At 32.0% G+C, this 288,358-nt stretch overlaps 13 protein-coding genes and 4 pseudogenes across 25 annotated transcripts; 11 read left to right on the top strand and 6 right to left on the bottom strand.

Annotated features, from left to right (window-relative positions):
- The first annotated feature begins 5,547 nt into the window (after nucleotides 1-5,547).
- Nucleotides 5,548-7,882, top strand: LOC147806851 (uncharacterized). Its single transcript, XM_087168616.1, has 2 exons — nucleotides 5,548-7,552; nucleotides 7,695-7,882. The coding sequence occupies exons 1-2, from the start codon at nucleotides 5,548-5,550 to the stop codon at nucleotides 7,880-7,882; spliced, it is 2,193 nt and encodes a 730-aa protein (XP_087024742.1).
- Nucleotides 7,883-12,936: 5,054 nt separating this feature from the next.
- LOC147806850 (uncharacterized) lies at nucleotides 12,937-15,707 on the top strand. Its single transcript, XM_087168615.1, has 3 exons — nucleotides 12,937-14,628; nucleotides 14,728-15,133; nucleotides 15,241-15,707. The coding sequence occupies exons 1-3, from the start codon at nucleotides 12,937-12,939 to the stop codon at nucleotides 15,705-15,707; spliced, it is 2,565 nt and encodes an 854-aa protein (XP_087024741.1).
- Nucleotides 15,708-26,421: 10,714 nt separating this feature from the next.
- LOC147806849 (uncharacterized) lies at nucleotides 26,422-27,258 on the bottom strand. Its single transcript, XM_087168613.1, has one exon. The coding sequence runs from the start codon at nucleotides 27,256-27,258 to the stop codon at nucleotides 26,422-26,424; it is 837 nt and encodes a 278-aa protein (XP_087024739.1).
- Nucleotides 27,259-32,371: 5,113 nt separating this feature from the next.
- LOC147806848 (uncharacterized) lies at nucleotides 32,372-36,899 on the top strand (annotated as a pseudogene).
- Nucleotides 36,900-54,204: 17,305 nt separating this feature from the next.
- LOC147806847 (uncharacterized) lies at nucleotides 54,205-55,036 on the top strand (annotated as a pseudogene).
- Nucleotides 55,037-62,574: 7,538 nt separating this feature from the next.
- Nucleotides 62,575-63,075, top strand: LOC147806846 (uncharacterized; annotated as a pseudogene).
- Nucleotides 63,076-67,649: 4,574 nt separating this feature from the next.
- Nucleotides 67,650-75,529, bottom strand: LOC122272909 (uncharacterized). Its single transcript, XM_087168612.1, has 3 exons — nucleotides 74,628-75,529; nucleotides 72,911-74,243; nucleotides 67,650-67,994 (listed from the first exon to the last, which is right to left on the bottom strand). Exons 1-3 carry the CDS (start codon nucleotides 75,527-75,529, stop codon nucleotides 67,650-67,652), a joined length of 2,580 nt encoding a protein of 859 aa, XP_087024738.1.
- Nucleotides 75,526-77,867, bottom strand: LOC147806845 (uncharacterized). The gene is made up of 2 exons (XM_087168610.1): nucleotides 77,742-77,867; nucleotides 75,526-76,269 (listed from the first exon to the last, which is right to left on the bottom strand). Exons 1-2 carry the CDS (start codon nucleotides 77,865-77,867, stop codon nucleotides 75,526-75,528), a joined length of 870 nt encoding a protein of 289 aa, XP_087024736.1.
- A 4,193-nt stretch (nucleotides 77,868-82,060) lies between these two features.
- LOC139424867 (uncharacterized) lies at nucleotides 82,061-82,996 on the top strand. Its single transcript, XM_071176922.2, has one exon. It carries the CDS (start codon nucleotides 82,061-82,063, stop codon nucleotides 82,994-82,996), a length of 936 nt encoding a protein of 311 aa, XP_071033023.2.
- A 558-nt stretch (nucleotides 82,997-83,554) lies between these two features.
- On the top strand, nucleotides 83,555-84,559 carry LOC107439131 (uncharacterized). Its single transcript, XM_016051624.2, has one exon. The coding sequence runs from the start codon at nucleotides 83,555-83,557 to the stop codon at nucleotides 84,557-84,559; it is 1,005 nt and encodes a 334-aa protein (XP_015907110.2).
- Nucleotides 84,560-85,548: 989 nt separating this feature from the next.
- Nucleotides 85,549-86,103, top strand: LOC139424868 (uncharacterized). Its single transcript, XM_071176923.1, has one exon. It carries the CDS (start codon nucleotides 85,549-85,551, stop codon nucleotides 86,101-86,103), a length of 555 nt encoding a protein of 184 aa, XP_071033024.1.
- A 13,187-nt stretch (nucleotides 86,104-99,290) lies between these two features.
- LOC122270357 (uncharacterized) lies at nucleotides 99,291-101,873 on the top strand. Its single transcript, XM_043047387.3, has 2 exons — nucleotides 99,291-100,761; nucleotides 101,821-101,873. The coding sequence occupies exons 1-2, from the start codon at nucleotides 99,291-99,293 to the stop codon at nucleotides 101,871-101,873; spliced, it is 1,524 nt and encodes a 507-aa protein (XP_042903321.2).
- Nucleotides 101,874-101,983: 110 nt separating this feature from the next.
- On the bottom strand, nucleotides 101,984-102,847 carry LOC147806844 (uncharacterized; annotated as a pseudogene).
- Nucleotides 102,848-142,645: 39,798 nt separating this feature from the next.
- On the top strand, nucleotides 142,646-151,752 carry LOC147806843 (uncharacterized). Its single transcript, XM_087168609.1, has 3 exons — nucleotides 142,646-146,001; nucleotides 146,095-147,809; nucleotides 150,668-151,752. The coding sequence occupies exons 1-3, from the start codon at nucleotides 142,646-142,648 to the stop codon at nucleotides 151,750-151,752; spliced, it is 6,156 nt and encodes a 2,051-aa protein (XP_087024735.1).
- A 5,228-nt stretch (nucleotides 151,753-156,980) lies between these two features.
- Nucleotides 156,981-170,988, bottom strand: LOC107437467 (very long chain fatty acid elongase 7). Of its 2 annotated transcripts, none has more exons than XM_087167320.1 (8): nucleotides 170,846-170,988; nucleotides 169,761-169,837; nucleotides 166,608-166,792; nucleotides 164,230-164,301; nucleotides 164,097-164,156; nucleotides 161,971-162,079; nucleotides 159,147-159,283; nucleotides 156,981-157,181 (listed from the first exon to the last, which is right to left on the bottom strand). In XM_087167320.1, the coding sequence occupies exons 2-8, from the start codon at nucleotides 169,798-169,800 to the stop codon at nucleotides 157,011-157,013; spliced, it is 774 nt and encodes a 257-aa protein (XP_087023446.1). In that variant the 5' UTR covers nucleotides 169,801-169,837; nucleotides 170,846-170,988; the 3' UTR covers nucleotides 156,981-157,010. The 2 variants fall into 2 exon arrangements, with proteins under 2 accessions (XP_087023446.1, XP_087023447.1); XM_087167321.1 differs by lacking the exon at nucleotides 170,846-170,988 and adding an exon at nucleotides 170,747-170,827.
- Nucleotides 170,989-177,848: 6,860 nt separating this feature from the next.
- LOC107437470 (Fanconi anemia group A protein homolog) lies at nucleotides 177,849-251,341 on the bottom strand. 4 transcript variants are annotated; one of them, XM_071185356.2, is made up of 18 exons: nucleotides 251,043-251,341; nucleotides 248,218-248,307; nucleotides 246,103-246,176; nucleotides 242,527-242,627; nucleotides 237,089-237,165; nucleotides 232,359-232,392; nucleotides 229,375-229,414; nucleotides 225,361-225,470; nucleotides 217,395-217,471; nucleotides 209,256-209,397; nucleotides 204,313-204,449; nucleotides 202,832-202,939; nucleotides 200,798-200,893; nucleotides 195,962-196,050; nucleotides 194,720-194,780; nucleotides 191,388-191,437; nucleotides 184,818-184,894; nucleotides 177,849-178,011 (listed from the first exon to the last, which is right to left on the bottom strand). In XM_071185356.2, exons 1-18 carry the CDS (start codon nucleotides 251,145-251,147, stop codon nucleotides 177,980-177,982), a joined length of 1,500 nt encoding a protein of 499 aa, XP_071041457.1. In that variant the 5' UTR covers nucleotides 251,148-251,341; the 3' UTR covers nucleotides 177,849-177,979. The 4 variants fall into 4 exon arrangements, with proteins under 4 accessions (XP_071041457.1, XP_015904969.1, XP_042910076.1 ...); XM_016049483.4 differs by lacking the exon at nucleotides 229,375-229,414 and adding an exon at nucleotides 227,203-227,263 and having other exon boundaries at nucleotides 251,043-251,307; XM_043054142.3 differs by lacking the exons at nucleotides 177,849-178,011; nucleotides 229,375-229,414 and adding exons at nucleotides 183,661-183,725; nucleotides 227,203-227,263 and having other exon boundaries at nucleotides 251,043-251,307.
- A 188-nt stretch (nucleotides 251,342-251,529) lies between these two features.
- On the top strand, nucleotides 251,530-286,633 carry LOC107437468 (uncharacterized). 9 transcript variants are annotated; one of them, XM_087167314.1, is made up of 8 exons: nucleotides 251,530-251,792; nucleotides 252,097-252,135; nucleotides 256,947-259,673; nucleotides 262,813-262,961; nucleotides 269,059-269,225; nucleotides 273,846-274,056; nucleotides 277,198-277,341; nucleotides 286,336-286,633. In XM_087167314.1, the coding sequence occupies exons 3-8, from the start codon at nucleotides 257,036-257,038 to the stop codon at nucleotides 286,495-286,497; spliced, it is 3,471 nt and encodes a 1,156-aa protein (XP_087023440.1). In that variant the 5' UTR covers nucleotides 251,530-251,792; nucleotides 252,097-252,135; nucleotides 256,947-257,035; the 3' UTR covers nucleotides 286,498-286,633. The 9 variants fall into 9 exon arrangements, 8 of the variants coding, with proteins under 8 accessions (XP_087023440.1, XP_087023438.1, XP_042910068.3 ...); XM_087167312.1 differs by having other exon boundaries at nucleotides 252,097-252,157; XM_043054134.3 differs by having other exon boundaries at nucleotides 251,530-251,855.
- The last annotated feature ends 1,725 nt before the right edge of the window (nucleotides 286,634-288,358 follow it).

The following is a 288,358-nucleotide window of genomic DNA, read 5'->3' as shown; positions in this document are numbered from 1 at the left end:
AATGGGCAATAGATGAGTTACTTCATCTACTTAAATCATTTGTTATTCGGGGAACCTCCTCCCCAATACAACACCTGCAAAGTTTTACTCACTATACATCATATCTTAATTATCTGCCCATGTTTTAACCGTCATCGTCTAACCTTTTTTGGTAGTTCTATTTTAACTCTTCAGGATTTGTTAGGTGACTCTCATCATCCTATAATTTTTGCGTTTCAACGCGCAATTGGTCTTCTATACTGTATATAACTGTCTTATCCTATTCACAATTTTATCTGATTTTATTCATCTTTGAATACCTCTGTCACGTTGTATCTAGTTTTTAAATTCCGTGTGACTTTTAATGAAGAAAATTTGTAATATGCATTTACCTTATTTTAAAACCGTTCGTTTGGCACAGCATGTCCTTCTTTGGACTTTGTGCCATTAAACCCCACATTCAATCAATCAATCATCTGCTTAAATTGTTTTGAGAAGGGCTACACATGATTGATATTATGGTAAATATTAATAAAAGACTGTTGCCTGTCGGTGGATAATGGTTGGTAGGTAGATGTGGCGGTTGTCTGTCACAAACCTGAGCGGGTGCCTGTCACAAACCTGTGGCGGGCGCCTGTCACAAACCTGTGGCGGGTGCCTGTCACAAACCTGTGGCGGGTGCCTGTCACACACCACTCAATTTTTGCAGCAATCGAGTGTTGCCTACCTCTCCCTTTGAGGAAATATCAATTATCAAAAGTGCTCCGAAAAATTAGTCAGCGAAAAAAAATTAAGAAATTCTCGAAAGTTTTTTTTAAAACTTGTTTCGATATTTTCGTAGCATATTTGTAGTTTTTTACTCAAATTAACGAAAAACCAAAGGAACCAAATTAGAAAAATAAAAGTACGCAGTGTTTTGCTTTTAATTTTACATTAGTTAGAATTAGATAGCTCATTGGGTCAATATTCTGTAGAAAGAATAAATCATAATCAATGGAAATCCACTGTCAACAGCAATAGAGCTTTAAGCTAAACAAGCTTTCCTTTTTGCTTATAACGATTGGAACAAATGTCAGAAGCCCGATAAATACGAGAGAGTAAGGCAGCAATCTTTTGTTCAGGAGGTCAATGGTTACCGATTAACAGAAGTGAGAAATTCATTGCAATTACGAATAAGACTAAGTAAAGTAAGCATTTTTTTCTTGTTGAAACGTGAAACAAATGCTATTGAATTTATAATATTTAAAACATGATCCATGGCCATGAATACGAAACAATTATCTATAACAGGTGAATTAATTAAAGTATATAATTTCATAATAAGGCATATACAAGTTAATTGAAAAGATTGCCTATTCCAACTGAGCTCACAATCAGAAGCTAAAATTTATCATTAAAAGTGAAAGTGTATTGATCTCAGTAAATGCGAGTAATCGTCAATTTAAACTTGGCTGAAGTGGAACTCTTTTTAGACTCTTTTCGATGAAATTAGAGAAACAATGGGAACGTTAGTGAATAATAAATTGTGCATCAAAAGTGACTAATATGTTTTCATTTGGTTTGAACGTACGAAGCTAGTTAACATAATCATACGGGTTTTTGAGAGTAAATACATTTAAACTAGAAAGTCCGGATGAACTTGAAATGAAATACTTAGCTAATTTATAAGAGGTGGTGCCTATATTGGAAGCAATAGGTCTAAAAGGAACCTAAGCCATATGAACTTTAGGTGAAGCTTAAAAACTAGCACAGTGTGAATTATTATATGCAAGAGAAAATTCCAGATGTTTACGAATTATTACAGCAGTTTTCATGGCAGATATAATTTTCTTAAACTCTTTAAAGCATAAATCTTTAGGTAATACTCTATATGGGCCGTCATAGATTAATTATTAGGATTTCTGTAGATATTCAACTTTGTCTAGAACTGCAATTTGTATCCTTTTTAGTAATAGTAATGTCCGAGGTAAACTAGCAATGCTACTAATTAATACTAGCAATGCTACCGAGTACTAATACTACAAATTACTTTTGAATACTAATGAATAATAACAATACTATCGAAATTTTAATTCAGAAAGAGGATTTTTTTAAGGTCGGGAATTTAAGTCAACAGTATTGACAATCAAATGTTTGATTCTTTTTTGTGGTTCTGACATCGCTAAATGCAAAAGCTCTTTAAATAGAAAAAATCAACTTTGGTATTAAGGGAGGGGGAGGAGTAGAATAAAGTTGTTATTTAAGAGCACTGAGTTCGTTATTATTTAAGGTAACAGAAGAAAGATTGACAGCAGAATTTTGATTAAGATGTGGTTAAGTATTAAGTTCAGGAAGATGATTAGATGTTAGGAACCTAGAGGATTACTTTACTTTGATTAGTTTGTGTAGAAAAATTAAATCCTTCACAAAGAACGTTAATCAATTGCGTCAAAATTGGAAGTAGAATTATTACTATTTATATGCATGTCATGTAATTTGCGCTCAACAGTGGCTTACTTTCTACGAAATTTCTTGAAAGTAAAAACTTAAAATGAAGTATTTTCTCAATTTTGTTGTGAGGGCAAAATATATTTTCAAGATACGAATTCAGAATCAAATTTAATGCCCCTACAATGAATAAAGAAACTAAAGTAGTGTAAGAGTTTGTTTTTTGAGCCTTAAGTTGCAAAAACTTCGTGATTTCTTACAAGTTTTGAAGTTAATACGGTTCGCAAACGGTTAATTAACAATGCTGTTGTGCTGCATAAAGTTATTTTTCCTTTATGAACATAATATGTGTTTCTTATTTAAGAAAAAGAGAGAGAGAGAGAAATCCTAAGCAAGATTTGTAAAGATGTTATGAATTATACGTTTATAGACCTAAATGAATATTATCGTTTAATACTATAAGATCAGTATTATCATTTTCAAAAGTGAAAAAGCTTTAATGGCAGAGAGTAGGGTACACGTACTACCCAAAAACCTAATAAATACCAAAACGCCTTTTTGAAACAATAGTTTCGAAATAATATGCATGATTTAATGATGATTGAAATCGGGAATTACAGCCCTTAAATTTCCTTCGCTGATTTTTCCGAATCTTTTTGCTCGCTATTGAAATAGAGGAACCTGATATTTTTTAGCAATGTAAGAATTGCATGTGCAAAATTCTTCTGGCATTTCGCCAGTATTCAGAATGCAAAAAGTTTTGTTGTTACATAAATTAAAAGAAGTGGTATAAAATGAGAAAATTTTTTTTACATGTAATCAGTTTCTCACAAAAAGTGTGATTAGCGTAGAATACGCAAAGAAAATTTATCTATAGATAAAAGGAATTTCCCTCTTAAATTCATGCCAAGTTGTAGGTGCGATATAGCCACAACTGGCTCTTGCGCCAATAACTAAAAACTAACTAACTAACTTAAATTCATGCTAAAGAAAAGAAGGTATGTACCCTTATTAATAACCATGGCAAGCAAACTAAATACTATTTCGTAACACAGTTGCATTTAACTAAGAAATAGAACCGTTGAAGAAGTAAAGTCCGTCATCTCCTCAACAAGCCATACTACATGAGTCTGCATGGTTAACAAAATAAGTAATGAGGGAATAAAAAATACTTCCAATCTCGCAAAGAATATACAGAGACTAGGATTGAGTCAGTTTTGGCTCCACCGGCTGATAATTTAATTACTTTAAAAAAGAGGCTCACGCATTAGCAAAAAAAAAAAAAATATTCACAGACTAACTCAAAAGGTATCATGAATACAATGTGGACCCAAAAATTTTCCTAAATACAATCAAACTATGAAGAAAATTCTGACCATTACAACCTTTTGATGAACACAATACCTTAACCCTTTGGCTACTAACATTTGTCCCAACAAATGCTTCAAAATTACTAATGGGGTGAAAAGCACTTAGAAACTCATTGTAATATATCCCAGTCGTAGAGTCAAATCAAGTATACGTGTTTCATGTGTCAAATATCCCCTGGATGGCGCTACCTAGATGGCGCTAAAGAGTTTCTTGCATGAAATAGCATTGTGATTTTGCGCTGGGACAGATATATCCCACTAGTATTCTTCATCGGGACAGATATATCCCACTCGTATTCTTCATTGGGATTGTTATGCTCATTCATATTTTATTCATATTTGTTCAACTGAACATAGAAAAAAGAACAAATATGAGTTGGCCAGCTTAGTTCCTAAGTTAAAACAAAAAGAAAACACTTCGGCACGGAAAAAATTAATAAGCAGACCCCTGTCAGTGTTATCTTTGGTGATGACTATATTTGACGTAAATGATGCTAGAAAAACTTGAAAAACAATTATGGATATGAGTTTTTTGTTACTGAATATTACCCCCGTGTATTAAATAGTGACTGGTGCAAGTTAAGTCTGTCGGGGTCACAAATCCTCCAAGTTTCCTTAATAAATCATTACCTCTGGGGGTACTGATCCAGGAACTCCCTCGTCTTCTGGACCAGAATCAGAATTACAAGGATACGCAGTTGAACATTTGTAGTTGTAAACATAGATTTGGATCGGCTGTTCAACGACGTTCAAAATAAAGTAAAATTAATGAAATAAGTATTTGAGTTTGAAAAATACAGAATTTAGGGATATTTTTAAGGGAAATCTCAAATTACGATGTCTTTGCTAACCCCTAAAGTAGATTAGAAAACTGAAATATTTTATACATCAACTTTTTAAAAGAAAGCTGATACTTTTTAATTTGGGACAATATGCATTATTTCTAGGGTGTATTATGCACCATAACGTATGATTAGTATGGAAAAGACTTTATCTTCCATCACCTGAATAAATTTTGTATGCACTTAGGTTTTTAAATGAATTTACCGTATTGTTTGGCACAGCATGTCCTCATCTGGACCTTGCGCCACTAAACCCTACATTCAATTCAATTCCATCACCTGAATTGACAGTTTTGTAATCCCATAGAAACCGACTGACCAAAAGGTGTAGTTCAATCTTACACATCTCCATTCTAGTATAATATAGTGAAAATATATTCCAATAATCTATAGGAATCTAGTGGATATTCCAGCATGAAAATGATATGCATTAGACTGTTTTACATTTTTTAACTAACATGCATATCAGATAATATTATGTCAAATGAAACTTTAAAATTAATCTATATTATATAAGACGCTAATACGTACGTATGTATGTATCAATAAAACCGATGATATTTCTTTTCTCGCGCTGGCAATAGTTTTCATTTTTAATTGATTGGATTCGGCGCGCAAGAGCACGTAGTGAGCATCATATGGCTAATCCATGTTATATAAAACGCTAATACGTTTTAATTGATAGGCTTCGCGCGCAAGAGCACGTAGTGAGCATCATATGTCTATCTATCTCCGATTGTCACCAAGAAAAAAACGGTTGGTTGGTTATGAGTACTGAAATAGTTCCTTTTCATTGGCAGAAATGAGAAGTGTTATGCTATTGCTATTTTGTTTTGAATTGAGCGCTTTACTATTCCACGTTTTGTTATATTATTAGTTATGAGTTGAATGCAGTTTTAATATTTCATATTTATTTTAAGTAAAATTTCATGAATCTTAATAACCTACGTACGGTTTATAACAATCTCCGAAGAAGAGAGAGCCGCTCTAATGAAACTCCAGAAGAGCAATATCAACGGAGCACAATTAGAAATGCTACAGAACTAGCACGACGTTCTAATGAAACTCCAGAAGAGCAATATCAACGGAGAACAATTAGAAATGCTACAGAACGAGCACGACGTTCTAATGAAACAACTGTTGAACAACATCAACGGAGATTGGCCAGGAATGCTGCCGATAGGCTTCGGCGCTCAAGAGAACGTAGTGAGCATCATATGGCTAATCGGGTGAATTCTCAAACTGAAGTCACTGTCTTGGAACACGATTGCGGTAGTATGACGGAGGTTTGCAATTTTTGTCACGCACTTTTTTGGCTGGGTGAACTAAACTCCAGTAAAAAATATACAAAATGCTGCCATGATGGGAAAAACCGATTGCCGAATTTGGCTGATCCTCCTGAACTTTTAAAGGATTTACTATCCAATAATTCAGTTGAAGCTAGGAACTTTCAACAGCATATTCGGGAGTATAATGCATCACTGGCTTTTGCATCAATGGGCGCTGAAGTAAAATTACCTCCTGGATACGGCCCATATATTTTTCGTATTCATGGACAGATCTACCACAGAGTTTCCCCATTGTATTCAGATGAAAATAAAAAACCTGGATATGGACAGTTGTATATATTTGATTCTTCTGAAGCAAGCAGAAAGCGTCTATCCAACAATCCATCTTGCCTTGCCTCCGTGATGAAAAAATTGGATGAAATGCTACGTTTACTAAATCCGTATGCTGAATCATATTTGCAAATGCATAAATTAGTGCAGGCTAATCCAGCAGTAAAGGTAAAAATGGTTTTTGCTGAAAATTCAAATTTGGATATGCGGCGTTATAATGCACCTACCTCCAGAACTGAAGTCGCTACCATATTTGTTGGAGATGAAGGCGAACCACCAGCAAATAGAGATATATGCATTTATCCAGTTGGGCAGGGTTGCATAAATATTTCTCCTTTAAATAAATGCAATGACCCTATGGTTTATCCTCTACTTTTTCCAAGAGGAAAACAGGGATGGTCAAATGAAATTGAACATGTTCAAGAGAGACGCTCGGCTAAAAGAAATAGAGTAACTCAACTACAGTTTTATGCTTATAGGCTTTCAGTTCGTGGTGGTTTCAGTATTTTGCATAGCAGTGGCAAATTATTTCAACAATTTGGGGTAGATGCTTACGCTAAAACAGAAGGATCTCGACTTAACTACATCCGCTTAAATCAAAAAGATCTAAGAGTAGAATTTTACCAGGAACTTTTGGATGCTTTAACAACACAAGCCTTGAATAACAATTTACGCGTAGGAAAGCTTATCATATTGCCTTCTTCTTTTCAAGGAAGCCCAAGATTTATGCAACAAAATTATCAAGATGCTATGGCTATGGTCAGAAAATTTGGGCGACCGGACCTGTTTGTTACATTTACCTGTAATCCTGCCTGGCCTGAAATTTTAAATGCCATGAATGGTCGGGAAAAACCCGAGAATAGTCCAGATATTATTGTACGAGTTTTCAAGATGAAGCTGTCAGAGCTTTTGGACGATCTCATAAAGAGAAATATATTTGGAATTGTTACTTCTTACATATATGTTATTGAATTCCAAAAGCGGGGCTTGCCTCATAGCCATATTATACTGACATTAGACTCTTCCTCCAAAATTCGTTCAAAAGACGACATAGATAGATTTGTAAGAGCAGAATCACCTAATGTAAATATAAATCAACGTCTTTTTGAAATTGTTACAAGGGTCCATGGCCCCTGTGGTTATTTAAACCAAAATTCCCCATGTATGAGAGATGCTCGAAGCAATTTCCTAAAGAGGAGACAGAAGAAAATGGCTATCCAGTTTACAAAAGACGCTCCACTGAGCCAGTCAAAGTTGGCAAGCATCACATTGATAATCGTTGGATTGTTCCATATAATCCTTACCTTATCAAGAAGTATAATGCACATATCAATGTTGAAGTTTGCGCATCTGTAAAAAGTGTAAAATATTTGTATAAATATGTATATAAAGGGCAGCTTCTATCGTGCTGAAAAATGATAGCAATATAAACCATGATGAAGTGTTAAATTTTTTAGATGGACGATATGTTAGCGCTCCAGAGGCAATGTGGCGTCTAAGTGAGTTTAGCATGTCTGATAAATCTCACACAGTAGTTCGACTAGCAGTTCATTTGCCTGACCAACAACCGATATACTTTATAGAGGGCCAAGAAAATGAAGCAGTTGAACGAGCTTCAATTAAAGAAACAACTTTAACTGCTTGATTTAAATTGAACCAAGTTGACGTTGAAGCGCATGAATTTTACTATGCGGATATTCCTGAACATTATGTCTTCGATAAAGCTTCAAATAAATGAAAAAAAAGGCAACGAGGCGGGCAAAAAGTCATTGGAAGAATGCCTATAGTTGGTGTACAAGATTCTGAGAGATTTTACCTTCGCATGTTATTGTTAAGAGAGAAAGGTGCACTCTCCTTTAATAGTTTAAAAACTATCAATGGGAAATTCTGCCAAACGTCTCAAGAGGCGTGTAAAGAACTTGGGCTGCTTGATGGGGATCAGTACTGGCATGACACTCTTTTTGAAGCTGCAAGAATGCACACGCCAAACTACCTTAGAGTTTTGTTTGCCATGATTTGTGCCTTTGGGGAGGTTGAAAATATTCCCGATCTTTGGGTTGAACATAAAGAAGCTCTTTCTGAAGATTTCATAAATAAATATTCGGAGGAAACTGGGCCACTTTATGCACTAGCAGCATTAAATGAACTGCTTAAGTCTTACGGCTTAAACTTGCAAAAAGTTAAACTTCCTTCGGTCAATTTACCGACAAATCTCTTTCCAATATTCTTCGACACTGCTGAAGAACAGTCTAAAGCTAATGCAAATATTGAAAAGCTTAATTCTGAACAGCGATTTGTTGTTGACGAAGTACGAAATGCTGTTTACGGAAATCAGTCTGATGTTCAAAAGTGTTTTTTTTCTTGATGGTCCTGCTGGGACAGGGAAAACTTTTCTATATTCAACTCTATTACATGCAGTTAGAGGAAAAGGAGATGAAGTCATCGCAGTAGCATCGACAGGAATTGCAGCTACATTATTAATCGGAGGCAGAACTGCCCACTCAGTTTTTAAAATTCCTTAAACATTAAATTCTACTTCTACGTGTAATCTGAAACCCAATACTGCTGAATCTAAATTATTTGTAGATGCTAAATTGATTGTGTGGGATGAAGTTCCCATGACGCACATTCATGCCCGATAGACTACTGAAGGACTTAACTAAACTTGATGAACCGTTTGGTGGAAAAATTATTTTGCTGGGTGGAGATTTTCGACAGGTTCTTCCGGTTATTCAGAGAGGTTCCAGAGCTTTGACAGTTGCGAGCTGTATTAAAAAACACGCGCTTTGGACTAAATTTTTTGTTTTCAAATTAACTGAAAATATGCGTGCTCTGGCTTCTGAAAGAGAATTTGCTAATTGGCTGTTACAAGTTGGGGAGGGTGCAAGTGGAGATCAAATTATATTGCCCCCAATTTGCTATCCTGAAATTCAAGATCCAGTAAAACAGCTTTTTCAAGATATCACTTTTAGTACAATAACACCTGCAGAATTAAAAGGTAGAGCTATACTTACTGTAACCAATGATTCACCATTACTAAATAATAACCGTGTATTAGCATGCTTACCAGGAAGTGAAGTTATTTATGAGAGTACCGATAATATAGTCAGTGATGACCCTCAAGACCAACTATCATACCCTGAAGAATTTTTAAATAATTTAACTCCAACTGGAATGCCTCCTCACAAATTAAAATTAAAAACAGGAGCTATAGTTATGTTACTTCGAAACTTAGCTCCTTCTAGAGGTCTTTTCAATGGTACAAGATTAACAGTAGTTACATTAGAGAAAAATATCATTGTAGCAAAAAAAATTTGTGATGATGGTAACAGTGAATTTCATCTTATACCTCGAATTATACTAATTCCATCTGATAATAATATGCCGTTTAAATTCAAACGCAAGCAGTTTCCAATTAGATTAGCTTTTTCGATGACTATAAACAAAGCCCAGGGACAAACTTTCGATAAAATTTGTTTAGATTTAACTAAACCAGTGTTTAGCCACGGTCAATTATATGTTGGACTATCAAGGGTGAAATCCTTCAATTCTATAAGTGTTGTATCGCCAAATGCCCAAATTAACAATTGTGTTTTTAAAGAAATTCTATAAAGTTTTAAATAAACAACTTTAACTTAAATAATAAACTCATTTTCTTACTCTTTTCTTTGTTTTTTATACATTTTATATTTTTGTGATAAAATAAAAAACTTATAGTTGTTCTGCTTCTGAACACCGATGAAAACGCAAAATGATCTCAAATCAATCAAAAATATATACATTTATTTTACAAATTCCATATTAGGGTGGCGCTATTCAGAGAATTAAAAATACAAAATTATCTTTACATCCGGCGTTCAGTGGCAGACTACTATTTCATATTGTTTTACAACACATGGCTTTAGCCCTTTTGTGGGAAAGACTTTAAAACAAAACTTACAACAGTTGCTTTTCTCAATAACTGAAATTTAGAATAGTGTGATTAAGAAAAATATGTGAACTGTTTGCAATTTCAAATTAATATTGAAATGTACAGTTTTAGAATTTTCTACAGTGAAAAGTTTTCGGAACTTCAGTGTTCAAAAAAGTATACAAAAGCTAGACGTTAAGAACGTATCCAATGAGCGAGTAAAGCGAGCACCGGATTGCTTTGCAATCCGAAATGAACTGCGAAAGCAGTTCCGAGGGTTGGCGAGCGCCAGCGAGCAGGGGGCGAAGCCTCCTAGTTTTTTAATAATTAGGTTTCCTCACTGCTAAAAATTGTACTTTTGATTTTTTTTTTCTGTACACGATTTAAAAAGGAGAAACATACTCTTTGGTTGGTGTTATCCTGGTTTGGAGTCTTTTATCGGTGGCACAACGTTCTTTTCAATTTTTTCAAAACAATAGAACTGGATTCATTGCTTTAAAAAAATCATTATAACGTTTTAACGTACTGACTGACCATTAGTATAGCCATTCTAGATTCCACAATAAATTTCAACCAACAAAAAATGAAACAAAATTATTTTTATTAAACGAAAACAACATGCATGTACAGTATAAAATATTACTTGAGGCAGAAAAGGAAAAGTGAATTATTCTGATTGAAAAAATCATAATCCTGTCAACATTTTATAAATAAATTTAATACTGCTTTTTTGTATAAGTTTCAGTTCTTTTTGAATTAATGCTCTAACATTATATAATAAGTTGACTCTAATGTTCCTTTTCTTTATATTGAGTTTAACAGGAAAAAGCAGTAATTGATATGCATTATAATGACCAATATCCCTAAGCTGATAAAGTAAAACTTTGTTGTTTATTTTATGGTTTAAAAGAGTAAAAAATGGACCAACATAAAGGCTTAGATGGATCTTTGTTTGCACCAAGCTTAAATAAATTAAAATACAGATTAAGCAGAGCGTTGAACCAAAATTACGAGCTTTTGAAGTTAATATTGACGAAAGGATGCCAGTGCTTTATCTAGACTTTTATTTTATATTGGGTTTAATGTACATTAAAATATGACAGACAAAGTATGTAACTTAAGAAATGTACATTGTAATTTACAGTCAAAACTTCCTTTAGATATACAATCAATAAAATTATTACTCGATACAATAAGTATCAGTAATATCTATATTATATAAAACGCTAATACGTACATATGTATGTATCAATAAAACCGATGATATTTCTTTTCTCGCGCTGGCAACATTTTTCATTTTTAATTGATTGGATTCGGCGCGCAAGAGCACGTAGTGAGCAACCAGATAACAATAACCAGAGTGAGCATTATCAGGTTGTTCAATTCAGATTCATGCACTAAAAACATGACAATATTTCATTTAAACTCAATTAGGAATTAATTAATTAATTGAAGTGAGAATGCTTTAAAAGGCCGCTGTTGAATTGATATTTTTCTACTGGGAGCTTCCTAAACGTCTAAAAAGCGTTTAAGTGTTTGTATTGAATGCTGTTGCCACTCACATTAAGTTTGTCAATTCCGTCATGTTTTCTTTATTTTATTTTGTATTAACATTATCTTTTGCGTTTGTAAAACTGGCAATTATTTTGTATGTTCTATTTATGTTTATAATATTACGTTAAAGAACTTACGATACGTTGCGTTTAAGAGAATTCGATACGATTTTCATCTTTATGATGTAAGTTTATGTATATTGTATAATATTGCATAAATAATATATTGTAAATAGTCCTATTATTCTGAGTGCTGTATTGTAAAATAAAGTAATTAGAAGCAAAAGAAACTTGAGTCATAATAAAGTGGCGTCCGCGACAGGACATTATACTCTGCATTTCGATGTAAAATAGAAGACGGCAAAATTACGAATAAGATATTACTTTCTCAAGGATTAAATAGGTACAAATAATTTTGAATTTTGGCTGCTTCTGTTATCTTTTTTTACGAAGTCTTCTTTTATGTACAGTTTATATGTTTGATCTGAATTAAGTTTAAAAAAGAAAATTAACTCGAGATTTAGAATAAGTAGAAACTGAGGGTTTATTAAGTGAATTTAGTAAATAAACTGACTAAATATTATTTACATTAAGAATATGGATGCTCTTAAAGTGAAAAGAAAGTCATTAAGAACAACTTTTACGACCACGTCGAATAAGTTGGCGCAATATTTGGCGACACCGGAAACTGTTGCCAAGGATATTAATCAGTTGCAGGCACTAAGGTCACAATTGCAAGATAAATTATCACGTTTGAATGAAATTCAAAATGAAATATCCTCAGTACTTTTAGAAAAACCCGAGACCGTTGCTGAATACGAAACTGATTTTGAAGCAGCGAAAAATTACAGAGATAATTATCTTGAACTAGAAGCAAAAGTCGCAAATTTTTTGAATAAGGACTCCGGTTCCATCGCCAAAAGTTCTTTAGAGGATAATGCCGTGAAACTAAAACTACCGAAATTTGAATTGAAGACATTCTCTGGTGATCCTAAAGAATATCTCACATTCCGGAGTATATTTTCAAATATTCATGAATCCGAAGATTTATCTGCGATCGACAAGTTCCAATATTTATACCAATCTATGGTACCCGAATCCAGGGCAGCAAGATTAGTTTCCAGTTTCCCAATAACAGCAGAGAATTATCCGAAAGCCATTAAATAATTGAAATTAAGGTTTGGCCGAGAAGATCTTTTAGTACAAATATACGTTCGAGATCTCCTTTCACTTGTTATGAAAAATGCTACTGCCGGAAAGAATTCTCCTGATTTAGCAACCCTCTACGATATGCTGGAGACAAAATTAAGAGCTTTGGAAAGTTTGGGACGTACGAAAGAGAAATTTGCTGATTTTCTAGAGCATCTTGTAGAGTCATGCTTACCTGAAAATGTTATGCTAGCCTGGGAACGGAGTAGAATTTCTGAAAATACTGATGGCGTTACCAGTCAGAGATCCCTCGAAAAACTAATGTGTTTTTTGAGACATGAGGTCGAATCTGAAGAAATGATCAGTTTAGCTCGTGAAGGGTTTGGTAGAGATAAGGGAAGTGGCGAGAAACGAAAAGATTACCACAAATCGATCCAAACAGATGAACCTACTGCTACTACACTGATCGCCAACACCTCAGTAGGAAAAAACAATTGTATTTTCTGTGACCGATCACATCCAAGTCAAGACTGTCAGAAAATAGCAGAAATGAGTTATGAGGACAGAAAATCACGAGTTATACAAAAGAGATGCTGTCTTGTTTGCCTCAAATCTGGTCACATGGCAAAAAGATGTCATAGTAATGTAAGGTGCTTAGTTTGTAAACGGAGGCATTACACAATACTTTGCCCAGATCTACGTAAAGGAATTAATTCTTCGTCTAAGGACAAAATAGCAGGTGATGAACAGAAAGCAACAGAAATATTGTTCACGAATCGTCCTTCTGAACGTGAAATATATCTCAAAACAATTACGATCAGACTACGAAACAGAGACAAGGAAGTCTGTGTTCGTGCACTAATGGATGATGGGTCACAGCGTTCCTATATTGAAAAGAGTTTGGCTGAAGAACTGAAACTTTCTCCCACTGGAAGCGAAGTGTTTTCTCAAGGACTGTTTGGTGGGGGAACTTCTCCTGCTTCAGAGCATAAGAGATATATGATAACTGTTGAAAGTTTAAATCGCAAATATACGACCTCAATATCTCTTCTTGACCATGCAAAAATTTGCTCAGAGCTACCAAGGATACAGTATAGAAGTTTACTTGCTGATCTAGCTTCTCGAGGAATAGAAATAACAGATGTTGGAAAAGATACGCCCCCTATAAGAGTTCTTCTAGGAGCTGATGTACTTGGAAGAATTCTGACTGGAAAAATAGAAGTGTTAAGATCGGGAGTTTCAGCCATAGAAACCTTACTAGGTTGGACAATTTTAGGTCTAGGAAGAAAAAAGAAAATGGTTAACTTAGTCGCATTAAGTTTGCAAAATAAGGAGTTGCCAAAAATATGGGATTTGGACGTTTTAGGCATTGGAAATCCCGTGGAAAGAAAAAATAAGATGCAACTAGAGGAAGAAACGTTGATCCATTTCAGAGAAACATTAAGAGTCTGTGAAGATCAGAGATATGAAGTATCTTTGCCATGGTTGGCTGGACATCCTGCCCTTTATGATAAATATGACATAGCAGAATCCAGACTTCGCACAGCAACTAAACGTTTGTTAAACGAAAATTATTTTGATGCTTACGACGCTGTATTTAAACAATGGGAATCAGAAGGTATTATAGAAACTGTACCAAAAGAGCAGATTACGAAAACAGGTCATTATCTCCCCCATAGACCAGTCATCAAGCTATCCAGCAATACTACGAAGGTTCGACCAGTTTTCGACGCATCTTTCAAGAAACCTGGATTTGCTTCCTTGAATGAATGCTTAAGTGTGGGACCGAATCTTATACATAGGATACTGCCATTACTGTTGAGATTCCGTTCAGGGGCATTATGAGTTATTGCTGACTTAAAACAAGCATTTCTTCAGATACGTTTAAGAGTCGAAGACAGAGATGTACTAAGGTTCTTGTGGTGGGAAGACGCTGAATGCACAACATTTAAGACTTATCGACACTGCAGAGTGGTGTTCGGTGTGTCTTCCAGTCCATTTCTTCTAAATGCCACAATAAATTATCATCTAGGATTGCAGAAATTCCAAACAGAGAGTCTTAAGAATACGATTGATAATTTAAGAGAAGGATTTTACGTGGACAACCTAGTCACAAGTGTTAATAACGTCGATGAACTGGAGCATTTAAAATCTCAAGCTATCCAAATAATGAAAGAAGGTGGGTTTGAATTACGATGCTGGGCTTCCAATAACTCTAGGGAAGGACAAGAAACGGAAATGGTTCTTGGCATGAAATGGAATTTAGTTAGTGATGAACTTTCATGTAAGATGCCGTTAAATTTAGTTACCGTCAATGAAAAGGCAGTTTACTTCTGAAACGTGAAAAACGTTTACTTCTTTCTATCATCAACAGTATTTACGATCCAATAGGCGTTACTGCTCCAGCGCTATTGTTGCCCAAATTCCTTTTGCAGGAAGCGTGGAGAGAGAAACTAAGTTGGGAGGATGCATTATCAGCACAACTTGAACAGAAGCACAGACGGTGGGAGAAAACCACTGCTCTCATACCTGAATGTACCATTCCTCGAAGAATGTTGCCTGTAAATTACGATAATGTCGAACTGCATATTTTCACAGATGCATCTTCTTTTGCATATGCTACTTGTGCTTTTTTGCGATGTGAATACCGAGGTCAAGTGACAGTCAAATTAATAGCTGCTAAAGCTCGACTTGCTCCAATGCAAAAACCAACCATCCCAAGACTTGAATTACTGGGAGCCGCCCTCGAAGCTCGTTTAGCCGCAACTCTACGTTCTGTTCTGCCCATTTCCTCTAGAACCCTTTTTTGGACTGATTCAATGACAGTTTTGAGCTGGATTACGAGAAAGGAGCCATAGAATACATTCGTTGGAAATCGAGTGAAAGAAATCAGAGAATTGACCAATATAGATGACTCGAAACATGTACCTGGAGAAGTCATCCCTGCCGACTTTGCTACTCGCTTTTGCGACTGGGCAGATCTATTGCAAAGTCAGTGGTGGGAGAGTCCCAGTTGGTTATACGAAGAAGAGAGATATCTGAGATATCCGTTCCGGATGAAGCTTTTCTGGAGCGACGTAAGACAGTGATAACAAATTTAGCAGCTGAAAACGAAGAGAAATTTGGACAAAGATTTTTATACTTTTCGAGTTACATAAGGATTCTTAGAATGACTGCTTATGTTCTGAGATTTTGTAACAGCATTAAGAAAAACTCTTATAAGTTGACTGGTGCGATCTCATGTGAAGAGATTGAATGTGCAGAAAACACTCTTAAAAAATCATACAGTATGAATGGCCTTCTGACATACGTGAGAAGTACAAGGATACAATACAATTCTTCGTAGAAAATGAAATTTTGAAAGTTCAAACAAGACTTATCCTCAGTCAAGATCCGGAGGACTTCACATATCCTATAGTTTTACCAGACCATCCTCTTCTAGAAAGACTCATTTTGCATACTCATAGATCTTTGATGCATGCTGGTGTATTAACGATACTAGCACAGTTAAGAGAAAGATTCTGAATTCCCAAAGGACGGAGAGTTGTAAGAGCCGTTTTGCGACAATGTGTACCATGCAAAAAACTGACTTCCAGAAATGTTAATACTGAGCCAGCTCCTTTACCGCCTGACAGAGTAAACCGAGTCTCAGCATTTCAGATAACTGGCGCAGATCTAGCTGGTCCTCTTTTCTTACGTGGTGGAAACAAGGCTTTTCACGTGTGCAGTATATCGAGCAGTCCACCTGGAGCTAGTTTCATCTCTCTCCACAGAATCATTTATGCAAGCCTTACGAAGATTTTGGGCAAGGAGAGGAAGATGCTCTACTCTTTATACAGATAATGGTACGAATTTCGTAGGTACAGCAAATGCGTTAAAATATTTAGATTGGGATTTCATACAAACAGAATGTTCTCTACAGAAAGTTAAGTGGTTGTTTAGCCCACCATCTCCATGCTATGGTGGTTTTTGGGAACGAATGGTTCGCTGCGTTAAGGAACTCCTTCGAAAATGTTTGAGCAGAGCTTGTGTCACCTACGAAGAAATGTTGACTTTGCTTTACGACTGTGAGGCGGCTATAAATGCGAGACCATTAACATATTTGTCAGACGACCCCAACGAATTGAAACCCCTTACGCCTGCTCACTTCATTCAAGACTCAAAAGAACGTGAAACTTTCGATCTAGATTTAATCGACTCTCAGCATTTATTGAAACGAGTTGTTCCAGTGATTAAACCGTCAGGTGAAGTACGTTTGTGCGGTGATTATAAAATCACGTTAAACAAAGCAATGAGCGCACATCCTTATCCAATTCCCGCGGTAAATCATCTTCTTTCTAATCTTAAAGGAGAAGGTTATTATGCTAAGATAGATTTGGCTCAAGCATATTTACAATTACCGGTTGATGATGCTTCCGCTGAAGCTCAGACTATCATCACGCATAAGGGTGCGTATAAGGTAAAAAGACTTCAATTCGGAATTAACGTAGCCCCAGGAATATTTCAAAATTTAATCGAAGATTTGTTTCGAAATTTAGAAGGGGTTGTTCCATATTTTGATGATGTACTTGTCAGAAGAAGTTCGGAAGAAGAGTTAGCCGCTCGTTTGGAACAAGTACTAGATCGTTTGAGAAAAGCGGGACTTAAAGCAAACGGGAACAAATGCTTATTTGGGGTAACGGAAGTAGATTTTTTGGGCTACCGTATCGATGCGAAGGGTATCCACCCCTCCAAAAGTAAAGTAGAAGCGATGGGGGGTAATGCCTGCCGCCTCCACGTGGTGCCCCCTGGATACCCCTCATTGGGTAACTAAATGGCAGGCAAACATCATGATGAGCGAAAGAAAAACCTTGGATACGGCATCATCCGTCGCGCCGGTTAACAAGGGATGCGTTCAGGAATTAGGCAGAGGTTCCTGTTCGAAAAGTGTAATACAGTCTCCAGTAGCATATGGTAAGCCCTCGGGTGAGCCCAGTGCTAATACCGCTGCTTTGCAGTCTGCTTCGGATGCTGGTGAGGCGTTCAAAGGTTCAGGCCCTTCCTCTGTAGAAGTCTCTGGTCCCCAGAGGCACTTGGGGGACAGTGTGTCTGGTACCATTGGACTGTCCAAGAGCCAGAAGAAGAAGTTAAGAAAAATGAGGGCCATTGCGGCGAGTGGAGGAGCTAAGAGACCTAGGTCTTCTGATGCAACACCCTCTCCCAATGCGCCAACCCAAACCGGAGAGAAGCCCAGGGAGGATGTTGTTCCTGGGAGGAAAGCCCAATCCAGCGGAGTGGTTCCCCCTAGTGGGGATAGCCGAGCTGGAGAGGGGGATCCAACCGGGGGCCTCCAATCTGGGGTCTCTTTTGCCTGTGCAACTGGGTCTACCAAGATTGCTATAGTCCTGGAGGATTTTCCTCCGGACAAGCTTTCTCTGGAAAACTCAAACAACATCTTGAAGGAAATCTTGGAGTGGACTGACGCCATTCCTGGTGGCGAAAGAATGCCCGAGATTCATAATGACCACCTCCAAAGAGGAGCGCTGGTAATTCAATGTGATGATCTTACTGTTGGGTGGATTAAATACCACTTTAACAACAAAGCCTTGGGTAACATTAAGCTCAAGGTCATAGGAGCAAAAGAGCTTCCCAAGCCCGTGAAGGTTGCCTTTAAAACTAAGGAGCAATTCTCTGAACAGAGCACCTTTTTATGGCGTCTTCAGAGACTAAACCCAGGGTTGAAGTCGATGGGGTGGAGGGTTCTGCAAAGTGCTGTGGGACCTGGCACCTCTAGATGGATCTTTGAGGTGGAGCCAGAAGACGCTGAAGCAATTGCAAGGGCAAACTTTTGCGCACTGACTGGAGTGGATATTGGAGTATTTAAAATTATCCACGATTCTAACAGGAAAAAAGCAGTTGAGGCTCCAACAACATCGGACCTCCCTGTAGAACCTGATGTCCAAGAGGACATGGAACAGGAGGAGGAACCTTGGCCGGCAAATTCCCCTGATTCCAAGGTAAGTTCAATTGGGGCTCTTGATTTTTCAGAGCTTGGGTTGGACTCTGGGTCAGACGTAACATTACAACCTGACTCACCAGTTTCCATGCTTGGTATTGATGAAGCAATGGAGCTGATAAAGGAAGATCTTTCTTCCAAAAAATAACCAGGATAGGAGCCATTCTGGTTTCATTCATACTGCTAACCAATGGCTACAATCAAGGTTGGTCAAATCAATCTCCATCATAGCATTGCTGCCTCAAGCCTTATGGCCAAAAGGTTGAATGATGGAGAACTAGATATTGCTCTTATACAAGAGCCTTGGACCCGCAAGGGCAAAATAATGGGTCTCAATGTTAAAGGTTTTAATATCTTTTATGATACCCATTGCGATCTTCCCAGGACCTGCATAATAGCTAGGTCTAATCTAAATGCCCTTAATCTTGTTAAATTTCTTAACAGGGATTTAGTTGCAGTAAAGCTAAAATTCTATGATAATAAGTCAATCTCTGATTTTGTCATAGTCTCAGCCTATCTCCCCTATGAGGAGAAGGATCCATTAGCTGACATTACTAGGGCCCTAATTGCCCACTGTAGTTCAAGCTGTAGATTCATCTTTGGCTGTGATGTAAATGCTCACCACACAGTGTGGGGTAGCAGTGATTGTAACCAGCGGGGGGATGTACTCATGGAACATATTTTAAATTTTAATTTGTATGTCCTTAATAAAGGCAATGAACCTACCTTTTTTACGTGTAACAGAAGGGAAGTCATTGACCTTACTTTATGTAACTCTAAAACAGTAGATTACGTTAATGATTGGAAGGTATCTGGGGCCGTCATTGCCTCAGATCACCAACTAATTACTTTCTCTATTAAAGGCCTCTCAGGACTGAAGGTCGTAAGGAGGAACCCCAGAACAGCTGATTGGGGTTCCTTTAGAGCAGCTCTGGAGAGGAAGATGAGGAGCTTCTCTGCTAAGTACAATAATGTTAATGATGTGGAGTGGACTGTTGACCAAGTGCAACAGATCATACTCGATTCATATCATATTTCTTGTCAGGTTACGTCTACTAGCTCCCCAAGGAGAGTTCCTTGGTGGTCTTCTGAGCTTAGTAAATTACGTAAGAAATGTAGGAAGTTATTTAACAGAGCAAAGAAATCTGGTGAATGGCAGTCCTACAGAAACGCTCTAACTGCTTATAACAAGGCGATCAGAGCATCTAAACGTCGCTCATGGCAGACTTTCTGCGATGGCATTAATACTAATTCTGCCACCGCAAAGATTGCAAAAATTCTTACTAAAGACTTTAATTGCAGTTTAAATGCTATCCGTCTTGCAAACGGAAGATACAGTGAATCAGGAGAAGAGGCTCTTGGAGAATTACTAGAAGCACACTTCCCTGGATCTCATCCTGTGGAGAATGAAAATCTACATATTACTACCACAACTACTTGTATTAGGAATGACTGGGAGGCCGCCAAAATGGTGGTCTCCTATGAGAAGGTTGTATGGGCCATAAAGTCTTTTAAGCCCTACAAGTCACCAGGCATGGACAACATCATACCAATGATGCTTATCCAGGGGGTGAATACACTGGCCCCTATTCTATGTAGGATTTTTCGATCCTGCATAGCATTTGGGTATATACCTCTCTCTTGGAGGAATACCAGGGTGATTTTCATACCAAAACCAGGTAAGGAGAATTATTTTGAGGCTAAATCATTCAGACCAATCAGCCTCACTTCCTGTCTGTTGAAAGCGATAGAAAAGCTAATTGACAGACACCTCAGAGACACTGTGCTCATAGAAAGGTCACTGTCCTCCTCACAGCATGCCTATCAACCAGGCAAGTCTACAGACACCGCTCTGTATGAGCTCTCCTACCTGCTTGAGAAATCTATCACAGATAAGGAGATGGCTCTCGCGGTTTTCATTGATATTGAAGGTGCGTTTGATAAAGTCCCTGTTGAGACTATCATCAATGCACTTAGGAACAGAGGCATAAACTCAATAATTACCAGATGGATGGCGAATTTGCTTTCCTCTAGGTATGTTTGTTCCTCTCTATTTGGTGCAAGCATGAAAGTGCATGCAACTGCCGGATGCCCCCAGGGAGGGGTTTTGTCCCCTATCCTATGGTGTATGGTAATGGATTCCCTGTTAGTTCGGTTAACTGCTCTTGGCATTCCCTGTATCGGGTACGCTGATGACGGTGTTATTGTTGTCAGAGGCAAACATGGAAAAACTGTCTCTGATATCATGAATAATGCACTCCTAGAAGTAGCTAGATGGTGTTTTAAATCAGGCTTATCTGTCAATCCATCCAAGATAAGTTATGTAGCCTTCACACGGAAAAGGCAACTTGATCTAGGTAATGTATACTACCTGGACCATAAATTGGAACTCACGGAGAAAGTCAAGTTTCTCGGGGTTTATTTTGACTCCAAACTAAATTGGGGTCTTCAACTTGAATACTGCACCAACAGGGCCAGAAAAATTTTTTGGTCTTAGAAATGCTATTGGTAGAACATGGGGACTGTCCCCCAAAATAGTCTACTGGATATACTCAATGATTATTAGTCCTATCATTACTTATGGGGCAATCGTCTGGTGGTCAAGGACTAGATTGAGCTCTGCAAGGTCTAATCTTAACAGACTACAAAGAATGGTCTGTGTAGCCCTGTCAGGCTGTCTCAGGACCACTCCTACAGCTGCTCTAGAGAGCTTACTTGGGCTTCTTCCATTGAACTTACGCATTGAAGTTGAAGCTCAGACAGGCGTAAAGCGTCTTATGTACCTTGGCCTATGGAAAGAGAATTCCAAACACTTGTCATGGGGACATCTTGTTTCACAAGTGAAGGATTTATCCTCTTTTATTATGCCTAGTGATTATATGTCACTAAGATACGCTTTTCACAAGCCCTTCAAGATCCATTTTCCTACTAGAGATGAATGGTTTAATTCTCCTCGGTGGTTTAAAGGCAAATGCCTGATATGGTACACTGATGGTTCAAAGATTGGTGCCAAATCAGGAGCAGGAATTTACTGCTCCAATGATGGTACCAAACTTCACTTTCCCCTGGGAAATTATGCCACCGTTTTTCAGGCTGAGGTCTATGCCATTATCTTGTGCTGCAAGTTATGCATAGACAAAGGATATCAAAATACGACTATCCGCATCTGTTCTGACAGTCAGGCTGCTCTCCTATCACTGTCAAGGTGTAAATTCACCTCTTTGTTAGTGTGGGAATGCTTCTCGGTCCTCTGTGACCTGTCCACTCATAACAAGGTATCCCTGCATTGGGTACCAGGACATATGGGTATCGGTGGAAATGAGCTAGCTGACGAAGCAGCACGGGCTGGCTCTAATGCAATTTTCTGGGGCCCTGAACCTGCGCTGGGAATTTCTCCCTCCTCATTTAGGGCAACCATATTCAAGCTCTACGGCAAGATCACCCATGAGCAGTGGCGTGCTGCTGACGGTCAAAGACAAGCTAAGGAGCTGAATCGAGACTGTCCTAGTGTACGTCAAAAGGAGCTCTTAAAGCTTAACAGAAACAGTATAAGGAAGATCATAGGTCTTCTTACTGGTCACTGTATCCTCAGAAGACACCTAAACATTATGGGAATAGATTCAAATTCTCTTTGTCGGGGATGTCATCTAGAAGAAGAGACATCACGACACATACTCTGTGATTTTGAGGTCTATTCTGCTCAAAGATTTGAGCATTTAGGACAGCATATTGTCAATGCCTGGGAACTGCAAGATGCTCCTGTAAGGTGCTTGCTGAATTTTATTTCAGCCATAGGGCTTTCATGCTAATCATGATTTTAGGGTTTGGGTACAATAGACCTCTGGTCGATGTGCCCTGCTCGTCAGAGCTGCCCAACCTCTAAGTCTAAGTCTAAAGTAGAAGCGATTCATGCTTTTCCGGTACCTAAAAATAAAGTTCAGTTACATGCGTTTTTGGGTTTGATAAACTTTTATAATAGTTTTCTAAAGGGCAAAGCTACGAAAGCTGAAGTATTACATAGGCTTCTAGATAGGGATTCAGTGTGGAAATGGTCTAAAGTCCACGATGAAGCTTTTCGATATTTAAAAGAATTGTTCAGTTCCGAAGCGGTTTTGGTTCCGTTCGATGAAAAATTACCGATAACTTTAGCTTGCGATGCATCTCCGTTTGGCGTAGGAGCTGTCTTAAGTCATGTTCTTGAAAATGGTTGCGAAGCACCAATAGCTTTCGCATCGCGTACGCTCGCGTCGACAGAAAGAAATTACATGCAAATGGACAAAGAGGCGTTGGCAATTGTGTTCGGTATAAAAAAAATTTCATCATTTTGTTTATGGACATAAATTCACTATTATAACTGATCATCAGCCTCTGCTAGGAATTTTTTCAAGAAATAAGCCTACTAAAGAAATTTTGTCTCCGCGTATGCTGAGATGGTCTTTAATACTTAATGCATATGAGTATACTCTAATTCATAGACCAGGGAAAAAGATTCAAAACGCAGATTCTTTAAGTAGACTCCCAAGAGAGACTGATAAATTTGAGGTTCCCGCTCCCTTAGAGGTATTGTTTACCGAGGACTTACAAGATCCTCCGCTTCAGGCAGCAGAAATAGCAAAATTAACATTGCGTGATCCAATTTTGTCAAGAGTACTAAATTGGGTTTTGAGAGGATGGCCAAATGAAAAACCAGATAAAAAATTTCAGACTTTTATTTCGAAACGTAACGAACTTTCAACCCATCGAAATTGCTTGTTATGGGGTAATAGAGTAGTTATTCCAGTGTGTGGAAAATCATGTGTTCTCCAGGCTCTGCATCTGGGACACCCAGGGATCGAAAGAATGAAAGCTCTCGCACGTTCATACGTGTGGTGGCCAGGCATGGACCACGACATAGAAGTGCATGTTCAAAGATGCCAGGAATGTCAACAGACACGCCATGCCCCTCCTAAAGCTCCAGTGCATCCATGGGAGATTCCAGAGAAACCTTGGTCCCTTCTTCATATAGATTTTGCAGGTCCGTTCCAGGGACAAAAATTCCTCATCATAGTAGATGCCGTGTCAAAGTGGATAGAAGTGCGTCAGATGACCTCTGCCTCTGCAACAGTCGACGTCCTGCGAGAAATCTTTGCTACCCATGGGATACCTGAAGTCATCGTTTCCGATAACGGAGGTCAGTTTCGAGCATCGGAGTACCAGATTTTCTTTGAGAGGAATCTCGTCCGAAGGGTCATGATCGCACCAAGACGTCCGTCCGGAAATGGTCAGGCTGAAAGAACAGTCCAGACCGTCAAAGATGCCCTAAGGCGCATTGTGAAGGGAAATTGGAGGAAGAGGCTTGCCAAGTTCCTTCTTCAACAACATTGTACTCCCACCACCACAACAGGTGCTAGTCCTGCGGAACTGTTGATGGGGAGGAAGCTAAGGACCGTCTTAGATAGACTCCATCCAGATCTGACTGCTGAGAGGAAGTTGAGACAGGAGCAAGATGCGTATAGAAAAAATGGTAGTTCTCTTCCAAGATCGTTCAGTGCCGACGATCCAGCCTTTGTGAGAAACTATGGACAGGGTCCAAAGTGGTTTTCAGCAAAGGTCATTAAACCCACAGGTCCAGTTTCCTACCAAGCTTTGACTACAGGAGGCGAGGTAGTTAAACGTCATGTGAATCAAATGCGGAAACGTATTCCTGATCCGTTGACTGTTCCGTCCGACCCTAGTGTATCATCTCCACCAGCAACGAGTGTTGAGACTGAAGTACCATCTCCCATTCCTTCAAGTGCTGATTCGCAGAGTGCAGTAGTTGAACCTACAATACCAAATCAAGAGTCTTCTGTTCCAGTTCCAGAACAGACTTCCAGAAACTTGAGGCCCAGACATACCATCGTCAGGCCAAGCAGGTTCAAGGACTTTGTTCTATCCTAGGGAAAAGGAGTGTTGTGATGTCAACCGACGTCACCTTCCGTCATCACTACGAGTCGACGACGACAGCTTGTAGTTTCTGAATAGCGGCGCTGACTTACCTTTCCAGAGAGTATATATGCCCATTCCTAATAGATGTTCATCGCTAACCTTGTTACGTGCTGTAAGCATGTTATTGTTATGTTATGCTTTATTGTTTTATTAAACTTATACCTTTGTTATTATGTGTCTTATTTGGATACCACCAAGAATATCTCACAATACAATAAAAGGAATACTAGGTTCCTAATAGTAACCTAGTATTCCTTTTATTACTGTATAATGCAATCCTAGTATTTGTAATCCTAGTAACTACTAATTCATTGAGCAATTTATATAAATGTTTGTATAAGAGAAAATTATATTTTTATTTATTTAGAAGCGACGGCTTAGTTTCAAAGGAGGACGGGTACATTGTTGGACAAGCCGTCCTCGGGGACGGGTAAAATTTTTGAGTTTTTTCGAGCCCTGATTTGAGTAATTTATTAAATTTCTTCTCAGTTATTAATTTGTATTTAGAGTTGAAAAAGTCGGTTATTCGCCAAGAACGTCTATCAAATTTGTCAAAATTGGAATTCAAATAACTGATATTTATATGCAAGTCATTTGAAAGTTTTACAGCGGCCTAGGCCAATAGGCCCATACGCCAAATACATTAAAAAAAAGGTCAACATACCCCTATATATAAAATACAAAAAATATACCTAGAAGAATCGGGATGGCAACAGGCCATTTACATAAATTAACATAGTAATAAAATGTTTAAAAATATCAGGTCAACAGATCCTTATATGGCAGGTCAACAGACCCTTATAGCCTTAAAAAATTGTCCTATTTTACATAGCATTTTGCCTTTGGCAAGGATAGTGACAGTTAGAGGAAGGTATAAAATAATACATACCCTGAGCACCAGTATAGCTGGGGTAAAAGTAACAAAGAGACATTGCTCGACAGGGTTCTACAAATGCGACAACTATCAAGCAAAGGTGACACCAGAGTGATTAAACATTGAAAAAGTTGACGAGCTGGAGACAAAAGTACAACAAAAAAAACTTACAGTAGTACAATGTAAAAAAACCACCACCAATGTTTAAAATTTGGAATTAAAATCAATCAACTTATCATTAGCTAAAAGGGCAAGGGTAAAACCATTAGTCAGACCAGCTGACATAATATGTAAAACCAATTTTAAAAAATGGTAAAGCATTTAAAATCTGCAACAGGATAAAAGTAAACACGCTCCGAAGGCAAAAACGCCCAGGGGTGCCGAAGAACAGTATAAAATCTGAGGTACATGACTTAAAAGACATTACAATAAAACAGGAGTAAAAAAAAAGTAAAAATACAGTTTAAAACAAACAAAACCTGTAAACATGACAAAGCAGACTAAAAACAAGACAGTTATAATAAGATGGTAAAGTAGTAAAATGGTAAAGTTGGTAAAAATGGGCAAGTGGTCCAGATAAAAGGGAGTTTGGCAAGGCGACAATCAATAACAAGATTAAAAGACATTAAAAGTTGTTATTATTATTTTGGACCAACACCTCCTCGAGCGTAGTTTTAATAATTTGTATAATGATATTACGGCAAATGATACTGGCAAAAATTTGATGCTCGTTCTTCTAGAGGAAGTGTTGTTGTCGGAGTGCTCGGAACCGAGAACAGTGATATAGAAGATGTTCTACTGTTTGGGGTTGATCGCAATTGTTACATTTATCATCCTTATTGAAAAACTTCCTTTGGTTCGTCCCGAACACTCCGTGCCCCGTCAGGTATTGATTTAAGTAGAAATTTGATTGAATTCTTGTAGTTGACGGGGTCTTAATAAACTTAAAAGTCTGCCGGCCCTTATTAGAATTGTACCAATTGTACTGCCACCTTGCCATTAGAATCCGCTTGATTTCGGTCTTTGCTTGCCTAGGGATCCTCAGAACTTGGAGATCTATAATCTCGGAGCCAATGGCCTCCTTAGCTGCTTCGTCGGCCTCCTCATTGCCCTGGATCCTCACGTGGGCTTTAACACAATTCATTGTAATACCTATGTGCCAATATGTTTTAATATTTTCAATCAGTTTTGAAATTGGTTCTGGGTCAGCCAGGGCCTGGAGGGAGGACAACGAGTCTGAAAAAATGGTAGCGCTATTGATATTATTATCATTGATCCAGATAAAGGCGGATCTGATTGCCATTAGCTCTGCGATAAAGATATTAGTATTGTCTGTGACTCTGGTGGAGGATTTAAAAATAGTAATACCATCCTGTTTAACAATCATTGCATGTGACGCATGGAAAATTCCAGGTGTGTCTACCTCCATCCGAGAGCCATCAGTATAGATCTCCACCCCCTGGTTACTAGGGGAACAATATCCCCAGGGCAAGGAGCGATAAAGAGATGGGTGCTCCCGGGGCGACGTATCAAAATTCAAGGTGTTGTCGAAATCGGGAGGTAGTACATGCATTAGATCTTGTAATCGCCATCCCCATCTCACCCTCTTGGTATAAACATCCTCTATAACTTTAAGTGTTATTGGAACCACCCCCGCCAGTATCTGGATAGCCTCAGTACTGGTAGTAGCGTAGGTTTTTATATGCAAGTCATATAATTCGCACTCAGCAGCTAACTCTTTGCGGATTTCTTGAAAGTAAACATAAAATTTTGTTGAGGGAGGAAATTTTTTTTAAAGGTAATAATTAAAGATAAAGTTTCATGCGCCTACAATGAATTAAGAAATTAAAGTGATTTTTCAAGTCTTCCATTATAAAAACAATTAATGTAATTTTTCAATAATTTTGACGTCAATTTTAAATTTACCGTTAGAGATGATATAAAATTTATATTAGTTGTTGTCATAATGGACTAAAATTATTTTTTCTTCTTGGATCACATAATATGCAGAAAATGTTAAAAAATAATTTTACTAAAATAAAAAATATATAGAGAGAGAACGCTATTACACCTTAACATGATTAGATAAGTGCATAATTTAATTATAATTGTAGTTATTTTATGGTATAAATAGACATCTACCGCACTCTGCTCACTCTCCCTCAACAACCCTCAAATTGCTTTCGTATATCTCTATGCTCGTTCGCCAGTAATTGAAATAGAACAGCTAATAAATTTTATCAATTTGTCTGAAATTCAATTCGTCAGCACTCATAAAGCAAACTTCTATGTGCTTAATTGTTGAGAGAAGTACTATATACAAATGGATAATAGGTAAATGTATTTTTCAAACAGCAAATTATGGTACTATATCAATCTCCAAAAGCAAGGAATGATTTTATAAATCTGTAAAAATACGTATTTATTTATACCTAAAACAAAAAATAATTTGAAACTGAAATATGTTCGCATCTAAAAACCTTATACTTTTTAAATTTTAGGTTTTGTAGATACATAAATAGGAAGATGGGGTATAAAATGAGATAGCCTTAAAAAATTTATTAACATGTTACAAGTGTTTAAATTTTAAGTACAAAAAAGGACGATTTTGTCAATAACACGCCAAAAAAAATTATGTAAAATGAATTTCCCACTTGAAAAATATAGACACGTTGTATAAAATAACTTATGCACCCATATTAATAGTAATCGCAAGTAAACTGGCCACTATTTCACAACACGATTGCATTTAATGAAACAATAGTACCTTTGAAGAAGTTACTTAGAAACTCCCTGTCATCCCTTCCACAAGCCACACCATATAAGTGTCTGCAAGATTAACAAAAAACCTCAAGTCATAAGGGAATAAAGATTGCAGCCAATTTTGCAAAGGAAAGGACATCGTACTCAAAAACTTGGAAATTTAATTATTTTTAAAGAAGTCTCTGGCGTTAGCAAGAACTTTTTGCAGTTAAACTTAAAAGGTCTTCTAAATACAATTTGTCGACAAAATTTACTCAAATTAAGAAGAAAAAAATTCCATAATTAAAAAAAAAATTCTTAAAGTGCCCATTGCATCCTTTTCTTGAATGCAATGCACTACTAAACATAAATTAACTAGACTTAGAGTGATGCAAAAATATTTCTCTTAAACATGACAATGCCACTAAACCATACATTCAATTGGGTATAATATAGCCTACGTCACAGGTTGTGTTATTCCTACTAAATTTAACCCATGAACGGCATTTTCTGCGAGCCTAACTTCAAGCCACAAATAAACAAACGAAGTGTTCGATTGTTTAAATAGCTGCTCGCCAGATTTTATTGCATTATAAAGAAAAGTTATTGATATTCGATTTTTGATTAATAATTGATTTTGTTGTTCCATCTTAGTAAGTTAATGTTTTTAGTAACTAAATTTAAAACTCAGTTTATTAATTAAATTAAAAGTTTTTTTCTCTTCTGACAACGTGAGAAACTGGAGTGTTTTGTAGTTATTTTTCACTATTTTAATGAAAATTATTTCATTATTTTATTAATAAAGTGCGATAGGAATTGTCACTTATCTTATAAATGTGAATTACTCATTGTTTTATTAATTAAATACCCATTCAAGCTGCTGTTCGATGAGTTGGCATGAACACAAACGACATTATCGAAATTCTTTCTCAGTAAAAGTTCTTGTATTTAGTGAATAAATTTGAAACTAATTGTCTTTATTTTATCTATTTTAAAATATACTTTTTTAAATGTAAATGAGCAGTTGTGAAAATTCAGTGTCTTATGGTCACTTATCACAATAATATGAAGTACTTACTGTTTCATAAATGTAGTGCAAATTCTTTTTTATTTTATAATCTTCCAGTTTAGAAGTGTGTTCGATGTGGTTGAATTATTTCAAAGGGATATTAAATAGATCCTTTCTGTAGCTCTATTAGTTTAAGTGATAGTATTGTTGGGTAGCTATCTTCTGTAAACTTCTCTTTTATTGTTATTTAAATGAAGAGTATTTTATTTTGATTGATTTTTATATGTTTGTTTAGCTAATCGGAGATATATTCTTGGATTGTGTTTTTAAGAATTATAATATTGATGCTCTTTCAACAAAGAATAGATGTTTACCCGTGTCTTTTAATCTAATTCTTTTATTTGTATTTTTATTATTAGGTACTTTACTTATTTACTTTTTTTTGTTTAAATTATTGAGTATATTGCATCATAAATATTTACAAAACTAGTAAACCCCTGGCATAATCAGTACTAGTGATAAATTTTGTTACAGATTTGTGTTTATTAAATGTTGCACCTTTTTACTTGTATTTGTACATTTATTCTTATATGATATATTGTTTTCATTGTTATTTCCAGCTAACTCAGTATCCAAGATGCCATGTGCTTGTGTTGCGTATGATTGCTCCAACAATTCTTATAAACTGGAGTGAAGAAGGTTTCTTTTCATAAATTTCCATTAAATGATGAGACTCTATTGTCAATGTGGCTAGCAAAAATCAAGAGGATTGGCTTTGTGCCAAATAAATACAGCAAAATCTGTTCGGAGCATTTTGAAGATGATTGTTTTGAATATTTGCAAGGAACAGGTTAAGTTATTTTTAAAAAAAACATTTTGTTAGTATTTTTCCTAATTGTTATTGATATTCCGATTAAAAAAAACGTGTAAATAATTCATTAAAAAAAGTTTTTAAAAATTTTGACTTAGTAAAAGCTGCGCTACAATATTTATTTTGCTACTCATTTCAATCTAAAGGAAAGTAATCAATGTAGATGAAAGTAATGTACAATATTTGTTTTAATCATTAATAATCGGTTCTTAATGTTATTAGTTGAAAAAATTCATTTATTTTATTGTTTATTTATAATTCATGTATTTTCTTATCTCATCTACTATTCAGCATAATTGTTACATCACTTGAATAATTTTCCTATATTTATGTTTAGGAAGAAGAGTAATAAAAAAAGAGGCTGTACCTACAAAGTTCAGTTTCATTCCCCCAAAGTGTGACAAGAAACGAACCTCATATCAGTTTCAGTGAGTAAAAACACATGAATGCTTAATTAATAAAATAATTTTAGTTTAGTATCAGTGTTGCAGTAATATAGGAGTTTCCTCATCGGAAGGCGAACACTCTATCATACCTGCCAAGTCTCCTGTTTTTTAATGAAGTCTCCTGTATTTTATGACTATCTCCTGGTTACCTGTATATTCACGAATGTCTCTGTAGTTGCTGAAGAAATACAAAAAAGAAAAGTAATGTTGATAAAATATCCATTGGTGGAAAAAATACTTCTCTTATTCCTCAACAAATATTGCTATAGCCAGTATTGCAGTATGTTGAGTGTTAATTGTTTAAGTTGAGGTGTTATGGACCAGGGGATAGAGCATTCGCCTTTCAATGGGGTGAACCGAGTTCGAATCCCAGCGATGATTGGTCGATACGAATTCTGCAACCAGCTTGTACTGACCGCAGTCCTGACATGAAATGTTCCTAGTGGTAGATGGACCTTAGATTATAGTCCCCTTGCTGTCAGGCTAATTGTGTAAGGTTTTCATCTTTGTGTAACTCAAATGCGGATTAGTTCCATAAAAGGAACACTCCACAAAGCAAATTTCTCCCAATACTTAATCCAGGAGTTCCATTATCTTCTGGATTTGGTTCAAAATTACAAGGCTACAGAGTTGAATCTCAGTAGTTGTAAATAGGATCGGTTAGTAAAATCTCCGTTATTTTATTTCCCCAATGTTGTCAGGTATGCTCTATTGTCGGAACCATCACAACTCTGATAGTGATGTATGCATTTAATTTTAAAATGATCATTTAATAAATGTTTTTTTTGGAATATAATATTCATTTGTTATAAGTATAAATATATTCATTAAAAAATTTCCCTTTAAAACTGGATTTTTTTAATTTTTTGATAAACCACATATTCAAAGCTGGATTCAATCGTGAATTCTTACTTTATCTCATTTTTTTTGTTGATAGTATTAGTATATAATGGGAAATAGGTTTATTTTTGCATGCATATAATGCATATTTTTCTACCTATGCATTGTTTTTTTATGTAACAGCAAAAATCTTTTGCTTTTTCTCTCTTTCAATTTTAAAGAATTTTAGAAAGGGAACTGAGAAAATGGAAAAATATTGTGAATAATTTCTTCAAGATAAATATTGCCGAAATATTTCAAGTAGAATACAAGCATTGAAGATAAAGAATAACTGTGGCATAATAAAAATTTTATAATTTTCTTTTTGTATTATGCCATACAGTCATTATTTATCTTAACAACACATTCTAGTTATAGTTACTCTGTTTTCTACAGTCAGCCTGTGGACTGATCATAAAGACACTGTTACCAGTAAAACACTGAAGTCAAGCATGACTGGCTCTGTATTATGCTTGAAGTGTTTAATTTATCTTCATCTCTAAAAAAGAATCTTATGATATTAAACAGAATCCTGCATGGGTTGAGTCAATAATTTTGTTGGTTACATAGTTTAAAATTTGTTTTTAAACTTTTTTGTTTGCCAGTCGCATCCTTGTTATCAAGATAAGTGTTAAGATTTGATATAAATGCTGTAGATAAGAGAATAGAAATTTATATTACTGTAAACAAGAGTGACCACTTTTTTTTGTTTCAACAAAAATTTTTTTTTTTTATAATTTCAATAAATTTAATCTTTGTCTCTCAAAAAGGTCTCCTTCTACAAGTGTGGACATTGGTCCAGATGACGGAGCCACAAGTAGTCCTGAAGTTGATTTGCCACCAGCAAGAGAGATTGCAACTCAGGCTGAAGGTGATGTTGTGTCTGCCTTGTTGGCTGTCAATACGGCTCTGGAAGAAGAGCTAAAAAGTCTTCAGATTAAAATTTCATCAAGCCTTTTCAGAGTTGATGCCATTCCAGATGATGTTCATATGAGAGCTGTCAGCGGATTCTCTAGAAATATTTTTCACACTGTTTTTTCATTCCTTTGCCTAAATAACAGTACGAAATATGTTAATAACCTGTCTCCTATTAATCAGTTTTTTCTTTTTCTTGTTTATCTTCGTACTGGTGTATCCCAGAACTTTTTATCTATTCTATTTCAGATTCACCAAACAACTGTTTCTAAAATTATTAACCATCAATCTCATATTATTTTTTCTAAATTAAAATCTGTTGATATCTGGCCTTCTCGTGAATCTGTTAATAAAAGTATGCCTTTAATTTTAAAAAGATTTCCTAAATGTCGCGTAATAATTGATTGCACCGAATTTCCTATCCAACAACCATCTAGTCCTCTTCTTCAACAACAGACCTTTAGTCATTATAAAAATACTAACACCCTAAAAGCTTTAATTGGCATAACTCCTTCCGGTGCCATCTCCTTCATATCTGATCTCTGGGGTGGCTCAATTTCTGATAAGTCCTTAAATCTAAATTACTGGAAAAATTAGAGAAAGAAGACCTTATATTGGCAGATAAAGGCTTCAAGATAAGCAAAGAGTTGGAAGAAAAAGGCTGCCAACTTGTTACGCATTTAGTGGACAAAATTCAATTTTCTCTTGAGTAGTATCAAATCACCGAATCCATGTAGAAAGGGTCATAAGCCGAATTAAAACGCATAAAATTTTTGAAGGGAAAACTTTGGCCCGTCGTTGGTACATTCTTTTTCATTGTTGCTTTTTTTGCCAACTTTGGCAACCCATTAATAAATTTACAGAATTATTAAAAAAAAATCAATTTTATTGTATATATTTTGTTGTATTATTCATTTATTATATTTTATTTGTATATATTTTATTTTGTTGTATTATCCTTTATTAATTTTATTTGTATATATTTTATTGCATTTGTTGTTTTGTATATATTAAAGCATGGAGTCTAGAGTATCATATGGAGACTGTATATATTATAACTGTAAGATATATATTATTTAACTCAAAGCTTGCTCTTTGACTTAGTTTAAAATACATAATTAAGTTTATTTGAAATTACTTTAAATGTTTTTAGATCCTAGAGCGTTTTTTCCTCATGAATAGTGTGTGAAGTATCATCCTTTGAGTCATCAAAAAATGAATTGCTAAATAATTGACTCCATTGTAGCTGATGTTAAGTAAAACTATGCAGCTCTTTGGGGTCAGTCATATTTGGCCAAGAGTTAATGAAGCAGAAGCAAGAGCGTTCTTCCGATGATAATTGCCACGGTATGACTTTTTTTTCCTATTTATATGTATGTAACAGTTTAATAAAAAAAATTATTGGTGCGTATAAAGTAAAGTTACTCATGTATAAAAAATGATAGATTGAAATATTCGGTATATTGTACCAGTATTTGGGTTTGGATATAGTCATGATTAATATTAGTTAAATGATTGATCTTTGTAATAATTAAATTAAGGCCGAAAATATATAAGAGGTAAATAATTAAGGGGGACGTGATCATTAAGAAAAGTGGTTGTACAATGCTATCGTGAGCAAACAATAACCCAATAGGTCCAAAGGGTCACAAAATTTGAGGTTTGGATAAATTGGTATCACCAAATTTAGAATAGTGGTGAAATTGAGATAAATTAATAATTAAGGAAAAATACAATAATGACATGCCAGATACAAATATATTAAATATATATATTATACAGTAAGATGATGTTTCCAATAAGAAAATTAAAAGTTTCCTTAACAAATAAAAAAGTACTCACCACACACATACAGAAGGACATGATAAATCATGAAAATAGAGGCAAATAAATTCTCCAGCACAGGATTAAATTAACATATCATTTTATTTAGTAACATACATCTTTCAACACATCTACCAACACAAGAAAGGCATTTTATTAAAATGGGTGACGGGAGAATTAAAACACAGAAGGCGTCATAGATAAAAGTAAAATATAAAAGATCGAGTAATTTTAAGGTTAAAATAAATATGAAAAGAAAACTTAAATTTGAGAGGGCTTTTAATGTTAAAGAAAATTAAGGGTATAAAATGTTGATTTTACATTTTACAGAAAAGGATTACAGCTTTGGATTTAATTTAAAGTAAAGGTTAAGAAAAAATGTAAAAAGAAATCCCTCGATACGGACCGAAGTCTGCATCTTGAAAAAAAAAGGGTAACCCGCCCGAAGGCTCGAGAAAAAGAGAATGTATTTCAAGTGACTTAAAAATTCCTTAACTGGTATAGAACCAGAAAAATTAGGACCAATTAAAATTTAAAGTGGTGGAGAGTTTGAAATTTAAAGGAAAGAGATTGGCTAGTTAGCCTCCCTAAAATTAAAGGAAGAAAAAGAAAGGCGTGAATAGAGGGGTTGGTTTACTTTCCCCACAGTAAGTGCGATGACCGCAATGACCATGAGAAAGGTCAACAAGAAAGTTGAAAATAAAAAATTGCTAAATTGTAAAAAAAGAATAACGTTTAAAGAAAAATTAAAGCTTAGGTAAATTTAGATATTAAATTGTCACATTACATTAAATGTAAATGTGACAATGTAGTTATCCAGCATATTAATCCAAATTTAAAGATTGATATTTTTTTTTTTTTTTTTTTTTAATGTTAAAAGTGTTTTATTGTTTCAGTCATGTTATCCTAAACTTTTTAGGCTTGCCTTTTTTTATACAGAAATTTATTATTATTTTTTTGACAATGTAGTTTATTAAAAGTTGTTAAAGCTTCTAAAATTAACTATTTGAACAGAGCCAGAGTTTACTAAAAAATTGCATCAAACGACAATAAAAGCATAATTTTTATTTAAAAAGTATTAAGAGAAAAACAGTTTTAATACAGTTCTTTCAAAGTGTAACATTCAATTAATTAAAATCAATAGCTATTCAATTGAATTTATAATTGATTTTTATTTGTTTGTTTAATTTTTGAACTACTAAAATAGCATTTAACTTTGTGAATTTGTTTTAGAAAAATGTAAAAAAAGGAAATAATGTCTGAAAGATAACTTTTACCAAAGAAAGATTCTTTTACCAAAAAAATAAATTAATAAATGTTTGTTTTTACATGATGTATATTTAGTCCTGAGAAAATTCTATAACATCACTTTAAAACAGAGTCTCAAAAATAAAAACCAAGCAATATTTAATAATAATTTTGACTTGTCTGAAATAATAAAAATGAAATTGGCACATAATTTTATAGGTTCGTTTCAAAAAATTCCTATAAAATAATCATCAAAAACTGTATCTCAAAAGAATATATTGGCCTGCTTTATCTTACATAATTTCTTTGAAATCACTGAAAAATCAATAAAATGAATGGTTTTGCTTTTACATGTACAATTCAACTTTCAAAATAAATTTTAAAAAAAAGGAAAAATTGTGAAAATTTTAAATTATAACTAAAACATCTATGCGATGAAATTTGAAATAGTTGAAAGTGCCAGGTAAAAAAAATCACATATGTACAAAACAGAAACTAAAAATATATGCAAGTATAGTACAATTTAAAACAACATTATAAAATATTTAAAAGGCCAAGTTTCAGTTCAGTTGCTAATGTTTTTAAAAATAAAATGCTCATAAAAAGACAATGAATAAATTAAAAAATTTTTGAAACTATTTGAAAAAATAGTGATATTTGAAGCACAAGGTAACAAGAAAAAGGTGAATACGATTTTCCAGAATCATTAATTCGCGTATAAGCAATACAATATAAATATAATACAAATTGCTTACAATTAAAATAATTATAAAGTATATACTAGCTCATGTTTGAATTCAGTTGCCTATGGTTTCGCTTTTACATGTACAATTCCATTTTAAAAATAATTTTTTTTTAAAAAAGGAAAAAATTGAAAATTTTCAATTATATCATAATAAATCTTTGCGATGAAACCTGAAATAGTTGGAAGTGCTTAGTAATATAAATTGCATATGTACAGAACAGAAACTCATAATATATATAGGTATAATACAATTTTAAACAATATGAAATATATAAAAGGCTACGTTCAGTTAAATCTTAAATTAAGTTAAATCATCATGAAAAATTTATTATTTAAAATATTCAACATAAAAAGATTTTTAGAATGAGGAAGGAATATTTTTATTTTTTGGCATAAGGCTATTGAGTAAAAGAAATGAGAATGAGTAATATTTAATGATATGCTTGATATATAATTATGTTAATTTTGAAAAATTAAGAACTTATATTCTAGCTTGAAAAAAATTATACAAAGATTTCTCCAAGCTAAAATATAGACTCTTTTATGGTTAATAAAGGCAAATAAAACTTAAAATAAAAATCTTTTAATTTTAAAAACATTCCTTCCCACATGGATTTGTTGAAAATTATTCTTTCAACAAACACAGGCTCATTCTCTTTAAAATATAAAACAAAATAACATTCATTGATATTTGCTAATGCCATTTGTCCTTGAATCTGATACATGTAGGCATGATTATCACGGAGTTTAAAGCCTTTATTTTCATCAACTTCAAGACAAAAATTCTTCCTTAACATTACTAAAGAATTTAAACTTAGTTTAGTGGGATTATAAACACATTTAATTTCCACTAGAATGGGGTCTCCAGGAGCATACAAAAGGCCATCTGGAGGGATAAAATGGATTCACAATAAGTCCTGAAAGTATAATCAGAAAACTTGTGAGCAATAATGGTTTTCACACCATTTTCACAGTCACGTCCATGAGCCACAGCAGGTATCTGGGATAAACCCTTCGAATTACCTTCATATAACTGCTGAGCCAAAACATCATGAGCTGAAACACGGGTGCAAATCCTGTGGAAGTTCGAGGCAGTTAAACGAATTAAACGCTCTAACTTCCATGTATCACTCTGACTTTGTTTTACTGTTGACTTTTCAACAGCAATTGCTTCATCCAAAGTGACTATTACCTTATTGTGCATGAACAAGTTCTGTACAAGTTCAGCACAATCAGGTATAATAGTATGCATACCCCCAATGACCAATGCAGGAAGAGGTAAGCTTTTACTATATGCTAAATCATCTTTGTCACATTGTGAAGGATTCACAACGTCAAAAATAGGAGCATTTAAGGACATAGCATTTAGGGTACTAAAATTTAAATCAGTAGACACATTTGAATTGAGAAACTTATTGGCAACGAAAAAATTTTTTGGTTCTCGCTTCACTGCCTTCTTCTGGTGCCATCTCACTTCAGTAGGGGCAGCATATAGCTTTTCCGCACTGTAGCTTTGAATTGCATAGAGCAATGCAAGAGAGTGCTTGCAAACAGCCAGCTCTACCCCTCCAGCACAATCGCACTTGGCGTTTATAACCTGAAAAAAAAATTAAAGAGTAATAAATTTCAATAAGTAAATATATTATCAAATATTGGCAAAGTTTTGTTTTAGTACAGTTCTTTGATACATATTTTAATCTTCTTTACTGTTAAAGACATAAGGTTTCACAACTTTTAACTCAAGCTTTATAAAATATAAATGCAACAGTAATATAAAAGAAAAAAGTTTATTAATCATTTTGTTTTCACACACATTTATTTACCATCTTCATTAAGCATATATAAATTACCTATTATAAATTTATAATCAGTAAAAATTAAAATTTCATCTGACTTTTATATTTAAGAAAATAAAACTGAAACATTTAATGGTCTTCCATGCTTTCATAATAAGATTAATAGAAAGTGAAATTAAAATGACGTATAATTATAATGAATACCTACCAGTTACTTCTCCCAATTTTTTTCAAATATTTTACCCACGAAAAAAGGCTTTATTTTTAGATAAATAATCTTAACTTCATATTTTTAATTTCACAAAACAAATTAATCTAAAAATATGAAAAAAAGCATATATAAAGTTTTAGCTTATTTTTTTTAAAACAAGAAAATAAAACTGTTTAAATTTGTTAATGTATTACTTAGTAAAAAAAAATTCTAAATTAAATTAAAAAGTTAATCATATAAAGCTCACAACTCTGACAAATTTATGCTGCACAATAAATTACATAAAATTAAATGTGCATCAATAAGTTTTAATGAAAACAGTTTCACTTTAAAAAAACTCACTTAGTGTTCCAAGTGGGGTTTTTTTAATGTGGCCCAACCAATAAAACCCGGGGTTCAAAGTGGGCCCACTTGGTGAACACTGGAAATAGCACATGTGAAATGCAAAACGAAATTTAAAATAATACATTACAGCAAAATAATGAACCAAAGAAAATTCAAATTTAGGTTTTATAATAAATACTAAGTTAAAGTTTGACATAGACATATATCATAATTAAGGGGTGCACAACCTATGTCGTGCGGGTCACATGCGGCCCGTCGACTGTTGATGTGCTGCTAGCAGAAATTTCTGAACGCATTAAGAATTTATTTTAATTTGGTTGTTGTTTAAACATTTTAAATTTTCTTTTATTAAATAATTTCATTCAAATTTATATTACTCTATAAAATACATATTTTTTTCTTTGCACTTTCATTCTAGTAGCTTCTTTTTGATTAAAATTTATATCACACCTCCCAATATTTAGGTACATATGTATATATATTAATAAATGAATTACTGTGAAAAATGGAAAAAGTTTTTTAAATAAATGTATCAGTGTTTTTAGTTTTAAATAAATTCAAATAATTAAAAGCATTTAATTTTCTGCAAATATTTTATTAAGTTTACTGATATCTAGTGCTTAGAACACAAATATTTAGATAAAAATCATCATATTTGTTGTTAACATGACTAAATATGCATGCGGACCTTCGGTACTCCACTTGCTGTGGCCCTTCACTCAAAAAAATTTTACACCCAATCATAAATGATTAAGTATTTATGCATTAGAACAAAATCATAACAAAGATATGGGGAGTGGAAAATCCTAAAAAATATAGTTAACATCAATGAATATGAAGCACTCACCTTATTCGAATCTCTCAAAATTTGGCATTCCACTCTATAAATTTTGCTCACTTTCATCTCCGCTTTGCATTTAGCTTGAATAACGTAAAACTCCTTCACAAACTTCTATTTTAAAAATAAAATGCTCACGAAACATTTTTGCAGCTTTACTGTGAAGGGTTAAAAAGTTTAAAGAAACATCAGGAGCAATTTTACTGTTCACTAACTCGCAATATTCCATAATGTTACTCACATCGAATCCTATCAACCTTAATGGAATTCTCTCAATAGAATCCATTCCTTAAAAAATATCAATGTTTTTCTACAAAAAATAACGTAAAATAATTTGCGCATGTAAAATATCGAGCAACAATAACTAACACAACTAAATAAACAACAACAACTAAAACAAATAACAACAACTACTAATAACAACAACTAAATTCCATTCGTTTAGCATTGCGTCAAGTGTTGTTCCTACTAAGTGGAAGTAGAAATTTGGCTAAATCTTTTCATGCTAGCTCTTTTGTTACAAGCGTTTGATTTTGTGATAGACATAGTTAGGAAAGTTTGTTTGTTAGTTAATTTGAGGGTAGTCATAGTTAGCAAAAAAAAACATTTCGGATAGATAATATGATGAGTAACTGATAGTGGTTTGGGTTAATTCGTCCATTCTTCAGAAACACGAATAATACGGTAAATTTTTCTTGAATATTACGTAGTTTTTTGCGTTAACTAATAAGCCATAATAAGTATAATAAATGGCATGATATAAAGTTGGAAAATATTTATTTTAAATTACAGTATCCGCTAATAATAAATCTTACTTTTCTTAATATTTAATTTAAGCGAGTATTATCACTTAATCAAAACTTTTACAAATGGATAAGGTATGCGGGTCTACGTGGAGATAAGAAGTTAGATACATCGGAAAACGAAAGTCTTAAAGTATGGTATATGAAATTGCAAGAAACTTGTAACAAATCGTTTTCGAAAAGTTGTTTTAAATGTTTCGGAAACAAACTTGCCAGAGGAAGTCTGGTTGTAAAATTAAAGACATGACAACTGATTTTAAGCGCAAAAAGATCCCCCAAAACATTTGAGATGCTAAAATAAATTGAAATTAAGTATTATCTGGACAAATAATTTAAAGGTACTCTGCTAAAAGTGAAGCATTGGTAGATGGGAAAAAAGGGAAAACAATCAGAAGATCAACATAAACCTATCAAGAAGGCGGAAATTAAACAAAGAAGTAAACGATATTATAGATGAAGTAGCAAACCAAAAACGAATAAAATATCCAGATAAAGGAAGAGGGTTAATGACGATATGCTAAAGAAGAAAACAAATATAGGGTAGACTCTGAATCATGAAGAAAAGAATATGTAAATATATTTGAATATACGTAAAAATAAATAGGAAAAAATTCAATTACATTAACAATTACATGCAAAGATTTAAAAATTCAGTTACATGCAAAGTAGCAAATGCGAAATTATTATATTCTTCTTCAGGAGCGCAACAGCCCTTTGCAGGCCTTGGCTGCCTCAACAGCACGCCTTCTCCAGCTCCTTCTGTCCATGGCAACTCCCCTCCAGTTCTTAAGTTTTAGGACTTTGAGGTCGTTTTCGGTGTCGTTGAGCCATCGAGTAGATGGTCTACCTCTAGAGCGGGACCCTTGAGGGTTCTTGAAGGTGGCAATTTTTACAGGGCTATCTTCAGAGCCTCTCCAGATATGGCCGAGCCATCTTAAATTATTAATTATTATATTGGCAAAATGTAAAATGAAATGTTATCGTGTTGACGTGGTTGGAAAATTTTGTCACTGAAACTGTAAGATGAGGACGAAAAATTTGATAATGTGGTTAATGTTGGTGAAAATGAAGATTCAAAAAATAGTTGCTGAAGTTATAAGAAAATTTGAAGAAAAATTCCTGATTTTAAAAAATAATGAATTCATGATATAAGTTACATAGCTAAAACTTAATGTTCTTAAATATTATTAACAGCAAAATCATTCATCAAAATTTCTAGCAAAAGCCAAAATTAGAATAAATATTCTAAAGTGAAATTGTTTAGCAAAGATTGTGAAAATATATATACTAAACGAACGTAGCGTTAGCAAGAATGTTGATTTGTATGTAGGTACTTCTATACTGTTACAATGGCAAAGTTATTTATTTTTACCGAGATTAAAAAAGTTGAACTAATACATTATGTAGAGCTATATTGTACATAGTTTTAATTTGTGCAGACATTAGTTTTATGCGTAGCAACAATTAAATAAAGATTTCGGCTAGTAGGTTATGTAGGGCGTTATAAATGTTTGTTGCTCACAGTTAAGTTTGTTGCTCAAAGTTATGATTCGTGATTTTTAAATGACGCAAATTAACTCTTCAATTGAGAAAAATTTGCCAGAAAAGATGCGCATTTTTTATTTGTCGGCTAAATATAAATAATTCCAAGCCTTCTTATGCTATTAATAAATTTAAAGCAAAGAGTGGACAATACTAGAATTCAGTGATAGCAAGAAATACGCATAGAAAAGTTAACATACTAAGCAGAAGCTTGCATGCTTGTGAGAAAAGGGAGAATAAGTTTTTTTGAATAGATGAAACTGGAACATGTGGAGAAATGTTTGTATCATGGTTGAAGACGGCAAGCAACGAGAATATTAGTTTTTATATTACGACAAATGCTATATTGAGATCTTCAAAATGTTCAAATTCTTTTTTAATTTAATAAAGTTTTGAAATTACTTCAAGTCAAACAGATTTATCTGTACCATAAAAAATAACTAGTTTTTCTGAACTGTTACTGCAGGCCTTGACGGCAAGTCCTGACACTTGTTAATAAATATCGTGTTAAAATTTAAATTAAGTTTAATTTACCGTACTAGAAATAAATGGCCCATGAAAGAGATCATGACATTATGTTTGAAGGTTTACTGTCGATAGAAACATAGGCATCAAAATATTTCTGCACTCTGAGCATGAAAAATACAAAAAAGTCATAGAACTAAGAACAATTTAAATAGATTTTGTACTAGACGTCCCTCTGGAATAGAACTACAGAACTCTCATTCGTGGTGGTAGTGCCTTTTTTTTTAAATTAAATTTTGCACATGATATATGAATATGAAGGCTAAATATAAAGACATATTTTCTTATATTAAATTACAATTCTATTTATTTCTCAAAAATGCTTATTTAGGATGTAGTAGGAATGTTCTTCCTTAATCTAAACCTATATTCAATTTCATGAGAAAATTACAAAGCAAAAATAATAATTACCACGGGAATAACTGAGCAAAATATAGATAATTTTTTGCCAGATTATACAAAAAGATGATTTTGGTGGAAATATAAAATACTTCATTCGACTTATATACAAAAAATCTCCTTCAGTTGGAAATAGATTGTGAAGCATATGCTAAAGTGAAGAAATAAATTAAATATAGTATTGAAATAGCAGTTGCTAGAGGCAGTATAAAATCTTCCTGTTGTAAAACCAGTAAGCGAGAGTAGTAGGAAATTCATTGAAAATTCGATGGTATTGTTTTGACACGAAATTAATTACCTTCGATGAGAAAGTAAAAAAAAAGTTAAACATTTTGAATAATTTCCCAGTGAGATAAAAATTGCTTGATTTAAATTATTCAGGAAAAAAAATACGCATAAAAAGGGCTGGTAGGATTCAAATATGAGAAAATGGTACATCTGGAATTTATAAATCACAAATTCCTTATAACTGTACCAGCTGTAAAACACGACCGATTGTAATTGTTAATAAGCACATTAAAATAGGATTAAAAAAATACAACTGTAATTTTTGGTTTCATACTTCATTTGTTTCATATTTCATTGAAACGTTAAAGAGATAATGAATTTTATTACATTCATTTATTAAATTAATAAAAGAAGTTGTTTCATTTTGAAGTATTTTGATACATTTTAAACCTTTAATAGCTAATATGGAGTTTAAAAAAAGTTTGTAGTTGTTTCATTATGAATTATCACATGCTGGAGGTTGCCCGATTTTCCATAGAGTCTTACACGTGATAATAGGGGTAATAATAGGGGTCTCAAATAATAGGGGTCTCCAAATAGAAAAATTAATTGATGACCATCTTCTGTGTCTTCTTAATACAGGGGAAAGCACCTACTTTCACGCTCCATCGCGATCATTTCATGCTATAGATTTAGCCATATGCAGTCCATCTATTTATCCAGATTGGTTATTTTATGTTCATGATGACCTCTTCAATAGCGATCATTTTCCATTAGTACTTACTTACACAGGCAGTAACAGCTACATTTTATCCAAAACACCGCGAATAAAATTAAACACTACGAACTGGGTTAAATTCACTACCTGGATACATATTGACGAAAGCATAGTAAACCAAGCTGATATAAATGTTGCAGTTGATCATTTCACAGATATGATACTAGAAGCAACCAAACATAGTTCAAAATTGTCATCCACAAAATTACCAAAACATCCTAAACCATGGTGGAACGATGACTGTCAAAAAACCAAAAAAGAGCAAAAACATTACTGGCAGATTTTTCGTAAACATCCAACCACTGATAACCTGATTGCTTTCAAAAAAGCCCGATCAGTGGCCCGAAAAACTCGACGAAACGCTCAAAGAAATTCCTGGAAAAATTATATCTCTTCCATAAAGTATAACACACCATCAAATTTAATCTGGAATAAAATAAGGACGATTTCTGGTAAATATACAGCACATAATATCCCTATTCTTAAGTGTAATAATTCACCAATCTCAGATATACACGATGTTACGAACGCCCTTGCCGGTGCTTTTGCTCAAGTTTCCAGCTCTTCTAACTACCCAGAACCATTTGCTTCAATTAAAAGAAATAAAGAAAAAATTAAACTAAAGCCTAAGAATACAAATAGCAAATATAATGAACCCTTTACATTCAACGAAATTCAAATAGCTCTAAAAAATATTCATCCAACAACACCTGGTCCTGATGATATTCACTACACTATGATTCAAAACCTTCCGGATAAAATTTTAAGTCTTCTCCTAAAACTTTATAATCGCATTTGGATCGAAAGAGTTTTTCCAAAAAACTGGTCAACTGCTTATGTCATCCCCATTTTAAAGCCAGGAAAAAACCCCGAAGAAACTACTAGCTATAGACCTATTGCATTGACCAGCTGTCTTTGCAAGCTTCTTGAAAAAATGGTGAATCGACGCCTTATGTTTCTACTTGAAACCCAACATCAACTTTCTGAATACCAAAGTGGTTTCCGTAAAGGTCGAAGCACTCTTGACAATTTACTAAGACTTGAAACAGACATCCGTCATGCCTTTTTAAAAAATCAACATTTAGTTTCAATTTTTTTCGATATGGAGAAGGCATATGACAGAACATGGCGGTATGGTATACTTAGGGATCTTATTAATTGCGGAATCGGTGGCAACATGTTCTATTTTATCAAAAGTTTTTTATCAAACAGAACATTTAGGGTTAAAATTAATTCCGTTTTATCTGATATTTTTATCCAGGAAGAGGGTGTTCCTCAAGGTAGCGTTTTAAGCGTGACACTTTTCATTTTAAAAATAAACGACATTTTACTTCAACTTCCTCCATCAGTTTATGGTGAATTGTTTGTTGATGACTTTCGGATATCATGCCGATCTACTAATATGTCACTTATTGAACGACAAATGCAATTAGCTGTCAATAAAATTTTAGTATGGACGACAGAAAATGGTTTTACATTATCTACTCAAAAAACTCACTGTATGCATTTTTGCCGCAAACGTGGTCTACATCCTCATCCGGAAATCATTCTAAATAGTTGCGTTATACCCGTTGTTGCTGAAACGAAATTCCTGGGAATGATATTTGATTCAAAACTCACATTTAAACCTCACATAAACTACATTAGGAAAAAAACATCTAATTCATTAAATATTTTAAAAGTTCTTACTAATTGTTCGTGGGGGGCTGACATGGACGCAATGATTAAAATATATCGTGCTGTTATACGTTCAAAACTAGACTATGGCATTCCCGTATATTCATCAGCTCGTTCATCTGTTTTAAAATATCTAGACACAATTCATCATCAAGGTCTTAGAATATCGTTGGGGGCGTTTCGAACTTCGCCAATTGAGAGTCTGTATGCGTTATGTTCCGAGCCATCTCTTTATTTTCGTCGCTCTAAACTGTCCCTAGATTATTATTTCAAAATTAAATCAAATCCACGTCATCCGTTGTATTCAGGTGTCATCAATCCGCAATTTACCACTCATTTCTCTTCACGTCCATCTTACATCCCTTCATTTGGGTTAAGAATCATAAAAATTTTAAATGATTTTAATATTTTCAATTTCGCAGCTTTTACTAATATACAGACTATCCCACCTTGGGTTAATCTCTCGATGTGTGTCTTAGATATTTTTGGAAATTTCAAGAAATCTGACACCAACTCTAGTGTTTTTAGCCAAAAATTTTATGAACATCGTAATAATTATAACGATTTTAAACCAATTTTTACTGATGGTTCAAAACATGATAACCATGTTGGTTGTGGTGTGGTTATTGAAAATTTTACTATATCTGAACAATTGCACCAAGACGCATCAATTTTCACTGCAGAATGCTACGCTATTTTACTAGCTCTAAATTTTATCTCTGACCAAACTTACCGCAAGTGGATAATTTATACTGACTCTCGCAGTTTTATATCAAGTGTTCCTCACACCGGGCGAAACCCCATGATATGTAAAATCCAAAGTTGTTTTACAGAATTGTGTGGTGAAGGTTTCCATATCTACTTTTGTTGGATACCATCACATGTCGGCATAAGGGGGAATGACCTTGCTGACATTACGGCTAAAACCACTCAAAACGTAAGCAATAACCTTATAACATCTCTTGATTTCAAACGCATATGTAAATCCACAATACAACAGGCTTGGAAAGAACATTGGTATAAACAAGCTAATAATAAACTGCACGAAATTTATCCTAATCTTGACAACTTTAAAACAATACATATTGATCGCAAAACCCAGGTTATTATCAATAGACTGCGCATTGGTCATTCTCGTTTTACTCACATGCATTTACTAAAATCTGAACCTGCACCTAGTTGTTCTCTATGTCATGTCGACATTACTATTAAACATATTTTAACAGACTGCGAACGATTCAAACATTTGAGGAACAAACTTTTTGGTAGCTTTTATCCTAATCTTCAATCTTTACTTGGTGACCCTATACATCACAACCTTTTAAAGTTCATCAAAACTATTGGACTATATTCTCTGCTTTAAAATAATACATTCTCAGCTTTAAATAATAAATCAGTAGTTTGACCTAGAGTCCGACTATTAACCTAGTGCCTGGCGCAGCATAGCCATTTCTGGCTCTTGTGCCAATAAAATCCAACTAACTAACATAACTAACATAAAATCTTCCTGTTGTAAAACCAGTAAGCGAGAGTAGTAGGAAATTCATTGAAAATTCGATGGTATTGTTTTGACACGAAATTAATTACCTTCGATGAGAAAGTAAAAAAAAAGTTAAACATTTTGAATAATTTCCCAGTGAGATAAAAATTGCTTGATTTAAATTATTCAGGAAAAAAAATACGCATAAAAAGGGCTGGTAGGATTCAAATATGAGAAAATGGTACATCTGGAATTTATAAATCACAAATTCCTTATAACTGTACCAGCTGTAAAACACGACCGATTGTAATTGTTAATAAGCACATTAAAATAGGATTAAAAAAATACAACTGTAATTTTTGGTTTCATACTTCATTTGTTTCATATTTCATTGAAACGTTAAAGAGATAATGAATTTTATTACATTCATTTATTAAATTAATAAAAGAAGTTGTTTCATTTTGAAGTATTTTGATACATTTTAAACCTTTAATAGCTAATATGGAGTTTAAAAAAAGTTTGTAGTTGTTTCATTATGAATTATCACATGCTGGAGGTTGCCCGATTTTCCATAGAGTCTTACACGTGATGAGCTTATGATGAATTAAAAAAGAAATATTTGCAATATTATAATACCAATATTACTGAAAATGTTTTTATAATATCCAAATAGATATGCTGAATAATCAAATTTTATACTGAATATGCTGAATCATCTATTAATTTCTAAAAATATATTTATGCATTTTAAGCTCCATTCCACAAGTGGCACTTTCTTTGATTATTATAGATATTCTATTTTTTGACTTAAAAAAGAACATTTTTTTAATTAACAAAGAAAATATTCACTCTATAAAATCATGAAGAGTACATAAAATTTCTGCATTGTTTTAAAGAAAAAAGCTACATTAAAACACATTTAATGTTAAAAATGTCCAACACGTAATCATGGAATGATACAATGTTTGAAGTCGATGCAATTGGTGAAATGGCCTATATTGGCCTATATTTTTTAGCTAATTTACTTTGCTTAGTGCAACTGAACACTAAAGTCGTATTGTTATTCTGAAAGACACTGGTTATTTCTCTTTAATTTAAATCATGGTTTTATGTCCATTAAGTCCTTGGCGCTATGCAGCCTAATTTGACTTTTACGTAAAAAACATGCATTAATATTAAATGAAGAGATAGTTTACAATAGAGACTTTGAAAAAAGTGCACTACATATTACGAATTATTTTTAAATGATTTCTAAAATTCCATCACACGCACTTCAAAGACGACTGGTTTGGAGAAGATTCTGTCAATACCCCATCGTAAAAACCCGTCTACTACACAGAAAAATTAGAATATAATGTCAAGAAGAATCCTGGATGAATTTTATCAATACCATAAATAATACAAAAATCAAAAGAAATTTGGAGTAAAATTAAAGCAATTTATCTGGACAAAACAAATTAAAAAATAAAGCAACAAATAAAATAAGTTATAAAAAATAGAAATTAATAATAATAAAATAAGTAAGGTAAATTTAAAATTGATCACAATGAAAAAAAAAATTAAAAAGTGAATTCATATCTTTCTATTTTAATCAATACTGCCCTTTAAAAAAAGTCATCGAATAAAGAACATCAAACCACTCAGCGCCCTGAGTCGTACGAAGCTGTCAGATTTTTCCGCGAAGTGGCGTGAAAAAAGTTATTAGTTAAGAATATCATCCTTGTAAGTTAAAAGATTTAATTTTTAGATAATGACTTACAAATTTGTTTTTCTAATAAATGAGTAAATTTGGCCTACATGGGAAATGGAATTGAAAGGGTTTATCTGGAAATACGCTGCTGGACAATTGCTAAGGACGGATAACACTATCATCCATAGCAACCACAAAATGCAAGAAAGCAAAATGTGTAAAATTAGAATAAGTGCGGGATATAGTAAGAAGAGTTATGCGTATGCAAATTTTTTTTCCACGTCTGTTCATCACGTGATAGCGCTAATAAGATCTTGAAAGGTTTTGACGCGTGTGGAGAGTTGTTGTTTCAAGTCCAAGTTTTACAGGAAAGATTTAGTTGACGAACTTGAAATTTTCGGCATGTCTTCCCGATATCATTTAGATGATTTTAAGCCTGGCCGAATTATTGGAAAGATCGAAGAAGGGCGAAAAATAACAGATGTTGCCAGGAAGTTCGACATCGCTCACAGCGTTGTTTCACGGCTGTGGAAATCATTTAAAACTACTGGTAGTAGGCGGCACGGGGGAGGTCGTGGTAGAAGTACGACGCCTGCAGAAGACAGATACATCGTCCTATCCGCAAAAAGGAACACTACAGCTCAACAGGTGGCAAATCAGTTTCTTGCTACCACCGGAAAGCAGATCTCCCGAAAAACTGTTGCCAGACGTTTGAGGGGAGGAGGACTATACGCCCGCAGACCTGTTGTGTGTGTCCCATTGACCAGACGGCACCGTACTGCCCGTTTGCAATAGTGTCATGAGCATCACAATTGGACTGAACAGGACTGGGCATGCGTACTATTCTCAGATGAGAGTAGGTTCAGTCTGTCATCGGATTGTAGACGCCAATTGATCTGGCGTGAGAGTGGTACTGGTTATCGTCCAGGAAATATCCAGGAAAGGGACCGATATCCGACATGCAGTGTGATGGTGTGGGCCGTCATCATGAAAAATGGCCACAAGGGCCTACATGTGGTTGTGAATGAGACTATGACGGGCCAACGATACTTTGATGAAGTTCTACTTCCTCATGTTCGTCTTTTCCGTAGTGCTGTCGGTGATGAATTTGTTTTTATGGATGACAGCGCAACATGTCATCGAACACTGGCTGTTCAGGATTGTCTAGACAGCGAGGGTATTCAACTCCTCGTATGGCCATCACGTTCTCCAGATCTAAACCCCATTGAAAATGTTTGGGATGCTTTGGGGAGGTAACTTGCTGGTCGAAACTATCCTCCGACAAACAAGAACACCCTCATCCGTTCACTGACAGTGGAATGGGATAAATTGCTTCAACAGCTGCTGGATAATGATGTGCAAAGTATGATACGACGTGTAGAATGTTGCATCACACTCCACGGTGGACATATACCGTACTGACACCTTTCTTCAAGTTGCCTGCTGACATTTAGATGCATTGTTCCATTTTTCCGTACGCAGCATCAAATGAACATTTTTTTTCTTTTAAATGTTTCATAGCTTTTATACTTTCCAGAACAATGAATATTCTTTATTCTAATGTCTGAACAGTGTGGCAACTATATTTTATCATACTAGGCCTCAAGTCTCGCTTAATGTTATGCTACATTGCAATTTGTGATCCGTCCTTAGCAATTGTCCAGCAGTGTATCTAAACAAATAAAAAAAATAGTTATGATTCAGAAGAAGAAACATATTCTTATCTTATGAAAGATTTTGAACAGTTTTTCAAACAAAAATACGCTTTAAGAATTAGTATTTTTGAAAGCTGAAAAAAAATGAAATATTACATTTGAAATAGATAAAATGTTTTCTTTATTACATTTTTCAAATTCGTGTGCTTTAAAAAGAGTTTAAATTATAAATATTTTACAATTAAATATGCGATTAGTCTAATATATCCCCAGTAATATAAAGATATCTTACAGAAAAGATGATGGAATTTGAAATTCTTTTATAGATTACTTTATAAATGTTAAGTCAAATAATAAGAATAAAAAAATGCTTCCTAATAAGTGGAGAACATTATTTATAAAAAATTGGCTACTTTAAGAGAATTAAACTAATAAGAGGATGTAAAACAAAATTTACTTGATTAAATTAGTAACAAACTATATAAGAATTACAAATATAAACCTGTTATAGTTGATTTATTAAATTTATATGTATCAAATTATATGGAAAAGAAAATAGTTATGATTTTTTTTTATTCTATTGGTAAATTCTATAACAAAGGAAACGAAAAAATAAAATAATTAATATATAAATAATGATTATAATAAAACAGAAATAAATCCAGACTTTTTTATTCCAAATTATGAAATCAATCATTATATAAGAAATATATTGTACATCGAAAGTATAATATAACTTAATTTAATAAAATTATATCAAAACAGTATCATAATGTTTTAAAACTTATTTAGAAATTGAAAACTGTTGGAAACATTTGTAAACAAGTAGACATTTCAATACACAACTCATTATTAGGTAAATTCTTTTACCCAAAATTAAAGCGTACAGAAAAAGCTTTCGAAAGTTAGCTAGAAATAATAACATAGAATTTAAACAAAAAATCAAATATCACTTAGTGTACGAGTAATATTAATATGATTTGAATGAAGAAAAAGAGGTAAGCATCTAAAAATAGTTAATGATGAAACAATTTCGAATTATTTAAATAAAAAATTGTGATAATTAATGCTTAGCTATGTTTATAACTGCCCTTTCAAAACAAAATCCTGATTTGCTATGTGATGAATTTTAAAAAATCTCTTTAAAAGATATCAATGAAGGACGGTATGAAATTACAAGAAACATTGGCAGAAAAATTACATGAATTATGCAATGTACTGTGTAGAGAAAATTTTAATGAAAAAATATACAATGTGATAGATGTTTTGTAGAAAATTCTAATTGTGAAGGAGAGTAGGTGTTTTGTAAAAAATGTTTTAGACAATGTAAATGTAAAGAAATGTTTAGATGATCATAATATGCTATATAGAAATGAAAGTTACGTCCGCAAAATGTTTAAAATGCAAATGTAACATTAATAGAAGTGAAACTCCTTAAAAGTATAAATGTGAAGAAATGAAATGTAAAAAGTATATTTGTTTCGAACAAGAAGTAACGAAGGAGATAAATGCGACGCTAGTTAAAAAAAAGAAGAAGAAAAATCCATTTTGTAGGTATGGTTGTTTTAAATAGCTATTAATCAACAAAAAAACACCATTTTTTACTGTTACTCAGATAATACAGAAATATTTTTTCGATTTCAAAACAAATAACTAATGAAGTAAATCATGATTGCAATTGTAGAGAAAACAAACTCAGTAATGAAAAATGAATTGTTATTTCGTCTAGAGCATTGTTTCTCAACGAGGGCGATACCGCCCCCCTAGGGGATGTGGAAGTATACTGTAGGGAGCTAAATTTGTTTTGGGTGGTAGGGGGGCGATCAACATATTTGGTCATTCAAATTTTAAAACTCCGAAATAAAATTATTAAAATGAGATTAATTTAATAAATAAAATTAATCTAAAATTATAACATTGAAGAAAAAAAGATTACAATAATATAACAAATCCGATTCAGCATTTGTATCAACCATAAAACGAACTTAAAGCGACACCCATTCTTCAATGCGAAGCCATGAGTCAGTTGTTTTTGCCACATTCAAGCTATTTGGAATTGAATGTGGGGTTTAGTAGCACAAGGTCCAAAAAAGGACATACTGCACCTAACACACTGTTTTAAAAACAGATTAAAAGGTTGAGTAAAGGACATGTATAAAATCAGATTAGATAGTGAAAATTGTAAAGTTACATACATTAAAATCAATAAAACTTCATGGTAAATTTACCAAAACGGTAAGTAGTATAAAACAATTTTATACAACTTAAAATTCCAATAGAACGTAAAAATACAAAGATGTTAGGATGGTGATTTTTATCTAACAAGTCTTTTATGCATAAAATCGTGCTTCCAAAAAAGATAAGGCGTTGTTGGTTAAAACATGGGCAAGCGATTAAAATATGGTGAATTGAAAGCGAAACGTTACAAGTATCGCATCCAGGAGGCGGTTCTTTGAACAGCAAGTGAAGATGAGTCAGTCGAATATGTCCTATATGTAGGCGGGTGAGCTTGACATCTGCTCTGCGCAATTTCAACACTGGCCAAGGCTCTAGCATAGACTTAATTGTATGCAGTTTGTAAATGTCAGTGTTGCTGCCACAAAGACATAATAAAATGTCTATACAATTCTTCAATGTCAGAAATGGGGGCTCATAGGATTAATGGAGTCGTAGCAGATCGGGCAGCTGAGTCAGCCATGTCATTACCTGAAATACCAACATGGCTGGGGGTCCAACAAAACAAACTGTTGAAATCATTTTTGTGATGACTAACTAACAGATGTTTAATGATACATAAAATAGGGTGAGCTTCGATTTTTACATGATTATTCAGCTGACGTAAAACACTTTGGCTGTCAGAGTGAATGTACGGTCAGTGTTGAGATAAGTCGTAGAGTAATGAGAATGGCTTCAGCAGTAAATACAGAACATATGGCAGATATGATATAACTGTATGTTCGATCAGCTATAATGATTCCACATCCAACATGCCCAGGAGATTTTGACCCATACGTAAAAACAGAATCATACTGACAATACTCATGACGATGAGAGATGAATATTCACGCTGGGAGATATACTGGATTTTCTGTATGAAGCAAATGGAGAATAAAAGTGATATGACGGAATAACCCAAGGTTTGTTAAGAAAGTGATCAGCTGATTGAGATAGTGATTCGCAAAAATTGAATGACTGAACGCATACGAGCATTAATGAGCGTAAGCTTAGTGGAATAACCTCATGTCGAAGAGGATGGGAGTTAAATGACATAACACGAAAGTAAAATGTAAGACAGAGCTGCATACGCCGAAAATAGAGTGCGGATAAATTACATATACTATATAAGCTTTCGACTGAGGACGTTCGAAATGCGCCGCTACAGATTCGCATCGCAGTATGATGCACTGCATCTAACAGCTTCAAATTTGAGGCAGTTGCAGTGCCATAGACTGCGCAAGCGTAATCTATGCGTGATAATATCAACGCTTTGTAGATTCTGATTAGGCCGATGCGATCCGCAGCCCAGAAAGTATTTGAGAGTGTTAAAATGATAATCAAAACCTTTAATCGTAATCGTTTACCTATTTTGCATTTTTGTGTTTTGGCAACGCCTCTCTGCTTGTAGATCTGTGTGTTCACAAACAAGGTGCGTGCCAGCTGTGTGCTAATTTGTTTCTTAATTATTTAATCTAGTATCTAATAAATTTATGTCAACTGTTAATGTCTATGTGAATTATTTATAATTGGTTATGGGCCCAGTAACGCGGATTAACTTGACATTTAGAAAGATAGCTAGGGAAAGCTTTGATTAGGCTTACTGGAAGTGAAACTCATGCTGTGTTGCATTCCTAGGACTAACACCTTTTTTTAACAATGGAATTTAAAGCTCATGTCGACAAACTTGTTGGTGCTTCTAACTGGAGTAAATGGAAACGTCAGATTGAACTTTTGCTTCGTTATCACGATGTTCATGATTTAATAACTGGTGAGCAGGTATGTCCTGTTCTTTCCGAAAATGCAACAACGGAAGCAAAGGCGCTTCATGAAAAGAACAGAAAATCTTTCATGAAGAATGACTCTCTAGCACAACTTGTTTTAAAATAGCAGCATGGATGATGCAAATGTTGAACTCACAGCAACATGCGACAGTGCGATAAGTATTTGGCAAAAGTTACTTTCTATTTATGAGCAAAGCTCGGGTCAAAGGCTCCATCGCTTAATGGAACAATTCTTTTGCTGTGAAAGGGATGCAAATGATGATGTTGTCACACATATTGCCAAATTGCAAAAGAATTTTAGTGAACTTAACGAAGAACTTAAAAGAGTTGCTAAGACAACTCTTCCGAATTTGCTACTAATGAGTAGAATCATGTCAACCCTTCCATGTGAGTACTTTGAGTTCAAGAGCGTATGGGAGTCTATTCCAATTGAAGATCGTTCTATAAATATTCTGACAGAACGACTTCGTCTAATTGAAATGAGATTGCCACCGAAGAAGTCAGATTCTACAGCTTTTCTTGTAACAAAGAAAAAAGCTCCAAAGAAAGTGGAAAGAAAATGCTACCCTTGTAGAAAAACAGGACACATTGCCAAAGACCAGGGCTCGAAAAACCACCCGTCCGCCCGTCCTCGGCGGTCAAAAATTCCCTGCGGACAACAAGTATCTCGAATCCGGCGTCCGCACGGACGGCCATTTTTCCGTTAAAATTCGTGATACATTTTAAATTTTTGTTATCTTACAAGAGTCTAGCGCCTCACTTCTAAAATGACCCTCTAATCTAGAAATACAGCAACATACTGCGCTTGGTGGAATTGATGTTTTCTCTGTCTGGGAGTACTGCAGTGGTTGAAAGAGGCTTTTCAGCAATGAGCTTACAAAAAAAACACATTACGTACTGGTCTTATACAAGAAGCGTTAAACGCAATTATGACAATCCACCTAAATGGAAAATTCCTTTCGGATTTCTGTGCAGAAACCACTGTAAATCGTTGGCTTGATTGTGGAACTGGCAAACGTCATATTTGTTTCATTTAAAAAACGAAGTACAGTGAAACCTGCCAAGTTGACCACCCTTGTAAGTTGGGCACCTGCATAAGTTGACCTCAATTATCAAGAACGGAATTTTTCCTATATAAAGAAGCGAAACCTTTGTAACTTGACCACCTGTTTATCTTGTATGTTGACCACTGAAATAAGTCAATTTTGTCTAGGAGTATTATGAAATTCTATTCTAAAAACCTCATAAGTTGACCAGAAAAAAAATTCAGAAAATTTTCTGTCATTTTTGGTAATGTATGTTAAAATTTCACTTGTTTGGTGAAATAGTGTAAAAAACTAATCTAAACCCTTATGTGAGTTGACCATCAGGGGAAACTGTAAGGAGTCAGCTTTTTACCATTTCTTTCATCCGTTCATTGAAAACAGGTGTGTTAGTTGAAAAGTTGCTCTTCCTGTTGCAATAGTCAGCATTTGAATAAATGAATACTCTGAATCTTTGATCTTTAAGTATAGTAAATAAATTTTAAAGTTTCCAAATAATTTTCTTTTGTGAAAGATTTCAAATTACATGTTTTCGTGTTCTGATATTTTAAGAAATTATATTTATTAAACACTTCACATGCATAACTAACCAAATAATTTTTTAAAAAAAAATTAGTTAAATATTAGAATTATATGTATCAAATTGAAGTTCATTCAGGTTTAAATACATTTATTAACATATTCATTTGCATATTTTCTGAATAAAATTTTTAAGTCAAGTAAAAAAAAAATTCAATATATAGCAACATGATATAGGAAAAGAAAAAGTAAACAATGACCCATCCCCTCTATAAGTTGACCACTGAAACAATGCACCACAAGTGATCAACTTACACAAGTTTTACTGTACCCTCGGATAAATTGACATTCCAGATAACTTGACCTTTGTCATTTAAACTATTTCATAAAAGAAATACTAGGTTTTACTATTAGTAACCCAGTATTTGTAATCCTAGTAACTACTAATTCATTGTGCAATTTATAATTATGGTTGTAATAAATAAGAGAAAATTATATTTTTATTTAATTATAAGCTACGGGTTAGTTTCAAAGGAGGACGGGTACCTTGTTGAACAAGCTTGGCTTAACCCCGACCCGTCCCATAGCGGGACATCCGGGAAATACGTGAAGACTATCGTAGCTGCAAACCTCGAATCAGTCGGAGGACCCAGTGGTGCATGGGCACGTGGTTCCATGGCCCCGAGTCACGCCCGACGAGAGCAACACTGTCGTTCGACGGACAGAGGAGGCCGAAGGGACAAGCCCGAGACGGGTGCGGCGGTGCCATGTTCGGCTGCGAACGACTCACCAGGAATGTTGCAGCGAGAGACGACCGCCACGCTACGACCCATCGAGGCACCCTCTGACTGGAAGATTACGAAACCCCTTAGAACTTTATTAAATATGCAACAAAATGGATTATACAACAAAATGGACCACCAACTCGGTGATCAAACAAAGGAAACAGATTTAAATAAAATCAATTACAGCATTAACGCCCCAGGAAGGGGTGGAGGACACTTTAGAGCCATGGGCGGATCGTGAATTTGTGGGGCCCTGGGCTGAAACTACTTTGGGGCCCTAATAGCCGTTTTGTCAAAAAAACTGTTTTCTATAGGAATGTAGATAAGTATATAGAAAAAAATAGGACAGTAAATTAATCTTATTTATTTATTTATTTTTTTTTGTCTATACAAACAGCAACTGTTATTGCAAAAGAAATAGACAGGTTATGTGTAGTTATGTTATATAAATTATAAAGCAACCTTTCTGCATTTTGGAGCTGCAAATTCCTTTATTTACTCATCACATTGTAAGTCCTTCGTTAAATCACAATTTATGGAAAGAACTGATTAATGATTTAGTCGATGGTTCGACATTGTTGTCCTATATTTGTTTTCTATATATGACATCCTGGAGAGAGAGCGCTCAGCTTCACAGCTGGTAATTGGCAAAAGTTAAAAAAATCTTTAAGACAGTGTAGCAATTTGGGAAAACATCAACAAATTTATTTTCATAAATTAGCATAAAAATTTCACTGCAAGAGGTGTAAGACTCTGGCTTAGACTGAAGTAAATAAGATTTTAACTGAATGCACTCATTCACTAAATGCTCGTCTACGTCATCTGGATAATAATCAACATTATTACGTACACTTTCCAGATTTCCATATTTTTGTCTTGCAAATCCATTAAAAATTTGAATTTCTTGTTATACATCTCATAGACTTGACTCCTTTTATTTAAATCCAAAATCAGCTTATCCAACGCAACGTTTAAAGTGTCTCTTTTAAATTTTTCTGCTCCGTATACTGAGAATTTATCTGTAGACTTATCTGAAAATTTTGGAGTAATGCGTCTCTTGTTTATGTCATTGTAGTCTATTCCCACACTAGTACTTAATTCTTTAGCTTTCTCTCCGTATTCCTTTAGCTTCTGATCTGATTGGTGCCTTATGTTTTTCACGAGGTCTTTTAATGATACAATTAATTTGTTGCCTTCACAAATAACTTGTTGCCTTCACGTGTCAACCACACTAACATTGATTTCTTATATTCATTAGAATTTTCATGATTTTCTAAACAAGTTCCTATGTGTTTCCAATCAGAAAATCCGGTTGTGTATTGAGAAGAAATTTTAGAAAAAAGTTTGCAAGTCAAACAAAAAACAGTACCAACCCTGATTGAATAACATAACCAAGATCTTTCCAATGATTGACCATTTTTCATTTTCTTAATGAAATACCTATTTGAAAATGTTCTGTTTTGTTCTTTGCATTTCTATATTGAAGCAGAATATATATTTTTCGGATCTTTATTTTGAAAGTCAGTCATTTCATGTGAGAGTATGTCATTAATAAAATCATTATTTAGCAATTCTGACCACAAGCCCACGTCAACATATTTCTCAAACTTAATATTCTCTAAATTTCTTTCCGCCTCGGTATTACCGTCCTCTTGCTGAACACCAATATAGTTTTCAGTGGGATCAGGGGGTTTCTGGTAGTCAAGACAGTTATTAGTAAACTAAACAAGTTTGTCACTTTGACGACGAGAACAGAAATGTGGGAAAAAAACAAAAATGCATCGGGCGTTAAGCGGCGCTGCGGGAAGTCCCCCATAATAGACGCGAAAAAATACACTGACCAAAAACAAGCGACGGGTAATTCCCTGTTCCGTTCGATAGACGCGCACATGCATGGGTTGATTGATCTCAGGGTTGCCTACCTTATAATATATATTTTTTTAAATTCAAAATATCAATCTTAATTCAAAATATCAGTGGGGACTGGAGCCCTTTTTATCCACGGGGCCCTGGGCTGCAGCCCAAAAAGCCCTTAAGTAGATCCGCCCCTGCTTAGAACGGCTCACAAAAAGTGGGTCAATATTTGATGTGTTTTCGCAGGGCTGCTATTGCTCTTTGGAACGATGGGCAAGTTCTTTGGTTTGCTGAGTGATTCATGTTTAGCTTTAGGCCAAATCTTCGGTTTGCTGTCTCGCAGTTTACGCATTTGCTCTTATTTTTGCAGTTATTTCTCTTGTGCCCTTCGTCGCCGCAATTTGCGCAGCATTCTTCCTTAGTGCAGTCTCGCGCCATGTGTCCGAAGCAGTTGCACTTGTAGCACCTAAGGGGTCTTAGGTATTCTTTGATTCGGTTTATAGACCATCCAAATTTTAGTATTCCTTTTCTCATTATGTTCTTAAAAACACTTGGGTCAGTTTGAATAACCCAGTTGGTACCATTTAAGGATTTTATGGGAAAACAGATTTCAAGTTTGTCGTCTACCATTTCATTATTTTGGTCGCTTAGCTTTTGCTTTAGCTCTTCTTTTTCTATTTCTTTGTCAACATTGAAGAGTATGACTCTTGGAAATTTCTTTATCGGCAATGAGCACTTCAGTTTGGTATCTAGTCCCTGGTCCACGATTTCTTCGTGAACTTTCTTAACATCTTTCTTGGACACCATTCGAACTACAATCCCACCTTCCTTGATTGGTCTTATGTTTCTGACGCCAATAGCAAGCGCTGCTGGGTCAATGTTCTCTTTTAAGGTATTTTCAGTCTCTTCGGAGGTGCACGGGACAACCGGACGAACAACCAGCACGTGGTTCAGAGCCACCTTTGAGGCTCCTGTTTTGGTTCCGCTCTTCGCAATTTCTGCGTAAGATTTTTGCACTTTCTTCGCACCTTTTTCTACCACTTCTTTGAGAGTTTTTTGTGCCTCGTCGTAGAGCCCTCTTGTATAGGGCAGAACCTCTGATTGACTCACAAAAAGATTTTTTTTGAAAGAGCAATTTTTAGTAACTCACTGATTTTTAGTGCATCAAGTTTTTTATTACAAAAGTCACTTGTAAATTTCGTAAATCGCTCATTCAGCTCTTCCCCCGACTTAGCCCATTCCTTCCTTGACAGATCAAAAGATTCGTTAAAATCCTCCGGGATCGAATCCCCTTCCTCGTCGCTGCTCATATCCAGAATACAACTCGTATTCGTCAGGGTTCCTTGATTGAAAGGCTCTGTAGGCAGCCTCGATTGGGAAATTTCTTTCAGGTCTTGAGTGAACCAGCTCTTATGAATAAATCGAGCTTTCCTATTATTTGAGGATCTATTGCCCAATTGGCTGTCTTCGGTCTACCGTCCCCTCTGTCTGCGTTAGCCACCCAAGGTGTTACTCCCTCGTACCACGAAGAGGTGCGGAGCAGGTACTATAAAGCTGATGATTTGGTGTTAGATGGTAGACCTTTTAAGAATTCGACGCAGGGAATAGACTCTCGGCCGTTGTTCCACTGCGAGTATTCGTTCTCGAATTACTTAGCTAGCTCGTTCGAATTCTAAGGGACACGAGGGACCTTGTTGAACAAGCCGTCCTCGGGGACAGGTAAATTTTCTGACTTTCTTCGAGCCCTGCCAAAGACTGTTGAAAGGCAAATAAATTGAAAGCCTCTGGTGATGTATTTTTGTGTGTTGAAGGAGTGGAGGAAAACGAACTCTGAATAGCTGATAGTGGAGCGTCAGCTCATATGACCAGTTTTAAAAATTATTTTCTCGATTTTAAGAAGTTTCCCTTTTCAAAGCCAGTGCATGTCGGCAACAACAACACAATTTTAGCTTATGGACAAGGAACAGTAAATGTTGAAATGAAAGCAAATGGAAAATGGGTCAGCAACCATTTGTCAGAAGTATGGTATGTACCTGATGTGAGCAGAAATCTGTTTTCTGTTAGTCAGACACTTGAAAAAGGTTTTGCTTTTCAAGCTGAAGGAAAAGAATGCTTTTTCACAAAAGATGGAAGTGTACGCTTAAGAGGCGTTAGGACAAATGGACTATATGCTTTAAAAATGAGAGTTGTGTGTCCATTAATGTCTGCTGAAATATATGTTGCTTCTGCAGATCAGTCCTTTCAACTATGGTATGAGAAATTATGTCATCAGAACAATACTTATGTTAAAGAGTTTCTTGGTCGAAGGGAATTAAAGTCTGTGAAAGTAAGGAATCTTGTGAAGGATGCTTGTATGGTAAACAACAACTTGGGAGATTTCATGACAGACCTTGTCGACCAACAGAAACTGGAGCACTTATACACGCAGATGTGTGTGGACCTATGCAGGAGAAGTCAATAGGTGGATCTCGCTATTTTGTGTGTTTCAAAGACGATTTCTCAAAATTTCGTAGAGTTTTCTTCATGGAGGCAAAGTCTGAAGTGCCCAATTGTCTCAAGATCTTTTTAAATGAAGCTAAAATTGCAGGTCATACTGTTAAAGAATTTCTCAGTGATGGAGGAGGAGAGTTTAAAAATTCTCAGGTTTGTGAAATGTTGCAAAATAGGGGAATAAATATCAGATACTCTATGCCTTACACCCCAGAGCAGAACGGTGCTGCAGAAAGAGAAAACCGAACTATAGTGGAAACTGCTAAATCTATCCTTCATCATAAATGTCTTCCTCTAAAGTTGTGGGCGGAGGCAGTAAAGCACTGCAGTATATGTCTTAAATAGAACAGGTCCAACTAGACAGAAGAATAAAACTCCTATTGAACTTTGGTCAGGCAGCGCTTTTGATATAGCGAACTTGAAAATATTTGGAAACAAGTGCTTCGTGCATGTTCCTAAGCAGCGAAGGCAAAAATGGGATCTGAAAAGTATTTCCGGCTATTTTGTTGGTTACTGCGGCAATAAAGATGGCTATAGAGTTAGGGTAAAGGATCAAAACAAAATCGTTTTGAGTAGAGATGTTATTTTTCAAAATGAATCCTATTGCTCTATGATACCTCAGAATGAGAAGTCGTGTAATGATGTCAACGAACCATCAATTAATCATGAATCAGATATAGAATTCATCAGACCCTCTGACAAGAAAGATTTAGATGTGAGCCAGGAAATAGGAGAAGATTCATCTGATCCAGTAGATTTTGAAAATTTATCTGATAAGCAAGAGATAAACTTGCGAAACAGGTCACTGATAAAGAAACCAGCAAGATATGACAATTGTGTTCTTCTAGCTGAATATACAGAGCCTGAAACATATAAAGAGGCTATTGCTTCAAAAGAAAGCAATGAGTGGCTTGCAGCTATGAAAGAAGAGATGAGTTATTTAGAAGCCAACAATACCTGGAAGCTTGTGAATCTACCTCAAGGCAGAAAAGCGATTGCTAGTCGCTGGGTTTATAAAGTAAAGAAAAATACTGATGGGACTGTTCAGCGTTTTAAAGCACGCCTCGTCGCCAAAGGCTACAGCCAAAAAGTTGGTGTTGATTTCAAAGAAACCTTTAGTCCTGTTGTGCGTTGGGATACCATCAGAACAGTACTCAGTATTACTGCATTTAATAAGGTGAAACTAATTCAATTTGATGTCAAAACTGCATTTCTCTATGGAGATTTGCAAGAAGATATTTACATGTATCAACCTGAGGGCTTTGAAGATGGTACACTGAACAAGTCTGTATATTGCTCAAGAGCATTTATGGATTGAAGCAAGCTCCAAGAGTTTGGAATGAACTCTTCAAAAGTTTCGCTGTGAATTGTGGTTTGAAACAATCAAACTCAGATCCCTGTTTGTTTTTGAATGATGAGAAATCAATTTATCTCATTGTGTATGTTGATGATGGAATTATTGCATCGCTAGATGAAAGTGTTGTAAAACAATTCTTATAGAAACTTAAAAGTGATTTTAGTTTTGTGATTGGTAAGGCCAACTACTTTCTAGGTATGCAAATTGAATGCCTTGATGATGGTGGTATATTTATACACCAGGAAGCTTACTGTAAGAAAATTTTGAATAGGTTTGAAATGAATGAGTGCAATTCAGTAAGTACTCCAATGGAAAAAGGTAGTATTACCACTGATCAATCAGAACCCCTCCCAGCTGTTGTGCCTTATCGTGAAGCTATTGGTAGCTTGATGTTCTTAGCAATTGTTTCCAGACCTGATATATCGTATGCAGTTGGAGTGTTATCTCAGGTCTTAGACAAGCCTCAGCAGGTGCACTGGAATATGACCAAAAGAATTATGCGTTACCTGAAAGGAACTGAAAAATGTGGGATTCTGTTCCAAAGTAAGAAAGATTCTCAGATTACTCTTCAGTGTTATACTGACTCTGATTATGCAGGAGATCCTCTTTCGAGAAGATCCACTTCAGGAATGATTTTCCTATCAAATTGTGGTGCTGTTTCATGGAGGAGCCAACGACAAAACTGCATTGCTCTTTAAACTACTGAAGCTGAATTTGTTGCAGCTAGTCAAGCTGCAAAGGTGGCCATTTGGTTAGGTAATCTTTTAAGAGAATTACAGTGTATTTCTACAATACCAGTCCTACAAATGGACAACCCAAAGTGCTATGAGATTAGTGAAAAACCCTGAATTTCATCAAACATATCGACATCAGATATAAGTTCATACGTGAACAATATGAATCAAAACAACTAGATGTTAATTATTGTAATAGTGATATGCAAATTGCTGATATCTTAACTAAACCTCTAGTGAAAGACAGGTTTCTAAAGCTCAGAAATTTAATTGGAATACATAATCTTAAGTGTATCTATGTATTTATGTTAATATTTATAGTGCTATATACTATTTAAGTTTTTATTGTGTAATCTTTGCTTTTCAATGTGCTTAAGAAGACAAATATTGCTATTAGTAGTGTTTTGATTTAGGGGAAGTGTTAAAATGATAATCAAAACCTTTAATCGTAATCGTTTACCTATTTTGTATTTTTGTGTTTTGGCAACGCCTCTCTACTTGTAGATCTGTGTGTTTTCAAACAAGCTGCGTGCCGGCTGTGTGCTAATTTGTTTCTCAATTATTTAATCTAGTATCTAATAAATTTATGTCAGCTGTTAATGTCTATGTGAATTATTTATAATTGAGAGAACACGTAACACATTTAAAGTTTTTTCACAACGTTTTCTAAGATAAAGAATATGGGTCAGAAAAGTGAGTGTGTTGTCAAAAATCACGCCTAAATATTTTGTTTTCGAAACAGTATGTATATTAACGTTATGAATAGAAATAACAGGATCATTGTGTAAACTGCGTAATTGACAAAAATGTATGCAAGAGCTTTTAGTGGGTGAAAGTGTGTGGCCATTTTACTCACACCATTTTGAAATCTTATTGAGAGCCAGCTGGAGTTGACGCTCAATAACGCGCATATTAGAGCCAGAACGGAAAACATTTAAATCGTCAACATAAAGTGAGCCAAACACATGAGGTGGTAATACGTTCGAAATGAGCACCTTCGACTTGAATGAAGAGGTCTGAAAACGTAGAACCCAGTTTAACACGAAAATACCATTTCATCAGAAAGTTCTTCAGGAAGATGGGTAAATTACTACTGAGTTCCATATCGTAGAGCATCTTAAGAATTCCGTATCACCATGTCCGATCGTAAGCCTTCTCAATATCGAAGAAGATAGAGACAAAATGGTTACATCGGACAAAGGCGTTACGAATTCTTGACTCTAAAGCAATAACCAGACCTCCAGTAGACCTCCCCTTTTCGAAAACTACTCTGCAACCCAGGTATATGACGGTTCTTTTCTAGGAAATATACTAAGCGGGTATTAATCATGCGCTCAAAGGACTTTCCCAGGCAGCTTGTTAACGCTATAGGGAGATAGCTTTCCGGTTCCTTAGAATCATTGCCTGGTTTCAATATGGGGTTCACAATTGCTCGCGACAACATGATGGATAAGTCTGTACCTTCCATATTCTATTAAATAGAACCAGGACGTTACACAAAGACGTAATCATGGAGCTAGGAGTAAGTGGAGAAGACACTCCCATTAGCCCACTCCTTTCAAGGTGAAGCAACCGCGAGAATTTTCCGCCATCTTACTTGCTGCGTCGTTGTGCGCTCATACATCTATCTATTTCTAGTTAATCCATGCTTTTAAACGAAGCTTGGAGGGCGGTTTTGAAGGGTTCATAATTTGATTTAAAGTGTCGAGTTTAGTCTTTTAAGTTAAATAAGGGATCCATCCATCCAAGCTTTCTCCATTTTTTATTTAGCCGTTAGAATTTTCGTATTTCTAACTTTTAGAAAAAACATTTCAACTTGACAGAATTTTTGAAACAAATGGAATTCTTAGTAAAGTTAATATTAGGTCAAGTTCATTTAACAATCACTATGCACTTTTCAAAACAATTTCAAGAAGATAAAAAAGTTTATTATCTAGAAATTTAAAATTTATATTACTCTGATAGTTTTAATTCATAGGTCCATAAAGTCAGGTAACTAATTATTTTAAGAAAAGACAGGAAAAAAATATTAGGTAGTTATGAATGTGTTGCATCCATGGAGCTAACTCCAAGCTGAATATAGAAATGATTTCAGAAAGTGAAATGCATAAATTTATACAAATTTCTCTTGCTAAAAATAAATCCATACATATGAAGATTTATACTTTGATAGTTTTATGAATACTTAAATAGGACATTTTTAATTGCATACAAAGTAAATCAATTTAAAGAAAAATATGTCAAAGTGTTTATTAAAAAAAGGAAAAATATGTTACAGATTAATAAAATATTATCACAGTATTCTAGTGATTATTTAAAAAAAAAAATTCTTAAACCAGAGCAAAGGCACATTGAAAAATCTAGAAACAGATCCTTAAATATATACATATATTTTGTTTATAAATTGAATATAGCTGTTTTCAGAAAAATATCAGTGTTGAAAGAAAAAAAAATTAGCTTAGGGATTAGAAAATTCTATGCATTAAAAAAACAATAATATATATATATATATATATATATATATATACATTGAGAGAGAAACATGTTCAATGCTTTCAATGAAGCTATGTACATTTAATGTATACAACAAAAAGCAACTAACAATTTCCTTAGAGGGGTGCATTGAACTTTATAAATGTAGAAAAAGATTCTTAAATGTAGAGAAAAACACATTTAATGTTTTCAATGAAGGTATACAACAAAAACATTTAGAAAAAAAATATACTTTAACTTGGAGAATTTTTATAACAAAAGTAGATCTATTTCATTTTACAATCGCTATGTATTTATCAATACAACTTAAAAAATATAATTAAATTTATTAAGAATTGTAAAATTTCAACCACCCTGAGAGCTTTATAAGTTCAAACTTAAGAGTTCAAACTTACTAATTATTATACTAGTAAAGGTAGATAAACTTATTACGTTAAGAAAAATTAGAATTTAAAGAACAAGCTCTGAGCGGTTATGAATATGTCACATCCATAGAGCTAACTCATAGCTCAATATAGAAAATAAAATTGAATACCACAATATTGAAAGATGTTTCTTGTTAAAAAAAGAATTTCAGAAAGTGCAATACATAATTTATGTTCTTATGTACATATATATATTTCTCTTGCTAAAAATTAGTCTATACAAATCCATATTAATATACCTAAATAATTTATACTATGAAAATTTTATGAATACTTAAAATATGACATTTTTAATAGCTTACTAAGTAAATTAGTTTAAAAATTTTTTGTCAAAATATTTCTTAAAAACAAATAAAAATTAGAGATTGAGAAAATATTATCACAGTATTCTAGTGACTAACTCAAAATATCTTAGCCCTGAGAGCAATAAACAATTTCTTTAAAAAGGTTTAACTTCACACACACACACACACACATATATATATATATATATATATATATATATATATATATATATATATATATATATATATATATATATATATATATTCTCTATAAATAGGAAATTGATTATTGCTAAATTTAAAATAAATCACTTTGATTTAAAAAAAGGACTTTGTTTAGGGATTAGAAAACCCTACGCTTTAATAAAAATTATTATTATTTTTTTAGGGGAAATACATTAAATGAAGGTATAGAACAGGAACTATCAGTACCTTAACATTAAGCAAAAACTACATCACTATAAAGCTTAGAATAAATGCATATGTAATCATGGAGTACTTTATTATTATCTAATATTACATGCAATCACTTGTATATAATATTAGATTTTTAATAAATTTAAATTTTTTTTGTCTATTTCATATTTGGAATGCAATGGGATACTTTCTGGTTTTAAAAAATATCAATTTTCAGATGAATAACTTCGACAGAAATAAATAAAATACAGCTGAAATTTTTATAAAGTAACATAAAACCTTAAGATGCAAGAAGTCATAATTAAAATAATATAATTAAAATAATAAGAAGTCCAAGAAAAAATAATAAGACAAAGTAAGACTACTCGAATAACGAATAAAATAAAAATGATAATGACTGTCCGAACATCCGACAATTCAAGCATAAACGAGCTACAAATGCCAATGTTTTGAAGTAAGTAAGATGGCCGACGGTTAATTTTGCGGTTAACATTGCCGAGCTTTCGGCTTCACGAATTTCTGCTAGTGTCTCCTCCATCTACTCCTAGCTCCATGGACGTAATATCCAAATGGCGGAGCATGTGGTAAATTCGAGACCAGGGGTAGTGTTCGCAGCTGTTGATAAGGCTTTCTGTAGTTCCAGAAAAGTAAAATTGCCATTGTATGAAGACGATCGACGAGTGTGAAAATTGATGATATGTCATTCAGCGTTTTGTTTATAGTATTGAAAAGACGTATTGTTTATAGTATTGTAACTTTCTGCACTAAAGATTGCGGCAAATGTCTTACCAAGCATATTACATACATCAATGGGGGCAGAGTAGATTGTATAATTCTTTTTTAATATAGAAAAATGAAATTCGCTGTATATGCAGTTTGCCTTTTTAACTGTCGATCAAACTTGTTTGGGAGATGTCATTTAATATGTAGCTGAGACATAGCGCTTCCAGGATTCTCTTTGGCTACTGCGTCGGACCTTACGAGCAAACGCTTTAGCTCGTTTAAATACTGCAAGATTTGAAGTGAAAGGGGAACGACGGAAGAGGCTCCAAAGTCGTTCCTGTTCCTTGTAAGCGGTGGAACACTCTGAATTCCACCAATTACGATGGCGAGGAGGAGTAGATGAAGACTTTGTAATACTCTCTTCTGCAGTCTTAATGATTACAGAAGTTACAGTATTCACTGCAGCATTTACGTTTCTACCTGTTACCATCTGTAATCTGATCAAGTCGAGTAAATAAGTGCCACTGATGGTCTCCTGGGACTATTAATAGAATATGAAACTATGGATGAAAAATGATCACTATTGTGAAGATCATCACTCACGGAAAAGTTTATGAGAGCTGGTGAACATAATACTATATCAATGGAGTGAAAGATACTAGTCGGCATATGAAAGTAAGTCTTTTCGCCTTTGTTTAACAAACATAGATTATGGTCCTGTATAAGTTGCTTTATTTTACGTCCCCGATCATTGGAGGTGGAACTGCCCCACAATTCATTATGACCCTTAAAATCCCCGAGCAAAATGGACGGTGAAGCTAATTGTACAATCAATTAATTTAGTTCTATTTGAGAAACAGATGTATTAGGAGGTAGATAAATTGAACAAACAGTGAGGAGTACATTAATGTGGATTTGAACAACAGTTGCTTGTAATGAAGTTGATAATAAAAAAGATGGTAATGCATTACAGGTTAAAACGCCTCCATGAGGATCACTTTCATCCTTGAAATCATGTCGGGAGTAATTACGAAATTTAAAATTATGAGAAGACGTTAAATGAGTTTCCTGCAGAGCAAAACATGCAGCTGATAATTATAAATAATATCCTTGATATCTGAAAGCTTATTTCTTACGCCACGACAATTCCAGGAGATAAAATTAATGGACATTATGAAGTGGATGGATATTATTGTAATTTAACGTCAAGTATTTTAAGATGAGTGAAGTATGAATTCATCGTCGGAAGGGACAATTCTACGTCAACATCCATCTCCTTCAGAGCATCAGAAGTGGATTGATTGACGTACTGATTGATCTCTCTTCTTCCGAGATATGTCAGGTTTTTTACGATATTTTCTTTGATACAAGCTGCTGGGGGAAAGGTAGGGTTTGCCCTGAGTTGTCAATTTTAGAAGTCTTTTTAGGAGGAGATGTTTTGTTTGACGCTGATAGTGTTTCAAAGTTAAATTTTGGTTTCTTAGTAGTATTTTTAACCTGATGATGACAAAGGTGGAAGGAGGTCCGTTTGCGTACTGACAGAGCAAAATGAACTCTTGGCTGCGCAGAATAGGACACACCCGGACGAGGAATGCGAGGAGTGACTATTCGGTGGGCTTCGTTGAACGTCACGTTTTGCAATACTTTGGCACTTTGTATTTCTTTCTCTTGAGATCATTTTGGACAACTCCTAGAGCATGAGCTCCCTTGCAGTTAATGCAAAGGGGAGGCAACTCACAGGTAGCGTCTCCATGGTCGGAACCAGAGCATCGAGCACAAATAAGCTTACTACGACCAGATGTTTTAGAGTGTCCAAACCTTTAGCACTGAAAGCACCTTAATGGGTTTGGCATATACCGTCGTAAGGGGCAGTTATGCCAGGCAAGTTTAACCGAAGATGGTAATTTTAATGTGTCAAAAGTAAGGATCAGATGTTTTGTGGGGATCAGCTTTCCTTCTCTCCCAATTTTGATCCTGCAGACAGCAGTAACATGTTGTTCTTTCAAATTTCCAACAATTGTTTCCTCTGCATCATCGAGGAATTCATATTCTGATATGACACCTCGAGAAGTGTTTAGAATCTTATGGGGTGATACGGTAACAGTGAAGGAGCAGATATTGGTGTATTTCGATAGAATAGTTGCCTGTAATTTTGAAACCTCAACTAAAAGGTCACCTGAGCGTAACTTTTTTACAGAAACTACTTCTCCCAATACAGAGAGCAGAGCCTTGTGAATTAAAAATGGCGAGATACTGGTAAATGAAGTGTTGGGCACTTCTGGGTTTGTGAGCCTAATAATGTAAAATCGTTATTCCGCTGTTTTTGTTTTGGTAAGCGGAACTGGACACCTTCAGCCATAGAAAATATAAAAAAACCACTTCCACTATCAGCGGCACCACCTGGGGATGCAAATAACAGATAGGTACTGAGACTGATCTGTTATTTGAACATTGGTGCTGACGTCCGCGAGTCGCCCCTGAAGCAGATGACGTTCGTGGCCAGCCGGTTGATGCATACAGGTCAATGTGCATATCCCGTTTACCTGAAGCACGGGCCAAAGCAGTGTATTGGGATCCCCTTTTCCAGGGACACTGGTCTCCACGCACGGCAAACACGCGGGTGGTGTCTTCCGCATCTAGGTCCGATACAACAGGATGGTTATCAAACACGGATGAAAAGCCCTTACCAGTAAATTTGGCAACCACGACAAGGGGGGAAGAGAAAGAGGAAATCGAAGGAAGGACAGATCACTCGGGTACCCCGGGGCGTGACTCCCTTCAAGCTATTTGGAGAAGTGCATGCGCTTTCAGTATGAATGTTTGATTTGACCCATGTTTTTAGGATGGTTTTCGTTCACTTCTTTACAGTTTTTTCCCCCAGTTTTGATTTGATTTCATTATTTATTTGGCCAGGTACGTGCTCAAATTAGTTCTTTATCATGAATTATTTATTAGTTTTGAGGAATACTGTTGCATCTTCCTTCCATTAAATTAAATTTTTACCTAGCGATAGATGGCGCATCTGTCAGGATGCATAGCTTTTCTCTTCAGTCTTTTGTTTGTTGTCGTTTCGTTAAGTTTAAATGAAAAACACTAAAAAATAATGGCTCGCGCTGATTTATTTCAAACCAATAGCCAAAAAGATCCCGAGATACAACAACTGGCGCTCCAACGTAAATATCCATTGACGAAAATATGGATAACAATTGCTTAATTCAAAGAAAAGTTCTTCGAATAGCCGTAACAAAAACAATAAATGAGCTGGAATCTTCAATAGAAGGTAACAACATCCAGTCAGCATCAGTAGCATTTGCTAAACTTGAAGAAAAATCGAAGAGATTGTTTGAAAATGACGAAATCGTTTTTAAATATCTGTCTTTAAATCCGGCTAAAACCACCCAAAATGTAAGCAATAACCTTATAACATCTCTTGATTTTAAACGAATATGTAAAGCTACAGTACACAAGGTTTGGAAAGAACATTGGAATAAACAAATTAATAATAAACTGCGCGAAATATATCCTAATCTTGAAAACTTCAAAACAATATATATTGATCGCAAAACCCAGGTTATTATTAATAGACTGCGCATTGGTCATTCTCGTTTTACTCACATGCATTTACTAAAATCTGAACCTGCACCTAGATGTTCGCTATGTTGTGTCAACAATACTATTAAACATATTTTAACAGACTGCGAACGATTCAAACATTTGAGGAACAAACTGTTTGGCAGCTTTTATCCTAATCTTCAATTTTTACTTGGTGACCCTATACATCACAACCTTTTAAAGTTTATCAAAACTATAGGACTATATCCTCAGCTTTAAAATAATACAGTAATTTAACTTAGATACCGACTTTTAACCTAGTGCCTGGCGCAGCATAGCCATTTCTGGCTCTTGTGCCAATAAAACCCAACCAACCAACCAACCAACTGTCTTTAAATCCAGAGGATCAAACCGAAACTGATAAAGAAGAAGTAAAATCCTCAAATCTTGAAAAGGAAGTTTTAAGAAAAAGAATTGGAACAATGTGCAAATTACAGAGATAACGTTACTTCAGCGAAACTACGCTTCCAAGAGTTTTCGAAATTCTACGGAAGTGTAAACAAACAAGCAGAAGTCATATCGTCAGATCGGATTAGCATAAAGTGACCAAATTTTTATTGAGACAAAGCGGGACAAATGGGATGAAATGAGAATTACAATTTAGTTTTATATATTTTATTGTATACATTCATATTACTTACTTACTTATCCTCTACGTGCCTTGGGCACTTAAGGCGTCTAGCATATCCCTCCAACGCCTCCTGTCTTTAGCAATAGATCTTGCTTCCTCCCAGCCAGATATTCTACATTCTTTTAATTCGCCCAAAAACATGCGCTGGATGGTAAGTCTGGGTCTTCCTCTTGTTCTTTTACCATCAGGGGCCCATGTAAGCGCAACAGATGAAATTTTTTCCTTGGGCATTCTAAGGATATGTCCGAGCCAGCTCAATCTTCGTTTTCTATTTTCAACTTCGATTGTTTTTATTTTAGCTTTCTTTAATAGATTTTGATTTAATACTTTGTAAGGCCAGAAAATTTTAAAAATAAATCTTAAACATTTATACATTCATATACTTGTACAAAAATTTATTATTATTAATTATTGGTAACTACAAAAATATTTGTAAAAAATAATAATAATTTGAACATCATGATTTTTAATCAAATAAATTTTTTATTTAAAAAAAATTTTGATTTTTTTTTCACGGTCATATTTTTGATCCGAGTGAATACTTTGCAATAGATTCGGATCATTTATTAAAATGTCGTGAAATATTTCACATGAATTGGTCAAATTATGTTTTACACTTAATATAGATTTTATAATTTTAATGTTCAACTGCATTTTTTCAGTTGTCCATATTTTATTGATACTAGAAAAAACACGCTCTGTTGCTGCATTTGTTCCTGGAAGTTAGAGCGCGAATTTTACAATTTTCAAAATATTTTGATAAGGAATTGTTCGATACTAAATAATTGATTTCTACTCTGGTTCGTTTGTTTACAATAGAATAAAATATCATATGGACTGTATTCAAGATTTTATTATTATTGGTGCTACGAGCACGCTCATGCTATAATAGCAACAACTATTTTTCAACTGATTAGGGTTACAACAAACGGTGGCGAGGATGCTGAGACAAAAATGCCAAGTTGGCGCTATATTTCTGAGATATTGAACATCCACCCGCCGTTGAATTATATTCAATAAACATACAAACTAGCATAACAATGGTACATAAACATATTCCAATATAAAATTTACAAAGATTGAATAAATGCTGTAGGTACACATAATGAGAAAATTAACATACATCTTTTTTAATTGTCCAATGGCAAAATACACAATTTACTAATACTACGTTTAACGATCCCCTTGCTTGTTTTAATCTCCGCTACTCTAACCTTTCCATCCGTTCCAGGAAATAGTTTTAAAATTCGTCCTAAGCTCCACTGATTTACAGGAATATTATCCTCCTTTATTAAAACCATCGCACTTAAATTTATGTTGGTTTTCTCTACTTTCCATTTTGTTCTTTGCTGCAAATTGTTGAGGTAGTTGCGAGACCACTTAGTCCAAATGTATTGAACAATTTTTGTCAACCTTTGCCATCGAGAAATTCGGGTTTCCGATTTATCCAACAAACTTGGTTCAGCTATGGCAGTTATAGATCTTCCAACCAAACAATGCCCTGGTGTAAGAACATCCAGGTCACCCATATCATCTGACAAAGGTGTTAATGGCCGAGAATTTAGGATTCCTTCGACTTGTGTTGTTATTGTAAGGAATTCCTCAAATGTTAATTTTAGATTTCCTGTAGCTCGTCTGAAGTAAAACTTAAAGGATTTGACCCCTGCCTCCCAGAGGCCCCCGAAATTTGGAGCTCTAGGAGGAATAAAATTCCAAACTATCCCTTCAGATGCCAAATAGGATGCTAGTTTTTCGTCAGGAAATCTAGTTAAATTCTGTAATCGCTGCAATTCCCTATTAGCCCCAACAAAGTTTTTTGCATTATCAGATGATATTGTTGCACATTTGCCACGCCAAGCCACAAAACGCTTTAAGGTAGCAAGAAAAGCATCGGTTGTTAAATCGGAAACAGCTTCCAAGTGAATCGCCTTAGAGGCTAAACACACAAATATTGCAACATAAATCCGTTGGAAATTCCCTTTTCTCTGGTGTTTATAGTTAATTTGGAAGGGGCCGCAATAATTAACACCAGAATGCAAAAAAGGATAATTAGGGTTTACTCTTTCTCGAGGCAAGGTTCCCATAAGTTGATTTGTCACAAGGGGTTTATGTTTAAAACAAACTATGCATTTATGAACAATTTTCCTAGCTATCAATCGACCACGAAGTGGCCAAAACCTTTCTCTAGTGCAATATAATAACGCTTGAGGTCCTAAATGGAGATTTTTGATATGCAAATGAGTCATTAACAATTTAGTGAAAGGATGGTCTGCAGGAAGTATAGCTGGATGCTTTTGAGTATAATCCAGAGCAGCATTATGCAAACGACCACCGACTCGGACAATTTGATGACCATCAAGGAAAGGATTTAAAGAGTTAAGTTTACTCTTACTTGAAAAAGCCCTGCCCTTGGAAATGGCCTCTATTTCTTCCTTAAAAGCAGATGCTTGTACATTTGTAACTAAAAAGGACTCCGTCTCTTTCAATTCATTAGAGGACAACTTACCATATCTTTTGTTACCTGGATTTCTACAGTTGAATATGAATCTGAAAGCATAACTTAAAACATTCAAAATTTTAGTATGATTATTGCTACGATTTAAAATATTGTCAATTAGGTCAAGTTTATAAGAAGTTAGAAGTATTTTGGCAGGGGGTTTGAGTTCCTGTAAAAATTCACTGTCCGAAGAGAGTTTTTCAAAATCTATTGGAACAATATTCAGATCTTGTTTCAAAAAATCTGGTCCGAACCACCAGAGTTCATGGGAGGAAATTTCCTAAGCATTCAGACCACGAGAGAGGACATCTGCAGGATTTTTATCAGATGCAACGTGATTCCAATGACAGTTCTTAGTTAGTTCTTGTATTACTTTAACTCGATTGCTGATAAAAGTCTTGAGTTGATCAGGTGACCGTTGAAGTCATGCCAACACAATTGTAGAATCTGTCCACAACATTATTTGTTGAATGGGCAAGGTTAGAGACTTCAGAACCTTGTTCAAAGGCTTTGCCAATAAAACACTGGCACACAATTCTAAGCGAGGGATCGTGATAGGCTTTACTGGTGAAACGCGGGACTTGCTGCACAAAAGTCTCGTATATGATGTTTCTCCCGAAATTGATTGCATGTACAGAACTGCTCCATGCGCAACGGCTGATGCATCGGAGAAGCCGTGAATCAGGATTCCCCTCTTCTCCCCCACGTGACTAGGAATTTGCATGTTTTCAATGGCAGGTAGAGTAGAAACAAAACACTGCCAGTCCTTAGCCATTGAATCTGGAAGCGGTTCACCCCATTCCAATCTGAGTATCCAGAGTTTCTGGAGAAACAATTTAGCCTTGGTTAGAATGGGACCAAGAAATCCAAGGGGGTCGAACAAGCGTGTGATTGTGGATAAGACCTTTCGTTTGGTGTATGAGTCATGTATATTTACATCAACCTTGAAAGTAAAATAATCTAAATTTGGATTCCAGATAACCCCAAGGGATTTAATGGTATTAGGTAGCTCACAAGAGAAATCATAGGCTTGGTCTTCTAATGGTATGGAATTAAGAAATTTTGGAGTATTAGTGCACCACTTGTGTAAGCTCATACCCGCCTTTTTAAACAAGTCTACTAACTGTTCTTGTAGTAATTGAAATTCTTGAAAGTCTGAACCACCTGACAAAATGTCATCCATATAAGTGTCTCTAATTATTACAGCAGCGGCTAAGGGAAAACTATCCCCCTCATCAATGGCTAATTGTTTAATAGTTCTGGTTGCTAAGTAGGGAGCACAAGAAGTTCTGTATGTAACAGTGTTCAGTTTGAAGGTTTGCACTGGGTCATTCATGCTGTTCTTCCATAATACCACCGTAAATTTCGATGATCAGGGTGAATCAAAATTTGCTTAAACATTTTAGAAATGTCAGTAGTGAACACATATACATGTTGCCTGAATCGCAAAAGTATTGAAAATAAATCTTGTTGTATAGTACCGCCCTTGCACAAAATATCATTTAAAGAAAGACCCGATGTCGTTTTGGAGGAAGCGTTAAATACTACTCTCAACATAGTGGTTTTACTATCTGGGCGAAGTACATCATGATGCGGTAAAAAATATGAAGCGGTTTTATCAGGTGGTTCTACAACTAATTGCATATGCTCCAAGTCAGCATATTCCATTAAGAATGATTTATAAAGTGATTGCAACTCCTCATCTTTCGAGAGTTTTTTCCATAACTGATTTAAACGCATTTCGGCAACGACTTTAGAATCACCGAGCGAAGCGGGATCCTCTTTCAAAGGCAACTGTACTATGTAACGGCCTTCATGATTTCGATAATGAGTATTTTCATATTGAGTTTCGCATAACTCAAATTCGACACTATGTTCAACAGAGGGCTCCTCAACAGTTTCTATATTCCAAAATGCTTGTAGCTGTTTATCAAGGCTTTCCGAATTTATATCTGAACTGAGCGTTAATCCACAATATGCTCTATTTGTACTATTATCGGAGATCCCCACGACAATGTAACCAAAAACAGTTTCTTGAAACAACCAATTACTACTTGCCGATCGAAACTGATTTGGCTTTAAAATTTCAAAAAAAAAGTTCGCAACCTATAATTAATTCTACTTCTTTTTGTGTGTTAAACTCTGGATCAGCCAAATTAATATCTGATGGAATCTTTATATTTGATACTTCAACCGGATTAATTATCGTCAAATTTGTAATCGAAGGAACAACTAAAAATTCTAAAGATGTAGAAAAACTTCCACTATTGTTTTTAATTGCAGTGGTTACCTTTTGTTTGATATTTACTGAAATATCGCTCAATCCAGAAACAGAAGCATTTATTTTTTTCCTTTTTCAACATTAAGTTATTAGCTAATTTTTGTTTACAGAAAGAAAGATGAGAACCGGAATCCAAAATCGCTCTGCATGGATAATAGTCTCCCAATCCATTTCTAATATAAACAACTGCAGTAGGCAAGAGAATATTTTGTTTCTTTTTTGATACTAAATAATTAGAAAAAGTGTTCGAATGTTCTTGTGGGAATGAATCATGCACTTGCGAGACAGTTGTTTGATCGACGCCTGGCATCGTAGAAACTGAGGAGGTAGGAGGCGGGGAAGAAATCTCATTAATATGCAGTAATGTATTATGGCGTTTTTTGCAAACGAAGCAAGAATTATTCGATTTACAGTCTTTAACTTTGTGATTATTCTTTAAGCAATTAATGCACAAATTTAATCGTTTTATTTCATTAAATCTATCCGAAACCTTCATATTTTGAAAAGTATTGCACTTATGTGTGCACATGTGTGGTAATTTACAGATTACACAAGAGTTAGGATTATTATTCGAATTCAGGAAAGATTTACTCTTATTAACAGCTTGCTTATGTTTATAAATTGAAGAAGAAGCTGTTCGACTAATACTATCAAGAATTTGGCTTCTTTTTTCTAAAAATTCTAAAAACTTATCCAATTCTGGTATTTCATTTGATGCGATCGTTTGTTCATATTGTTTTCTAGTTTCTCGATCTACCTTTTTCAAAATGATGTTAAGCAAAAGTATGTCAGATAAATTATTACGATCAAAATTTAGAAGCTTCAAAGCTCTGATATTTTTATTTAAAATATCTACCATGTTTCTAATATCTCCAGCTGATTCATTTGTAAGTTTTTCAATTTCCAAAATTTGATTTATGTAAGTCTCAGTGAGGAGACGTTTATTCTCAAATCTATTTTCTAATGCTTTTAAAAGTGACTCAAAAGAATCGTCAAAAGTTTCGAGACGTTTAGCGTCGCCCATTAATGACGCTTTCAAATAATGCAGTTTTTGAGAGTCATTTAAATCATTGTTTTTAGTTATAATGTTATAAAATTGCGATTTAAAATTGGGCCATTCGTCAAATTTACCGTGAAATACCGGTAGTGGTATCTCGGGTAGTTTAATTTCTAGTTTTGTTTTCGAATCAGCCTGAGATATTTCATTTTTACAATTAATTATTGAAGGTTTAATTATCAAAGAGTTAAGAATATCTTTAATTCTTACCTCCAAAGCTTCGAGTCTGTCTGCTGTTCCTTCTAAATCAGTTTCTATTTCAGTTATCTCTGGGTCACTTATATCTTTTAGACCATAGGTTCCCAAAGTGGTCCAGGTGGACCCCCAGGGGTCCATAGGAGACCGCACGAGGGTTCACGTAGACATAAAAAAAAACAGGGGTTCACAAGTTGTAAGTGGGGGTCCACGAAAAATTTTCTGGTTGATTTACATTTCAGAGTTCATTGTTGATTTTTTGTCAATTGTTAATTGCTTGTAGTAATAAATGTTTATAATTTTGTATAACCACAAGTATTATTTTAATAAATAGGACACAAGAAAATGTGCTACTTTTTTCTTTTTCTTAACACCCCCAAATTAGGGTGATATTTTTTAGGAGTTTTGGAAATACAGTAGAAATGTAGCAGCAGGGGGTCTGCCAAAAATAGTAAAACTTTGAAAGTGGTCAAAGAGAAAAAAAAGTTTGGGAACCTCTGTTTTAGACCATAATATTGATCCTTCAATTCGTCAACTTTTTTATATAATTGTTCAACACGCTTAAACTTCACTTCTAATTCAGTTGGATTATGTTCCTTCGTCTGGTCAATGTATGTTTCTAACTTTGTTATGGTACCTTTTACGGCACGCTTCGATCTATTTAGTTTTTCTTTTTCCATCTCCGGTTATTACGGATCACTAATGTTCAATACTAAATAATTGATTTCTACGCTGGTTCGTTTGTTTACAACAGAATAAAATATCATATTGACTGTATTAAAGATTTTATTATTATTGGTGCTATGAGCACGCTCATGCTATAATAGCAACAACTATTTTTCAACTGATTAGGGTCAAAGTTTTTAATAAATTGCATAACATTAAATCTGATTTAGACAGTTTGCCAGTGCTGCGCTTGCGCAGTGCTGATGTGAAGCTCACCCGCCTCCGAATCGGTCACACCCGGTTAACACATCTCCATTTACTGTTTGGAGAGCCTTCTCCGGAATGCAGTACTTCCTTTCACAATTCATCATATTTTAATTACGTGTTCACGTTTTAGTCAACTTCGTTTAAAGTTTTTTGGAAGTTCTATTTTATGCAAGCAAGATTTGTTGGATGGCATTCACCATCCGAACATTTTTGCATTTTTACGTGCCGTTGGTATTTTTAACTGCATATAAAAGTTTTAACACATCTACTGTTTTTTCACTCTTAATATCTTATCACCTCTGTTCATTTTATTTAGTACTTCGCGCGTTTTATACTGTATTCATACTTTTTATCTTGTTTTATTCACTTAGTACTGTTTTATCAGTTTTAATTGCGCTGCAATTAATATTTTGCATGCACTTAGACGTTTGAACTGTTTCACCATATTGTTTGGCGCAGCATGTCCTCATTTGGACCTTGTTCCACTAAACCCTACATTCAATCAACTGATTAGGGATACAACAAACGATGGCGAGGATGCTGAGACAAAGATGCCAAGTTGGCGCTATATTTCTGAGATATTGAACAGGAATATTATTCTGTTTAAAATGAAGGAATAACTCCGTCAATTTTTTGTCTGTTTCCACATTTGCAGACAACCAACATTTAATTTTTTCATCTGTAACATATTTTTTTACCAATGACAACTTCATCAAAAAGATCATTTTCGCAAATATTATTTTTCGGCAAATGGTTACTAATATATTCAAAAGATTTTTCCTCATATTCCCATAAAATCTCCTTTTTTAATGTCACCCAATGAAAATTTTTAATATCTTCGAGCTGATCTGTCTATTCTTCAAGATATTCCAAGCAGTTATTATAAAAAAAATTTACATGTTTCAAAAAATCAGGTCGTTTACTGGCACCTTGTTCTTCCAACCTAGTGATGTCTTTTCGAATAATTAAAGGAATGATATCGTTATCAATTCTTTCTCGTAATTTTGTTCTTAAATTATTCATTTCATTTAAAACTTCCGTAATTGAAATGTTGTCCCCTTCAATAAATTTCACAGCATTGTGAAATAATGTAGCTTGGTTGTGGATGAACTGAAGCCAAATTTGTGATCTGTCATTTTCAAAAAAGAGCTGCAATATTCTCGGACATTTATCTTGGGATAAAAAGACTGATTTTAATGGTTCGTATATTTTAAAAATATTTTTTACAGCTAGTAAAAGACAGCTAGTGCTCTTCCATCGTGTTTTACTGTAACCAAGAATTCTTTTATATTAGATTTCTGCGCTTTGACAAAAATCCTTCAAACTTTCAACACGCACTGTATATATATATAGAAATACGAATAAATGATTGCAATAATATTTTCAACATCAACTAGAAGTGAGTCAGATGCTGTTTGAGTAGCATTATGTAGAATGTGCGCTGCACAATCTACTCCAATAATTCTTTGGTTCAAATGTTCGTTAAGTTTCGTAAAAATGTTATTGATGCCTCTTCTAGCTTTTCCACCAAAATTTGCGTTAGTGTTATCCGCACAATAGGCGATAATTTTATTGTTCAAATTATTCTTTTTTAAGATAGTACTTATTAAATCAAAAATTATTTGTGAAGTTTCACCAGGCAATGAAACAAAATCTAATATTCTAATTTTAATTCCTGTTTCTGGATCAAAAAATCTAACAAATGTGCATTTTTCGAATTTTTTCTGAAATTGTGAAAACGAATATGGTGAAAAAACATTACAAATAATTGCTTCGGTTTTTGTCCTTGCACATGCAAATTTTTTGTCGTATAAGGTTTTGATCACTTGCGACGTACAATTCATTGATCTGAAACTTTGATTGTGGTTTACGGTGTGGAAAGTAAATAGCCCTTCCGCTAATGCTAGCTGTTTTTCCATGTTGCCAAAGCTAGCACTGCGAAAAAACTGTTCCATTTTAGACGAGGTAGCGGCATTATTAAAAAATCTTTTGTTCCTCTTTGTCGCTAGATGTTTAGTAATATCGTTTTTTCCACCATGTGAGACCAAAAATTTAGCATTGCATTTATTACACCTTCCCATATAGTCTATTTTGGTATTTTTAATAAATGGAAATTCTCTGCATTCTCTTTTTTTACTCATCTTTTATTCTGTGGGTAAATACTTAATACTTGAAATAAATAAAAAAAATACTACAAAGTCTAAAAAAGAGTATTAAATTTTACCTTATTGACCGTTACTTTGTGGCGACTATTGCTCTACCTTTGTAAATCAAATAATGAGTCAAACCGAACGTCAAATTGAAAACAGCCAACCGCACTGTCTAACGGCAGTCCGCACTTATCTGAATTAAGCCGAGACGTAAAGACAATGATCGAACACTACCGAGTAAATCTAACTCGGTATATTACCTAATTTAGTTTACTCTGCAGGCATTTTATGTGTTTTTTATGTATTTTTTATTTCTTTATATTCACTATAATACTTAATAAATAATAGGTAATATATTTTTACAGTACATTTAAAATAAGAAATGCTGATGTTTTCTAAAAAGCGAGACATTTTTAAAAATCGGCGGGACGCGGGACAGTCCACCAAAAGGCGGGACTGTCCCGCCAAAATCGGGACGTGTGGTCACTTTAGATTAGCATCAATTTACCGAAACTCGAGCTAACAAACTTTGACGGAAATCCCAAAAATTGGTTCGCATTTTGGGCTATGTTCCAAAAAATCGATGAGGATCCTAAAATAGAGGACGACGTAAAATTCACCTACCTGACGCAAACAACAAAAGGTAAGGCTTTCGATTTTGTTCAGTCTTATCAAGTTTCTAAAAGTGAATATAAAACTGTTATTAAAAATCTAAAATCACGTTTTGCGGATGATAAAATGCTAATCGAGTTATATGTACGCGAATTATTAGAACTAATTTTAAATCAATCCCAAAACATGCCTTTCATTAATTTAGTAGATCAATTAGATACTCAATTGCGCTGTTTAGAAAATTTAGGTGTTACTAAAGAAAAATACGCGTGCATGCTTTATCCGTTAGTCGAAGCGTCAATTCCAGAGCATATTTTAATTGCGTGGGAAAGAGAAAGAAATTCTACTTCTCGTTCAACAAATGCAAACATACACGACCTTGAATTACTAATGCAATTCCTTCGGAACGAAGTGATCGGTTCAGAAAGGATTCGTATTGCGAAAAATTTTTGTACTACGGATAAAAATAGAACGGGGAAATTAAAAACAGAAAATAATCAAAACATGATCTCGGCGCCAGGCGCGACGGCTTCAACTTTGTTTAATCAAATAAAAAATGATAAACGCAAAACAAATGTATTTTGTTTATTTTGCCAAAAGGGCACTCACAGAAGTTGTGATTGTTTTACTGCTCAAAAAATGACACTTCGAGAAAGAAAAGAAAAAGTAATAAAAATGAAAGCATGTTTGGCGTGTCTTAGAATTAATTGTCGTGCGGATAAATGTGGAATGAGTGTCCGGTGTGTAATTTGCTCCAAAAAACACTTTCCTATTTTGTGTCCTAATTTATGCAAAGAAGAGGAAAAAACTTTTTCTTCTTTGAACAAAACCGAAACTAATAACGTCGTCAGTGATAGCTCATCCGGTTCGGCAGATATTTTATTACAAACTCTTCAAATAAGAGTATCAGGGCCTTCGAAAACAAAAGTTGTTCGTTGTTTATGCGATTCAGCTTCGCAAAGATCGTATATAACTCGTGATGTTGCAAAATATTTAAACTTAAAAACTGATCACTCTGAATTTCTGACACACAGTTTATTTGGCGGTATTGAAACGGAAAAAATAAAACATTCAGCCTTAAAGTGTGAGCTTCAGGAAATTCGAGGAAATTTTTCGTGTGAAGCTGTATTATTAGATAAAGAAACTATTTGTGGTATGATTCCTAAAATAAGAAAATCTGATGTAGAATACTTCACTAATAATGGAATTTACTTGTCCGATAGTGAAAACGATAATTCGAACATATCAGTTCTTATTGGCGCTGATTATTTAGGAACATTTTTGACTGGTTCTATCAGCCAGCAACCAAATGGGTTAACTGCTGTCCAAACATACCTAGGGTGGGTAGTAATGGGGAAACCAGCATCCTATAAAAATAGTTCTACTCATGTTATGCCCATAATTTCGCTACAAAGCGCTAGCAAAATTTGCAACCTTTGGTCATTAGATATTCTTGGTATTAGAGATCCCGTAGAAAATAAAGCAAATGCAGAAATTGATATTGAAACTTCATCTTTTTTCGAAAAAACTGTTAACTTCATATCTACCATCACGAAATTTATCTTCCATGGGTAGAAGGCCATCCGGAATTATGTGATTTGCGATATCAATCGGAGAAACGTTTAAATTCCATAACTTTGAAGCTCATCTCTTCGGGAAAATTTGATTCGTATGACAAAATTTTTAAGGAATGGGAACAAATGGGAATCATAGAAAAAGTGTCTAGTAATACAAATATAAAAAATTTATCTGACATAAAATGCCGATATCTTCCTCACAGAGCTGTTTATAGAGAGTCTAGTTTAACAACTAAAATACGTATTTGATGCTTCCTCGAAAGACGAAAATTCTGTTTCCTTAAATCAATGTTTAGCTACAGGTCCAAATTATATTGAATTGATTCCTTTCGTTCTAAATAAGTTTCGCAAAGAAAAAATTGGCGTCATTTCCGACATCCGCAAAGCATTCCTTCAAATAAGCGTGTCCCCTTCTGATAGAGATTTTCTTCGCTTTCTTTGGTGGGAAGATTTTGAAAAACGCAAAATTAAGATATACAAACATTGCAGAGTGGTATTCGGCCTAACATCGAGTTCGTTTTTGCTCATGGCAACAATTTATCACCATTTGGATAAAATGAAGGAAACTGAAAATGATATCGCTGTGAAATTTAAAGATGCATTTTACGTTGACAATGTAGTGACAAGCGTTGAAAACAAATGGGAATTAGAGCGATTTTCAAAGACAGCTTGTCAAATTATGTCTCAAGCAGGGTTTGAGCTTACGGGTTGGGTTTCTTCCTCACAGGGTGAAAAACAAAATCAAGATTTGAAAGAATATAGATATTCTCCTGTTCTAGGACTGTTATGGCAACCCAATTTAGATACAATAGCATGTGATATTTGCGGCGTCACAACTGAAGTACATAACAAATGTACGAAACGGCAACTTTTGTTGATTTCACAAAAAGTATTTGACCCAATCGGTTTTACCGCACCCGTGACGCTCATTCCAAAGCTTCTAATGCAAAGAGCGTGGAAAAATGATAAGCTGGGATGGGATCATAAACTTCCATCTGAAATAGTGGAGGAATTTAAAAACTGGCTATCCAGCTTAGGATTTTTGAAAATAATTCAAATTCCGCGTTATTTTGGAGGATTAATTAATAAATCAAATACTACTATTCACATGTTTAGTGACGCTAGTGGGAAAGCCTTCGCGGTGTGCGTATTTTTGCGAATTGAATGCGAAAAAAAAGTTCAAATTAAATTAGTGCAGGCAAAATCACGTGTCGCTCCTCAAAAAAAGGATCCCATCACCAAAATCAAAATGTCTATTCCAAAATTAGAATTTTTAGCTGCACTGATAGGTACTCGTCTTGTTCAGACAGTCAAGACTTCATTAAACATTTCTGATATCGAAACCTTCTATTGGACTGACTCTAAAGTGGTTCTTTGTTGGATCAAAAATCCCGGAGAATGGAAAACTTTTGTGAACAACCGAATACAAGAAATTCACTTGAACTCATCTAAAGAACATTGGTGTTATATCCCATCTCAAATGAATGCAGCGGACATCGCGTCTCGTGGGTGCAACGCACAAACTCTTTTCAGTCTTCGTTGGTGGGAGGGTCACACATGATTAAAAAATCGAGACTCTTGGCCAAACACTTACAATGCTGATTTCTCAGATGCTTTAGAACTTGCTACCTTGGAGAAAAAACCTACAGTTTCGACGAATCTTTCGTTAGGTAATTCCGAACCTAATTTTTTCGCATGGACTAAGCGAATTTCGAAATTTTCTACAATTGTTCGAATTTTGGCCTATGTTAAACGATTTATCTTCAATGCTAAATCAGTAGTAAATAAACAGAATGAATCCCTCTTGAATGGAAAGTTAAAAGAAGAAGAGCTCACTAAATCTGAGCTTTTCATACAAAATGACTCATTTGGGAAAGATCGTCGACTGATACCTCCCAATTTCATCATTTACCGCGACTCTAGTGGTCTTCTAAGAGTTGAGACAAAACTTATCTCGACTGGTGATGGTGATTTTTTTCAGACGTCCCATCCTTTTGCCAGACAGGAATGAACTAGTTTTCAAACTCATCGAAGAGACTCATCGGACCTACAGCCATGTAGGTGTACAAACACTTGTCACAACCCTTCGTGAAAAGTACTGGATTTTGCGATCAAGAAAAACCGTTCGATCAGTTGTTTCCAAATGTGTAATTTGCCAAAGATTTAAATCCAAATCTGCTACAACGATGTTTGCTCCTCTTCCAGAAGAATATCAGCAGTGTTCGAAACAACTGGAGTTGATTTAGCTGGCCCTTTAGTTTTGCGAAATCGTGACAAAGTTTGGATTGCAATCTTCACGTGTACCGTGCGGTACATTTCGAACTTGTTTCGGACATCTCCACGCAAAGTTTTCTTCTCTCATTGAGACGATTCATTTCACGTCGAGGTCGAGTAAAATCAACCTATTCAGATAGTGGCACACACTTTGTTGGTGCAAACAACGAACTGAAAAGTATAGACTGGAATGTCATCATTGCTCACTCAGATTTGAAAAAAATCTCCTGGCATTTCAACCCACCTACCGCTGCTTGGTGGGAGAGGGTGGTAAGAATGTTGAAGGAATTGTTGAGACGGAATTTAGGAAAAGCGTGTCTTAACTACGAAGAACTGTACACCGTTGTGTGTGAATGTGAAGCTCTACCTAATAGTAGACCTCTTACTTACCTCTCCGAAGAACCATCAGATCTAGTGCCATTAACTCCTTCTCTCTTTTTACAGGATCAGACTGAATTTTGTGTTGATGATCACGATCAGAATGATATGCAGAATCTTCGCAAACGCGCGAAACACCTTCACTCCATTAAGCAAAAACTAAAAACACGTTTCTATAAAGAATATAATTCGCTCCTTAAGCAATCCAGACACTCTCATCAATCCCCACTTGAAGTGGGAGATCTAATCAGTTCAGATAATAAAAAACGTGTTGATTGGCCTCTAGCCAAAGTAATTGAAATTTATAAAGGACGTGATGGTGTTTCCCGAGTTGCGAAGGTTAAGACTCAAAATGGTGAAATAGTTCGACCATTTCAACGATTATTTCGTTTAGAAACAACAGGTATTGTAAGTAAAACTCTAAGATCAACAGTCAAACCTGTTAAGCTGTAATCTTCAATTTTGTATTATACTTTAAAATTTTTTGTCCTTTTCTATATATATTTTATGTATTTGCAATAATTTTATTTCATATTTCTAAACTTAATACTTTAACTTTTATTTAAAATTTTTGATAATTTTAACCTTTTGCGGTTGGAGGATGTTGCATCTTCCTTCCATTAAATAAAATTTTTACCTTGCGATAGATGGCGCAGTGTGCGCATCTGTAAGGATACATAGCTTTTCTCTTCAGTCTTTTGTTTGTTGTCGTTTCGTTAAGTTTAAATAAAAAACACTAAAAAATATTGGCTTGCACTGATTCATTTCAAACCAATAGCCAAAAAGATCCCGAGATACAACAAATACGAATCAGAATGAATATGGGTTTTATTCATCATTTGTATTGTGCTGCCACAAACAATGTCGGTTAACAAAAGGAAGTGTTGGCAATACATTAGTCACGTACTTGAAATTCGAATTTGTTCAATCGCCGTAGAACTCTCAATTACGCATTTACTTCGTAACAAATTTCATCTAATGAGGCAATGAAAACTTCTCGTTTGCAAGAGCATTTCCAAGAAATTCATCCTGACAAATAAAATAACGATTTGTCATTTTTCACAAAATCAAGGGCATCTTCTGCCTCAGGCACACTAGCAACCTCATCACAAAAATGTGACGATGTTTTGATAGCCTCTTATATTATATCAAATTTAATTGCTAATTTTAGGAATCTTTCATACCATCGGCGAAGAGTTGATACTGTCGGCTGGCTAGGAAATTTCAGAAACAGTTTTACACAATCCAGCCGCATCTAATGTAATCAAAATTATCTTATTAAGCAACGATTACAGTGCGGCGATGAACTGATGAGATAGCTGAAGACGTTGAAGTTTCCTTATGCGAACTTTTGATATCCAAAGAATTTTTCCTACAAGTTGATGAGTCAACTTTGCCAAGTAATGAGGCTTTACTGGTGGTTTGCGTCCGGTTTGTGAAGGAAGGAAAAATTATCCAAGAAATGCTTTTTGCAAGAAGCTTGATTGAGGATACCAAAGATGAATCTGTTTTTAATACTGACAAAGATTACTTTGAATAGAAAAACATTCCTCTTGGGAATATCATGTCTGTTGCCACTGATAAACCTTCTGCAATGATGGATGGGTTTATCATCTTTTTGAACAGGTAGGTACCATATATTTTAGCTGCTCGCTGCGTAATTCACAGACAGCATTTAGTTTTAAAAAATATCAGTGATAGTTTGTTTGAATCATTGCAATAGGTCGAGCTCTGCTGTGAACAAAATTCGCAGTAATGCTCTGAACGATCGATTATTCAGAAGCTGTGTAAAAAAATGAATTCAATCATTTTCTACTACACTATGAGATCCACTGGCTTTCCTAAGGGGCCTGTCTCAATTGGTTTTAGAATATTTTCGACTCCGTGCTTGAGTTCCTCGAAGACAGAGATGTAGCTCTGAGAGACGGATTACTAGAATTTAAGATAGGCGTTGTATATATGACTGATTTATTTCCAAAGTTTATTAGTGTTAATTCAAAACTTCGAGGTGACGAGCTCAATTTTATCACTACAAAACCAGTCTGCCATTCTAAAAAAAACTCATTTTGTGGAAGCGGAATTTCGGTCGGAATTAGTTCAGCCAACTTCCAATCTTATCGGATCTTAAAAAAGAATGATGAAATTCCCTCTGATATTAAAGAATATTGTCAACACTATGAGTCTTTTCACTTGGACCGTTTCATAGATTTTTGTCCCTGAAAATCCCTAAGGGGTTATAAGCCCTTTCGTGACGATTGAAACAGCAGAGTTCAGAATTCAAGAGGAATTGGTCGAACTTTCAACTAAGGAAACTTTGAAATAGTGATCAGCTCACAGAATTTTGACTTCAAGGTAACATAGGTCGCTTCTACCCTAGACTGTAGACTATCTTCGAAAATTTTTTAATTGCTTTCCCTTCCTCCTACCTTGTCAAACAAAATTCAGTGTTGTGATGGAACTAGTCGCAAAAAAGAAGAAACGAGGAAACATCTTCACCTCACGAAATAAATTGAACCGATCGTTAAGAAACTGGCTCTGAACCTTCAAGCACAATCATCTCACTGACATAGTTGTGTGATTGTTCCGTTTATACTATTTTTTAGAGTAAAAAAATATTTTTTAGGCGTTATGAATTATCTAATTAGAGAAAAAATGACTTTTTTTTAACCATAGGTTTCTTTGTTGTAGTTTTTTTCGTTACCGTATTTATTTTGATTATAACAAACAGACTGCGATTACCTGCCGGAAGAAAAGTATCCACCCATACAGCACATTGACTTCGTTATGACATCCTAAAGTTGTCATCTTTAGAATTCTGTGACTTCCAGAGGAAGTCCTACATTTACCGCTAAATGTCCTACGGATGTCATCTGCGTGTTAGAATGTTCCACCTGCAGATATCTTAATGATGTCATAACTAGGACAGTTTTAGGATACCTTTAGAACGCTTTAGGATGGCATTAGGACAAAGAAAGACTATAGTTTAGCAAGGATTTAGATAACTTATATGAGGTATGTCGGAACAGGTATGATAGTAATAGGATGGTGTCTTATTTTGGATATAAATTTCATCTCTGAAATTTTTATTAATATTGGTGACTTAAATACTTTGTAAAAAGGTTTTTCTTTTAAATTTACTGAATTAGAGGTTAGAAAAATGTTTTCTAAATGAAAAAAAGGGTGATAGTTTTTAAATTGTATTACACTCTATCTCGATTGGCATTACTAATTCTCCTAGAAAAATGGGCTATTCCTCAACTATTTTTTTTAGGAAAATTAATAAAGCAAAAGGAAGTAAAACAGTAAAAAAACAAACGTATCTAAAGAAAAGAATAATATATAATTTTAATCCAAAAATGTGCAAGTTTATTGGATTTCACATTTCTATTGTTTGGAATAAAAACTTGACCATTATTAAAAATTCTAATTAAATGTACCCTTCAAACACCAAGCAAGGTTATAAGTCTCTCACTTAGTGTTAGTTTTCCTCAAAGAATATTTCTAATTTAATTATGAGCCTTGTTGAATCTTTCGTGAACCTTGTAATTTACGATTGCTCATATTGTTTAATGTAGTAGATATATTAAAGATCTCATAATAAAATAATGAATAATTTTCTTTTTAACGTTGCTCATTAAGCTTACCCGTCTGCGAATCGGACACACCAGACTGACCCATCTACATTTGTTGTTTGGTGAACCACCTCCTCAATGTAACACTTGTGATGTTTTTCTTTCGATTCACCATATTTTAATCACTTGCCCGTATTTTAACAGACATCGTCTTGCCTTTTTTGGCAGTTCTATTTTATCTATGGGAGATTTGTTAGGTGACTCTCATCATCCGAACATTTTTGCATTTTTACGTGCTATTGGCATTTTAAATTGTATATTCTGTTCATGAATTTATTCATTTTTAGAAGGATATTCTTACTTTTATAATATTTTACTGTGTTTTAACTTTGACGTGATTTTATTCCACTATTACCGTTGATTGTTTGTATATGATTTTATCAATTTTTAATTATATTTAGTAAAATAAGTATGCACTTCAATTTTGACATGTATAAACATATTGTTTGGCGCAGCATGTCCACATTTGGATTTTGTGCCATTAAACTCTACATTCAATCAATTTTAACGTTGCTCTTAATACTGAGAACTTTGGATTAATATTTAAATTATTCGTATTATCAATTGAAACTATTCAATTGGCAAATATTTTTTTTTGTACATTCCTCTGCAAAATTTACTAAAAAAATATTTTACATAGTTTAAATGAAGTTGTGATTATTTTATCAAAAACTCAACATAGATGTTTATGGATCACATCCTTTATTGTGTCAATGATGCAATTTTAAAAAACGAAAAAAACTAGATAATTATCTGCTTTTATGTACAAACTAAAGCAGCTGTTGGCATGTTTTACTACAGAATTGTTAGCTGAAGGCATACTTAAATCAGTATTTTGTGAAGATATAAAAAATGATAACGTGTTTTAAGGATTTATGTATTTTTTGCAGCATAAATTTCATGTATGCAAATAAATATGAGAATTGAAAAAAAAAACAATGTTAGAGTCACATATGTAAAACTTTTATTTATACAATTATTTCTTTAATTTTCTTTCAGAGTACAATCTTCTTTCTTTAGCATGGTGCAACCAGCCTTTAATAACATTTTCAACTTCATTCACTTTAGTGTTTGTAAAAACACTGTGAACAGCCTCTAAAACATAACAAAAAGAAAACCTAAACAAGCCAGTAGGTAGTTTTATGAATAATTATGAGATTTAAAAGGTATCTAAAAATAAATTAGTAGAAGCCCAAATTTCTGTCACTCTCAGGACAGGAGATACGTAAGGAAAATGGTATCGGGTGACCTTAAGCTGCTTTTTTAATTAGGACTAAAATCACTCTAAATAAAAATGACTAGTTTTTTTAATTGCCCATCATACGTAACAGTATACTAGTTCACGAAAAATAAAATGATTTGATAAACATGTTTGATTCATTGTCACAAGAATAATCTAGTAACATCAACTGTAATAATGATAAAGCTGTTAGTACAAACACATGTAACAATAATCAGAATATTTTAAAGTGCAAGTCAAAAGAAGAGTTGGATAACTGAAGTACCATATGATTACCGTACTACTGTGACTGGAAAAGAAGATGGCGATACTAATAAAAAGATTATTTCAAACAATTACACACTTTATACTGTGTTTGGAATAATTTATAAGCTCATTGAAAATTCATGGAATACTAAAATTATAGTATATTGAAAAGTAAAAAAAAAAGCTATTTATAGATGTTTATTTGAAAACTAAATTTAATAATAATACCATTTAAATGGGTATAGATACTTTTAGTAATTAAGATTCATTTTCTAGAAAGATAACTTTAGCAACACAAATTTTAACTATATACTGAAAGCTACTAATGGAATAAATAAATATATATATAAACAGAGATTAAATATTACCAATAATTGCGTCTGACACTCTGCAACCAAAAAATCTTTTTTTTTCCTTTATTGCCCACCCAGCTGTACAGTTCAGCAACCTCATCAGGCATGATGTGACGAAGCGCTCGTCTTGTGTGGTCTTTGAAATCGGTTCCACCAAGACTTTGCAATCTAGCAGACTACAAGAAGAAAAATAACTATTAAAATTAAAAAAATCAATCACCTTATACCTTATGTTTAGAAAATAATTTATATATTCATTATACTAAAAATACTTAAAAGCAAATTTGCTGGTTATATATTAAGTTATAAATTTGTTAAATGAAGTTTTGTAAAAACTCTCCGCTCGAATTTTTATCATTGGGGAGAAAATTTTCTTAAACTTTAAATGCTAGAGAAAATATGATCATATAAAAGTTTTCACTTTTAGCTTAAAAAATTAATTACCAATTCAGCCTTCAATTTTAAATTATCCAGCAAAGAATTAAGCTTCACAAAGTCACCGTCACATTTCACTGGAATTACAAGGTCAAATCTTTGATGTATTGAGGGTGTAGCTGAAAAAAATGCACGAAGGTTACTAATAAATTCAAGATGAAGTGTCTCAATTCAAAATAAACTTGATATCATGATCTACTAAGAAAAAAAATTAATATTGATGAATATTATCAAAGATTATATTTAAAAGCATTCTTTAACAATTTTTCAAACTAAGTCATCTAATTTATGGGGAATTCAATAAATATAATATGCAGAAATTAAGTACGGAAATAAAATGAAAAAAAGTATCTGAAACGAATAAGAAATTATACAAATAACAATATTTTAAAAAAGCGACATGTAAATGATACAATTATTAAAAATTTATTTTAAAGGAAGCAAAATTTCATTTTGAAAATAGCTTATCGTAAATATCAACTGCATAAAAAGATTATGCAGTTATCTTTATCTCTATGCAATTTGGGTTATAAGAAACTCGTGCATGGAAATAGTGAACCATACTATTACGAGAATCTATCTTTTGTAGAATAAGTTCTAACATTTCTCCTTGAACCTTCTGGGTGTGCTTAATAAGTTTAATTTCACGCAAAAGGGACCGTAGAACACCTATTAAAAAAAAAATAACATATTTTAAAAATTAAACTGTTTTTCTTTTACAGGGTGCGTAGCCAAATCTTTGAATTAAAAATAAGCCCTTTTTAAAAATCTTTCAAGTACTTTACAAAAATTTTCAAGCACTCAAAAAATTCATATTCAAACAATGATATTATTGAAAAATAAAAACTTTTTATAAACAGTTTTAGCATTTAAAAAAAAAACTCAAAAAGAAACGGGCGTAAATCGAAACAATCAGTACTTTCCCACATCACCGAGTGAATTCAACTTGACCCTGAACTCAGAACAAAAGTACCCTTACCCCCTACGTCAAAAAAGTGTTAGAAGTAAAATAAAATAAATAAGAATAAAATTAAAATAAATTAAAACGAAAAACATTTCACGAGGATCTGATATTCTCCATCCGAATTGGAGCACTCGGGCTTCGGTTTCAAGTGTACGCACATGCGCAAGTCATAACGTGGGTACGACATGAAGTCCGCGTGAATGATTGCGTAGCAAACACCCCATTTTTTCGTGAAATGCACGGGATCCACCAGATATCACTGAAGGAAAAAAAATTATCCATGAAAAAAAAGCACCTTCAAAAGCTTTTAAAAACGAAATCCCCCCAAAAAAGCACTTTTAAGTACTTTTTACAAACGCTACTTAAGACTGTAAATGTGTCTTGTACTCTTTGATACATTATGTGACATTTTCCCCTTGGCTTGCTAAGTTTTTATTATATACACATTTTCCTGAAGACATATAGATTATCAAATAATATGGAAGTATGAAGTAGACTTCAATTAAGAGTTGGTTGAAAGAAATAGCATAATTTTCTCTAATTTCTACATTATTATAAGCAAAACAATATTAATGAGGTCTCAAATGATTCACTGTTAACAATGGAAAAATGATTGATAAACTCACCAGTTGAGTTAATAGGAGCCACTGTATTACGAGGGTTGCTATTTATATTTCTGGCCTAATAATAAAAAAACAAATATGTAGGATCGCAATTGGTTTTATTGTTTTTCAAAATATTCTCCATGATGATCAATACACTTTTGCATGCGTTTGAACAAATTTTCAAAGCACTTTTTCCAGTCCGATTGAGGTAACTCCAAAACATGCGTTTTGAATGCATCAACCGCTTCTTCGGGGGTCGAAAATCATTGTCCACGTAATTTATTTTTGATGTGTGGGAATAAGAAGAAGTCATTGGGTGCCAAATCAGGGCTGTACGGCGGATGACCCATCAGTTCGATCTTTCGCTCAGTCAGAAATGCCTTTGTTTGAGTCGATGTGTGAGAGCTCGCATTGCATGATGAAGAATGATTCGCTTGTTCTTCAGCTTTTTTCGGATTTCTCCAATGACTTCTGGCAAACAAATGGTCGTGTACCATTCAGAATTGACCGTCCTGCATTGCTCTAACGCCACAGTTGCCACATGACCGTTAATGCCGAAGAAACAGGCAATCATTTGTTTCGATGTGCTTCTTCCTCGAACAACTTTTGTTGGTTTTGCCTCGTCTTGGAAGACCCATACAGTTGATTGCTGTCTTGTTTCCGGCTCATATGCATAGATCCATGATTCGTCAACTGTGTAGATGTTATACACAGCCTTTGATGTACCTTGAACGTATTTTTCCAACATTTCCTTGCACCAATCGACACGAGCCTTTTTTTTGAGCGTTTGTCAGATAATGCGGGATCCAACGCGAAAAAAATTTTTTTTACGCTCAAATGTTCATGCAATATTTTATTGATGCTAGTCATACTAATGTCCAAAGACGCCTGTATCTCACGGTACGTCACATGACGATCTTGCTTTATCAGTTCACGCACAGTATCGATCTTTTCTGGCACAACAACGGATTTTGGACGACCTGCACGGGATTCGTCCTGGATCGAACATCGACCACGATTAAATTCGTTATGCCAATTTTTTACAGTGCTGTAGGATGACGCTTTATCGCTGAATAAAGAATTAAGCAGTCTTGTCTTGACAATCCACGTCGAAAGTTATGAAAAATAATGGCACGAAAACGTTCACGATTCAATTCCATTTTTTGAAAGAGAAGAACTTTTCAATTTACTGTCAACAACACAAACGAAGCTATAATAGTAAATCGTCTGCTGAATTTATGTTTAAAAATATCAAACTTTCGATTAAAATCGTCTGCGGTCGCCTAGCAACACTTACTGCTGCCAAGGCCAGAAATATAAATAGCAACCCTCGTAGATTGATCCATTGGAGAATCTAGGGAAAAGAAATACAATTAAGTCTTCATTTGTTATTAAAAGTATGATGCAAATTTAGTGCAACAATCAATCAATCTGTTTAAAAAATATATATACCTAAAAATTACATACAGAGCAATGACTAATTAATAGGAACGTTTGAAATATTTCGATTTAATTTTCATTAAAAACTTGTACATTAAAAGCAAAATAATTTTAAGCAGATAAACCTGAAAATAACTACTCACAATGAAGCGAGTCAATGGAGAGATAAAAAAAAGCGGCAGCTAAAATTAAATGACCAATCGGTCCCATCTTTTTTTAAATTACTTTATTTTGCATCCAATTTTCTTGCACTGCCAAGTCATTACTGAAACATTCATTATGGAAGACTATAAACAAAATACACTGGTGTGCAAAACTTGAGCAACAAGTGTTTTTTCGACCACAGCTCCCCAACAAAGTATAAGATAGCCATGAAATTGCATTATAATATGCACATAATTTAGTAGAAAGATTATTTGCATGGAAATTTTAGAAATAAAGCGTCGTAGGTGATGTAAGTGTACGTAAACCTTGTGGGTTGGCGCGTGCAAGTCAAAGCTGTGATAAAAGGATGAAGAGCATCGTAGTTAAAGACATTCGCTGCAATTGCAAGTGATTTGTTTTGTGAAACATGTCTTCAAGAAATCATTTAGACGACTTTACTCGAGGAAGAATGATTGGGAAGCTTGAGGAGGGGCGTAGTGTGACCAGTGTCGCCGAAGAGTTCGGGATCAACAAAAGTGTTGTTTCTCGTGCTTGGAATGCCTTTAAAACTACTGGTACAGCTGTTCGGAAGGTTGGTGGTAGCCTTCCAAGGAAAACAACACCAAGAGATGACCGTTACATTGTCCTCCAGGCGAAAAGAAACCGTTTTCAGTCAGCGAGCGCCATATCTCAGCAACTGTGCACAGCCACAGGACGACAAGTATCAAGATTTACAGTGGCCAGACGCCTTCGCGAAGGTGGCTTATTTGCTAGACGTCCTGAACGTTGCATACCTTCAAAAGTTAGCCATCGGCGGCATCGTTTAGAGTGGCGCAGAGAACACGAAACCTGGACACCTCATCAATGGAGTCACGTCCTCTTCACAGATGAGAGTCGTTTTAGTGCTACAAGCGATTCTCAACGTCAGTTGATCTGGAGAGAGGTTGGAGCTCGATTTCATCCCAATAATATCGCGGAAAGAGATCGTTACGGTGGTCCTGGAGTTTTCGTCTGGGGTGGCATTATGTTGAACGGGAGGACTGAGCTTCAGATCTTCGACCGAGGTTCTGTAACTGGAGACCGCTACTGCAATGAGGTAATCCTACCCCATGTGAGTCTGTTCAGAGGGGCCATTGGACCAAACTTCATTTTTATGGATGACAATGCCCAGCCACACCGTACTGCTAATGTTCAAGAGCTACTGGAAAGTGAAGATATCACACGAATGGATTGGCCAGCTTACTCTCCAGATCTAAATCCCATAGAGCATGTGTGGGATGCTTAGGGAGACATCTTGCGACACGTCAGTATCCTCCTGGTAGCACCCATCAGCTAAAAGATGCGTTAAAGGAGGAATGGAGACGTTTACCCCAAGAACTCCTGGATAATCTGGTGCTTAGCATGGAGAGACGATGTCAAGCAACAATTACAGTAAGGGGAGGGCATATCCCATACCAGGGAACATCTGCCAGTTGTACTTACGCTTCTTCAGGCAATCATGTGTAACGCCACTATATGTGAAATAAAGCCTTTTTTTGTTCCATACCCTACTTTAAGCTTTATATTCATTTCTGCGCCATTATTATTTTACCATCGTTTAAGTACAAAATAATGTACATCATATTCAAATTTCATGTCAATCGGATGATTTCTTGTAGAGTTATGACTCAAAACGCACTTGTTGCTTAAGTTTTGCACACCAGTGTAAAACTTACCAGGAAGGTTAAAAGGAACATCAGACATTCTTGATGATTGAGGTCTAGGAGAATCTAAAAATTAATAAATTGTTTGGTTAATACATGATGATATGCAAACCAATTTCTTGATTTAACTCATTTTAGGCCAAGGATAGGAATTTTATAAAATGTGGTATTATTTTTATTGTGTATTAGAGCAACTAACTTTTTGCTATGGAAGAATTCTTAAGAAGACACAAAATAGAACTTACCAAGATGAGTTAAAAACATCAGTCCTTGTAAAAGAACGAGGTCTTGGAAAATCTAGAAAAAGACAAATATTTAAATATTAATTCAAAGTTTTAAACACAATTATCAGATAAAAATGTTAACGAACATTTAATAATGGAGAAAATATGTAGATCAACTACAATTAAGTTTTATATCCCTTTTAAGCATCAAATATTTTATCTTAAAAATCATTGAATATTTTTTTTAACCCCATCAAAAAATACATGTTATGAAACATTTAGAAATACATATTATGAAACATTTGCATACCAGAAGTTTTAATTCTAAATAAATAAAAAAAGTAAACTAAGAATTAAAATATCAACACATATATATAAAACAGCTTCACATAGCAAGAGGCGAATGATGACAAATATATTTACCTGAACTTTAAACTTAGTGAAAAAAAATTCTCCGTACAGATTCAATAACTTACCAGAAGAGTTAGCAGATTTTTTGGTCATTAGGGATGACTGTGAATGTCGAACTTCAGAACCTGAAAAAAGACAATATTAACTTACTATATATTACTTCTTAGACTGAAATATGTGAAAGAGATATTTCAAGTTAAAATGTATTTACCCATGCATATAAGAAAAGAAATAATGCTAAATCAATAAATCTACTTAAAAACCAAATAAGAATACTAAAAATGAATGAAAAAGTGTTCTCATTATTTCTTTAAGTTTTCTTCTTATTCATATATGGCATGTCTTGAAAATGGGTGCCTGTTTTTGAGCAATTGACAAGCGAGGATTGTTATTTATAATTTGTAAATTTTAAGCTTTTAAAGTTTTTAAATAAGTAATAACTCTACCACTATTAAATTAGGTAATAAATCTACCTCTATTAAATTAAGTAATTAAAATGAGGAAGAACAATTAATTCAAGGTCTATCTATACTTTTTAAGACCCTGGTTACTTTGAACAGCTGCATTTCAAAGTTTTATTAATTTTATAAATAATCACCTTGCAAATATTCTTTTCCTGTGAAAGTCAAAGATGACGTTGAGGGAAAATTTATCACATCCAAAGATGGTGGCCTTTCATTCAAAAGTTAGACTATTAGAATTCAATTCTCACAGTACAGGAGGAAGCATCCGATGTGTCATCCGATGGAGAATCCGAAGAATCATTGTCGAGAAATTTAATTTTTCTCTTGCCTCTCCCATAATCCGTAGGATCCGAAGAAAGATCGTTTTTCTTCTTCCTTCCTCATATGATTCTATTAAAAAGAAAAATTTTTTTTTAAAAAAAAGTACTTCTTGAAATATTAAAATGTAGGAGAAAAAATTAATGAGTCAATACTGAAATAACGTAGTTAAATAAATATGCTACCATTTAAAGAATTTTAATGAGCTTGTACGTGCAAGTTTTAACTATTGTGCAACATTTTTTTATTTTTTGTGGGTAAAAACTCTTTATGTTTAAAAGTTAAACTAATTCAAGCATAATAATAAAATATAATAAATGTTATTAATAATTTTAAAGTAAAGTAAATAAAAAAGCAACTAAGTAATGCCTTAATTTATGATTACGAATAAAAGTAAAATAAAGTAAATACAAAAGTGAAACATCTAAATTTTAAAGTAAACATAAAATAATTTTTTATTTCCATTACTGATATTGAAAACCGTTTTTTGAAGAGTTTTCCTAAGTACTGTTTTAGCTCACTTATTCATTAATTTGTGGGTGTGTAAGCAAAAAGCCAAAGGTGACACATATGATCAGGAAATGGTTAAGATATGAAACTAAGCAATAAGCAGAAGAAATTCTAATAACTGCTTTTGAAATAATGAAATTAAAATGACAAAATGTAGACACTATTCTGTATAAAATTAGTTACACATATAGACATTTTGATCGTTTTCATATGATTCTTTTAAATATTAAATTTAACTAAAATATGTTATCAACATAAATATAATTCAAGAATTATTTTTAAGAAAATATGAATTATTGAGATAGTGAAAACAATGTAATTGTTTTTAGCAGTTAAAATCGATAGCCTGATTAAATTTAATATAATAGCTAATTAACTTTGCAACTTTTTATTAATTTTAAGACAGATTTTGAACAATCAATCATGTAAGGAGAAAAACTGAATTCATTGCAGCAAATGAAATGTCATTTTTTGTGGCTCTAATACTAAGCTCGTTAATACTAAATTAATTAAAATAATTGTAAAATAACTCACTTGCACTGCCTAAAACTACAATTGAATGCAGCTGCCAATCCTCTGTTGGGGACACAAGACATTTTATGAACTTTGACAGTACATCTGACTTAGTTGCAGAAGGTGGCCAAAAACATTTTTGTCAATGAATCCATGATTTCGGAATAAGCTCGCAAGCTCCAACCTCAAATGTTACAATTGCATACATTTTATCTATAGACGTGGCACAAAATATTTCATTTTATAAGTAGAACATCTAATGCAAATTTACAAGTAGAAAAAATCTAATCAAGACAATACAGTCAATTTAATCAAGACAATGCATACAATTTTAAAAAAATTGTGTGCATTCAAAAGAAAATACATACATAAGTAACTCTATACATAACAAACTAAGAAATAACCAATTATAATACAACTATTATTTAAGAATCCGACATGAGAGTCATCGAGCGACAACTGCAATTAGCTGTGAACAAGATCTTAGACTGGTGTGATCAGAATGGTCACACTCTTTCGCCATCTAAAAGTTGCTGTATCCATTTCTGCCGAAAACGCTCGCTTCATAATGACCCTGACATCTCCATTCGAAACATTAATATACCAGTTGTACCACACACGAAGTTTTTAGGTGTCACTTTCGACAATAAGCTAACTTTCATACCTCATATAAGGCAGTTACGAAAACAATGCGAACGGAAACTGAATATGTTGCGTGTACTGTCTAATACATTTTGGGGAGCGGATCGGTTAGCCCTGCTACGCATATATCAAGCACTCATACTATCGCGAATTGACTATGCATGTGCAGTTTATGGCTCTGCAACCACCTCCAATCTACGTATCTTAGATACTGTACACCATTCAGCTCTTCGCATTTGTTCGGGAGCTTTTCGTACATCCCCTGTTGAAAGTTTATACGTTGTCTGCAATCAAATACCATTAGATCTACGTCGCATGAAGCTATCTCTCAGTTATTATTTTCGTATCATGTCCTCTAGATATCATCCACTAAAGCATTATGTAATTTCATCAAGCTTGGAGAGATTATATGCAGCTAGATCTTCTCACGTCCGTCCATTTCATGCTCGCATGCGTTTACTCATTCAAACTTTTGACATTTGCAAATCACCATCGCAATCAGTGGATCATCTTCTCATACCTCCATGGAACATTATACCATATCAATTTTATTCCCCTTTTATGATGTATAATAAATCTAATGTTGCACCCATTATCTTCCAGCAACTATTCATTTCTCATCGTCATCAATATTCAGAGTATGTACCTGTGTTTACTGACGGATCAAAATCTGCGGGTTATGTGGGCTGTGGCGTCATTATAGCTGATGATACCTATAGCTACAGAATCCCAAGTATTTGCTCCGTCTTTACTGCTGAAGCTGCTGCCATTCTCTTGGCACTGCGGCTGATTTCCACTCGCTCTACAAGGAAATATTGCATATACTCCGACAGTATGAGTGTTTTGAGGCAGTTGGAAAATTTTAACAGTGACACTCACCCGATTTTATGTTTTATTAATCACTTGTTGATAACCCTCCACAAAAATAGATTTCATATTTTACTCTGTTGGATACCGAGTCACGTCGGTATACCTGGGAACGACTTAGCTGATTCGGCTGCACGATCTGCTACCTCTGTCTTAACTCTATCTATACCTTTCTCGGACACAAAAACTTATATTCGACAGTTCATCACATCTGTTTGGCAACAACAATGGGATCTAAAGATTTATAACAAGTTGCACTCAATAAAAACAGATTTTAACCCTTATCCTGTATTGAGTCTGCGACATGCAGATGTAAAGTTAAATCGTCTCCGAATCGGCCACACTCGGCTGACACACTTACATTTGTTATTTGGGGAACCTCCACCCCAATGCAACACCTGTAAAGTTTTACTAACTATTCACCATATCTTAATCATCTGCCCTTGTTTTAACCGTCATCGACTAACCTTTTTTGGTAGTTCTATTTTAACTCTGCAGGATTTGTTAGGTGACTCCCATCATCCTAACATTTTTGCGTTTCTACGCGCGATTGGTTTTTTATCTTGTATATAACTGTTTTATCCTTTTTATCTACTTTTACTCACTTTTGAAATACCTCTGTCACGTTGTATCTAGTTTTATTAATTCCGTGTGACTTTTGATGAGGAAAATTTGTATTATACATTTACCTTATTTTAAAACCGTTTGTTTGGCGCAGCATGTCCTTTTTTGGACTTTGTGCCATTAAACCCTACATTCAATCAATCAATCAATTTAAGAATAAAATAATTTAAATTTAATAACTACAGTTAAATTCTTACTTGAATTAAAAAACACATATAACTCATATAAATATATAAAAATGCAATTAATACAAAACAAAGAAGCTTAGCACTCTGGATTTTATAAATATTTGATATTTAAAATTGCTAATTGAAATTTTGTCTTGTAAAACAACTAAATATCAGAAAAAAATGAATGAAACATCTAGTCTAGATAAAAAATTTTTTCTTAAAGATTACAATTTATAGAATTTCAACTTTCATTTAAAGGAATTAAAATTTGGGGGCAGATAAAAACTTTAAATTTTTTTCACTGATCCAAATATATATACATTTAACACAAAATAATGAAATATAACTTATTTACAAAAACTAATAATAAAAATTCTAAGTTAAATGCAATATGGGAAAAACAATATCTTTTTGACGATAATGAAATAAACAACATTTAACTTTAATTTCATTAATGTGCCAAGATTTTATGCACGATAACGAATCAACCAAAAAAAAATGTTCAAAAGAGAAGAATTACATGGAATTGTATAAAAGTCTCTTTTGGAATCGTACTGACGCCCAACAACATAAAGATTCTTATCACGAGAAAAGCTGAAATTTTCGATAAGCACGATGAAACCGTCATTTAGCATACAACAATTGTTTGGCCTTTTATTTTGCAGTTTTGAACCTTTCAGGATTATCTCTGAATAATGCGGTCCACGGCAAATGTTAGTAGTAATCCCTTCTTTTCGTTCTTTAATTAATTTAAAATAAGTTGCAGAAGAAATTTCTACACTACTCAAAGTGAGCTCTGCTATTCTTCTATGTAACTGTTGCAATGGTCTAAAAAGTTTTTTTCAATTTGTGGAGATAACTTTCAAAAGGAAAGGCACTGAACTTGTCCAAGCATCCAAATCTTTTAACGTCTGAAGGCAAATGGATCAATCCATGAACATTAAATGACACAAATTCTTCGCCATATATTTTAATGAATGTTTCGATAAATGATTTCAATAAAGATTCTGCATAAGAATTCAGCATGGAACTTAGAGAATTATGGCACAAAATCAAAACTGCAGTATGTAACGACATAAAATTTAAATAAACATTAGGATACCATGCAAATTGACCGGGCCTGTATATAAAATAAATTGCCGAAACTCTGTTGCCTTCCACCGATCTATTTCCTTCAATGATCTCGGCTTACGAGGAAATTCAGCTGGTAGTTGAGCTCTTAAGCTTTCGAGAGCAGATGAAATTTCATTTACCTTCCTTGAAGGTAAAAACGGCAAGATAAATCTCCTTTTAACCAAAAGTTAAGAAGCTTTCGAACTACACCAAGGCATACCATGTGCATATAATCAAAAGGTACCTGGGTAACTAAATTAAAGTGGTCAAGATGATCAAAATAAGTGTATGAATTATGAAATTCATCATCCAGATAAGCTCGAAATGATTCATTCGTTCTAAGAGGCCAATTTTCTCCCAGAAAAGCAACTCTTCCATTAATAACCTCCCCTTCGATCATACATTTGGGCAACAAGAATACCCATTACGACCTTTCGTATTCATAATAAAGGCTCGGGCTGGAGTGTCACAAATGAGACCCTCTAAAGCAATATTTATTGATTTGCCTTGGCTATTCAAACCATCTTTACAAAATTTTTTTATTTCATCAACGAATGGTTTGATGAACTCATTTGGCTTTTGTTTGCCATAAAATATCCCAGCTGTAAAAATATCAGAAAAAATTTCAAAACATACTTTAATGAGAATGGGCCAAATCTGACTAGATCCACTTTTGGAAATGGGTAATCCATCTACATTTGCAAATAAATTGATTCTGCAAATTTTGCTAACATCTAATTTTTTTGCAAATATATAGGATAAACCATTTTCAACACAAAGATGTGTATAGTCTCCACCATTTATACTTTTAATCTTGGTACTACGTGGCGTTTTTAGAAATGTCCGAGTATCTCTAGGGAGCTTATCCACATTATGACGATTGAATAGCTTCAACAAATCAGTGATAGCATTATTCTCTAGACGGTGGCGAAGTATTATCTCTTTAAACTCTCCACTAAAAGTCTCATTCCTTGCATTGGCACAAATGGTGTTTTTCTCAATGTAGTCAGAACTTTCAGAATCAGTTTTGGAGCCAGAATCTTCATTTATTTCATCATCAGAAGCTATTATATCACAGTCCGAACTTTCAAATTTTTGTAGTTCAAGCTTTCCAGAACTTACAGATGGATTTTGATTTACAGAATACAAATCACCAGAAGCTTCTTGAAGCAATCTTATTTCGCAATCTACACTTTCTTTAATCTTTCGATTTAAATGTTGCCTAGAATATTTATTTATCTTTATTGGAGCCATATTAATTTTAAAAAAACATTAACTGCAGAAACCACGTAGAAATTTATAAACAGATGGATGGATAGGATTGAATCGTATCGAACTTACTCAATCTAGGACAAAAAAAAACAGCAACCCTTTTGCCTGGTTACCAAATTGGCTACGTATCTCTAATTTTAAAAATCCCAATACACTTAATTTAAAGAAACAATTATGTAGAAAAAAGTAAAATAACAATATACTAAATATTGAAGACGAATAGCAACATTGAAATAAATTTAAAATGTCATTTTATCTGTAATTAGAAGAAATGATTTATTTAGGGTTACCAAAAAAACGCGCCAAATAACAAGTTGAAAGTAAAGAAAGAAAACGAAATCAATAGAAAGAATGAATTATCAGAACAGATTAAATTTGCCTCACGCTATAATAAAAATAAAGCTTCCACAATTATTATGAAAAAATTAAATAACCACGCATGTAACCATTTAAATTGCAATTGAGATATTAAAGATAATCATGGGATTCAAGCACACTTAGAAATCAATAGATTACAAAAAAGGAAAGATAAACAAAAAAGAAACTAATAAAGATATTTGAGCTTATAAATACCTTATTAAGATTTCACTAGCAGTTGCAGAATTTTTTTTTTACTGGGTAAGCGAAATAACACTAACGGTAAAGTTCAAGTTAACACGCATGCGCTGAACGATGATCCTACATGATTCCTAAAACACTCCTCTGCAAGGCTTGTCCTATTGCTGTCTTATTTGTGATTTCCTGCGAAATTCTTTTCTTCTGACACTCTGCGGATATAACTGTTCCAGGAGTGTTCGGAATGTTTTGGGTTGTGTTTAGGACAAGATTTGCTGTATGGGCAGTTAACATGCACAGTAATTTTAAAAAACAAAAATGAATTTAAGGAGTAAGAAAATTTTTTAAAATGTTACCTCTTATAATTCACTGCACCTACTCCGTCTCCATAGTCTAAGTAACTTTCACAAACGTTGAAATTTTTTTTTTCTGCTACTAAAGGGAGGCATTAAAAAGGTTGAGAATCTGTGGAGTAGCTAGAGAATAACAAAAATAATGTTTATAGGGGCTTCACTTATTACGGTAAGGCTTTTTGTCACTTAGTGCAAGAGTCATATTAGGCTATATCGCTCTTCACACATGATAAAAGTAATGTCAAAGGGTAAAAAACGAACTAAATCATTGAGTAAAAACCTTTATTCGAAAAATAAAACATAAAATTTTTGTGAATGCCATCACCAATTAAAAATATTTTATTTCTCGTTAAATGTGTGTTTACTGTTTATCAAGGAAACAAATTAACACTAGGTTTACGGACGTTTCTTATATACCTATCTCTAAGAAAACGCGTCAATTTGACGCATGAACGAATACATATGTATATACGAATACATATTTAATAAATTCAATTTAGTAGATTTTTATCCACCACTATTTCTAAATAATTTGTAGGCTTATATAATTCGCCACTTTATATTTGCGAAATTTACTTAGTAGTTATCTACCGTTTTCTTTAATTATTTTGGCGTGTCCGGAGCAGTTGGCATCTCTGCTGTTAGAAAGCAGTGCAATTATATATTATAAGAAAAATATGAGATATATATTTATGAAATATTCTAGTATTTTATTTTTCAATACTCGAACTAAGCAAATGAAACCTTCAAAATCTGACACTCTGACATCAATTGACATTCTGCGTTTCTTCTTTCTATTATTGCTTATCGGCAACAGTTGTTTTTCGCTTGTTTCATTTGAGATAACGATATCGGATAACGGATCGGAGTATTGTGGGTACATTCCTATTTATTATTAATGTGATGTTTGCATGTTACTCACAATTTTGTCTAAATTACGATCGTGTGAAATTGGCTCATATCCGTAGAGATAGGTATACCCCAAAGAGAGTTTCAATATTTCAACGCTTTTGAAGAAAATAGACTTCAATATATACTTACCTCGATCATTGGATAAAAGTCATTGCAAGAGATTAAAAAAAAAATTCAAATGTGTTTTGTAATTTTCCTTACAAAACTCGAAATCCGTCAAAATGACGCGTCCTGTAAACCTAGTGTTAATGTTTATGGAAGTAATTGGTAATTATAAAAGATGTGTAGATTCAACTAAATTTCACATTAAGAAAAATTTAACAAAGGTTATGAGCCTCTTTTGGACCTTGTGGCCCTACATCCACTTCGATTCAGAAAAGGTTATGAAACTGTAGTACATTTTACTTTCATAAAAAACTGTTAAATGTTACTGATCAAAAGTATATGTTGAAAGAAAAGAGGGATTGAGATTATTTTTATTTTCTTTATGTGTTTTTGTTCTACAAGTATATTTATGGCCATTAACAGTCTCAAATATGTAACAATTGCTATTGAAGATATTTTTCAAAAATATCGGGTGCTTGGTTAGGTTATTTATCGAAACTATACGATATAAGTATACAACATGCTTTGATTTGTTTCGAATGCAACTGGCTTATGATGTTTTACTATATTTTCATTTTATCTGATTTTATTCTCTTTTGAACAGTAAGTTTCGTCTTGTTTAGTTTTATAAACTCCATGTGATTTTAGTCAGAAAAATTTGTAGTAAGCATTTTACTTTAAGATTTATTTTAAAACCGTTCGTTTGGCACAGCAAGCCCTTTTGTGGAGTTTGTGCCATTCAACCCTACATACAATTCAATTCAATTTATTAGTTTCGGGGAAAAAAAGTTAAGTGAAATATATTAGAAAATAGATGGTTTTTATGAAAACACCATCTATCAACTTCATAGATGTCACTGGCTGAAAGTAAGAGATGCCGTAGAAGCGAAGCTTGACCCCGACTCGCCTCCGAAAGGAGGCATCCGGGAAGACTGATAACCATCGTTGGTGAACCCTCGAATCGTCCGGTGGACCCAGCGGTGCATGGACACAAGGTTCCATGGCCCCGAGGCACGCCCGACAAAAGCAACCCTGTCGTTCGACGGACAGAGGAGGCCGAAGGGACAAGCCCGAGACGGGTGCGGTGGTGCCATGTTCGGCTGCAAACGACTCACTAAAAGTGTGGCACCGAGAGACGACCGCCACGCCACGACCCAACGAGGCATCCTCTGACTGGAAGGTTCCAAAAACCTCAACAATTTTATTATAAAACACATTATAACAAATGGACCACCAACTCGGTGATCAAACAAACAACATTAAATTAAATTAAAATCAATTACAAGCATTAGCACCCCAGGAAGGGATGGAGGACGCCATAAAACGGCTCACAAAGATTGGGTCAATATTTGATGTGATGTCTGAGGACTGCAATTGCTCTTTGGAACGATGGGCAAGTTCTTTGGTTTGCTGAGTGATTTACATTGAGCTTTAAACCGAGTCTTCGGTTTGCTTCCTCACAGTTTACGCATTTGCTCTTATTTTTGCAGTTATTTCTCTTGTGCCCTTCTCCGCCGCAATTTGCGCAGAATTCCTCCTTAATACAGTCTCGTGCCATGTGTCCGAAGCGGTTGCACTTGTAACACCTTAGAGGTCTTAGGTATTCTAAAAGATTCTAAAGTATTCTAAGAGATGCCGTAGAAAATCAACAATGAATTTTCAAATAAATACATGCATGAAATATTTCTACAATAGGACACAAAAACTAATTTAAGAAATGGTTTTCTCGTAATAATAAAAATAGTAATAAATGCATTTAAACGGAGAAAGAAAAGAGATGTTGTAGAACCATTGAAACCTAAAGAATCTTCATGGACTTACAAAACTGAAATATGAAATGAATAATAAAGAGAAAGATAAATAGATTTATGTTCTTTATATCGTATACTGTTATTATATATTTTGATGACTATTCATAGTCATCTTATAAAAACCCAATGAAATTTGTCACGTATAAATATAATTTACAGTATTATAGTCTAGAAAATTATATCTTCCTGTATAACCATACAAGGAAGGAAAATTAATAATTAGTTTAAGTGAATCTCGATCTAAAACAATTTACAGTAAACATTTTAGTAGTACAATCGAAAGGAAAAAATGTATATGATATGAAATAGGAAACTCAATATCATTACGATATTGAAATAGGTTTCGTAGAAACACAGGAAACTGAAGAAGTGAAATTAGCTATCGAAAGGAATTTTGAAATGTTGGAATATTTCATAAGTATTGCATTCTGAAAAGAAATCAAATAAGCTATTAAAATAAATTATGTTAGGCTTTTAAAAGCAAAATTAGAAATGAATGATAAACTCAAAGAATATAGAGACTTTGAAACTAGCAAATAATACGAATTAAATGCTAAACCAGTGTTTCCCAACGTGGGGCCCACGCCCCACCGGGGGCCAATTTAATTGCAAAGGGGGGCAATTCAAAAATGGACTCGACATGAGTTTAAACCTTTTGCTCTGGACCATTTAAATGCAATGCGAGATTTCGGTGACAAAATCGAAAGAAAAGAGCAAATTCTTAAATAATTGCGGTCAATAATTGCGGTATTATGTGACTGAGGGATTTTTTAAGTGACAAACCTGGAATGAAGTATCTGTTTACAGTCGATGGTAAAGCATTTGTGAGTTATTTAGTCAATATCTTTGAAAAACTGAATATATTAAATAAGAAACTTCAAGGAACAAATAAAACCTTGTTGATGCAAAAGTGAAGATATTTGGTTTCATTACCCTTATTGAGTTGTGTCAGACATATATTAACAACAAAAACTTAGAACAGTTTAATTGACTCCAAAAATGTGAAGTAAATGATACCCCTTTACTTGTTACTGTCTATCATCTGAAAATTCTATCGGCTGATTTAAAAGAAAGATATTCTGATTTAAAACAAATTTATTTTCCAATATGGATGTTGCAGTCCATGTTAGTGGATTTGTCTGATATATCAAATATATCAAGAAGAACTTGCAGAAATGCAAAATGATGAGCCAGTTAAAACCTTATTTAATATGAAAGGAGTGATGTCATGGCTTCGTGAGGAAACAGAAAACAAATACCCAAATTCAATCAAATGTGCAAGAAAACTATTGTTACCGATTCCATCTTCATATTTAGCTGAATGTGGATTTAGTGCTGTAAATAATTTTATTGATTAAAAAAAACTGCTAGATATAACACAATGGGGAGACTTGAGACTGAGGCTAACCAAATTGGAACCTAAGATAAAATCTACGTGCAGCAAGCATCAAGGGCAAGAATCTCACTTAATTAAAATATTAAATTATTATAGAAAAATATTTATTAAAATTATTTCGAATTTGAATTTTAGTTCTTCATTATATGTTCTGAAAATTTACTTACTTTGTTTCGCTAACAATTTCCTAAGTTTCTTAAGTGAACAATTCGATTTTTTTAATATTAAAAATTATGTATATGTTACATAGGGGGGCATAAGAATTTTAGAAAGGCTTAGGTGGAGCATGGTACAAAAAAGGTTGGAAAACACTGTGCTAAACACTACAAGAAAACTGTTAAAGATGTATATAGAATTTGATACATTGGGAAAAAAACCAGGTTAAAGATTTATGTTAGTTTTGTTTCTTTATAGCATGGGGCAACTTTGGACAGAAAGAAAATGTGTTTAAAATAAAAATGTTACAGAATTAGAAGATTTTTATAAAATAATACTTGATGGGGAAATTAAAGATTTAAAATCATTTCTACGACCCATGTTTGCACAGAAATGTTTTATAACTATGAAGATGAATGCATTAAAAACAATTTTTATACAATTTTATGCATATCAATCTTTACAATTAGTTCTGCTAATAGAAAGTTGCATGAAATACTCGACAAATTGGGTGAAAAAGTAAAGTATTATGATACAATTGGTATAGTATTCTATATAGATGACAGAAGCAATACAGTTCAAACAGGTCGTATGTCAAGGAAGTTAAAAGACAAATATGGATATTAGAGCCATTAAAAGATTATGCGTGTAGAGTAAATGATAAAACTGTAAAATGAGTTACGTAAGTGAAACAACACTAATTTTCAATGAAAGAATGAAAATAATTGCAGGTGAAACAGTTTATTGAAATGTAGAAATAAATCAGTTTAAAATGTAAAGTGGCAGATCTTCTCAAGTAAGTGAAATGAATAAAAAAGACTTTTTTCGAATTTCAGAAGATTTCAATACTGTACCTTTCGGCTTTTAAATATTCAATAAAACGTTTTCAAATGAATGGAAAAATTCAATTCACTGAAAACAAAAATTGAAGGAATTGAAGCCTAGGATATGTAATCTGATATAATTGAGAAAAAGTAAATATGAAATTTGGTGATTCTATACTTGTAAATTTAGAAGAGGTAGAAATAGAATATTTTGTTCGAAAAAAAAATAGAACTTTCAGAGAGAATTTAATGAAATTAATCGTAGTGACGATAAAGGTATCGTAGCGTAGTGAAGACATGGTTGATGAAAATATGAATATACTTTTATGGATGAGATATAAAATAATTTATTTCTGTTATTTTCTTTATCATCATTTTAGTTAACCTTGTGAAACAAAAGAAATGACTATTTTATTTCCTGACATGGCAATAAATTCACAATAAGGATTTTTTATATAAGAAAATTGGATTTTTTTTATGATTTCCAATTATTAAGATTAATTATAGTTATTAGAATCAAATATGTAATTTTTTATGGTTATTTTTTTAATTTTTAATATCCTATGAAACCTCATGAAAAAGAGGTCTGGCATCTTTAAAGTTTGTTATTTTGTATACGAGTCTTAAAAATAAAAGTGCGTCATAGTATGGGTCATACACTACTTCTAAACACCAAGGGCTGCACCAAAAGTATAGAGATAAACGCATAGAAAGTTGTTTAAGAAATAGGGACTAAGGAAAGATTGGAACAAAAATTGAAAAAAAGTTTATAAAATGAGACAGCTTTTAAAATTTATTTACATGTTATAAGTGTTTCATGTACAGTCCGCAAAAAAAAAAACGAATAACCCTGAATAACTTTCGTTCTAATGATCGGATTTTCACGAACTAAGTGTCAATCTTAATGGTTCCTGGGGGTGACCTCAAATATGCTAATTAATTAGTGTTAACTATTAATTAAGTTACGAAATCAGACACAAAAACGTACTTTCACTGAATAAACATGCATTTTTTTTTACATATTTGGATTTCTTATCTTCAAAATATAGGGGGTAGCCGCAATCTGGGAAATGTGGTCCCCATAGTTTGGTCAGGAGAGCGATTCAAAGTTCGTACCCCTTAATGTTAATTTCGATTTTTGAGTTTTCAGTCATATTTTCAAAACTAATGAAGCAATTCAAAAAAAAAAAATTTCACGCTCTCATAAAACTCATTTACCCAAAGATAATTTCATGCAAAAAATAATTTTTAATAATTATTTATTATTTTTTATTATTTAATTAAAGTGAGGATGAAAAAATATTGAATTATATAAGGTATGAATTTTTTTATACCATATTAATCTACATATTTTTCAATTGAAAAATCTAAAGTTTCAACTGTTTTTATTTATTAGAAGCTGAGAAAAATTAAAATTAATTATTTTTAAAAAAATAATTTTGCGACAATAAAGAAATAACTAATTGGGTATAATATGAAAAAAACACAACTACTTCGATTTAGTAGGAACAACATATGACGCAATGCTAAACGAATGGAATTTAGTTGTTGTTTATTTAGTTATTGTTATTAGTAGTTGTTGTTATTTGTTTTAGTTGTTGTTGTTTATTTAGTTGTATTTAGTTTCAATAACTTTTCTTTATAATGCAATAAAATCTGGCGAGCAGCAATTTAAACGATCGAACACTTCGTTTGTTTATTTGTGGCTTGAAGTTAGGCTCGCAGAAAATGCCGTTCATGGGTTAAATTTAGTAGGAACAACACAAACTGTGACGTAGGCTATATTATACCCAATTGGGGCGATTAATATTAAAATGTGATAAACTTGGAAGGAACTTGACTTCGCGCGCGTAGCGTAAAATTTCATTCATATTTTTTTCGCTAATAATCGTTTGCTAATCTTTTTATTTTTATTTCTTTCACACTATAAAAGTCAAAAGTCTTTTTTAGTCTTAAAAAGTCTTTTTTAGTCATTTAATAATTTATTTGCAATTTAGTAAAGAATTCTGAATAAAAAACACTTTATTCAACAAATGTCTAGTTTTAAAAAAGCGTGCTTCTGATAGAATACACCAGATTGTGCTTATTTAATGTGATAATTTTTTTTTTTTATTTTGTTTTTCAATAACTGATACAATTTCAATAATATACATACGTATGCATAGATTTGGAATAATATATTTATCAATTTCTTGAATATATATTTTATAAATACTAATAAAAATACGTAGTCAACATTTTTAAACATCTCTCACAACATCGCCAATTTCTCAACATCTTATAGGGTCAACTAAACAATGAAGGAACACTTAAGCTTAGCTTGCCTTTAAAAAAAATTCATAAAAATTTCAAAATTTGTAATTTAAGCTAAATGATGGTGTCGACATATTTGTTATTAAATGCAAATTATGTAAAAAAAAGTTAGATAACTTACATAATATTGTTTTAAGCTTTTGGTGGTTTAAATAATAAGTAGTAAGATGACCAAGTGAAGGAACAGTTCTTACCAGTGAATAAACACTAAATTTTCCAGTGAATGAACACTTAATTTTGAGAATGTTTGATGCTCGTTAGGAATCCATAGGCCACACAAATGTCTAAAAACAAGATTTTTCTTGGAATTACGACACATAACTATAGTTAATGTGGAAAATATTACTTTTTTTTCAGTCATGGAATGGAAAGTAAAATATGTTTGAATACATAATTTAAAAAAAATGTTTTTCATTTTTTTCTCGCAGTTTAATAGTCCGTTCTAAATTATGAATGTTTATCATTGTGTAATCCGATGATGTTTTTATTATTATTATAATTCGATCATTTTTTTGTTTACTCTTTTCCCCATATTTTTTAAGCTTTTTTTTAAAAATCTTTTTAAGTATTTTTCTCCTCTTCGTCATGAGTAATTTATTTCTTTTTCTTTTGATTTAACCTTCCTCTTTTTTCCAAATTTTTGGCCAATGTAAATGTATCTTCGAAATTTCTTTTGATTTTCCAGTTCCATTTCCAGAATTCCTCACTGGATAATAAATGAGAAAAAGGAGTTTCGAAGTTTGAGTAAAACCCATCTCTCATTGACTTATATCTAGTAGTTACTTATGAAACCAATTGTTTTTGCAACTAACAATGCCTCAAGAGGACTTATCACAACATTAGTTTTCAAGATACTTTCATTATTAATGTTAGTTGTCTCAGCTTCAGAGTCAAAATTTGATTATACAATTGTTCTTTTTGAAATAAATTTTTCAATATTGAGAAAAGCACAGGCTATTGGATATTTGGGAGATTAAACTTTTCTGTCAATGTTCCTTTAAAAATTTGCAACATAACTTGTGAGATTTCCTTCTTAAGCTTCTGAAGAAATAGCGCATCGTTACTCTCGAAGCATGTGTTTTGTTGATAAGTTGTCTTGCTCATTAACTCTTGGTGTCTGTTTCGCAATCATTTGTTACAGTCAACGTTTTCTACACCGAATGAAAAAATATCGCATTTCATAAAAGCATTTTAACTTCATCAGTTGATGCCTCAAATCTTATTTAAAAATGGATGTAAAATTTTCTAGACATATTGTTTTACAATTCTTTTGATTTCAAGATCTAACGAGAGATTTCCAAGAATTAGGTAGAAAACTAAACCAGAAAATTTGTTTTGAGGAACAAAACTTGCTCAGTTTCAAATTGATATCAGATTTATACCTATCCAGAAGAAGCAAAATATGGAATTTGATTGTATTTTTAATTAGCCATGGGTAGAAACATTTGCAATATATTTGTAAAATGTTGCTGCGGTCATCGTTTCATTTCATGAATCGCTTTTTCCAATGAAATATGTAGCAGGGACCGATTCTGTAATATCTCAACGAATTCTTCTGTGAGGAAAAACTACCAATGGAGGTAGTTTTTCATTCCTAGGTACTTTAGAATATAAATCCTTATAATTTTTAAGGCCGAAGATTTTTCCCGTTTAAGGGCAGTATTCAACTCTTGTTTCATTCGCATTGTAAATGCAATCACTTTATAAAAGGATGCCAGATCTCATGGGCGGATCGTGAATTTGTGGGGCCCTGGACTGAAACTACTTAGGGGCCCTAATAGCCATTTTGTCAAAAAACTGTTTTCTATAGTGATGTAGATAAGTATATAGAAAAAAATAGGACAACAAAATAATTTTATTTATTTTTTATTTATTTATTTTCATTTGTGTATACAAACAGCAACTGTATAATATTATTGCAAAAGAAAGTGACAGGTTATGTGCAGTTATGTTATATAAATTATAAAGCAACCTTTCTGCATTTTTGTGCTGCAAATTCCTTTATTTGCTCATCACATTGTAAGTCCTTCGTTAAATCACAATTTATGGAAAGAGCTGATAAATGATTTAGTCGATGGCTCGACATTGTTGTCCTATATTTGTTTTCTATATATGACATACTGGAGAAAGAATGCTCCACTTCACAGCTAGTGATTGGCAAAGTTAAAAAAATCTTTAAGATAGTATAGCAATTTGGGAAAACATCAACAAGTTTCTTTTCATAAATTAGCATAAAAATTTCACTGCAAGAGGTGTAAGACTCTGGCTTAGACTGAAGTAAATAAGATTTTAACTGAATGCACTCATTCACTAAATGCTCTTCTACGTCATCTGGATAATAATCAACAATATTACGTACACTTTCCAGATCTATGATTTCCATATTTTTGTCTTGCAAATCCATTAAAAATTTGAATTTCTTGCTATACATCTCATAGACTTGGCTCCTTTTATTTAAATCCATAATCAGCTTATCCAACGCAACGTTTAGCATGTCTCTTTTAAATTTTTCTGCGCCGTATACTGAGAATTTATCAGTAAACTTATCTGAAAATTTTGGAGTAATGCGTCTCTTGTTTATGTCATTGTAGTCTATTCCCACACTAGTACTTAATTTTTTAGCTTTATATCTTCGTATTCCTTTAGCTTCTGATCTGATTGGTGCCTTATGTTGTTCACGAAGTCTTTTAATGACACAATTAACTTGTTGCCTTCACAAATATCTGAACCAGAGCTCTGTATTTTTTTATTAACTAAATTAAATCTCCCCCAAATTTCTTTCCAAAAAATAATCAAAATTGTAGTATCGAGTTTCGCCATTTTATTGAATAAATTTCGTGCCTCTTTTCGGAAATCAACTTTCTCATCCTCATTTTCGATGAAACTTTCGAAAATTTTCATAATGTCATCATAATTATTTCTCAAAGCTTTGACAGCATCATAGTGACAAGACCATCTGGTCTGGCTTAAACCTTTTAACGTAAATTTGAGTTTTGTTTCACGATTTAACAGTTCCCACCTATAGGTCGAAGTAGAAAAGAAAACGTATATTTTTTGCATTACTCCAAAAAAGTTCACAATTTTGGTTGCAACCTTAACATATTCTTCACCAACTAGATTAAGGGAATGAGCAGCGCATGGCACATAATCCGCGGATTTATTTTTTTGTTTTAGTAGTGCTTGTACACCGTTGTAATGACCCGCCATAGCAGCGTTGTCATAAGATTGTCCCCTACAATTATCCAGTAGTAGTTCATTTGTTTCTAAAAAGTCTTGTAGAATATTAAATAAATGTAAGTCAGTATGACTACTAATTTTAATGAAGGATACACATCCTTCATACACTTTCCCCCGAAAACAGTATCGTAATACAATAGCAAGTTGATCATTGTGAAATAGATTTGGAGTAGAATCCATCACAATTGAATAATACTTTGTGTCGTCGTTATTTATTTAAGTTGCAATTTGTTTAATTATCTGTCGGCTCATAATGTCAATTATTTCCTCACATACTGTTTTTGATAAGTACGATATTATCGGTTTTGGTCGCAGCTCTCGTTGTTCAATGTGTTCACGAATGAATGGATCGAACTCTGCCAATAGCTCCAGAGCACCCATAAAATTACCATTATGTGGAGAACCAAATACTTCCTCGAAACCTCTAAATGCTAAGCCCCTTATACTTAAAAATTTAACCATGGCAATCACCAGTTTAGGACATTGTGATAATATTCTGTTTCTTTTCCTTATTGCTTCTGACATAGCTTGTCTAAAACAGATCTATTTTTTTTTTCGTGTCAACCATACTAACATTGATTTCTTATGTTTCTTAGAATTTTCATGATTTTCTAAACAAGTTCCTATGTGTTTCCAATCAGAAAATCCGGTTGTGTATTGAGAAGGGATTTCAGGAAAAAGTTTGCAAGTCAAACAAAGAACAGTACCATCCCCGGTTGAATAACATAACCAAGATCTTTCCGGCGATTGACCATTTTTCATTTTCTTAATGAAATACCTATTTGAAAATGTTCTGTTTTGTTCTTTGTATTTCTTTATTGAAGCTGAATCTATGTTTTTCGGATCTTTATTTTATTTTGAAAGTCAGTCATTTCGTGTGAGAGGATGTCATTAATAAAATCATTATTTAGCAATTCTGGCGGCAAGCCCACGTCAACATATCATAATATAACAACAAACTCAAACTTCATATTCTCTAAATTTCTTTCCGCTTCGGTATTACCGTCCTCTTGCTGAACACCAATATAGTTTTAAGTGGGATCGGAGGGTTGCTGCTAGTCAAGACTTTGCCCACTTTCATCACTTGTATTTTTTTCCTGGTGTTGCGATTTTCTGCTCCCTTCAAATAGATTCTCTTCGGATAAGATCCCTTCCTTTTCGCTTGTTAATAAATTTGTAGCTATTTCATTCTCGTTTTTATGTTCTAAGTTAAAAAAAGTTTCAATTATTGCACATTCCTTTCTTTCTTTTCCTCGATCTAGCTGTAATTTCCGTTTCTCAGCTCCACTTTTATATTTTCTACCAGACATATTGTAAAATAAGACTTTGATATTTTTCTGAAAACAAACAATGAACTTGATAATTTTCTGGTAATAAACAGGGAATGAGAAAATCGATGTAATATAGTTCTTCACGCCACATTTTAATACTTCGTAATGAGTGCAGTAATTCACAAATTATCATTAAAAATCGATTAAAAAGTTCATTTAGCATTGAAAAAATACATTAAAAGCAAAAAAAAAACATGATTTATAGTTCTTTTTACTTAACAACTAAGAGCAGGAAATCTTTTCTTATTCTAATTACGTACTTTCAATTATAAGTAAAATAAGAGAAAGGTCCGGTCTTTATAACTTTTAAGTTATCATTTATTAGTAAAATAAACAAGTTTGTCACTTTGACGACGAGAACAGAAGTGCGGGGGAAAAAACAAAATTACGTTGGGCGTTAAGCGACGCGGCGGGAAGTCCTCCGTAAATAGACGCGAAAAAACACACTGACCAAAAACAATCGACAGGGAATTCCCCGTTCCGTTCGATAGACGCGCGCATGCATGGGTTGATTGATCTCAGGGTTGCCAACCTTATAATAGTTTCTTTTTAACATTAGATATTTTTTTCAATTCAAAATATAACCTATTGTTTTCAGTGGGGACTGGGGCCCTTTGTATCCACGGGGCCCTGGGCTGCAGCCCAAAAAGCCCTTAAGTAGATCCGCCCCTGCCAGAGCTACTTCCCTCCTAAAGATTCTTCTGAAGTTCTTAAAACCAGTATTTCGAATATTATTCTCTTAGGGAAGTTTTGCCTTTTGAAATTATCTTCGCATTGCACTGAGTTATCGGTGGATGTCGCCTTAAAAAAACTTCCCCCATTTTTCACCTAGATAATTGTCTTTAAATGGATTTTTCCTACCAGTTCCCGTTAGGACATTAAAGGCGGCAATAAGATAATAATTTATCTAACTATTGGCACAAAATCCTGCAAAGAAATTTTCCATTCAAGCTTTTATTATTATATTTAGTTGTTATATTTAGTTAATAAACATAGTTTATTAAGGTGTCTAAGGTATGATGTAATAACTAATCACTACATTTATAAAGATAAATAATAAATTAATTATTATTATAATTCTTTAAATAAATTTAGCAATTAAATTTGCATATTTAAATGAAATTGTTATAGGAACTATTCATACAACATTTAACTGAATTTTGGGAGTCCTCTATGTCGCTGAACTACTAATTATCCATGTAAAATCATATTTCACACATACTATTAATTCACTGGGAAATCTATTCTCAGTGAAGGAACATGCCTGTTCCTTCACTGGTTAGAAGTTTCTTTTTATAATATGACAAAAGGTACAAGAAAATTAAAATTTTTCTTTTATTTTCATTAACTTGAAAAAATCCCAGTAAAGGAACACTTGTTTATTCATTGGTTTTTCATCGTTCGGTAATCCAGTTAAGAAACACCCCCTAATCTCAGTACTTGCTTATGTTATGATGCTTGAAATAAATAAAACGTAACTTCAATGACCATATTTTGAATTCTTTGTTTCACAATGAGAAAAAAAAGCATTATTATATGCAATTAATTGTAGTTTAAACGTAACAACAAACACTGACCTTATAATTTTGTCAAAGAAACAAGGCGTTGAACAGATGCTAATAAATTCAAAACTTTTTCCAGAGAAGACTCAAGGACCAGGTAACTAAATGCATTGTTAGATGACTTCCTATTGTTAGGTAGTAAGCTACTGTTACCAATCAATCTTAATTAAAACGTTTAAAATCTTATTTCTAAGAAATATCTATGAAATGCTCCTTCATTTGTTGATTTACCCTATATCATCCTAATCTTAAAAGAAATTTCCGGAAGTGTATCGCAGAACTATTTTAACACCTATTTAATTAAATTTTAACATTTTAAAAATCTTATTCTTTACCATTTTACGTTTATTATTTCTTCATTAATATGCTAATAAATTTTTTTAGAACTTTAATTTAGATTTTCGTTAATTTAGGTTTCCTTTTTAAATTATAGTCAATTTTTCTTTTAAAGAATTATTGTCTGCTAGCTAAGAATAAAACCTTGTTAAGAAATAAAAAACATTCAGCTGTTTAAAATTATTTAATGCAAAACAGCTGATTATTTACTTAGCATACTATTTTTTTTTTTTGAAAAAAGAATATAAATTATTGTCTTTTTTTTGTTTCTTGTGACTTCAACTTAGATTATCTAAAATAGTGTTGATGTTTTATAAGTCACTACAAAGAGGATAAAGATACCGAATATAAAAAGCTGTGGAATACGTAGCCAATTTTTTTAGTGTCTTAAAATATCTCAGTATCTTAAATGTCGCCCCCCAGGGGTACACTCTTATGTGACAGGTACGGCGCACCCGGGGCCCCGAGCTGGACCTGAGCATTCTTTCATTTCTCTCTTGCGAGGGTCCTGTTTTGAGTTTCTGACATTCACTTTATGATTTCATTGACCTAGTGAGCGAACATTATTTAAATTACTTTAAAAATCTGGTTATTATTTGCAGATTATAGGTTTTGATTATGCCTTTTTTGCAGTTTCTGATTTATTGATATTGTTTCACATTTTGATTCGTTATGACAGATTTTCACTCATATCGTGGTTTCCAAGTTTATTGATAAGGGCTGTTTGTTTTGGTTCGATTACTACCTTAGTGTGCCCGATTTTGATGGGAAAAACCACCTGCGTGTTTGCCGTGCGTGGAGACCCGTGTCCCTGGAAAAGGGGATCCTGGTAGTTGAGGGGCATCTTTGTACCCCAACACACTGCTTTGGCCCCTGCTTCAGGTAAACGGTAGGTGCATATCGGCCCGTATGCATCAATCGGCTAGTCACAAACGTCATCTGAGGGCTAGGGTCAAGCCCGGGGTCACTTTCTGGGCACCTCGTTAAGGGTGGAGGCTGTTTCAGGGGTGACTTTCGGGAGTACGAGGGTTGCTATTTATATTTCTGGCCTTGGCAACAGTAATTCTGCTAGGCGACCGCAGACGATTTTAATCGAAAGTTTGATATTTTTAAACATAAATTCAGCAGACGATTTACCATTATAGCTTCATTTGTGTTGTTGACAGTAAATTGAAAAGTTCTTCTCTTTCAAAAAATGGAATTGAATCGTGAACATTTTCGTGCCATTATTTTTCGTAACTTTCGACGTGGATTGTCAAGACAAGAGTGCTTCGATGAACTTAATTCTTTATTCAGCGATAAAGCACAATCCTACAGCACTGTAAAAAATTGGTATAACGAATTTAATCGTGGTCGATGTTCGATCCAGGACGAATCCCGTGCAGGTCGTCCAAAATCCGTTGTTGTGCCAGAAAAGATCGATGCTGTGCGTGAACTGATAAAGCAAGATCGTCATGTGACATACCGTGAGATAGAGGCGTCTTTGGACATTAGTATGACTAGCATCAATAAAATATTGCATGAACATTTGAGCGTAAAAAAAATTTGTTCGCGTTGGATCCCGCATAATCTGACAAACGCTCAAAAAAGGCTCGTGTCGATTGGTGCAAGGAAATGTTGGAAAAATACGTTCAAGGTACATCAAAGGCTGTGTATAACATCTACACAGGTGACGAATCATGGATCTATGCATATGAGCCGGAAACAAAACAGCAATCAACTGTATGGGTCTTCCAAGACGAGGCAAAACCAACAAAAGTTGTTCGAGGAAGAAGCACATCGAAACAAATGATTGCCTGTTTCTTGGGCATTAACGGTCATGTGGCAACAATGGCGTTATAGCAGCGCAGGACGGTCAATTCTGACTGGTACACGACCATTTGTTTGCCAGAAGTCCTCGGAGAAATTCGAAAAAAGCAGAAGAACAGGCGAATCATTCTTCATCATGACAATGCGAGCTCTCACACATCGACTCAAACAAAGACATTTCTGACGGAGCAAAAGATCGAACTGATGGGTCATCCGCCGTACAGCCGTGATTTGACACCCAATGACTTCTTCTTATTCCCACACATCAAAAATAAATTACGTGGACAATGATTTTCGACGCCCGAAGAAGCGGTTGATGCATTCAAAACGCATGTTTTGGAGTTACCTCAATCGGACTGGAAAAAGTGCTTTGAAAATTGGTTCAAACGCATGCAAAAGTGTATTGATCATCATGGAGAATATTTTGAAAAACAATAAAACCAATTTCGATCCTACATATTTGTTTTTTCATTATTAGGCCAGAAATATAAATAGCAACCCTCGTATAACTATTAGTCAGCATCGTTGTATAAGTAACAGATTTTTTACTGTTACTTACATCCCCTAAGTTGGACTCCGTGGTGGGTGGTGCCGCTGATAGTAGAAGTTAGTTTAGTTTTCTATGGCTGAAAATGAACAGGTGTTCAGTTCCGCACACCGAAATAAAAGCGGAACCCCTTCACCCAGTTTCAACCTTTCTAAATGTTCAAATTATGACCCTACTAAAGCTAAATTCCTAATATTAAGTTCAACGGAAAAAAAGCTATCTACCGTATCCCCATTTCTTATGCAAAAATCTCTTGAATCATCAATAGGTAATCCAAAGAATGTTAAACAGTTACCCTCTGGCGATTTACTAGTCGAGACTACATCTGAAAAACAAACTAATGCTCTCTTGAAAACACATAATTTAGGCAACATATCAATAACAGTATCACCTCATAATACATTAAATATATCGAAAGGCGTAATTTCTGATAAAGCTCTCCAGTCTCTCCCAATAGAAGAAATACTCGAACCAAGGTGTTATTGATGCACGCCATATTACAATAAAAAAAGGTACAGACATAATCAATACTCAACACCTAATATTAACTTTCAATACTGCTGAACTACCAAACGATGTTAAAGCTGGATACCGAAACTGTAAAGTCCGCCCGTATGTCCCTAACCCTTTACGCTGTTTTAAGTGTCAAAAATTTGGCCATTCCACGAATAACTGTAGGGGAAAAGAAACCTGCTCACGTTGTAGTGAAACAGGACACTCATTCAGAACCTGCAACCTTCCTGAAAAATGCGTTAACTGCAGCGAACCACATTCAGCTAACTCTCGTTTCTGTTCCCGGTGGAAACAAGAATTCTCAATATAAGAGATATAGATTCTCAATATAAAAGTAACACAAAATATAAGTTATTATGAAGCTAAATCAAAACTTTTAAGCTCGCAACCAAGACCAAACGTTTCATATGCTGCAATAGCCGCCACTAAGCAAACAAAATCTATAGCAACACAGTATGAAATTATAGAAACAGAAGCGCAAAGCACAAAACTAAAAATTCTATCACCTAAACGGGCATCTAATAAGTCAAAAACATCTCAAAATTCTCAAACACCAAGCACTTCGAAACCCATAGAAACCCAATCCAAAGCACTTAGTAATAGTGATAGTAATAAGTATCTAAAATTGACTCCTGAGATGGTTAACGTTCTACACAAGAAATTAACGCAACCTCCCGTTGTAAGTAAATCTAAATACATCCCTAAAAGCAGACAAAATAAATTCAAATTCCGACAAAAACAAATTAACAATAAACAAGACGAAAAGTACCTATCAGATGCTATGAGCACTGAAGAAGACAATACTGGACCGGAAATGCAAATTGATGAAGGATTGGATACGCCAGCCAACCTTTGTCCAAAAAATACAAAACAAAAAATCAAAAGGTAATGGACAACAAAGTTTTATCGTGGAACTGTAGAGGATTTCATTCTAGCTGTTCAGATATTAAAAGCTTGATAGAGGTGTATAATCCTGCTTGCATTGCTTTGCAAGAAACTTTCCTGAAACCATGTCATACAACTACTATACGCAGGTATACACTCTTAAGAAAAGACGATACCTCTGGAAATAGAGCATGCGGAGGTGTGCCTCTTCTAATATCCAACAAATATCCGTTTTCAAACATTAACCTTAAAACAAATCTTCAAGCTATTGCAGCTCAAATAACAATAACATCACTTATAACTTTCTGTTCTGTTTACCTTCCTCCGAATCAATCTATTCAACAATCTGAACTAGACGATTTAATAAATCAGTTGCCAATAACTTTTTTCTTATTAGGGGATTTTAATGGCCATAACGTAGTATGGGGAAGTAATGATACAAACTCTCGGGGATCACAAAAAGAAAAACTAATCAACGATCACCAGCTCTGTTTACTCAATAATGATGAACTAACGCACTTCCACTTTCCAACCAGAACATTTCACTCAATAGATTTAATAATTTGCTCTCCCAATGTTTATAGTACGTCAGAATTAAAAATACACAATGATTTATGCCAAAGTGACCATTTTCCTTTAATTTTACGTATCTCAGGATCTGGACAAAATCTTGGAAACGTACTACCGAAATATAAATTTTCACGTGCTGACTGGAACTTGTTTAAAAACTCTGTAAACCTAAATGACAATTTAATCAAAAACAAATCTATTGAAGAAGCTACAATATCCATTACAAACGCTATTTTAGATGCAGCTGATAAAAGCATACCCTGCACCTCTGGTAACCTCCCGAGGTATCCAAAACCTTGGTGGAACCCAGAATGTAGCGCTGCTCAAAAAGCTCAAAAGAATGCATGGAGAAAATTTCGAAGATTTCCTACCATTGAAAATTTAATAGATTTCAAAAAATCGCGAGCCTTTTCACGGAAAACTAGAAGAATTAGTCAAAAAAAATCTTGGGTGCAATATGTCTCTAGTATAAACAACAAAACTACATCCCGCGAAATCTGCCCCTGAGGGGGTTTACCTTCTTTAGGTAAACACAGGGAGTCACGCCCCGGGGTACCCTAGTGATCTGTCCTCCCTTCCGTTTCCTCTCCCTTTACTCCTACTTTCCCCTTTCCCTTCCCCCTTGTCGTGGTTGCCGAATTTACTGGTAAGGGCTTTTCATTTGTGTTTGATTACCACCCTGTTGTAACAGACCCAGATGGGAAGAGACCACCCGCGTGTTTGCCGTGCGTGGAGACCCGTGTCCCTGGAAAAGGGGATCCTGGCAGTTGAGGGGCATCTTGGTACCCCAATACACTGCTTTGGCCCGTGCTTCAGGTAAACGGGAGGTGCATATTGGCCTGTGTGCACCAATCGGCTGGTCACAATCGTCATCTGTTGACTAGGGTCAAGCCCGGGGTCACCTACTGGGCACCTCGTTAAGGGTGGAGGCTGCTTCAGAGGTGGCTTACGGGCGTATAGCTATTGGTCAGCATCGGTGTCAGATAGCGGGTTGGTGGCAACACCAATTCGTTAATTGCATCCCCTAAGTAGGACTCCGTGGTGGGTGATGCCGCTAGTAGTAGAAACAATTCTTATTTTCTATGGCTGAAAATGGTAAGGTGTTCAGTTCCGCACACCAAAGCAAAAACAGCGGAACACCCCTTACACCATATGACTACGCTAGATTCTTTATGATAAATCTAACTAACCCTGCTATACCAAATACATCTTTCACAAATATATCCCCAATTTTGATACACAAGGCTCTTCTCTCTGTTTTGGGGGAAGTAGCCTCGGTGAAAAAGCTGCGTTCTGGTGACCTCCTCGTTCAAGTATCCTCAGATAAACAAGCTACTGTTTTAGCAACATGTACTAAAATGTGCTCGTTTGATGTTGCTACTACACCACATAAATCTTTGAACACCTGCAGAGGTGTTATTTCGGAAGCAGATTTCATAAATGACACAGAAGAAATGATAGTAGAGGAATTAGAAAACCAGCATGTTTCATCTGTACGAAGGATCAAGATTCGCAGGGATGGTAAACTCATCCCTACGAAGCATCTTATCCTTACGTTTAACTTACCCAAACTGCCATCTTCGGTGAAGCTTGCTTGGCATAACTGTCCAGTTCGACCATATGTGCCCAATCCTTTGAGATGTTTTAATTGTCAAAGGTTTGGACATTCTAAAACATCGTGTCGAGGCAAAGCTACCTGTGCTCGTTGTTCTGGCATTGACCACGAGGACACTTCCTGTGAGTTGCCACCCCTTTGCGTAAATTGCAAGGGTGATCATGTGGCCTACTCCAGGGGTTGTCCTAAATGGTCACAGGAAAAGGAAATACAATCTATCAAAGTAATGCAAAACCTGACATTTAGTGAAGCACGCCGCATAGTTACAGCCCGTACACCTCGTCCGGGTGTGTCCTATTCTGCGGCTGCTAAGATTTCATATAATTCAGTGAGCACTCAAACCGATATTTTACCAGCAAATTCCTCACAGCACACAAACCGAAAACTTCCTATTCCATCTACTACACTCAACAAAAAACCCGTATTTGATTTTACTGGACCGTCGACATCTCGTAGGCCTATATCAACATCTCCTCCACCTACAAAAGCATCTCGAACTAATTTCTCAGAAAAAGTTCGGCCTGCCTCAGTGCAGAACTCGTACTCAAAACTACCACCTAGTGAAAAGCCTGGCATAACCAGAAAAAAGAAAAACCCCAAATTTAATCAAAACAACAATCAATCTACTTCTGCTGCTTCACAGAAGATGGATGATATTTTGACGCTACATCCTTCGGAAGATGAATCCCTTTTCGATGAACTTCCGATGGACGGCGAACCTTCATCCTCTTCCACTTCAAAGAAAAAGAAATAATGCCAATTTCTCTTATTTCTTGGAACTGTCGCAGTGCAAGAAATAAAATGTCTGATATCAGAGATATTGTTTTTAAATATCAACCCACATGTTTAGCACTTCAAGAAACATTTTTATCCCCATCAGATAATTTTAAACTTCGTAATTATGTCTGCCATCGGAAAGATTGTGTCGATACTATTCGACCTACCGGTGGAGTTGCAATTTTAATCTCCACATATTTCCCATCATCTCGCCTTTTACTGTCTACTCCTTTACAGGCTGTTGCCGTTCAAGTTTACTTTAGCATCTCCATTACAATCTGCTCTATTTATTTGCCTCCGCATGCTTCGATACCCCAATCAGAGTTGAACTCATTACTTCATCAACTTCCTGCACCTTTCCTGCTATTCGGGGATTTTAATGGTCACAGCGAACTATGGGGTAGTTCCGACTCCAATGCTCGCGGACGCCAAATAGAAAATCTCATAACCGACCATAACTTATGTTTACTCAATCAAGGTGAGGACACATATTTTCATGCACCCACACAAACGTTCCATTGCATTGATCTAGCTTTATGTTCGCCTGCACTTTTGCCCTTTTCACAACTTTCGATCGATAATGATCTTCATAACAGTGATCACTTTCCTATAATTATTTCATATATAGCTACTGTTAATAATACTCCCAGACCCTCTGTTTTCATATATCACCGGGCTGATTGGAATCTTTTCAATCAGCTTGCTGATATCACTGAAGATATGGTAACTGATAACAATATAAATGACGCAGTTGAGAATGTAACTTCAGTCATAATACATGCTGCTGAAATTAGCGTACCAAGGACATCTACCTTTCCTCACCGTCTCCGTAAGCCTTGGTGGAATGCTGAATGCTCTAAAGCTCACAAAGAGAAGCAGATATTATGGAATACCTTCCGTCGCTATCCAACAAACGTTAACTTTGTGGCTTTTAAACGAGCTAGAGCTTTTGCTCGCCGGACAAGACGCCATTCCCAAAGGGACTCTTGGAAGCGTTACGTTTCATCCATCACATCTACGACATCTCCCAAACAAGTCTGGTCGAGAGTCAAGAGAGCCAATGGTATCTACCGTGAATTTCATCCTCCGGTATTTGATATAAACGGTACCACGTACTCTGACCCTGTAGATGTAAGTAACATCTTGGGTGAAACTTTCGCTGCTATCTCCAACTTTGACAGCTACAGTCAAACCTTTCAAGCTCACAAACTAGTTGCTGAAAGCCGCAAAATAAATTTTAAAACGAGGCAACATTTTCAATATAACCGAGCATTTACAGTCCTAGAATTACAACGAGCACTCGCTAAATCCCCCAATACAAGCCCTGGCCGCGATGGTATTGCATATTGCATGCTTCGCAACTTGAATACCGCGTCCTTGCACAACATTCTAGTGCTTTTCAACAGAATATGGTTGGAGCAGATCTATCCAAACAGCTGGCGTGAGGCGATAGTTATACCCATCTTGAAACCGGGTAAAGATCCGACAGAACCAACGAATTATCGTCCAATTGCGCTAACGAGTTGTTTTTGCAAAATTCTCGAGCGTATGATAAACTCTCGTCTTGTTTATTACCTCGAAAAGAAACATCTAATTCCCAACTTTCAAAGCGGTTTTCGCAAGGGTAGATCGACTATGGATAACATTGTAGCTTTAGAATCTCGTATACGTAATGCTTTCGTCCGACGTAGCCATTTTATCTCTATCTTCTTCGATATTGAGAAGGCGTACGATCGGACATGGCGCTACGGAATTCTGAAGGCTTTGTTTGACATGGGTCTCCGTGGTCATCTCCCTGCATTTATCAAAAACTTCCTGAGTCAGAGGTATTTTCGAGTCAAATTGGGTAGTACTTTCTCTGATACCTTCATTCAATCCGAAGGTGTTCCACAGGGTAGCGTCCTAAGTGTCACACTTTTCATCGTTCATGCCTCTCTCATCTTACACATACTACCACCAACAGTTTTTGGTTCCCTTTATGTTGACGATCTTAACGTTTCGTGCTCAGGATCTGACATGAGAGTAATAGAACGTCAACTACAACTGGCAGTGAATAAAATTATAGAATGGTGTGACCAGAACGGTCATACCCTTTCACCATCCAAAAGTTCATGCATGCATTTCTGTCGGCTACGCAGACTACATAATAATCCTACCATTTACATTAATAATGCTGCTATACCCATTGTAGAGGAAACAAAATTTTTGGGAGTGATTTTCGACACGAAGTTGACATTTGGCCCTCATATTAAACAGTTGCGAAAACGCTGTGAGAAGACTATGAACATGTTACGCGTCATTTCAAATACGCATTGGGGTGCAGATCGTATCGCATTACTACGCATATATCAGGCACTTATTCTAGCACGCATTGATTATGCTTGTGCAGTATATGGCACTGCCTCAACTTCACACCTTAAAAAGTTGGATACAGTGCATCATACTGCCTTGCGTATATGTAGCGGCGCATTTCGTACTTCTCCAGTGGAAAGCCTGTATGCTGTGTGTCACCAATTGCCTCTAGATTTGAGACGAATGCAGCTCGGCTTAACATATTATTATCACGTAATCTCATCCTCATCACACCCTCTTAAACGGGAAACACTCCCAGTAAGTTTAGAACGAATTTATGATGCTCGACCCTCACATGTTCGCCCTCTTAATGCTCGTATGCGCTCGCTCAACCAATCATTCAATATCTGTGAATCTACTACACAATGTGTCGATCACTCGCTTATTCCACCTTGGAACGTTTCACAGTATCATCTTCATTCTGCATTCGAAGTATATAGTAAGTCTCAAGTAGCGCCTAACATTTTTCAGCAACTATACAAAGCTCATCGTCATAAATATTGTCAACATGTTCCGGTTTTCACAGATGGCTCAAAATCTCCTGGCTATGTAGGCTGTGGTATTGTTATTTCTGACGACACCTACAGTTATAAAATACCAACTATATGTTCCATATTCACCGCTGAAGCCGTTGCAATTCTGTTGGCATTAAGGCTTATTTCAACCAGTTTGAATCGGAAATACTGCGTTTATTCGGATAGCATGAGCGTATTGCGCCAACTCAAACATTTTGACAATGAAACTCATCCCATTTTGTGTTTTATACAGCATTTACTATTTAAACTTCAGAAGAATGGTTTCGATATTTTGTTTTGCTGGGTTCCAAGTCACGTTGGAATCCCAGGCAATGATTTAGCCGATACAGCAGCACGATCTGCCACTACTGCCCTAAACTTATCTGTACCATTCTCAGATGTAAAAATACACATTAAAAAGTATATAAAATCTTTGTGGCAGCAGCAGTGGGATAACCAAGTGAATAATAAGTTGCACGCTCATAAGTCAAATTTGGAACCCTTCCCTGTGTTGCGACTACGTAGTGCAGATGTTAAGCTAACCCGTCTGCGAATCGGACACACCAGACTGACCCATCTACATCTGTTGTTTGGTGAACCACCTCCTCAATGCAACACTTGTGATGTTTTACTTTCGATTCACCATATTTTAATCATTTGCCCGTGTTTTAACAGACATCGTCTTACCTTTTTTGGTAGTTCTATTTTATCTATGGGAGATTTGTTGGGTGACTCTCATCATCCTAACATTTTTGCATTTTTACGTGCTATTGGCATTTTAAACTGTATATAAGTTTTATTTTATTCATGATTTATTCACTTTTTACCATTTTACTTGTCTCACAAAATTTTACTGTGTTTTAACTTTGACATGATCTCAGCATTTTTACGCGTCGTTGGTATTTTTAACTGCATAATAAAATTTTAACACGTCTACTGTTTTATACACTTTTGTAAATATCTTATCACCTTCGTCCACTTTGCTTACTACGTATTATACTGTACTCATGCTTTATATCTGATTTTATCTGATTTTATTTAAATAATTAATCTTGTCTTATTCACCTGCTAGTACTGTTTTATCAGTTATAAATGTATTACAATCAAATTTGAATGCACTTAGACTTTTAAACTATTTTACCGTACTGTTTGGCGCAGCATGTCCTCCTTTGGACCTTGTGCCACTAAACCCTAAATTCAATCAAATTCAATCAATCCCGCGAAATCTGGAAAAAAATTAAAACCATTTCTGGCCACTATCCTAATAAATCTATACCGCATTTGGAAACCAGTGGAAATAAAATATTCGATGTTAAAGATATCGCTAATATTCTGACTGAAAGTTTTAGCAAAGTATCAGACCCTTCTAATTATCCGACAAAATTTCAATTGTATAAAAATAAAACTGAAAAAATACCTCTAAAAGTTTTATCATGCCCATCTGATGAATACATACAATTCCCCAATTGCTTTTTCAGAATTAAAATCTGCTTTAAGCTGTGTCCGGTTTACATCGGCAGGTCCAGACAAACTTCATAATTCTATGCTAAAAAATATTCCTGATATTGATTTACAAACAATTTTAAAGCTATTTAACAAAATTTGGTTAGAAAGAGAATTTCCATCTTCTTGGCGAAAATCTATTGTCATAGCTATTCCCAAACCCGAAAAAGATTCGGAAAACTCGAACAATTATAGACCAATTGCATTGACTAACTGCCTCTGTAAACTTCTCGAAAAGATAATTAATACCAGACTAGTCCAACTTCTTGAATCTCGAAATATATATCATAGCAATCAGAGCGGGTTTCGAAAATGCAGATCCACTATTGACAATATACTCGTACTTATGCTAGAAACACAAGTAAGGTTAGCTTTTCTTAAACAACAACACCTTGTGACAGTGCTATTCGATTTGGAAAAAGCATACGATAGGACTTGGAAACATGGTCTTTTAATGGACCTAATTAAATATAATATTACGGGAAACATGTTTTATTTTATAAAGAACTTTTTAACTGATAGAACCTTTCAGGTACGCATTAATACAATTTTATCAAATGATTTTAACCAACTTGAAGGAGTTCCACAAGGTAGCGTGATTAGTGTGACTTTGTTTCTTATAAAAATAAATGAACTTTTATAATTTTTACCAAATACAGTGGAAGGCGAGTTATTTGTAGACGATTTTAGATTGACCTGCAGAGCCACGTGCATGCGAACTATTGAACGACAGTTACCACTTTCAATAAACAAGATTTTAAAATGATCTGATTTAAATGGATTTACCTTTTCACCTAGTAAAACTTCTTGTATTCATTTCTGTCGAAAACGAGGAATTCATCCTGATCCTGAACTTTACATTAATAATGCTGTAATCCCTGTTGTCCAGGAAGCAAAATTTTTAGGGCTGATCTTAGATTCAAAATTAACATTTAAAGCTCACGTCCAAAACTTACGAAAATCCTGTTTCGCAAAATTAAATATCTTAAAAGTGCTGGCTAATACATCATGGGGGGCAGATACTACATCTATGCTCAAAATATATCATTCTTTAATCCGTTCCAAGTTAGATTATGGTGCTATAGTTTATGGATCAGCTAGAAAGTCTGTTTTAAAATATCTAGACACTATTCATCATCAAGGACTCAAGATTGCCACAGGAGCTTTCCGTACATCACCTATCGAAAGTTTATATGCTTTACATAACGAACCTTCTCTCGCTCTGAGACGAAATAGACTCTCGCTTAACTTTTATTTTCACATTAAATGTCGCCCTTCTCATCCATTATACTCTCATGTTTGAACACCATCATGTTCTACTCATTTCAACAACAGACCTGCCTTAATTCCTACTTTTGGATTAAGAATGTAAAACCTTTTAACACAATTAGATTTAGATGATTTTAATGTTTTAGAATCAGCTGAGTTAATTCCTGTGTGGAATGAAGTACATGTCAAAACTGTTGACACTTTTAAAAACTTGACTAAGGATAAAACATCTGCGGTGATTTATCAACAGCTATTTTATTCCCATTTATATAATTTTAACGACTTTTATGTGTTATACACAGATGGATCAAAATTCAATAACCATGTTGCTAGTGCGTTGTGCACAGCGCAGGAGTGCTATCAGAGAAACTACCTTCAAATTTTTCTGTATTTTCCTCGGAATGTTACGCCATTCTTCTTGCTCTACAATTTCTTTCAAAACAAATGCACAAAAAATGGTTTATCTTTTCTGATTCAAAAAGCTGTATCGATGCTATAAAAAATTTCAGCAGTAAATCTCACTCTACTAAACCACATATTTTAAATTTATACATTGAACTCACGAACAATAACTATGAAATAATATTTGGTTGGATCCCTGGACATATGGGCATTAAGGGTAACGAAACAGCAGACTCAATAGCCAAATCGACCCACAATCTTACGAATAAACCACACTGTTTACCTGACATTCGAAATTTAGTTGCAGAATCTCTTACCCAACTCAGACAGGCCAACTGGAATAATGAAATAAACAATAAATTACATGAGATCAAATCAGATATTAAACCATTTGCACCATTGACTAACTACAATAGAAAAACCCAGGTACTTATCAACAGACTACGCATTGGGCACACCCGCTTGACACACTATTTAATTTTAAATGAAGCACCTCCACAATGCAATTTTTGCAAAGAGTCTCTTACAGTAAAACATTTTCTGACCCAGTGTATGAAATTTAAATCTAAAAGACGACAGTACTTTAACTGTGACTTTCCGACTTTATCATTCTTACTTGGATACACACCTCATCAAAATTTAATACTGTACATAAAACATATCGGATTTTACAATTTGATTTAGTACTAGTTATAACCTAGTTGACAAATTTTAAATTAGTTGTTTTAATTTTGGACAAATTGCTCATTTTATCCTAATTGTTCTCGTTTTAACAAAGTTATAGTAATTTTAACCTAGATTTAGGCGCGGTATAGCCAAACCATGGCTCTTGCGCCAAAAATTTACATCAATAAATTAATTATTATCAGTATTATTAAAGAAGGTATTTCTTGAATAATCACCCGAGTTTAGAATATATTAAAGATAATAAAATCTATTGCGACTTTTGATTTCCAGGATCTTTTCCCCTTTCTAAACTGAAAGATGTCTATTTGAATTATTACTATGATTTTAAAAATATCCTTCATTGTGATTTTGATCATTGAAAAATTCTAATAAATTTTTGTCCTTTTAATAACTACCTTTACAATGAATAGAATTTTTATTCAAATTGATGGACTACTACAAGGATCTAATTTTTCATCTCTCTAAGCTAACTTACTTTGGCACTATTATGAAGAAAAAAATCATGCTCTTTGTCATGCCTCCATGTTGTGATGGCGCTGTCATCAAGGTAGATGTTGTAAAAAGACAGAGGAGGGAACGCTCTGATGAAGAGCGGAAGCGAATTGTTTAGATGTCTTGGTCATATTAATTTTCTAATCTTTTATCATTATTAATAAATGTTTCTTTTGTGTTGTTAATTGGTTACCATTTATTTGGCCAATTGTGATTTTGAGAAGTATTTGAATGAAGAACGGAAAAGGAGAAAAAATTATACGTTATATCACAGCACGCTCTCATACGAGAAACAGAGCATAAATCAAGGTATGAGATTTATCATATTCTGTTTATAAGAAACATTTTAAGAATTGAATTATGAGAAGTATTGATTTTAAGTGATATTCTTAAAGAGGAGAATAACTGTATTAGATAGTTGTAGGAGATTTAAAGAAATTATAATTATTTAGGGAAAAAGAAATAAATAGAACAATTATGTTTAACATAAGGGGAATGAAAAAAGAAGATTTGGTAGTAGCTGCCGAAGAATTAGGTTTAGAAGTAAAATCGGAGCATAAAGTTGTTTATTTAAAAGATTTGATAGAAAAAAGTGATCAATTTAAAAATGACTTTGATTTCGTTAAAGAATTTTTAATTACTACAGTTTCCGAACGTATTGAACGAGAGAAAAAAGAAGCAGAATTGCTAAATGCGGAAAAGAATCAAAACAAAACAACAACTGAAGCAGCATTAGAACTCGAGAAGACTAGGCTTGAGATTGTTAAAGCACAATTAGAATTAACAAGAATGCAGACAGAGAGTAATAGCTCCAACTCAAATGTAGGGAATGATTTTAGTTCAAATAATAATAACTTAGAAACATTAATCAAAAGCGTTAAAACTTTAACTATTTCCGTTCCTAGTAAACCCGAATCTTGGAATTTATTTTTTACGTCTCTTGAAAAAGCATTTGTAATGAAAAATGTCCCAGAAGAATTTAAAGTCGAAATATTATTTAATTTGTTAGGTGAACGAGCGGCACATTTGGTAGTTAATGCAAACTCGGAAGAAATAAAAGATTACCATAAAGTTAAAGCTTTAATTTTAAAAGAATTTCAACCTACCCCAGAAGCCTGCCTAGAAAATTTTCTAAACGCCAAAGATCTAAAAATGAAAACCATATGCAATTTGCTTGTAGACTAAGAGCCAATTGGGACTTTTATTGTGAACTTAAAAATGTAAACGATTTTGAAACGCTGAATGAATTAATAGTTAGCGATAGATTACTAAGTGCGTTAGACAACGAAACTCGAAGCTATGTTAGAATAAAACAATTAGATACTTGGCTTAAACCTAGGCAGATCGCTGAATTGTGCGATAATTGGTTTACCTCTAAAGGTAGAAATTTTTCAGAATTGTATGATGATTCGGATAACAAGCGCAATTTGAATGGAAACACTAAGTATGTTGCACCACCTTTGAGAAAATCCCAATTTTCTAGAGAAAACAAATATTTTCCCCACACACGCGAATGTTACATCTGTTCCAGTAACTCACATATGGCTAAAAGTTGCCCAAGTAGAAGAAATAAATACTATGATCATTCAAATAAAACCGGTAATGATATTCAAAACAAAACGCGAAGTAACACACAAACGTCTATGAATAAATCCAGTGATAATACTGCAGTTGTTACAAATGTAAATTCAAAACATTTGCAAAGTTCTAAAACTTTAAATGAAATTAATTTGTACCCGTTACAAAAAGTCACCAATTCTATTGCAAGTAGACAAATAGACGCGATCATTGATAGCGGAGCTGAGATTTCAATTTTGAAATAGAAGCTAAGGGAAAAATAATTTTACAATCCGCATTTAAAGAACAAGTCAGGCGAAATTAGCTATATTGCCAGTATATTATAAAAACCCTGACGATTGTCTATTTTATAGTTCAAATATTTTGTTTGCTTTAACAGATAAATTAAACATCCCTTGTTTAATTACACCGGACGCTTATAACACTTTTATTTATCAAAATGCTGATTCAGCTAAAATCGAAAACGCTTTAGTTTTAGAATGCGACCCGTCAGTAGACGAGGGAGAAGAAATGAATAAAAGTTCACCAAGGTCAGAGGATTTATTTTCTCAATCGGAAGAAAGCAAAACAGGGTGCGGTATTTATTTAATGTCGAATACTAATAAATTATGCAGTTCTAGGGATGAATATTCGGAGGCTAATAAATTTCGAGAAATGCAGAAAGATTGTTTAACTTTAAAGAACTCTTTTAAAGATGCTAGTTTGAAAAAGAATAATTTCTTTTTACGGAATGATTTATTATTTCATAAAGATAAAATTTGTGGCGATACAATATATCAATTAGTATTACCTAAAATTTATAGGGATAAAGTTCTTCAATTAGCTCATAATGAGAATCATTTAGGAATACGAAAAACTAAGGAACGCATAAAATTATCTTTTTATTGGCCTAATGTTTCAAAAGATGTTGAAAATTATTGCAAAACCTGCGAAAATTGTCAATTAAAAAGTCCGGAGCGAAAATCTGATAAAATTCCTATAACCCCCGTCGTTAGAGCTCCATATCCTTTTCACACGGTAAATATAGATTTAATTGGAGAAATTGTTCCACCCTCGGGTAGAAAACATAAGTATTGTTTATGTTTAATTGATCAAAATTCTAGATGGCCCGAAGTCGTCCCACTAAAAAATTTGTCTGCTAAGACAACATGCGATGCTCTTTTAGAGATATCCATGCGTACCGGAATTCCAGAAGTAATTTGCAGTGACCAGGGTACTAATTTTACTTCGCAATTGACGAGAGAATTTGAAAATAAGTTAGGAGCAAGTCCTCGATTTTCCACCCCATCTTACCCAGCTTCGAATGGTTTAGTACAGGGCTGTCCAACTGGCGGCCCGCGGGCCGCATGTGGCCCTCCAACGCATATTGCGTGGCCCGCCAACTTCTTTTTCAGTCTGATCGGCCTCAGTTTTCCCATTAAAATGTAAGCAAATTGTTTTATAAGCCTTCTGTTCCATTGTTTTATAATTAATAATTCAACTATTAAGAGGGTATTGTTCAACTTTTTCAAACTGCGGCCCGCCAGGTGATCAGTGACCGGAATTCTGGCCCGTGGGCTCTTTGCAGTTGGACAGCCCTGGTTTAGTAGAAAAATGGAATAGGGTATGTTAATTCCCATTAAACATATAGATGGCGCTGTAAGCGTAAATTGAATTTAATTGTAGAACTGAGTGCTGGAAGCAGCAGTGTATGTGTAATGTGTAACGGGCTCACGAGCGAGTCCGTAATGCTGGTACAAAATAAATGAGTATAAAATAAATACAGTCCAATTATTGTGTGTGAGCTATTGATCTGACCAAACTGGTCAAATGGTCCTCCGAGAACGGAGGTGAGTGAAAACCTATGGATTAAAATACGAATTTCATCACTTAAAAGGTATGTACCAGTTTTGAAATTTGATTGAGATAAATTGTGCATTGACTATATATAAATATAAACTATGTTTAAAGGAGCGAAAAAAGAGGATTTAAGGCAAATTGCCATTGAGTTAGGTGAAAATGTTACTGAGACTATGACTATTATTGAGCTAACGAACTTAATAAAAAACAACGAAACATTTGTTAAAGAGCCAGAACTTGCTACTGACATAGCAAATACTATAATTAATGATAGAAAAGCAGAAAAGGAATCGTTGTTACAGTTAGAAAAATTTAAGTTTGAGAGAACAAAAGCAGAATTAGAACTTGCTAAACTGCGAAACGAAAACAAAACTGAGAACTCTGAAAGTACTGAATCGCTGGATTCACTCGTCAAAAGTGTCCGGACTCTAACAGTTAAAGTTCCTAGTAGACCTGAAGGTTGGAGTTATTTTTTCTCATCCTTAGAAAGAGCATTTAACTCTAAAAGTGTACCCGAGAAATACAAGGCAGAAATTCTTTTAAATTTATTAGGAGAAAAAGCCACAAACGTGATTACTTATATAAAGGATAACGAGTTAAATGATTATTCTAAAGTAAAATCAATCGTAATAAGAGAATTTGAGCCCACCCCTCAATCGTGTTTAGAACATTTCAAAAATACATTCCGACAACCAAACGAAACACACGTACAATACGCGTCTCGATTGATAACAAATTATGATTATTATTTGAAATTAAGGAAGGTGTCGGATTTCGAAACATTAAAAGAGTTAATCGTATCCGACAAAATCTATCAAACACTTGACAAAGATACCGCATACCATATAAGCATGAAACAGGGAGACGATTGGTTCAAACCCTCTCAATTATCGAAAGAGATCGATCTATACTACACATCGCGTGGGAAAAAATTAGTCAATAGTTTAGAAAACGTAAAAAATCCCCACTCAAAAAATGCTTCGCGAGTATTCCTGTCAGATGCTACAATTTCTAAATGTGTTTTATCGTGTAGTGAAAATCATCCATTATATAACTGCCCTGCTTATAAAAACTTATCCGTAAATGATCGAGTAGAAGTTGTTAAAACTAATAAATTATGCTTTAATTGCTTAGGAAATAACCACAGAGTATCAAATTGCAAATCTAAGTATTCTTGCCTGAATTGTAAAAGGCGTCATCACGTGACTTTGCATTTCTCTCCTGAGAAAAAACCGTATGAGGCATCGGCGACTGCTAGTCGAAGCGTGCTTTCCCCCACCGCAGCTGAATTTATTACCAATCCTTCTAGAAGTGCGGAAGTTAATCAAAACAAAAACGAAGAATATTTTGCGGCTGCGAGTTTCGATTCGAATTCAATACAATCAAAATGTGTTTTGCTTAGTACGATTATTTGTTACATAAAAGATAATGTAAACAATTTAATTCCTTGCCGGGGTTTGCTTGATGTGGGTGCGAATTCGAATTTTATCAGCAAAAGATTATCTGATAGACTCAATTTAAGGAAAGAAAAAATAAATGCCTCAGTGTCAGGATTAAATGAATTGTCATTAGAAATAAAATCACGAGTGAGTACTACCATTACAAATGAGGAGGGAAATTTTAATTTAGATTTAAACTTTTTAGTTGTTCCAAGAATAATGGATTTTACCCCATCTAAACCAGTTCAATGCAGTTTCCCAGAATTAAGAGATGTGAAATTGGCGGATTTAAGTTTTAACATGCCAGGTCCTATTGATATACTTATAGGCGCGGAACATTTTTATGAAATTATGAGGATAGGGCAAATACAACCCCCTAATACAAAGTTAATTTTACAAAATACGGTATTCGGTTACGTTGTAAGTGGGAGCATACCAACAAAAAATTATGATAGGGTTCACTGCGGATTAATAAAGGATAACACGGAATTAGAAAAGTCCATTAGTAGATTTTGGGAGCTAGAGTCCATTGGCATTAATGACGAGAATGAAAACAGCGACGAAAACGAAGCCTTTAAGAACTTTAATGACACGGTGAGCTTTAAAAACAAGCGGTACGAGGTAACCTTACCTCGGAAGAGGAACTGGCAGGAGTTAGATGATAATTTCAACATTGCAAAGAAGAGACTTGACTCCCTGATTAAAAGAATGAATCGTGATAATTCACTATACTTAGAATATTGCGAAACTTTAAAAATTTATTTGAGAGAAGGAATAATTGAGAGAGTATTGGATCATTCAAAACCAAATGATAAGCCTGTGTTTTACCTGCCCCATTTGATTGTCAATAAAAAGGAGAGGCTAACCACCAAAATGAGAATAGTCTTCGATGCTAGTGCACATCAGGGCTAAAGAGAATAGAAGGGCTGGTTCACTCCTTTGAAGTATCTCTTGCCGCGCCGATCCTCCGACGTCACTCTATGACGTCACTTTGGCGCAAAGCTCGCACTTTTACTTCAAGAACGGAGCGTTTGGCCTTACTAGCTCTAACTAATATTGGATCATTTCTTTTTGCGAGATATTCTAAGACATTTTTTATTTTCTATAATGACTTTCCTCAGTTTTTGCAGTGAATTTACAAGAATTTAAAACTATTATCGAAATGTCAGTTTGCGCGATTGCAACTTGCAAAAATTCTGATATAAAAACAAAAGGAAAAAGTATAATTTTTCGCGTGTTCCCTAAAGTAAATGAACAACTATGTAAAGAATGGATTCCGAAATGACACAGTTAATATAAAACCGCAATACGTTTATTCTGTCGTAAAGAACTTTTATAAAAATTCATTATCTAAATAGAAACCGCCTCGCTACTTCATAAAGAAAGACAGGTGAAAAGAATTAAAAAATAGATAAAGTCAAAGAAAATTAAAATGTAAGTAAAAAGTATAAATAAAATATATAGTATATAGTTGAAATTCTCCTAATTTCATAACATATTTTTTAATGTAGTTATTCTAAATTAATATTTATGATTTTTTTTAAAAATTATATTCTCTTCAATTTAAATATCTATATATTATATCATCGTAAATTTAAATGTCTATAAACAATTGTAAAACTTCTGATGTCATTATGAACCTAAATTATTATTTTGTTTCAGTAATTAGCGTTTAAGGTTGATGTTTCCTAATGATTAAGTATGAACAAATTTGCTATTAACGACATATTTTAAAATCAGGGATTCTAAATTTAACTTAACTTATCCTTATAAAAGAATATGTAGATAAAAAAAGTGTCGATATATGCCTTCATTTTCCTTAATAGTTGAAGTTAAAACTGAACTTTTTAAAATAAAGTATTTATCGTATCATTTTCACCAACTAGCAAAACATTTTTATAAGTTTAAAATGGTATTTTTTTTTAATATAATAACCAAGAAAGTTTTTTTTTTGAACTATGTTTATGAACGGAAATAATGTGTTAATTGCGTAAAGTTTGAAGGCTAATAACCAGAAAAAGTCTAACTTATTTTTACAAGAGAAAGATGCAAAGTTATCATATCTTTGCTTGCGATCTCCGAGACCTGTGGACACAGTGACGTCATGAGGAGGGAAATCGTAGCTTGCGTACTCTAAGAGCGGAGTGAACTAGCCCTTGTATTCTCTTTAGCCCTGAGTGCTCATGGAATCGGACAATTATCTCTGAATGATTGTTTGTTTCAAGGGGTTAATCTGAATCCAAATATCTTTTATCTTCTGATCCATTTTCGTTTAAATAGAATTGCATTTCTGGCTGATATCGAGAAAGCATTCCTCCAGATATCCTTGAGTGATAGAGACAGAGACGCTGTGAGATTTGTTTTTGGGAAGGATCTAAAACATATAGAGATCTACAGATTCAAGCGAGTAATATTTGGAGTGAATTCTAGTCCATTTTTGTTGGCAGCTACCATTAAAAAGCATATAGAAAAATACCGTAAAGAGTTTCCATCCACAGTACAAGTACTTGATGACTGTTTATACGTTGACGATTTGATAGCTGGAGAGGACAGTGAAGAAGCAGCCTTTGAAATTTCTAAAAGAGCGAAACAAATCATGGGAGATGCTGGAATGAACCTAAGAAAGTGGATTTCGAATGATGAAAATCTTATGAAAAAATTGAATGAAGAAGGATTTGATCTACTACACCCAGAGGACCTCGAAGGAAATCTGCATCGAGTCCTAGGCCTTTCTTGGAATCCACTTAGTGACTTTATCACCGTGGAGATTGATAGCTTGCTTGAATTTCTTCAACAGGATAAAAATACCAAACGATTTTTGCTAATGGCTGCAGGAAGAATATTTGACCCTTTAGGTCTTCTCACTCCCTTCACCATCAGATTTAAATGTTTATTTCAAGAGATCTGGCAGAGGAAAATCACCTGGGATGAAGAGTTGCCACCCGGCATTGCAAAAACGTGGAAGAAGTGGTGTACAGAAATTTCTCAACTAAAAGATCTTAAAATTCCTAGACATGTGATGAGTCCTACAGGTGATGAGAATTTATGTGTCGAAATCCACACATTTTCAGACGCTAGTATCAAGGTCTATGGAGCCGCCGTGTACATAAAAATACGAGTCAAAGATCAAATCATTACCAATCTTGTGTCTTCTAAAACCAGAGTTGCACCCTTGAAGAAGATTACACTACCGAGGATGGAACTCATGGGTGCTGTGCTAGCAGCAAGATTAGCTAAAGAGGTGAAGAAAGTAGTCGACCAAAAACATCGATCAACAAGCTTTTTCTGGACTGATGCTAAAATCGTACTTTACTGGATTCAGAGTTCAACCAAACGATGGAAACCTTTTGTGGCGAACCGTGTAAAAGAGATTCAAGCCTTGACAGCCCAGACGTCATGGCACCACTGTCCTAGTAGAGACAATCCCGCTGACATGTTAAGCAGAGGTGTGACTGTTGACGTTCTTCTTGGCAGTGCGAAATGGTGGTCTGGTCCCGACTTCCTTAAAGAGAACATTCCTGACGCTTATGAGGAGCAAACTGTTTATGAAGAAGAGTACCAAGTTGAACTTAAAAAGAACTGTGATTCCCATTTAGTGACTTTAATTTCTATAGATAATGCTTCCCTTTTTGAGAAAATTCTTACCTTATCTAACAATTATACTAAAATTATTCATGTATTGAGTTTTCTTTTCAGATTCATTTACAATTGTAAAAATCCAGATGCAAGAAAAATTGGTCCCTTGTTAGTAAGTGAATTAAATGCAGCTGAAATTTGGTTGTTAAACTGTTTACAACGAAGTGAGTTCCCAGAGGAAATCAAAAGCTTGGAAAAAGGTAAGCCTGTTCCGAGGAACAGAAAGTTGTCTTCATTGTGTGTTTTTCTAGATGAAAATAAGCTGATGAGAGTTGGTGGTAGATTATCTCTGTCTGACTTGCCTGTTAATTCTAAGTTCCCCATCATTTTACCGGGTAAGAATTCTTTAACCACCATAATTTTGAGATATTGTCATTTAAAATATTTGCACTTGGGACCACAAGCATTATTATATCAAGTTCGACAAAAGTTCTGGCCTCTTAACGGTAGAAATAATTGTAGGAAAATTGTACATAGTTGTATCACATGTTTTAAAAACAAACCTGTTATGAGTAATCAAATAATGGCTGATCTACCAAGGGAGCGTACAAGACCTAATTATCCATTTAACATCACGGGAATTGATTTTTGTGGCCCATTTTCTATAAAGTTCAAAAACCAGAGAAAAGGGGTCACAAATAAGGTTTATGTTGCTGTTTATATTTGCTTGTGTACCAAGGCAATACACTTAGATTTTGTAACTGATTTAACTTCTCAATCGTTCATTGCCAGTCTAAAACGTTTTTTTGGGAGACGGGGCAAGTGTGCAAAAATTATGACCGATAATGCAAAAACATTTATCGGTGCTAACATTGAGATTAAGAAGTTAAGGAAATTGATAAATTGCCCAGATGAGACGTTAGCCAGTTATTTTACTAACGAAGGGATTGATTGGAAATTTATCCCACCAAGGTCACCAAACTTCGGGGGAATTTGGGAGGCTGGTGTGAAGTCGTTTAAGTTCCACCTAAAAAGAGTAATTGGCAATCAAAATTTAACTTTAGAAGAATTCTTGACAATTTTGACTGAAATCGAAGATGTTTTGAACTCCAGACCTCTCACTCCACTTTCACCGGAGTTTGATGAATTTGAAACTCTATCACCTGGTCATTTCTTGATAGGTAGGCCCATCACCTCACTCGCTGAACCCCAACTAATAGATATAACTGAGAATAGGCTTTCTAACTGGCAAAAGATTAATAAGTATAGTCAGAGAATATGGAAGTTGTGGAAAAGGGATTACCTTAATAATTTACAGGAACGTAATAAATGGAAATTTGAAAAGAATAATGTAGAAATAGGAACCCTGTGTTTGATAAAGGAAGAGAATTTACCATCTACGCAATGGTTAGTAGGACGAATTGTTGAGGCGATGCCTGGCCGTGACACAAAAATAAGAGTAGTGAAGTTAAGTTTACCTAATGGCAAACAACTTCAAAGAAATATTCGTGACATTTGTATTCTTCCCATAGAGTAATTGTGCAAATAGAAAATTAGCTTTAGTCTTATATCTCTGTCCGCGCATGCGCGTACTGTTACGAGCGCTTTTGCGAGCAGATGATGTTTTCATGTTTAAGAGAACGGCAGCTTTCTCTTTGCGGGAATTTTCCCCAATATCTACCTTCACCTTTTCTATGTCATGTTTGTGTCTAAATAAACTAATAAAAAGACACATGGTCCGTCATTTATTTACAGTTAATTTACGAATAACTTTCATCATCTCTCGATATCTCTAATATCTTAAACATAAGTGATCCGTCGATTACGAGACGCACCAACAAAGCCTATGGAGAAATTAAATCGTTCGAAAGGAGCTATCAAATGCTCAATTACGAAATTTGAAACCTTTGTGCAAGAACATTCTGAAACAGATCTATCGGATATATCAGTAAGTGAACTAGAAGTGAAATTGAAAAAAGTTGAAACGCTTCAAAATCGCCTTTACCATATCCGTGAACAATACTATGACTTACCGAACTTTAATGAGATTCCAGACGTCGAAAATGACTTGGAAGATACTGAATCAAGACTGGAAAATTTGGAGGTAAAATTCAGACTATTTATTGATTCAATTAAGAATGTAAACTGCTCTAATGTTTTTGCATCAGAATGTTCGGAAACAAAAACTGAATCAAAAGTAAAGGTTAAGTTACCCGAAATACCACTTCCTGTTTTTACTGGAAAGTATGAAGAGTGGTCTAATTTCAAAACTCAATTTGAACATGTAATTTCAAACAATGAACAGTTAAATGATGCCCAAAAACTGTATTATTTGCGCGCTTCTTTAAGTGCCGAAGCTAAACAACTAGAAAGTGCTGATGATTCATTTGAATCCTTATTTACAGCACTAACAGAGAGATTCGAAAATCATAGAATGCTAGTTGACACTCATTTAACTGCTATAATTAATTATGAGAAAATTCAACATGAATCTTCAAAGGAATTAAGAAAATTCTTAGACTGTGTAAACAAAAACTTACGAGCATTAAAGGTCTTAAAATATGAGCAAAATAATCTTTCGGAAGCATTCCTAATAAATATTATCCTTCAAAAATTGGATAGGGAAACACGAAAATTATTCGAATACACAACTAAGAAAACAGAATATCCGAAATTCACAGAATTAATGTCATTTCTAGAAAGCAGAAGTTCAACTCTAGAAAGTGTTAATCAATGTTTGTCTGTCAAACCTTCTAACAAACACTCCCCTTATATAAATAAATCTAAAACTTTTATGCTGAATTCAAATGATAAATCAAAACAAAAAACATGTGTTTTGTGTAAAAATGGGCATCTTTTAAATAAATGTTCAAAGTTTCTTTCAATAAATGTTTCAGAAAGATATGAATACGTAAAACAAAATAAACTTTGTTTTAACTGTTTTAAAAATCATCATGTGAAATTATGCTCTTCCAAATATAACTGTTTTTATTGCCCATTACGTCATAACACACTTTTACATCGAAATGAGGAGATCAAACAGCAAAGTGAAACTAATAGTGGCGCCTCTCCACCGTTTGATTCATCGGTTGTTTTGACTGGCAAAGACATTCAAGTGTCGCCGGACTGTTCAGAAACTAAACATTTCCAAACTCTGAGTAATGTAATGAAAGAGAAAAAATCTGTATTATTAAGTACGTGTTATATTTTCATTAAGGATTCTTACGGGATGCGCTACAAATTGCGCGCTGTTTTAGATAGCGGGAGTAATGTAAATATTTTGATGAATGAATGTGCTGATAAATTGGGTTTGATAAGACAAACGATTAACGTACCTGTAATGGGATTAAATGGAGCTACTCATAATATAAAAAATAAAACTAATACTGTTATTTCTAATGCAGATGAAACTTTCAAAGAAAGTTTAGAATTTTTGATTGTTCCTAAAATTACTGGGTTTATTCCATCAACTCAATTAGATGTATCAAATATTGAATTGCCTCCTTTTATAGATTTTGCTGACCCTACATTTTTTAAACCAGGAAAAATTCATGCTTTAATTGGGGCAGAACTGTTCTATAAGATTTTAAAACAAACTTCACATAAGGTTAATGATAAACTTCTTTTGCAAGATTCTGTTTTTGGATGGATACCAACAGGTGTTCTTGATGAAGTAATGCCGTCTAATGTTCATGCTCAGTGTCATTTAATTCGGGATTTTGAAGAATTAAACAATAATATAAAACAATTTTGGGAGTTAGAAGCTATCGGCATTAAACACGAAGATCCAAAACTTTCGGAAGAAGATAAGGCGCAAGCAATTTTCGACAAAACTGTCAGGTTTATTGACAATCGTTACGAGGTTCAATTACCTTGGAAAAGGGACAATAAAGAACTAAAGGATAATTTTAATATTGCAAAACACCGTTTAGAGGGGTTACAAAGAAAGTTTTTTCGAAATCCTGAATTGTATATTCAATATTCTGAAATTATTACGGATTATTTAAATCGGGGTATTATAGAGCCAGTAAAAGGAAACGAACCTATTTCAAATAAGCCCATTTATTATCTACCCCACCATGCAGTTTGCAAGGAGGATAAACTCACAACAAAAGTTCGTATAGTGTTTGACGCAAGCTCACATGATAGTAACGAGTTATCACTCAATGACTGTTTATGGCCTGGCCCAAATTTAAACCCCCTTCTGTTTGACATTTTAGTCCAGTTTAGACTAAATGAAATAGCCTTTACATCTGATATTGAGAAGGCTTTTTTACAAATATCCCTTGCTGAAAAGGATTGCGATGCAGTTCGCTTTCTGTGGTTTAATGAAGATTACAAATCACTTAGGAATTTAAAAACATTTAAGTTTAAGCGCGTTCTTTTTGGAGTGAACGCTTCACCATTTCAACGCACCACCATCAAACACCACATTGAGAGGTTTAGAGATGAATATCCCAAAACTGTTCAACTACTTGACCATTACATGTATGTTGATGATTTCATCTCAGGCGAAGATACCTTGCAAGAAGCTCTTGCAGTTTCTCTGAATGCTAAGAAAATTATGTCTGAAGCAAGAATGACTCTCCGAAAATGGGTTACGAATGATATAACTCTAAAGAAATTCTGGAAGGAAGAAGGTTTCGATATTCAAGAGGAATATGCAACCATTAGCTTGGGGAGTAATTTGACGAAGGTGTTAGGAATGGCGTGGAAAACAGAAGAGGATTGCCTTACCTTGGAAGTAAAGGGTCCCCTGGAATTTATTTCCTCTCCTGAAAACTCGAAGCGTCGCCTCTTACAAGCAGTTGGTAAAATTTTTGACCCGTTAGGAATGTTAACACCATTTACCATTCGTGTCAAATGTTTATTTCAAGAGCTGTGGATGAAGAAGGTACCGTGGGATGGCCAGTTACCACCTGATGTTCACAAACAATGGCTAAAATGGTGTAAAGAGTTACCGATTTTAGCAGAATTGAAAATTCCAAGAAAGATTCTAGGCTGCACAAATCAAGAAATAGTCGTAGAAATACACGCCTTCTCCGACGCCAGCAAGTCAGCATATGGCGCTGCAGTTTATTTACGAGTAAAAAGAGAACAGGAAGTAGAAGTCAACCTCATAGCTTCCAAGAGCCGAGTAGCTCCGATAAAGGAGATAACTTTACCGAGATTAGAGCTTTTTGGAGCTTTACTAAGTGCAAGGCTAACTAATAAGATAAAACATATTCTGGATAAGAAAACTCCATCTGCAGTTTAATTCTGGACTGATTCGAAAATTGTTGTTTATTGGATTAGAGGCTCCACCAAGCGATGGAAGCAGTTCGTGGCAAATCGTGTTTCAGAAATTAAGAGACTCAGAGATTCATCTTCTTGGCATCATTGTTCAAGTAAGAACAATCCCGCTGATCTCTTGTCTAGAGGTGCTAGTGTCCAGTCCATTATAGAGAATTCCATGTGGTTCAAGGGACCTGATTTCTTAACAAACACTGACTTAATAATCACTGAAGACAATGTTGATGTTCCTGAACCAGACTATCTTTGTGAAATGAAAAAGGACTATGTGCAACACAAGGAAACACCTAGTGACTCAAAAATAACTCTATCTATTACTAACTCTTCCAGCTTATTGAATACATTATTTCAAATTAGTAATAAGTTCACTAAAATTGTACGTGTTCTTAGTTATCTTTTCAGGTTCTCCAATAACTGCAAACACCCTGGGAATAAAGTAATAGGACCTTTAACCTCGGATGACTTAAGGCATGCAGAAATGTTCTTAATCAAGGAAACTCAAGGGGTTGAATTTAAAGATGACATCAAATGTCTCCTTAAAAATGCTACTGTTCCTACATCCAGTAAGATTAAAGGTTTATCCCCTTTTATAGATCAAGAAGGTATTATTAGAGTTGGAGGTAGGTTAATTAATTCTTCTTTAAGTTATAGTAGTAAACATCCAATCTTGTTACCCTCTAACTGTAAGTTGACAAAATTGATCATTCAATACTATCATGAAAAATATCTGCATTCTGGACCTCAGGCCTTGCTATTTCAATTAAGACAAAGGTATTGGCCTTTAAACGGTCGAAATTTGTGTAGGAAACTAACACATGACTGTTTTACATGTTTTAAGGCAAATCCTCAAATATGTAATCAAAAAATGGGTGACCTTCCAAAAGAAAGAATTAATCCAGATTTCACATTTAATTCTGTTGGGATTGATCTATGCGGCCCCTTTTTCATTAAAAATAAAAACCAAAGGAAGGGTCCTCTAGCCAAAATTTATGTTTGTATATTTATTTGTCTAGTAACTAAGGCGATCCATTTGGAAATTCTATCGGATCTCACTTCAGAGTCAATGATTGCAACAATTAAGCGCTTTATAGCAAGGCGAGGAAAATGTTCAAAAATCTTTTCGGATAATGCGACCAATTTCGTTGGCGCAAATAAAGAACTACGAGAATTTCGTAACAAAATGCTTAAACAAGAAACTTTTACTAAATTTTTCTCGGAAGAGAACATTGAATGGAAATTCATTCCTCCTAGAGCCCCAAATTTCGGTGGATTGTGGGAAGCGGGAGTGAAATCCATCAAATATTACCTTAAACGTGTTGTAAGCAACTCTAATTTTACCTATGAAGAATTCTTTACTGTATTAGTTCAGGTTGAAGCAATGCTCAACTCACGTCCCTTGACTCCTCTCTCCTCTGATATAGAGGATCTAAACATTTTAACACCGGGACATTTTCTTGTAGGAAGATCTCTTACTTCAATTGTAGAACCTACTCTAGTAAATATCTCTGAAAACAGATTAAATTTATGGCAGAAAACTACGAAGGCAATACAGTTGATTTGGAAAAATTGGCATAAATCTTATTTAAGTACTTTGCAACAACGCTCTAAGTGGATGTTTTCTAAACAAAATGTAAAAATTGGGAATATGGTTATCTTAAGGGAGGAAAATGTACCCACTTCTAAATGGATTTTAGGTCGCATTATTCAAACTTATCCTGGTACAGGGTTCCCACGGTCCTTGAGAGTCCTTGAAAGTCCTTGAATTTTTTTTGCTAAATTTAGGTCCTTGAAAGTGCTTGAAAAACGTCTTAGATCCTTGAAAAACTTGATAGGTCCTTGAATTTGTCCAATACTGCCAGCAGCCCTTTTTATAAAACACCCGCGGATCTTTCTCGTTCTTTCTGTTTTGTTCCCGAGCTCTCTCACGTGGTTTTTAACGCCACCGTTTCTAACCGGGCCTAGCGTCTTGGTGTCTGCCAAGCGCGCTGACCACAGCAGACAATCAATGCGTTCGGGGCGAGACTCCACTTCATCTTCTGTCGCATATGCTTAGATCTTCTTTTTTCTTATCGAAACTGGAATACTCTCGAATTTTGTAACAATATGTACCTTGTAGTTTTCAATAAATTTGCCGTTTTACCATCCGCACTTGTCCTTACGTTTGCGTCATTTCAAAACTTTATTGTAAAGCGTATTCGCAAAGGCACGGCTTCGTATTTGTGTTATGTAGTTTAGACTAGTTATGCCTGGGAAGTGCTATTTTAATCCCCAATGGATGGATAATCAAGCTTATAAAGAATGGATTTTATCGATGCCCGAAAAGAAGTTCAGAGCCAAGTGCCGATTATGCATGAAGGAGATCGATATCGCAAAAATGGAAGAATCTGCTCTGAAATCACACATGAAAGAAAGGTAAAACAAAAAATCAGTCTCATGCCCTGAGTTCTCTTTTTCCAAAGACATCAACATCTAATTCATCTGGTGTAAATACTCCTTCAACATCGTGTGCCCCATGTAAAACAGAAACTTTAGTGCCCGAGGTAACATTGTCTTCTTATCTAGTCAAAAGGAATGTGCTTGATGCTGAAATTCTCTGGAGTCTGAAGTGCATCACTAGTAATTATTCATGTAACTCCTGTGAAGGGATTAGTAAATTGTTCTCCAAAATGTTTGCTGATAGCTTTATAGCGAGACAATTTTTTTGTAGTGCCACAAGGTGAGCCTATTTGGGCTCCTTTGGATCGGCACTATACTTCAAAGGGATTCTTATAAATGAGCTGAAGAATGTTGATTGCTACACTGTACTCTTTGATGAGACGTTAAATCAGTCTCTACAATCTAAGCAGATGGACATTATGGTAAGGAATTGATAATAAAGTTTGCACTAAGTATCTTACCTCCCAATTTATGGATCATGGAACTGCAGAAAATATTTTGTCCTCTTTTTACAAATGCATGGATGATGGTTAAAAGCTCTCTAAAATACTTCAATTATCCATGGATGGACCCTATGTCAATTGGAAATTCTATTAGAAGCTTCAGTGTGAATTAAAAGAGAAATATTCCCACCAGGTCATATTCATTGGCAGTTGTGGATTACACATAATGAATAATGCTTTTAAACATGGTGAAAATGGGATATGTTCCTTCTAATTTTTATTTTCAGAGAGAATTGTTGCTGCATAACATTTAGAGAAGGTTGTGTAAATTATGGATGAATAATTTCAGAAACGATGCTTAATAGAGGAGAGGAGGGGGTTATGGAATAGTCATGGAATATGGAATACCTAAAATTTAGCTCTGTCTTTCATGCAGCCTTCACATGAAAATACACAGGATTAAAGGAGTTCACCATTAACATCTCATTACCATTAGTTATAGATTGTGCTGAAAATGATTTTGTGAATTAAAATGTAAAACCAGTAGGGTTGTTTTTAAAAAAATATAAATTTTAGTCCATAATACATATACTCTCTTCTCTCTATATAGGCAAAGCATTTAGGTATTATATTTGAAATTAATTATTGCCACAACAGGCATTGTTGCTTCTAGTAAAATAGAAGAGAATAATTTTTAAAATTGGTCTTAGATTAAGGTCCTTGAAAATTTTGTTGAGGTCCTTGAAAAGTCCTGGAAAGTCCTTGAATTTCAATCTCATCATAGAGTGGGAACCCTGTGGTAAGGATAATAACATTCGCGTTGTAGACGTCAGAACAAAAACTGGCATATTTAAACGACCAATATCCAAATTATGTGTACTGCCTTTAGAAGAATGAAACAAAACTCTTAACAATTCCTAATTCATCTTTATATATTGTTCTTGCTATGCTAATTGTTTATTTTATATACTATGCAATTCCAATGTTTGCATTATGTTAATTTGCAAATTGTAGAAAATTGTGTTTTGTAGAACTTCCAGTAAATTGTGCTTATTATGTAAAAATATTGAATGTTTCACATTGCAATGGCGGGCGGCATGTCCGCGCATGCGCGTACTGTTACGAGCGCTTTTGCGAGCAGATGATGTTTTCATGTTTAAGAGAACGGCAGCTTTCTCTTTGCGGGAATTTTCCCCAATATCTACCTTCACCTTTTCTATGTCATGTTTGTGCCTAAATAAACTAATAAAAAGACACATGGTCCGTCATTTATTTACAGTTTAATTTACGAATAACTTTCATCATCTCTCGATATCTCTAATATCTTAAACAATCTCAATGTCTGCTTTATGTCACAATGTTATTTGTATGATTCATATATATATTTTTCTATGTATAACATTATATTGCTAATTCTGTAAAATTTATTGAAATTTGCAATTTCAATCCTGGGGAGTGTTAATTCCCATTAAACATATAGATGGCGCTGTAAGCGTAAATTGAATTTAATTGTAGAACTGAGTGCTGGAAGCAGCAGTGTATGTGTAATGTGTAACGGGCTCACGAGCGAGTCCGTAATGCTGGTACAAAATAAATGAGTATAAAATAAATACAGTCCAATTATTGTGTGTGAGCTATTGATCTGACCAAACTGGTCAGGGTATTTAAGCCGATGTTACACCATGTTATCCGTTCAGATCCTACCGATTGGGATAAACATATTCCATATTTACTTTTTGCGTACCGCGAAGTACCAAATTGTACAACGGGAATATCTCCTTTTAAACTTATGTATGGACGCGAAGCTAGAGGCCCTTTGTCAGTTCTAAAATCTTCTTGGTCATGTGAGATTCCATTACCCCTAAATCTTAGCAATTCGGCTGTAGATTATTTACAGGAATTAAAAATAAATTTGGAAAAGGCCGCAGATCTCGCTTCTTTCACTACAACTAAAAAACAAAATTCTTATGCTCATTATTTTAATCGAAGTACAAGAATGAAAGAGTTTAAGAAAGGTGAATTAGTCTATTTACTCATTCCGGATTCTTCGAATAAACTATACGCAAGATGGACTGGACCAGGCGAAATAATAGAACGAGTTAATCCTAATTCATATAAGGTTAAATTACCAGATGGCAATGTGCGACATATTGTTGCTAACAAAATAAGACATTTTCATGCTGGAACACAAACCGTGGGAGTTATTTTCGAAGATGATGTTGAATTCGGTGAAATTCATCCTACACCAATTATAACACCTTCGTTAGGAAAAGATAACATTGAGGTAGATGTTAGTCATTTAGAAGAAAGTAAACAAACCGAGCTGCTTGAACTTTTGCACAAGCATGCATCATTATTCTCTGGTAAAGTACAAGTCGCTAATGTAGGTGAACATAAAATTCGATTAATACCAGGTGCTGAGAGGAAAAAACCCTACATTTACAAAATCCCCGAATCTTTAAAGACTGTAGTTGACAAACAAATTTCGGAATTAGAAAATCTAGGTCTTATTGAGCACAGCGAAGCAGATATTGCTTACCCAGTAGTTTGCGTGGCAAAGAAGGATGGTAGTATGCGTTTATGCATCGGTTTCAGACAGTTAAATGCTGTAACAAAACCCTTTGATTACCCAATGGAAAATTCATCAGACCTCATCAACCAAATTGGACATGCTAAAATTATAACTTGCCTGGATGTATTAAAAGGGTACTGGGAAATTCCTTTAGAAGAGGAAAGCCGCGATCTTACTTCATTTAAAACTCATCGAGCCCAATATAGATGAATGCCATTTGGTCTCCGCAACGCAGCAGCTTCTTTTCAGAAAGTGATGAACAGTGCTTTAAGTGAATATCGTGAATTCTGCAAAGCCTATCTCGATGATATAGCTGTATTTTCTTGTGACTGGAATACACATATTAAACAATTAGATATGGTACTGTCCAAATTAACAGATCTAAAATTCACCGTTAATGTCAAGAAATGTGTTTTCGCCAAAACACAAATCAAGTATCTAGGTCATATTATAGGTGATGGTAGACATGAACCAGATCCTGAAAAGCTTCGTGCTATTGAAATCCTCGAAACACCGAAAACCAAGTCAGCTTTAAAAAGTGCTTTAGGTCTCTTTAATTATTACAGAAATTATATACAAAATTGTGCAGAGATAGCAAAACCACTGACGGATTTAACCAAAAAGAAAGTTCCAGAGCTTATTCCTTGGACTGACGTCGAGGAATTATCATTCCAAAAACTAAAGAAGAAGTTGAGTGAAGCTCCTTCTCTTTATACTCCAGGTCCTAAAAAGCCGTATGTTATACAGCGTGATGCAAGTTCCTATGGTGTTGGTGCTTGCTTATCCCAAAGAGATGATAACGGTCAACTTTGTCCCATCAGTTTTGCTAGCTAAAAACTGAACAAAGTGCAGCAGAACTGGGCTACGATTGAACGTGAAGCGTATGCTGTAGTATGGTCGATTAAAAAGTTTGAAAATTACGTGTTTGGTGCGAATATTGACATTATAACTGATCATAATCCTTTAATATTTTTACAGAAGTCAGCACCCCAATCTGCTAAGTTGCAACAGTGGGCTTTAGCTCTCCAAAGGTACAATATTCATATCACACACTGCCCAGGTGCCCAATTAAAAAATGCTGATGGTCTATCAAGACTAGTAAGTGATTAATGTTTTGTGTACTTATTAAAAAACAACCTAACATATATGATAACCTGTTTTATAACAAGGCTTCTTTTCATCTGTAAATATATATATGAGTATTATTGAAATTGAATATCTATTGCAATATCGTATCAATTGTATCAAGGATTATTTTCATCTGTAATTGTTTATACATACCAGTTTTATAGAAATTTGTTTATTGTATATATTATGTGTTATAGCCAGGCAACTATACATCTGTCATATCTCTAATATTTTCATCTGTGTTTTGCATATTTTATGTGTAGGTAATTGTAACAAGTATTCTATTCATATGTTTTATTTACAATTAAGTGTTAAATATATTTTTAGATATAGATAATTCTATTGTGTGGATCAGATTTCGCTATACCAGATGTAGCGCAATCTTGTCGGGGGGGGGGGGGTGTCATGCCTCCATGTTGGGATGGCGCTGTCATCAAGGTAGATGTTGTAAAAAGACAGAGGAGGGAACGCTCTGATGAAGAGCGGAAGCGAATTGTTTAGATGTCTTGGTCATATTAATTTTCTAATCTTTTATCATTATTAATAAATGTTTCTTTTGTGTGTTGTTAATTGGTTACCATTTATTTGGCCAATTGTGATTTTGGGAAGTATCTGAGTGAAGAAGGGAAAAGGAGGAAAATTATAAGTAATATCACACTCTTAATATTAAACATGTTTTTAAATTTATTGCTCAGCCTTTCATCCCTTCAGTGGGTCGATAAATGAGTACCAAGCATGCTTGGAAACTAAACACTGGGGGTTTTGCGTTCGACTGACCACCTAACCGGAACATCTGATCCTGCACCCCAGAGCTCAAGGTCAAGTTAACTGAGATGGGCACAGTAGGCCTTGGCCCTCTATGGGCTGTCGAGCCACTGAGTTTAGTTTTTAGTTTAGATTTATTGATGATTTAATTACCTTTAATTTTCAAGGTTACACAATTTTTTTAAATAATATTTACCCCGAGGAATTAATCTTGTTTTGTAATCAAGATGGATAAATATTAATTATAATTTTTTAGATTTGGGTATTATAAAAGAAGAAAATATATGCTTTGTTGATTTAAACGATAAAAGAAGTGATTTTAATATAAACTAATTACTTTAGAATTCTAATGTTTCTAAAATGCTACTAATGTTTAGAATTCTAATCTATCTATTTAAATACCATTTTTAATTAAATGAATAGAATTAAATAGAACATAAAGTAATGTTTATTTATCCAAAAAAATAAAATAAAAAATAGGCAAACTCTTAAAAATTTGATAAAAAAACAATGGATACTCAACTGAAGTAATAAAATTCTATGTGAAATCATTGATTTAATTGTATGTTATTATAAATAAGTTTATTAAAAACTTCTTGGCTAATTTATATAATTTCTACCATGTGCAAATGCATTTCGGGCAATTCCGTTATTTAATTCCGTTATTTCCGTTATTTAATTCCGTTATTTCGGGCAATTCCGTTATTTCCGTTATTCGGGCAATTTATTAATTATGAACTTATCCAGTATAATATCACTTTGCGCATATCCATTTTCGAGCAAATCCTTGGTAACTAACAAATCAAACGCGCTTCAGTACTGTATTACACACACTCATACATATATATATATGCTGGTGTGTATAGATATAATAGATATGTGTTAAACAATAGAGAATAATAATAAAAATACTTTAAAAAGGGCGCCGATAGGAGGATTGCCATAAGCGCCATTTTCTCTAGATACGCCTCTGGTAGTGGAGAAATTCAAAGCTCTTGAAGTAGCAGGTAGTGGAATGGGACTAACCATTAATGCTGACTAAACTAAATATATGGAGATAAACAGAGGGCTCACTAAGGCAACGCGCTTGCATGTGAATGATTATAAATTTGAAGCTGTTGATGATTTTAAATATCTTGGAACAACTGCAACCTGCAAATATGTCATAAATACTGAAATCGATAGTCGTTTAGCAACGACAAACAAGTGTCATACTTTGGTTTAAAAGGATAACTAAAAAGTAAATTTCTTAAACAATAGACAAAAATTAACACATACATACAAAATTCTCCTACGGCCTGTGATCCTATATGGCAGTGAGTGCTGGATTCTTAATAAAAAGGAGGAGAACAAATTGCTGATTTTTGAGAGAGAGATACTTAGAAGAATTTTTGGTGCAGTCAATGAGAATAACAAATAGCGCAGCCTTCAGAATCATGAGTTATATAAAAAGTGTAAACAACCAGACATAGTTCATGTTATTAAAGCCAATCGCATTCGATTGCTGGGACACCTTTATATAGATCTGAAGACCAACCCCCCCCCCCCCCCCCAGAAAAGTAACTTTTTTTTAAACCAGAAGGTACAAGAAAAAGCGGTTGTTCACCAAGTGGGTGGCTGGACGCAGACGAGGGGGACCTAAAGATAATAAGAATAACTAACTGGAAGGCCATAGGACAGAATAGATCAAGATCGCAAAAACTTATTGGGATGGCATTGGCCTGTCATAGGCTGTAGTGCCCAAGAAGAAGAATTTATATTTTGCAATGTAAATAGTTTCTATTGTGGCGACATCTATTGAATAAAAAATGAAGCAAAATATTAAGAAAAAAAAATGTATTTTTTATGTTTTGTAATATTAATATTTTCTATTGTGGTGACATCTATTGAATAACAAAGGAAGTGAAATATCAAGTAAAAAATATTTATTATTTAGATTTTGTAATAATATTTTCTATTGTGACGACATCTTTTTAATAACAAAGGAAGCAACATATCAAGAAAAAAATATTAAATATTTATATTTTGTAATATAATATTTTCGATTGTGGCGACATCCATTGAATAACAAAGGAAGCAAAATATCAAGAAAAAAATATTTATTTAATTTATATTTTGTATAGTATTGAGACTTTCATATTTTTATTGACTTTAAGGCAGCATACGGCAGTATCAAGAGAAATAAGTTGTATGAAACAGTGGAGGAATTTCCCTGAAGCTTATTAACTTGACAAAGGCAACACTCAGAAGAGTAAGTGCAGAATTAAGTTGCAAAACGTTTTCTCCGAGCCCTTCTTGCCTGCCTTCTATTTATCATCGCACTTGAAAAAGTAATCAGAGCATCTGGAATCAATGTAAGAGGCACTTTCTTTTTTCAAAGATATACACAAATTCTTGGTTTTGCAGACGATCTTGATATTATAAGATAATCTAGAGTTAGAGTTTAAAACTAGTGACATAGTAGGTCATCAAAGAAAAATCCCTTCGATTGTGCATTTTTCCCCTCTTGAAATCAATTGCACATATATTACTTTTGGCATTAGCGAGCTTCCGATTACTTTAAAATTTTAAAAATATCGATTATTTCATTGGAAAAAAAAATTATTACTTAAGCGTGATAACATTTCTGAATACTCAAATTTTTTTTTCTAATAAATAATATGTGTTTGTTAATTTCTAAAAAAAAATCTTCATAAAAAAGTTTAAATAATTCTTTTATCAAGATTGATTTATTAGAGAATATCACCAAGATAAAACAATTTATGTTTTCTTACAATAAAAGTTAAATAGAATTAATTCTTCAAAATAGCGTTCCAGTAAAACAGGGTATTAAAATGTTACGTTATTTTTTGTGATTGGTTCATTAATCAAATAATTTTACTTCTTCGCAAATACAATTCATGTAAAAAAAAAAAATTTACATTTAAATCTGTTATATCAAAAACGAGATCGTTTTATAAAATTTAAAGTATTGCGTTTGATAAAATATAAATACAGTGCATTTGTAAAGTGATCCTAACAATAAAAAGGTTTTTTTCTTTTTTTATTCTCTAAAAAAAGGAATTAATGAGTTATTTTTACAACAATTTATTCATCACACACTCAGAGATGCCAACTGCTCCGAAGACGCCAAAATAATTTAAATAACGGTAAGTAACTCAAAGTAAATTTTGCAAATATTTGACTATATTTGCTAGCTATTTAAAAGGTACAGCATGACATTAGTACTTTAACGTGGTGAATTATATAAGCCTACGAATTATTTAGAAATAGTGGTGGATAAAAATCTACTAAATTGAAATTATTAAACCAAGAATTACAATTGATAAACTACCACATTAAAAAATATATTTGCTGTCCGGAGCAAGTTGGCATCTCTGCACACTTACAAATTAATTTCCAGATGAACAACACGAGCTTACAGAATAACGCAAGTTGCATGAAGAAAGTTTTCTTTCATTCAGGTAAAAAAAAATTTATATATATATATATATTCTTCAACCAACCAATGGGCACTTTATCGAATAAATGAAATAAACACAGGGTATTTACAAATGTTTTTATTGATACATCTATTATTTATGTTTGTGAGAGTTTTGCACACTGAAAGATTTTATGTAGAAATTGAGAAACAGAATTAAAATAGCGAATGTGAAATAAAACAAGCCCCAGTCGATCTTTGTAAACTTTTCGCATCCAGTTAAATAGCCGTAAGAAGCGTACAATAAGATGTATACGAATTGAGTCTGTAAGCAAAAATGTCAGTGTAAGTAAAGTATATTTTATTCAGGCTGTCTCTTAAAATATACAGGGTGGCTACAGAATACTGTTATAAATATCAAATCATTTTATTGTACAGATATACCCAATAGAAAATGATAAATACACAAATATGATGAACACTATAAATGGAAGATTACGTAAATTTTTTCTATTTGAATCGACCAATATCTTTATCGATTATAAAGATATTTTCTTACGCCATTTTCGGAGGGCGTAAGAGATTATCTTTTTGTAATATTTACAGTCCGTGGACAAATTATTCGACTCACTTATAAGATTCTACGTAAAATCTTCAAGTGATACTAAGCAGTATTTACGCGGGGGTGAAACCTATTTACACTTGGTTATATTCGTTTATCAATTAGTTAACATTGTAAGGCAATACGTTAAAAATAAATACACATAAGAAGTATATAAAAAATCTTTTGAATAAAATACCCATTACATATGTTTAAAAAAAAAAGTATTGCCTATAAACTCGTGCAAAACGTGTCATTATTAAAACACTACAGTGCGTCTATTAATTTGGTCTAATTATTATAATATACCTGATATAATAAAGATTCTATCTTTATATAATCTATCATCTCATTTATCCAATCGTCGAACTTATATTACGTATCGGCTAATTTAACCAATGGATACCTATATAGCGTAAAAACAATACATGAGCCACTTATCATAACATGAGCCACTTATAACATAACATGAGCCACTTATTTCTTGACTAGAAGTGAAAAGAACATTTAACTAGTTAACATAGTGGGAGTTTAGGAAGGCCGTATAGAACATAAATTTTTCTATTCTTCTAATAAAGCAGACAATTTGGCTTCCTTCTAAGCATTTTAAAGGCAACATTTCACGTCCTTCCTCTAATGCTACAGAGTAATTAACCAATACGAAAGTAGAAGAGTCACAGTCCATAAAGAATAAAATCCGGTGCTAAAAGCGTTATTATCCTCTTTGGAAAAGAAACATTTTTAGTCTAGTTTTTATAAACTGTTAAGAGCTCAAGACTGGTGGCGCTAGTGGTTAAAAATCGTAGTAAGACTTCGATTTATTTTTGCGACTAAGCCTAAAACACGTAACCCTATATTGTTATTATTTTTAAACAATTTACAATTAAATGTGAGAATCCATTTAATTTTAGTTGAAAACAGAAAATCAAAGGTAATATCTATGTTGCTGTATTAATTTCCTTAAACCGATTTATAGCTCAGTTCTTTTTCGAATTAACTCTTTAGAACGCACGAACTAATCACAATAATAAAACTCCTAGTAGAACACGGAAGTCAAACATCACTGACCTGAGGTCAGTAAGCGGGTGGGTAACCACTTCGATCAGCCTGCGTAGGGATCGAGGGTGTGCGGTATCATTCCTCGTTAAACTGTTCTACCGTAAAGTGCTCGACTTCGCGAGCAGGCCGTCGAGCTACCAAAGCAGGGGAGCCCTCCCCTCCGCAGAGGTTCAAAATTGCGATGGTGTGTCTTCGGATCATCCTCAGGGATGTTTCCCAAACCGTCGCCAATAGCCCATTGTGCAGCTCTAGGGGCACGTAAATAAAGTACCTACCTATCAATAATAAAACTCTCTAGAATATCGAGCCTGCTCACATATTGTCTTAGCAAGGGGTGAGATACACCAATACTGCCATTCACATTGCATATCGATTCACGCACCTCCGACCGACGTCGTGGAATAGGAAAAAGTGATTGGTGACATACAGTATTTCCCAGCAAAAAAAAAAACTCACCAATCAGGTTTTCCTTTTCTCTCGACCGTGATAGGAGGTACGTCAGCCGCCTGCAATGAGAATAGCTCTGAAGTCGTCACTGTTGCATTTCGGTTTTAGAGCCTAGTTATTGTTTAAATTTACACTCATCATGGGTTGGTCTTTGTGAAAATTTATTAATCGAGAGTCACTTACTATTTGTGCAAGAGTCAAGTAACGCTTCCACCAAAGATGTTTTCTCATGTGTGGTCCAATTGCTGCCAATCCATAATAGAAGTACATTATAGTATGAACTAAGGTGTTAACATGAAGCGCAAGCAAAGTATAGTAAGCTAGAGATAAAATAAATAAATAAATTAACATTAATATCAACACCAAAAATGACCGACGATTAGAAAAATCCATTTAAAAAAGTTTTCTGCTATATATCAGACCCTAAAAGCATGTAACCTTACAGCCAGCTTGCGTCCTTACAGCAAGGTTGTTTTCCAAGGTTTTGGATTAGCATGAAGGGTATGCAATACATGGCGTACCCTTCACTGTCATATTTTTTAATCCATCTTAAATGGACATCTCCAGACATTCTTTGCAACTTACGAACAAAGGATTAATTAAAAAAAATTTAAAAGATTGCCCCTATTATTTTAAAAATGAATAAATATAATATTAATTATAATAAAAGGAAACTATTACAGAATGGAGCGAATTTCTATATATATATAGAGAGAATATATATATATATATATATATATATAGAATATATATATATATATATATATATATATATATATATATATATATATATATATCGAATATATATATATATATATATATATATAGAATATATATATATATATATATATATATATATATATATATATATATATATCGAATATATATATATATATATATATATATATATATATATATATATATATATATATATATATATATATATATATATATATATATATATATATCGAATATATATATATATATATATATATATATATATATATATATATATATATATATATATATATATATCGAATATATATATATATATATATATATATATATATTAGATAAAAACTAAATTGATCAAGATAGTGGAGTGATTATCAGTTTCGAGAGATTTTACTGGTGCTGTGACCTTCGACCTCTTTGCTACCTTATTGTGGTCAAATAGAACAGACAGAAAAAAAGGATTATTTTCCTTAGAGAAGGGTAAACAATGTGAAAGATAAAATAAAATTTAATTACAAATCGTCAGTTTTTATATTTTCCTTAAAAAAACGAAGATTCAAAACAAATTTCAACAAAAAGTAATTAAGTCGGAAGCCGCCAGTCGGGAGAACGCACGGGGATAGAGGTCGGCCTGTCTATCACTGAGTTCTGCTCTACGAGATGTAAGTTCTGCTCTACACCACCTGTTGCCCATTTCAATCGCCAATACACTGTTAAATATTAGTAACATTTGTTTCAAACTACATTTAGATATAGAAATTTGACCTTAATTAACTGCCCACAGGTATAAAAATAGCATGCTATTTGCAGAAAAGCCATAAAAAGTAATTTAAATGTTTTCTGGGCTATTCTCACTGTAAGAGAAAAAATTGTGCATGCGAATTTGGAACCTGATTGACGAGTTTTTGGTGGGGAGATAAATTTCTGAAATCGGGTTCTTATTTGCATACGCGAATTTCACAGTGTGAATGATTCTTAATTTTTGTAGGTTCGCCTTCCAGTGAGGTGATCTGAGTGCGAATACCAGGCGATGGCCGGTCGATACGAATCCGCATTCGGCTTGCACAGTGCCGACGTGAAATATCCTCAGTGGTAAACGGATCATGGGTTAGAATCCCTTTGTCGTCAGGCTAACCGTGGGAGATTCTCGTGGTCTTCCTCTCTATGTAACGCAAATGAGAGTGAGTTCCACCAAAAAGTCCTCCATGAAGGCGAACTTCTCACAATACAGTGAAACCTGCCAAGTTGACGACCCTTGTAATTTGGGCACCTGCATAAGTTGACCTCAATTATCAAGAACGGAATTTTTCCTATATAATATAAAGAAGCAAAACCTTTGTAGCTTGACCACCTGTCTATCTTGTATGTTGACCACTGAAATAAATCAATTTTGTCTAGGAGTATTATGAAATTCTATTCTGAAACCCTCATAAGTTGACCAGAAAAAAATGCGATGTATGTTATGTCATTTTTGCAATGTATGTTAAAATTTCACTTGTTTGGTGAAATAGTGTAAAAAGCTAATCTAAACCCTTTTGTGAGTTGACCCTCAGGGGAAACTGTAAGGGTTCAGCTTTTGACCATTTCTTTCATCCGTTCATTGAAAACAGGTGTGTTAGTTGAAAAGTTGCTATTCCAGTTGCAATAGTGAACATTTGAATAAGTGAATGCTCTGAAATATGCTTTGATCCTTTATTTATGGTCTTTGATCTTTAAGTGTAGTAAATAAATTTTAAAGTGTTCAAATAATTTTATTTTGTTAAAGTTTTCAAATTACATGTTTTCGTGTCCTGATATTTTAAGAAATTATACTTATTAAACACTTTACATGCATAACTAACCAAATAATTTTTTTTAAAAAAATTAGTTAAATATTAGAATTATCTGTATCAAATTGAAGTTCATTCAGGTTTAGCACATTTCTTAAGGTATTCATTTGCATATTTTCTGAATAAAATTTTTAAGTCAAGTAAAAAAAAATGTAAATATATAGCAACATGATATAGGAAACGAAAAAGTAAACAATGACCCACCCCCTCTATAATTTGACCACTTGTCTAAGTTGACCACTAAAACAATGCACCAGAAGTGGTCAACTTACCCAAGTTTTACTGTACTTGATCCAGGAATTCCCTTGTCGTCTGCATTGGGTTCAAAATGACATGGCTACGGAGTTGAGCATTAGTAATCGTAAACCCAAAATTTGGGTCTGCAGTTCAATCACGGTTAAAAAATAAAATTTAAAATTTTTTTTTTAAAAAAAATGACTTACCTGCTATGTCTACAGAAAGACCAAACATGAGAACAATCAATACAAAAGAATGATGAAAAACATGTAGAATCGTCACTTGATTATTCTTCTTCCGCAGGACGTAAAAAAACTGAAAGATAAAAAACAGCCTGAATACCTTCATAATGGTCATAATACGCAAAGCGAATGGGGGAAAGTTTCTTCATTGTTTCGGTTTGAATGTCAAGGTTTGCCTCAGAAGTAAGGTGAAGTAGGGAAAGTGGTTCAACCGGCTCTATTACGAATCAAGCTTTGATTTGTGTATGTTTGAGAAAGAAAAAACATTTCCGCATAATGGTAGAAATCACATAAATCTCGATGAGCGGCATGAACCGATTCGTCGGTAGTAATAAATCAATGATGAGGAGTAGTGAGGAGCTCAGCATAAAAAAAAATCTAGAAGGGGGTTCATGTTACATGGACAATCATGAAATGTAGAGTGTATAATTAGACAACAATATAATCATCAACAATATAAAATAATAATGAAGATATCAAAATATAGGGGGTAGCCATAATCTGGGGAACATGGTCCCAAAAATTTGGCCAGGAAAGTGCTCCGATGTTTTCACTTCGCATGCTTTCAATAGTAGCGCGTGAAGAGTCGTAAGAGAAGGAAGTACGTTAGTTTCTCTCTTGATTTTCAAATAGATTGAAAACTTTTGAATTAGGAAACTATATCGAACTGAAAATTACATTGAACATACTTCCGTGCAAATTTTAAAAAATATTTGTGACAATTAAATACGACAAACATAAAGAATGGGTAAAATATCGTAGTACACTTCCATACTACTGAGAAAAGGAGGATAGGAAAGGGGTGAGTATCAAGCCAGGGAACCGGTCTTTTCCCCAAAAAGCGTATTCGAGCGTTGCGATTGCGTGTAAAAAATAGTCCCTTTCATAGATGAAAAAAGAAAAAAACAGTTTCATTCACTGAAAGTTACTTTTATAGATAAAAAAAAAGAAGGAAAGAATGCAAATTTAAAGAAAATACTAAGAACCACGGATGTAAGGAAGATTATTTTATTTTTGCCACACATAAAAAGAAAAACGTGGGTGGGGAATTTTTAATGATGATATAAGTTGGTGAACGTTAAAAAAAATCACTTTCTAGTCTGCAACTTATTTTATTAATAACTTTTAGCAAACTTAGCTGTTTTTAATTAATAACTTCGCTATTCCTAGGTAGTATGCTTTGAACTTACTTCACGAGAGAAATATCGCTTAAGTGAATTCGCGAACTTGATTGGCGAGTTTTCCACTGGTCAATATATTTCCTCAATCAGATGAAGGGTCGGAATAGCCTGGCGGGTACAGCACTGGGTTCATCCCCGCCGGCCGAAGACTCCTTGCGTGCATAGGTGCACGCTAAATCTGAGGATTGGATCTGCGAATGAATGGTGTGAGAATATGTGTAAAACGTGACATATATATATATGTTGTCTCCAGATCATCCACAGGGATGTTTGCCAGACCGTTGCTTATAGCCTATTGTGCAACTCTAGAGCGACGTAAATGAATGTACCCACCTACCAATAAGGTTAATCATTATTTACCTCATCTCTGAAATCGCTTACGAGAACTTTTTGCATATCGTCTTATTTTAAGGACCATTTTCACTGCATACAATGCACGCATTTCATTAAAGAAACGGAAAACCTCGATTGGCGATTATTCGCGGGAGAATATATTTCTTCAATTGGGTATACTATAGCCTACGTCACAGATCGTGTTATTCCTACTAAATTTAACTAGTAAACAGCATTTTCTGCGAACCTGATTTCAAAAGCATCAAACGAAGTGTCTTGTTATAGGTCGCTACTCGCCAGGTTGGAATTGTATTAGTCTAGTTCCTTTGGAAATAATTTATATTGTTGTTTTACCTAAGTTTATGAATTTAGTAAGCATATTTAAAACTCAGTTTATTAATTAAACTAAAAGGTAAATGTTATTCCTAGTAAGTGGAAGTAGTTGTGCTTTTTTCATATTATACCCAATTAGGTTCTCCCTCGTCTAGGATCGAAGATGAGGGAATCGCATGCCAGTGAAAATGGCTCTTTTAAGAACATAGTCAAATAAATAAAATAAAATAAAAAAATACTCACTGTGTCACCTAGTTCCATGAATCTTACTAAATAAGCGTGATACATTAAAAGTCGTCCTGCCTGTAAAGAGAAATAGGGTTACCATCATTTTATCCAACAATTTTCTCGAAATATTTAAAGCAGTATTCTGTACCTCAAGGATGTTAGGGGGAATTGATCTTACATCACATCTAAAGTACCAAGTATTCACAACAAACTGAGTAATCTGGAATTTAAAAAAAAAGGAGTTTTAAATGAAAAGTTGATCGTGTAAAACTATGCAAAACTAGGGGTTAAAATTCGTGGTAAGTCTTCCGGGTTACAACTTCCATTTTTTACGCCTAAATTCGAAAAAGCACTATCCAATATTATAATATCAATAGTGTTTACAATATAACGTATTATTTCTATTTAAATTTCAGTGAACAAACTTTACAAGCATACTATGATGCAACCCAAAAAATATCAAACGGTGTATATTTTACACAAATAAGGGATAACACACTTAATGTTTTGATATTAATTCGTTTTAGGCTAACAACAAGTTAGAATTTATAAATGACAGGAAACTCTTTATGAATGGTAAAATCACGACAATAAAACTTCTTAGAATATTAAAATGACCGAATTAAGCGATTCTTGTCTTTTACCAGAGAACGTTGACAGTCACAGAGTCGCTTTGGTAAATGTTCGAAATATATACCAGGTCTCGTTAAGTTCCGCTGCCCGGTATACCCTGCACTGATGTTTTTTAAGGTTCAGCGCCATTGCCCGATATACATTTGCCCGGTGCTCCTAACACTGATGTTTCTCCTAATCTATCCTCAGGAGATATTATAATATCGAATAAATATAATAATATCAACAACGAATAAGTTAATTTCAAATCGGATATAACAAATATTTCGGATATTCACCTACGCGACTACGTGATCTTGTCAATCACCGATGATATTATATATATATATATACAGTCGAAGCTCGTTAATGTAAATTTTGATATAGTGTTGATAATAGCAACGTTACAGCAGTCAAATAAAAGAGTTGCGCGAATTGTTGAGAGGGGGAGCATTGTAGGAAACAGCATAAGACCTTTTGTACTCCGATACGAATAGTTTTCCTTCACTCCATGGGGGTGCCTCGCATGTGGGAATGTAAAGAAACATGTTACACTGAGAAATTTCCATTCTTTGTTCAGTATAGTCATTTCTCCTACACTCTCATTGGTTGTTCTAAGAAAGTTGTACTGCTGAATCGCATTTCTGCGTCGTGTGGAACAAAAATTTTCCTTAAGCTTCGAAAAATTTACATTGTTCATAGTAGTTTTTTCCCTTAAACGAGATCGATGTACGAGGAAGGTCAATCTCCGTTAAACCGTTCGAGAGGGATGATCGAAAAAGGAAATGGAATTTTTAAATTGGTTGGAAAAGGTAATGGGAAATTTGCTTAACTGTAAAAAATCGCCTTACGCAGATGACACTTAATTAAGTTTGGTAATACTGGTATTATGGTAATTGGCAAGATTGTAATACGAATTCTACAATCAGTTTTTTGTAGTTTCAGAAAATAGTTTTCAGCAAAGATAGTGTATTTTTATAAATTAGAATGAATAAAGAAATGGCCATACTCCAGAATCCTTATGAACGTTTTGTAAGAATTCCGTGATTAAATTTATTTGTTAACAGTCCACAACCATAAAGACTTTATTCAAATTGTTCAATTTTCATTATTTTTCAGTTTAATTTTAAACCTCTTGAGACTTTCAATTTAAAAAAAAATTCGACATAAACGTTCGGATTTATATTGGCGATCGAAATGGGCTGCAGGTGGCGTAGAGCAGAACTCTGTACCTATGGCAACACTTAACATGCTTTCCCCATTAGCGTGTGGAAAGTCATAGAGGAAGGAAGTAGGTTAGTTTCTCTCTTGATTTTCATATAGATTAAAATCTTTTAACTTGGGAAACTATATGGAACTGAAAACTGCATTAAACATAGTTCTAAAGAAAGGTACCACGGAAATTTTAAAAAGTATTTTTATTAAATAAAAAGGAAAAATATTAAGAAAAGGGAAAATATCGTAGTACATTCCTATACAACTGAAAATAGGAGGAGAGGGAAGGGAGAAGGGCTAAAGGCATGAAACCGGTCTCTCCCTAGATGGCGTATTCGAGTGTTGCGATCGCCAATCTTGCAACTCTAATCTTTTTCTCTTGCTTTTTAAATTTTATTAAACTATTATTTTTTTTGTTGTTGTTTTTGACACTATGTCAAACGAAAATCTGGACAGAGATAATTTTTTTCGGCAGCGATGGATAAATAATCACTTTTTAAAGCAAAAGAGAAAATAAAAATCAGGAAAAAGGCATTACCATTCTCACTAGGCGTCATGTTTCGCATGTGAGTCAGAACTTGATTAGCCAATTTTTCGTGGCCAAACACGTTTCACCGATGAAGTTCTGACTCGCATGCGGAAAAACCGCCTCCAATGAGAATAATCCCCTTCAAATCTCCTGTAATGTAAATTATTTACTTCGTATACGGCGATGGCGTTGATAGTGGATAGCATGAAGCTGAAGCCAGCAATCACTTTTCTTAAATCAAAAGGCTTTTTGTTTTTCATTATCTCAGGTAAAAACCATTTGACGAGTAAGACATAAGTGGCAACAATAGAAATCGCAAACTTCCTATTGGTCACAATTAGCATGTTTCTTACATCTGAAAAAAGAAGAAAGATTTGAATATACATTTGGTGTGAGGAAGCTTATTTTTCAATTATTACTATTAGTTCTCTATATCTTGTTCAATTATTTTTTTGTTCGTCCATTCAAGATCAAATAAATTTTTCTTTTAAAAATTGTAGTTACTTGATGTTGATACAGTTTTTTTTTAAATATTAATTCATTCATGAGCGAAACACGAAATGTAATTTTTTGATTGGTTAAGCGTTAGTCATTGGTTTAAATTTTACTATAAGCTATTCAGTTTTTAACATACGAGGGTTGTAAATTAAATAGTGGCAACTTAACCTTTAAACTCACAGAAGGACGGGCATGCGCAAATTAGATATGGGAGCTGTGAGGTGGGGCTGTTGTCGATGTGTAGAGTGCAAAAAAAAGTCGATTAGCTTAGAAGGGTAGTTGTTGTGTGGCGTTAAAGTGAAGAATTTCGTTTCCATCGCTCTAAAGCATGTTTTCAAAAGGTGATCAGCGGTCGTGGCTTACAATTGAGGTTGCCCGTGGCAAAAATGCAACAGAATGCTATCGAGGATTAGTGGAAGCCTTTGGAGCAAATGCTTTACCATATAGGACAGTAGCACGATGGATTCAAGCATCTCGTCTTTTTTCGTCATTAAGCCTTTTCACAACATGCTTTAGGGCGATGGAAACGAAACTCCTCACTTTAACGCCACGCAACAACTACCCTTCTAAGCAAATCGACTGTTTTTTGCACTCTACACATCGACAACAGCGCCACCTCACCGCACCCATATCTACCCTATTTACGCATGCGCGCCCTTTTGTGAGTTTCAAGGTTAAGTTGCCACTATTTAATTTACAACCCTCGTATTTTCAAAATAACATCAGTGATAATTTCAAACTTATATATCTGAACAAAAAAAAATAGTTTACTGCGTGCATTTAAATATTTTACATTCGCTGTGTCAGATAAATTCAATAAAGAACATGACGTGGTAGCACGTGTGTGGTCCACGCCATACAATTTATACTTTTATAGTTCTCTCATACTAGGCGTTTTTTTTTTTCAATTCCTATTTTTAATTCACACTGTCCCTATATATATTTATATATCTGTTCAAATTTTAAATCGTTAATAAAATACTCTAATAAAATAAGTTAAGATAAATACTTTTTTTCGTAAATAAATGTTAATTTTCTAAATCATTAAAACTGTATAATTAAATGTCAACCTTATTAATTATAAACTTCTTTAAATTATCCAGTATAATATTACCTATCCATTTTTTGGCCAATCCTTGGTAACTAACAAATGAAACGCACTTCAGTACTGCAGTAAGACTGCGCTATAAAACAAAATTTCTCTCTTCTATTTCAAAATTCTTCAAATTAGGCTTTTGCCTCAATTTGCGCTTCTATTTTCATATTTTGTAATCTGACAATCTTATTGCGAAAATATTCTAAATCATTCTTGAAATTTTTCCCATACATATAAGTTCATTTGAATCCGCTATTCGCTTTATAAATTTCGTAAAAAGTAGAAAATGTAAAGACATAAACAGAACAAGATATAAATCTTGTTCTGTTTATTTCTTTACATTTTCTACTTTTTACGTGTTCCTTATTATTTAATGCGTTCCATTTTGTCTCAATCTTTTATTGCTCCTCACATTGCTTGTATTGATACAATATTAGAAAGCACTCTTTTTATGCGGATATAATAGTGTGAGATGACGAAGTGATTCTATCTCTTTCCCCGAATTTGAATGAATTTTTTCTTACTGTTATTTCATTAGAGTAATTTTTTCCATGTTTTCTCTATATTTTGAACTTATTTTATGAGTTCTTTATACTTGCAGTTAATGCGCAGTAAATGAAACGTATTTTTTTTTTCTCTTCATCCTTCTTGTATATATATATATATATATATATATATATATATATATATATATATATATATATATATATATATATATATATATATATATATATATATACAGTCGACTCGTGTTATAACGACCCTGTGAAGGAGTCCCAATTCACATCCATAAAAGATAACGTTATTTTACTCTTGCTATAACGACCGTAAAAGAGGTCAACTTTTAATATAACGACCCTCTCTGAATTTGAACACAGCTCTTTTCTAACTTCCTATTGGAAACTGGGGTTGAATGGTTGACCTTGAACAAGCACACCTCCGTTAAGTCCTGTTAACATGTAACTTCTACAAATTAATGCACATCAAAAAATTAATGTCTTCGTCTAATGAAGCCTCGTTTATGTTCCTCGGTTTACTCTTCTTCATAATACTGCAGATTATGTACATAAAAAAAATTCGTTATATATACCGCAAATTATGTACATCAAAAAACTAATTCATTTAGAAACTAGATTTTTTTTTGTCATACTATGTTTTTTAATCTGTACTTTAAAATAAAATTCTTAATTGTTAACAGTTGTGATTCAATTGTTAAAATGTCATTATGTTTTATTAATGTATGTATCTTATTCTTTTTTGGTTTATAACATGTATACCACAAATAGTATATGCATGCATTATAACGTTTAAAACCATTATGTGACCGATTTTCAAAGGAAATTTGCTCATTTGATATAGCGACCAGATTGGGGCAGTCCCGATGGGGTCGTTACAACGCGAGTCAACTGTATATATATATATATATATATATATATATATATATATATATATATATATATATATATATATATATATATATATATATATATATATATATATATATATATATATACAAACACTCACATTTCAGAAGCTCAGCGTAAAGTTTTTTTTTAAAAAGCTAATAGAATATGAAAATCAGATTTTAGCTTTAGGACCCCGTTAATACTTTGTTCATAAATTTACAAGAATTAGTGATTGAATTATAGTTTCATTAGACATTTAAGTTAGTGTTTCAACTATTTAATTTGTTATGATTATACTAATGGAACAAAAATAAAGAACTTACTTTCTGGATACAGAAGCTCGTAAATAAAAGATGAATTCATTTTCGCTGCTGGTCCCAGTGACGAGGCAACCTATAAGCTAAAATATTATGTTCTAAAATATTGAAGCATAAGATAAATAATTGAAACTGATAAAGCATATATGTATCCCAGGAACATTCGATGGTTTTAATGTAGGATGATCTTGGTGGCCAAATCATTCACTGGAATGACCTAGATTGTTCTTGAACGGGAGAAGTTCACCCCGTGGAGAAAGTTAACATTGAGGGATTCAAACTATGGAGCGCTTTTCTGACAAAACTATTGGGAACCTATTTCCCAGATTGCGGCTAACCCCTCTATTTTGGGGGTCAGAAATCCAAATCCGTCGAAAAGAAAAGGTTATGTTTATGCAGAGAAAGTACGTTTTTGTGTCGATATTTGAGGTAACCCCCTCAAGCCATTAAGATTTAGTCCCATAACTTGAAGGTCTGATCATTAGATCAAAAGTTATTCGGGACCGTTATTTTCTATTTTTTTTGCTTTCAGTACAATTATTTTTTATTTTATTTTATAACCATCGTTGAACAGCAGACCTTATTTTTCGGATTTACGACTATTAATGTTCAACTCCGTAGCCTGATAATTTTGAACCCAATCCAGAGGACAAGGGAACTCCTGGATCAAGTAGTGGGAGAAGTTCGTCTTCGTGGAGGACTTTTTGATGGAACTTACCCGCATTTGCGTTACATGAAGAGGAAGACCACGAGAACCTACTACTGAGGATATTTCACGTCAGCTTCATATGCTACGGACTGACGGTTAGCCGGCATGGACTATGATTGAATGAATTGCGAAATAAATAAAATGTGAAAAAGACGCTTTTTGCATAATTTGTGGCGAAAATCAACCGGCTAAAAGAAAAAAAAAAGCACAAGAGGAAAAATTAAGCACTTTTTAAGTGCACCTTTAATAACGAAAATAAGCAAATTTTAAAAACGATACGCACCCCGTAATTTCATAAACATACTCTAAGTTCTTAAAATGTGCCCCCAATACCCTAGTGGGACAAACTTTGAATGTAAGAGAAAGAAAGAAAAAAACTTACTATTTATGATGTCTTGTAAGAAATACAATGAATGGAAATGGATTTTCAGTGTCAGCAATCGCAGACATAATTGTTTTCCTCCTAGACGTCAACAGGAAAATTGTTCCTAACGATGTCGTAATAAAAGGCATTGCTCTCTAAATTGATTATTTTCAAAAGAAAATTGTGGAAGGAGAAAGAAAATCGATTACATAAAGCGAAAGTTCTATACTAGGGAGTAAATGATTTACATTATTTCGATGCGAACGTCCGAATCGGTTGATGTTGCGCTTATTCGACGCCTTCTATAACTGAAAGACTTTCATACGCTTTCTGATAGGTAGCCCGATCTGACCACTATGAAAGTAAACCATTTTAAGAAAGATTTAATAGAAAATCTAGTAATAAAAAAAAAGCAGTAGCAAATATATGTCTAAAAATTTTGTTTAATTTATGAATATGATTGGTTTGTTTTATTTATTAATCACTACAGATTCAATTCTCAAATATAGATGATAAATTTCTGTCAAGTACTTTTAAAGTAGAATATGCTCACAACTGGTTCACTTTTTAAATAGTCTGCGCAGACTACTTATAAAATACCGTGTGGTGGCTTTCTAATGTAGGGGATGATGGTATAAATCAGGGATGGGGAAACTACGGCCCGCGGGCCAAGTGTGGCCCGCCGGAGGATTTTATCCGGCCCGCGGATAGAATTTTTATTTGCCGATCAGCGGCAAATATAAACAATATACATCCATTTTATTGTCGACTATGTTTAAAATTATTTCTGTTTTTCCTTTTTTAACGAAGTACTGATGACATTTTTACTTTCTCTATTTTTGTTCTATAAAACATAAATTGATGGAAATAGTTAGAACAGACAGCTTCTGTTGGCAAAATGTTGAAAGCAGAAGTTCTTTATAGAATAGCCGTAGATTGGCTCCAACTAGCGTTTGTCTTTCTCGAGGAGCTGACTTATGGAATCTAATATAGGTAAATTGTACTTCACATTTGGCAGACTGCGCATTTTACGCTCCAACGAGCGGACAATCTAACAATCATCTGAAGCAGTTGTTTCTAAATATGCCTAAGTTTGACAAATCATTATCAAAAGAACTAGCTTCCAAAATTTAAAATTTTACGCCCAGAAAATCAGTGCTATGTTAGCTTAATCTTATATACGTGAACAAGCGAGTTTTCAATTATGAACCGTAGAAAAAATTATTTCAGAAGTAGACTAACAGAAAAGGATTTAGCCTTGTTCCTTAAAATAAGCATATCTCACTTCGAACCTTAATATAAGGAACTTTTAGAAATGAAATCGCAATTTCCTTCATCCCACTAAATATTTAAATTAAAACTTGTATATCGCTTTTTTCTCTTTCTTAAATTTTGAAGATCTTACTTGGCCCACCAAACATATTTTTTTCTTGATTTTTGGCCCTCGACCAAAAAAGTTTGCCCATCCCTGGTATAAATGAATGGCGCGTATATTTTGTCACGTATATATTTTGTTTTGTACTGTCACGTGTATATTTTCTAAAAAATTTTTTTATTAAAAAATAAATTATTTTATAATTGGCGTAGAAAAGCCGATCCATTTTTGAGTTAACGAGCATCTGTGTTCAACTTCGTAGCCTTGTAATTAAGAATCAAACCCAGAAGAAGGGAACTCCTGAATCAAGCATTATTGGGATAATCTATGCTTGTTTTCTGATGAAACTAATCCGCATGTTTTTACATGGAAAGGGCAGGAGAATTCTAACCCTCTGAGGATACATCATTTTGATGGTGCAGAATTCGAACTTAGGCCATCTCATTGGGTGTTCTATCCCTCGTGGCTCATACCCTTTTATTTGACGTTAGAGTCAATATATAAAAATTAAAGGGAAAAATAATTCTCTAGTCGGTATGGCGAGTCGAGTCTTTGGCTCATAATGCGGTGGACAGGTAATTATAAAGACACCGAAGTTAAGCATCAGTTTGTAAGCGGGTGATTGATCAGCCTGCGTAAGAACCGAGGATGTGTAGTATCCGTTCTCGTTAAACTGTTCTACCGTAAAGTGCTCGATGGTCGGGTTACCAAAGCAGGGGAGCAACACCCTCTGCAGAGGATCCAAATTGCGTGTCTTCGGAATAGAGACGTTTCCTACGCCAATAGCCCAGCCATCTTTATGGCAGCAGCAGTGGGATAACCAAGTGAATAATAAGTTGCACGCTCATAAGTCAAATTTGGAACCCTTCCCTGTGTTGCGACTACGTAGTGAAGATGTTAAGCTTACCCGTCTGCGAATCGGACACACCAGACTGACCCATCTACATTTGTTGTTTGGTGAACCACCTCCTCAATGCAACACTTGTGATGTTTTACTTTCGATTCACCATATTTTAATCACTTGCCCGTATTTTAACAGACATCGTCTTGCCTTTTTTGGCAGTTCTATTTTATCTATGGGAGATTTGTTAGGTGACTCTCATCATCCGAACATTTTTGCATTTTTACGTGCTATTGGCATTTTAAATTGTATATAAGTTTATTCTGTTCATGAATTTATTCATTTTTAGAAGGATATTCTTACTTTTATACTATTTTACTGTGTTTTAACTTTGACGTGATTTTAATCCAATATTACCGTTGATTGCTTGTATATGATTTTATCAATTTTTAATTATATTTAGGAAAATAAGTATGCACTTCAATTTTGACATGTATAAACATATTGTTTGGCGCAGCATGTCCTCATTTGGATTTTGTGCCATTAAACTCTACATTCAATCAACCAATAGCCCAGCCCTAGTGCGACGTAAATAAAGCACATCTACCTACCCAGATCATGACTTAGTTAGTAGTCAATTCTAACATTCAAGGTTGAAATAAATCAAAGCATGGTTCGGGAGTTTATTCAATAATTTAATTCAGGAAAACGATCGAAAAACTGGTTCCCTTAATATTAATAATTATTTTGTGTATTTCACACCATTTTTGGAACTGTTTATGTTTGTTAATCCAAATACTTTAGCTCACAATTATGAAATGACTATTTCATGCTAAATAAATTTTTTACGAATTTAATTTAATAATGGCATTATTTATTTTAAATTGTAAAGCATACACAATTTTATTTTGTATTATTTTATAGTGTATAGTTTCAAATGAATGAAGCACACAATTTTGAAAACGGGACTACATTCGACATCACTGCACCTTTTACTCCATAGCACTATGGCTTTGATTCAATATTACATAATTATCTCTTTCATTCGAGTCGTGTTGGAGGATAGAGCATTCGCCTTCCAATGAGGTGACCCGGGTTCGAATCCCAGGGATGACTGGTAGATACGAATTCCGCATCCGACTCGCAATGACCACATTGCCAACGTAAAATATCCTCAGCAGTAGACGGATCATGGATAAGCTAACCGTGAGAGGTTCTCCATGTAAAGCAAACGCGGGTTAGTTCCATCAAAAAGTCCTCCACTAAGGCAAACTTCTCCGAATACTAGATCCAGGAGTTCCCTTGTCTTCTGGATTGGGTTCAAAATGACAAGGATACGGAGTTGAATATAAGTAGTTGTATACTCAAAATGGGGTAGGCTGCTCAACGACGGTTATAAAATATCTTTCATTCAATAACCCTATTCTTTTCATTCAACAGCAATATATCTTTCAATGTTGACGTCAGTATACCTGTTATTTAACATTTATATCTTTCAATCAACATGGCCATGTCTTTCAATTGACGTCACTATATCTTTAAAAAAAAGGTGCAAAATATAGGCTTTATTAGATTGCGAGAAATAGCACTTGATAATTTTTAGTAATTCCTTCTCATTAATTTAATGCAATAAAATTATGCAGTTCATAATTTATGGATAGGTAATTTCGTACATGTTTAGAAGATTCTTTAAAAAATCTTTACTTTTTATAAATAGATGAAAAGTGAACTGATCTTCATTAGTGTTAATACAGATGATTTGAACGATGCTGAAAAATTCTCTTAACAGAAATTGTGCCAAGACAAAGGGTATTTATCAAAAATTTAATAACAGGCAACTGTCTACCTTTCAAAAAATGCTTATGTCAGAAAAAGCACGCAAAATTCTACAATGCCTGTTTCATTTCCCGATTCTAATTAACACTAGAAAGACTGAAACTTAGTATAAAATTACAATGCCCAAATGCAGTTAAATTGACTGCATTGTGAAAGAATAATTAATGTGTAAAGAAATTTGTTTAAAATTAATTTTTAATATTTTTCATATTACTTACAGTTGTATAACAAGTTATTAGTAAATATTAACAATAAAAAAATGTACTTCAATTGGAAAAAAAAAATTGCATTATTATTTATACATTTCTTGCAAATGAAAAAGCAGTCAAAATGACTTTCTTGGGCAATCTAGTGTTAAGAGAAAATTTCTGTATAAAATAATAACATTTCGTTGTTGTTCCCAATATAGCCTCCAAATCCAGGAGTCCTTCGGCAAAGCCACACACCAAAATTGGTTGCAAAAAAAATGTGCGCTAAGGTAGGTAGGTACTTTATTTACGTCGCACTAGAGCTGCACAATGAACTATTGGCGACGGTCTGGGAAACATCCCTGAGGATGATCCAATAACACACCATCGCAATTTCGATCCTCTGCAGAGGGGGATAGCTCCCCTGCTTCAATAGCCGCGAAGCCGAGCACCTTACGGTAGAACAGTTTTAACGAGAACAGATACTACAGACCCTTGGTCCCTAAGCAGGCTGATCAAAGTGGTCATCCACCCGCTTGCCGAAAGCAGCCAGTGATGCTTGACTTCGGTGTTCTACTGGGAACAGTGTCTTTACGATCAGTCCACTGCGGGACTAAAACTTAAAGAGGTGTTTCTTTATTCTGAGATATTACTGATTTGTTTCTTTATTCTGAGATACTGCAGACCCTTGGTCCCTAAGCAGGCTGATCAAAGTAGTCACCCACCCGCTTGCCAAAAGCAGCCAGTGATGCTTGACTTCGGTGTTCTACTGGGAACAATGTCTTTACGATCAGTCCACTGCGGGACTATAACTTAAAGAGGTGTTTCTTTATTCTGAGATATTACTGATATGTTTCTCTATTCTGAGATACTGCAGATCCTTGGTCCCTAAGCAGGCTGATCAAAGTAGTCACCCACCCGCTTGCCAAAAGCAGCCAGTGATGCTTGACTTCGTTGTTCTACTGGGAACAGTGTCTTTACGATCAGTCCACTGCGGGACTAAAACTTAAAGAGGTGTTTCTTTATTCTGAGATATTACTGACTTATTTCTTTATTCTGAGATACTGCAGACCCTTGGTCCCTAAGCAGGCTGATCAAAGTGGTCACCCACCCGCTTGCCAAAAGCAGCCAGTGATGCTTGACTTGGGTGTTCTACGGAGAGCCGTGTCTTTACAATTAGTCCACTCCGGGACTTAAAACTTAATGAGTTGTTTCTTTATTCTGAGATATTTCTTTCTAATGCTACGTTTTACGACTAACTTACTTAAATCAGTGTCTAAAATTATTAACCATTTTAGAATTATTTCTGTTGTGAATTACATTAATATTATACTATAAATTTTGCACAATAAGATGCATGCACAAATTAAATATCAGCCTGTTTGGTGAGTGAAGATATTAAATTATGGCTGTGAGCTCACAAAATTTGATATAACAATATACCTCCACTTTTGATTGTTATTTTAAAATAATTATTACTAAACAAAATTATTTATGTTCATTAATAGATCTTTATAGAATCATAAGAGAAATATTTGGACGTGGGGGTACAAACATAAGCATACAGAACTTTTTTTTAGTACATATATTTTAAATAAATTATTTCTTTTATAGAAAAAATTGCTTTATGCCAAATTGTTTGTCGAGTGCACTATCCCCTGAGCCCCCACGGCACAGCTCACATGGAAACTAAAAAAAATAATTTTTTAAATCAAAATAAATTTAATCATTTTTGAAAAATAATCAAAACTTCGCTGTATTATTTTTTTGGGATAAAGGTAAAAAACTTTAACAGAAATGTTTAAGACAATAAAAATATGAAGGCAATTAGGAATATTTAAGATAAAAAAAAACTAACGGACAGCTATTAAAAAAAAAAAATACTAAAGTTGGAAAGTTAAAAAAAAAAAAAAAAAAAAAGAAATAGCATCTGAATTCCTAAAACAAAAATTTATACCTAAAAATAATATTTCTTGGAAAAATAATTATCCAAAAAGCATTAAAATAGATGTCAATTAGAAACACTTTTAAAAATACAGTGCTATCATAAAAAAACAGAGATTAAATACAAAATACAAAGAAGAAAAAAAAAATCAATTTTAATTTTTAACAGAAATTTTAAAGCTAAACATTTCAGTTTTCCAATTACTGTATTTTCAAAAAAAAGTAAAGATTAAAGTCTAAAAGAAACCCTCTTAATTGCTGCCTCATAATGAAAAACATCCATGAGTCTTTCAGAACATAAGTTGACAAGTTTTAGAATTAACAAATATGTGTAAAAACTATTTATAATAATGTATAGTAAAAAATACGATTTTAGCTTATTCCTTATTAAATCTATTAAAATTTCCCTCCAAAAAAATAAAATTCGAATTAATATTTTGCCGAATATTTGGCCAACCGAATATTCAGGAAAAGGGACGAATACCGAATATTCATTGTATCCCTAGTTTGTATTATTTTTTTCATTTTAAATCCGTCGTTGAACAACTCAATTTTTTGGGTATACTACTACTAATGTTCAACTTCGTATCCTTGTAATTTTGAACCAATCCAGAAGACAAGGTAACTCCTGGATCAGTACCCCCAGAGGTATTGATTTGTTATTGGAACATGGAAGACTTTGCGACTCGACAGACTTAGCATGCATCAGTCATCATTTACCACACGAATAGTCTTGGGCCGGCTGGGATCTGAGATGTTTTGAAGTACAACTCCCTTTCGAATTTATATAAAGAAAAGAAAAATTAAGTTTGTTTAATAAAAGCACCACACATTAAAAATTTTTTTAAATTAATATTTAATTAATATAACAGATATTATACATTAGGTTTTGAAATGCAAATTTAATACTTGCAACTCAATATAACAAATTTTCAATCACATTCAAATATTTGGTAGTCATCATATTATCATCCAAAACTATCATCTCCTATGTTGATACCTGGAAAAAGAAAACAATTATTTATTTAAATAAGTTTATAAAAGTTAAAATAAAAAAATAGGAAGACAAGTGGCACCTAAGCTAAGTAAAAATTCTGCAATTAAGTTATAGCATCTTTTTTAAACATATGCACGACTTAACTTTGTTTTTATACCTTTGTTCTTAACAGAAAACATGCTTAATTATTGAAAAAAGTCCTATGTCCAGAGAAATTTTTTTCTGTTGCATGATATATATAATATTTTTAAATTTGCACATTTTGACAAAAAAGGCAGTTTAAAAAAAAAGCCGTAGCCTGTATTCGTATTGCTTGAAATACACAGGGTGGGGCCACTCGAATCAGGTTTCAAATTTCCCTGATTTTTCCAAGTAAAAATCTTAAAATTTTCAGGTCAGCATATTTTTTGTCTCCATAAAGTGTAGGATGGGTACAAGAAAAGTGTTAATATTATAAAGTATTTTATTTAAAAGAATTTTTCATAATAAATCATCTTGAAAAAATAATTAGACTAAATTTATTCTAAGCAAGATTTTGTTTTTTAATGTTTTTGTACAACATTAATTTTTAAAAAGTTTAGATGGACGGAAAAAATAACATGTTTAGATTGTAGAATATATTGTTTTTATTGAATAAAAAATGTTTTAATGTGTTACTTTAAGTAGTGGCAAATATTTTCAATAAGCAAAAGAAAATAATTCCAGGCAATTATAATCAATAGATTTTTATATTTATTTACATTTCAATATAGAGCCATTTTATTTTGTACTATATCCAAACAGTTCTCTTTCTAAAATTCATTGATCATATTTACTTTAAGCCAATATCTAAAGTCAAAAATTTAAATAAGGTTTTTTGTTAATTAGCATTATTATTTCAAGAGATATTCAGTATTCAAAAATGAAATTTGCTAATGCAAAATTGCCGAATTTCTTTTTGCATATTCAATAGAAAAAAACTAGATAAAACTCTTCAAATTTTATTCTTTGAAAGCAAACTATTTAAAGAATTCAGCATTTTGGTTTAAATCAGTTAATTGGTTTGTTTTTACAACTGGGCGATTCCATGGTGCCGGACGTAAAATCTGAATATAAATTTCTAAATTGTATAAAAACTGATTGAGATATGTTTATATTAAATTTGTTGTCGGAGGTAAATCGCATAAAAGCAATTAGATTATTCATTTACAAATTATCTAAACTCTGTCAAATTGTTTGTAATTTAAATGTAAACTTGACTGAATTTTGAAGCTGCAATTTGAATAAAGAATTCTATGCAGTTCTTAACTTGTAAATATGATATATAATTTTAAATTTTTTATTTCGGTCTAGGATGTAAATTTTTCAAGCTGGATATAAAGTTAATTTAATAATAACCATTATAATGATTGAAAATTACTTACTTTTAATCTTAATATTTTTTGATTAAATATTTTCGTTAAATTTTGATTGTCCTATTTCCTGTTGGAATATATGGAGCAATGTGTTTTATAACATTTTCCCTCTTGTAAAAGTTAGTTGAATAATCACTAAATTTAATTTAAACTGTTCAGCGCATATTAACAACAATGTAAATAGAACTCATATTTTAGCAAAATTTCCTTAAATCTAACAATTTTAAAAATCCAGGAATAAAAAAAAAAACTGTTGCTAAATTTTTTTCCAGTTTTTAAGGAAAACATAGAGAAAAAAAACACAGAAAAACATGTTACTTTACATTAAAAGGAAAAAAAAAACAATATTTATTGCACTAATAAACTATAACATCTTCTGATGCAGAAAATTTAATAGCTACCAGGGTTCGGAAAAACTTCCCCGAGGGTAGTTTGTCCAACAATGTACCCGTCCTCCTTTGAAACTAACCCGTATAAATAAAAATATAATTTTCTCTTATTCATTTCAAATTTACATAAATTGCACAATGAATTAGTAGTTACTAGGATTACATTATACAATAATAAAAGAAATACTAGGTTACTAATAGTAACCTAGCATTCCTTTTATGAAATTATTTATTTCTTTTATGTAATAAATTAAATGACAAAGATCAAGTTATCTGGAATGTCAATTTTTCTGAGGGTACTGCGTTTTTTAAATTAATCAAATATGACGTCTGCCAGTTCCACAATCGAGCAAATGATTTAAAGAGGTTTCTGCACAGAAATCTGAAAGGGGTTTTCCATTTAAGTAGATGATCATAATTGCGTTTAATGCTTCTTGTTTAAGACCAGTACGTAACGTGTTTTTTTGTAAGTTCATTGCTGAAAAGCCCCTTTCAACCGCTGCAGTACTCTCAGACAGAGAAAACATCAATTCCATGGTGCGCAGTATGTAGCTGTTTCTAGATTAGAGGCTCATTTTAGAAGTGAGGAGCTAGACTCTTGTTTAGGACTGGGCTTTAAATCGATATATCGTGACATATCGATTTAACGCCTGTATCAGCAGGCCGATACTGCGACTGTCGTTCCAGGCGATGCATCAGCATGTTAAATAGTTTATGCACAAAATCTACCAAATAGCAAATACAGAGTGATCCCAAAAAACCTTGGAGAAGTATAATTTTAAATATATTTTCATTGAGCAAAAGAAAATAATTCCAAGCAATTACACATTAATAAATTTTTATATTTATTTACAGTTCAATATGAAGCTATTTTATACTGCATTTTATCCAAACAGTGCTCTTTATAAAATTCATTGATATAATTTTCTTTAAACCAATAACTAAAGTCAATGTTTAAATAATGTTGTTTTTTTTTTAATTAGAACTATTATTTTAAGAGCTATTCAGTATTCCCAAATGCAAAATTGTCAAATTTCTTGTTCTACATTCTATAGAAAAACCTAGATAAAATTATTTAAATTATATCCATTTTTTTTCTTATTTGAAATCAGAATATTTAAAGAATTTCAATCTAACTACACGGCTTCTTAGTTCAGATTAGTTAATTGTGTTTTACAAATAGGCAATTATATGGTGTCAGACGTAAAAAAAGGAACATAAATTTCCTAAAAACATTATCTTATAAACATAAAATATCATAACCTATCGAAAAACAATTTCTTTTATAAAAACTGATTATAATAAGTGCAAATTAAATGGATTAAATTATTGGAGTTGGTTGTAAATCACATGAAAGCAAAAAATGATTACTCATTTACAAATTGTCTAAACTATGTGAATTTGTTTGTAATTGAAATGTAAACGACATTTGAATAAAAAATTGTATACAGTTCTCAACTTGCAAAACATGATATATAATTAATTTGAAATTTGGTGTATGTGTTCTAAGAGGGCTGGTTGTTAAACAAATTATACTAGGTTAAGGTGGGGATAAGGTTATTGTAAATTAATCTAAAAGAATATTTAAATTGTTTCCATTCATATTTCACTTCATTTTATAAAGAAAAAGCAAAATAAGAGATGGAAATAAAAACAAATGTAATGAAAAGAAAAGCAATGGTGCCTGATGCAAAAATAATTAATAAAAAATTTACAATAAAAATATTATTATATATTAAAATCTTGCTTTAAACAAAAAATATAATTTAATTATGTTATATCCTAGTGGCACAGTACAATTATAAAATATATAATTAATGTATTAATTTATAAATATATAGTTATAATATTTGGTGTCGCACAAAAAATTCCAAAACATTAACTTAATTTTAAAAAAAAATCATAATACGAAATATTTCTAAACATTTGTGCAAGATAACCTAAAACATTACAGTTTACTTTAATTATTATTTTTTCCCTTTTCGATTATTAGTGCAAATTTTTTTTATTTTTATTTTTTAAAGTACTTTGCTGGAGATTCTCTTACCACGGTGACAAAATTCAAATGATGTAGCCCTTCATTTAACAGTCTATAACTTATTGAAAACTGATATTTATAAGTTATTATTTATAAGTTATTATTTCTAACTCTTCAAATTTCTACTTTAGAAATGATACTTTGTTCACTTAATATTAAGTTTAAAATTTTGGTCATCTGGTTGCCCAACTTAAAACCTGTACTTGTACAGTTAAAAAAAAAAAAAAAAAAAAAAGAATTTTATTTTATTCCTAATAAACACATGTAAATATTTTTTCTATACATATTTAAGTTTGTACAGCATTTAACATGTTTCCTATAGATTCCTTGTCTCTGCCATCTTTCAGAGTAGAAGGAGAAATAGTTTCGGAAATATCATCTCTGAAATGTAAGCAATATTTACTAACTTTCAACATTGTGATTAATGCAAAATTCGAATCATAAATCAAGTATTACCCAACAAAACGTAAAATTAAATGTTAACATCTAAATATTGATCTGTAAAAGAACCTTTTTTAAAAATTAAATTTGTTATTAAAGGTTAAAATAAAATCCAGAAAATTAACATCAATGGAACAATTGTAATGATTTTGTTGTTAGGGATTCAAGAAAATGCGCGATTGGTTGGCTTTGCTGAAAAAAAAAATAATTAATTGCTAACAAAAAATAATGCAAAAGCTTTAAGAAAAAATAACAAGATGAAATAAATATATTATTGAATTATAACCAATTATTCTTAGAGAATTTTATAAAGTTAAAAATACTATAACATTTTGTTAAAAGAAAAATTGCCCCAAAGCATCTGAACAAACTTGAACAATAAAGGTTCAAGGTCAAGGGATTCTCCATTCATTTAGCAACCCACGGGAGAGTTTCATATGGCATTCTAGTTTAGCAGGGTGATAATGGAGATAATTTTCATAAAAACAAAGTGGTATTGTTAAGTTGATAATATTTAAATTGTTTGACGATAAACTTCTGTCTAAATAAAGTCGGTATATGGGATGGTAAAATAATTTAATTTCAAAAACAATTTCCAGCTTTTTTTAAAAATTCCCTGATTTTTCCAGGTTTTTATCCAATTTTCCCTGATTATTCTAGGTTTTTTCCAGTACAAAAAAATTCCCTGATAATTCCAGGTTTTCAAGGTTTTCCAGGTGGGTGGCCACCCTGCAAATAAGACTTCATTACACTCAACTTCATTACATTCACTACAAATAAGATTCACATTTCACTTCAATAAAAAAAAGCAAAAGAGATAAAAAGAAGTGTAATGAAAAGAAAAGCAGTGGTTCCAGATGAGAAAAATCAATATTTTTGGGATTGATTTTTTAATATAATTTTTAATTTTCACAAATTATGTCTAAATTTTCACAAAATAGGTACCTCTAAGAAAAACCTAGACAGATCCCTGAGCGACAAAACAGTAAAATTAAATGTTAACATATTCGTAAAAGAACCTTTTTTTAAAAAAAAAAATAAATAAAATGTGTTCTGAAAGGAAATTGTGAAAATTAGCATCAATACGATAATTGTAACGATTTGTCGACAAACAATGCTGTTAGTGATTGTAAGTAAATGAGTGATTGGTTGGCTTTGCTGAGAAAAAGTAATTTTCCGAATTGATCGAAGGGAAGTTACAAAAGGTTTCAGAAAAAAAGTCCAATAAAAAAATCTATTATTAAATTATGTTACAATAAACAACTTCTGGAGAATTTTATTAAGTTATTAAAACATTTTGAATCGTTTTGTCAAACGAAAAAATGATTCCAAAGCATAAGAAGAAACTTGAATACATTCAGCCCGTTGACTAGAAGAAAAAATCTACTTATGGAAATCGAAGAAAATATCCTAATCCATTCTTCCATCTTCACCACAATCTTTGAATATCCCAAACTGTATAGTCCCATAGTTTCCAAAAAAATCAAAGGTTTCTCTATTAACCATGGGAGAGTATCATGTAACATTCTAGTTTATCAGGGTTATAATGGAGCAAAATTTAAAGCAAGCAAAGTATTGCTAAGCTGATGATATTTCAACTATTTGGAAATAAATTTTCATATAATATTTTTAAATGCACACGTTTCGACAAAAAATAGACTAAAAAGGCAGTTTAAAGAAAAGCTGTATTCGCATCGCTTGAGATACAGCAATACAAAGTATCGAAGAATCGTTCAAAAATTTCCCACAATGGAAAATAAGATGTAAATAAAAACAGTAACTGGAGAAGGAGATTTAACTTTGAACTGTACAAGATTTATAAACTCAAACTGATATTATTAAATGCATAAAAATAAATAGAATGAATTGGATGGCCCATGTGATTTGAATGAGTGATGACAATACCATAAAAAAGATGCTACTTTTTTTAAACCCACTGGAACGAGAAAGAGGGGAAGGCTGCGGTTGAGATGGGCTGACTCAGTGGAGTCTGATTTTCTTGCAATTAATGAAAAGAATTAGACATCAAAGATAAATCAGAAGTCATTATGGAGAAATCTTCAGAGGAAGGCATTGGCCCACATTGGGCTGTCTGGATGGTAATGATGATGGAAAATTAGAAAGAAAATTGATCTCAAGTGCTATTAACTATAAACAATTCTGTTTTGTGGTACTTTAGACAAAAATGTTTCAAAATAGAACGTAATCACTATGAAGTATTTGTTTATGAGAAACTGTATTCATCTCTCATAGCACAATAATTCAAAAGGCTCTATAAAAGAAATCATTAGAGGTTTGATTTTAATATAAAACTTAATCTGAAAAGTTTGTTTCTGAGAGATTGAATTTTGCTATCTCTCATTGCGAAATCAAAACTTAGCTGCTCTATAAAATTCACATGAAGTTTTTAATATAACTTTTATGTGTTTATAGTATGAGGCATTAAGAAATGAATACATCATTAACAATTACCTATGATAAAACAACCAAAAAATAAAAACACATATACACATAAAATGTGCAATTAGAAAACAATTTAAATCTTACCTGCAATAAGATTTTGTTGTTCTTCATGACAAGACATCTTGTATTTCTTATAAAAGTAGTTGGGAATTTTACCAGACCTAAAAGAAAAAAAAAATTAAAAGATTTCTTTAATGCAAATCTTATTATAAATATAATGAATAATTATATTTATAATAAGAATATAAACATAGAAAAATTTAATTTTCATACTAGCTTTAAATAAGTATTAACCTAATAAAGCTTAAAATAATTCAAAATTAACATACTATATATATATGAAGAAGTAAATATTGTTCAAAGTTTCTATCTTTAGTAAGAAATAAATTATGCTTCTTTCAAACTAGGTGGAAGAAATTCTTCTTCAAAAAAAATTTTTTTAAACAGTTTATAATTGCAATTGAGTTTACATAATAGTATTAATTTCCATGCTGTTTAATACATCATTGTAAAAAAAAGCAACAATTAGGAATAAAAACAAATTTAATGCATTTCTAAAGAAATTAAAATAATTGTAGATCTTTATTATTTTATGTAAATGTCAGAAATAAAACACAAATTTTTGTATTTTTTAAAAAGACAATTATTATGACATTTAAACAGTTTATGCCATAATCACAATTACAAATAGCATACTTATTTTTGTAATTGAAAGTTGTTTAGTATGCAACTGAATCTAAATGATTCATGTATTTTAAAATTCTGCAAAAAACTAAAATAAATAAATTGAAAATAGTTATTTTCTTTATTAATTTCATCCAGTTTCTCAGTCTTTTTTTTTCATAAAAGTTTTTCCCACTTTCTTTCAGTGAAAGGCTGTTTCTGGACAAATGAATGGAACACAGATTTAAAAGTCAACATAAATACACAGCTCCCAGCATGGATAGGAAAAAATTCATTAGATTTTACAAAATAATACAAATTTCAGGATAATTGCTGCATAATGAACTAAATATTTTACACGAAGGAAACTTTAGGGATTTTTATAGTCATCAAAATAGAAAAAATTGCAATACTTTACAGTATGATTTCATATTAAATGCTATCTATTCTGTTTACTCATAATTTTGAATAGTAACAGGCATCAAAGATAGTTAAAATACTTTTTAATTAATTTAAAAAAAGGGATTTCAGAATTAAAAAAATGAACATTTTAGAGCAAAAAAAAAGTTTTAAGCTGATTTCTATAAGTGAGACTCACTTTATTATGTATTAGTAATACATATTTAAATATTCAATATCTGTTCAAATTAAATATCTGTGCAAAAATGCTATTTCAATAGGGAATGTTTTATGAAGCATCTTGATTGAATTCTCCTTGTTCAATTGAGTTGCTTGTCAATTGGCTGTTAGAAGATACAACAAATGTAATTCATTACAGAATTTATACTTTTAATATATTATTTTGTTCCAAGCAGAACTACCAGTGGGCAACGTTCAATTTATAAAATCAGGTATTTTGTTAAGTACTTCTTTTGTGATTGCTTCAAGAATTTAGAAAGAATGTTTTTTACTTTAAAGTTGTAGTTCAATCTTGTTAGTTTTTACCCAGCAACAGAATTTATATGTTACTGTGAATGACCGAAATTGGTGGTTGCTGACAATCAAATAATTACTTTGGTAAATGACCGAAATATACACTCGGTCAAGCGCCACTGCCCAGTGTGCATTTAACTGGTAATCTGAACACTAATGTTTCTTTTAATCTAACCTCAGATGTTAAAACGTCGAATAAATATAATAATATCAATAAATAAATTAATGTCAAATCAGATACAACAAATATTTCAGACCAAAGTGACAATATGATTGACAAAAAGTGACAAAGTGACAATATGATTGACAAAAAGTGACAAAGTGACAATATGGATGAAAGTTGATATTCTCTTGATTTCGGTCATTCACGGTAACATATATGTTATAGGTATTTTTATTTCAACGAATAATTACAATGAAAAACACAGTCTACGAAAACAATTTTAATAACAAATAAATATTGATTTCTAAAAATGATTTAATTAAATATTATAAAAATATGTCCAGGGTATCTGCTACATTTTAGATTTTCAAATTCATGACTTTCCATGACTAATTCCAAGATTTTTTCATGACTTACTATTTTCTCCGACAAAAACACAACAATAATTTTAAAAATTATTATAATAGCATTCATTGAAATGATGCCTATAACCAAAACTGTTATATTCTGCATCTTCATATTTACAGATTTTAAATTTTAAAAAAAAGAGTAAGGAACACGAGTTGAAGCAATAAAATAGCTGAAAAAAATAAAAGAGCAAAAAAAAATTTTTTTCTGCAGATTTATATTCTAAAGATATTTTTCTTGTTCATCGGAAAGGGAAAAAAATGCTCCTGATTTCTCTGTTCTCATTTTGGAATAAAAAAAATTCGCCAAAGACTGGCTTGCTTCAGCTAAAATTTTAAATTGATAAAATAAAAAATAAATAAATAATAACAAAAATTCTGAAATCACAGAAGTTTAAAAGATCATTTGCTTTAGAAATGATGTTTTTTTTCTCCATTTTTTGAAAGAGCACCATAATTTTTAAAGAACGTGGTAAAAATATTTTATATTTTAATCAAATATGACTGTGAGTGGGGATTTTGTTACAAATTCAGATATTCGGAACACCATGAAATTGGGGGAGGGGTGAATTCCATTTAAAAAATTAGATTTTTCGGCAACCTAAATCCATAACTTTTAATGATTTTTTTTAAAAAAATAGTTAAAATCATGACATTTCATGACAAATTTTGTTCTATATCGAAATTCATGCAGGGTATCCGCTACATTTTAGATTTTCAAATTCATGACTTGTCATGATCTTAACGAAGTTACTATTTTCTCTGACAAAAACACAACAATAAATTAAAAAAAAACATTATGATAACATTAATTGAAATGATAGGTATAACCAAAACTACTGTACTCTGCATCTTCATATTTATGGATTTTAAATTTAAAAAACACAGTAATGAAAGAGTTGAAACAATAAAATAGCTGAAAAAAATACAAAAGCAAATAATTTTTCTCCCGTAGAATTACATTCTAAAGATACTTTTCTTGTTCATCTGAAAGGAAAGTATTAATCCTATTTTTCTGTTCTCATTTCGGAATAAAAAAAAATCGCCAATGACTGGTTTGCTTCAACTAGAATTTTAAAATGATAAAATTAAAAAAAATAAATAATTAAAATTTGTAAATCACAGAAGAGTTTAAAAGATAATTCCATCTAGAAATGTTTTTACTTTCATTTTTTGAAAGAACACCATAATTTTTAAAGAACATGATAAAATAATTTTATATTCTAATAAAATATGCCTGAGGGGAGATTTTGTTAGGAATTCAGATATTTGGAACAAGATGAAATTGGGGGAGGGGGGGATTCCATTTTAAAAATAAGATTTTTCGAAAGTGGTGCAAGTGGCAAAACATGGTGTTGGAGCAACAAAAAAGCAATTTTGGAGCAGCAAAACAAAGATTTGGGGCATATTTAATAAAAAGAATTAAAACAAGAATTTAATAACAAGAGTTTTTAATTTTGTTCATTTACAACATATCTTATTTTTTTACAATTTTTTGAAGGTCCCTGCATAAACAAATTAAGTTTCTTTTTGGTATCTTGCAATGCTGTTAAATATTCTGCTATCCTCGACTTAGCCTCAGATAAGAGGATCTGTCCGCTTTCTATAATCGACATGTCTTTATTATTCAACCCATCTTTAATATTTTTTTTCAGCTGTGGCTATGAGATCTTGAATCAATTTCAGCAGCAATCAATCTGCTTTCCTCAGTTTCAGTGCTTTCACATTCTTTTTGCTTTCTTTCTTCTCAGCCTCTAATCAAGCAGAATAATTTTTAAATGCTGCACGAGTCCCTTCAATCATATCTTTGTCAACTTTAAAGTTATTTAAACCCCCAGCTGATACGTGACACAACTTGTCTCAAACCATTAACACTATACAAATTTAAATTTGCCCTATTGTCAAGTAGCTTTTTATTCACACATATGAACAAAACTAAAACCTGTCTAGTACTAAAACCTCTTTCAACATCGGCATTCCCATGTGGTATGCACAAAAGAGCTTTAAAAAGCTTTGTTATAAGAGGATATTTGATATTTCCCAAATTATCTTTCTTTGCAAAATAGTTCAAATACGCATAAAAACACATCAATTCACAAGTCATAAAATAGTTCCAAAACACATCAATTAGTGCATATTCATTTGAGTCAGAAGAATAACCCTCTGGTTCTCCACGTAACAGCAACAAAGATGCCTCTTCAAGAGTGTCTTCCATTCTCATTACAGGATTCAGCACTTTAAGATGGAACAGTGACCTATTTTCAAGAGGCAATGCTTTTAATAACTTTTTTGCACATGCCATAGACCTGGCACCTAAATACATAGAATTTTTGTCTGAAGAAGATAAGGGATTGGATTGAATGTAGGGTTTAGTGGCACTTAGTCTAAAAGAGGACATGCTGTGCCAAACACGGTAAGAAGAAGATAAGGATGTCATCGCATTTGTGGTATCTAGTCCATAATCTATTAAATTTGAATTTTGCCAAATTTCTGCGTTTTCTTCATCCAAAGATTTTTAAGTCCTTCCCTGTCAAACTAAGAAAAGCAGAACTCTTAAAAAAACACCCTAACAGTGCTTAAACTAGAGACACCATTTCATCATACAGCAAGTGAAACAATGATGTCTCAGTTTGGAAAAGACCTAAAAATTTATTTAATACAGCCGAAATATTTCTTAAAAATGAGCTTTTGGCAAAAGCAATTTAAATAAATTCAATATTGAGTGGTTCATATTATTTTTTAAATTATTAATTACATCATTTAATTCTTAAAAAGGTAATATAAAACTCTAATTAATTTAACTATTATTTAAGGTTATTGGGTGTATTTTTCTTAAAATTTAAATAAATGTTATTTGTAATAGTATATTCAACAAAACATTAACAAGATTAATATTGATCATATCGAATTTATAAAAATATGTAAAGAATTAAGCAAACTTTAATAAATTTATATTACAAATATAAATTAGTGAATGGCCCCTAAATTTTTTAAAATTATAATTGGTTATCTAGTACAGTATTTCATCAATTAAATGATTAAAAAAAATTAAATAATTTTTAAATGCAAATATAATGAGAAGTTAAAAAATTTTTCAGAAGTAAATTATTATATTGCCCCTACACTCATAATATTTAACAAATCTGTGATAATAAAATTTTTTTTATATCAATTGTTTTAAATCAAAACATTAAGAGATGAATTAAAGTAGTTTTGAATGACAAATCTGAAAAACAAGTTTTTTTTTGCTACTTTAAAAATTCTGAAAGCCCCTCTCTTCATACTTAGGTATTAAAAATCTTGCTTCTAAATATTTGGTTTTTTCCTAAATCAAAATAAGAGCACTGATAAAATGAAATGCACACACAATAATAAAATGCAATAAGTAAAAAAAAATATTAGTAAAAAAAGTAAAAAAAAAGTTTAAAAAAAATATGCAATTAGTGGATGGTCCTCAGATAAAAATTTACGTTTAAGATACTCAATTAATTCTATCTTTATTAAATTAAATGAATATAAGGGAGATGGAAATTTTGAGGTTTTGAAGCTTGACTGCTCTGAGGATTAACATGAAAGCATGTACTTAGTGAATGGTCCCCAAGTTAATTCCAAGATTATGGGTACTATTCTATAAATAGAATAGAGCAAGAAGGTCATTAGCTTGCCATTGACGAAGATGATGGCACTTCAATAACGATGAAATTAACAAGAGAAATAGAAAAAAATTTTGCTGTTAAAATTTAGCAATGTTTAGTTGTTCCCCAAAAATTCGAGGGAAGTTTCGGTTCCATTTCAGAGAGCGGAAAAGGAAACCTGAAATTGAGAATATCTTGCAAAATGAAGCAGAGTTCCACACGAGAGTGCAAGAATCCTTCCCACTGAATCCCGAGCACCCCTCCCCCCGACATGGCAATAGCTGGGTTGCGGCAAAATTGTGACTTGACGATACCCAGGGGAAATTATCCCTTTTGGTGCAGATCAGCGCAATTTAAGCCTACTACTTCAATTTGGAGCATGTAGGCGCAGGTTTCCACAATTGGTGCGGATCGGCGCAGCACTTGCAACACTGGAGATCTAAAATCAGGACTTTCCATGATTCTTTTTAAAAAAATAGTAAAAATCATGTCATTTCATGACAAATTTTGTTCAATACTGAAATTCATGACTTTCCATGTGAGCGGATACCCTGTAGGTATTTTTATTTCAACGAAAAATTACAATGAAAAACATACAGACTACGAAAAACAATTTTTATAACAAATAAAATTTCATTTATAAAAATATTTTATGTCATTTATTCATTTTTTTTAAAAAGAGAATCTCAAGCAGGTTTGAATGCTAACTGGCCTTGTTTTTGAGCTTATCACTATAGTCATACATACATTATAAATCTGCAGTTCTCATAACAGCAGAAAAAAAATTCGTTTTGTGATGTTTGTTAATAATTATTTCTTTAACATAAACATCTATATAAAAGTTTATATTTACTTGTTGAGGAAATCAATAAAACTTTCTCTTGTATCGGCGACTGATGCAATCTGAAAAAAAAAAAAAAAACAAAGTTAATAAATCAAAGTTACACAGCAAAAATTAATAGAAAATACTTATCTTAAGAAACAATAATAATGATTATTTAACAGAATTAATAGATATTGAGCACTTTACCAGAAGATTCAGCTAAAAAATGAAACGAAAAATAAAAGAACTGTAAATGCAAAATATTAAATGTAATTTAGAGTTACCTTATATGTAGTATGAAAGAAAGTTAAAGTAGGTCGAGCATGGGTAAATTTTTGTATGAAAATCATTTTCTTAAAAATTTTATTTAAATCATACTTCTTAAATTTAAATCTGATTTTCATTCTTATTTACTAATCAAAACTCAGATAAAATGTACTAAAAATAATTTTAAAACATTATTTAATTACAATATTATTACATTATTTAAAAACAATATTATACTTAAATATTTAATTAAAATTATTTTGTAAATAAGCATTACAACCTAATCAATAAAAATTTAAAATCATCGGATACGGATCAATTTTGTTAAAATTCAACTGTGAATTGAATTTGTAGAGACGAAGAGAAAATTTGTCAGTTTGAAATCTAATAAAGAATAAACGAATTTAGATCACAAAATATAAAAATAATCAATTATTCTAAATTCCTTATAGCAGAATAAGTCTTGCTTCATTGTTTATTTATGTTACTGTGAATGACCAAAATTGGTGTTCAAGCAATAAAGCAAAGATATTTCAGATTTAGGTAAAGAACAGAGCTATGCAATTCAGTCAACAAAAACAGTCTATTTTAGATATGTTTTTTAAATCAAAATAATTGTTTAAAATGTAAAGAGGTAAATCAGGGTTGCCACTCAAATCTGTTCCCTGTACATATTATACACAATATATTTAGAGGAAACAACAATTAATGTGCTCCTGAGTGTGCTATATTGGGCCAACTATATTTATTAGTTTTAATTGCTGGAAAAACAGCTGAACATACTTAAATAATGCTATAGTAAATGAAATAGTCTAGTATAGCTGAAATATCATGGTTAAATATAGATTACGCTTTGAGTGGTTACCATTTTTTAAAAGACAAAAATAAGAAACAAAATTTCCTGTATTTTCCCAATTTGTAAGTAAAAAAAGCAAAATTCCCTGCATTCTCTGTTATTTTAAGTGATTTTTATATTCCCTGTATTTTCCAGGATTTCCCTGTGGAGTGGCAACCCAGTAAATATATTTATCTCAGTTTTTCGTCTATTTTAATATATGCCCTGTGGCAGAATTTTTTCCGGCTCTCTACGACATACCTCTCCAGTACTAATATCTTTCTGCAAGATACTTAAAAATAACAAATGTACATGTTGCTAATTTAAAGTAAGAGAAACGTTAACTTCAAACAATAAATAAATTTAAAAAATCTGATCAAATAAAATAGGTAATTATTTTATTGAATATGTAATATTTTTTTTATTCCAATATTATGGGCAATATTCTCACAATTGCTTAGGATCAAAAACATTTGCAATAATGTTGAAAGTTTTCGGGTAGCTGTGAATAATTTCTTAAATAATTTGAGTAATTAATGGTTTTCCTTTAAATTTTTGTAATGCTAATTTTTTAATTAAGAAAATGAATGAAGAATTCTAGGTTCTTATATATATTTTTTTCTTTTAACAGGGTGCAATTTATTTGTATTTCATGTTTTTTCCCGGACTTCTATACAAAACCATCGGGGTACTGAGGGAGTTAATTTAATCATTTGCTTCTCCCTCAATTAGAAATGGTTTTGTTTAAGGGCTACCGGGTCGGTACTCCCTGAAGACGTCAACTTCGGTGGTCATATTTTTATTTTCTTTGTTTCCTTTATTTTGTAGGAAGATAACCCACTAATTACTTCCTTTTTCGCATTTTGTAATTCATCATCACATTTAAAAAATTGTGAAATCTGTAGGAGTAACTACTGAAAAAAGAGAGGGATGACGAAATCACGCAAATTGGACTCTTCAAAAAAGAGGTATTACAGGGTGCGTAGCCAAATTTTTCAACAATAAACAAGAACCTTTTAAGCACTTTGAAAAATATCATAATTAGTCAGTGTTGGCAAGTTTTTGACAATTGATGGTTTTATCCAATTTTATTTACAGCGATGAAGACGATTGTGCGTCACAAATGATGAAATTAACAAGAGAAATTAAAATTTCTATCACTAATAGGTAAAAAAATTGATAATGTTTAGTTGGTGCCCATAATCAGCAAAAATTCAAGAGATTTTTCGATTCTATTACAGAGGGCGGAAAATGAGATTTTTCGATTCTATTACAGAGGGCGGAAAATGAGATTTTTCGATTCTATTACAGAGGACAGAAAATGAAGTCTGAAGTCGAGAATCTCTTGCAAAATGCAGCAGGGTTGCACATAATAGTACAAGAATCCATATTGCTGGATCCAGCTCAGTGTACTCAAGTGCAGATGAAAAGTATTTCATCAAACATGTAAAACAAATGGTGTTTTCATACACTACAGACCGGCGGTACGCCGAAATAGATTGGGGTTGAATTAATTGTGAAAACGTTGAATAGGACAATGTCTTTTTGCATAATTTGGGGCGAAAATCAACATGGTAAAGAAAAATATCACATTTCGTAAAAGGGAAAATTAAGCACTTTTTAAAAACACCCATGGAAAAAAGCACCTTTAAGGGCTCTTAAAAAACGAAAATAAGCACCTTTAAAAATGCTATGCACCCTGTACTAACTGCACGCTTTTATTTCAAGATTCAGTTGTTGTAATAAATAATATTGTGCAAAAAAAAAAAAAAATCGCATTTTAAAAGATATGCAGAAATCAGTAGTAATAACTGCATGAAAAAATAAAACAAAAATTTCTACAGGAAAAAAAAACTGAAATTTTTTTACTTCATTATTCTCAAATGAGAATAGAAAATTCATTAGCATTTTTTTTCTCACTCAGATGTGGAAGAAAGGCATCTTTTGATTCTAATTCTGAAGAAAAGATAAGATATCTCTCAAAAATTTCTGCAAAAAAAAAAAAGCTACATTTTTCACGTCCCCTTTCTGCAAGAACTCTGTAATGTTCTGCGACAATGTCACCGTAGGGAATATATGTATTTGCTAACAACAAGCTCACTATAATGGCTATTTCATCTTCTATAAAATGTTACAATACAGACTGTACTTCAAAGGCTTGATTCCGAATTTTCAGACATGGGAATGTTGCTGAAAACAAGCAGTTTTTTCTATTACAAAAGTTTGAAAATTAATAAAGAGGCAAAAAAGCTTTTCATACCACCCTTGGCTTGAGAAGAGCAGGCAAAAATTCGTTCAGGTAATGCTGTTTATTCATTAAACTGAAAAAATAAATCACAAAAAAATATATTAGATGTTTTATTTAGCAGAAACATTTTTTTAATTACCTCTTAACTGTCAATCTGTTTCGATGATTTGGGTACATAAATTGTCAAATTTTTATTGCAAAAATCAACTATTTAGTACAAAATAAAATATACTTAATAGTAGTTAAAAATTGATATTTTGAATTATGTGCATAAAAGTTTTAAGGTTTATTTGCCACTGCATGTGGTGACGTAGTTTTAATGTATGTTCAAGGGGGTTATTAGTTACCTCCTTTTAATATATATATATATGTATATATATACCTATTATATATATATATATGTGTGTGTATATGTACATATATATATATGTATATATATCTGTATATATATTCTAAACGTCTGAATTACGAAAAATTAATAATGAATGAAAACTTTTTTATACATCTACATCCTACTTAACATACAACAGTTCATTAATCAAGTAATGTTTAAATTTCTGAGGGGGTTTCGTCCCCCAAACTCTCCCCAAAAACTATGCCACTGACTGCATATTCGCTTGAGACAGCAGCCACTCAGCGCGGTAGTGGTAAAGTTCGCTTCTAGTGCAGCATTACTTTAGAATTTTTTTTTTAAAAAAAAGAATAAATAAGTAATAAAAATTAATTTCATTTTTCCCCCCAAAAAAATAAATCACCTTTATAACGTTTCAAAGAACTGCACGTCATTTTGAAAAGAAAAAAAAATTTAGGTGCACAGAAACTTCTATCCTTTAATAACTTCAGTGAGTGCTGCTATCTATTGCTCTAAATTTGCCTCTACATAACTTTTTCCAAGATAGATTCAGGTTTGACAGGGATGAAGCAGAAATAAACTTCTCCTGCAGGGAGCATATAAAAATTTTTCAACAAAAAATAAGCACCTTTCAAGCACTTAAAAATATTTTTAAGCACTTTCAAAAAAATATAATTAGGCAGGGTTGGCAAGTTTTTGGCAATTGATGGTTTTATCCGGATTTACCCGTCATGTCAAATAATTAAAAAAAACTTTTGGCATAGATTTTGACAATTGTCAAAAATCACGAAATTTTTAATCTGGCGTGACATTTTAGAACACCAGTGCTGCGCTTGTGCTCAAGATTATTTCGAGCATGACAGTTAAAAGGTTAATTATTTGTACTTAAAAATAAAATATACCTTGCTTCTAAGATATAAGGAGGTATTTTCTTGGTTTCTTGAAAATAACAGAGAGCTTTCTCAATGATTTTTTCAGTATCCACTTTCGGCTATAACAAACAAAGAGAACAATATATATATATATATATATATATATATAAATTGAAGTCAATTCCTGCATAGGCCAACAAAATTTTTTAAAATTTTAATTACTTTTTATTAAATAATTACAATATTTTTGCCCATATAAACTATAATTAAATAATTAAATTTAATGAATGAATTAATATTTGAAAAAACTGTATTAACATCAAGTCTCATCCACTACAAGTTTAAAAAAATGTGTTTGAATTTGAATGGATGAATAAAAATTATTTTATCAACGACTGGAAATTTGAACAATGTATAGGGAGAATGTGAACTAATAGTAGGAATTTAAAAAGATGGTACATAAACACTCATGGACCAACAATACTCAAAATTATGTTTTAAAAAATCTATATGTCAGTAACTTGACGACAATGAATAATTCAATGCATACCAAACAGGTATAGAGGTGACTTGAACATGGTAGCATAAAGCTATTTTCACACAACTGTAGATCATAGATCACACAACTATAGACTATCAATCAAATTTTTTGGCACTGGAAAAATCAGCTAGAAAATTGAACTTAAGAGTGAATGTGGAGAAAGCAAAATATATGTATTGTGGTACAATGGAAACCATCCCTAAATTGCTTGAAATAGATTCTTTTAAATTTGAATCTGTAAAAAATTTTACTTATCTAGGATCAGAAATAAACTATCAAAATGACATTAATCCTGAAATCAGAAAGAGAATAATCACAGCCAATTGCTGCTTCTATGGTTTAGCATCATTATTGAAATCTCACTTAATAAAAAGAAAGACGAAGATTTTACTTGATAAGGTATTAATCAACTCAGTTTTGACTTACGCTTCAGAGACATGGACTTAAACAAAAAGGGAAGAGAAGTTATTAGCAACCTTCGAATGGAAGGTCCTACGAACCATCTTTGGTGCTATCCTTGATAAGAACAACTAGAGAAAAAGATATAATTTTGAAATATATAAGATCTTTAATAGTGATGATATCATTTAATCTATTAAACTAAGTAGAATGAGATGAGCCGGGCATGTAGCGAGAATGAGCCCAGAGCGAGTAGCATTATGAGTCTTTAATGCAACCCTCACCAATAAAAGGCCAAGAGGAAGGCCCAAAAAGAGATGGAAAAACTGTGTGGATGAGGGTTTTGCCATCCTAAAAGTAAAGAACTGGAAATCAATTGCTGGGACAAGGGCAGAATGGGAAAGGCTTCTGAGGAATGCCCAAGCTCATAAAGGGCTGTCATGCCAATGCTGATAGATCATAGCAGAATCTGCAAGGATTTCTTAAAGAGATCTCTGCACATTCTTGTGTTCACAATGAACAACAAATGAGACACATAAAAATTAAATAACTGTTGACAATTTATAAATATGAAACTTTTTCTAGCTTCTAGATGGAATTTGCTTTTTTAAGAGAAGCATTTTAAGCGATGAATAGAGAGCTTTTATTAGTATGTAGTTTATGAAAAATCTAAACTGAAAACATTCATACAGTGTAAATTTAAGGCATAAAAATTTTCAACACAATAATTAACCTACCCAGTCAGATAAGTATAGTGATGGATAAAATATATTAACGAAGAAGTTCCTGTAAAGTTTGGTTTTTATAATCAATAAATAAACATGAAGGTAGGTAGGTACGTATGTTATTTACATCGCACCAGAGCTGCACAATGGGCTATTGGCAACAATCTGGGAAACATCTCTGAGGATGATCTGAAGACATACCATCTAAATTTTGATCCTCATCATAGGGGACGGCTCCCCTGTTTTGGTAGCCCGACGAACTGCATGCGAAGTCGAGCACTTTACGGCAAAACAGTTTAACGGGGAGCAATACCGTGCACCCTCGGTTCCTACGCAGGCTGATCAAAGTGATCACCCACCCGCACACTGACCCCAGCAGCCAGTGATGATTAACTATTGTGTTCTACTGGGAAACGTGTCTTTATGATCAGTCCACTGCAGGATGTAACAAACCTAAAGAGTTGAGAGGGTAATGAAATTTTTCATAGTTTCTCTATAGCAAATGAACAAAAATAAACTGATAAAAAAAGTTTTTGAACTTAAATTAGGGAGCTAAAGTATGCAACAAGAAAGCAATTGATTGAGGATATTAGAACACTTTAAGTTTAATCAATTTTGGGGAAAGAGGAAAAAGACATCGCTAATATAAAGAAATTTAATTTATTTTAAATCAAATGAAACCTCTAATAAAATGCAATGTGAAAGATTGAGACAACCAAATTAACACTCATAAAAATGAGAAACAAAGAAAAAGTCTGAAATTAGCAATAAACTGAAAACTTATGGAAAAATAAATAAAAAAGTCAGTGAAACTGTTTTGTACAAAAAGAAAACATTTGAATTATCTACATACTTCCGAAAAAGAAAAGGGTAATACTTTGTGCTATGTAGATTAAAGCAAAAAACAATGTGAATGAAACACAAATGCAAGTACATAAATTGACATACAATAGTTTTCGTTCAACTGAACTGAAACTGTAATATGTCAATTTATGAATTGTTATTTGTGCTTTATTCACAATCGTTTTTGCTTTATTTACATATTTCTTTAAAGTTTTTTTTTAAATACTATAGATTTATATTAACAGTCCAAGGAGCTGATGTACACAAATTCTGATTAAAAATAATAAAATAAAGCAACAAAGTAATGTTGAAATACAAATTCTTCTAAAGTTTGGAAGGCTTAAAATAAGTTAAAAAATTTACCTTATTAGGATACAGATCCAAAGTTTAAGCTCTTATAACAATTATGATAAGTTTAATTAATAGCAAAGTTTTATAGTAAATTAAAAATTGTCTCTTTAGAAGAATTAGCATGAATTGATGCAAACATTTTCTATAAATACCTTAAAAGGTAATTTTTTCTAAGCAAAAAGACTAATTTTGGACATTCATGCTGCTAATTAAGATAATCAGCATCTTGTTTGTCATAAAATCGATTCTAATAAATTTCGCAATTTAAAATATCGGCCACACCAAATTAATTACATGCAGGGTTCATACTCAAAGAGAAGACATTTTATTCCCTGATATTAGGTTTTACAGGTCAATTTACATGAAATTCGTAGTCAGTGTTAAAAAAATTAATTACAAAACTGAAATTTATATTTTATAATATTTAAAACAAACAAATTTAACACAATCAAAACATTATATAAATTGAATTACTTTCAAAGATAATAGAAAAGTTATTTAAAAAAATGGAAAGTAAATTCAACATGTCAATAAAACTAATAATTTAAACAATTTGATTTTCAAATAAATAAATAAATAATGTATTTAAAACATTAATGTAAAAATCAATGAAAGATAATTTGTTATGCATTACATATCAGAATCGACAAATTTAAAATAACAATATAAACAAAAAAAATAATTATAATAACAATAAAAGAGGGGGGGGATTAATAATATTGTACACTTTATTAATTAAAAATATAAAAAATGAAATTGCATTGAGAGATAAAATGCAGGAGAGTAATTGAACAACAAAAAAAAAACATTTTAATTCTTAACTCATTTTGAATGTCGAAAATCTCAGTGCTTTATATTACCATGATAAAGAAATGTTGTGAACAAAATAGAAAAGGAACACATACAAAAATTCATAAAACACATGTAAATTAAATGCCCCCTGTCAAAATTTCATTTATTATTGAATTGTTAATTTAATACAATCATCATGTACACTAAAATGTGTAAAAATTACAAATTTATTATGTACACAAAAAGAAAACTTAATGTCATACCAATTTAAAAATTCAATATTATCTTTAAATTAGTAATTGGGATCAATATTTCTATATGACATGATTTTATCACATTGATGAGGATCTGTCAATGACTGTCTTAAACTCAGATATAAAACTTGATTAGAGTATTGATCTGTATTGATCTACAAATAAAACAATGTACTAACACAGGGTTGCCACATAAATTTCGAAAAAAGTTTCCTGTGTTTTCTCCTGTGTACATATTATACACAATACATAGTTCTTTATGAAATAAATTAAAACTTTTTTTAGGTGAGATTTCAGTGTATATTAATATAAAAGAAATCACAAGACTTTTGAAGAAATAAAATTAATTTAATATAAAAATTACCAAATTAAAAATACCGTGTATGTTCCGAACATGGCAAAAAGTTTCTCAATATAGATAACCTTCTTAGATGGACATATATCATTAGAAAATTACAGATTTCTTTTGTTAAATAAAATACTGAGTAAATTGTGATTGTTCAATCATTTTTCTCTTTAATATTTGAAAATTTTAAAAACTTAGATTTCATTATAAAATTAATTATTCTAAATTAGTTTTAATTTAGATTCCAGGCAAAAGATGTGGTAATTCATTGCGATACACCCGTAATTCACCGTGTTGTACCACTGTTTTTAAGATATCATTCTAAGAAAATAAAGACAGAAGGGTTTTGAGCAATTCTGTCTCACATCTTCATAAATGGTAGCATAAAAGAATCTCAATAACATGCGATTTTGTGCATTTATAGTTCATTTAAAAGAAATGCTACAATCTAATTTTTTTTTGTGTTAGGTTTCTTTACCTAATAAAATTATTCCAATAAAATACATGCTAATAATTTAAATATATGTTTTAATATGAAAAATTATTTATCTACAGTTGAAAAAAGTTGCTTTTAGCATTCGTTAAAAAAGCATTAAGAAAGAAAAGCAAATTTACCTGCAAGTCTTTCACTCTGGTTTTTAACAGAACAATGTAATCCAAATTTAGTGGTTGACATTCCAGTGGCACATTCAAGGGTCTTTCCAACATAATCTACATAAAAAAAATTTTTTTTTAGAATTTATTAAAAAAAAAAGAAGAAGTGATAATAAATTAGCATGAATTATAACAATAATAAAGGAAACTCTAAACCCTCAGCTTTAGAAATTCTAAAGAGCCAGCATAAATTTTACATCCCGTTATGTCGCAGGTGTTATGTTGGTTTCATGCATATAAACCTTAAATTTTGGTATGTGCTGGGACCACATGTTTAGGGTTTTTCTCCTCTTTTCATTATAACATAATACATAATACAATTATTTTGTGTCTGAATTGCACATATGAGTTATAAAATTTATCATTAAAAATTATAAAATCCATCATTACTGATTTATAGTAAGACATTTGTTCCTTTATTTTATATTAATTACTATTTTAATGATTTTTAACCCCTTAATAATTCATTTTATACATCAATTATCACTCATATCGGTTACCCGTATTTTCCTTGCACATATTATACACAACATATAATGAGGAAACACACATTCACTGTGCTATTGTATGTTATAAGGATAACGATGGTAGCTTTAGTTGCTCGAGAAACTTAGTGAAATAGGAACGGCTCAACATAAAAGAAATAATGCTATAATAAATTAAATAATTAAATATAGCTGAGCTATCACCTTTATATACCCCTCTCAAAGCACAAATCACTTTGAGTGGTCTGCATTTTTTAAAAATTCCCTGCTTTTTCACAGTTTGTAAGGAGAAAATTTGAAATTCCCTGCATTTTTCTTGCTATTTCAGATGATTTTTAAATTCCCTGTATTTTCCAGGTTTTCCTTATTCTCCCTGTGGAGAGGCAACCTTGAGTTAGTTGCAACAAAAAAATGGAATCATTCATGCAGCAATACTTCTTACAGCATAGTGAGGCCTTTCAGACAATATATATATATATTTTTTTTTCCTGTCGTATTTTGCAGATGCAGAAAACCTGAAATCAGTTATACTGTAGCAAGCATAATAATTATTTTTTTTTTATAATCTTGATTAAACGATTAAATGCTGCTATATGACTCGGGAGGAACCAAAAAAAAAAGGATATCAGCATTTTGTGGTTGTGGAAGACAAACCATACGAGAAGGAAAAAAAGGAGAAATGAAATCACTGGTAGTGAGTTCACCTCAGTTGAGCTAAATCTAGAAACTGAATAGCACCAAGAGAAGGGCTGGGATAGTTTTAGGAAGTTATAAATAAATGGGTAAGAAATCCTTGTCATAAAATAGAAAGAGTTCATCCAACATTCATATGGTAAGTCTGAGGCCGTCTGCTGCTATGGAAACAAGAATAGCTGCTCTTCACTCTAGGACTATCACAATAGAATACCAGTCTCTTGCTGACCAGAGCTGAAACCTGTCTTAAAGGGTGCCCCCTCACTTAGGATAACATAAGGCCTTAATTAGGATAACATAAAAAGATTAATAGAAGCTTTTTGTGTTACACACACAGATATATATATATATATATATATCATCCAAGTTATTTTATATTGAGAAGAAAAATAGTTGATGAAAATGTTGAAATTTAAAATGTCAAAAAGTTAAAGAAAATGAAATTGATAAGACAAAAAAAGTGATTGCAACCAGTGGCGGCATTCGTGGAAGGCCCCAAAGCATTTGAAACAATGAGAAACTTTTTGCAGAAAGTGAGCAGAAATGAACTGTGTTAAAAAATGAACTGCGTTGTTATTTTTTTTGTAAATATTACATTAAGTAAATAAATGTTTTATTAAAAATTATTTTTTTAATTATTAATTTTTAAGTCCATTGCTTCTTTATTAATTTCCATTAGATTTCTGAATCATTATTTAATATTTCATGTTGATTAATATATAGAATTTGATTAGAAAGATTATAAATAGAATAGACTATAATATAGAATAAATAGATTATAAATAGTAAGATTTATTGTACAGAATGAAAAATGTACCTTAATAAAATCAATGTTTTCTTCATAAGGTAGTAAATCTGAAAGAACTTGTAGTAGAACTGAAACAACTTCAGGATTTCTTCCTTGAAGATTACTTCCAATATTTGTCTAAAAACCAAAAGAATAATTTTATCGTTAGCTAAAATTACTCAGCTTGAAAATTTAGATGATTAAAGAAATTAACTGCTTCCCCCACCAGTTTTTTTGAAAACAAATGCAAAAAATTAACATATTTTTTTTATATTTCATTAATAAATACAAGGAACTAAAGCAAAACATACAAAAGTTTCAAGTTGAATTTTTAAAATTTTTTATGTGTAAAAACTATTTAATTCACCATCAGTTTACCATACCGAGTTATCTCGGTCAATTAAAAAAGTTAAATATTATTCTTTGAATGATAGTTTTTAAAACAATGAACAACACAAAGTGATAATTTCCAAACACTAGTGAAGTGATACGCCAGTTTTTGTTTATTCTTTTTTTTTCTATGTAAATTCAGCAACCATTGTATATGCAACCGCACAGATTGTACAGTCCTACAATCCAACAGCAAATTTCCAAACACAGCAGCAAGGTTTGTCGATTTAAATCAGCTTGATTTAAATCAACTGATTTTACGTACATATATTGATTTAAAAAGTTAAAAAACAGTGTTTTAAATTAATGATACTTTTATTATTTTCCTTATTTAGTTTTAAATTTTTTAAAAATAAATTGCTGCATTAATTAGTTTTAGTTAACGAAATTACTATATTTCTTGATGCGTGTTAAATTCCAACACATTTGAAATTACATTTTAAAAAATCTTTTGATGCTTGAGATTAAAAGTACAGATTAACGTAAACATTTAATGTTGTTAAAATCCTACCTTTTGATTGAAAAAGTATGCAATTAAAATCTACATTATATTTATTAGTGGAAAATGTATACTTGAAAAACTTGAGGTTATCTTAAAAAGAAATTATCCTTATATACCAAAAATAGGGTTTAATTCGGTTGCTATGCATTCAAAGCTATGTATTATAATGAAAAATTGTTTTAGATAGTTAGAGCTTCTAAAATATTGTTATAAAATAGTTTTAATATTAGTTTAATTTTGAATTAAACATTTATAAAGTTTTTTTAAATCATAAATGTGTACTTACAGTGTATTAAAATAAAAAAATCATATTTAAATAAAAAAAAATCTGATTTAAATAAAAAAATCTGATTAAAATAAAAAAAAATGATGAACCCTGCACAGCAGATTGTGTTTTGTTTGCTCCCAGTCAAGTAAAAACGTGATAAAACAAACTGACAAATTCTGCAATGCCTGAGTTTTCTTGGGATAATAAATATTTACAATATGAACATCCTCTAGTTTACTCGGGATAATCGGGAAAACGGTTAAAGAGAAAGAAATTAAATGAATGAAGAAATTAAGGAAATTTTAAAATGATTAAAGAAAATAAGGAGAAAAAATAACATAATATTTCTACCTGAAACCACGATATATAAGAAGCAGCAAAAGAATCATTTTTAATTAATGTGATTAATCTTCCAATCAGCAAAGCCCTCTGCAAGCTTTTTTGGTGAATATGCTCAAACCCATCTTTCAGTAAAATTGTAATCATTTCTGTGGATTTAAAATGTATGTTAAAAACTTATTCCCTGGATGTTATACAACATTGCATAAGAATAATAGTGATGCTGATATTTATAATAACATTATATGCGCATGATTACAGTTCCTAATTGCATGTTCATTTTGTTAAACCTGTCAAGTTAATCACTCTTCAAAGTTCACCACCTGACTTTTCATGAATAATTCCAAGAAATTTTCATGACTTACTATTTTCTCCACACAAACACAACAATAAATTTAAAAAAGCATTATAATAGCATTAATTGAAATGATAGGTATAATCAAAACTGTTATACTCTGCATCTTCATATTTATTGATTTTAAACTTAAAACACAGAGTAAAGAAAGACTTGAAGTAATAAAATAGCTGAAAAATATACAAAAACAAATAACTAAATACTGCGAGATATATGAGGCTTTTTAGAGCTGTTTTATTTCTTCTTTAAAATAAGTGTAATATAAAAAGCCTAAACTAGAATTTTAAATTGATAAAATAAGAAAATAAATAATAAATGAATAAAAAAATTCTGAAATTACAGAAGTTTAAAATATAATCCACTTTGGAAATGATGCTCATTTTTTGAAAGAACACAATAATTTTTAAAGAACATGACAAAAACATATTTTAATAGAATACGACTATGAGTGGGGATTTTGCTACTAATTTAGATATTCGGAGCATCAGAACACTGTTAAACTGGGAGGGGCAGGGTAAGTTCCATTCTAAAAATTAGATTTTTCAGTAACCTAATTTTAACCTGATTTTATATGATTTTTTTCAAAAAAAAAAAATAGTTAAAATCATGACATTTCATGACAAATTTTGTTCAATACCGAAATCTGTGACTTTCCAGGTGTGCAAATACCCTGTACACAACAAAACCTTCGTAACCAGATCATCAATTATGTATGTTGACAACAAAATTAATTCCAATTTGTCAAAGAGTATAATTGACTGCCATTGTAAAACCTTCATAAGTTGACCAAGAAGAAAAAACCTTTCTAAGAAATTTTTAATGCTATTATAGTAAATAACAGAAATTCATTGAATTGGTAACAGAATTAAGGGCTAACTTAAAGCTCTTAGTGAGTAGAAAAAATAGGAAAACTATTGAGTTACATAACATTGCATTACATACATTATTCGTACATATATAAAAATAACATGATATAATAAAAAAACAATGACTCGCTCTTTCCATAACTTGACCATTGTCAAAATTGACCCTTATAAGTGGTCAATTTACATAGGTTTTACTGTACTCCTATCTTTCGATTACATCAATTTTATGAATCATCAAAGCATCATGAACCATTAAGGTATTTAAATTGAATTAGTTTCATCAAGACTTGCCACAAATTTTACTATTGCAATTTTAATTCATTTTTAAGGAAATAAATCGTGAACATATTTTATAAAAAATATTTCGTACATTTTATAATAAACCATTTTCATTTTTGCACCATTTTCTTTATGCAAGATTATTGTCCATGCAAAGTTTTGTCTTATAAAATTATGCCTATTTTCCAGAAATCTAAAACTACCTTGGCTCTAAAACTTCGTCAAGATAATGGCCAATTTTTGCTTCACTTTCACATTTTTTATGTTAATATTTTTTGAAATGATGAGTGTTTTGAGGTTTGGAGTTGGATATGTTCCAAATGTTAAAACTTTTATGTTAATATTTTTTGAAATGATGAGTGTTTCGAGGTTTGGAGTTGGATATGTTCCAAATGTTAAAACTAAGTTAATTAACTGTATTAGACAAATCTTAATACACAAAAAGAGAACAAAACTTCCAAGGTATTTTCATAAGAGAGCTAATCCTACAACAATTTTAGCTTTGTTTGATATTTAAATTGAATTAGTTCCATCAAGACTTGACATAAATTTTACTATTGTAATTCATTCAATATTTGTAATTTATTTTTAAGGAAATTAATCATGAACATATTTTATAAAAATATTTTTGTAAACTTTTTGAAAAGTATATATATTTTAAAAAAATATTTTGTATATTTTATAACTAACATTTATCCATTTTCATGTCACAATTTCTATACAAAATCTTCCATCTAAACAAAACACCATGAAATGAATGCTAATTTTTATTTTTGTGCCATTTTCTTTAAGCATTATTATTGTCCATGCAAAGTTTTGTCTCATAAAATTATGCCTATTTCTCCTAAAATTGTCTTATAAAATTATGTCTCATAAAATTATGCCTCGGCCAATCTTTCTTTCACAATCTTTATGTAAATATGTTTTGGAAGGATGAGTGTTTTGAGGTTGGATATGGTTCAAATGTTAAGCTAATTAGATGCATTAGACAAATTTTAATACAAAAAAAAAAAAGAGAACAAAGCTTTTAAGGTATTGTCATAGGAGAGGTAATCTTAGAAACTCTTGTCAGCAGCAAAAATAGACAAATCTTAAAATGTTTCTTTGCAGAATTGATTTTTACATTTTTAAAAAGGCATTTTTTGCAATTTACAAAGGATTTCTTTGCTATACCTCTGTCCCTCTTATTAACGAAAATAAGTTAACTTATCTCCCGTTTAGGTGCACACATTTCAGTTGAGTTCATTGAAACATATTTATGGATTTAACTTTAAAAGGACACTTTTTGATAGTTTTAAACACTGTCTTAAAAGAAAATCAATATGGGATTTGTTCTGAGCAATGCCATCTAGTGTGTGTTTTTAAAACTAAATTGAAGAGAAAAAAACAAGCCTGTAGTGTACAGCAGGGGTGGTTGTATTTCAGGTGTAATTCTGGGCCTTTCGTATCAATCTTCCAGGCCCACTAGGTAAACTAGGAGCAGTGCATGTGATTTTTTCGTAGAATTTCGCGTAACTATTATTCATAGACCACCGCAAATCAAAACTTATAATCAGACGAAATTTTCACCTTAATCTAAAACTTAAAGTAGGAATTAAATTCCACATTTAAATTTCGAAATCTTCGCTAAATCGAATTAGGATGTTTTCATACAAGCGGCTCTTCCGTAATTTAGATTTTTTGCTTTGTTTTGGTTTGTCGCAATTTAACAGTTTTTAATATTTGAAACTACGCCAGAATCTGCTAATATCGCGAATCATAATCACACGATTTTAATATCAAGCATAGATTTTCGTATTATCCCAAATATAGTTACTTATTGTGAATCATATTCAAATGATTTAAGAACCATACATCGTGATTCGTATTCACATCATATAAAAATCCAATATCACAATTTGTATTTACACGTTTTTAAAACCAAAATAGTGATTCATATTCATGCAAATTTAAAATCCAATATCGCAATTCATATTCACGCAATTTTAAAATTCAATATAGCGATTCATGTAAGTACTAAGTTTTTTCCAAAATTAGTAAGTATAAAAGGGTGATTCCATAGTGTAAAAAATATAAAAAGTGTTATTATAGATCTTAGTTCAAAAAATAAGATCAAAAGTGAAATTTGTATCTTGTTATTGAGTTATATCACAGAAAATTTTCAGATGTTTTCACCTTGTGTCACAATCATCCCTGGTACAGAAATCTGTTTCCTATCATGTGTTGAGTTCCCCGTGGCAGAAACGTGGCGACAAGGTGACATTGTTGCAGAACATTACTGAGTTCCCGCAGAATTTTTCAAAATATTTCTTTTTCTACAGAATTTTTCTTCTCCCCTTTCTACAGAATCATATTCAGATAATGCCTTCCTCGCATATTGGAGATGAAACGAAATGCTAATGACTTTTTTTCACAACTTTATTTTAAGAATAAAAAAAATTCTGCAATAATTGGCTTTAGCTAGAATTTCAGATTGATATTATAAAAAGAAATTTCCAAATAGCGAAAATTTAAAAAAGGTTAACAATCCGGATATTTTTTAAGAACAGGAGAATATTGCCTATACTATTAGAATATGTATTCTTTTATAATTAGATTTTTAAAAAAATACTTACATTTATAATTAAAATATATATATATACTGTTCGTAAAATTATATATACTATATATGAAGGCTTCTTTTGTAAACAGAAAGCGCTTTTGTTTCTTTAAATTAGCAACATATAGATTTGCTACTATTAAAAATGTCTCTCCCAATGTCAAGTCCAAGTGATTATTGATATTAAATATGGTGGCAAGTGCAATGCAATCATTAAAACACAAGAAAATGAATTTTAAAAATTGCAAGAAGTAGGAAAATTAATAATTGCCGTTGAAAAACAAATAATAAGAAAATAACTACAAATGAATGAATTATATATAAATCAGGGTGCACAGCCAAATCTTTCATAAAAAAAGGAGCACCTTTTAAGTACTTTTTAAGCACTATATACATTAACAAAATGCAAAATAATTTTCAACGACTTTACATGATTATGATAAAATAACTACTAGTTACTAAAAAAGAACATTTTCTTGATTATATTAGCCATTATAACGATATTTTTTGGTTCAATATCAGAGGGTGGAAGCTTAAAATTTAGAATGTCTTTTGCAAAGCAGAGTTACACATGAGAGTGCTCACAGAACCTAACTTAGAAAATGCTGAATAGAACAATGGGAAAAGCACGCTTTTACATAATACACCAAGAAAATCGACATTCCCTTTTCGACTAAAAAACACCCCATGAAAGAAAGCACCTTAAAGAGATTTTAAAAAACGAAAATCTAAAGTTAGCACGTTTTAAAAATGCTAGGCACTATGTATATATAAAAAAAAAATCAAATTAAATTAAATGACATAGATTGACAAAAAAAAAAATTTTTCAATTAAAGAAAATGACTTTTTCAATAACCTGTAATCAGTGATGATTTGTCTTCAGTAGATCGAGAGAGGGCAGAAATGATAACGGAAAAATTCCTCCAGTTGTTATCATCATTAAAAAGAGATTGCATTAGAGTGAACTTAATTTCATCATGCTTCAGAGTTTCTATAAACTGCAATGATATCAAATGACCATTAAGTATGAATATGCACAGAATCTACAGACATTATAAGAAAACTATGGAAATAAATTTGAATAAGCTTTTTTTTAAAATCTATTTCATTTCTTCAACAAACAAATTCAACAAATAACTATATATTTTTAAAAAATACTTTCTATTTTATCCTTAATTTTTATCAATGATATATCAGGGTAAAATAAATCAATTTGTATATAACATGGTAATAAGTAATTTCCACCTTAGAAATTAATTATTTTGTATTCATGTACTACATAAAGAAATCATCTAAAAATGTTCCGTTAAAATTATAATTAATTAAATAAAATTACTTAACTTTATAAAGTAAAATAAAAAAAATTAATATATTTTGAATGTTTTTAAAATACATACTTGCGAATATTTTATCAAAGTAAATTGTTTTGGGCATCATCAAATGAAGCAAACTCAAAGCGCCATCAGAAGTCAAAAACATTGAGTAACCAAAAATTAAACTAATTAAAAACTCATTTTATCAAAAACTAAATAGAATAAGCTAACTTTAAGTTTTTTATAACAACTAGGGTGATAAGCTAAAGTTTCGATGGAATGAAAACAAGCTAGATGGGTTGAAAATTTAGTTATTTTAAGATGGGCTTCACAATGTATAGTAAAATATTTCTTATTTCATGATGAAACTTGAGGTTTTTTAAAAATTGTACTTTACTCGTTACCCACATTGTTAAGCTGTAGTAAAGTTTTAATTCAATGACACATTTACACCGATGCTCAATATTTGTTTTACTTTAAACGAATACAGATGTATTAAACCAATATGCAACTGAAGCAAAAACCAGAACAGGGTGGCCACTCAAATCAAATTTCCCTGATTTTTCCAGGTAAAAATCTTAAAAATTCCAGGTCTGTTTATTCCTTATAAAATGCAGGATAATTACAAGAAAAGCGTCTATATTATAAAATATTTTACTGAAAACGTCATTTTTTAACATATCACGAAAAAATAATTTATTTTGACAATTTGGCAAGATTTTGTTTTTATTTTTTAATGTTTTGGTACAAAATTAATTTTTAAAAAATAAAGACATGTGGAGTAAATAACATGTTTAGCTAGTAGAATATATTTTTTACTTACAATACAAAATTTTTAATGTGTTACTTTAAGTAGTTTTTGCTCAAAAAATCTATCTACCAAAAGGCAAAAACATAATGACTAATAAAACCATGGATAAGTATTGTTCAATATATATTCATTAAGCAAAGGAAAAATAATTCCAGCTGATTATATATCAACAAATTTTTATAATTACAGTGGCTCCCAAAAGTGTTCGTTCACTTATAACTTTTATTGAAATAGGAAATAAAAGTTCACAAATTAAAATAAATATTTCAGAATGGTATTTGATAATAAGATGTATAATCTATTCTTATCAAAACTGCATAGGATATTTTAAAAACAAAGCAAAAGTTTACTTTTAAGATATCAATAAGCAAATAGTAACAAAAAGTTTACCCCACAAGTAAGTTTAAATGTTTTCGGATTGCAGAATTAAAATTGTCTATTAATTAAATTTTTTTACTTAATTATTTTTCATTTAATTTTTTATTTATTTATCTAGAATTTAGTATCAAACTTATGAAAGTAAAACTATATTTTAATTTTTGCATGCTAACACAGTAATATTTTCCTTTATCATTTAAAAACAGCTCGTGATCATAATAAAACAATAGACAAAATTCGAAAGTTTAGGATTTGTCATCATAAGAGGTAAATCAGTAATGAATATTGTTAAATTAGTTGATTGTGTCCTATTGCACTGTGCAATATGTGATAAAATGCTTAAAGGAAGGACTTCATATCAGACATTAAAATTATAAAATTTGTGGAAAAATTCAAAAATTCACAATTGAGAGATGTAAAAGTTTCTGTAAAATTTAATAAAAAATATTCTATTTAAATTTCCCACGACAAAAAAAAACTAGTTACATTTATTTAAAAAAAAAAAACTTATAAAAGCAATTGTAGATGCAAAAGGAAAGTACTAAATATTACTAATTAGAAATATTAGAATATTTACTAGGTAATAGGCAGATATTTCTTTGAAAGTGTACGATGACTTTTGTGCAATAAAGTTTCTGTTACTTTTTGATGATTGATTTTTTAAAAATAAACCTTTGCTTTGTTTTTAAGATATTCCCTACAGTTTTGATAAGAATATAGCATACTTTTTTATAATTAAATGTCCATTCTGAAATATTCATTAAAATTAATGGATAGTCTTACTTCATTGAAAGTCATAAGTGTACCAACACTTTTCTGAGTCACTGTATTTACTTTTCAATATAAAGGTGTACTGTAAACTGTATTTTATCTTAACAGTGCTTTTAATAAAATTCATTGATCATATTTTCTTTAAACCAATATCTTTAGTAAAATTTTTAAATAATGTTGTTTTGAATTAGCATTATTATTTTAAGGGATTCAGTATACAAAAATAAATGTTACAAATGTAAAATTGTCTAATCTTTGTTGTATACTTTGTAGAAAAAAAAATAGATAAAATTCTTTAAATTTTATACTTTTTTTCTCTTCTTTGAAATTAAAATATTTAAAAAATTCCAATCTAAAGACATAGTTTTCAGTTTAGTACAGTAAATTGTTTTAGTTTTAACAACTAGAATCTCATACAGCACAGAACTAAAACACTATGCTTCGTTTTCCTTCTTTCTATTAAACACATCTGAAATTTTTTTTATATATATATTTTATATTTATACATCATTTAAAATGTTTCCTACACATTTTTTACTCTTAGTCAGTATTTTTAGGGTAAAAGGAGGAAAACTTTTGGAAATATCATCCCTGGAAAGCAAGCAACATTTACGAACTTTCAAAAGTGATAACTATACAATTTAAATTTTAAATCAAAAATCAAATATTTACCAACAAAACAGCAAAAATTAAATATTAATATACAGTAAGTTCTTAAAAAACTTTTTATAAAATTAAAATATGTTAGAAAAGGGTAAAATGACATAGAAATAATTAGCATTAATGCAAAAATTTGTCGACAAACATTGCTGTTTGCGGTTGTTAAAAAATGTGTGATTGCCTTCGTTTGCTGAGAAAAAATAACTTAAATATTTCTTTGAATGGGAGTATGAAAGCGTTCAGCAAAAGAGTGCAATATGAAATCTATTATTATTAAATCATAAGCAACTAATTTTTGGAGAATTTTATAAAGTTAAAAATACAAAAATATTTTGAATCATTTTGTCAAAATAGAAAAGAATTACCACCAAAGAATCAGAACAATCTTGAGCCATAAATGGATTCAGCACACGGACAGAATTTAAAAACAAAAGCAAATATCCACTAAAATCTTTGCCTTTCCTAAATTGCACAGTCTTCATAGAGATCAAAGGTTTGTACATTCATTTAGCAACCATGGGAGAATTTTATGTGGCATTCTAGTTTAACAGGGTTATGATGGAGCAAATTTTGATGCAAGCGAAGTATTGCCAGGGTTCCTAATCTTTTAACAAAGCAAAAATTAAGCACTTTTAAGGACCTTTTTTTAAAAAAATTAAGTACTTTTTTGAAACATTAAGTACTTTAAAAATGGTACGATTGTTTATCTTCGAATATACATATACTACCAGTGACAGTGTCAATTGTTTACCTTTCTTAAAAAAAAAAAAAAAATAACAATTAACAATTTTATTATAACGTAAGCATTGATATAATTGTATAAATAAACAGGGCTCCCCAAGGAAATTTTTGCGAACACGGGTCGGGTTTTTTAAAAACATTTTAAGATTGTTAAAAGTTAACATCATCTATGAAACTAATCTGTATTCAACTTTTAATGATTTCATCAAGATTGAATAGTAAAATTAAGTGCAGAAATTAAGATTTGCAATTTTTTTCATGTATATTAAAAAGAGTAAATAAAGAAATTTGACAAAAACATTGCAAAAATTATTAAAAGTTTTTATATTTTGCTACTAGACCAGGAAATGTGTTATATTTACTTTTATGATAAACTTTACACAAAATTATTTCCAGCAAACCTATCATTAGGAATTAGCATTAATCTTACTAAACATTCTGGCGAAAAACATGAACTGATTTCAAAGCAAACAAAATTTGAATAAAAATTAAAAACAGTATATTAAGTTGAAATGTTAACTGAATAAAAAGATTATAAAATCTAGGAATCTTTTAATTGAGTAGATTTAAGCTTTTATGTAACAATCTGCTTATCCTTAAGAAATAAAAATAATGGCGTAACAATGTAAAAATTTAAAAAAAAATTACATTGCAAAACAAATTATAAATAGTTACCAAATATTTAACTTTCTCGTTAGCAGCAAATCATGCTTTCTTATTAAGTACTCAAGAAATTTTTTTTAAATATTTTTGAAAAAACTTGATGTTTTCATCAAAAATCTAAAAAATCCCATTTTTTTAATGAAAAACCTAGGTGGGCATGGATTTTTCAAATCCTGTTTCTTACAGATCTTTTTAATTTTTAGTACAATCATGAATTTAAAAATGTTACTGCTTTCTATAAATTTAAAGTTACTTATTACATATTGAAATATTATACAAATTTATTTAATTCTTCATGATTTTAGGAAATAGTTTTCGTTATGCATTCTAGTTCAAAATTTTTTTGATACTTATTTTCTTAGTGTTTTGCTGAATTCCTATAAACAGATGCATTACCAGTAGAACAGAATTTCTTGAATTTTGAAGGTTAGTGTGGGTCTTCTACTTCGGTACCTTAAAACTGCCCCCCCCCCCCAAAAAAAAGCACTATCTCTTACATGCACAGCAAAAGGCAGAAAGCATTCTAAGCAAAAGGCAGAATACAATAATAAAAGAACCAATATATTAATGAAAGGACATGTTTTCTTCCCTTTGCCTGTAGCCCCCCACAGTCATGAATTTTTGTCTCTCTAAAATGCTTTACCCTGGATGCATGGTCTAATTATAAGCGATAAAAGGACAACATTTTGTTTTGAAAATTGAACTGAAAAATTGTTCCTATCAACTGTGATGCTTAACAATTAAGGACTTTTAAAAACCTTGTATCAAAATCAAGCACTTTTAAGGTCCCTTATTTTAAAAATTTACAACTAAGCAGTTTTTAAGGACCGCAGGAACCCTGATCGCTAAATTGATGATATTTCAACTGTTTGGCGATATATTTCAGTCTAAAAAAACTGAGTATAATGGATGAAATCATTTAAATTTAGAAAATCAGTAAATAATTTAAATTAAAAAAATATTCAAGAAAAAATTTCCAGCTCTTCTTTAAAATTCCCTGATTTTTCTAGGTTTTTATCCAAATTTCCCTGATTTTTCCAGAGTAAAAAAATTTCCTAATAATTCCAGGTTTTCAAAGTTTTCCAGGTGGGTGGCCACCCTGTAGAATTCCTTAACAAAACATATGTTATATTGATACATGTGATCAATGGTTATAACAATCTTTTAATATCTAGAACTCAGTGCATCATTTCTCACATATCAAACAAAAGAGAAAGAAAGAGAGTCAAACAGTTCCTCTTACAGGGTGCAAAGCCAAATCTTTTAACCAAAAATAAGCACATTTTAAGCACTAAAAGAATATTTTTAAGCACTATGCACATTAACAAAATGCAAAATAATTTTCAAAGACTTTACATGATCATGATAAAATAACTTGTTTCTGACAAAGAACTTTTTTTTTATTACATCAGCCAACATAAAAAGATAGATTTTTCTGTTCGATTTCAGAGGGTGTAAAATGAAGCCTGAAATGAGAATATCTTGCAAAATGCAGCAGATAATAATAATGATGAAGAGAAATTTAGATAAGTTTTCCTTACAAAGTTGTTGGTTTTATTTTGACACCTGTGCTCCTAGCTGGGTTAGCTTTTTCGAATTTAGAAAGTTATTATAGGCTGTTAAGATTTATTTTTTTATTAAAAAAAAAAAAACGATTTTTAGATTAGAATTGTAGTTTGGGAAACACAAGTTTCTTTGAATTATCAAAAAATAAAATAAACGTATCGAACTTCGTGTAATTGGAAAAAAAATTCAATGTTAAAACTGGAATTTTTGCCAGAGTTTCGATAAAAAGCACTTACACGAACTTCAAGTTACACATGTTTGAGTAATAAAAATTTGGACTGTAATTCATCCCCTTGGCGACATTCTTGTAGAAGATAACAGAGTTCTTAGAGAAAGATTTTTATTGGGAAGCAAAGAAGTTTGAGTTTTTTTTTTTATCTGCAGAATTTTCGAAATATTTTTTTCCTGTAGAACTTTTATCCACTTTCTACAGAATTATATTCAAAAAATGCCTTTCTCTGATATCGGAGGTGGAATGAATGTTCGTGATTTTTTTTCTTCTCTACTTTCTTTTGAGAATAAAAATATTCAGCGATGACTGGCTTTAGGTAGAATTTTAGATTGACACTATAAAAAGTAATTTCCAAATAGCAAAAATTTAAAACATTTTAACTATACAAATATTCTCCAGAGCAGGAGAATATCGCCAATAATATCAGAATATATGTTCTTTTATATTTAGGTTTCAAAAAAAAAATTTTACATTTATAATGAGAAGAATTATATACTGTTCTATTTATTCTATACATGAAGGCTTTTTTGTAATCAGAAAGCCCTTCTGTTACTTTAAAATAATAACATATATATTTGCTATCAAAAATGTCTTTCAGAAAGTTATTAGTACTGAAAAGAATTATCACAGGGTAATATACATAATAAATAGAGAAAATAAAGAGAGGGTTTGATGCATACAATTTATATTCACACACAAACATTTTTGTCTCTTTAACCAGTAGAGGCAATATTTATTCCAATTTAATTACTTTCTTCACTGAATTTGTAACTTAAAAATTATTCAATAAAACTAAAAAAATTATTTGAAGATCAAATAAAATTTTTATGCATCAAAACTAGGCGTGCACAACCAGCTTCAGTGAAGGGCCACTTGCACAGCAGGTAGATTAACGATGGGCTGTACACATATTTAGTCATGTTCGCAGCAAATATGATAATTTTGATAAAAACATAAGTGTTCTAAGCACTAAATATTTTTATCAGAAAACTTAATAACATATTTGCAGGATATTAAATACTTTTAATTATTTGAAATTTATTTTAAACTAAAAAAACGTTTCCATTTTTTACAATAATTAATTTATCATAAATATATATATATATACATAAATATTGGAAGGGGGTATAAATTCTAACCAAAAACCTTACAGAATGAAAGTGCAAAAAATATGTGCACTTTATAGAGTAATATAAATTTGGATTCAAGAAAGTCTATTATGTTAAAAAAAATCTTTTTATTGCGCTCAGAAGTTCCCGCGGGCCACAGGTTAGGTATCCCTATACTAAACTATTATAAATGAACAAGAACTAGAAGCAATTATTCAATATTTAATATTAAATGTCCTTAATAAAATACTACTAAAAATGTTCAGAACACTATTATTAAATTTCTAATACGTAAAAGAAAACCTCGATAAATTAGATTGTTGTTTGTGTAAGAAGCATATCATTATGATAATTAATCAGTAATTTTATAATAGTTTTTATGCATGATTTCGAATGTCAGAGCTTCCCCCCCCCCCCACCTGCACCCATTAAAAAATTAAAGAACATGACAAAGCAGCAATTGATGGGATGGTGATTTTGACGTTTCTTCAGTTAAATAAAAAAATTTCAGTCATTTTACACAAAAAGGGAGAAGTTTAAAAACTTTAGTTATACAAAAGTTTCAGTTTAATTCAGTTAGTTTGAAAGTTTCTTCTAACGTTTAGTTATTTGAAATTAAAAAGACTTTGATGATATTATTAGCTTAATGCATAAAAAATTATTTTATGATTCTATACAGTAACGGTTTAGAAAGCAAGAAACAAAGAATAAAATCACCTTTTTCATTTACATAACAAATGAAAATGTTTACCTTTTCTATGACAGGCAATAAATGAAAGGGATTTGTTTGATTTTTCCAATTCTTCTGAATAATGAAAGCTTCAATTTCTATTAATGAAAAAAAAGAATCAATATAAACAATAAGAAGAAAAAAACATGGGTGTAATATAACAGATAGATATAATATAGGCTGGCAAATTTTTGACATGAGTCAGTTTTTGATTATTTAAATAACTGATAAAACCCTGTGATTTTATTTATAACCATCATTAAACAGCCAACCCAATTTTGGGTTTACAACTACCAATGTTCAACTCTGTATCCTTGTAATTTTGAACCAATCCAGAAGACAAGGAAACTCCTGGATCAATACCCTAAGAGGTATGATTTGCTATGGGAACATGGAGGACTTTGTGACCCAACAGATTTAACGTGCATCAGTCACCATTTACTACACGGGAAGAGTCCGGTTGGCGGGGATTGAACCCACAACCTCTTGGACATGGGCCCATTACCCTACCAACCAGGCTATCCCGGCCCAAAACCCTGTGATAAAAAATATGCATCGATAACTGTGAAAAACCTAATAATCACATTTATATATTGCTATATTAATATTATTATTGATATTTTAATGATATATAAAGTTTAATGTCAAACACAAAGTATTAAATTTATTATGCAATAAAACTTACGTAGAAAAGAAAATTCATTTTTATTACCTATAGAAATTTTAAATATAGGCTATTATATGTCATGAGAATTTTTTTTTTTAAAGAGTCAAAGAAAAAAAATTGAATATGAAATTTCAAAGCGCAGATGTTTTATGAATGCTTAATACTAAGATATTATGAGAAGAAATTACCTAGGCTCTGATGGAAAAAGATCTAGACAGAAGAATGATTTTAAATGGGCTATCTGGAATTCTGGATGACATGAAGCAAAATCTATTGCCGAAGATAGAAGGGTTTGGCAAAATTAATTCACAGACTAATATGCCTAAGGAGTGGACAACTAAGTAATATATTTGTGGGGTTCTGTTATGTATACCAATGAGTTTTATACCATTTACAGTAATTACTTATGCTCATATCAATTTATGGGGTACGTCAAATACACAATCCTTGCTCCAAGTTAGGCTGTTGAATATGACTAGTCGAGCACAGTTCGCAAAGACTTTATTAAACATTCATCATCATAGTTGGCCAGACAGCCCAATGTGGGCCAATGCCTTCCTCTGAAGATTTCCCCAATTTATCTTTGATCTCCAATTCTTTTCATTAATTGCAAGAAAATCAGACTCCACAGAATCATCTTATCTCAATCGCAGCCTTCCCCACTTTCTTGTTCCAGTGGATTTAAAAAGCAGTATCTTTTTTATTGTATTGTCATCACTCATTTGAATCATGTGGGCCATTCAATTCATTCTATATATTTTTATGTATTTAATAATATTGGGTAGTTTATAAATCTTGCACAGTTCAAAGCTTAATCTCCTTCACCAGTTATTGTTTACACTTATACCACCAAGTATACTCAGCAAAATTTTTCTCTCTAAAATTGCGATTTAATTTCCCTCCGTCATTGTCCAAGTTTTAGAAGCATGTTTATTAAACATCAACTGCATTTAATTAAAAACCAGATATATATATTACAGCTATAGAAATTTAATGTTTTTATTTTGCTTTTCTATAACAGAAAAGCTATAGTTGCTATGTAAATTCCTTAAATTCTTGTTTATCTGAAGAAGCAGAATTCAAGCTGAATTGTTTGAATTATTGCTTACCACAGTTACTTAAATTATAAGCAAAATAATAAATAGGGCTTTCAAAAACACAATTCAATATTGATAATAATATAATACAACCAATTCCGCAGAATCCCGTTTTAGAGAATTCCTAAAGACCGAAGCAATCGCTAGGCAATAACGAAAATTCGTTACACCGATGTTACGAATTTCAACATTAACCAAAATTATTTTGTACAATGGAAGAAAATAATAAATATTGCATTTACTTCGATTATTTGTACTCTACATGCAAAAAATATCAAACCAATATTTTAAGAGCTCACAAAAACAATTAAATTAAAAGATCAAAAATTACATAATGCGTAATCTCTCTATACAAATGATTTAGAACCAGTAGGAATTACAAATTTCTCCTGAACTGGAAATCACTCTTTTGGTAAACCACATGTCTTCTTCAAAACATGAGTCTTTTCTGGGTTTTCCCTTCCAAGTGATTTATCTTTTTTGAAATAACCCTTTCATATCTGAATCATTTATTTTGAGGTTGCACAAATATTTGAACTTGGAGATCATTGTAAAATTTTAAAGAATAGAAAAGCATGTTTTGAGCATGAGAGAAAATGAGAATTGTTGTTTATTTTCACCTACGTTAAATCGGATTACAGACTTCGTAATATTCGTATTTTTAATTCATTATTTCTGTGGAGATTCATCTGAGGATTCGAAAAATATGAGTTACATTGACATTTTTGCTAAAACGTAAGTCAAAGTTTAGTATTGATACTGTAAAGTATAAATTAAAATACTTCAACAGTATAAATGCAGGGGTCTGTCTAAGTTTTTTTTAAAGAGGTACTTATTTTATGAAAATTTAGACATAATTTGTGAAAATTGAGACTTGTATTAACAAATCAAAGCAAAAATATGGTAAAATATTTCAAAAATTGTCCCTACAAATAAAACACATTTAAGACTGGTAAATTTCTATATATATTTTCCCCATATGATCAAAAACAATTTTGCTAATGTAAAATTTTGGGCTTGTAATTGTATCCAAATTTAAAAATCCATAAAAATCATTGTCCATAATTAAATTTCAACTTGAATTTAATAGAAACATACATTCAACAGTAATAGCACTAAAAGTTATTTTCATTATGAGAGCATTTCCCATTGGGTCATACAGAAACAAGTCTCACAGAGAAAAAAAAATGCTTCATAAAAAAATAAAGGTCTGTTAGAATAAAGTTAGAATAATGTTTAAAATAATAGCCTGAATTTCGACTTCATGTAAACTTTACAGAGGGACAGTCATGTCATTTCATTTTTAAAGACTGCAATTAAAAGTGCTCTTCTTACAAATCACGTGGGAAGCTAATTCTTCTACTACGTCATAACAGCAAACCACGGGTGGGTTCCATTGCAAATCGAAATGTGTAATTCAGGGTTGCCACAGAAAAAAATGAACTAAATAGTTGCTTTTAGTAGCCTAAAACAAGAAAATAGTAGCCAAAAACTAGGAAAATAGTTGCCTAAACAGGGTTCCCACTCTATGATGAGATTGAAATTCTTGGACCTCAACAAAATTTTCAAGGACCTTAATCCAAGACCAATTAAAAAAATTATTCTCTTCTATTTTACTAGAAGCAACAATGCTTGTTGTGGCAATAATTAATTTCAAATATAATACCTAAATGCTTTGCCTATATATAGAGAAGAGAGTATATGTATTATGGACTACCATTTATATATTTTTAAAAACAACCCTACTGGTTTTAAATATTAATTCACAAAATTATTTTGAGCACAATTTATAACTAATGGTAATGAGGTGTTAATGGTGAAGAGGGGATTTCTTTAATCCTGGGTATTTCCACGTAATGGCTGCACAAGAGAGCTAAATCTTAGGTATTCCATAACCCCCTCCTCTCCTCTATTAAACATCATTTCTGAAACTATAAAATTAATTCATCCATAATTTACACAACCTTCTCTACATGCAACAATTCTTTCTGAAAATAAAAATTAGAAAAAACACATTTATGTACCATATATAGCTTATTTATTTTATAAAGTAATGAAAGGAAGCAATACAATGGAATATTTGGTGTTGTCTCTTAAGAGATAAGAAGCAAACAATATGACTTCATTAACAAAAATTCTTAATTAACAAAAATATTCCACTTCAATCTGAGATAAAGTAATAAACATTGCACATGAATTTGACATAATATGCATTGCACTCTAATGATATAATAAAAACATTGCGTTTTAACAAAAATGTTTACAAAACAAAATGTCATCCAAGTCCAACAGTCATCTAAAATAGTTGGTCGTGAAACTAACTTTATGTAATAATATTCTAACACAAAAATAAGTATTTAGCTGTGAAACATTTTTTTAGTCATAAAAACTTACATAATTACTCCATAAAAAATAGAGAAATTAAATTGAAACTTAAAGTGTCCAACCTTTTTGAATGACCCATGATTGCAATGCAAACAAAAATTAATCACATTTGTTTAATGCTTTTGTTACTTCAGTTTGCTATCAATTTCTTTTAGCTCTTGATTTTTTTCGTTAATAGCTTTTTTAATAGAATTTCATCTGATGAATAAATCAATGTTTTTCTTTCTCTCAGCTTCTTCAGTCAGGTTTTCATATGTCTTCTCCATTTGGGTAACATCAGTTTCTAAGTAAGCCCTCTTAGATCGCAAAAAATCCACCTCTTCTACAACTACTGTAATCCACTTCTTCTTCTTTCTTTTCTTCATTTTTCTCATTGTTTCGTTTTCCCTCTAGACTACTTAAATACCTTTGATGAGCCATAGACACTGATCTTCTCATATCATCAGTAATGGGTACATTGAGAATGTTTCCGTAACATCTTATAGCATCTTTAATGATTCTTTGAGAAATATATGATTCTTGTATCATATTCTCGACTTCAATTTTTTTATTGAAGGAGAAACCTCTTTCAATGGATGCTTGTCCATGTGAAAGAGTAAAAACTACTTTCATAGTATTCCATAATTTATCATAAGCCTTCTTGCTCTGACTGATAAAACTAGGTGTCTACCCTATCATTTTCTGTAAAAAAAAAAATAGAAAAAAAATACTTATTGCAAGTCACAATGGTTTCAATAAAATGCTTGTATTGAAAAATTACTTCATCACATTCTTTATCCACAACTTTTTTTTCATTCAAGTTCATCAAAAGTTTTTTTTAAAAGACTCTTGACAAGTCTCAGGCTGAAGTGCCATTTTTCTTGGATTGAAACAGGAGACATTCCTTACTAAGCAATAATTAATTGGGCATTTATTCAACAGCTTCTCCAGAAGTTTTGTCACAAAACTTCTGGATTCTATGCGGACATTAAACACATCTTTTGAGAGCAAACTGTTTCTTTTCAAAAGCTGCTAAACACAACTGTCCCCAACAAATCCTAAGGTTATCTCATTCACTAGATTGAAATTTACTTCATTGGAAAAATCAAACTTGCAAAGCTCTGCAGCAATTGAAAAATTTTCCATGGTATCTTTTTTATAAACGTTAAAAAAAGTGAACTAACTGCTTGCTTGTATTAAGTGTATCTTCAGAGAAAAATGGTAAAAGAGGTGCATCACTCTGGTAGGTCTTTAGAAAAGGTTTTATAATTTTGCTATAACCAAAAAAAAAACATTAAACATCCCCTTGTCTACACACTTTACATACGATTCAACATCTGACCATATTTCAATGGCTCTTTCTACTGCAGGGATATTTTCGAGCCATCTACATTTGTAAAACTTTAATGGCATCTTTTTAAGTGAAGACAGTGACAAAAAGTCAGAAGTCCTTGCAGGGCTGTCCTGAAACAACCAATAAAGAGAAGAAAGAATTTCATTAATATGCCATGAAGTGGCATTTTCACCATGTTTAAAAGCATTATTCATTATGTGTAATCCACAACTGCCAATGGATATGACCAGGTGGGAATATTCCTCCTTTAATTCACATTGAAGCATCTCATAGAATTTCCAATTGATATAGGGTTCATCCATGGATAATTGAAGTATTTTAGAGAGCCTTAAACCATCATTCATGCATTTGTAAAAAGAGGACAAAATATTTTCTGCAGTTCCATGACCCATAAATTGGGAGGTAAGACACCTAGTGCAAACTTTATTATCAATTCCCATATACCTTACCATCATGTCCATCTGCTTAGATTGTAGAGACTGGTTTAACGTCTCATCAAAGAGTACAGTGTAGCAATCAACATTCTTCAGCTCATTTATAAGAATCCCTTTGAAGTATGGTGCCAATCCAAAGGAGCACACATAGGCGCACTTTGTGGCAACACAAGAAAATTGTTTCGCTATACAGCCATCAGCAAACATTTTGGAGAACAATGTACTAACCCCTTCACAGGAGTTATATGAATAATTACTAGTGATCAGGGGTCTGTCCAGACATTTTGTGAAAGGTCCGTTTTTGGTAAAATTGTGAAAAAATTACTCGTAATTTGTGAATATAAAATAAACGTTAAGTCACATTCTTTCAACCAGGGTCCGCTTTTGTGAATTTGTGAAAATAGGGTCCGTTATCGCAAAAAAACTTTTTCAAGGAGTTTTTAAATTGTAAAGACATACAAGATTATGCTCAACACTGTAAAATTTTAATTGAAAAAATTAAATTTTAAAAAATAAACAACAATTGCTGCTTCTAAATTAGAGATGCAACATACAAATATTTGGTATTTAGCCTATACTGCTGAACGCAGAATTTACTGCTGAATGCCGAAGACAAAATTTAGTTCGTTTATATCTGCCTTTATTCCCTCACCCCTACCAGGGAAGGGTTTATTCGATTAACAAAACAATAATGAAGATAAACAAATTTGTGAAGGGTCCGATTAAAAGAAAAATCATTTTGTGAACGGTCCGTTTTTAAGTTAAAATATTTTGTGAAGGGTCCGTTTTAAAGTTAAAATGCTTTGTGAAGGGTCCGTTTTTATGAAAAGATATTTTGTGAAGGGTCCGTTAACGGACCCAAATTTCTTCTAAACAGACCCCTGGTGATGCACTTGAGACTCCAGAGAATTTCAGCATCAAGCACATCCCCTTTGACCACATAAGAAGACAATGTTCTTTATAAGCTGGATTATCCATCCATTGGGTAATAAAATAGCACTTCCCAGGCATAACTAGTTTAAACTACATAACACAAATACGAAGCCAACCGAAATGACGCCAACGTAAGGACAAGTGTGGATGGTAAAAGGGCAAATTTATTGAAAACTACAAGGTATATATTGGTACAAAATTCGAGAGTATTCCAGTTTCGATTAGAAAAAAGGACGATGTAAGCATATGCGACAGAAGATGAAGTGGAGTCCTGCCTCAGACGCGTTGATTGGCTGCTGTGCTCTGCGCGCTTGGCCAGACACCAAGACGCTAGGACCGGCTAGAAACGATGGCGCCAAAAACCATGTGAGAGAGCTCGGGAACAAAACAGAAAGAACGAGAAAGATCCGCGGGTGTTTTATAAAAAGGGCCGCTGGCAGTATTAGATGAATTCAAGGACCAAAATTTAGCAAAAAAAATTCAAGGACTTTCAAGGACCGTGGGAACCATGCTAAATAAGAACAAAAATTCATCAAAAATATGACTAATGTTTTGTTAATGAAAACTCAAATTTGCAATTAAAAATTTTTTAAGGAAAAAAAAAGTTTAGTGTGTTTAGAAACTATCTTGTGGGGTGCAGATTTCCCACCCAATTTATACTTAAAAAAAACATTGCTAGGAGTACAGAAAAGTCTCTCTTTTCCTGAAAATAGTTGCTTTTTTAGCTTTTTCAGGCAAAAGAAGTTGCCATAGTCGCCACATGCCAAAAATAGTTGTATTTCAGTCGCCTGTGGCAACCCTAGTAGTTAACTCCAGTTTTATTGTTTTAATGAAGATACCACAACAAAATTTTAAAAGGCAGGGGGGGAGACAATTTTAGAACTTGCTTTTTTAAAAGTACTTTGTGAAGGTACTGATTAAAGGTAGTAAATTTGCCCTGGACAGACCCCTGAAATGATATTGGCACCTTTTCCATGCAAAGTACAAATACTTCCTTTTGACATTAGTTAGACATTGGTTGAGACAGGAATTTATCCTCCATATTGCTTAGTACCAGGAAGTGAAAAATTTCATAACAGTAAAATTTGTTCCTTTCTATTTACAAAATTAAGAAAATATAAATCAAAATAGTACATACCTGTTGCTCTTGAAGTATTTAGAAAGCTTTGAAGAGCAAATTGTGAAAACAAATTCAGAGAATCTACATCAATAGTACTACAAGTCCATAAGCAAAAAAAAGCTTGCAATCTAGATTTAAAATGAATCAATCCATTTTTAATTTAATCACTTAATAGCAATACAGAATACAAATACGTAAATAGCATATCATTCATGGAAGCATATCTGAATTGAGGTAAAAGAATATTTTTTTCCTTTAAGTTTCAGCTTCTCTGAAACTAAGGTAAAATTTAATTCTTTAAAGTAAATTATAATTACAGACAGACCTTGAAATTATGATTACTGAAAGAGACATTAAATATTTTACAACCACTAATGTTCAACTTCGTAGCCTTGTAATTTTGAACCCAATCCAGAAGACAAGGAAACTCCTGGATCAGTACACCCAAAGGTATCGATTTGTTTTGGGAAAAAGGAGGATTTTGCGACTTGACAGATTTAACGTGCATCAGTCACCATTTATTACACGGGGAGTCTTCAGTCGGCGGGGATCGAACCCACTACAACTAGGACATGGGCCAAGTGTCCTATCAAACAGGTTATCCTGTCCTAAAATATGCCATATTTGAATATTTATCCTAAAATGCCACATTAATGATGCCAGTAAACGGCTTTCACAAAATTTCATTTATGCACTGATCACTTTTACAGGCAGACTAACTAAGAAATAAAAAATGTGAAACAACTACAAATGTTTGCACATAACAATAACATACAGGGTGGTCACTCAAATCAGGTTTCAAATTTCCCTGATTTTTCCAGGTAAAAATCTTAAAATTTCCAGGTTAACGTGTTTTTTTCCCCATAAAGTATAGGATGCATACAACAAAAGTATCAAATTTGTAAAGTATTGTATTCAAAATGATATTATTTTAATATATCATATTTAAAAAATAATTAAAGTACATTTATTTTAACTTAGCAAGATTTTATTTATTTTTTTTTTTTTGAATTTTTAATGTTTTGGTACAAGTTGGATGTGGTGAAATTAAGTTGGATGTGGAGAAAATAATATGTTTAGTATTTAAAATAATATGTTAAAATAATATGTTTAGTATTTGATTGAATAAAAAAAAGTTTAATGTGAATGTAATTTTTACACCAAGTGCACCGAATGGCAAATACAGGGAGACTCAAAAAAAAAAAAAAAAAACTTTGACAAGTATTGTTTAACATATTTTCATAAGGGATGTAATGAATAGTGATTTGGCAAAATTGCTGAATACCGAATAGTCAGCCAAACAAATGGTCTGAATACCAAATATTTGGTGGCCGAATAGTAGCATTTTTCTTTTTAAAAAAATCATTAATATATATTATTTTTTACACATAAATAAGTTTAGTCATTTCTGAAAATTTATCAAAACTTAGCTATATTATTAGTGTGGAGTAAAGAGAAAAAATTAGAAAAGTTACCTATTAGAAATATTTAAGATAAATAAAAACTAACTAATAGCTACAAAAAAAAACTGAAGTTGTAAAGTTGAATAAAAAAGAAACAGAGAAATAGCAAAAAATATTCTCTTCATTTTTAAGACAAAACTTTAATGCTGAAAATAGTACTTTCCAAAAAAAAAAAAGTAAACATAAAACTTAAAAAAAAAAAAAAAGTCTACCAGAAAAGCTTTTAAAAATGCCCACAAAAAATTTTACACAAAAGCGAAACATAAAAAATAAAAATCTATCATAATTAAACTGAACAGATGGACTATCATATTTTAAATGGAACATCTGTTTTCCAACTATACTGCATTTTTTTTTCAAAGGGTAGAAAAAAGAAATAAGTCTAATAGAAACTCACTTAATTGCTCCACCATAATAAAACTCTTGATAAAAACCAAAGTTTTTTAAAAGAGAAAAACCTAAATAGAAATGAAAACAAAAATTGTTCTTAATTTTTAGAAGAAAATTTAACGCTTTTTCAAGTAGTCGTGATCAAAATAACGTTCTTCAGAAACACTCTTTAAAAAATACTGTATCATAATAAAAACTTTGATAAAAAGTTAATAAAAAAAAGGCAAAAAAGAGACAGAAAAAAAAAGCATTCTAATTTCTTAAAATAACTTTAAGGTTGAGAATTGCGGCATTTTTTTGCTACCAGCTGTCCTACCATACTAGAAAAAAGTAAAAATAAAAGAATAAAATCCATCATAAAATGCTCAGTTAAAATGCTGTGATATAATCAAAACAGAAAAGAAAACAATCTAGATTCTTAAAACAGAAATTTTGCTTTTTCATTTATCTTCCACAACATAATTTTGCAAGCACATGAATATTAAAACTTAACAAAGATGCGTAAAGACTATATCTGATAATGCATAACAAAAATATTATTTTAGATAACTCTATTTAATCTATTAAAACTTTGTCAAAAAATACTTGGCCGAATATTCGGAAAGCAGGCCGAATGCCGAATATTAATCAAATATTTGCCGCATCTCTAATTTTCATTAAACAAAAAAATAATTAATAAAAAAACAATAATTTCAGGCGATTATGCATGAATAACTTTTTATATTTACTTACATTTTGTATTGTATTTAATCCAAATAGTACTCTTTGTAAAATTCATTGATCATATTTTCTTTGAACCAATATCTAAAGTCAAATGTTCAAATAATGTTTTTAAACACGATAAGGAGTATTAAAAAATTAATGTCACAATGGCAAAATTGTTAAATTTCTTATTACATATCTCATAGAAAAAAACTAGATAAATTCTTTATATTTTATTCCTTTCTAATTTGAAATTAAAATATTTAAAGAATTCCTATCTAACAAAAGGATTTTTTAGCTTAGAGTAGTTAATTTTTTTGTTTGCTTATACAACTAGAAACCTGCACAATGCAGAACAAAAAAACAGTTTCATTCTCCTTCCTAATAAACACATATGAATAAAAAATTTTATATCCTCTGTTTATACAACATTTAACATGTTTCCTACACATTCCCTAATTTTTACCAGCTTCTTAAAGTAAAAGGAGAAACAGTTTAGGAAATATCATCTCTGGAAAAAGAGTACAAACTTTCGACATTGTTACTACTACACAATGTCAAATTTTGAATTGGACATTTTAAATCAAAAGTCTTAATTTTGAATTAAAAATCAAATATTTACCAACAAAATGTTAATATAACCATGTTAACATATGGTTGATCCTTAAAAGAACCTTTTTTTTAAAATATGTTATAAATTGTTAAAATAAAATCAAACAAATTAGCATTAAAAATTGTACGATTTGTTGACAAACATTGCTGTTCGCGATTGTAAGAAAATATGTGATTTGATTGGCTTTGCTGAAAAAAATTCACAGATTTGGATGGGTGTACAAAAGCTTTTAGAAAAAGAGTATAACATAAAATCTATTAAATTATGACCAACCAGTTTGTGGTGAATTTTATGAAATTAAAAATACTAAAACATTCTTAACCATTTAGTCAAAAGAAAGAAAAAAAACTTAAAGCATCGGAACAAACGATAAATGGATTCAACCCACGGTTTAGAATGGAAACAAATGCTACTTTTATAAACAGAAGCAAATATCTTAACTCCTTCTTCAACCCCCACCACAATTTTTGCCTTTCCTAAACTGTCTCCAAAAAGCTTTCTCCATTCATTTAGCAATCAGGGGTTTTAGGTGGCATTCTAGTTTAACAGGGATTAATGGAGTAAATTTTGACACATGCAAAATATTGCTAAGTTGATATTTCAACTGTTTGGCAATAAATTTCAGTTTAAAAAAAGTTGGTATAATGGATCATAAAATAATTTAAATTAAGAAAATCTATAAAAAAATTCCAGCTTTTCTTTAAAATTCCCTGATTTTTCTAGGTTTTTATTTAAATTTCCCTGACTTTTCCAGTGTAAAAAAAATTCCCTGATAATTTCAGGTTTTCAAGGTTTTCCAGGTGGATGGCCACCCTGAACATAATAATACATAAATGAAATTAAGCAATTATTTTTCTTTTTTACCTTTCAGTAGAAATGTCACCATCTTTAAGGGTAAAAATATCTGCAATATATGAAAATAAGAAATTTTGTATCAAAAATATATTTATTATTCGTGTGAAAAGAAAAATAAAATATAAGAGCTAAATTTTAAAAAAAAATGCACACAGCAAGTTAACTTAAGATAACAGATACATAAATAAAATTTATAAGAAGGCAGAAGTTTTTAACTAATTTAAATAAAATTTAAAATAGAAATCAAAAAAGCATTGAACAGAGTTAAGAAAGTGAATCAACTTGGTTGTTTCCGCCTTTAAAATGAATATTTAACTTTCAACATAATCTTACCTAAATTTACAATGCATAGTAACTTTACGTTTTTATTTTAAAACTTTAATTAAGTATGCACACAAATTTTGACGAAAGTCGTGAGGACCTTGTGGCACGAAAAACAGTAGCGAGGAAATGGTTGTATTTTTAAGAAAAATCGATCTTATTTGATAAGGCATAAAAGTTACCACATTTAATTAAGTAGAAATATTAAAAAAAATAACTTAGAACTACATGGTTAAAATAAATAAATAATATTTTAAATAATGAAATATAACCAGCACTCATCTTTTCTTTTATTATTGTGATTAGCAAGGGGAAAAAAAAACATTCTTTTATAAAGATTGATGAACAAAGATCTCACAATGAGAAAGGAAGATTGATTTTAATGTTACCTCGATCTGAAAGCTTAAAAACGTGGATTCCAGCCTAAACTTGTTTTATTTCTCAAAGGACAATTCCTAAGAGGCTTCTGCCCTCGTTGTCTTGGATTTTAAATTAAATTTTCGATTTAAATTTCTCAATTATTTTCGCTTTAAATAAGATTTTGGTGATAGACGGTGATTTGATAGCAGCGTATCTTTCAGATACAACTAAAAATAAAGGTATTACATTTCATTTTAGGGGAAATGGTGCTTGATAATTTTCAGAATAGATTTTTGAATTCAACTAAAATTATGCAATTTATAGTTTTAAGTAAGTCACTCAAAACTACACAATCACCATCTTTCACGTTTTTAAAAAAAAAACTATCAGTTTAATCTAATGAAAAACCGATTCAGATGCTAAAATGCTTTTTTTCTTTCTTGACATTAATGTAGGGCAGTGTTTCCCAAACTTATGACTTTTGCCTACCCTTTATAAATTTTTCGTAAAGCTGTGTACCACTAATATAAAAATTAACGTATTTTTTACTATAAAACAATTTCAAAAAAGTTAAAAATCTGTTGACACCATTGATTATTAACTAGCTGTTGACACCATTGATTATTAACTAGCTGTTGACCCCACTAATTATTAACTGTTAATTCTGAAAAAAATAGCCCATAGAAAAATACATAATCACAGATTTTCATGGTTAGCTTTGTTTTTAAATAAAAAATTTTGAAATTTCCGTTTGTTGCAAGATATTTCGCATAAGAACGCGAACCCCGTCTAAACTGTTCCCATACCCCTGGGGTACAAGTACCACACTTTGGGAAACACTGATGTAGGGGAATGTAGAAATTGACAATGTCACCCTTCATCTATGAAAAAGTACCCCACCATAGAATCGAGTTAACAAGTCTTAAGTGAATTGGACTTATATATTTGTAGTGGTACATATGCTACAATTAATTAGGCTAAAATGAAGATATTTATCAAAACTCACAAATGTTTAATATTAAATTACCTTTTGAAAAATGCTTAGTTGCAGAATTTATAGGAATAATTTTATTGGAAAAAGAAAATTATTAGAATAAAAAATACTGCCTTACATTTTAAATTGCAAATGAACGACAGTCTTGTATTTTACATGATTTTGAAAGTTACCGGTGTTGCCACCATCAATATTGTTTTTTTTAAAGAGGACTCAGAGCATATTTATAATTTTCTTTTCTTCCCTTCTTATTTATCTTGACACTTTCAACAGTAGAGTTTGTTCAGGAGGGCCTCTTAAAGAAAGTTGTTGCTGTCATAGGCTATTAAGGAAAAGGGTGTGATTGTTTTCCAGTAGTGCCATCCAGGGGCAAAAATTCAACTTCTGTCACACCCATTTATAGGGCAGACCCATTCATACATCCACAGATCATAATTTTGACCTGACGATCAATCTCCAATTTCAGAGATATAATTTGTATTAGAAACATTTAAAAATTTCTTTTTTGCATATGGTCTAAGCAGACAATATGGAAAAAATTAGGACATTATGTTACTGGCCAGTTATAGCATTCTTAACAGAAGCCACTTTTAAACTTTCACAATTTTTTTTTTTTAAAGGATTCAAAAAACTTTTAATATAAGGCAAAACATTGAATAATATATGGAAAAATAATAATTTGATAATAACAAAGACCAACTAAATAAGGATCTACAGCCAATTGTATGCAATTTACTCAAATTAAAATTGTTCTTCAGTTTTAACAGAGGTTCCCACTCGATTTCAGAAGAAAAAAATTCCTGACTTTTCCAGGTATAACTGGTATATTTCAATGGAAATCTATAGCCTATTTTATCTATACCATGCAATTTTTCAAGGGAAAACTTCATTTATAATGTCAAAAATTAGATTTTGTAAACAAAAACATATAATAGAATGAGCATGGAAACACGAAAAAGTGGAATTTTATAAATTAATAGTAGTAGATGTTATACTTATTTAACTGGAATCTCAATAATTGATTACTGATATTGACAATTCTAAGACTATAATATAGGAATTTTCCAGGTTGTATTTTTTTTTTTTTTTTTTTTTTTTTTTTTTGTAAAAATATGCAACTCCTCCTTAATATTCCCTGCTTTTTAGAGTTAAAATAAAATTCCCCAACAATTCCAAGTTTTTCCTGACCCAGTTTTAATTTCTGCAACCTTTTTGCTTTTATTTCACAAAGGAATAGAAACTGGATATTAAAAATCATTCACAAAGAAAATTAAGGAGAATAAAAACTTTTGGCATAATAAATATGAAACCTACTTACATTGGAGGAAGTTTTCAACAACCGTTTTAGATACCTGAAAATATCAAAAGAAAATGTTAGGCACATAATCAAAAATCATTAATCTTTATCAATAAATTTTTAACAGTTTAAAAATCACTTATGATTTATTTCATCTCACTGCATTCTTTATAATTCAAATTCCCTTTATTTTAGTACATAAAGTTAACACTGGTTTAAGTGCAAGCATGTTGCATAAAATCATTATTTTCAAGTCCTTCTATCTTGCAAAATTTTAATGTTTTTTTATTACTTAATATTTCTTGCGATTAAAGAACCAGTGATTACTATGGTTGAAAATCACTTGCCTTTTTCAACTTTTGCATCTTTTCCCTCACTTCTTAAGGAATAATAGAAAAGTGTATCAGCGATTTTGAGTATGTCATGATCATGCAATTATTCACATACTTCACAGGGTTTCCACTCAATTATTTCAGAAAAAAATTCCTTGACTTTTCCAAATAAATTTCAATGTAAATTAAGACCCTGTTTCATATCTGCCAACTTTTAATCCTTTCGAGGATGATTTGTTAAATGGAATTGATATTACAATTTTATGCAGAAACATACATTACATTTTGAAATAGCTTATGCGGGCTTCCACGATTGTATTAAGGTGATCTGGGGTAATTCCTGATCAAAAAATGCAAACAACTATTTAGTAAAACTATTCAAGATAGAATTATAATATTTACTGGAAGTTTGATGCTATGTGAGATGAGTCCTAGGCTACCTTGTTTTGTTTGAAAATTTAATTAGAATTTAATATATTTTAAATTTTTAGTGACCAGGAATTACCCCTTCTCTTGATCCTTTCTGGGGTAATTCCTAATCACTTCTGGGATAACTACTGATCACCAGTTTCAATCATAAAGGGGCTGTTTAAAAATAATTATATAGTGGTAATTAACAAATAAGACATCAAGATCAAACAAATAAACCAAAAATATATGTTTAAGCAGCTAATAAAACGATTTATTTAAAAAGCAAAAATAAAGGTTAAAACTTTAAATTTTCCAAAAATCTTTATATCGTGCCATACATTTTAGGCAAGCAGTCAACTCATTCTCATGTTCTGCTGGAATATAAGAAAGAGTTCTCACATGGGTTACTTTTACTGGATTTCAAAACTTCATTAAGGTAGAGTGTAAAGTTAAGTGAGGTATGTCAACAGCTCTGGTAGCAGCTCTCACACTGAAATTTTCATTTTCAATCATTAAAAGAAATTTACTAATTAAGAAACTTTAATTACTAGAACTAATTTTGCTTTCTAGAAGCTTAGTATCCTTTTTATGCTTATAATTTCTCACCATATTTATATTAGGCTAATTTATAAACTTGTAAGACAAATCGGAACACATTTGTCTAGTATACGGTTAAAAACAAATTTTGTGATTAAAATGAGTTAAAAAATATTTTATAGTCGTTCCACTTGATAAATATGAACTGTTACTTAAGGAAAGACAAATAGCTATTTATTAGCTTATTTTAATACTATTTATGAAAAGAAATGACAATGATCAGGAATTACCCCATCTGTAGGGGGCAACATTTGATATAGTTTCCTATAATCAATTATAATGTTTACAGTAGATGTGAAACAATTAAACCAGAGCTTACACTATTTTCATATCAAAGAAAAAGAAAGTAACTCAAAATATTTATTATTAAGAGAAGGAGGGAGATCTTTGCAGAAATGTGCACTTTTTGAAACCCATCCTTGAAATGGAAAATACAGAAAGCAGTTTAAAAGATACTTATTTTGTTAGATTGAACAAAAAACTATTATTAAGCAAAAGTAGTAATACCTTAGTAAAGAGTACAAGCATTCTTGTCCATGTCTCAAATTTAGAAAAAAATTATTTTTTTAAAATAAAACTTAGGTGATCATTATTTACCCCATAAACAGAGTGATCGTGAATTACCCCGGGTCACCCTACAGATTAATATACATACTTAATTTTTTAAAAATAGTGGTGGTCAAAAAAATTATAAATTAAGTTTATAAATGCAAGGAATATATAGAAAGCATACACTTTAAATATAAAAATGAAATTTTACGCCAAAAGCGTGAAAGTTGGCCGGTATGATATTTTCATTAGAAAGCTTTGAATCTTTTATTTGTAATGTGAAATATTAGATTTTGTGTGTGAAAAAAAAAACATTAAATGAAAGAAGAACACACATTTCACACACATTTCAGTTGGACTAAAATGTGAAAGTTTTACAAAAAATAATTGTTATAGATGTTAGAATTATTTAACTCTAATCTCAATAACTGATTACTGTTACCTACAATTTTAAGACTGGTTATTTTCCAGGTATATTTCTGGTTTTTGTAAAAAAAATTGCAATTTTCCCGAACTATTCCCTGATTTTTGGACAATTCCAGATTTTCTTTGTTCTTCCAGACCAGTGGGAACCCTGATTACATATCATTATAATATTGTCAAAAATTCAAACATGAGAGATTTAAGGAAGTATTTTTGAAAAATTACAAACTAAACAATTTTTTTTTTTAACAACCTACGTCAAAGTCAGTCTTAAATATTTACACAAGTCTTTCTTTCCTAACACATTTGATTATATAAACATATCCCCTGTTTAAGAATTTTCTTGGGCTTTTTGTGACAAACTTCCTCAGCACTAATATTTGGCTTTAAGATACTTTTAATTATAACAATTACTAATTTAAAGTAGTGTTTACAAAAGAAAGTATAGACTAAAAATTTTTAATTGTGAAAGTAATATTTTTTAAATTTCAATATTATATGTGAATTACTCGCATTTTGTAGGCTGAAAAATGCACTCATTATTTCCTCTTTCGTATTTTGTAAATCATTACACAAATTAAAATTCGTACATAAATTAAACATCGTAATTTGGCAGTAACTGCCAAAATAAAGATCATATATCACACAAATAGGATTCTTTAAAAAAGAGATTCTTAAATAAGTGTGAGTAAGATATAGTGTTCTTTAAAAGGAAAAAAAATTATAGAAAGAACATAATTCATAGAACAAACTATGTTTTACACTTTCGCGATTTCTGAATTTTTTATTTTAGATTATTATTTCGAAATTCCAGCTAAAGCCAGTCATTACAGATTTTTTTAAAAAAATCTCAAATGAGAATAGAAAAATCATGATTATTTCTCTCCACTCTGATGCACAAGAAATACATTCTTGAAAAAAAGACTTTTTTCAAGAAACTTTTAGTGGCACTGAAAGTGTAATGCAGGAAAACTACTGTCAGGGGAGATGGAAGCAGAACTCATGCCAGTTTTGAACATTTTTTCTATAAAATTAACATTTCCTTCTTTTAATATTTTATTTTTTCCTCAAAAGTTTTTTCTTTAGGTAAGGTTAATAAATTATGTAGAATTATAATTTAAAGCAAATAATTATACAGCTTTTCCTAAATTCTTTGGTTTTCAACAAATGACTTTGTTCTCCCAATGCATGACATTGCACATGACTCAGTAACAGAGATAGGCGAGTATTAGGACCTTCTTAATAACAAACAGGGCCATTGGGGAAAAAAAATTTTAGGCCCCTATAACGCATAATACTGTTTAAAATTGAACTTAAAAAAAATTTCACATAAAACATTTCCAAGATATTTAATAATTTTAATAAACTTAAATACATTTTGATTAACCCAAAAACACAATGCACATAAAATAAAGCATTATTAAACTATGCATAATTTAAAAAAAAACAAAACAATTGAGATGTTAACCAGTTGCAATCCTCAAATAAAATTATTTTTAAAACCAAGAAGCTAATTAAAATAGTTAAATAAAAAAAAAACATAAGGGTATAAAATATAAAAATTCAAAAGGTATGAATTATTTCGTCAGTTATTAAAAGTAAAACATCTTTCAATGCACATCAGATACAGATCAGTTTAAAAGTTTCCGTCCCTTACTGCTGTGTAATTCAAAACTCTTTCAATTAATACTTTACTTAATAAATTATAAATACTCAACAGAGTTGGTGGTGATTAAACATATTTAGAGACATTATGACATCGAATATCTAAAAACTTAAACATAACTCAGAAAAATAGATTTTGGTTCACTTTTTAAGGTTTCCTGGTGATAAATTGTTCAAATTATACTGGTGTTTGCATGCTAATCAATCACTATTTATAAATAAAAATGCATACTTTTCAAACAAAAATATATTTATTTAAAAAAATATATAATGCAATGTTGTTTGCTCTTGTATTGTATTTTATAAAACATAAGATTCTGAAGGGAGCTGCCCAGGTGTGCCCCTGCGTAAAGACGTTACTGGTGAGTATTAATTTTTTAGATATTATTTATGAAATGATACAACCAAGTATGACTCACAAAAGCATGATGCTTCAATTATCCGATACATATTAATCTTTATATAGATCGAAAATAAAAGTGTGGGTAAAAATTTATTAAGTAATGATTAAATTATAGATTAGAAATTAAATTATTATATATTAAATTATAAAGAAATGACTAAATTATAGGCAATTATTAATGTGATTTTGAAAGCCCTGTGTTTTTACTATATTATTACGACATGCGAGTTTCAAAACACATTTAAATAATCACCCATTGATAGAACTTATTTGAGTACATTTCATTGAATTCCTTTAATTTAATTTATTTGTACACATTTCCTTCCAAATGAATTATTGAAATTCCCTCAATCGTAAATAAAATAAAATACCTCTTTTAATTCTGACATTTCCTCAATATTTTCATTACAGCAGTTAAAAGCTCTCTCAATAATGCTCGACATCAAACCTGAAAGACAGTGAAACTATTACATTAAAAATAAGTATTTCATGATATAATTTTTAAAACAAATAACAACAAAATTATAATACATTACTGAATATTATACGAATTGAAATTTATAAGTTCTCAAGGATCAAACAAAAATAAAAAGAAGAAAAAAAAGAAGACATTCTTAACATATACTTTTAGAACCCTTGTTAATATAGAACACAGGGGTCTGACATTTTGTCAAAGGTCCATTTTTGTAAAATTGTGAAAAAATTACTCGTAATTTGTGAATACAAAATAAACCTTAAGTCACATTCTTTCAACCAGGGTCCGTCTTTGTGAATTTGGGCAAATACAGGGCTGCCATTGGATGAATACAAGAATAATAGTAGCTTTAGTTGCATCATAGAAAAAAAGTCTCCTAAATAGTCTCCAAGATATATAAAATAGGTGCCAACATCATATCCTCCTTTAACATAATTTTAATTATTTGTGCTATAAAAGTATAAAATTCAAATAATATGCAGTTAGATACTCATATTTTATAAAAAATGTACATTTATTTGTGGATTTACCAACAATATATAGATAGAGTAATGCTGAAGGAACTGCTGCAGAAAACTTCCAAAATTTTTGAACATTTTAAAAATATCTATTTTTAGTTTTATTCTTTATGAGGCATAAGGCTTCAGATATCATATAAGAAACAATAGTTGTAATTAAAAAAAATATTGAAAAAAAAAGCTAGACTAAAAATTTTAGGCATTATAAAAAATGAAGTATAAATGACCTTTACTTTCATATATGAATTTTTTTAACCTTACTATGAAATAAAAATTTAGTATAGAATAATCAAAATCTGCATTCTAAAAGTACTTAAATAATTTTCAACATTAATATGAAAGGAAAATTATTATATAGGTACAAATAAATTAAAATTAAGAATTTTATGATTGAAAATGAAGTGGGAAAAAAACACACAATGTTGTATAAAATGTAAAAATTTATTATTTTTTTAACATTTTCTTGGGGCTTTTAGTATAGATATCAATTAAATTTGTTTTCCTTTTATGAACAAGTTTATCAATTCTAACCGATTCAATTTCATGTTCTCTCTCTGTTACTCATAATTTTTCAGCAGCTTCATGAGTTAAACATGAATTGGCAAGCAGACACAGAAGCTGACGTACTAATAAGAATTCATGTTCTACCGTGTTCTGCTCCTCACACCCCCATTCAAAATGAATGAATTGAAAAACAAGTGCAGTTGCAATACTTGACCTTGAGTCATTATTTCGTTTTGTTGGCTGTCACTGTGCATTTTAAAAGAGGAATAGCAGAAATGAGAGGATTTAAAAAAAAATAGGATATAACAGGGGGAGGAGGAAGAGTGCAGAAATAATAGAAAAAGTAAGCAAAATATGACGTCTGCAGTCCCTGCAAACTTCAACATTCCAAATCGAACCAAACATCAAAACAAACCGATCCAAAATTGTAATTACTTGTGGACCCTTATTCTGTCACACTATGCATAAAAACAGGGAGTTTTATTTTTATCTGCTACAGAACAGGTGAATTTGAAACTCGAATTTCCTTTCTCGGCTCTAATTTGCAGCTGCTTAGTTTAGACATTTGAAGAAAAGAAATAGAAATATTGTAATTTAATTCATCTATCAAGTTTTTATTATATTTACTTTTCCTAACCGAAGCATTTCCAAATTTAAAGCTTATTAAAAAAATTACGATCAGAATTGGACAAAGCGAATATCACCATTACCTTTTTTCTATTGTAAATAGCTCTAAAAAAAATTAACTACCCATTTTGTGTAATTGAAGAGATTTTTTTTTTTTTTTTTTTTGCTACTTAGTTCAAATTAAAAGAGGGGGGGGGGAGAAAACGTAATCCTCAGAGATATTATATGAGCAGGAGGAGCATTTACGCAGTGTGAATTCCATTAGTCTGATTGGTTAAACATGTCTGTCTTGCTTTTGACATCAGTGAGGAAGAATAAAGTTTGGATAAAACGAAAACGCGCGGGGGAAAAAAGAGGGGGAAACCAAAGTTATTCTTAATTTCAGTCGCTAATTGGCTTAAAAAAGTCACCAATTTTACGCACTTCATTGCAAATTAGTTGTTTTTACTCATATTTCTACTATAATAGACGCCCTAGTTGCTATTGCATGAAAATAGTCGCTTTAGTAGCCTTTTTAGTCGCCAATGGCAGCCCTGCAAATAGTCCTGTTATTGCAAAATTTGCTAAAAACCTTTGCAAGAAGTTTTTAAATTGTAAATAGATACAAGATTCTTTTCAAACAATTGCTGCTATTAAATTAGAGATGCAACATACAAATATTTGGTATTTAGCCTATACTGCTGAACGCAGAATATTCATTTCGGAAGAAGCGTCTGCCGAAGACAAAACTTAGTTTGTTCACATCTGTCTTTCTTTCCCCCCACCATCGAGGGAAGGGTTTATTCGATTAACAAAACAATAATGAGGATAAACAAATTTGTGAAGGGTTCAATTTAAAGATAAATTATTTTGTGAAGGGTCCATTTTTAAGTTAAAATATTTTGTGAAGGGTCTGTTTTTATGAAAAAATATTTTGTGACGGGTCCGTTAACGGACCCAAATTTCTTCTAAACAGACCCCTGGTACATAAAAGACAAAAAAGTACATATTTACAGGAACTGAGAAAAATTGAAAGATCAAATAGGGCTTTTATAGAAGATGATGAATAAAATTTGAGAGGAGTTGAAACTTAAAACCACTGAAACTGAGATGAGTTGAAACAAACTGAGGGGCTCAAAGAAGATTTTAAGACACATTTTCTTGTTTCAACCTACAATCAAAGAGGTTTTGTACCTCTTTGATTGTAGGCTGTAACTAGATGTTTATTAAAATAATATACCTTAACAGTGATTTGTGTCAGACTTGGATAGATTGTTCTTAAACTTGAATATTAATATGCAATTACTAAGCTGAATATTTTTTGGCCACTTTTTAATACAAGGATTCAAAAAATATACATTGAGAGAAGTCCCTGAAGAACACTTGGTGGGTAATTACATAATGATTAATAAAAAGTTTTAAAAAATTATAAAAGGACAATGCTTTCATTCTAAATATTGAACAAATAAATGATTTCAATAGTATGCAAAAAAAAAAAAAAAAAAAAAATATGTAGTTTTAAGGTTGCAAGAAAGTTATTTTAAACATAAAAGATTAAATAAAAATTAAATAATAAATACTATAAAATAAATGATTTATCACTTGATAAAAAACTTCATACGCTTAAAAAATATACAAAATTTTAAGCATATAAAGTTTTAATATCTTACCGCTTCAGTTTCTTGGGATTATTTATAAAGAGACAATCTACACTTGCAAGATACTTTATTAATTATATATTTATTTATTAAGAGCAAATCAAGTGAAATTTGGATAGAAATCCCTGTTTGAGGAAAGATTTGATTAAAATGGTGCAAAAAATATTTCGTTTCATTTTGAGGCGGGATGAAACAAGTTTGTAATGACAAAAATGTTTGTGTTGGTTTTGGGGGGACAGTAGAAATCGACAATGTTAACCTTCATCTATCAAAAGGTACCTCGAGATTGAATTCAGTTAGCATGTCTTATATATTAGTGAATTTATGTTTCAAAATCGTAGTGGTAGTTATGCCACAATACTCTCCCCTACCAGAATTTTATCAGGGATAGATTTCAATGTATGGATATCACTAATTACCATATTTGCAAAACACTGGGAGAATTGAATTAAGTTCACCGAATTTTGAGCATTTGTCCACAGAGCTGTATTAAGTTCACGGTTGAGGTCTCTCCTGTTAGCAGTCGAGTGTGTGCAGGATCCCGTAGCTTATAAATGAGACTGAGAAGCAATAGGCAAGTAGGATGATGACACAAATAGAAGGTCAACTTTTCAATGTGTATCATCCATCGAAATAGGCGTGTTCACGTCACGTGTGCAGGTCACCAATGTAGGGGTCAACCTCCAGATCTGTCAAAAGCTATCTCGTTGGTACTGGACTGTCAGCATTGAGTTGTAGTAGTATATAATTGCAACACTTTTGCATATTTACTTTGTAAAAGGTTTGAGTATCAGATTCGAGCTCTAACAGCAGTAATCACAGGATTAAGAAAAAAAGGCACTTTAAGTCGACATCAGTGATTCTCAATCATTCTGTCGTGGTACATTTGTGTGCTGCCAAATTTTAGAAATTAAATAGAAAAAATTATAATGTTTTTTTTTATTATGACTAAAGTTTAAATTAAACAAAAGTATTTATATATAACATTATATATATATACTTTTTATAATTTTTCCACGCCCTACTGGCGTGAACATCTTTGTCGGCGCTAGTCCTGTCTCTGAAAATCTTAAAATAAGTAGGAAATTTAATGATTATTAAAATTATTAATTAATGAAAGAAAGCAAGTTATTTATTAACTTACAAAAGAAAATAAAAGCTAACAATTAAAATAAGTTATGACAATCTCTGACAGTTTTAAAATGTTAATACAAGTAGAAAATTTAATGACTATTAAAAGTATTACATAACGAAAGAAAGCAAGTTAAATATTAACTTACAAAAGAAAAGAGAAGCTAACAATTAAAATAAGCTATGACTATCTCCGACAATTTTAAAATAAATAGGAAATTTAATGACTATTAAAATTATTAATTGATGAAAGAGAGCAAGCTCATTATTAACTTACAAAAGGAAATAAAACCTAACAATTAAATTAAGCCATGCAATTAATAGTTAGAAAAACTAATTGGCAAAAGATAACAAACAAAAAAAACAAGCTAACAATTAATAATTAGTACCTTTCGTTTTTGTAGTACATATTACTTTATTTTACATACAAAATTCATATCATAAACTATTTTACTCAGTACATTACACAGGTAAATAAACTACTTTTAAACTTATTTTTCACAAGTTCACAAAGAACCACTGCTCTACATACAGGGTTGCCACTCAAATCTAGAAAAAAAATTCCCTGTGCTGTCCCCGTACATATTATATATAATATTTTAAGAGGAAACAACAATTACTCTGCTCTCGTGTGAGTTATATTGGGCTAACTATATTTATCAGAGTTAATTGCTGGAAAAACAGCTGAATGTAAATAATGCTATAGTAAATGAAATAGTTTAGTATAGCAGAAATATCATGGTTAAATATCCCATAGATTACGCTTTGAGTGGTCACCCTTTTTTAAAAGACAAAATTCCCTGCATTTTCTCTGTTATTTTAAGTGATTTTTAAATTCCCTGTATTTTCCAAGTTTTTCCTGTGGAGTGGCAAGCCTGACATACTGAACAAAAAATTATATTTCAAAGTGAAATTACCTGTTTTGGAAGAAAGATCTTGCCATTGGTTACTGCTGTCTTGAAGACAGAAAATACAAAACCGTTCAGAGAATTTTAAAATACCCTCTGTTGATTTTAGTCTGAAAATAAAAAATATTTAATCATTGTAATAAAAAAAAAGTTAAGATGTATCCTTTCTTTTTGTTAAGAATTGTCAAACTATGACCAAGATGAGTAGTCAAATCTTTCAACAAAAAAATAAGCACTTTTTAAGCGTTCAAAAATATTATTAAGCACTATATACATTAAGAAAATGCAAAATAATTTTCAAAGACATTACATGAACATGATAAAATAACTAGTTTCTGACAAGGAACTCTTTTCTTGATCACATTAGCCATTATAAAATGTCAAAGAGATATTTCGGTTTGATATCGGAGGGTGAAAAAAGAAGCCCGAAATAGAGACTGCAGTAGAGTTGCACATGAGAGCGCAATAATCTCACTGAGGCACATGCAGACCTGCAACTATTTCATCAAACATGTAAAATGATTGGTGCTTTCATACGCTATGGACCGACGGTACACCGAAATGGATTGTGGTTGAATGATTTGTGAAAACGTTGAATAGACAAATGTGAAAAGTTCGCTTTTACATAATACATGACGAAAATCGAAATGGTATAGAAAAAAAATCTCATTTTCGAAAAGGGGAAATTAAGCAGTTTTTAAAAACACTCCATGACAAAAGCACCTTTAAGGGGCTTTAAAAAACGAAAGTAAGCACCTTTAAGCACTTTTTAAAAACCCTATGCACCATGATGCCATGAGGCGGTGCTCATGTCAATATCATTCAGTTGCCATTCAACTTCGGAACAAGGTGCATCTCCCTGTAACTTCACAATGATCCTGTCAATTTTATATCTTTAAATTTGTAATTGATAAATTAACTAAAGATGGCATATGAAAGGCATGATTGCTTCTAATAATAATTTTTTATGAATATGATCTGTTGATTTTTCTGTCATCCCTTCAAAGCTATTTAATCAGAAAATATTTTGCTTGGGGCTATAAATATCAACAAATTTAATTATCAATCCAATTTAACATGAATTAAGTACAAACAGATTGAAAAAAAAAAGACATTCTCAAATTTAAATTTGCACTATGTTTTGTGAATAAAAACTTCTTTATTGTTTCTAACAACCCCTGTGGCAGAAGTTTTTTGAGCTATCTGCGATAAAACTCTCTATCACCATTATATTTCTGTAAGATACTTTTAATAATAACAAACATATATGTTTTAAATTTAAAATAACAGAAGTGTTGTAAGACTATATATATTTTATTAACCCCTTAACTGCCACTGGTGTATATATACGTCTCGGCCAGACGATGCGCTAACTGCCGCAGGCGTATATATACGCTTTCCAGAAGTACGATATTTTGCATTGCGCTGTTTAAATAGAGCTACACCCCCGACTTGAGCATGCAGTAAAATGACCTTGAAAGTGTTCACCAATGGAAGTGTTTGCAATGAATGTATGTATAACCAATTTCAGAGGAGGGGAAGAGGAAATGATAAAGGGATGTGTTGGAAAAGTTATATCATAATAATTATTGCTTGTGTGTTTCGATTTGAGTAAGGTCGTCTTTATTCTTCTTTCGCTTTTGTTTCCCGTGTATATTCGTCGAGAATCCCGCTATCAGTGCAATGAATGTGATGTTGGTTTATGTGTCCAACCATGTTACAGGATTTATCATACAACAGCTAAGTTTCAAAATCTTTTAGATAGTATTTTTATTCTTTAATTTAAGTTTTGTATTTTCTTTTTTTCCTTTTTCTTCTCTTGTGAAAGTAAACTGTTTTTAAATTGCAAAGCGTGCATCTTTCCCCCCCCCCACACCAAAACGCCACGTAACAAAGCGCACTTGAGCGAAAAACGGTGGCACTGGGGAGTGAATCACATAAATTTTTACTCGGCAGGTAAGGGGTTAATAAAACATGTAATAATTTTTTATTCTAATATTATGGGTGATATTCTTGCATTTTGTGAGAGGGACATACAAATTATTTCCTTCTTTGCATTTTGTGAATAATTATCACACTAAAAAATATAATTAAAAATCATGAAATTCGTTGCAGTAAAAGCCGGAAAAAAAATTTATGATGGAATCAAGAGAATCAGGCTCCTCAAATGCTTGCTTCATTTCGAGATTACGTTGTTATAATAAATACTATCGCATAAAACATATCGGTTAAAAAAACTATGAAAAAATCAATAGCTATAACTGCCAAAAATTCGATAGAATTATTGCTTTAAAAAGTAAATACTCAATTGCACGATTCGAATTCCGTATGATTTGAATGCGATTCGAATTTCGTATCATTCGAATCATACTGTTCGAAATATATCGAGATATTCAAAATCCATGTGAAAATCAATATCGATAACTGCGAAAAATACAATAGAAACATTACATCGATTTACGATACTATTGGCGTAAATCGAGAGTCTCTAAAAGGAGGGTTTGAAAAAACCCAGGGAAAATTCGGTTTTATTTGAAAAAAAAAAAAACACAAGGAAAATTTTTTTTTTCTTCATTTAGTAAACTTTAAAGTTTTACTGTGTAAATAATTTTATTTATTAATATAATATATATAATTATTTATTAATATAATTATATAATCCGTAAAAACTAAAATTTCATCCGACTTTAAATTTTAATAAAATAAAACTGAAATAAATATTTAATGCTCTTCCATGATTTTATAATAAGATTAATAGAAAGTGAAATTAAAATGACGTATATTTATAAAGAGTATCAGGTCCCATTTTTTCCCCAAATATTTAACCTATGGAAAAAGGCTTCATTTTTAGAATAATAATTTTAAATTTATATTTTTAATTTCAAAAAAAAAATTAATCTACAAAATTATGAAAAAAAGTATATATAAAAAGTTTTAGATTATTTTTTTTAAAACCAGAAAATAAAACTGTTTAAATTTGATGTATCACTTAGTAAAAAATTTTTTAAGTGGTTTTTTTCTTAGAAAAAACCCACTTAAAGATTTCAATAGTAATATAATATTATAGATTAAAGTTTCTCTTACTTTACAAATATTAAAAACTTAAACATATGAAGCACGAAATTATATTTGACAAATTTATGCTGCACAATAAATTATATAAAATTAAATGTGCATCAATAAGTTTTAATGAAAACAGTTTTTTTTTCGAAAAAATCCACTTAGTGTTCCAAGTGGGTTTTTCAAGGTGGGCCCATTCAATAAAACCCGGGGGGGAGGGGGTTCAAAGTGGGCCCACTTGGCAAGCCCTGTCTAAAAGTGATTATCTAAATGCATGATTCAAATATTATGAGTAAATTTCTGTACAAAAGAAAACTAAATTGTTTTACTTTTCAAAAGAAAAATCTTTCTACAAGAACTCTAACATTCCGCGGCAATGTCGCCGTGTCACTGCGATTCTGCCATTGGGCTGACAATATAACATAACTAGAACCCCTTTACTTAACAATTATCTCAAGTTTTAAGTTAAGGGATTAATGACACAATATAAGCTATTAAACAAGAAAAGTAAATATGAAAGCTTACTTGCATAAGTATATTTCTAACGGCAGAATTTGAAAAATATGAAGATTCCAAAGTACTTCTAAACGCATTTGATGCTAAAATAGTAGAATGGAGAAGTGTAAACAGTATGTATATTGCTTTATATAAAAATAAGTTGAAGCACAACATTCAAATATTTTTAATGTTCATAGCTGTATTCTTAGTTATTTTAATGAGCTATTGTACGGTAAGGAGGATGTAGATATAAAAAGTTTTTTATTATTCACTTTTTGTAATTTTAACAGTTAGAATATATGGATGATTCTCACAAAATATGACAATTCACTGTCCCTTGCTCCAAGAACTTTTTTTAAAAAAAATTAGTGAATAGCATTGCTGTTAGCATTTTTAAATTTAAAATGACTTTGCACTAGCATTAACTGTTTTGTATAGTTAAAAAATTTAATTGAGCTTTAAAATTTCATGTATCTGGCATGTCACAAACAATGTTTCCTATAATAACTAGCTTCAAAACTTCCAACAAATTTTTCAATATCTAATTTTTTTTTTTTTTTATCTTAACCGGTGTAAGCATTTCTAGAATATACGCATAGGGTATTATTTACAAAAACTTCTTTTAAATAATTTTTTCTGTTGATAATTTGTTTGTCCCAAGAAAATCAGTCATTTGCCGGGCTACTTTTATTTAGTGGTTTATAACCAAAATAGATAGAGCCAGCAATCAATATCTTATGTTAATAGATTGTTTAGATACTTTCCTATATGAACATGTCTTATAAAGAACCAATTTTCTGGTTCAAAATTTATTTCAAAATTTTTTTCAATGTGAGTAGGTATTGGTGTTGTCATTTTCCTGGCTTCTTGAAATCATTAATAACAAACTACATAGAATTATCTGAGTTATTTTAAGAAATCCTGTTGTTTTCTGCAGAATATAAACTTCTTAGGCCAAAACATTAAATTAAAGTAAAGTTATATGCTATAAAATGGTGAATTTGTCATTATCCTGGCTTATGAATGCCAGGACATTCAAGTGTTACCAGAAATTTTTTTTAATTGCTAATACTGTAAGGAGGAAAAGCAAAAATTAACCTAATACCAAGTTTATGTATGATTGTAATATGCTTGGATGTAATCAAAGTTATTTATTTAATGATTAATTATTATACACAATTTTATTCTGTACATATCAGCAACAAAAATTTTTTTGATTCTTTCTACAGTGGACAAAAAGAATTAATTTAAACAATATATGGTCCATCTAATATAAAGGTTTAAGTTGAGTTACTCATTAATAACTTAAAATGTTAGCTTGTAATGTAAATGTATAACTTAAAATTCAAGATTTGGTGAATTTCAATTTTATTTTTTTTTCTCAAGCAAATGTCAATAAACTACACTGCTGTCTGTAAGATATTAATAAGTGTAACTAAAGAAGTATACAAAAATTTTTTTAGATTATATTGAAGACTTTAAATTTGAAGAAATTGTTTGGTCGAATTGTCATGTTTAAAAAGAATCACCCATATATATATATTCGATTTAACTAGGTATTCTATAGAATAATGATTACTTGATCTTTAAAGTAGGAAATATGAAACTCATAAGTTCTTTGAACTGGTTCTAGCTACTTTTAGTCAGTTTTGAACATCTTATAGCTGCTTTGCAGGGACGCGTGTTTGCATGCTTCATTCCGTTGCCTTTAGACAAAGTTACTAATATGAGCAATAGTAAATTATATAATCAGCTTCTCCTTAATATTTTTATCAATTGATTATCCGCATTAGAGATAAAATGTATTTTTGGAAACATTTTAGCTATTTAAGATCAATTAATTTATAAAATAGCTTTTAATTTTTCACCTTAACTGTCTATCATTAGTTATTTCATAGAATAACTAGGTAAAGTATGAAATTTTTCGTCTGTTACATAATTAAAAATGACTAGTCTAGCTATTTCCTGAAATAACTAGTTATTCGATGAAATAAGTGAATTATAACACTTTAACCGTATTATGTATATCAAAAGGAGATACCCCCCCCCTCGAATATACATTAAAACTACGTTACTGGAGTCTAAAAGTCACTTAAAGATTATTTTACATTATTCTGACATTATATAAAAAGTTATACTTACAATATTCAAGAGACAGTTATAAAACTCTTCAAAGTTAAAATTCCACCTCATAGATGATTTTAAGAAACTGCATAGTTTGATAAAATTGATCTGGAAAAAAATTATTGATTACTTAAAATAATAAAAGAGTATGTAGCGTCATCATTTAAAACATAACTGGAAAATCTAAACTAGCTTGCATTCAATGTTAAACAAATAGAATTATTAACTGGATGGTGCTGTACAGTAGTAGAACAGTACCGTTTACGGAAAGTGGTAGCAATGGAGAAAAATGCATTGTTTTTCGAGAGACAGTGAAAGTATCTCAAAAGTGGGGAGGGGGGCTCTCCTCCCTGGATATATGTAAGTATGCATATCTATATACATATATATATATATACATATATATAAATATACATATATATAAATATACATATATATAAATATACATATATATATACACATATAAGAGTGAAACCTCCTGTTATGAACACTCCTGCAAAACGGACACCTCTCAATACGGACATATTTTTAATTCCCTGGGAATCTTCTACAAATAAACTATTATGTACATTTTCCGCAAAGCAAACACTCCCGTAAAAGGACGCGGACAGTCATCTTGGCCCTGAAACGTTATTTTTTATCTCTCCAAACTGGATGCTACTTTTTCTAAAATTTAAAATTTTGCTTTAAATTGCAAGAAAAAAAATGCAACTTTTCACTAAAGCATGTAAATTTTTTCCTAATCCATAACTAAAAATATTGTTAAGTTATTTCACTACTAAAGAATCAATCTTCCTCTTGTCACTTTGCCTTATCTTTGCAAAGAAAGGAGAGAAAATGATACTGATCTTGTGAAATAATTCAGACAGCGGCATCTTTTGATCTGGACAACAAAGTTTATGAGACTGTTAAAATGATGTCTTAAATACTCTCAATGCTTCTTCCCTACTGAAAATTTCTTTCATTTTCTTATAAATTTGAAGACTGTATTTAACACAGCTAGGGTAAAAAAAAAGGAACAGAAGCATAATCTTTGAGGTGTTCATATAAATCAGGGGTGGCCAAGATCCTTGAGAGTCAAGCCATTTTTCAAAATTTGAAATTTTTCGCGAGCCACAAATAAATGTGTACTATTTAAAAAGTATTAAAAAATTTTTTTTTACATAAATCATATTTATTAAGAATATATAAGTAAAAATACAAAATAAACACATTTATTTTACTTCTCTTGATAATTTTTTTAAAATTTGGTGAATAATTGGTAACAGCACTTCTCAATAAGGCTGAGGACAAGCTTGCAACTAGCAGCTTTTTCGTCCCTCAATGAAATAGATATACTACAAAAACAAATTGAAAGAAATGTTATATTCCACAAGAACAAATTGTTTTGTTGAACAAATTGCAACTTGTGAGAAAAATAAAATCAAAAATATCTTTTTTTTTCAGTATTTTTAAATTAATTTCTGTAATACTGTAAGCTTCCGGAGAAATTCAGGGGCTCCTATGTTATATAATATTTCTCAACATATTTTGTTGTTTGACAATTTCTGAATCAAGAACATCCAGTTCTGTTGCAGCAGTTTTGGTCAATTTAGATTTACTTAATTTCAAATCATCCATCTTTCCTTTAATTCGTTTTCTAGAAATTTCAGCTTTTTTATTCCTTTGTTTTTCTTTTTGCTTCTCATGCATGTCTCCATCTTGCTCTAGATCCTTTCACAGCATCTAGCATTTTTTCATTAATGTCTATGTTTTTTTATTCCATTTATAAATGAAACATAATCATACACACACCTTTGTGAAATAATAGAGTCTTCATTGAGGTTTTCAACCAATAAGCTTTTATTGATTGAAAACCCCCCTTCGACTCTTGCGTAACCATGAGAGAGGATAAGGACAATTTTTATAACCTCCCACAATTTTTTTTTTCTCCATGCAAATATTTCGAAAAAAATTATCTAATCTCTTCTGCTGTGGATTAAACACTAAGAAACTCTTTTGCTCTTCTTTTTTTTTGGCAACATCACAAAACAGTAAAAATTCCTCTTTTGATTTTTCTGCTGTTGTTTCAGCCACTATTGTCTGCAAACCAGTTATTCACATAAAGATCAATAAACCTAGCAACCCTATCAAAAATTCCTTATCATTGGATAAACAGGAGGAAAATTGCTAACAGGACAGGTTCTACCAGGGAAAGAGGAAATTACATATTTTGAATTACAGAATTTTTCCCTGAAACTTTATTTTTTGCCTGTCAGTCTTTGAATGAACTATAGTTTTTTTTTTATTTTCCTAACTTTATGAATATGTAATACTTAAATAATGCTATAGTAAATGAAATAGCTTAGTATAGCTGAAATATCATATAGATTACGATTTGAGTGGTTGCCATCTTTTAAAAGACAAAATAAGAAACAAAATTCCCAGTTTATAAGGAAAAAATGAAAATTCTCTGCCTGTTAATTTTGATGATTTTTAAATTCCTTGTATTTTCCAGGTTTTCCCTGTGAAACAAAAGGTACTTTTAACGGGAAAAGTGGCTTCCAATTAATGTATTTCTACTGCCCACCAGATAAATATCCCAGTCTTGCCTTCAAAATAAAAATCTTGTAATACCTCAGATTCCTATTAACGGAAATATATTTATAACTGCAAACAATGTAGAACATTCTAGGTACAAAAAATGCAAAAGGTATTTATGCGACCTATTTTAAAAGGAACCAATCGTTTTTAAGTAGGAACCATTTATTTTTCAGTTTGTTTTCTTGAACATTCTCGTTTTGCTAAAAGAAAAATTATGCCAACAGAATATTAACTAATGCACAGAGGAGAATATTACTAACTAATTTATCACACTTGGGATCGAAATTATATTCTAAAATTGATTTAGAAATGTCAATAACAAAAGTATCGATGGCTTTATCAACATAATGCCTTTCGAAAGTCATTACTGAGATGGTGATGAATAGAAACGAATTTATAAATTCATGCCGAAGAACACTGATGCATTTTAAAGTGAGGTTAGGACGAATTTAGAGAACAAAATAAAGATATTTAGACAACAGATACTTAGACAACAAAACAAAATTTAAAAACAAGAACTAATTTGCCGCGATTCATAGTTGCCATTCTTTAAATTAATAAGTTTACGAGTTTTTAAACATAATGTTTAAAATATTATAAGTTGTATTTTAAGGATTAATTTCCTTATTTAACTACGTGATAATTTTTTGAAATTCATAAAAAAATCTCTCCAGAATTTTTCTTTCAAGTATTTGTCCACTTAAGTTCAGAGTTATTCGTCGAAAGTGGATTTCAAAAAGTGGCATCAGTTTTGACAACATACATACCCTTTTTAGCAATATGTGTAATATACGATCGCATTATTTTAGAAAAGTGAAAAGCAGATTAAATTCGTATCGTTTACTAATAATCATATGCTTGTAAAATATATTCTAATCTTATTACTGTTTAAATACAAAGCGTTACCGCAGTTTTCATAATTTGAACGTTTCAGTTTTTATTTTGGGTACAAATATTTGTCCGATGTGATGCTGTGTTACCAAAACTGTGAGAAACATCGGGCAATCAAGGTTATTGCTTCTTTATTTGAATGGAAATTATCTTTTTCTTATTTGCTCATTTGATTCTTAAAGGTATGTAAAGGCTATGTGCTTTAATATTTTTTTAAAAAAAGCACAAATTTACCTTCATGCTCGTTTGATTTCATTTTTGAAACGCAATACAATTTACTTCATACGATCATCCAACATAACATATTTACTTGTACTACTTGTTTTTATTCTATTGTAAATCATATATGTCAAGTAGTATAAATTAATAATTATATGTCCTTATGTTTGTTTTGGAATCTAATGTTTATTTTGTATCTCACAGTTTCAAGACGAAATCCGAATAAAGACCAATAAAACTTAGGTAATTGAATCTTTTGATTAATGTGAGTATTTACATGTGTAATGCAAAATTTCTTGATAGTCCCTTCAATACTCTATTGCTTAAGTTTACAAGATCATATAATTTAATTTTATGAAACATTAATAAATCTATTGTTCTATCATTCTTTTAATTTTGTGCAGCAATATGTTTACAATTCTGATTACTATATCTAAATATTTAAAATTTTCATTCAATTTATGCTTCTTTGATCTATCATTGTTTCAACTTTATAAAGTAATATATTTTTAATTCTGATTTGTAATTACTGTAATTTGGAACTTTTCTTTTTTAAATAATTATGTGTAGCAACCACATGTTATTGTAAAAAAGTAATTGTCATTTTATCTAAGAGCATCTATATGTTTTAAACTGAACATTAATTTTCAGGGGAATAATATTTTGAAATGTTTAGAAATTTGCATATGCTTTCTTACAAAAGCAAACATTTTTTCCAATTGAGAACTGTTCACTGTGTATTATATTAAGGTCTATTTTGTAATATTAGTTTTTGGCAATCCACAGGAAAAACCTGGAAAATACAAGGAATTTAAAAATCACCTAAAATAACAGGGAATTTACAACCTAGGAAAATACAGGGAATTTTGTTTCATATTTTTTTCTTTTACGAAATGGTGACCATTCAAAGCGTAATCTATGGGATATTTAACCATGATATTTCAGCTATACTAAACAATTTCATTCTCATTCACTATAGCATTATAACCAAGGCATGATTGCTTCAATACTTGTCTAGTAGGGTTGCAAAAATCCCACCTACCCAGTAAAACCTGCCCGGGTTTTACTGGGTAACCCACCCTAAAGTGGGCTTTACTGGGTTCTTCTAAGATTGATTTCTTTTTTATCCTTTGTTATGTTGAAAAGCTATTCTATTTAAATATATATGTAGTCTAGCCTAAAAAAACTAACCTATGGTGAAAAAACTAACTATGTTGGAGACACGTCAGTCACCTTGCTGGCTAGATTTGACTGTATGGCTATTGATTAGTCAGTGCCTTTCATTTGCTTTCTTTGCAAATAAAATATTTTCCTCAAATATTTTTTAAGACTAAAATATAAATAAAAAGTAATCCTGTGTTAAAATAAGTTTCAAATGTGTGATGTGTGTGAGTAAATATAACATTTTGCATAGTGATGTCAGAGGAAACTTTTTCAGACTTTTGCATTAATTTATTTGTATTAATTTTTAATTACCTATATGTTAAGTCAATTTATAAAATTAAACTTTATCAATATTAAAATAGGCTGTTTTAAAATAAGGTACTTATCCCTGCCCTCTCTTTCAAAAAAAACTCCATTAAAACATAAAAAACCCAGAAAAGCCCAAAAATACCAGAAAAGCCCATTAAAACCCAGAAAATCCCACCCCGGTTGGGTTTTTCTAGAAACACCCGGTTTTTTTTGCAACCCTGTTGTCTAGTTAATGGGATCAATAAAAAAAAAAAAAAATTTAAGGCAGGTAGCTATTAATTTTTACAGACAAACTTCAAAATTTTTACAAATATGAAGTATGGGCCAGGATAGCCCGGTTGGTAGGGCACTTGGCTCATGTCCGAGAGGTCGTGGGTTCGATTCTCGCCGGCCAGAGACTCCCTGTGTAATAAATGGTGATTGATGTGCGTTAAATTTGTTGGGGTTGCAAAATCCTTCAAGTTCCCATAATAAATCAATACCTCTGGGGGTACGGATCCAGGACCTCCCTTCTCTTCTGTATTGGGATTAAAATTTTTAGTCGTAAACCCAAAATTGGGTAGGCTGTTCACCAGGGTGCGTAGTGTTTTTAAAAAGTGCTTAAAAGTGCATATTTTTGTTTTTTAAAAGCCCTTAAAGGTGCTTTTTTCATTGATTATTTTTTAAAAGTGCTTTATTTTCGAAAGTGATACTTTTTTCTTTACCATGTCGATTTTCACCATGTATACAAAACCACGTTTTCTAGTACCATGTCAATTCCGTCGAGTTCTTTACCATGTCAATTTTCACCACGTATACAAAACCACGTTTTCCTCATTGTTCTATTCGACGTTTTCACAATTCATTCAACCATAGCACATTTCGGCGTTCTAACCGTCTATAGCACATGAAAGCGCCAATCATTTTACATTTTTGGTGAAAATACTTGCAAGTCCATCTACTGAGCTGAATTTGGTGAGATTGTTGCACTCTCATGTATAACTCTGCAGCATTTTGCAAGATATTCTCAATTTCTGGCTTCAGCTTCATTTTCGACACTCTGATATCTAACCAAAAGATCTCTATCTATTTATGGTGGCTAATGTAATCAAGAAAAGAGTTCTTTTTGTCAGAAACTGATTATTTTATCATGATCATGTAAAGTCTTTGAAAATTATTTTGCATTTTGTTAATGTATATAGCTCTTTAAACTATTTGAGTGCTTAAAAAGTACTTAAAAGGTGATTATTGAAAGAATTGGCTAGACAACCTGTTCACCATCGGTTATAAAATAAAATATGAAGCTTGAAATTCTATGAGAGAGATATCCCACCACATATTTTCTTACGTGGTATGGCGTTCTCTTAAAACGCCCATTTTGCCATTCACCTCAAAAATGAAATAAAATTCACACTTTTAAACTCTTCTGATGATTTATTCTGATAATGTATAACTTTGAAATATTTTAGTATAATTTTTTACACTTTTTTCAATCAATGTTTTATTTTTTAATAAGTAACATACAATTAATTTTCCCTTTATTGCAGAATCAGCCGCTCATTTATTTTCAAGTATTATCAAATTAGATTTTCTTTATTACCTAGACACAAATGTAAAATATTTTTTATAGAGAGATGGCAAGGTTTAGAACTGAATAGATTAATCTATGGTTTAAACCATCCTGTCCAAAACTGTCTTAAACTGTTTAAAACCCTTAAGTTTAAGTTTTATATTGCATTTTTTTTTTTTTAAATCTTTTTGTAAGCTTCATAAATTGTGTAGACTTAACTCTTAATTTTAAATTATAATTATTCAAATACTTTCAATATTGCATTGAACCAGTTAAAAAGAATGGAATGGAAAAAATAATCCTGTATCCCATTCTTCATAGAAATTTTATGAGCTTGGAGAAAAAAAAAATTTTGTTTATCTTTCTTAAAACTCAAAAAGTCTTACTTTATAACTTAAACTTTGATTCGTAGAATCTCCATTTTCCTAAGCATACTCAGCTATAACTTCCGTTTGTTTTATTATTGTATATTTTTGTTGAAAACTTAACATTTTCAAGTTTATATTTATCTGTCATATGTATGTATAACAAAATGTTCTGCATTTTTGTAATTAATTAAAAAAAAAGAACACTAAATTTTTTGTGAGGAATTTGCACTAGGTATTCAAAGGGCTCCCATGGGTCAAGGAGAATAAGGAAAACCTTAAATTGTCAGGAAGTATTATTTTAATTTTAAAAATCAGGGAAAGTTGCATTATTTGTTAAATATGTGCACTCCATAAATAGCCTTGTTGCAGTACTTGCATTCTGCATTTCTTAGATGGAAGGAAAGTAAATTCTGCATTTGTTTCATGGTGTGTAACATTTTTAAAAAGCACTTGTTTTCAATTTTCGTTTTTTAAAAGCCCTTTAAATATGCTTTTTTTTTCATTGGGGATTTTTAATAATTACTTTATATTCCCTTTTCAAAAATGAGATTTTTTTTTCTTCTTTATCATGTATTATGCAAAAGCGTAGTTTTCATCTTGTTCTATTAAACGTTTTCACTATTCATTGAACCACAACTCATTTCTGCTTATCATCAGACCATAGCCTATGCAAGCACCAATCATTTTACGTATTTAATAAAATATTTGCGAGTTTGCATGTGCATCTGTTATGAGACATATGTCACAGTTTTGAGAACTTTCTGCTAAAGTAAATTTTAATTTTACCAAATTTTTTTTTTATTACACAGGGATGATTGTGCTCCAGAAGAGCTACAGATTTCCGGATTATTCGCTAATTGCAATCCGGAAATTCAAGAAATCATTGATCACATTTATGTATAAAAATTCTTTTATATTTTATTTAAAAATATTAGAACTAGAGAACTAGAATTTATACTTGACTTCTCTTTCATTTGTAATTATTTTTTTGGTAGAATAATAAATGTGATTAGAAATAAAAGTAAACTTATGCATAATTATTCATTTAAATTATGCTGCATATAATTTATTTTGAATGTTTGAAAATATCAATGAATTAAATTTATAAAGATATAAATTTTTGTTGTTGCTGTTTTTATTCATTTACCTCGCACTAGAGCTGCACAATGGGACCTGAGAATGATCCGAAAACATGCCATCACAATTTCAATCCTGTGCAGAGGGGATGACACCCCTACTTGAGTAACCCGGCTACCTGCACTCGAAATCGAGCACTTTACTGTATTACAGTTAAACGAGGACCAATACCGCACACCCTTGATCCCTACGCAGACTTATCGTCGTGGACACCCGCCCACCCACTGATCGCAGCCAGTGATGCTTGACTTCAATGATCTGCTGGGAACCGTGTCTTAACGATCAGTCCACAGCGGGACTTTAATTTTTTAAAGTGGGGTATTTAATGATTTTACTCAAAAGATTTTTCGAATTTTTGTGTTGGGCTTACAATCACTCCTGATTATATTTAGTTTTTCTTAAAATATTCTCTTTGGGTTGTTTTTCAAATCTTTGCAGATAATATAAAATTTACTTATAATATAGATTGCATAAAATTTCATTACTATATAATATCTAAAATGTTTTTTGCTTTTTTCCCCCTTTAGGTTTACAGATGAAAGAGGGAAATTGGATCATATCAAACAGTTCTGTCGACCTGTCTTAAGTTTGAAGTTAATTCTTTCATTTTTCAAAAATGAACAGAAGAATATCCAGAAAAATGGAACAAAGTTCTGTCGAGCTTTCTATGAGTAACGGAATCATCAACAGTCAGTCAAACTGGTCTCGATGTAATTCCTTCTCCTCTTCTTCGAGCGACTCAACCCTGTATTGCTCAAATTCGTCTCAACACTCAAGTTTCTCTGGTCGCAAGCGACTTAGAAAAGACGAGTCTATTGGCAAGATGGTGAAAAGATGTCGCAACTCTTCTGGCTCTTCTGCGTCTAGTAATGTGTCTTGCATGAGTGATAAAGATATAAATCCTCCCGCTCAGGTGTCACACGAAATCAATTCTATTGAAACTTTAGATGATATGTCACCTTCGACTTTTCAACATGAAGCATTACTGAGTAGTAGACTCTCGCATCCTTTGGACATGAATGCTGTGTTGCCCTTCCGGCACAATCTGCGACGCAACATACGCAGAAAAGCATGCAGCTGTGATTGCACTGCCACCTGCACAACTGTTGTGGTTAGTAGACAATATAATGAAATAGGTGAACAAACGGTTGAAGAAAAGACAGTTATATCTCGCACTAAGGTGAAAACTTTCGTTGATAGCAATAATGCTCAAACACCCATCAGGCAAGTCCAAATGTCGAAGGTATCCTTTCAAGAGAACGTGGCTCGTGAAAACGAATGTTCATTTCAAGAGAACATGGCTCACGAAAAGGAATGTTCATTTCAAGAGGACATGGCTCATGGAAACGAATGTTCTTTTCAAGAAAACATGGCTCATAAAAACGAATGCAATAGGAGACGTCGTCCTGAAATTGAAAGATTGTATGAATCTTTGCATGAAATTAAATGGGCTAAAAACTTTTCTCCGGATAATATCTTGAGACAGCTCGATGTAAGGCAAGCTGCTTCGTGTTCCGCTTTTGGCAAAGTATCTGGGGAAAAGCCTGCCAAGACGAATAAAAGTTCCACAGCCAGTGGCCAAATTTATACAAAACTGCCAAGTGAATCTCCTGGCAAGTCTAATTTTAAAAGGTGCAATAAGTCGTATCTGACGCGATCAAAGATTCATTCCTTGCTGAATTTTGAAGATAAATTGGAAGAGGAAGATTCAAATCCACCAGTGCTCGAAAAGAGTATTATTATAACAGCCGATGAGACGTTAGATATTGATTTTCCTAATTATAATACGTTTCCAGTTCTTTCCAAAGAGGTTTTGACTCCTGAAAAAGATACTAACAATATAGTAGATTTATCCTCTACTTGCAATGCAATACAAACTGAAGTGTTAAATTTCGATGTAAATTTGCATAGCGATGTCGACAACCATATTAGTGAAATTGTCGATTGTTCATCAACGTTTTTTGACGTTGCAGATACTATTGACCCATGTGTTGAAGAAGTGGGTGCCGAAGTAATCGTCTCTACTTCCTGTGATAATGACTCTAAGAATTTGCCTTTGTTGACAGCGGTAAAAGAGATCCACTCCTCAAATGCCCCGCTGGAATGTCCTCCCGTGTTAGAACAGTGCGAATCATCGTTTAGTTCTGTTAAAGACAGTTCAACGACAGCCGACACATCAAACGTCAAAAGTGATGAATCGTTTAAAGATTTTTTCCCTCCCGTGAATTCCCATTTCATTTGTGACGAAGATTATTCCCTGTCATCATCTTTGCTTGAAGACTGTAAAAGGAACTATTCCGACGATAATGGAAACCTTGAAAAAATCTTAACTCTTGATGACAATTTTGAAACTCTCGAGGTTGGAGTCGAAAAGAGTAATGACATTCAGAGCTTCTGCGATATCGATAAAGTCGACGATGATTCGGAAGCTGATCTACAATTAGTCCCCGCTGATGAAACAAAGAATGCTATCAGCAAGCCTCCTGTTTTAGAACAATGTATACCAAATAATGTGTGCTATGTAAATATTAAATCTGAAATATGCATCACTGAAAATATTAAAAGGAAAGATATCGATGAGAATGCAAAGGATTCTTCGGGTGATCGAGCAAACTTACTAATTCATAGAACAAAAAACTTTTCAACGAAATCTGAAAAATTGTGTAAATCCGTAAAAAGTAGCCTTAAATCTGAATCATACATCATCTTTTTGGGAAGACGTATTTTAAGAAAGTACATGAAAATAATCAACTCAAAAGCTAAAATGCGATGGAAAATTCCTAAAATGTGCAATAAGCAGTTAAAGAGTTCTGCCAATAGCCTTAAAGCCTCACCCATTTCTAGTAGTGTCTGCAATATGGAAAATATGTTAACGCACGACGGTTCATTGGCCATCAACTGTGCACAAATGCCTCTCTCCGTAGGGTCGCCTATTTTTTCTTGTTCATCCCCTTCACGAATAACTGAAACTCACTCTGTGAATAAAAAGTGCATATCATCTAGTGAATCTACAGCCACTGTTGTAAACCCAAACTGCGCAACTGTGATACAAAGTTTCAATCAAAAACTTTCCTTTTCGACATCAAGAGAAAATATAACCCTAAACCAAATAAAGAATTCATCTAAAACGGATAAAAAACTGTGCTTAAATAATAATAGACAAACAAAGAAGCCCAACAACATCTTCAAAAATCATTATTCAGAAAATTATGCTGATATTCCTGGTTATTCAAAAATCCTGTTGGCAGCTAAGAGTAAGTTTGTATGATTGTATTAAAGTTATATAATTTTTTTTGTTGTCAAAAATTGCTGTAAGTTGCGTATCATTTTTAAATTTTAAAAGCCTTTAAAGGTTCTTTTTTTCCATTAGTGCTTAATTTTGCCTTTTTGAAAATGAGATTTTTTTTCTTTGCCATGTCATTTTTCACCACGTATAATGCAAAGCCGTGCTTTTCACATGGTTCTATCAGTGTTTTCATCATAGAAAAAAAATGGGTGAGACCCATTATGGACCTAAGTGACAACACTTATTTTAAAAAAAAATCTTAAAAAATAATTTGTAATCCTTTTAGGATGAAAGGTTTAAAAACTGCAATATTTTTGGCTTATTAAAAAAAGGTTTTTAGTACAAACACTTTCGTTCGACAATAAGAAGAAAATTCTAACAGAAAATAGCTGTAAGGTTGCATGCTTTCTGGGATATATACTAGAGTAAAAAGTGTGAATTTTTTTTCTAAGAACAGTGATCGATTACCATGCAAACACCAATAGTTTGAATAGTTTATCACTAGGAAAAATAAAAAGTCAGCCGAAATCTATTTTTCTTCGTTAAAATGAAGTTTTTAGGTGCTGAACTCCCTAAGTGATAATGTCTCTGAATATGCTTGAGATTACCGAAGTCAAGCATCACTGGCTACGGTCAGTGTGAGAATGGGTAACCATTAGGATCAGTCTGCATAGGGACCGAGGATGTGCGGTATGGGCTGTGCGAGGATGTGCGGTATCTTCGTTAAACTGTTCGACCATAAAGTGCTCGACTTCGCTCGCAGGTCATTGGGCTACTGAAGCGGAGGTGCCATCCCCTCATCAGAGGATCAAAATTGTGATGGCATGTCTTCGGATCATCCTCAGGGATGTTTCCCAGACCGTCGCCAATAGCCCATTCTGCAGCTCCAGTGTGACATAAATGAACTACAACAACAACTAAATATGCTTGACAACCAACTCTGTTTAGTATTTATAGTTAATTAAAGTAATTTAAAGTGTTTCGAATCATACGACAGCAACTTTTAAACTGGTTTGAATTTTTTTAATTGCTATACCCTAGTCGCGATGCCTCAGGGGATAGAGCGTACGTCTTCCAATGAGTTGGACCGGGTTCGAATTCAATGATGGCTGGTCGATACGAATCTGCATCCGGCTTGCACAGACCACAGTGCTGACTTGAAATATCCTCAGTGACAGACGGATCATGGGTTAGAGTCCTTTTGCCGTCAGACTAACCATGGGAGGCTCACGTGGTCTTCATCTCCATGTAAGGTAAATGCGGGTTAGTTCCACTGAAAAAGTACTCCATGAATGCAAAATTCCCCCAATACTTGATACAAGAGCTCCTTTGTTTATTATATTGAGTTCAAAAGTAAAAGGCTACAGAGTTGAACATTAGAAGTCGTAAACCCAAAAATTTGGTCAGCTGTTCAATGACGGTTACAATAAAAAATGAAAAAATTGTTTAACCCTTAACCGGGATAGCCTGGTTGGTAGGGCACTGGGCCCATGTATAAGAGGTCGTGGGTTCGATCTCCGCCGGCCGAAAACTCCCCTTGTAGTAAATGGTGACTGGTGCACGTTAAATCTGTTGAGTCACAAAGTCCTCCATGAAAGTTCCCATAACAAGTCCTACCTCTGGGGGTACTGATCCAGGAGTTTCCTTGTCTTCTGGATTGGTTCAAAATTGTAAGGCCGCGGAATTGAACATTGGTAGTCGTAAACCCAAAAATTGGGTCGGCTGTTCAGTGACGGTTACAAAATAAAATACAAAGAAGAATTTTATACCCCTATGCTTTTTAATTTACTTATTTTAATTAGCTTCTTGGTTTTGAAAATTACTTACTATTTGAGGATTGCAATTTGTTAGCATCTCATTTTTTTAAGAAAAAGTATGCCTAGTTTAAAAATGCCTTATTTTATGTGCATTGAGTTTTCGGGCTGTAAAAATGTGTTTAACTTTGTTAAAATTATTGCATATCTTTAAAGTGCTTAATTTTATGCATGTGAAGTTTTTTAGTTCTATTTTAAACAGTATGAAATGTAAGAGGGGCCCAAAACATTTCTGTGCCCGGGGGTCCTGCTTGCTATTAAGACGGCCCTGTCCCTACCCTGTAATAATATTGCATGTGCTTTTTAAGAATACTGTTAGCATGAACATAAAGTTGTCGTTGTGTAAAAATAGCCCTTTTGAAAAAAGAAGACGTTAGTTCCTTCTTTGGAAGAGAGAACACTTTTAGTTCTTTTTCTAAAAGCGGTGCAATACTGATTGGTTAATAACAGTTATACTACTAAAGGGGTTTAAAAAATGTAGTACATTAAAGTTACTATAGGCTTCCATAAATTTTGCATCTGTCCTAATATTATAAAATTTATTATGACAATTTTTTATATCTTGTTGTGCGGGGGGGGGGGCTCGTCTTAGAAAGGTTTAGGAATCCTCTATTGTAAGACATTTTTAAGATTTAAAAAAGTTCTTAAATGTGGGATAGAATAAAGCACATTATATTGAGGCACCACAATATTTTTCCAGTGTTGGGATTTTGGACTTCCTAAACTTATTTTGGACAGGACACATGGATTTTACTGTCCTAAACTGTCTTAAAGTGTCCAAAACCTTGAACATTGGTGAAAGGTAATTTAATTCTATATGCGTAACAATTGTCCACATAATAATTGTATAGATTAATAAATATTTGATACTTTTTACACAATTTGCTTTAACTTGTTAAATTAGAATGATATAATAGGAAAAGATTTATAATTTGTGAATCTCCACAATTCAATGAACAACAAAAGTGAATACCTTTAAATATGACTAAATATGATTTTAATGCTGTTAAATAATGTTTTTGCATAAAGATAAATAGTACAGTATTAAAAATAATAATCAACTTTTTTTTTAATAAAACAATAACTTTAGCTTCATTTTTCCTGTGCAAAAAGTAACTTTATTTTCCACAATACTTATTTTTAATTGTGACATAATTTGAATAATTAGGACAGAATTGACCATTCTGTCCTAAACATTGACAACTCAGTATTTTTCTCTAACTTTAGTAATTTTATTCTATGACATGTTATGCAGAGTTTTTTTTTAATAAAAAAAAATGTTTATTATTTTAGAAAAGGAAGGACGTGCTGAGGAAAAAGTAAAAGTTCCTCCCCGAGTGTTCACCTGTCATTTTCAAACCATAAATGTTACCCGTGATAATGATTACATCCAGATTGTTTTGAAAATCACCAGAGGGAAATCTATATTCCTCACTCATGAGGTAATATTATTATTATTATTATTATTTACAGCATTGATACTATTTAATTGGTTCTTGTAATATCTCATTCATGCATAAAAAGTGTTTTTAAAAGAAGAAAAAAATACTCTAATACAGGGTTGTGTTCTCATGATCCTTATAAGTCCTTAAAAACTGCTTAATTTTTATTTTGGAAAATAAGGGTCCTTAAAAGTACTTGGTATCCGTGCACCTGGAAACTGAATTTCGGTATTTAACAAAATTTTTCATGATTTTAACTATTTTTTTAAAAAAAATCATGGATTTAGGTCGTTGAAATTTTTTTTTATTTTTAAAATGGAATCCCCCCCCCAACTTCATGGTGTTCTGAATATCTGAATTTGTGACAAAATCCCCACTCACAATCATATTTTATTAAAATATAAAAAGTTTTTATCATGTTCTTTAAATATTATGGTGTTCTTTCAAGAAAGGAAAGGAAAAACATAATTTCTGGAGCGAAGTATCTTTTAAACTTCTGTGATTTCAGAATTATTATAATTTTTTTTTTTTTTATTAATTTAAAATTCTAGTTAGAGCAAGCCAGTCATTGGCAAATTTTTTTTATTCCGAAATGAAAACAGAAAAATCAGGAGTATTTCTTTCCTTTATGATGAACGAGAAGTAACTTTGGAATATAATTTTGCTGAAGAAAAAAAATTTGCTCAGCTATTATTTTTTCAGCTATTTTATTGCTTCAACTCTTTCTTTATTCCATTTTTTTTTAAATTTAAAATCAGTAAATATGAAGATGCAGAATATAACAGTTTTGGTTATACCTATCATTTTAATTAATGTTATTATAAAACTTTTTAAATTTATTATTCTGTTTTTGTCGGAGAAAATAGTAGCTTCATTAAGTCATGAAAAGTTCTTGGAATTAGTCATGAATTTGAAAATCTAAAGTATAGCTGATACCCTGTACTTAATTTTGGTACAATGTTTTTAAAAGTCCTTAATTTTTCTGCATCACTATTACTTGATAGGAAAATTTTTTTCAGTCTTTCAAAAATACTTATTTTTTTAAAAAAAAAGTCATTCTTTTATCACCTAGAATGAGACCATGCATTGAGGGTAGAACATTTTGGAAAGACAAACTTTTTGGCATTGCTTAATATTTAGCGTGATTGGCCCACTACTGAATATGTGATGCGTGCCTAACAGCGAAATATAGAAACTTGTGTTAATAATTATTTAAATGTTTTTCTCAAATTTCTTTATTTGCTCTTTTTTAAATGTATGAAAAAAAAATTGTGAATCTTGATTTCTGCCCTTAATTTTACAATTCAATGAAATGAAATGATTAAGAATGGAATATGGTTTAGTTTCACAGATGTTGTTAACATTTAACAATCTGAAAATAGTTTTTTTAGGAAAACACAACCCGGGTTTGCAGAAATTACCTGATCCTACTTTGGCGAACCATGTTAATTAATGCAATTATATCAGTACATGTGTCATAATAAAATTGTTTTTTATTTGTTGATGTTTTTAAGAACTGTCACCGGTGGTATATTTGATGATAAACAATCATACTATTTTATGGTCCTTAAATTTTTGAAAAAATTTTTCAAAAAAAAGTTTGCTACTCATTTATTTGAAGACTATTCTCTGCAACAGATTGCTATCAATTATACTTCTTATTTTTTATTATTCGATTGAGTATTTGCTGAAAAAGTTTTTTAATTATTGGCAATTAAAGTTTTAACTTCATTTTAAATTATGTCATTTTATGGGCCAAAATACAACCTTAGAATGAAATCAGAATTAGTCAACTAGTTTCGAAGCAGTCAAATAAAAAAATTTCAATACTTAAAAGCTATTTACTTTGCTAATTTGTTAAAAAATATAAAAGGGAGTGAAAGTTAGTATTCAGAAAAAATGTGATTTTTATTCTGATTTCATTACTTAAAGAATTGTCAGCTTAAATTTTATTAGTACAGTACCGAACCCGTTATACGGAAATCAGAAAACCAAAAAACCGGAACAATATTCAATAAATTTTCCCGCCATTTAAAAAAAAAAAAATTTCCCTCATAAGATTTCAGGATTTTTTGTTCTTTTTTGAAAGATGTTTACCTTACTATCGTTTTGCAAATAATCATTAGTGTATTACTTCATCGTTTTTTCTTCTTTTTAAGATTACTTCTAAATATTTTTTTTAGTTTGGTTTAACAATAAAAAAAAACGGATTTTTGTAGCGATTCAGAAAACCGGAAAAAAAACAGTTATCCGGAATAGCGATGGTCCCGATCATTCTGGATAATCGGTTCCCTACTGTACTAATTTTGTGATAGTACTAGATTTGTTTATTTATAATATATATATATATTAATTATTTAAAAAAAAATATTGATATTGGGCCGATTATTCAGTCTTAGGCTATTCAGCCAAATCACTAGTGGTCAAGCTTCACTATACTGGAAGTTAACAACAGTAAGATCTATTATTATATTATGAATAACTATTACACTGTGAAGAAACATGTAGGTATGTGATTTTCCTATTTTATCAAAATGGAATTGACTCTTCTTTTGAGGTATCAAGGGTTTGACAATTGAAAGTTCTAATCAATCTCAACTAAACAGCATTTTAAGGAATATTTTGGTCTGTTTGTAATTGAATGTTTCATCCAACTGAATTACTGCAGGGCCCGACTTAGCCAAATTGGGGACTGGGGCAAAAGCTTTTCTGCCCCCCCCCCCCCCTCTGCTTCACTACTTCTGTAATGAAGAATTGAACTTTATGGAAGTATTTAAATTTTTCACCATTTGAATTTGTCCATCGTAATTGCCAAAATTTGGCTGAATTCTGCACTAGAAAGCAATGGATTTACAAAACATAGATTTTTTGTCTTCATACGATAAATTAATGAAGAAGCTAACCTAAAACTGACTGTTTTTTACACTCTACTGATGTTTTGTTTTTTAAAAAAAGTTCATTTTATTAAAAATTTATTCGGGGCCATTCACTAATTTACACTTAGCTTTCTTAATTTGCTTAATTCTTTACATATTTTTATAAATTTGGTATTATCAATATTAATCTTGTTAATTTTTTTGTTGAATATACTATTACAAATAACATTTATTTAAATTTTAAGAAAATTACACTCGATAACCTTAAATAATAGTTAAATTAATTAGAGTTTTGAATTACCTTTTACAGAATTAAATAAAGTCATTATTAATTTAAAAAATAGTATGAGCCACTCAGTATTGAATTTATTTAAATTTCTTTTGCCAAAAGCTCCTTTTTTTTTAAGAAATATTTCGGCAATATTAAATAAATTTTTAGGTCTTTTCCAAACTGAAACACCATTTCTTCACTTGCTGTATCATGAAATGGTGCATTGTTAGGGCATTTTTTAAAGAGTTCTGCTTTTCATGTTTGTCGGTAAAAGACTTAAAATCATTGGATGTAGAAAACGCAGAAATTTGGCAAAATTCAAATTTAATGAATGTTGGACTAGATCAGTGTTTTCATCTCAGAAAAAAAATGGGTGAGAATTTCTCACCCTTTCTCAAAAACAGGGTGAGATTTCAAAAAGTTAAGTGAGATTTCAAAAATTAAAAAAAAAAAAAAAAACACAAAGAGACTTGAAAAAAAAATCATTTCTTTAATTATAATGCATTTTTAACATCTTCTAATTTTTAAAGCATTGAATATTTTTGCTGCATCATCATATGGAAAATGTTCTACATCTACTTTTTCATCAGCTATTCTCATTAGGTTGCTCAAATGCGTATTTGTTTCGTTTTGATCGTTTCTACCCACATTTGTTTCATTTTCATTTGTCCGTTTCGAAGTAGAAGATATTGGCTTTACAAGGTATTTGTCCATCTTACATTAACAAGCAAAAAATTTGAACGTCTTACATGAAGAAACCTTACCTACGGTAAACACGTGGTTGCAGAGAAATGCGTTCTGAAAGAGGTTCCGTGGTTCGGAAGGATGGTGTTCTGTTGTTCTTAAAGGTTCTGAACAATACTGGTAAATAGGGAAGCTAGATAATGGGGCAGATGTTGAAAATAATAAAAGACCCAGGAAGAAAAGTGAAACTGATTTTATTCTAAATGGCGCAAATGAGAAAATTTTTTCAAAATGCGAGAAATTCGCGAATTTTGAAATTTGTTTACAGAATGCGCGAATTTCTCGCGGTAATCATTTTTTAATGTGAGAATATAAAAAAATATGTGAGATTCTCGCGTTCTCGCGCTGTAGTGAAAACACTGGACTAGATACCACAAAAGCGATGACATCCTTATCTTCTTCAGAAAAAAAATTATGTATTTAGGTGCCACCTCTTTTTATTTGGCATGCGCAAAAATATTTATTAAAAGCATTGCTTCTTAAAAATAGGTTACTGTACCATCTTAAAGTGTTGCATCCTGTAATGAGAATGGAAGAAACTTCTATTAAGTCAATAAGATATCTGGCAACAGTAACCCCATCCATTATAAAACCTGAAGAGGCATCTTTATTACTAGATGAAGGGACAAGGTTATGTGGGGAACCAGAAGGTTATTCTTCTTACTCAAATGAATATGCACCAATTGGTGTGTTTTGGAAAAACTATTTTGTGAAGAAAGATAATTTGGGAAATATCAAATATCCTCTTATGACAAAGCTCTTTTGTGTGTACCACATGGGAATGCCGTTATTGAAAGAGGTTTAAGTGTGAACAAAAAGCTACTTGACAATAAGGCAAGTTTAAATTTGTATAGTGTTAATGGTTTGAGAGAAGTTGTGTCACATATCAACAAAGTAGAGGTTTAAATAACTTTAAAATTGACAAAGATATGATTAAAGTGGCTCGTGCAGCATTAAAAAAATATTCTTCTCGATTAGAGGTTGAGAAAAAAGACAGCGAAAAACACTGAAACCGAGGAAAGCAGATTAAAAGCTGCTGAAATTGATTTGCAAAAAAAATTGAATGCTTCTCAGGATCTCTTAGCCGCAGCTGAAAAAAATATTAAAGATGGGTAAAATAATAAAGACAAGTCTATTATGGAAAGCGGGTAGATCTTCTTATCTGAGGCTAAGTCGAGGATAGCAGAATATTTAACAGCATTGGAAGGTACCAAAAAGAAACTTAATTTGTTAATTCAGAGACCTTCAAAAAAGTGTAAAAAATAAGATATGTTATTAATGAACAAAATTAAAAATTCTTGTTTTAATTCTACTTATTAACTATGCTCCAAATCTTTGTTTTTCTGCTCCAAAATTGCATTTTTGTTGCTCCAAAACCATGTATTGCCTCTTGAAGCCCTGCCCTTCTAATGTGGGGCACAGGGCAACTGCCCCGTATGCCCCTACCTGCCTTTGTTTGGCTCTGATCTTCTTTAAGAGTATTAAGTATTTGTGTATTTGTTCTGTTCAGTAAAAAGTGCTTAATTCAAATATAACTAAATATAGAGCTACCAACTGTAGTGGATTTTCCAGTAGTCTACTGGTTTTTACCACTCCTGGTTTTTGTACATTTTATAAAATTCCCTAAAATTGAGTAAGTTTCTTACAAAAATTCATATTGAAATAGATTATTTGCTTGTTTGAATATTTAAATAAGTATTACAAAAACATAATGAAGCGAGATTCATTTATAGAAATCAATTTAAAGCTTTTTTTTTGTTCTAAAATGTTCAGTTGATTTTTATTCAGAACTCCATTTTAAATTAATTATAAAAGCTCTTTTAACTATCTTTTATGAATTAAATGCCTTTTACTTTTTAAAATTATGAATAAACATAGTGCATAACATTTCAAGTACATTTAGTGACCATCATTACTGGAAAATATTGCAGTTTTTCTATTTTGATAACTATAAAAATCCCTAAAATTCCCCACAATATAACGTACATTGTGCAACAATTATTATGAAATTTATAATATTTTTCCTATCCTTGTGTGCAGCTATATTAGTAAGTGAAGTAAGCTTACTAATATAGCTGCCAGCTATATTTAGTAACTTACTCAATTTTAGTTCTGCCTAAAAGTTATGAACATTCCTAATAATAATAATATAAAGATGTTAAGTGAAGTAAGAAAAGTTAAGTGAAATTTTTTTATTTTCTTACAGACTTTAGTTGAGTTGAAGGAAGCCATAAATAAAGCTGGTAATGACAAAGATTGTAGGCTATTAATTTTAAATGGATTTGGGCAAACATTTTGCCTTGGGCTAGACGTAAGACCTCTTGTGGAAGATCATAAAAAGGAAGTTGTTGGTGATATTGCCAATGCTGTCAAGTAAGTGCTGTTCTGTAATATACTTTAGTTTTTAAATTCTTAAACTATGAAATAATGGTTCTTTAACTATAGATTAATGGATTACTGCGAAATCTAAAGTATGGAATTGTTGATCATTTTGAAGATTTTTTACATTGTCAGGGATCTGTCCTGGACAAATTTACTTCTTTTTCGTGGTACTATCACAAATAATTTCACAGGACTGCCACTCCACAGTGAAAACCTGGAAAATACAGGGAATTTAAAAATCATCTAAAATAACAGGGGAAATGCAGGGAGTTTTGATTTTTTTTTTTTTTTGTTGCATGAACAGGGAAAATGATGACCACTTAAAGCGTAATCTATGAGATATGTAAGGATGATATTTCAGCTATACTAAACTATTTCATATACTTCTGGCATTATTTAAGTATGTTCAGCTTTTCCTTTTTTTCTCTAACTTTTCCAGAAATTGTAACTTGCATAATAATATATGTATATATATAGCTCACATCATCATTATATATACAGTGTAACCTCGAAAATCCAGACTGCTGGGAATTTGGAAAGTTCGGATTTTAGATACCGTACTTAAATTGATAGAATTATCGAAATTTCGAATTCGCCAGGCTGATTTCACGATTAAACGTGCGTGGGTAGACTTTCGACGTCAATTTTAACAACTTAACATAAATATACATTTTAAATAATAAATAAGAGACATTAAAAATCAAACTTTTGTCATTTTCTCCCGTAATCGATCTTTTATATAACATAATATTAGCAATTAAAACTAAAAATATAGGCTTAAAACGCGAGCTGAATTTCAACTTAAGACTGAAACAGAGGCTTCTAGACTAGACTGTAAGAGCTGATACTAATCCCTTTTTTGTTGGGGGATGAAAGAACTTTCCCAAAGGTTAAGAAAGAACCAGTTTTCTTTCTTCACAAGGTGGTATAAGAATTCCTCCTCCTGCAGGCCTTATCTATGGAAGGGGAATCCCCTCTGCATTCTTTGTTATCTATAAAGAGCTGATAAGAATGACTGGAATTTCCTTATCAGCTATGAACTTTCATTCATTCCCGACCCCTACCTCATCAACTACTGCTTCATTGTTAGAGTAGAGTTGTGGTTTTGCTCTATTACATTTAAATTTTTATTTTAAAAGAATTTTTTTTTTTCTGACGAACTCAGCATAAGAGTCCGGGGTTTTAGAGATTTCCCAATTTCAGGAGTCTGGAATTTCGAGGTCCTATTGTATATATATGAGCCCAGTATAGCTCACACAAGAGCACAGTAATTGTGTTTTCCCTATTAATGTATTGTGTATAATATGTACAGGGAAAACACAAATTTTTTTCCAGATTTGTGTGCAACCCTGAATTAAACTTTAGGGAAAATGGTAGTTTGACAAAGCACTTTTAAAAAAGCAAGTTTTAAGATTTTTCCCCCTTGACCCTGCAAAAATAAAATTTTCTTATCCCCCGTAAAAAACGGGGTACACAATGAGGCCCTGTATTTTACCATGTATGCGCCTCTAAAATAAGTGTTTGGAAGAGCTTAAAATAAGGAAAATCTCCTTCTAAAATTCTTAAAATTAGGAAGCGCGAAGTCATTTTTCGATGTTAACGTAAAGCCCGATATTGACCCATAATATTTTAAAATCCCGGGTTAATTACGTATTTATACTTGTTATTAAACCCTTTCACAGATTGTTATTATGACTTAATAGAAGAATTAATTTCACACCCTGTTTGTAAGAACACTTCTCTTCCCCGTGATTTTTTTAAAAATGAAATGCATGGCAGAATCACGGCGACATTGTTGCAGAATGTTAATTCATTGTAGAGAATTATTATTATGTTAAATAAAAGAAATGTAGAATCCATTTTTTATATAGAATTGTTTTAAATTTTTAAATTTAGTAAAGCTTAAGTTATTAAGGTTTTTTATTTATTTATTCCAGCGTAAAATCAAAGCAGGAAATTGTCTTTAGCATAGCAGTAGTTTTTTAAAACAAACTTGTGATCCCGGCAAAACTTTAAATTCATTCTTTGAAAAAAGTAAATGTTAAAGTATATATATATATATATATATATATATATATATATATATATATATATATATATATATTCCAGTAAATTTTATTAACTTTATTGCAATTACTTTAATTAGTGTTATAAGAGTATTTGAAATCAAGCATATGCATTTATTTTGTTCCACATTGGAGAAACGGGAATTAAATTTTATAAATGCATATAAAAATAACTTTTTGTCATATCAAAGTTCCTATTTACTCAAAGGATAAAAATATCAACATTGCTGTCAATTTTTTAAAAATTATTTAATAAATAATAAAGAATGTGTATTCGAATTTCTTTTCATTTTGTATAAACTTGTTTTTTATTATTATTCTTTAGCTTTAAAGAAACAGAAACGTCTAGCTAACTGATATTCGCTGAAATTATGTGGGTAAATTAAATAACATTAAGTGAAATTTTAAGTATAAGTAGATTATGGCAATGATGATGGACAGATATATTTCTATTGACTAGATTCTTGAAAGTGTTGATTAGCAGTACCAAATGCTTAACCTGAGACTTTTTCAACTATTTTAATTAAATTATTTTACTTATAAATGTATAATGTATTCATATTACTATTTTAGAATTCTTCATTGCAAGCATTGACAAACAGTTAGCAAAAATAAGGAGGGAAATTAAAAATAACCATACTTTATAAATACTATATTGCAGAAACAGGAATTAAAATTTATAAACTTAAAAATAAAAATAATTTTTAACTGTAGCAAAATTCCTGTTTACTTAAAAAATAATAAATATAAGCATTGATATGTTTTTAAATATTTAATACACAGTAAACTGCATACTGACATAAACTGTATTAGTAAATATTTACATAAAAAGAAAATCCTTCTGCTCTAGTAAGAATAAAAGAAACAAAATGAAAATATATTATTTGAATTATGGAACATTAGCACATAGATTGTAACGATGATGGATTCATATTTCTCAATGATTATGATTTGTGAAAACACTGATTTTCAGTACCCAATTATAAAATCATTCAGTACCCAATTATAAAATAAAATCAATCCTAATGCAGTACCCAATTATAAAATCATTCATCCTATATCTAAATTTATAATATTTCTATCACATCTGCGACTGATTTTAAGTAATTAGGCTGTAATAGATCATTATTTTAACTTAGAATTAAGGGGAATGAATGATATTTTATATGACCTTTAGCAACACTGATTTCAGCCGAAAAGAAATATTGATTAGCCCCGAAGAGCATATTCATTTCTACAGTTGTTTTAGTGATAAATAAACAGTTTGAAGTTTTAAAATCTTTCTTTTATTTTGGACAGGCTATCCAAACTGTAAATTTAATTCGCAAAATTTGTACTAATAATTTACAAAGGATGTTCATACGATATAAGTGATATCAAAACTAAAAGAGCATTGAAATAGCCTTAGCAGATGGAGGAGGCACGTTTCCATTCAGCACATGTGACATCATAACCAGTCAGGGATCGTTTTTTATTGCATCACCTACGGAGGCCTTTTTGGGCAAATTAAATGTTTAATAACTAAATAAATAAACATTTGATGAAAAAAACGACCAGATTTTTGATTTCAGGAGAAAGGTTCCAATAAGTTGGGATTAAAAGTTTAAAAAAATTAAGAGTGGGTGTAATTGTCCATTATATTTAAAAGATGCCTTATTCGTGCATCGAAGGGGTAAAAATGTTCTCATTTGAGAAGAATGAAAAATAAAGAATATTGAAGCAAAAAATTTCTTTTCTTAAGAAAAAAATTTTTTCCTCCACATTTATACTATTCATGATACCCTTTTCACTCATCAGAGTGCTGCTGATATTTTTTATTCCACTTTTTTTCACTGATATTACAATTTCTAATTATTATTTTTTTATGTGATGATGATTTATGAAAAAAGAAATAATTAGTGTGTTTTCCTCTTACAAATTGTGAGAATATCGCCCATGATAAAAATATTGCATATTCATTTTTTTAAAAAAATACATACAATTTTATTCTATCCAAATAGACTTATTTTGTAAATACAAGGTTTCTGTTACTTTAAATTTAGTTAATAACATATATATTAGTTATTGTTAAAAGTATATTGCAGAAAGATATTGGTGCTAGAGAGGTTTGTCGCAAAAAAGCCCAAAAAAATTCTGCCACATGGGGCAGCGATGCGCTAGCGCGTCGTCGGTGGCAGCGAACGTGTTAATATAATTTTTAATTTTCTCAAATAATTGTGTCTAATTGCACAAAAAAGGTACCTCTTAAAAAACCTAGACAGATCCCAGTAATTAACCACTGACAATTTCCAGCTGGTTCACTAATAAGAACTAACTGTTTTGTCATTGTATATGGTCCTCTATCTACTCAAACTAGCAACTTGATTGTTCTACATGGTCCTTTACTTTCATGAACATACTGGATTCTGCATTGTTCTTTCTATATTTATAATTTTTGTTCTTTATATTATTTTTTTTAAATTTATTTTATATTTTTTAGTTAGTTCAAAATTTTTAAAATATGCTGTTATAAAATTTTGTTTTTCAAAGTAATATGTATTTACAGGGATTTGATTAGTACATTGGCAGACTTCCAAAAGCCTTTATTTGCCATTGTGAATGGTGCTGCATATGGCCTTGGATTAACGATTTTAAACCATGCAGATGTTACACTGGCCACAAGCAATGCATCTTTTTGCATGCCATATTCAAGACTTGGATACATGCCAGAAGGGGGTGCTACACTTACCCTCCCACAAGCTGTTGGAACGACTATAGTGAGTTTCTTTATGTTGCTTTCAAATCTGAGCCAATAAAATATGGCAATATTAAAAAATAATAATTTTTCTTAAAAAAAAAAAAAAAAAAAAACTAAATTTGTTCAAAAATCAACCTTTTATTTTTCACAATATTTTTTTAAAAAAATGTTATAATTTCTGCATCACAGGATGATAAAAAAAAGACATCTATTTTTAAAAAAAAATTGTTTTTAAATATAAATATATTAGTTTAAATTGAAAATTCAAAATAACTGAAAAATGTGCGAACAGTTTTGAAGGTCATAACATCAGTTTCAGTTACTGACACTGGTGATGTATCACCACTATGCTAAAAGAATTGAACATGAATAAAATAAAAGCATTCTTGAATAGTACTGTAGATAAATAAACCTGTTTATGACGAACCAAGCACTTAGTCCCTAATATTTTAACCTGTATGGCAAGGCCAAACTTCAGTTATGTTTTATTGAATGAGAGAACCGATTGAACTTGATTACTGATTAATCTTTCTTTGTTTAAATTGAAGAGTCAAACAATATTAATAAAACATTATACTTTTAAAAACAAATATCCTCTAGTATATTTAATTATTAATATGTTATTAGTTCTATGTTTATTTTACCTCTTAAATATTGTTCAGATAAAATTGTGACATAATTTGAGTAAAAGGGTTTTGGACAAAGGGGTTTTGGACAGGACAGTTTAAACCAGAGTTTAAACAGTGGATTAATCCACTCTGTCCTAAACCTTGCCAACCCTGCTGCCAAGTCTCCTGTATTTTAGGACTGTCTCCTATTCACCTGTACATTCTCAAATTTCTCTGTGTCTTTTGAAGAAATTTTAAAAAAAAAAATTTTTTTCTGATAAAATAATTGATGATGGCAAAAATACTTCTCTTATTCCTCAACGGATGGTGCTATTGCCAATACTGCAGTATGTTGAGTGTTTATATTTTAACAATTATAAATAATGACTTTAAAAATCTTAATTAGAGATTAAGATTTAAATAAATATTTTTTACTTCGCTAGCTGTAAGTGCTGATATTATTTCCAACTTTGAATTTGATTTACATGATTATGCGTGATAAAAACTTTACTTGTAGCTTAAAAAATGCTGCTAGTAAAATCTCCGTTATTTTATTTCTCTAATGTTGGCTGGTATGAGTAACAATATTTGCTTGTTCTTTATTTTATACTCATTTATACAAAAATTACAAAAAAAGAAGGGAAATAAAAAATAATCACTCTATATTGCTTTTGAACTAAACATTGAATTTATACTTATCAAAATTAGTTTGCTCATTTAGAAGGTAAACTTCAAATATGCTAAGATTCCAGATTCATACCTTCTGTATAACTCATTAAGTAATAATTAATGAGAACACTTACAACTAAACTTGTCAATGTTTCTCCATTTTAATGATATGTAGAATGCCCGGATTACAAGTTTATTTTTTAACGACAGTGCCTAATTTTTTTAATGGTCCTACCGTATTTTGTATAAATACCTCAGATGTTGTAATACCATTGCTAGTGATTACATTATTGTTTATTATGTCAAGCTGTGATTTGCTAGTTTGTTTACTTTTTCCAAGATGTTGTAAAGTTTTCTAGGGAATCACAGCGACATTCTTGCGTCAAAGAGTTCTTGTTGTGAGAATTTTTATACTTGGCATCTCTTTCATCTGTAAATATTTTTTCTGGTAGAAACTTCTACATAATTATTCATTTGAATTATGTTGGGAAAATATCAAGGATTTAAATTTATAAAGACATTAATTTCTTGAAATGTGTCGTTAATGATTTTACTCCAGAAATTTTCCAAATTTTTGAGTTGGGCTCACAATCACCCCTGAGATACAAAAGTGTACTGCACCATGTGAAAGGGTCTTGAAGTACCATTCTGTGTTATTTTTTACAACAAATATAAAAATGGAGTAGACCTATTTGTTATTTTATTTTTATATTTTATAACCCTCGTTGAACAACAGACCCAATTTTATGGGTTTACGACTACTAATGTTCAACTCCGTAGCCGTTAATCATGAAAAATTACTGAGCGTCTATTTAAGGGAAAAAAGTATTACTGGTAACTTTTCTTGAATGCCCTCTGCTGAAGTTTCCCACGACGATGCCCAGGTTATATTGGTATTTCGAAGGTAATCTAACAATAATTTACTTTGATGAATCAATTAACAACATAGGTATACGGAAAACTAACTAATGTCTGCCAAGTTGGTTATCAAAGTCGCTGTCAATTAAAATCTTTTAAGGGAAAAAACTTGTTGCGAATTTTGAATATCTAGGAACTCTTTTTCTGTTCCCTTCCTTTAAAATCTTTTTTGTGAAATAAATAAACCTTTGATAGTGTATTAGGCAAAAATTTTTCATTCAAAAATATTTAAGTACTACTGATCAGATCTTGTCCTTGTCCGAGAGCCCTTGGCCAAAATATGTCTAATAAGAGTTTTATACATAAAAATTTTGTTTATCTGCAAATTAATCTTGACTTAAAAATCAGGGTTGAGGTTTTGGACATCCTAAACTTGTTTTGGACAGGACACGTGGGTTTTACTGTCTTGAAGTGTCCAAAACCTAGAACTTTGGTAAAAGATAAAAATTTCTATCTGTGTAATCATTATACACATAATAATTACACATATTAATAAATATTTGATACTTTTTACACAATTTACTTTAACTTGTTAAATTAGAATGATATAATAGGAAAAGATTTATAATTTGTGAATCTTCACAACTCATTGAACAACAAAAGTGAATACCTAATCCTTTAAGTATGAATAAATATGCTTTTAATACTGATAAATTATGTTTTCCCATAAGGATAAATAATGCAATATTTAAAATAATAATCAACTTTTTTAATAAAACAAAAAATTGTCTTCATTTTGTTTCTTGCTCTAAAATTAACATTTAATTTTTCACAATATTTTTTAATATGTCATAATTGGAGTAAAAGGGTTTTAAACAGTTTTGGACAAGACAGATTAAACCCTGGTTTAAACCATGGATTAACCCATTCTGTCCTAAACTTTGCAAATTCTGACCCATTCATATCGAAATTGTGATTTTTACCTGTATAAAATGCTGATTTTGTGTGCTTGTTTTCTAATTTAGGCAATGGATTTGATTTTAAGAGGTCAAGTCATAACAGCCGAGCAAGCCAGGGATATTGGACTAGTTAATGAAGTGGTTGAGGTTCGTCACTTGCCGCAAGACTTAGTATCTCGTGTTAAAGCAATAGCTCAAAACTCTTCACCTGTGAGTTCATTTCTCATACTTTTATTAAGAAATAATATCATCATAAAACTAACAGTTTCTGCCAACTCCTCTAGTATTAGTCTTCTTAGAAAATTTCAAACCAGAAGTATCGCACTGTAAGTAGTTGCTGCTATTTTTCGTAGTTTGTGTTGTAGTGTGCTACTTTGTTACAAAAGTAGTGTAGTGAATAGTGCGATAAAATAAAGCAATAGTTTCTTGGCAACTACTTTTAACGTTACTTTAGAAAAGAAACCTGGTTCTAACGTAACTAATTTTTTCGTCCATCAATGTATGCAATGATAATGACCCTGAAGCTGAGCTTTAACAGAAATTAAGTAATTGAAAATCATGTATAAGTATTTAAACTAGCCATTGTGAAAAATGGATAATTAATGTCACACTTTCACATACAAATACTCACTCATTAAATATTGATGCATGGCTGCCAACATGGATAGGAAAAAATCCAGTAGATTTTATGAAACAATAGAAATTTCATGATAATTGTTGCTAAGTATATTTTACATACAGAAAATTTTAGAGATTTTTATAGTCATCAAAATAGAAAAACTGCAATATTTTTAAGTTATGACTAACATTAAATGAACTTGAAATATTAGGTATACAGGGTTCCCGCGGCCTTGAAAAAGCCTTGAAAAGTACTTGAATTTCATTTTGATTTTCAAGGGCCCCTAGAAGTACTTGAAAATGATATTAAATCCTTGAAAATTTTGAAATGACCTTGAAAAGTATCGAAAACTCAGGAAAACAGCCCTATTTCCAGTATTTCTATGTTTAACTTTTTGACGCGCGTAAGTGTGAGAGAATGACTTCCCCGTCTTTCTGATGATGACGCGTACTGTTTGATTTTAGGATTTTATGTACGTTTGGCTGATTTTATGAATTTTAAATATTGGGAACTGTGCCAGATTCTGACAAAATCTCGATTCTTATTCAGGCGATTTTAATATCAATCATCGATCTTCGTATTAGACTTATTTAAAAATTATGTGTTGCAGGGATGAAAGACTTCCACGAAAAAGCGGAAATCCGCTTTTTTTCCCCAATTTTGAAAATTTCCGACCATGTTCCAAAAACTAAAATTTTTGGGAAGTCCTATTGGAGAAACCCAAGCCGCCCGAACGATAGTTGGATTACCGCGACTTTTTCTATAGAGTGGAAAGGAGTCTAAGCGTTTCGTTACGAGCGCCGATATTTGATTTTTTTGTTTGTTTGTTTGGCTGATTTTTGGAATTTTAAATATTAGGAACTGCACCGGAGTTTGCTAAAATCGCGATTTTTAATCAAACGATTTTAATATCAATCATCGATTTTTGTATTTAACTGATTTAAAACTTACGTGTTGCAAATTTTTTTACGCGATTTAAAAATCGTACTAGCAATTCCTATTCACTCAATTTCAAAATCCAATATCGCGATTTGTATTTAAGCGTTTTTAAAACCCAATATCGCAATTTGTATTCTCGTGAGTTTAAAATCCAACGTCGCGATTCGTATTCACGCATTTTTAAATCCAACTTTGCGATTCGTTATCACGCAGTTGTAATATCAGATATCGTTTTTCGTATTTGTACGCTATTTAAAAATTACTTACTGCGATTCGTATTCACGTGATCTAAAAATTATGCATCGTGATTCTTATTTACGCGATTTAAAAATTCAATATCGCAATTTGTATTTTCGTGTTTTTAAAATACAACAGCGTGATTCGTAATCACGGTATTTTATAAATCCGAAATCGCGATTCATATTCACACGATTTTAAAATCCAAAAACGCGATTCATATTCACGCGATTTTAAAATCCAATATCGTGATTCATATTCACGCGATTTTAAAATCCAATATCGCTATTCATATTCACGCGATTTTAAAATCTAATATCGTGATTCATATTCACGCGATTTTAAAATCCAATATCGTGATTCATATTCACGCGATTTTAAAATCCAATATCGCGATTCATATTCACGCGGTTTTAAAATCCAACAGCATGATTCACATTCACGCAATTTTAAAATCCAAAATCGCGATTCATATTCACGCGATTTTAAAATCCAACAGCACGATTCATATTCTCGCGATTTTAAAATCCAAAATCGCGATTCATATTCACGCGATTTTAAAATCCAATTTCGTGATTCATATTTACGCGATTTTGAAATCCAAAATCGCGATTCATATTCACGCGATTTTAAAATCCCATATCGTGATTCATATTCACGCGATTTTGAAATCCAAAATCGCGATTCATATTCATGCGATTTTAAAATCCAATATCGCGATTCATATTCACGCGGTTTTAAAATGCAACAGCATGATTCACATTCACGCAATTTTAAAATCCAAAATCGCGATTCATATTCACGCGATTTTAAAATCCAACAGCACGATTCTTGAAAGAAGTAGAAGTAAGCTTTCTCTTGAATAAGTTACTGTAAAGATGTGATCTATTTTTCATTAGTAAGTAATTTAATAGTCGCGCCTTCCTATAATTGCTTAATTTTTTTTTAATATATTAGTGGTCAAAATTTTAAAATTATATTTAAGAAAAATTTAAAGTTAACTGTCTAAATGCTTCTGCCACTTTAAATATCAAGTCAAGTGCGTATGATCGATGCTACTGAAAAAAAGTTAATTCAAGTATGAGTGGTTAATTAAAAAAGTCAGTGGCCAAAATTGTTACTAAGAATCTATCAGAAGGTATTGAGGTGAAAGTTGGCTACTGTTTCAATTTAAAATGGTTGACTGGTAATAAATTTAAAATGATAATCAAGCCGCAACATCCAATAATTGATTAATTTTCTTAAATAGAAAAGTGGTCGAAATTTCAAAATTATATTTAAGAACAATTTAAATTTCACTGTCTAAATGCTTCTGCCACTTTAAATATTAAATAAAAGTCTCCCGTCAGAGTTGTTTTTAAATATCTAATTGATATCACAGTATTATATAGAACATTCTCCCCTACCCCGTCTTCTGCCCGAATCTTTGCTTATTCAGACTTTGTATACCTAGCTTAAAATAAGCCTTAATGCAAAATTCAAACCTGACGTTTTTATGCATCATGAATTTTATTTTCGACTTGATGCCAATCACCCTTGTTTTTTTTTTTATATATATATATGTACTTAGATCACTTTCCGAAATCAAGAGAGAGCAATGGAAGTCTTATTTTTCAGTACTGCTATTATCGACTAACATTTATCGTCAAAACATTTTAGTTTAAAATGTTACATTTTAGTCTATCTTTAACTAAAATTTAAGTCCTTGAAAATTTTATAATAAGTCTTAAAAAGTCCTTGAATTTTATTTTTATAGTAGAGCATGAACCCTGGGTATAGTTTCTCTAAAGTTAGAACTCCTCTAGCCATTCGTCTGGACTGGTGGCGGTTACTATGGTAATGAGGTATAACTATTTCAAGTAGGGTTGTGGGTTCTTTGCGTAGACAAACTATATTATGTTTACTCGTATTTTTGAACAGTAATAGCCATTTAATTCATCAAGGACTGATTTTTATAAATGAGGCTCGCTTCATTATGGATTAGTAACACTTCTTTAAATATTCAAGCAAGCAATAATCTGCACAAAAATTTTATTTCAATAAGGAATTTTTAAGAAAATTTACTCAATTTTAGGAAATTTTCTAAAATGGACAAAATCCAGTATAGTATGCAGCTATGTTGATGTTATTTCAAAGGAAAGGAACGCATTTTCGGTGTACCTACTTTCTGAGAGGAAATAAAAGAGCATTAAACAACTAAAAAATCTGGAAGTATTTGATAATTTTGCATTTCTTAAAATAAATATCCACTGTCGAAAAAGACGATAACTTGAAGGTTAAATGAACGAAAAAATTTTGGAATTAACAAACTGGCTCATGTATACAGCAATAAATATTTTTTAATTATTACTCCCTTACATTTAATGTAATTTCGTCTCCTTAAAGCAATGAAATAGTTCAATGAATTCAAAAGTAGTTGGTAGTCACTACATTTAAAAAAAAAGTAGTTGTAGTAAACTAATAAATTAATGTAGTTCTTCTGACCACTGGTGTGGATAATTTTTATTAAAAAGTCAACCTAGCATTTCAATGTCAATTAAATACTGAGTATTGTAATTTAAACTATCTGTTTCAATGCTGTACAGAGATAAATTGTTAATTATAAATTATTTTTTGTAATATATTGAGCTAATTATAATAGATTTAGTTACTAAATAAATTAAGAAAACTGTCTTAAGATGCATAATAACTCCTTTTAGAAATTTTGTTTAATAACTTGGTATACATCAATGATTTTTGGGTCATTCACTACAAATAAGCTATTTTACTATTTTCAGGTAGTGATAGCTAAAAAAATTGTGTCTAAAATTTCTAATTTTTTTTGTAGTAAGATATGACAGAAGGTTCAAAAACAAGAAAAAACATGGCTGTCACTCTTTAATATTTAAAAAATATTATTTTTATTAAAATGTAGGAATGATAATTTTTGTTTATGATAAGTTTTAAAAAATAATTTTAATGAATGTATTTAATTATATGACAGCCCTTTGTTTTAAAAAGTATTAAAAAAGAACAAAAATATCTTTCTTAACTAGTCATTAGAGACATAAAATCAATCCCTCACAAGTGTTATTTTTTTCTTTGTAAAGGAATGATATTAGTTAGGGAATGAGAAAATAATGTTGTTTATACCCACAAATAGAATGAAATAGCAGTGTCTATTCTTAAACCATCCCATTAAAGGACATTAAAACTTTCTTAAATACATTTTTAGAAAATAAATTACCTTCGTAAATTTAAATGAAGGAATGAAAATGTTATCTTAACATCTGTCCAATTTGCTCATTCAGTTTCTTTTTACGTACTGTAGCTCAATTTAAATGAAATTTCTTTTGCAGACATTTCAAATCACTATGAGTGGAGGAATCATGAGTTTTGAACTATTTTGCCTAATAAAAATCCATTTTTTCTTCTTCGTCAGCGCAACAGCCCCTTGTGAGCTTTGACTACCTCAACAGCTGACAAATGCCAGCGCCTCCTATCCAAAGCAACTCCCTTCCAACTTCTTATCTTTAGGGTTTTCAAATTATTTTCGATGTCCTTGAGCCATCTAGTAGGGGGTCTGCCTCTGGGGCATGATCCCTCAGGATTCTCAAGGTGACGATTCTCATGGCGCTATTTTCTTAACTTCTCTATCGATGGGGCTGCTTATAGAGTCGGTAGAGCTCAAAGTTATTGCCCTTTCTTGAATTGCGCCAAAAATGGCTCTCAGGATTTTTCTTTCAAAGGTATCTAGTGTCTGCTGTATATCTGAGTTTAGGGTCTAAGTTTCATTTCCAAAAAGTAGCACAGGAAGTATGAGTGTCTTATAGAGTTTTAACTTTATTTTTTGGCTGAGAAGATTATATCTTAGCTGTCCTCGATCCAAAGAAAAACTTATTAGCCATTTTGATTCTATTGTCGATTTCTGCTTTAAGTATGTTTGGATCGTTAACATCAGTGCCAAGGTATTTGAATTCGTTAACCCTTTCAAATGTATAACCATTAATATATAAAGGATACTGTAATTTACAGTTGAGGACCAAAATTCCACAAATTTTGCCTTACCTTCGTTAATAGAAAGGCCCATATTTGTGGCAGCAGCTTCGAGAGCTCGGAAAGCCTCTTTGACATCCCTTTCTGACCTTCCAGAAAATCCTTCTGAAAATTCATTGACGGACTAAAAAATTTACATAATACATAGGTAGAACGCTACAAGTGTTGATTTTAAGGATAAAAATCGAAAAGAAAAGTATATGTATTTGTAAGATACTAAGAGTTGCATGCGAGGAAATGAGATTTTATAGATTTCAAAATTAATGAAAAATATTAAATTCAAGTAATACTTTCATAGCTGTCAACTCTACTGGATTTTGCCAGTTTCTCCTTGTCTACTGGTATAATAAAAAAATTTCTGATTTTTGTACATTTTTGAAAATTTCCTAAAATTGAGAAGGTTTTCAAGAAAAAAATCCCTGTTGAAATAAATTTTTTACTCAGTTTATTGCTTACTTGACTATTTAAATAAGTATTACTAATACATAACGAAGCGAGTCTCACTTTTAGAAGTCAGTTTAAAGCTTTTCTTTGTTCTGAAATTTTCAGATTATTTTTAAATTACAAAATCTTTTAATCATCAATAATATCTACTACTATTTAAGATTATATGTTACCATAATAAAAAAAAACATTTCAAATTCATCTATTGTCAACCATTTATAGTTATATTGTCAACCAATATTGCAGACCATTTATAGTTTTTAGTGTAATAAAATTTTTGTATTTTGATGACGATAAAGATCCCTAAAATTCCCTATATGTAAAATATTTTGTATACTATGCAACAGTTATGAAATTTATATTATTCCGTAAAATCAACTGGATTGTTTTCCTATCCATGTTGGCAGCTATGTACTTCAGACTTTAGGGATAATCTAAAAAGGACAATCTTCAAACAATATGGAACTACATTCATTTTTCTATAGTTAAAACTGAAATACGTCATTTTAGTCTATTTGTGTGCAGAGAATTACCCTTTTCTCAAAAATGCTATACTACTACATTACATAACATGATTCTCTTACACATGTTAATTTTTTATTTTTTATATCGGGGTATTGAAGACGAAACCACTCAATATGTTGTTTCTTCATTTATTCATTTTTCTAACTAAATTTTGGGACTCAAATGCTGATACCTCATTAGTTGCTCTGTTAGATCTAATGTAACATTATTTAAAATTCATTTTAATTTCAAAAGAATTTCAAAAATTAAATTTCATCAGTGAATTCAACTAAAGAAAAGACAATAAACCAACAGAAAAAAAAATTTTTAAATGTGTGTTTTTGTGAACTTTTTTTTTTCAATTCCTACTATTAGTTCACATTCTCCCTATATCTTGTTCAAATTTTCAATTGTTAATAAAATACGTTTTATTCATCCACTCAAATTCAAATACATTTTTTAAAACTTATATTGGTTGACACTCGATGTTAATATAATTTTTTTTTCTTCAAATATTCATTCATTAATTAAATTTTATATAATTAAATTTAGTTTTATAGGGAATAAAAAAATTTAATCATTTAATAAAAAGTAACTAAAAAATTTCTTTGTTGACCTAAGTAGAAATTGACTTTTAATTATATATATATATGTATATATATATATATATATGTGTGTGTGTATATATATATATATAATAAATAAATAAATACAAGAAAACACTAAGAAAGTTAAGAAAAACAATAAGTATAAGTATTTTATATATATATTGTTTTATGGTAGTTGACTGCAAAATCCTGAGGTTTGGTGTCTCTAATCTTAAACATAAATGGCCTTTTAAATTCTTTTTCCTTAAATTTACAAAATTATTTGTTCTGATTTTTCAGATTAGCATTTGATTCTTACAGTTCAATTGATGTTTTCAGGGGTCGCATTCCCCCTAAAATTCATAAAATTCCTAAAACTATGTGCAAACCCTAAAATTCTTAAAAATCTGATAAAATTTTGTTGGTGTTCCTAAAAAATTAGAGTTATAGGCTAAATATAAATAAAAATGCAATAATCTAAAATATAAGAATTTAACTACATTAATTAAAACTGTTTTAATTTTGCCACATGGGAATTCTGATCCTGAGAGAGGTTTTTCGATAAATAAAGCAATGCTTAATGTGAGTCACCATGAGAGTACTATTATGTCTCTTAGACTAAACAAAGATACCATTCAAAATTATGGAGGAGTGTTGAAGATCACAACACTATTGAGGGCAGTAAAAGAATCTCACAAATCATATCAAGAATATATTAGAAAAATGATCATGATTAATTTGTTTTTCTCTTAACTTCAAATATAAATTGCTGATTTGAAATCTAATAATATCACACAATAGTTTTTCTTAATAAAGTAAGGTAAAGGGTAATAATAAAGTTTTGATTAGGAAGGTAAAAATTAAATAAAAATCCAAGTTGGTGTTAATTTATTTTTTCTCTTGATTTATTCTCACTTTTGCCTGTTCCTGAATTATGCACTTAATTTCTGATAGGTAATATGTAAAGTTGAAATTTCATTTTTACACTTTAGAGATTTCATTCTTGACTTAATAAATTTCAGAGTTTTATTTTATGGCTTGCAATTATTTATGATATGTGTGGATGAATTGTAATAATCTTCTGTTATGTAATAAACTACCGTGTGATCTGTTTTTATCCTAGCAAAATCATATATTACCCCTAAAATTTGCCTAAAATTTTTTGAAAAAAGTTCCTAAAATTACCCTAAAATTTTAAAAAACTTTGCTGCTACCCCTGTGTTTTGAAATTTTTACCTTCAAAAAAATTTAGAATTATGTTATTTAACACAATAGCCTTTATCTCTGCTTTAAAATTTCATTTAAAGAAAAATTATTTTTCTCTTTTAAATATTTTTTCATTATTTCTTACACTTATGCATGTTTTTTATAATATTATTAAACAAAAAAATTTTGATTTAATTTTTCTTTATTATTGAATTCCTTTTTTCTGGTTTATAATTTTGTAGTATATTTTTTCTCTATACCTTGTTAAAAGATTTGAAAATTTAATGTAGGGAATACGTTTAAAATTCTAAAAAATTTGGAGAAACTTTTTGCTGTCAACCTCAAAATCTAAATAATTTTTTTCTCTATTACATTTTTTTTCTCTGCATCCTATTTAGAGAGTTAATATTTTTATACTGAGAATTAATGTAGAATTTTGGTCAAAAAATTTCTTTTACAGTTAACCTCAAAGTCATAAGTTAATTTCTTTATTTCCGTGATATTTTCTTATTATACACCCTATTAAAAGTTTTGAAAACTTCATTTCCATAAAATATGTAGTAATTGACTTTAAATTTTTTTTAAATATTTTACTTCTTTAAGAATATGATTTTATTTTTTAATATTGATTAGAGTGTGCAAGCAACGAAAGCAATGATAAAGATGCGATTGCACATTCAACTCCCCCTGGTGTTGGAGACGGAGGCGAAGCTTCTACCGCAAATGTGGCTTTCTCCCACCTGCCAAGAAGCCATTCAAAGTGCATTGAATTCTGGATTCTTTGAGGACTGTTGATGATATTTTGATGTTCCTCGTTTCATCCTATAATCAGTAAAAGTATATTTTAAATAAACATTATTTTATTATCAGAAATGTAAATAATACTTTTATCAATATGTTCTATTGTGTAAATAAACTATATCTCAATGTAGACTCTGTCTCTCTTATTTAAAATTAGTTGTGTGTAAGTTTTCTGGAAAATAAATTCAGTGTTACCACAGGGCAACTAAAGTGCCGTTGAATTCAAGGTTGCAAGAAAACCACCAACCCGGTTAAGCCCGGATGGCTTTTACTGGGTAAAACCCACCCTAAAGAGGGTTTTGATTAGTAAGAATATAAATAAAAAATAATCTTGTGTCAAAATAAGTTTCAAATGTGTGGTGTATGTGAGTGCATATAACATTTTGTATCGGGATGTCAGAAGAAACTTCTTTCAGACTTTTGCATCAATTTATTTGTATTAATTACCTATATGTGAAGTCAATTCATAAAATTAAACTTAATTATTAATAGTAAAATAAGCTTTTTTTGAAATAAGATACTTACTTATCCTTGCCCTCTCTTTTGAAAAAAACCCCAATAAAACATGAAAAGCCCAATAAAACCCACCAGTGTTGAGTTTTTCTGGAAAACCTGGGTATTTTGCAACCCTGGTTGAATTGCATGCCAACTGAAACCAGTATTGAATTTTCAAAGTTTCAGCAATATCCTTGTATTTGGTATCATTTTAAAGAAAATTTGTTGTAATTTATGAATTCAAAAGTTGTTTCTTGGAGTTGTGCATGATTATAGTAAAATTTATCATAAATAGAGAGCATTCATGATTTTGATTTATTGTACCAAATAAAAACTCTATTTTAAAGAAGAATAAGTTATTAAAAATATTACGATTTTACAAATAGTTTGATTTATATTGTAAAATAAACTGTTCCTGAGTCTAATTATGCAGTGATTACTTATAAAAAAAAAAAAATTCTTATTATTCTTTTAAGCTTATTTTATTCATTACACAAAAAACTTTTTAAACTTAATATTTAGTTTTTACAATAAAGTCTATTAGTACAATCATGTTATGTTATATTTTTGAAATTTTTTTTTTTAAAGTTTCTCATGTAACAGAGAGGGCAAAACTAAATGTTCCCTCAAAAGGAACTCTAGAAATGTAAACGTGTGCTAATGCATCTTGATTCAACCAGTTTCTCCATTATTAGAGCACACTTTTTATACAAAGCTGTGCCGTTTTTTATTTAATAGTGTGTTTAGTTTATAGTTAAAAGTTTTTTAAGTGAGTAACAAATATGGGGAAAACAGCGGCAGAAAGAATGATAGAATATAGAATGTTCCAAGTAAAAAAGATATTTGTATGAAGAAAGCTAAAGAATATAAAACGAAAATTTAAATTTAAAAAAATAAAAAGGCACTGATACAAGCAGAAGAAATTCAGGAAGGATATTCTATTGATAATATTTCTTAGGCATTGAAGAAAGCTATTATAAAAGCAAACCGTGTACTACCTGTATCTCCAAGAAAACATTGTACTGTTCTATGCATACCCTGTAACCTTACTACCGAAACAAAAGAAATAGCCTAGTAACAAAGTTTCTGATGAAACAAAAAAAACTTGTAATAAATTTTTATTCATCTGATAAACTTTCTTACCAGACTTCTGGTAGAGCTGAGTGCATGATTATCAACGAAAATGGACAGAAAGTCCGCAAAGCCAAATGTGCACCTTGATGGAAGCATATCAAGTATCAAAGCAGATGCATCCAAACTTAAAAATTGGCAAATCTAAGTTTTGCTGTACTATGACCTATCCATATTTTATGCATAGGTAAACACCATATAAAATGCGTATGAGCTATTCACGAAAATG

This window comes from Parasteatoda tepidariorum, chromosome 7, assembly GCF_982258835.1.
Source record: "Parasteatoda tepidariorum strain Cologne lab strain chromosome 7, Ptep-v5.0, whole genome shotgun sequence".
NCBI lineage: Eukaryota > Metazoa > Arthropoda > Arachnida > Araneae > Theridiidae > Parasteatoda > Parasteatoda tepidariorum.
This window is presented reverse-complemented; position numbering and strand designations above follow the sequence as displayed.

Coding starts and splice junctions, on each gene's coding strand:
- LOC147806850 (XM_087168615.1), top strand. CDS start 12,937: ATGAAAAATGCTACTGCCGGAAAGAATTCTCCTGATTTAGCAACCCTC. Junction 14,629..14,727: donor CCTTGAATGAATGCTTAAGT/GTGGGACCGAAT, acceptor GCATTTCTTCAG/ATACGTTTAAGAGTCGAAGA. Junction 15,134..15,240: donor AGTTAGTGATGAACTTTCAT/GTAAGATGCCGT, acceptor ACGATCCAATAG/GCGTTACTGCTCCAGCGCTA.
- LOC147806851 (XM_087168616.1), top strand. CDS start 5,548: ATGAATCTTAATAACCTACGTACGGTTTATAACAATCTCCGAAGAAGA. Junction 7,553..7,694: donor AATCCTTACCTTATCAAGAA/GTATAATGCACA, acceptor TAAATTTTTTAG/ATGGACGATATGTTAGCGCT.
- LOC107437468 (XM_087167314.1), top strand. CDS start 257,036: ATGAACAGAAGAATATCCAGAAAAATGGAACAAAGTTCTGTCGAGCTT. Junction 259,674..262,812: donor AATCCTGTTGGCAGCTAAGA/GTAAGTTTGTAT, acceptor TTATTATTTTAG/AAAAGGAAGGACGTGCTGAG. Junction 262,962..269,058: donor CTATATTCCTCACTCATGAG/GTAATATTATTA, acceptor ATTTTCTTACAG/ACTTTAGTTGAGTTGAAGGA.
- LOC122270357 (XM_043047387.3), top strand. CDS start 99,291: ATGAGAGTCATCGAGCGACAACTGCAATTAGCTGTGAACAAGATCTTA. Junction 100,762..101,820: donor TCCACCCCAATGCAACACCT/GTAAAGTTTTAC, acceptor TTTATTTTGCAG/TTTTGAACCTTTCAGGATTA.
- LOC139424868 (XM_071176923.1), top strand. CDS start 85,549: ATGTTGAAGGAATTGTTGAGACGGAATTTAGGAAAAGCGTGTCTTAAC.
- LOC107437467 (XM_087167320.1), bottom strand. CDS start 169,800: ATGAATTCATCTTTTATTTACGAGCTTCTGTATCCAGAAA. Junction 159,284..161,970: donor TCTTTCTGTAGACATAGCAG/GTAAGTCATTTT, acceptor TTTTATCTCTAG/CTTACTATACTTTGCTTGCG. Junction 157,182..159,146: donor ACTTGACTCTTGCACAAATA/GTAAGTGACTCT, acceptor TTTTGCTTACAG/ACTCAATTCGTATACATCTT.
- LOC147806849 (XM_087168613.1), bottom strand. CDS start 27,258: ATGCATGTACTACCTCCCGATTTCGACAACACCTTGAATTTTGATACG.
- LOC139424867 (XM_071176922.2), top strand. CDS start 82,061: ATGACACTTCGAGAAAGAAAAGAAAAAGTAATAAAAATGAAAGCATGT.
- LOC147806843 (XM_087168609.1), top strand. CDS start 142,646: ATGGAGAAATTAAATCGTTCGAAAGGAGCTATCAAATGCTCAATTACG. Junction 146,002..146,094: donor GGAGCTTTACTAAGTGCAAG/GCTAACTAATAA, acceptor TTATTGGATTAG/AGGCTCCACCAAGCGATGGA. Junction 147,810..150,667: donor CATTATTCAAACTTATCCTG/GTACAGGGTTCC, acceptor TTATCCGTTCAG/ATCCTACCGATTGGGATAAA.
- LOC122272909 (XM_087168612.1), bottom strand. CDS start 75,529: ATGAATGACCCAGTGCAAACCTTCAAACTGAACACTGTTACATACAGA. Junction 74,244..74,627: donor TGGACAGATTCTACAATTGT/GTTGGCATGACT, acceptor TTATGCTTTCAG/ATTCATATTCAACTGTAGAA. Junction 67,995..72,910: donor TTCCTGGAACGGATGGAAAG/GTTAGAGTAGCG, acceptor TTCTATTAATAG/TCCCAGGAGACCATCAGTGG.
- LOC107439131 (XM_016051624.2), top strand. CDS start 83,555: ATGAAGGAAACTGAAAATGATATCGCTGTGAAATTTAAAGATGCATTT.
- LOC147806845 (XM_087168610.1), bottom strand. CDS start 77,867: ATGGACCCCTGGGGGTCCACCTGGACCACTTTGGGAACCTATGGTCTA. Junction 76,270..77,741: donor ACAGACTCGAAGCTTTGGAG/GTAAGAATTAAA, acceptor GAAATTTTAAAG/CCAAATCAGTTTCGATCGGC.
- LOC107437470 (XM_016049483.4), bottom strand. CDS start 251,147: ATGACTTTCGAAAGGCATTATGTTGATAAAGCCATCGATACTTTTGTT. Junction 227,264..232,358: donor TGTTGAAAACTTCCTCCAAT/GTAAGTAGGTTT, acceptor ATTTCTATTTAG/GTTTTTCTCTTTTAAAAAAC. Junction 225,471..227,202: donor TATTATGGTGGAGCAATTAA/GTGAGTTTCTAT, acceptor TTTTAAATCTAG/ATTGCAAGCTTTTTTTTGCT.